This window comes from Panthera pardus, unplaced genomic scaffold (genome assembly GCF_024362965.1).
Source record: "Panthera pardus isolate Hobbes unplaced genomic scaffold, ASM2436296v1 HiC_scaffold_2, whole genome shotgun sequence".
Lineage (NCBI taxonomy): Eukaryota > Metazoa > Chordata > Mammalia > Carnivora > Felidae > Panthera > Panthera pardus.
This window is the reverse complement of record NW_026526765.1, coordinates 8,293,418-8,581,775: the sequence shown is the minus strand read 5'-3', so window position 1 is coordinate 8,581,775 and position 288,358 is coordinate 8,293,418. Positions and strand designations below refer to the sequence as shown.

At 47.8% G+C, this 288,358-nt stretch overlaps 2 protein-coding genes and 2 long non-coding RNA genes across 5 annotated transcripts; 1 reads left to right on the top strand and 3 right to left on the bottom strand.

The window, feature by feature from the left end:
• The first annotated feature begins 125,528 nt into the window (after positions 1 to 125,528).
• Positions 125,529 to 186,123, top strand: DAP (death associated protein). Its single transcript, XM_019450783.2, has 4 exons — positions 125,529 to 125,772; positions 137,826 to 137,922; positions 182,626 to 182,668; positions 184,249 to 186,123. Exons 1-4 carry the CDS (start codon positions 125,718 to 125,720, stop codon positions 184,360 to 184,362), a joined length of 309 nt encoding a protein of 102 aa, XP_019306328.1. The 5' UTR covers positions 125,529 to 125,717; the 3' UTR covers positions 184,363 to 186,123.
• LOC128778237 (uncharacterized) lies at positions 184,670 to 188,271 on the bottom strand. The gene is made up of 2 exons (XR_008423661.1): positions 186,168 to 188,271; positions 184,670 to 185,643 (listed from the first exon to the last, which is right to left on the bottom strand). It is a non-coding gene; the product is annotated as an uncharacterized LOC128778237 (long non-coding RNA).
• Positions 188,272 to 200,099: 11,828 nt separating this feature from the next.
• Positions 200,100 to 283,680, bottom strand: ANKRD33B (ankyrin repeat domain 33B). 2 transcript variants are annotated; one of them, XM_019450784.2, is made up of 4 exons: positions 283,198 to 283,680; positions 236,255 to 236,384; positions 218,549 to 218,689; positions 200,100 to 209,978 (listed from the first exon to the last, which is right to left on the bottom strand). In XM_019450784.2, the coding sequence occupies exons 1-4, from the start codon at positions 283,549 to 283,551 to the stop codon at positions 209,146 to 209,148; spliced, it is 1,458 nt and encodes a 485-aa protein (XP_019306329.2). In that variant the 5' UTR covers positions 283,552 to 283,680; the 3' UTR covers positions 200,100 to 209,145. The 2 variants fall into 2 exon arrangements, with proteins under 2 accessions (XP_019306329.2, XP_053762855.1); XM_053906880.1 differs by lacking the exon at positions 218,549 to 218,689.
• On the bottom strand, positions 257,312 to 274,428 carry LOC128778238 (uncharacterized). The gene is made up of 3 exons (XR_008423662.1): positions 273,713 to 274,428; positions 272,344 to 272,413; positions 257,312 to 258,402 (listed from the first exon to the last, which is right to left on the bottom strand). It is a non-coding gene; the product is annotated as an uncharacterized LOC128778238 (long non-coding RNA).
• Positions 283,681 to 288,358: the final 4,678 nt, after the last annotated feature.

The following is a 288,358-nucleotide window of genomic DNA, read 5'->3' as shown; positions in this document are numbered from 1 at the left end:
AGTAAGAGGCAGCCCCCTGTGAGCCAACACAGCATTAGCCTGTCTAGACGGAAGTCATATGTCCTGAACAAGGAAAGCATTCTTTCCCAGTAAGAATTGTCCAAACTATACTTGAGGACTGGGTTCACTTTTAGGTATCTCTCTTAGGAGCAGTATAGACAAGACAGGACGCATTCTGGAAAAGAACCAAGCTAATGAGGCTATTCAGACTGTGCCTGGCATGTTGGAGATTAAATGAGTATTCATTGAATGACCAATGCATGAGGAGTAAACATGAGGAATTCTAGAAGGAACTGAGCCTGCTCACTCTTTGTTTTTTTAATGTTTATTTATTTTTGACAGAGAGAGAAAGAGAGACAGAGCACAAGCAGGGGTGGGGCAGAGAGAGAGAGAGAGAGAGAGAGAGGGAAACACAGAATCCAAAGAGCCTGTTCATTCTTAATGCAAGACTTGGGGAAACTCAATAAAGGAATGGTGCATTGGGTCCGCTAAGAAACTGCCGCCAGCCCAGGTGTAACACGTATTGTTTTTTTCAATACCACCAAGCAGTTCACTCAATCCTGGCATTATCTACCTAAAGACAGAATCAGATCTCACAGCGTAAGGGTTCAGATCTACGAGACTGCCCCACTCCCCCACCTCAGACACCAATCACAAGTCTGTCTATAGTTTGGTTTCCACAACCTCTTCTTGGGTTCAAGTAATTTACTAGAGCAGCTCACACAACCCAGGAAACATGTTTACTTCCTAGATTATTGGTTTATTATGAAAGGATATAACTCAAGAACAGCCAACATAGGAAAGATCCATAGCACAAGGATGGATATGGGGAAGGGCAAAGAATTTCCATGCCCTCTCCAAGTGTGCGACTCTCCTTGAATCTCTGTATGTTCACAAACCCAGAAACTCCCCCAACTACCCTTTTTGGGTTTTCATGGAGACTTCATGACATAGACACGACTGATTAAATCACCAGCCGCTGGTGATTGAACTCAGTCTCCAACCCCTCTTCCCTCTCAGGTCTGGGGTGGGACTGCAAGCTTCAACCTCTAATCACAAGTTTGGATCCCCTGGTAACCGGCCCCTATTGTTAGGTTTCCCCAAAGTCACCTCATTAACATAACAAAACACATTTTACTGCTGTCCTCACTAAGGAAATTCCAAACTTTATAGGAGCTCTTTTCAGGAAGGGGACTTGACCAAATACACATTTCTTATAAATCACAATATCATACCAACATTGGGAAAAGATCCTTCTGCAGCCTTTTCCTTTCTCCCCAGTTTTCCCCTGTGTGGCAGACATCACCTGGATGTCTCCAAGGTCAGAGCAGCACTTTTGAATGCTGCTCCCATTATATCCTCATAGCAGAAGCAGAGTGAATTTATAACCCCTGGTAGTCTGAGTTTGGAACACAAAAAGTCCCAAGTCTAAAATAAAATTTTTTGTAGTCTAGTATTTTATGTTAACATTTCATGCTCCTAAGATATTTGTGACTGTAATAGAATAACAATGTTTTTTTCCCAAACTTTGATCAAAAAGAACTCCCCAGAAATGTGTCAGATTTATCTGTAACTTCATATGTCTCTGCACAATGCTAAGGGTTGTGAAAAGCATGGAAATTGGGAAATTCATTTCTCTCTCCTTTTTTTTCCCCTCCAGTCCCAATTTCTCTATGACAGTTTTTCCTATTTTATGACTTCAGCTCATCATTGTTTCTTCTCTTTCCAACTCACTTCTGAGCCTCTGCCCCATCCTCCTCATTACTGTCTCTGAACTGTATGTATTCTAAATACTCTCCAACACCGTGATTCTTGGTGAGTCCCATTACTCTACTTCTTCTAGGCAATAGAATTTTCTTTTTAGATTCACCCCGGGTACCAGTACCAGAACAATTATGCTAACACTTGTATTTATTAACCTTGTGTAACAATCAACAGTGACTCCTGGTAACTATTACATAAAGCCAAAGATTTCTGGGCCGGATCCCTTCACTTCAGGTCCAAGATTCCCTTTCAAACTTTACTTTTCTTTACGCTGAAATATTCAGATTGGTCATCACCATGAACACACGTGTGTGCTAGGGACTACGTGCTATGCACGATACAAAGATGAACGAGACGGAGCTTACAACAGAATAAGTGCCATGAAACGTGCGCACAGATCACTCTCGTTTAAGATAAAAATAGTCCTTGCTTTAAGGGAGGGACAAACTTCAGACCAAAGGGACTCCAAGAGGGAGATCTTATTTCTGGCTCTGAGGATAGTAGTGAGCTCTGTGAGAGGTATCGAATTTTGAATATGCTTTGAAGGGTGACTAAGACGTAGGAAGACAAAGATTTGGAAAGAGGGCCAGTGTGACCAATAACATTACAGTATAAAGACATATAGGCAGAGTAGTGAATTCTACAGTTCTGCTGGGCTAAGTAGAGGACATGAAACACAGTGGTGAGGAACAACTTTAGGGAAGCAGGTTTGGGCCAAATCCCAAAGACCCCCACACTTGTCTTCCCATGGAAGGAGATTAGCCCAACGGCCCTTTCTCCTTGCCAGCACGGAGGCTTTGTCCAGACCATGCCCAGGATGCCCTCTCCCTCTGCCCGGTCTATTGTTAGAATCTAAACACGTTTGCCAAGTCACTTTGTTCCATGGAGTCTTTGCCACCTGCTCTAATGCACGCACCACATTCAGTGGCATGTGGTCAACCAGCCTGGCCTGTCTGGGCAAGTGACTCAATCTCTGAGCCTCAATTTATCCATCTGTAAAATGTGATAATACCTCCCATCTGAGGTGTGAGCTTTACATAAAATCATTGTGCTCAATTAAAATGAAGAGAGTATTTGTTTCAGGAATGATATAAAAAACATGTGACAACCGGATTAGCACAGGCACCAATCAATCAGAAAAAATACCAGCCATAAATTCCGCTCTAGTGGTACATCCCAGATAAACGTCAGCCTGGGCTGTTAATATCACCGTCTTCACATCATTATAAGTAGGTACCAAGCCATCACTCTCCTTCATTTCTCTAAACTCCCAATAAGAGCTCTTGTAGCCCAGCAGTTAAATTACTATTAGGTAATGAAATTTTGAGGTGTGTGAGGGATAATCATTTCTTACACACTTTTGTGTTTTCTAAAACTGTACTATGATGTTTGGAAATATTTAGCAATTAGCTTGAGCCAAGAGAGATACTATTCCCACAAAGACCTTCAATTTTTCTATATTTATCCATCTCACGTCCGCGGTATTTGCCAAAAAGAAAAAAAGATTAAAAATGAACACACAGGTGTTTTTTAAAGTAAAAAACACACATATTTTTGAGCCAGCATCACTTCTTTCGGACATTATCTGTTAGAAATGAGTCAGTGTACAGGACTGTAGGCAAAGAGGGGACTGTGGCAACTTTGCCTGAAATGGTAAACGGCTGACATATCCCTCCAAACCTGCATGGCTGAGTCCACTGTGGAGCCTCCATCCATGGGCTACTGTGCAAAGAATGAGGTCAACAACATCCATTATTTTCAAGGACGCTGTCTTAGTCTGCTCGAGCCGCTGTGACACAATGCCATAGACCAAGTGACTTAAGGCAACAAACATTAATTCCTCATCATTCTATAAAAAGAATAAAAATAAAAAGAATATACAAACATATGTGTTTGTATAAGCAAAGAAAAGAGTATGGGAGAAAATGTATCTAATTGTTAATTATTACATCAGGGGTAGAGTTAGGAGGAGGGTTGGGGGCATTTTTAGTTTGACTTTAGACTCCTCTGCAGTATTTGAATTTTTACTGGGAGTCTGATTTACTTTTGAAGTTCCAGTAACTAAGAAAAAAACAAACAAACCGTAAACCTGTCATTCACAACACTTATGCTGCTCATGTCTGAATAGTATACAAGTCCAATATATACTACACTGGAGATGTGGCTTCTCAAGAACGTACTTCTTTTTTTTTTTTTTTAATTTTTTTAATGTTTATTTATTTTGAAGGAGAGAGAGACAGAGTGTGAGCAGGGGAGAGGCAGAGAGAGAGGGAGACACAGAATCTGAAGCAGGAACCAGGCTCTGAGCTGTCAGCACAGAGCCCGATGCAGGGCTCAAACTATGAACCGCGAGATCGTGACCTGAGCTGAACTCCAACGCTTAACTGACTGAGCCACCCAGGCGCCCCTGAAGAATGTACTTCCTAAAGAGCAGTGGCTGAATAATGTCTATACTCCAAGTACTATGATGGGGGGCCAGGGAAGCCTCACCTTCATGTCTTGATGAGAAGGTCATCATGATTCCAGTCTTGAGGGACACACACCCTGCCCATGACGGAATTAGCAAGCAGACCACAGAGCCCGGAGATACGGCTGCACATCTCAAAGAGAAGTATCCTCTAAAAGTTGAAAGAGAGCCAGTGATGAGGGCTGTCAAAGTAATTACAACCTTCCAATAAGAGGAACTTAGGTAATTGCAGTGGGTGAACCATTCTATTTAGATTCACAACTGACTCATGATTGGAAATGGTTGGCCACATAATTACAAAGTTTGGGTTCCTGAATGATTAATTAGATGCAGTGGCTTCATTTTATGTAAGTCCCACTTAAAGCCACATTGCCTGAAATAGAGCCCCTTTGAAATGAATCACATTGTGCACTAGAGACTGGAAAAATAGATTACGTTGAAAATGAATCCAAAAAATCCGTCTTTTTTCTTCTGACTGAACTTGCCAAACTTTTAAAACTTGTATTCAGATGGGGCTTTTGAAGTGTTCTTGGTCTAAACTCAAAATATGGGTTACAAATCATGTTATTAAAAAAAAAAATCTTTTAATTAATTGAATTCTTTTCAAGAATGAAGAAAGGATTCTAACATTTTACAGATCGTCAAAACTAGAAAGGACCTTCAGAGGATGTCTGTAGAATCCCCTTGTCCCAATGACAACTTGACCTTCCCAGTTCTTCCCAGAGACACAGCTAGCTAACATTGTCCTTCTTCTTCCTACCTCTTTCTTTAGATTTGTAACTGTGGTGGAATACAGACAACATAAAATTTACCGTCTTAACCATTTTTAAGTATACAAACCGGTAGTATTAATTATATTCACATTGTTGTGCAACCAACGTCCAGAACTTTTTCATCCTGGTTAAGCTGAAAGTTTATACCCGTTAAACAACAGTTCCCCATTTACCCCCTTTACCACAAACCCTGGCAAACACCACTCTCCTTTGTTTCTACAAGTTTGCTGCAGGTACGTCATGATTGGAATCATATAATATTTGTCATCTTGTGACTGGCCGATTGCACTTAGCATAATGTCCTCAAGGCTCGTCCATGTTGTAAGAGGAGTCAGCATTTCCTTCTTTTTTAAAGCTGAATGATATTCCATTGTAGGTACAGACCACATTTTATTTATCCATTCATCCATTGATGGACACTTGGTTTGCTCCCATTTTTTGGCCATTGTGAATAATAATGCTACTCCGAACACGGGTTTACAAATATCTCTTTGAGACCCTGCTTCCCAATCTTTTAGATACATACCCAGAAGTGGAATTGCTCGATCATATGGGAATTCTATTTTTCATTTTTTGGAGGAACTGCCATACTGTTTTCCATACCTTCTTCTTTCTTTTTAATAAAAATAGGTTTGTTTGGGTTTTACTCTGGCAATGAAAGTTACATATGCTCACGGAAAAAGCTGTCAGAAGTGGAAAGTGGAGGGCTCAGTTGGTTAAGCATCCAACTCTCGATTTTGGCTCAGGTCATGATCTCACGGTTTGTGGGATCGAGCCCTGCGTCGGTTCTGTGCTGACAGTGTGGAGCCTGCTTAGGATTCTCTCTGTTGCTCCTTCTGCCCTTCCCACCCCTCTCAAAATAAATAAACATTTTTTTAAGTGGACAGTGACCAGAAATATGACCAGTAATATGACCAGTAATGCTACCCAGCAAAAACTAATGTTAACGTAGTACGTTGCCTTCCAGATTTTATCATTTTTTCCTGGTTTATTCTTATTCTTCTTATATTCTTATTCTTCTTATATTTTTATCCCGGTATATTCTTATTCTTCATAATAAAATATTTAAAACCAAAGTAAATGCCGTAACTAACAATAGCCACAAAAATCAGCGAATGAAACGATCACTTATGAAATTGGTATTCACTGAGCTTCCCTCCCTGATAACACTACCTGTCAACTGAGAATCTTTGCTGGGCAGTCTCTCTCACTGGTTATGGGATACTCAAATAAAACACAAGTTGATTCTAAAGTAGAACTAGAAATATGCCACAGATGCCAAATTTCATTATGTCAAGGCACTAATTTAAATGACCTGAACTGTGACTGGGCGGTGATGTTTTTCAAAGTCCCCCTGCACTTCTGCTGTGCAGTCAGGCTTGAGAAACACAGTAGATGGACTGTCCGTGCTCCCAGCTAAGGCCAGCCCATGCTGGACCCTGATTCCAGTCCTTCCTTCTGCTCTAGGATGTGGCTGCAGCTGTGTTCTCTCCCAACATCAGCCATTTTCTTCCTTTTACCGGATCATTCCCCTCAGCATGACTCAAACATGCTGCTATTTCTCCCATCTCCCCCCCCCCCGACACACACACAACACCCCCAATACACACACACACAACACCCTTTCCTTGTCTTATCACTCTCATCTCCAGATTCTGTCTTATTTCTTTGCTCCTCTTTATAGGAAAATACTTTAAAAGGATTGTTTGCTCTAATTTCCGCTTCCTCTCTTACTGCAATAAATTCCTTCACCACCTCTCCAGGGAAGCTGGCCTCATCCAGTGACTTCCAAGCTGCCAATACAATGATCTTTCTCAGTCCTTAATTTACTTGATCTCCGGGCACTGGATTCTCTCTTCCTCCTGAGACACTTCCCCCCACTTGGCATCCAAGTGACCATTCTTTTTTGGTTGTCCTCCCTCACAGACCCTTTCTTCTCAGTTTATTATATGCGTTCCTCCACGAGTCCCCAGCCCTGGCCCAACCATGGGGCGCCATTGTTGCTCCTGAGACATGTCGGCATCAGTGCTGGCCCCTGGTCTTTGCACTAGCATTTCCCTCTGCCCAGACTTCCCTCCCTTTTGGCCCCTCCCCACTTTCTGTAGGCCTTGTCTCAACTCCCCCTGATCAGAGTCCTTCTCTTTCCACTCCCCAGGGACTCCTCACCTCAATCAATTCTCCTTCTAGCACTTACCTTCTTGTCTGCTGATTTGCTCCTATCTGTCATCCCCTCCAGAAAGTGAGGTCTAGGTAAGCCTTTGTTTTCTTCACTGTTTGCTATATCCTCTGTGTTTCCAAAGTGCCTACACTTCATGAACACCTAATAGTTGCTGCCCTATACACTTTGCAGGCAAAGTTTTGCCAGTGCAGTCCAGTATTCTTTGTTTTAACAATTACTGCTTAGTTACCCTTACATTTTAAATTTTTTAAAGAATAAACCCTAAAATTTGTCAACAGTTTTAGGTTTAATTGTGAAGATAGTCATAAAATACCTTTCTTTTTTCATTTAAATCCAAGTTAGTTAACATATAGCACAATAATGATTTTAGGAATAGAATTTAGTGATTCATCACTTACGTATAACACCTGGTGTTCATCCCAACAAATGCCCTCCTTAATGCCCATCACCCCTTTAGCTCATCCCCTCACCCCATACCCCACCAGCAACCCTCAGTTTGTTCTCTGTAAAATACCTTTCTTTATTCTCATTTTTTTACTCCAAAATGTTTTACCCCTTTAAATAGATTTACGTCAAATGGCTACTCTCTAATATTCATTACCCTGATGTAACAAGACTTTATAAATTTCAGAAATGTATTCATACTACAAATCCTATTTATAAATTGCATTTTCAGCTAATAGTATATCTTAGACATCTTCCTGTGTCAGTAAACAGAATTTTGCATCATCATTTGGCGCCTGAAAGGCTGCACAATATGAATCGACCTTAATAGTAATGACAATGACAGTAGCAAACATTTATAGAGCACTTATACTACATCACATATTTTGTTAAGCACTCAACATGCATTGCTTCATTTAATCCTCGGACCGTAAGGTGTGATTAATCACATCTGTTGTGCTCATGAGGAGACCAAGGTTTCGAAAGTTATGGTGCTGGGATTCAAACCCAGGCCCGTGGACTCCCGGTGTGCATTCTCACATGCCCCACTCTGCTGCCCACACATTTACTCCTGTCTTGGTTTCCCTGGTGATGGATTTCTAGAAATAGAATTTCTGTGTCAAAGGCTATACACATTTGGACTTTTGAAACATATCTAAATTTTCCGCAAAAAATCTGTTGTGAGTTTGTATTGCAGATTTCCCATAACTTACCCATCTTTGGGTATCTCATTATTGCTTAATATGTATTTTTTATTATTGAAATTGCTATGGTTCTTCTTTTACACATTGCTTGTTTGGGAACTTGCCTTTTTTTTGGCTTGTTTTTCTGTTGTGGTATATATTTTTCGTTTATCCATAGAAATTCTTTATGTTTAGACTGTTAATCTCTTATTAATATTTTTCCTAGTTGGTTTTCTTTATATGCATAAGTTTTATCATTGAACTAAAGATTCTTATCTTCTCCTTGTTGGTTTCCAGTTTTGAAGCCCTGAAGTTTTTTCCAATCATTTTAGTTTTATTTTTTGCATTAAAATATTTACTTGTTCTGAATTATGTGTGTGTGTGTGTGTGTGCATGTGTAAAAATTGTGAGGTAGGGATCCAAATTTGTTTATTTCTAAATTGTTAGCCAACACTCTCAATTAACATTTATAAAGTATATATTTTCTCCAGTTATTTGAGATGCCATTTTTCATATATACTTGAGTCTTTTTCTAGAGTTAGCATTTCACTGATCGATCTTTTTTTTGCATCAGTAATGTAGCAATTTTGCATCTTTTAAATGTGTAGTAAAATAATTTAAAATCTTGTAGAACTAGTTTTACCCCTTCTCACACTTCTTTCCTTTAAAAAACTTATGGCTACTTTCTCATGTGCGTTCTTTTTGTTGTTGTTGTTGTTGTTAATTTGATTAAGTTTTTTATTTTAACTCCAGTTTGGTAAACATACAGTGTTACATTAGTTTCAGGCGTACAATATAGTGATTCAACAGTTCCATACTTTACTCAGTGCTCATCATGATCGGTGTGCTCTTAATATCCTTCACCTATTTCACCCATACCTCCCACCCACCTCCCCTCTGGTAACCTTCAGTTTGTTCTCTAGAGTTAAGAATGTATTTCTTGATTTGTCTCTCTTTTTTGTTTTCCTTCGTTCATCTGTTCTGTTTCTTAAATTCCACAGGTGAGTGAAATCATATGGTATTTGTCTTTCTCTGACTGACTTATTTTGCTTAGCATGATACTCTCTAGCTCTATCCATGTTATTGCAAATGGCAAGATTTCATCCTTCATGGCTGGATAATATTCCATTGTATATATATATACCACAACTTCTTTATCCATTCATCCCAGTAGTATGATTGTTGGATTGTAGGGCAGTTCTATTTTTAACTTGTTGAGCAATCTCTGTACTGTGTTCCACTGTATATATTCTTTTAAAAAACTTAGGGGGAAATGACTTTAAGTTTTGAATTTATAGAATAATTTAGATTAAAAGTTTATCTTTCCAACTTAGGATCGTTGTAGCTAAGGAAAATATATCTCTCACTATTTACTCAAGTCTTCGTTTACATTCTTTTAAAAAGTGGTTCCGTTTTTGGGGCGCCTGGGTGGCTCAGTTGGTTAAGCGTCCAACTTCCTCTCAGGTCATGATCTAGCAGTCTGAGAGTTTAAACCCTTCATCGGGCTCTGTGCCGACAGCTCAGAGCCTGGAGCCTGCCTTGGATTCTGTATCTCCCTCTCTCTCTGCCCCTCTCCCACTCTCATTCAGTCTCTCTCTCTCTCTCAAAAATAAATAATAAAACATTAATAAATAAATAAATAAAATAATAAAAAGTGGTTCCTACAAATCCTGCGTGACTCTGGTTGATTTTATTCCCAAGAGTTTTATCACTATTGTTGTAAATGAGACTTTTTATTTCCATTACATTTTCTACTTATTTCTTGCTGATATAGTAAACAACATGATTGATAAAAAAAAGTGTTTGGGTGAGGATGTGAAACACTGAGAACTTGTATATGCTGCGATTCAAACATGAACTCAGCACAATTGGTCTCTGCCTAGAAAAAGTGAAGATGGGGATCCTTTCCAATTCTTGGTGCATATACTCTAGGTCCCTGGGGTCCCTGGGAGCACCCACATTTGTAAAAAGAGAACGTGTACATGGGTGTTTAGGACAGCAGGTAGTGGGATATGTAGAGCTACATTCATTCCCTGGAACAACACATAGCAACGAAATGCGTGTGCTAAAAGCCCATGTACCCACTCACGTGAACCCCATAAATCGGATGCTGACCTGAACAAGCAGGCCAAAAAAGAACCTTTTCAATGGGATGCCATCTTCATGAGGCACCAAACAAACAGTAATGGAATTGAGGAATACGGATCTATTTGACAAACATGTTTAAAGCTGCACAAAAATAACACACGTTCAATTCATAATGAAGATTCTGAGGCAAGGATGTGACCTGTGGAGAATACACAGGCAAACTGCATCAGCAATGTTGTATTTTTTTTTACCAGTTTTATATACTTATTTATTTATTTATTTATTTATTTATTTATTTAATGTAATTTCTTGTCAAGTTGGCTAACATACAGTGTATACAGTGTTCTCTTGGTTTTGGGGGTGATTCTTCGCTTACATACAACACTCAGCGCTCATCTTGAATGCCCATCACCCACGTTCCTATTTCTTAAGCCAGAGTGTGGGTACACAGATGCTTTGTAGTTTTCTTATACCATTCTGTGTGTCTGAACTATTTTATACTAATTTATAAGACAAGATGCTATTGTTTCTGTATCCTCTTTTTTTTTTTTTTTTACCAGACATCTTATTCAGTTTTCCTCTTGCCTCTAAGAGCTTTTTCACTGGATGTTGTTGGATTTTCCAGGTAGATCATCATATCATCTGAAAAAATAACTGCCTTTGTCTTACCAGGATATGGACCTCTGATTAAATCTCTCCCTAATTTTACTAAATAGCACTCCAGCCCAACATTGATGGTGACAAAAGTGGCCTATTTTAGTGTTTCACCATCAAACGGGATGCTGGCTATTTTCCCGAGGCAGTTGTCGAATTTTTGTGATGTAGAGCTGTGACGTATCATTCATACACACGTGACTGATGTGTGTGTATAATATCATGTGCACGCATGTGGGTGGCACATGAGATACGGTGTGCACATGTGATTGCCACGTGTATAATACGATTGCACGTGGATGTCATTGGCGTGCGAATGATGCGTGTGCTCACGTATGTGATCGGTGTGTTTATAATATGATGTGCATATGCATGGGATTGATGTTTGTTTCGTGCTGTGCACACATCTATGACATGCGTGACACGATATAAAAATACATGGGTTCACACCTGTGTTGTATAAGGTGCTCACACGTATGATGTGCTGTGTGCGTGAGTGTGGCTGACATGTTCAATATGCTATACACATGCATGAGACTGGTGTGTGCATGTAACACGTGTGTATTATTTATTGTTTCCTATCTCATGTCTTACAAGAAGGCACCCTGTCATCTATTCTCATGAGAATTGGGGCCTGGTATACATGGTAAATATTATCATTTTTTCACACATAATATAGAGTAATCTATTAAAAGAGTATATGGCATTAATAGATTTTCTCATATGAAACCATACTTCTATTCCTGGACCCTGATCTCTGGGAATTCTTTTTCTGATAACACCGTTGCGCTTTACCTGCCCACATCATATTGAAGCTGTCTACTTCTACATTTCAGAAGAAGTCAGGTGTGCTCTCCCCATTGGTAACAGGGTTGAGCTGACATCAGGAAAGAAGAGGGAAGCTTTGTTCTTTCTGCTCTAGAACAGTTTATACAGCCCATGAATTGTCAGTTCCTTGAAGGTGTGAAAGTACTCCCCAAGGAAAGCATGCATTTTGAGGTGGGGGGGGGGTCCTTCTTTGACAGTTTCTTAATTTTCTCCTTTCTTTGGTTGCCTTTTCATCCTTAGGAATGACATCTAAAGGTGACATTGTCTTACGGTACAGCTGCAGTTATAACACCCCACAGTCATGCTGCAGATAAAATCATTCTTGCAAAAACTGAAGACATATTCAACTACCACCTATACGATGTGTGTTTTATTTCGAAACTGGGTTTTTTTTCAGACTTCCCTTTCATAAAATAACACCACCTTCTTCAGTCTTCCTGTTATGATTACCCAAGTTAAAGATGGCAGATTGGGGAGAAACTGCCAGCCTTTTATCCGAGTTATGACAACTTCAGTGTGGTTGACCACATATTTTCAGCTGGTCACAGAACCACGGAGTGACTAGCTACTTCTTGCTAAGAAAGGAAAACTAGCCAAGAGGTGTCAGGGGACATATGATAAGGTACAAATAGTCTTCTTCACAGCAGAATTTTAAGAGAGTGATGGTAATGAACCTCATCGTTTTTTTAAAAATAAGTTTCAAATGTACAGCTTTATAATTTGACATCTGTGTGGACTACAGAGTGATCACCAGCTTGGGGTACCTGTGTGGCTTGGTCAATTAAGTGCCCAACTCTTGATTTTGGCTCAGGTCATTATCTCATGGTCATAGGATCAAGCCCTATATCAGGCACCATGCTGAGTGTGGCACCTGCTTAAGACCCTCTCTCTCTCCCTCTGCCCTCTCCCCCACGCTCCCTCTCTCTCTCTCTCTCTCTCTCTCTCTCACACACACACACACACACACACACAACACAGAGTGATCACCACCTCTAGTTACCATCCATCACCATTCAGTTGAACCCCTTCATCCATTTCACCCACCTCCCAACCCTCTTCCTCTCTGGTAACCACTAGTCTGTTCTCTGTACCTGTGAGTTTGTTTTGTTTTATCTTGTTTGTTTGTTTTGTTTTGTTTAGATTCCACATATAAGTGAAATCATTGGTATTTATCTTTCTCCACCTGACTGATTTCGTTTAGCATAATGCTCTCAAGGCACAAATGGCAAGATTTCATTCTTTTTTATACCTGAGTAGTATTCCATTGTATAAATATACCATATCTTCTTTATCCATTCACATTCCTATTTCTTTCTTAATGTTGACAAGTTCCCACCATGAGGTAGACAGCAGATGTCGACTGAGATCATTGGTTGGAATAGTTTCAGGCAGAGGAGTAAAAAAATCCAAATATCTCAGTCATAGCAACAAAGTGAAAGCTAACCTGTGGAAAATTCTGAATGACCCTCTGTGCCACAGATAAAAAACATTGATGTAAATAATTCTTAACTTTTTAAAGTGGCCTCATATCGTTTTACAACATAGCCTTTGTTAGCAGTAATTACGATGGCTATTATTATTTTGTAAATTCCCCAGTTCATATTCACTAAAAATCTTTATCTTGTTGTTTTAGTAATTCCAAGAAATGATAATAAGACCCAAGCTTCATGTAATTGGAAGTTCATTATCACTTTTCAACATGTATTCTGGAATACTCACTGTGAACCTCTTTAAGCCTGAATGAATATTGGATGTGCTCAGAATCGCATTAAGATAATCAGCTTCTCCTTCTCCCTTTGTTTTAATTCAAACTTGGGAGTTCAGCTTTCCTGGGCCTAGTGATGTGGGGTAACACAATGCCTTTCCTGCTAGTAGGCGAAGGCCAAGTATGGCGGGGGAAACAAGTCGGCTGCAGTCTTTAAAACCAGGGTCATCTCTGTTCCACTAGAGGGGTTACTTCTTACGCTGTGCTTTCTGGGGCAGGTACTAGAATGATCGGTGAGAGCAGTGGCTTTGCAGGCCCCTAACCTGGAGATTCTTGGTTCTTCCCGTTCCTTCAGTGAAGTCTGGCAAATTAATCTTCAAACGTCAGTTTGCCCATCATAAAGATTTCCCCGCCATAGGAAAGTTCTGAGGATTAAAAATATATATACCATTTATAAATGGCGTTTGGCATTTTCAATGGTATTTAGACAAGATCTCAAAGGCCTTGACTAATGACGCCACACAACCTTATCTGCTCTTTGCCTGAGTTCCAGGAATAGTGTATTTCAAACAAGGTCTGAGGTCTACAAGAATTTCATGTTCCTGATATATTATCAATGTCGTCATTATGCGGAGGAAGATGATGCTGTAGGACCACACACTCCTAGGCTGTGCATCTGTTCTCATGTTGATGTCTGTGCAAGATGAAGACCGAATTCCCTGGCAGCAGACGACTCAGAGATCTCACCGTAGTTTGAACAAAGAAACATGGGGAGAGACCAAGGTTAGATTCACCTTCTTGGGACAGTTCACTGGCAATGAGCATAGTGGCAAATACGCAGTGATGGCTTTTTTCATTACATGGAATTTTTACTTTTCATCATTATATCGGGGGCCACCTTTTCATCAATTGGCTTGCTGAGATCATGCATCACTGATTTAAGATGAGATCATAATTTAAAAGGAACGCTGAAACAATCAAAATTGATACTAACAGTGCATTTGTTTAATACTCTGTACAACACTCTTCTGTGTGCTTTGAATAATGATTTATTTACATACATACTTCACATCCTTTAATCCCTACTGAAACCACAAGAGGTAAGCACTACTATTTCATCCTCATTTTACAGATGAGGACAGCAGGAACAGAGAAGTTAAGCAACTTGCCCAAGGCACTGAATGGTGACCTCAGGCTTTCACATCCATGATTTTAATTACCATGCAGCTGACTTTCCACAATGACAGTCACTCAACCGATGCTCCATCCTGGGGAAAGTCATCGGACAAGTTGGCAAGAAACAATGATAACCCATTCTTAAGTCCCTTGTAAGCAATTTAGTTTTAGGAAAACGTCACCCATCAAAGTAAATTAAATTAGATGTAAATGTTATTGGTTTCATAGTTTCGTCCATATATAATTTATAAATACGCTACTCTATAATCCTTAAAAATCTGTACTTCGTCTTATGTTTATATTTAAATAGCTTTATAAAAATAAAGTTTAAGCCAACCCTGGAGGAACAGAATGAAATATTTTATGGGGTCCATCCATCTCAAATTTGAGAACATGGTATTATATTTCCTTTCTAGCTCACTCATTTAGGTATTTACAATATCCCTCCTGCTCCAAGGCCAACTAAAATTATTTTTCTTCCCATAAACCTTGACTCTAAACTAACGTGGAAGAACACACTAGCTTTGTTCCAGAGTGGAAACCCAAAGCTTTGGATTCCAGGTGTCCTTTCTTTGCCTTTTCATTCACTCCCTTGCACAATATGTGTGCCCATCCCCTCAACAAAGTGTTCACCACAGTGAAGACAAGGACAACACTCTTCTCATCTGCTCATTCCCTCTAGGAAGAACACACAGGTTTCAGGAAGTAGCAGGTGCCCAAGGAATGTCTGCTAGTTAAAAAGAAACCCAGTCAGGGGCGCCTGGCTGGCTCAGTTGGTTAAGCATCTGATTTCAGCTCAGGCCATGGTCTCACAATTCGTGAACCTACTTCAAGTTATGTGTCTCCCTCCCTCTGTCCCTCCCCCACCCCTGCTCACACTCTGTCTCTGTCTCTGTCTCTGTCTCTGTCTCTCTCTCTCAAAAATAAATAAACATTTAAAACATTTTAAAAAATAAATAAAAAATAAAAATAATTAAAAAAAAGAAACCCAATCAAAAGACCAAGACTCTGCATTTTTCATGCATTTGTTTGTGTTTTTCACAGCCTCCTGGGGGATTAGGGTAAGTTCTGTAACCTCACTACAGCATCTCCACTAAGACCCAGTGGGTCCGTGCTGGAGAGTCTGCAGGGATGAGAGCTCACCGGCAGGCTGAAGCAGCCTGGGGGGATTAAGCACCCTGGGGGATTAAGAAGTCCCTCCTCAGGCCGTCTTAGAGAATCTGCCATTTTGCCCCATTCAGTCCAGTTCTGCTCTCTGGTGTTGACCAACACAAACCTGCTTGGCCCAACAGTTCAGGGAAGCACACATCAAAGGTGATTTTTTAAAGGTTTTTTTTTTCTTCTTCTTGAAGTTATCCCTACACCCAATGTGGGGCTGGAACTTACAACTCTGAGATCAAGAGTCTCATGGTCTTCCAACTGAACCAGCTGGCTGCTCCATCACAGGTGTTTTTAATCTCCATTTCACTGAGGAAACTGAGAGGCTCAGACACGTTAGAAGATTGTCCCAAGGTCACACTGCTGATGAGGATGGAAGCCAAGATGGTTTCACATATTTCAATGTGAACTTGGCCATCTGGATCAGAAGCTACTAGAAGACAGGAACTATGTCTCAAATCTATTGGCACCCTCCATACCACTTGGCCTAGTCCATAGTAGATTTACAATAAGTACTCCTTCGATGAGTGAATACTTGCATAAATTAATTATCCTGGGGCCATAAGTAGAAGCTATATCTCAGATACTGTACCCTACAGTTATTATAGAATGCATCAATTAGCATGTGCTGCTTTGTGGATCAAAGCCACAAGGTGACTCATGAAGCTGTTTGGAGATGATACAGGACTCTGGCAAGAATCTTGCCCAAAGCAGAAGACTACAATATGCTTTGAAAGAGGCAGCAATTGATATGTTGGCTCATGAGGCATACAATATGGGAACAGCCTGAACCACTGCTTGGCTCTGTGCTGGCAATTTTCCTAATTCTCTAAATAGATGTAGCCAGAGCTCTGAAGGGGTGAGATCCTTCCCGCTCAGGCTCAGAGCACAGACACCATTCCCCACCACCCCAGTTCCTGGGAGGTCAAGTGGGCAAACACTAAAATGGCTAATTTTGTAACCTGTGCTGGTGGAGGGAAGGGAAAGCCTGAAAGAGTCGAGATGTCTTGGACTGTGTGAGGGGCAGAGCTGTCCATCCAGCACAGGTGGTGACAGTGGCACAGTGGCAAGGGTGAAAGAGGGACCTGTGCCAGCAGCAACGAAGGCCAAGTGCCCAGGCAAGATCAGGACTCGGCCAAGGCTGATGGCAATGGGTAAGCAACCAAGACTTGGCCATGACCACAAGGGCTGTTAGTCTGAAGGCTCCCCGAGGCATAACAGAAAGAGGCTCAAGGAAGACTGGGCAACATTTGCTGGAGTGTTGGAGGCTAATGCTGGGGCAGGCAGCACTGTGTGGACTATTCCCTTGTGGACTCCTAGTCCCTTGACCATGAGCCACTAGAGGGCAGCACCTATGACTGAGTCATCTAGAGCAGGGTCCATACCGGATGCATGGGTGGGTGAAGTGGCCTGGGAGTGGCCAAGCACATAAGCCCCTTGGGTTCCATGGCGAGGCAGGCCATGTGCAACCACTGCCAGTCTTTCTAGTTGGAACTCAACTCTTTTTTTTTTTTAATGTTTATTTATTATTTTTGAGACAGAGACAGAGCACAAGCAAGGGAGGGGCAGAGAGAGAGGGAGACATAGGATTCGAAGCAGGCTCCATGCTCCAAGCTGTCGGCACAGAGCCCGACGTGGGGCTCAAACTCACAAACTGCAAGATCGTGGCCTGAGCGGAAGTTGGACTCTTAACTGACTGAGCCACCCAGGAACCCGTGGAAATCAACTCTTTTCTTTTTTTCTAATTTTTTTAATGTTTGTTTATTTTTGAGAGAGAGACAGAGTGTGAGTGGGGGAGGAGCAGAGAGAGAGGGAGACACAGGATCCGAAGCAGGCTCCAGGCTCCGAGCTGTCAGCGCAGAGCCCGACGCGGACTCGAGCTCACCAACCGCGAGATCATGACCTGAGCTGAGGTCGGATGCTTAAGCGACTGAGCCACCCGGGCGCCCCGTCAACTCTTAAGACTCAAATGAGAAGACCGAGAGGCTCCCAACTGGAATGGACTTTTGAAGGAAGGAACCCTTTGTCCCAGGGTGTCCACCCCCAAACAGATCTCTAGGCTGTGCAAACACAGAGCATGTCCCCTTATCATTGCAGAGTCCCCAACCACAGATGCTTCACAAGTAGTCCAAGCGCTCCTTTTGGGTCTGGACATGTTTGTGATGTCAGCTGATGTTCCAGCGGATGTTATTGCTGCTTCAGAAGAGTGCCTTCCTCTGTGTGGATTCAGACTTCTCCGAGGTGGCCGTCGCTGGTCCCGTGGGGCTGTGTGTGCCAGTGAGCACCAGTGTTCCAGCTCAAGGAGTCTCCCCCGGTCATAGAGAAAGAACTACGAGCCCCGAGATGCCGGAATGGACGAACCAGTCCAAGCTTCACCTGAAGCTGAAAGACAATACGGAAAGGAAACACATGAACTTGGCTGAGAACAATTCGGGCTGACGTCCTACTCGTGGGGTCATTTTAGGTTCATTAGTGCACTGGGGGAAATGCTGATAATGGGTTAGAACACTGAGGTAACATGATTTTAAGGAAACATAAGGCAAAAACACTCTAAGAGCAGTTGGGGGTTTGGCGATACATTGAAGGGAGCAGAAGTTGTCACTGTCGTTGGGGTCTGTGCGTGTGATGGCCAGGCACTGGCACTTTTAATAAAAACTGGTTAAAGGTCCCAATGGACGTGAATGAGAGACCGGGGAAAAGAAGAATGTGTCAGCAGCCAGAGGGAAGCCCTCAGGGCCCAGGAGGCAATTTGCAGCAGAGCCGGTATAGACCGCGGTCAGAGCAGATCACACAGGATCATCACCGATGCTCCTGAGCCAGGTGATAGCTAAGTGACAACCAAGAGAGATGGGGGAAACTTCTAAGAGATCCCTAAGGCCTCTCAGATATTCTTGGGGAGAAGAATGGACTGTCTCATAACTGAGCAGAGTAGGGGTTCAAGTGGTTATAATTTGGAAAATCCATGTGGCCTAGTGAACCCCACACATAGGAAAAAACCTGAATCTGTAACATTCAACAAACTGCTTACTAGACAAGAGATGACTAGTAAGGGTTTGCACCACTGACCCGACCTCACTTCCCGGGCTGGTGACCCCAGGACCAGCCGGTACATAAGCCCTAGACCTTGAGGTCCCCTGAACTGGCTGTATGACTGAGCAAACTTTTGTCATTCCGGCTCCCGCAAGGTGGCCTAATTCAGGATCATCAGAAAGAGAGGCTTTACTCATTTGGTTGGCCTTGTTCAACACAACCTACCCATCTCTCAGGAGGGAGGGCCCGACCCTTAGCTCCTATGTGTAATCATAAAATAAAGAGCATCTAATTTCCTCCCTATCCAGTCTCCTTTCTACCTTTATCTTCAATTCCTTAGCAGCTCACTTCATCTGAAATAGTTTCAGAAATGTCTAAAAGTCATTTTGAGTGAATTTATCTCTCTGTAAGATGAAGGAAAGGACGTTTTCTTTGATTTATCTTTCCACTCTCCCTCAGTTTTCCGGCACACTATCACAGAGATGGCAGAGATTTGCCAACTTATTAACGTGCATCCATGGTACGACAAATCAAAGGAATGGATGAACAACAACAACAACAAACCCCAGTTAACCAATCGCCTGGTTTTTCTTTTGCCTCGTTTGACTCATCAATTGCTCCTGCCACTACTAACCCACAAGGCCAGCAGTTGTGGCCGGAGTAGCAAGATGGCACAGGAGAAGCCGATGTCTCAAAGAGAAAAGACGGCTTTCGTTGGAATTAATACCTTTTTCTTACCCTGATCTCCTTTTAAAGTGGCTTCTTTCAGGTTTTCTTTGCTTAAGAATAAAACGCGCAATTGAACTAAAACACAGCACCACAAGCAGTCACATCGGAGGATCCCGGACTCCGGTTGAATCCCGGCTGATGGCTGCCTGCTGCTCTTACCTCTTTTCTTCCACGGTAAACCCAACTCTCAAGTTTCGTTCTGCAAAAACTCCTTTTATCTTGCTCTTTAAAAGAATCTCATTAGCACATTTTGTCTTTCTTTAAGAATGTTACTGAGTGTTAACCATAGCAAAAGGAACTCTGTAATCAGTCCCAATCTTTGAATATTCTCCCTTAGTTTGTAGAAGGAATGAGATAATCAAAACAATCCTTGACCCCCAAGAAGAAAACAACAACCAACCTGAGCAGAGCTGGAGAAATGAGTCTGGTGGGGAAGTTTCCCTGAATCATAAACAAATCAATGAAGCTCCATTAAAGAAGAAAAGATCTGACTGTTCTCCAGATTTCATTAGGAAAGAAATCATTACATATGCAGGCATGAGTCCTTTTCTTGCTTTTCAAGGAGCCACTTAAACACAAAGGCAGTGAGGAAATGTTCTTTGCAAATGCATCACTGACATGCAGCAGATATTCCCGGGCCCAAGATAAGGTGGAATTTGGCCACTCTTTGCAAGGTTTCCTACTCCCCCCTCTCCTTCCATACAACCCATTGTCACCCGAAGATTTCTACCATCTGTGGCCTCAGAGACAATCCTCCACATGTTGGGAACATGTTTCAGTACATTTCTGGAATGACCAGATGCCCCTGAACAAGCCCTAGGCTGTGGGCAAGGAGTATGGATTATCTTGGTCTTTTCTTCTCCGGTCATTTCCAATTCACTAGAACTCATCTGTAGTGGCCAATTCGGGAACCAGAAGTCTGATGCAGTAGGGGAATCATTTCTTTCCTTCTTTAAGAATTTATGTGCATGGGGGCACCTGGGTGGCTCAGTCGGTTAAGCGTCTGACTTCAGTTCAGGTCATGACCTTGTGGTTCACCAGTTCAAGCCCTGCATTGGGCTCTCTGTCCTCAGCACAGAGCCCACTTTAGATCCTCTGTCTGCCTCTCTCTCTGCCCCTCTCCTGCTCTCGCTGTCTCTCAAAAATAAAAGAATAAACTTTAAAAAAAAAGGATTTATGTGTACGTAAGATGAACATTTAAGTTTTTATGGCAGGTATGTTTTATTTAACATGTGAGGGGAAGCCCAAACTATTGTAACTGAGTATTTAAAACTCTATTCTTGGAGAGCCTGCGTGGCTCAGTTGGTTAGGTTAAGCATCCAACTCTTGACTTCGGCTCAGGTCATGATCTCATTGTTTGTGAGATCAAGCACCGCCCTGGGCTCTGTGCTGACAGTGCAGAGCCTACTTGGGACTCTGTCTCTCCCTCTCTTTCCGCCCCTCCACCCCTCTCTCTCTCTCTAAAATAAATAAGCATTTAAAAATAAATAAATAAATAAATAAATAAATAAATAAATAAATGCATACATATTCTTTTGTTTATATAAGAAGTAAGTAAATTTGGTTGCTGCAAAACAAAATTGAAAAAAAAAGAAAAGAATTTTATAACATTATAAGTAAAGTTTTCCCCTCAACCATCTCCTCCTAATGTCATGCCCCAGAGATGACCATTGCTAATTAGGTAATGGAATTTCAATGAAAAGAACGGGATTGCATTCAATTAAGACTGCCCCCCATCCTTGGGTCACTGGGGAACAATGATATCAATATCGATGTGCAGTTATTAATTTGCCACCACGCTTGGCTTGCTTTTGCCTTCATATTCGATGAAAGGATGGCACTTAGCACCACAGGATTGGCTCACATTCCAGGCACCTGGCTCAGCACTGCTTCGTCCAAATCTTATACCCATTCTGAGTGAACTCATTTACCTTCATCCTTTGGTTCCTGTATACTACAATTCCCAGCCCAAGCCTTGCCTGCCGACTGAATAGACAGACAGACAGCCCTCCCTAGAGGAGCCATGGGCTTCTCAGACACATCTTGGGAGTGACCCACTCCTGTTTATGGACCATCATGCCTCTGTCTATCCAAGTTACAGAGCCAGACAATCAGAAACTATCCTAGGCTCTACCCTTCATGACCCACCTCCCATCCCATTCAACAACAAACCCTCTGCATTTTCCTCTCTAAACCCATATCGAATCCACGCCGCCTCCCACTGGAATGACTCACAGCCTCATCTCTTCCCACCCAGATTGGCGAGATTCTGCCAACTTCATCTGCAAAGTACATCTCAAATCAGCTGTCTTCCCCACATCGCCAATGCCACTGCCTCTTCCTTGCCAGGGACAACTGAACCAGCTTCCTAGCAGACTTCCCTGCCTCCAGTCGTGCTTTGCAGAGTAGTCAGGATGACTTCTACTCCTCCTTTGGTCCCTAAATGAATGTCACTGCCTAAGGAGGCCCTCCCTTGGTCACCCATTGAAGTGGACCCCCTCCTCCATACTTGACTATGACATCATAGAATTCCACTCACACCACTTACCGCCATTTGTAAATATAAATTTATTTGTTGTCTAGTTAAACTCGGCTCTCTTATTGTAAGCTGTATTGGTCACTACCATATCCCTAGCACCTAAGCTGTCACCTGACACATGGTAGGCATTCAAAGAATATTTGTTGAATGAATGAATGGTGTTTTCTAATGGGTCTCCCTCTCTTGCCCTGCTGTTATTCTATTCTCAAGCTAGAGAGGTTTTTCTAAGTTGCAAATATGATCTCATCATCTGCTGGTTAGAATTTTAGAATTTTTAGGGAATTAACAAGAATCAATTCAAACTCCTTTATGCTATCTGCCATTTTTCCCAGACACAGCTCATATCACACCAGTACTCCCTAAACTTACCCACCCTAAACTCCTGCCGTTTCCCACAAGGGCCACACTCTTGTGATTCCGTCTTCTTTTTTCCTTCTTCAACATCCCACATGCACTGTGTCCTGCCCTGAAAACCCTCCCTTGGTTCTTCAAACACTGATCTTGGTGCCACTTCTACTCCTATCAAGTTTAGGCATTTCAAAACACGTGAAGGAACTACGTTTTCCCCCACTGGTTTGTATGTTTCTTGAGGACAAGCACCACGCCATTCATCTTTATCTTTCCAGTACTTTCCATTGAACTTAGAAAATAGTGGGTGCTCAACAAAATTGCATTAATGGGGCTATACAATAATTAACATCTGGTAAAGCAAAGACGGCAACAGTTAGGACAGACCCGTCAGACAGATATTGGCTACAAACACAGGTGACCCACATGAGCATGTGCTGGCCAGATGTCAGCTGGGTCTGATGAGTCAGTGAATGAGTGAATGAATGAATGAATGAATGAATAAGGGCTGAAGATCCTCCTTTCTGTGCCTATCCCTGTGCTTCTTCCAAGGACAAGCAGCAGCAGAGTCCATCTCTCTGTCCAGGTCCCCCACAGTGGCTCTTCTCGAATGCTCTCGCCAGCCCAGAAGTCAGCACCAGGCTCCAGACAGCCCTGTCTGCATGTCTGTTTGAGTTGTGACCACATCACTTGCTGCCATTTGACTGGAGAGAGGTTCCCTTGAAACACATTCATGCCACACGTTGAGTTAACACAGTTCAGCTGCAGAGTGATGTATTGTTCAGGGAGTAATTATCAGAACTTGTCAACTCTGCTCCATTTCACTGAGGGGGAAAAAGATGTATTTTGAACAAAACAAGCCCAGGACACAGCACTTGTAGGAATTAGCTGATGAATGAGAGATAGAAGTCACGATGCTGGCCCTAGTGGGGGATGTAATCCTCACCAGATGAACTCAAGCCAACCTGCTTCTAAATAAATATGACTCTCCACGCTCGGCCCAGCCCACGTCGGGCTGACTCCACAGTTTTCCATGGTTTCCTTCCCTTAGAAGGCATCATGTAAATGGAGATCTGAGTAGCGTTTTACCCTTTTCCTTCTCAGCCCTTCCCTTTCCTTCCTTTTCCTTGGCTCACCCAACAGGTCTGCTGTAAATATGCTACTTTATCCCCATCTCCAGGAAAGGGTCGGTTCTAATCTCTAGCCTGACTCCCCTACACCCCAACCCTGGAAATGCCTGGAATAAATGAAGTTTCCAATCCAGAGCAAGCAAGAGGTGTGCTGACATAAACTGGCAAACAGTACATAGGTATACGTTGTGCCAGAGAGTGACAAGTGATCTATCTGATATTTGATACATGTCACATCAGAGACACCAACATAAATTTGGAACAGTATTCTGTAATAAACTCATGAGATTGCAATTAATCCAGAAAATACAGGGTCCGGTGAGCTGGATGGTGATGCAGTCCAATGAGCTAACATCTCTGTGTCTGATCATCTGCAATCCAATTTGATGCCTGAATTGGATTTGATCCACTTTGCAGGAAGGAAAGAAAGAGAAATCAGAAATTGGGAGGAGAGAAATCATACTTTGTTAGGTCTTCTTAGACCACGGGCATTTTGCATCGAATTCTATCTTCACAGCAATCCAGAGAAATCCACACATAGGCCCGGCAGCTGTGTTCCTGGTTTGCGGACCGACAACACGGGATCCAGAAGGTCAGGATACACACCAAACGCATGAAACATCTGGGCAGGGTGGACGCTTGGGCTACAGATCCCCACTGTGGTGCCCCCAAACTCCTTCCACTGAATCATGTTGCTTCTTAGTAAAATGGGGTGCGGAGTCTCTAAAATGGTAAACATAATAACAGCAACTACCAGTCCTAACATCTCCGTGCTCAGCACTGTTTTGGGACTTGACATGCATCAACTCCCCTGAGCCCCCCAACAAATGTATAGAGTCCACCTTACTCCCATTCTACAGATGAGCAAACTGAGGCACCAAGAGTTAATGCAACTGATAAGCGGGGATAAGTAGTAGGGCTGGACTTTGGAACTAGGCAGGTTGCCTTCCAAGCCTGGGCTCTGCCACCAACACTATAGAAACAAACACGATTGGTGCTATGTATCCTATTCCCAAGATGAGCCCTGGAATTGACCTCATCACTGACCTCTGCCTCTCAGGCCGATGTAATTGCCCACCTTGGCCTGAGAGAGAAGAGCTGAGGCCCCAAACATCTTGGCTCTGGACAAGCATGAGGCTGACCTTCAGGAAGAACGCTGTAATCAGATGGAAGAAAAGAGGCCATTCTTTGGAGACAAGCCATTAAAGCTTAGGGATAATATTTTCAATTTATGTTGCTTCTGTCTTGCTGAGGAATCATAGGCTATCTATTCTAATTTTATTTTTAATGTTTGTGTGATGAGTTCGCTGAGATATTCCTCCCCCAACCTCCCCAGCATGGCATTATTTCTCCCATCCCTTCTATTTCCCTGGGGGAGCCTTGGGTTAAGCTGTCTGCTCGTTATCCACAATGTATTAATAGCCACCTCTGTCCGACAGCGTGCTGTTGTTCCTCCAACGTGCATATGAGGCGAGCAGGGAACACAGTATTCTTTTGGGTTAAAAAAGTAAATAAAAAGACAGTGTGTGGGAAGTGTGGGGAATCGGCTAAGGAAGGGAGAGTGTAGTGTGTGTTATATGGAACAAGAACACGTTGGTCTCCTTGCAAAGCCTGCCTGTCAGAAGAACAAGTGCCTCAGAAACTTCTTTTCTTGCTTTTTTTAAGGTGTTTTATTTTATTTATTTTATTTTTTAATGTTTATTTATTTTTGAGAGAGACAGACAGAGTGCAAGCAGGGGTAGGGGCAGAGAGAGAGAGAGACCCAGAATCCGAAGCAGGATCCAAGCTCTGAGCCATCAGCACAGAGCCCGATGCAGGACTCAAACCCACAAACAGTGAGGTCATGACCTGAACCAAATTCGGTTGCTTAACTGACTGAGCCACCCAGGCGCCCCAAAATTACCTGACTTTTTTAAACATTTTTTTTTACATTTATTTATTATTGAGAGACAGAGAGAGACAGAGCATGAGCATGGGAGGGGCAGAGAGAGAGAGAAACACAGAATCCGAAGCAGGCTCCAGGCTCCGAGCTGTCAGTCCAGAGCCCAATGCAGGGCTTGAACTCACGCACCGTGAGATCATGACCTGAACCAAGATCTGATGCTTAACTGACTGAGCTACCCAGGTGCCCCAGAAACTTCTTTTCAACTACTGATTTCGCGATAGGAGGTGAAGCCTAGAAATATGGATTCTGATCTGTGTAATGCTGTGGTAGTCATGTTTTCTAAAATAGAATCAAGACATAGGGTCGTGGACGATTTCCAGGTGCCAGGAGTAGTCTGAGAGACAGTGGGGATTCTCACCGACTGGGACCCCCCCAGACATTTCTGTGGTTTGTGGTTTGTGGGGGGGGAGGGGGCTGTAGGGGTCTGTAGGGCGAGGCCCAGTGTAGGGGCTCTGCTGCCTGAATCAGACACAGTGTGCAAGTGAATGAGTGGACAGTCTCAATGCCAGAACAGAGCATTTCACAATGGCATTTCTGGCATAGTATGAGCCTAGATGGAGAGCCCCTGGCAGTTGGGCAGCCTGCTGGGATCAACAAAATCACACCTCATGACCTCATTGTTGTGCTGGACAGCTGAGCACAAAAGTAAGTAGAAAACACTAAGTTCTTTATTACTATTTCTATTACTATTATTGTTAATTATTGTTATTCTTACAAATGAGAATTTCCTGTTATTCTTTTTTAAATTATTTATTTTCTTTTTTTTATAATTTTTTTTAACATTTATTCATTTATGAGAGACAGAGCGTGAGCAGGGTAGGGGCAGAGAGAGGGAGACACAGAATCTGAAGCAGGCTCCAGGCTCCGAGCTGTCAGCACAGAGCCCGACACGGGGCTCGAACACACAAGCTGTGAGATCATGACCTGAGCTGAAGTTGGATGCTTAACTGACCAAGCCACCCAGGCAGCCCCTAAATCATGCTTAAAGGAGACCATCTCAACTCTCATTTTCATCCAAAATGAAGGGACAGCAGCTAAAATGCTACCAACCCTTCATGCCAGTCGAGACCCCCAAGATACCAATATTTCCTGAGTTTCCATTTTCTGTTGCTCTGGCCACTGTGGAGGAGGGTGGGGATGAATATAAACACACAGAGAATTGCATCCAGCAATGACCATGGATGTCCCCGGGACGTCACCATCTATACCCCACAGATAAGCCACTTAATTGGCGTGACTCGAGAAAGCAAAGCTTTTCTAATCTGTCGTGTATGTCCCTCCTGCACTGCACAGAACACAGCGATTGAGATCTCCAACTTACCCTACCCCTGAAGAGCCTCAGAGCTTTTCACTGGCACCAGATTCTGTTTTCTAAGAAGGTTGCTAGTGAGTTAGCTAATGCATCCTCTGAGATTGGTGTACCTGATGAGAGCTCATTATCTCCCCAGTCTGCTGGAGTTGCAATCCCCCAACCTGACTACAAATCAGAAGGACCAGAGTGCTGGTTCCACTACAGACTCTTGAGCGCCACCTCCCAGACCTCGTGGGAAGCAGATCCTCATGGGGTGGGACTCAACCATTGGCGTGTTACGTGAGCTCTCCAGGTGATTCTTTGCGTCATCAGATTGGGAGCCATTGACAAGAGGGGGAAACTTACTCGAAGGGAGTAAGACCCTCCTCAGGTGGGCTAAATGAAAGAACATGCCACAGGTAAGAGTTGGTAGAAGGACCCAGTGGAGATTCCATTAAGTGACAGGACAATTACTGAGGAAGGCATCTGGGCTTTGGGGCACCAAAATAAGGAATATAAGTGGTTCACATTCAGACAACACCTACTTTATGGCCTTGCCCATGAGCAGTATGGCCACTACAGACAGCCTCGCCATGTTGGCGAACGTGGACAGGAATATTCTTCTCCCAGCAACCCTATGCCTGCTGTAGGCCGATCCTAGACCAATGCTGGCCCACAACAAGGCATTATGACTCTCCCTTCCTGGATCCCCCTCAATCCCCATCCTCAATGACAAAATGTATTAGTGCAAGTGTTGCCTTAGTGCACAATCATTTGAGAACCCTCTGCTGGGTCAACCTTGTTTTTCACTTCCAGTTGTATAAACAGCTGGGCTCTTGGCCTTCAGTTCCCTGACAAGCCTAATTATCACACAAGAAATAATCCTGACCACAGTGGCCCTGGCAAGGCAAGCCCAGAGTTGCCAGAGACAGCTGCCCCCAGACTCATTGCTGCTTTTCCAGCTCCATGACAAGGCCCTCAGGGAAGGCTCCCCAGGCCTGTGACTTTCCAGCCTGGATGGCTCCCAGGCATTCCTGCATCCTGGAAGAACCCTCTGTCTCATGCCCCTTCAAGACAACAGCAGTAAGCATTTGTTCCAAGTCCTCCATGAGCCAGGCTCTTTGCCCAACCCTTTACATACATTATTGTTCATCTTGATCACAAACCTGCAGTACATGTATTGTTTCCAGCTCAGAAAAGTGAATTTTGGAGAAATTCAGAGTCTCTTATCCTAGATCACACAGCCAATAAGTGGACTTTTTGGTGTTCTGGTATTCCAAGAAGCCATGATATTTTAATAACTGGGATTTGAGTCCATTTGTTGTTATAAAAAAATATTTTCATATTCAAAACATATGAACTCTTTGGGGCTCCTGGGTGGCTCAGTTGGTTGAGCGTGCGACTTCGGTTTAGGTCATGATCTCACGGTCTGTGAGTTCGAGCCCCGCGTCGGGCTCTGTGCTGACAGCTCAGAACCTGGAGCCTGTTTCAGATTCTGTGTCTCCCTCTCTCTCTGACCCTCCCCCTTTCATGCTCTGTCTCTCTCTGTCTGTCTCTAAAATAAATAAACGTTAAAAAAATTTTTTTTAATATGAACTCTGAATCACTTATGTTTTCTGATCAAAATCAATGACTCCAGGGGCGCCTGGGTGGCGCGGTTGGTTAAGCGTCCGACTTCAGCCAGGTCACGATCTCGCGGTCCGTGAGTTCGAGCCCCGCGTCAGGCTCTAGGCTGATGGCTCGGAGCCTGGAGCCTGTTTCCGATTCTGTGTCTCCCTCTCTCTCTGCCCCTCCCCCGTTCATGCTCTGTCTCTCTCTGTCCCAAAAATAAATAAAAAACGTTGAAAAAAAAAAAAATTTAAAAAAATCAATGACTCCATTATTCAATTAAAAAAAAAACAAAACCTATATCCAAACTGCAAATCTAAGCAAGTGTTTGCCTGACAGGCCAGAGTGAACAACCATATTGTGTTATTGCAACGTTTCTCTTTCAAGAATAAATCTTACTTGGGGCACCTGGGTAGCTCAGTCAGTTGAACGTCTGACTTCAGCTCAGGTCATGATCTCGTGGTCTGTGAGTTCGAGCCCCACTTCGGGCTCTGTGCTGACAGCTCAGAGCCTGGAGCCTGTTTCAGATTCTGTGTCTCCCTCTCTCTCTGCCCCATCCCCACTCGCACTCTGTCTCTCTCTCTCTCTCTCTCTCTCTCTCTCAAAAATAAATAAACATTTTTTAAAAAAAGGATAAATCTTACTCTAACTCAAAAATTTTCCAAACAAGTGGGATGCAATGATGATAGTATGAAAGTTGATAAATTACCTGCACTGGATCTGTCGTCTACACCTGAGGAAAACAAAGGCACAAAGACCAAAGAGCATGCTGTTGGAGAACAACAGCACAAACGTGGAGCTCTTCCTGTATTAGTGAGCCCAGGCTGCCAGAACAAAGCACCACAGACTGGGTAGGTAACAAACAGTACTTTCTTTCTCACAGTCCTGGAGGCTGGAAGTGCAAGCTCAAAGCGTTGGAAGGTTTGGTTTCTTTGGAGGCTTCTCTCCTCAGCTACAGCTAGACCTCTTAGCACTACGTTTTCACATGGCCTTTTCTCCGTGCACGAGCATCCCCTTCTTCTTCTTCCTCTTCTTCCAAGGCCTTCGGTCATATTGGATTGGGACCTCATCCTATGAGCTCATTTAGCCTTAATTACCTCCCTGAAAACCCTATTCCAAATACAGTCATGTTGGGACTTAGGTCTTCAAGGTACGAATTTTGAGTGTGACATGATTGAGTTCCTAACAGCTCCTTATCAACTAGAGTCCAGTTCATGAAAAGAAAACGTCCCAACATGTCTCTGGTGGCACTTTCTTATGTAACATGGGAACTCATTTCCTGGGTGTCAACCCCGGCTTCATTTTCGTGCCCTTCGCTCCAGATCTGTGCATGTGCATTTCCATTTTTATACCGTCTTGCAGGCCCCTTCTACTTCACCTTATGTCGTAAATATTTCCGCACAAGTTAGTTGCTATGATTTTAATCTCAGTGGTTTCACATTTTGCACACAGTGTGGCACATTAAGCATTGAACGTTCTCAGTGAGAAAGGGAAGAAGCTACCCTGGAGGTGGGGCTGGGAGGGTCTGAAGAGAAAGGCAGCAGCTGGCGGCCCCTCCTCCCTCAGTCCAGCCAGGAAACAAGATGGAGGACTGAGGGTGACTCTGCGGAACACGGGTCTATCCAGAAGAAGGTGGATTTTTGTACGAAGCAGTGTTGCTCATCGGACACACTTGGATTTTGATCTCCTAATCACTCACTTACTAGCAGATGATTCTGGTGAATCACCTTTGCTCTGAGACCTGGATTCCCACCCTGTGAAGGAAGAATGCCTACCTCACGGGTTCAGGATGAAATGTGAAAACAGGTAGGGTGTCTAATATACAGTAGGTGCCCCAGAGACCTTAGGTGAATGGCTGAGGAGATAAGGACCATTGGAATCCCCTCCAAACACACTGAACACATGGGCTTTTGGTGAGATAGACCCAAATTCCAGTGTCTACCCCCCACCCACTCACTGAGGGCTCACCCCAGCTCACCAGTTACCTGCTTAGAGACCTTGGGCAAATCATTTCACCTCTCTATACCTCAGTTTGTGATAATACTACCTAATAATGGGTTTCTGGTGAGAATTAATGTATGTATCTAAGGTGCTGGGACATGGTACTTCTTGATATCTGGAAGATAGTAAACGGCATTTAATTTATCCAGAAAAAATACTGAAAACCAGACCTAAGCTTTGCTTTGCCTCTGTGGCATTGAAACAGTTATTTGATATCCCTGAGCCTTGGTTTTCTCACAAATAAAGTGAAGTGACTGTAATAATGAATATAGGGTATATTATAGGCCATATAATAATAATCTTAGATAATGAATGCTTAAATAATGAACTAGAGTATCTAAAGTCCTGATAAAGTGCCTGGTACATGGAAAGTTTCCGTAAATCTTTGTAAATGAAAGAGAAACGAAAGAAGACTTGAGGAGTTCCAATCCACTGACAAACATCATGGAAGCAATTGTGTAGACGAGTAATGTGTGATTTTAGGAGTCAACAATTCAAGGATCCCCTTCACCAAAGCAGACTGTTTGTGTTCTCTTTTCTAGTGTTCATCACCAGCTCTCTGACACTCGTGATGTGCTGAGGGCTCTCACGTCTGACATTCAGAGTCCTCAAGTCATTTCCATTGTTCAAGAAAGAAGTCCTCTCCTCAAGAACACAGGCAGAGAAGGAAAGTAATTGCTCTGGAAACCTTTCCATGTGGACAAAAGAGGACCCAGCTCAGATATTAAAACCTCTGTTCCATTTTCAGCCCCTCACATCTCTAATTCCAGCAACACAAACTGGCATCAGATTCATCTTCATAAAGCCCAACCTTAGATAAGGCACGTTCCAGCTTAAACACACAGTTTTCTTATTGTGGGGCAAATTATGTTTGGGGGGAAGAAACCCAAAAAACAAAAAACCTCAAACTCAATATTCAGAATGCTCTGCTCTAGAACCTGCCCCCTATCTACCTCCCTGGCCTGACCTCCCACAAATCCCCAAAGTTACTGCCATGTGCTGAGCCAGCCCCATTGCTTACTGAGCCTGTATCACTTTCCTGTGAGTTACCCTATTGGTTACTGAGCCCGGATCACTTTCTCCATGAGTTCACACCTCATCAATCTCCCTCTGTTAAAATTCTGTCCAATCTTCATGAGCTATCTACCCTTGGAAGACCTCACTGACTCCTCCCTATCTGTTGTGCTTTCTCATTCATTTTACTCCAATCAACTCTTAATGGCTCCTTTCGTCTTATATTTAACCATAACAGTTATTTTTATGTCAACTCTTATCCCCATGTCCACACCCCTATTGAATTATAACATCCTTTAGGGCCAGGAAGACCATGCCTAGCCTCATACTTTGCAGTGTACACATTTGAATACTTGTTGGATTCAGTTACACTTGCCAGGGTCCAGAAGCCAGTGCAGAGGATTTTTTAAATAGTTTGTATTTTTAAAAATCCAGTTCAAATAGTTATTCAGCAATCATTTTCTGCACACTTGCTGGATGGCAAGATATAGATAGATGATAGATAGATAGATAGATAGATAGAGATAGATAGAGTTTTTTTTTTACTGCTCTTGACAAGATTTCAAGCTGACATTAATAAGACCAATGTAGGGACTTGACTGAGGCTAAGGAAGCCAACTGCACAAGTGCAGGGTGCAGGGAGCCCATAATTACTACAGTTCACTGGGGGGCCCTAAGGTAGCAAGACAGCTCACACTACGTGGGACGATGCTCATGGAAATGGTCACCAGATCCAAAGGCATTTTGGGTTGTGACCCTTCAGGAAGCACTGAATAAAAGCCAGAGATGCTGCTAAACATCCTACACTGAACAGGGCATCACCACTCTACGCAACAAAGGATTATTCAGGGCCAAATGTCAATAGTGCCTGAGGTTGAGAAATCTTGGTTTACAAAGAAGGATGATGGGTGCAGTGGCCTTGGGCCAGTGGCTTCTCACCCTGGACATAGTTGGCAGAGGGGATTCTGTGCAGACCTTGGGCTCCAGGGCAATGCACCAGTTGCTTAATATAACACTGGACCCCATCTGCAAATCACATTTCAGGTCGGCTAGTTGATCTGCTCTTATCAAAATAAGCCAGATATGAGGAAGGGCTAAAAGCATGAAAAACAAATCCCAGAGACACCAGGGATGGTAAAATAAGAGAGAGAGAGAGAGAGAGAGAGAGTAAATGTCATTTGCAAAGTCCATAAACTCAGCAGGTACACTGTAGCTGTGCAAGACCATTAGCCCATGAAAATTAATTCTAGTTTTCATTCAGTAGTAACCGGCATTAAAAAAAAAAAAAGAAGACAAGTAATTTTGAACAGCGCCGTCCCAGCCAATGCCAACTACTTGTCTATCTGGGGTGAGGCCCTGTCAATCACTGAGTCCATGAAGCAGAAAAACAGTAATTCCAGAGAGCTTGCAAATCACCCAAACAGCAGCCTGTCTTCACTCCTTTCTTCCATTTAAAAGCATTTGAGAATAAGCTAGATGGAAAGCGCTCCTCTGAAAATTTGAAGATAGAAGGTTTATTGGTTCTCTTCCGACCGAAAGAGGGAAAATAAGGTAGTGGCCACAAAGAAAATGAAGTGTGCGTTTCTCCCACATCACCTCTAATGAATGAAATAGTCAGACAGTCGACCTCGGTTGAGGAGGGAGAAGGAGCTGTACATCACTCGATTTGCAGGCTGTAAGTAATGGGTGCCAGAGTCATAGAAGACGACTCTGACTCTTCAACAAATAAAAATACCTGCCTTTTAGAGAAATGTTGATATCTGTTAATATAGGCTGAAATTGTTGCTGTAAAAATGGGGCCTGTAATTCATAATAACCATGAACATCCAATTCCCACAAGGAGCTTGGAAATTTGTGGGGAAGAAATTCTAGTTCTATTCTGAGGCCAGCCCTTTCTGGTTTGACGAGTGCTAACAGGAGCTGGCGAATGTTTTACGAGGAGCATGGTCATTAATGTGTCACCTTTTGAGATAGAGTGGGAGTCCCTTCCTATAAAGAAAATTTTAGAGCAGAGTCAAAAACTATGTCATGCTCTTTTTATCTCCTCGATGGAACACATCTAAAGAAGAACAATGAATTAAAATGTCCAAACTTTGGGTTGTTGTTTTTTTTTTTCCCCGTGTCCAACTGCTTGGTGTCACTTTCTAAAGTTTTTGTCCTCATCCCATCTTACCAGAGACCATTTCCTCTTGAGACTACAAAACAAAGGATACTTGAATATCAGTTTGATGGTGAAATACACATGATTATCTACATCAATAAGGATCCTAAAGCTAAACTCAGTGGATGTGACCAATCACTTCGTTCTCTCGGTACTGGGCTCCACTGCACTTATTCTGGCTGTCCTGTAGGTCAGGAGAAGCAGGACCCAGAATTCCTGGATTCTTAATCCAAAATTCAGACTGAACATTTCCCTCTTTGCTCCCCCTTGGTCAAGAGGGCAAGTAACCAGAGCTGGTACTGCTGAGAGGTTCTACCAATCCAACATAAAATTCAACATGGGATTAAGAGCCCTACTCTTGGTGTCTTTTCTGGAATTGGTTCTCTGCTCTATGGCCTTGGAACAAATGAAATCAATCTGATCTGCATAAAGATCAAATCCAGGTCAGGCACAGAGAGAATTTTGAAGAAATTCTTTCTTCCATGGACGGATGGGAGGCGCGTTGGATGAACAGATGCACGGGTAAATGGAAAAGAGGTAAGTGGATGGGCCGATGGCTACATAAAGGAATGGAGAGAAGGCTAATTGGATGGATGGGTAAAGACACAAAGATGAGGCAATTATATGGTTACATTGTCAAGGGAACAGAAAAGAGGGCTTAATTACATCTGGCAGAAGGCAATACAGACGCAGAAGACTTCAAGACAAAGCCTTTAAATGTTTCCAGAAGGAGATCTCTCAGAAGCAAAAAAGGTTTGAACCAATATGAGAAAAAACAGAGTGTAAGCTGCGGTCACAGTGACGAGTGGCCCAGGGTGACCCAGGGTAAGTGTAACAAGAGGTGAGGTTTTCTACAGGAAAGAGTGATCTGCCAGTCACTTGGATCACTACTCGAATGAGTTCTGAGGATTTTTATACCCCAGCACAACCGTATTGTCATTGTAATGATATCCTATTCGATTTTGCATTTCCTTCGGCTCGGAGGAACACTTTTCCTTCACCGACTTGTGTTCAAGTAGTCCGGGGCCTGGGAAGTAATTGACAACAGACAGACTACCGGAGGGAAGTTGCTCATAAGCCGTGACTCCATGAACAGCCAGGGGTCAGGGTCTATAGGTCCGCTTGGCAGGGTGTGGGTGTGTATGGGAGGTTCTGATGGACCCTTTTACACGATGTTCTTGAAATGTTACAATGTTAAAGGTCAGTCACCTTCCTGACTGCAGACTCCCTCGAAGACAGGAGCAAGGGGTACTGGCAGCCGAATTCCCAAGAAGCCCTTATTTAGTCAGATAAGGGACGTTGCGATAGGATTTCGTTCTGCATCTGCTATAACCCAAATGCTTTCAGTGTAAAGTAATCTTGATGTCACTCTGGACCCTTTATTTCTCTATCCTTTGGCTCTGGCTCTCTTATCATCCCAAGGTCACACGAAGGACCTTGGATTTGGTCCAGTGATGAGGAGAGCTTCTGAAGGATTTAAAGCAAGGTGACTCGTGGAGATCTGGAACTGAATTTCCAAAAGCGAACCCCAGCCTCAAGAGCCGTGCAAGCAGCAGAAAGACCAATGGCTCCAGAGAGGAGAGTGAGGCGCGTGTCCATGCGCGGCACTCGAGACCCACAAGAGCGCCCAAGAGGAGGCAGACCACCATGCCGGGGATGCGGGGCAGGAGCAGGGCCCCCGGTGGGCTCTCTTCTGCCACGTACGGGTGGCAGGGCACCTGGCACAGGGGCTGATGCCTGCAGACTTGGGCTCCTGTCCTGGCCCCATCCCTTCCTGGCCACGCAAGCTACTTATCTTCTTCAAGTCTCAGTTTTGCCAATCGGTTAATGGGAATAATACTTATTTTATGAGATTACTGTAAAGATTAAGATGAGAAATCAGTTGCAAAGTGTGGGGCCGAGTGCCCGTCACATGGTGGACATCCGAGACATTCTTTCCCTGCCCTTCCTCTCCTTACCCCAGTTCCTCCTCTTGGGAGAAACCGTACTGTTCGTCAGCACAGGGCACTGCCTTCCTCCCCGTGTCCCATCTGAGACAGGTCCTTCCTCCCTATCTCCACATTTCTTATGTAGCTAAGACCAGATAAACAGCACGTCCCGACGCCCACATCCTAGAACTGTAACCCAAGAGTAGGAGAGCTAGAACCATCTGTAGCCCACAGCTTCCCACGCAGGCTGACACGACTTCACCATTCGACACTCTCATTAGGACCTTACATTTCCAGGGAATCCTTGCCGAGGAGACCAGTCTGTAAGTTACTTCCTCGTTTGTTTCAGGAACTTCGTAAAAATCCACACGCCTGAACCAGAGACTACACAACTAGCCCCCATCAGGGTGGGAAGCCTTTTCTGGGAAACACGCATGACTGTTTTCAGGCTCCTGGAACATCTCCTACCCCCACCCAGCCGGTTCCAAACTCCCGCTTCACTGTGCCCACCGGGCCTGAACGACGATATGGAAACTTTTGCCAATCAGCATCTCCCTTCCTGGCGTTGAAAGACCTACCTGGAACTAACTGGAAACACCTTAGAGACACCCTGCCCTTGGCCTCCCCCTTCTCAAGACAGCTCCAGCCCTGTCGGTGCACTGGCTACAGGGCTACAGTGACACATGGGGCTTTGCCTCCTCCCCGGGCTGACGTGGGGCTGCTTTCGGGGAGCTGGCACCCTCCACCTGATTAGGACCGGCTGATCAACCTGGCCTTCTCCAGCCCCAAGGGGAGTTACTGAGGGACTGTGCCCCGTCCGGCCTTTCCTTCTCAGCGGGGGTGGCTATCAGAGGCCTCCCATGCTTGGTTTGTAACCAAAGACCACAAGTAACCAGATTTGTCTCAAAATGACCCCTCGCACATTCTGTTAGCACCTCTGCACTGCTTGGGGGAGCTCGTTTTGGGGACGCATGGCATCCGTTGCCTGGGCTGGGACTTGGCCTCTGAGCCAGGCCCAGGAGGGAGCCCCAGGCTCGGGACGTAGTACCTCCCCTGTTCCAGCTTTTAGGGGCAGGCAGCGCCCTCTGAGGTCCCAGCGTTCCTGTTCACGTACCCAGGTACCCACTCCACTTCCAGGAGACCCTGCCCTGCGCAGTCCCCCAGACTGACACGCCCATCTGGGCAGACGGGAGAGCCACGCACAGCCTGCGATCTCCCTCCGCTCAGAGAACACCGGGAGACTTGAAGTTCAGACCGTTGCGTCCCGAGGGATTTGTGATCAGACCTGCCTCATGCCCTTGTCACTTAACTCCACTGGTTTCTGTCTGCGACCTAAGAGAGATCCAGGAGGGAATGAGAGTGCCCTGGAACGTTCCCAGAGCCAACAACAAGCCCGCCATCGGCAGCAGGTGGGTGACAACAAATGATCCCAGGTGCTCCCCAAAACCAGGCCGGGGGTTTTACTCTACACGGCACGCCTGTTAGAAATCACCAAATAAGAGGAGACTGGGGTGGCGCTATTTATTTTCTCAACTTTTCACGTCTCAGAAAATGTTTTTCCAAAGGGAAACCTGACTACAGGTAGATGGCCTCTTCCATTCCGGCAGAAACCTCGCGGAGTCTAAGCGGGGAACAACCGTCAAGACCTGGGGACGCAAATCCAAACACGTCTGCCAGGAGCAAGTGACACGGGTCCCCGACAACTGGAATGTCTTTCCGTATTTGTCTCACTTGGCCTGCACTCGCCAGCTTTCCCTGCCTGCGCCTTTAATCAGGACATGAGGCCGACTGCGCGTCCCAGGGATCCTGTTGAATGGCTTTTTCGAGGTCGGCCCAGCCAGCAGGTGCGTGGGTTTGTCTCTGCAGAAGGGGCGACTTCGAGCGGCCCAGAGGTGGTGGTGTCGGCCTTGCCCTCATGTCCCTGACAGCTTCCCCGGTTGTGGGCTGGCTCTTGGGTGGAAGGAGAATGTCAGCATTGCTGCCATTTTCAGCTAAAACAGAAAAAGGAGTTCTTTTTTTCTTTATATGAAATTTATTGTCAAATTGGTTTCCATACAACACCCAGTGCTCATCCCAAAAGAAGCCCTCCTCAATGCCCATCACCCACCCTCCCCGCCCTCCCACCCCCCATCAACCCTCAGTTTGTTCTCAGTTTAAAAAAAAAAAAAGAGGTTAGAGTGGGAGAGAGCCAAAGAAAAAGGAGTTCTGAGTGAGAACCGAGTCATTCTCTCGCCGGATCGTGCCCCGCTCTGGCCCATTCGTGCAAGAGCTGGTGTCTTTCTGATGCAAGCATTTGGAGCCACAAGGCGAGGGTCTGGGGCAGTTCTCAGTCAGCTGACATCAACATTAGAAACACAGGACAGGGGCGCCTGGGTGGCTCAGTTGGTTGAGGGTCCGACTTCAGCTCAGGTCATGATCTCACAGCTCGTGGGTTCGAGCCCCGTGTCGGGCTCTGTGCTGACAGCTTGGACCCCGGAGTCTGCTTCGGATTCTGTGTCTCCCTCTCTCTCTTCCCGTAACCCACTCGCATTCTGTCTCTGTCTCTCTCAAAAATAAATAAACATTAAAAAAAAGAAGCAGCAGCAGCACAGGACAGCCAGGCAGCCCACATGGGGGGTGATCGTTCCGAATCCCCTGAAAGCAGCAGCCCTCCGGCTTCTCCGCATCCCAAGGCAGGTGGCTCCGGGAGGCCCTGTGCTAGTCTGCCTCCGTGCCCACTCTCCCTTCCATCTGGGATCAAATATTCATCGAGCGATGCTTTGAGTAAGAGAGGGGCTTTGACCTCCCACAGATCTGGGCTTCCAGCGTGAGAGACAAGTGAAACACGTTTGAAATGTTTAGTAACGATACCAAAGGCCAAAACAAGGGATTCAGAAATAATAGCTGCTGTAGAGTTCAGAGGAGAGAAAGATCAATAAGGGCCAGCATGATTAGGAGAGGCTTTCTAGAAGGTATCAGAACTGGGGGATAAGCTTTGTGTAGACCCAATGTGGGGGGGGGGGGGCGGGCGTCTGCAGTGAAAATGAACATTCAGGGCTTTGCAGGTGGCTTGGAGAGACACGGATCAGGGGTTCTCTTGAGGCAGGGAGGAATGTGCTGGGGCGTAGCAGCACAAGGAATGCTCTGGAAATAGGCCAACAGCCTCTGAAGGAACCCCCTTATTGAAATAGCCCACCCCTCATCTCTTTCCAAAAGCACATCCCTCATCTCTCTCCAAAAGCACATCCTACCCCAAAGCTGTCACCGGCTTATTCCCTCCTAAGACCTGGAAAGGGGATAGGGAATTACTCCCTCGGCATGTTCCGCCCAAAACAGAGTTATCCTAATGGTACAGATTTGCTCCAAGGCACTTCCATGCAAAAAAGGTCACAAGTCTTTATTTTTGCTAAATCAAATTACATATAGTGAAACGGCATCGAGGGCACAGAACAGACACACAGATCAGTTTGCCCTTGATTTACAACAGGTGACACTACAGAGCAACGCAGAAGAGACGATCCTTTTCATAAACAGTGCTGGGTCAGTCGAATAGTCATATTTTCAAAAAATGAGTCTTATCCCCTCACATCATACACAAAATCAATTCCCGGTGGTTACATGCCTAGACGATCACATAAGAGAACATGCACCTGAATTTGGAATGGGCAAAGATTGCATAAAATAGCAGAAGAGCACACTGACCTCAAGGAAAAAATTTGATTAAACTGGAATAGATTAAAATTAATAATGTGTGTTCATTAAAAACCGCCATTAAGAAAGTGAATAGGAGCCCAAAGAGAGGGAGATAATATTTTCAACTCATGTACCTGATAAAGAGGTTCTTTCCAGCACACTTAAAGTACTCTGAAAATACATAAGAACAAGACAGGCAAAACCAACAGAACTACAAGAAAAATATGTGACAAGGCAACCCATTCATTCAGAGAATAACCAAATGGCCAATAAACATATGAAGAGTCCCTCAAACTCATTAGTGATCAGGGAAATGCTCATTGAAAGTACAATGAAATCCTTTTACACATGGCTAATATGGAAAAGACACAATGCCATGAGTTGGCAAGAACATAGAACAACTAAATTCTCACACAGTGCTGGTAGGTGAGTAAAGTTATAAGTCACTTGGGAAAACTATTTGACAGAATCTACTGAAGTTGACCATACACAAACCCCATGACCCACCAAGTCCACTCCTTAGTGTTTATCCAAAAGAAATGAAAACATGTTCACACAAAAATTTATACTCAAATATTTATAGCAGCCTCATTCATAGTAGCTAAAAACTAGAAACAAACAAATGTCTATCAACAGGAAAAAAAGGAGAAAATTGTAGTATATTGATACAATGGAATACCACTCAGCTATAAACAAACTACTGATATTCATAGGGAAAGAAATACACATATGATGATGTCAATTACATTGTAATGGCAAGGAGAAGCCTGGAAATACTCTGAATGTTTATATCTTTAAAAAGGAAAATTCAAACAAATTACGGTATATCCATTCAATGAAATACCACACAATAGTTAAAAGAAAAGATATATAATTGGATGTGTTGATAAGGAAAGAGTGTCAAAGTAAAGTAACTGGAAAGTTCAAGTATGTAAAAACATGTATAGCCTTTTTCTTTGACATTAAAAATGCACATCGCATATGTGGAAACGTTCTGGTAGGACACCCAAGAAATAGGTAACTATGGTTAGCTCTGGGGAAAGGTCTGGGGCTGGAGTAAAGTAACCAACTGGCCACTGAGGTCAACCTAGTCTGAAGTTAAAGGCCCACTCACTTTTCATTGCATACCTTTTGTACGGCTTGGATTTTTTTTTTTAACATAAGCATGTTATTTTCTTAGTTTACAAGACTCAAATAAATAAAATGTAAAGTGCTCCTCACATGTAGAATTTAAGAAACAAAACGGATTAACATAGGGGAAGGGAAGGAAAAATAAATAAGATAAAAACAGAGGAGGAGGCAAACCATAAGAGATTCTTAAATACAGAGAACAAACTGAGGGTTGCTGGAGGGGAGAAGGGGGGTGGATGGTGGATGGGCTAGATGGATGATAACACTGTAACAACTTTGTAGGGTGACAAGCGGTAACTTATTGTGGTGACGATTTTGTAACGTATATAAGTACAGAATCTCTATGCTGTATACCTGAAACTACATTGTATTCAATTATAGTTCAATTAATAAAAACACACGTAAGGTAAAATTTTCAAACGCTAGGAAGCACTCTTTCTAGACAAGAATATGTTGGCAAAGGCTTATCATGTGAACAATCCAAGTATCTGATGTCAAGTAAGCTCGCAAGGCCAGGTTGGTTGAGATCACACTGCCTGCTTTTCTTCGATGGGAATTTTATTTGTATGGCCCATTACCTTCACCACCGACATTTACTGGACTCTGGGTAGAGTTTTGGAATTCAAATCTTGAACTCTGCTGTTGAATGCAATTTCTCTGCTTGGGAAACAATCTGGCACAGATTCAAAAATCAATACATTCACGCTATGACCCAGGATCAAACTCCAGCCAACGTCTGTAGATCTTTAATAAACGTGGGTCTAAATGAGGCCATTTTTTCATATCAACTAAACTCACCTCTGTATTCAGACTGAGATCTTCTTGCTTTATTACCCTTTTCACTCCGAGTTAATGAAAAATAGGTGGCAAAGTTTTCAAATATGTGTGAATCAAGCTATTGTACATTCCTAAAATTACTTTTAATTTGATAGAATAAGTCAATTTGAGGAGTGCTAAGAATTGTCCAGTTTCTTTTTTTTTTTTATTTTTTTAATGTTTATTTACTTTTGAGATAGAGAGAGAGAGAGAGAGAGCACAAGCCAGGGAGGGGCAGAGAAAGAGGGAGACACAAAATCCGAAGCAGACTCCAGGCTCTGAGACGTCAGCACAGAGCCAACGCGGGGCTCGAACTCATGAACCGTGAGATCATGACCTGAGCCTAAGTCAGACCAGAGCCCAAGTAGGACGTTCCACCGACTGAGCCACCCAAGCGCCCTGTCCAGTCTCTGAGACTAGCCTTAATTGCCCATTTCCCCTAAATACAGTTAATCCAGAGATGTGATACCTACACATTTACTGGAAACATTTGCTTATGTGCGATAAGGGGGCTGGGCACGTACATGCTCTAGGATTTCCCTCCCGATTTAGTTTGTAGATTCTCCCTTTAAAGTACCATGTTTTAACCTCTCTTTTTAAAAGATTGAATCTAGAAAAGGGAGAGGCTTAAAAGGCCAGACTTTCCAGTGGCAAATTCTTACTGTTTTCTCTGATTCGTGTTTCAGCCCTCCCATCCCACCCCACCACCTGCTCTTTCTCTCATGGGCACGTTAGTATTTGAAAATGTTCTCCCTGAGGAATGAGGACAGATGAGTTTGCAGAGCATTCCCTTCTGGAAAGGCTCTGATTTTTATAAGAGCGAAGGTATGTGTAAAGTGGGATTAAAGAAGGAGAGATTTGCGGAGAAATTCACTCCACCAATAATACCCTGTGGCACCCACCATGAGGATCAGAACGCGAGTGTGTCAATGGTGTTTGCGCAAGAGTTTTAATTTCAATGCAGCTTCTGCACATGGAACAAAGCTCCTTCTTGAGTATCCTTTCATCTTCCCGGGTCTTTATTGTTCTCACCTCCAACTCAAGACATCAAGACTCACCCTAGATCCCCACACAAGGGCACAAAACATAATCTGCATTTTCAGATGCCAATTTCTGACTGCAGACAAGACAGAAGGAGATCACACAAAGGTTCACACACACACACACACACACACCAACAACAACAACAAAACTTGTATCCTGACCTCGGGCAGACTGTCTGCTTAACATGCTCCAATGGGTACTCCCTGACTCTGTAGTCGACAGGGAGGACTATTTTTCAAATAGTTCCCTAAACTAGAGGTTTATACAAAGAGGGAAGAGGAGGAGAAGGAACTGGACTGGAAGACTGTGTTTAAGAAGAAAAGAGGAACATTGACTCCTACCTTGCGATGCAATTCAGCGGGCATTTCGAGGGGGAATCTCATGTACACTGGGGAGATTTCCCCAACACCCCTGACCAGTAGACTCAGGACGCTTTTTGGCTAGAGGTTGTCAGAATAATCACGGCCCCCTGAGCTGGCAATTCCCGTCAACCCCACCCCTCCGGCCACCTGCCACCCACATCCACATATGCTGATCTCTTCCTACAACAGACTCAGAGAAACCGTCCCAGTGCCTCTTTGAAACTATATTATATTAATCCCGTTTTCCCCAAAAGATTTCCCTTTCCTTTCCCATTTCAACGCAAACTTCTTTGTTTACACAAGTTTGTCTAATGATGATGCCTATCATTTATTAAGCTTAGTATGTGCTGTTTTCCGTGCTAGAACATTATCTCTTTCCTTTCCACTATCCACTGCGGGAGGCATAATTACATCCCTTTTGCATCTGAGAAAGTGAGATGCATAGGCTTAAATTTACCCAAAGTCAGACAGTAAGTAAAGGGCCAGCATGTGCTTGCTGCTGAAAATCCGAGCCTTGAACACTCTTGCTTCCCAGCAGATAAGCAGTGGCACAGAGCGGCTTTTATTGGAAGAGTTTACAGAGCTGTGGTTCCAATTGATTTTTAAAATTTTTACAAATTTACCACTGAATTCACACTAAACTTCACACAGATTATAAAGCCAGATTCAAATCCAAGATAGGAAGGAAGGAATGGAGGGAAACAGGGAGGGAGGGAAGAGAGACAGGGAGGAAGGAAGGAAGGAAGGAAGGAAGGAAGGAAGGAAGGAGGGAGGGAAGGAGGGAGGGAGGGAGGGAGAGATAGGTTTGAGAAATTGTTCTTTTAAACCCAAGGAAATTCTATCAATGGCCTGAATTTTACCCACCTTCCCCTATAATGGATCACTAATTTGATGGTTATTTCTCCAAATACACAGAATAAAAGGAAAATCATCCTGTTGTAGTTTTCCCATTGGCTTCACATCTCTGAAGCAGAGGCTGTCAAATTGGCACAGGATCTGTTTTTTATGGCTGATTGAGCCTGGGGCAAATGGACTACAGTGAAAGAGAGCATTAAATCAAGCCAATGGCCAGCCTCCAGCCACATTTGATAGCAGCCAAGATGTCACCTAAGTGGCAAAAGACTCCAGAATGAGTAGAGGAGCACTATCTGATTCTGGCCCCTGATCTCCACGGGCCAGAGCCAAAAAGATAAAATAACTATCTAAGATGAAAACTTCCTGATTTACTGCCTTTTTTTTTTTTTTTTTTTTTTTCATATTCACAGAATGGAAAAAAAAACTGCCTTGGAGAAATTGTTTTTCATTGGCTTTAGAAGGTGGGTATGTAACATATAACTCGGCAACAGTAAGCAAAGTACTAAGATAGGAGCCCCAGAAAAGCTCCAGTGGGCCAAGCAACAGCTATGAATCAAAGCCAGCAAAGAGGAGATTTGTCATGTAGATTTCAGCAATCTGTTTCTATTTGCCCCGCCCACTCCCTGCTCACTCCAGCCTCAGGGAATGTTATTAAGGGTGCTGACAGGCCGGAGGAGGAGGAAGGGAGCTGAAGAAGCATTCTCAAGGCCTGTATTGAAAGATAGTTACAAATTGAGAACTATAACGTAATTGTTAACATAGTAAAACACTTTCTGGTTTACAGAGTGTTTTCTCATGCAGTATAAATTCATTTGATCGAGTATTTATGATTTCCGGAACATGCAGCTGCTGCAGCCGTCCCCAGAGTTCCTGCTCTGATATATAAGGCAGGGTTCTCCCAGGACTGCCTGAGCCAAGGATTCAGGCGCGAGTGATTCACTGAGGACGCTGGCAGAAACCCACAACCGCGTCGGTGGAACCAACGCGGGCGGAGACGCCAAACAAAAGATGTAATTGCAGCCAAAGTCCCCAGTTCAGCCTGATTCCAGGGGGGGCTTTGAAGTGCATATTGTTGCCTCAGGAATTGTCACACCTTTCAGCAAAGCAGACTGGCTTTTGTACACAGGGGCCCCCTCTTGGGGCATGGGGGGTAGGGTACCGCTTAAGCATCCAGGTACTTCTATCTTTGTTCATGGAGGAGGAAGGACAAGTGTCAGGGCAAAGGGTGATCATCTTAAGGTCTCAGATAAGCCTTAGCCATGAAGTGCAAGGTTGCAGACATTGAGCTCATATTCCTGGAAAGGGGTCCTCCCTACGGAAGAACTCCCACCCATCCTTTCAAACCCTGTTCAGGTTCTGGTGACACATTCTCTGACAATTGGTAACCCAAGTGGGGGACCTTTTCTTTTACACTTTTCCTTCACCTGGAATATCTTCTAGAGTGCCATTTCTCATTACAATTTAATGAGCCTTTCCCCAAGAGCCAACAGGAATCCCTCTTAGTAAATTTGATCCCAGGGAGCAGATACTAATGAATCTCTCCAAGACCCTAATTATCCCCAGGGAGGCAATGAGGAAAAGCTAGCCCACTAGCTGTGATTTATTAATGTAGCGCTAAATGACTCCAGCTATAGGAAGTTTGTTTGCCAAGCCATTCTATGAAGATACAGAAGGAAACCATATAAGCAAGTTCCTAAGAAAACTTGATTTCAGATAGCAAAAAGCATTCAGAGAATAACATTGTGTTTCAAGAATCGCATAGAGTTTCTCAAAAACCTGAGAGTTTCTTATTTTCATGGATAATTATGTAGTGATCATATCCATTAAGGCGACACTCTAGGAATATTGGGGTTTTCTAAAGAACATAAAATACCAAAAATTGAAGCAATACCATGGTCAAGATTTTCTCACGTTGACTCCATATTTATGTGTACAGTCCACAGATGTTCAAACTAGAAACACATTTAGCAAATAATTCGGGTATTTGAAGAAATTCTCTTCTCAGTTTCATCAGGCAAACTCGGGGATATGTTTTACAAGGCACGTAGGAAAAAAAAAAGATCAATTCTACTGCTGAGAGAGAATCTGGGTCAATTTTATAGATTCACACCCACATGAAATCCACATAAGTACAAAATTTGGGAGACATTGGTTAAAGGAAAAATCATACCAAGTATCAAAATCAGTTAAATTGCTATATGTTTACAGTTCCATAAATGGCAAATATCCTAGGTCTTTACCCCGATCAATTTCTTGGGCATCTTACAAAAGCTTGCATGAGATTCTAGTACTTTAAAAAATCTTACACAGCCGTGTTCTTAAGAAAAGGGAGCCAAGGCTGGCAGGCAAAATTTCCATTTTTGCTCATCAAGATTTCAATCAATTTTACTTGAACAAGCTGTTTCACCCAATTCGCACTGATTAACCTTAGCCCGGTCACTGAAAACTTTGTGGTTCTGGGATACAGGTTTTAATTGTCTTCATAATATACTTGGAAGGTCACTGGGGAAATTAAACACAAAAGGTTTTCTGCACAATGCTGATGAAATATGGAATTTGGGCAGGAATCTCCATCTCAAACTGACCTTTTTTTGTGCCTTCTCTTTGCTTGTAGAGTGTATTTCTCCTTTTTTTCTTTTTTTCTTTTCTTCTCTTTTTTGGTCAATATGTATGTGGACGTCGTCTATATCCTTACCTCTCTCTAAGTCTTGCTTTTCCCTCGAGCCCTAATATGAAAACAAAATTTCAGTTAAAACTCTGATACTTTTATCCCCCTTCAGTGTGTCACAAGGATGGGACTCAGGTGTGAAATTTATAGGGGTACCAAAAAAGTCAGTCATGAAGATAAATCGTATCTTAATGCAATCTTTTTAAAAATAAAAATGAATATTAAAAAAGAGTTCATGATGAATAAAATAATACAATTTTAACAACTCAGCCATCTTACTCTACCCTAGTCCCCACCCTGAGAGGGACTCTGGTGATCATAAGTGTGGTCATTCGTGCTCCGGGGACATGGTGGAATTGTCCTTCCTGGGTCCCTTGTGGACATGGGGAGGGCCATGTGACAACTTCCGATCAACAGGTTCTGAACAAAGCGACGATTGCTAGTTTTAGGCAGAAGCATGTGATTGCCCGTCCAAGCCCCTCGTGAGTGTTCTTTTCTCTCACTCACAACCACTGGCAACTTTCCAGACCAACAACGCTATACTGACCAGGTCCCTGAATGACTATGTTGACCAGAGTGGTTCCCCAAACCCACAACAGATACACAGCATGAGTGAGGAGTAAACATTTGTGATCTCAAGACTCTGAAGAGTGTTTGTTATAGCAGCTAAACAGAGCCTCTCCTAACTGACACAGACTGAAAACAAGGCCCTCACTATGAGAACCCTCAGCTTTTCAGGTGGGAGAAATAAAGTTGTCTTTCACATCCAGTCTTCCAGCTCAAACTCCTTCTTGCCCTGAAAAAGCAAACTGCTTCTTTTCTTCTTTCCAGCTCTCCTGTAGATTTTATTCTTAGGGCTGAGGGCTTTGTAGACAGACAGATATAGATCTGAAAAACTCTTTCTTACAGTCTCATGATTATAAAGTTTAATCGCCAAACCTATCAGATAAGGTTAGAAATAGCTCCCATGCAAAGTAGTTATGGAATTAAATGATACAATGCAAGAACATACCTGGAACACAGTAGATAATTAATGCAGTGTAATCTAAATGTGCTCAAATCATACCTGAGGCGTTTGCTTAAATACAGACCCTCTACATCACCCGAACTCAGGAGATGTAGGACCCAGGAGTCTGCATTTTAGCCATGCCACCTAAGTTTTACAATGGACCTCACTTTGAAAAGGCCTGGGTTCTTCCTTTATGCCATGGTCATTATTTGAGTCATGCCCAGTAGCCTGAGTCTTTGTTACATGTGTAAACTATTTTCTGCTAAAAATGATCCTGGAAGGAGAACTCTAACAACGTAAAAAAAGTGGAGAGAAAAAACAATGTGGCTTTGGAAAAAAAAAAAGAGTTCTGCCAGTCTTTATTCCTTACCGATTATAACACGTCTAAAGTAAAGGTAGATGAAAAATTCCTGAGATCAGGAAAGCGTGTATTTTCACTGGGCAAAAATTCTCATTCTCATTAAGAAATCCATAAAATATGCCCACACAGCTAAGAGATTGGTACTCAACTAGGTAGAGTATTTTGCTGGTATAAAAGTACCACTTTTCCATGTCGCGTCAAGGAGAGAGAACATTCTGGTGAATCTGAGCCACAAAGGGTCATCCCAGGGTCTGTACACTTTTCATAGTAACACTCAAACCTTATTCTAATAGGGGTAAGCAAATTCATGCCTTCATTCAAACAAAAATACCTTGAATATATAAAGAGGACAAGAACTGACATGTACGTAGATTTGCCACAATTATCCGTACACAGTGAGGCACAGGGCAGCAAACTGGGAAGGGACAGTATGGGGACAGGAGTCAGTTGGCAATCAGAAATGTGGGGTGGAAGATGCCAACTTAAGTGACAGAGAAGTGCTAATGAAGAGCAGGAGAAAGCCTTATGTCAACAGCTTGGAGCCGTCACATTCACCGGCCATTGTGGTCGAGATTAACTGTTGGAAAGTCCTTTCCCTGACCCTAGATACCCTACTTAGGCTTTCCTTACAACTGATAGCTCAGGACATCCAGGGATTCTCCTCAGGTTTAAGCCTTGGAAGAACTACCCAGTCAAGGGAAAAAGAGATACCAGTGTCTGAACCCACTACCTGAGAGCCTACTATGTGGGTGTCTTGCAATCACTTATGTAGGAAAGCGTGGTCACCTTCTCACTTCTCCTTTCTTGGAGCATCAACATACCAAAGTGTACCCAATCATCTGTTGAGATCCTCCCGGGAGTCTCCAAAGCAAAATAAGAAATAAAAACCTTTGTTCTCAACCTTTGGAAAGTAGACCAGGCTGTTCAGCATCGCATATCCACCTGGGTGTTTGCTATAATATTGTTTGCTTACTCTAAGAGCAACAGTGTATGACTGGGGACCTATTGAGAAGCACAAAAATGAAAAGTTCCTCTCAAGAGGGTCTGCCAAAGAATTAACTCATATTGTTTATGTTGTAGTGGAGACCAGCTTAGCATGGTAACATGTGTTTTCTGTGCAGTTCAAGTGAGCTGAGACACCTCTAGGGTTCAGCTGGGTGGTCCACCAGGAGTCCCCATGCATGAGGGACTGGAAAGCTCCAGAAAAAAAAAGAACTCAGATTCATGGAAGACAGGACCAGGGTGCAAAAGCCAGATTTATGGGTCGGTTGTAAAAAGTGTCCATGACTTTGTATGAAAATGGTCGCTGTATCTCCGAGTATCTCTTAACCCAGGTCCCTATGGATTCATGCCTGAGTCATGGTTGGAGGACTGCAGCAAAGGGCAGGTGAAATATAAATGAGCTATTTTGTCAAAATCTCCATACGACAATGCGAGCATAAGGCAGTATCTCTTAAGGATTTCCGCTCAATGAAGGATGCCATAAACAAGGGAAAGAGACAGATGGCCCACTCAAAGAAGATACTTTCAGTGTATAAAACAAGAGATTAATGTCTAGAATAAACAATGTTCTTTAAATTCGAAAAAAAATAGGAGGTACTTTGCCAAAGGGGAGGTGCCAAAAGCCACTGGTACATGCAGAGATGCTCAAGTCACTGGCAATGGAGAAGAAAAGCAAGTGATGATGGAAAACCATCATCAGAAAGGAAAAAAAAAAAAAAGGAAAGGAAAAGACAGTCCCTGATGTTGGAGAGGATGGGGGGAGACAGGAATGTTTATGTGTCACCACTGGGCATGTGCAGCTCTTGGGGAACTAGGGCAGCTCCAGGGGAGTAACATGTAAGGCTCTGTACAGATAAGGGGCGCCTGGGTGGCTCAGTCGTTAAGCATCTGACCTTGCTCAGATCATGATCTCACAGTTCCTGAGTTCAAGTCCCACATCGGGTGATCATGAGCCCATTTGGGTGAGCCCCACTTCTCTCTTCTCTCTCTCTCTCTCTCTCTCTCTCTCTCTCTCTCTCTCTCTCTCTCGCTGGCTTTCACTCACTTGTGCCTCTCTCTAAAAAAAAATAAAAATAAACAATACTCCGTAAAGGTACGTCTGCAGGTGCCCGGAGCTCAGGATCCATTCCCAATTGTCCATCCAGAGAAATTGTCATGCAAGTCCCAGGGGCTGTGTACAAGGGTGTCCACTGAGATCATGCCCACAGCCATGGCGAAGAGGCAATCGATCTGTTTCTCACTAGGGAAGTGGCTAGAATGTGGTGGCACACACTGTGGAATACGCATGCAACAGAAAGAAGGTTGTTTCTTTCCTTCTTTTTCTATCTTCATCATATTTAACCTTCACAATGCTCTTGTGAGGTAGGTATTATTGCCCCATCTTACAGATGAGGGAACTGAGGCTCACACAGCCCAGAGGCATAAAGTCAACAGGAAAGTTCTGCAGTCCCAACACTGGGTTCTCTCCTCACCCAACCACACCCCAGCCAGGGTGGTCAGGATTCTCTTACACTGGCAAGAAGACAGCTCCCAGGGGGACATGAGCACACACCCAACAAGCACCCAGAGAAGCTGCCACTGAGTCGCATCTCCGTGTCACTGTAGTTCTGGTTCAAGAGCATTTGGAGGACACTGCTGAATGAATGGATAGCACCAGGGACGGCTCTTGGACCGAGGGTGCTACCTGAAAACAGAAGGAAAGGGTGTGAGCTGGTAGATCAACACTCTTCACGCCAGCTAAAATACACACACACACACACACACACACACCCCACTACACATTCAGTGTGGACACTGTCTCAATGTGGATCCCTAGATGCAGAACATGAGACAGGATTCAGATGCATGTGATGCTTGGAGGGAGGCTTTCAGGAGAAAGCAGGGAGGGAGCAGGATCCAGCAGGGGAAGGAGCTCAGTGAGGCTATGGAGTTGGGGAACGTCTAGAAAGATCCCCAGGGCCTGCTGGGGCACAAGGCACACCCTTGAGACAAGGGGTTGGCCTTTTGTACCGCTTTTCAGTCATTTGGCAGGGGTGGGGGAAACTCTCAGCCCAGACGTTCCCCACCTGAGAGCAGTTACCACCATCCAGGGACACCGCACTCACAGTGGTAGGGGGTCAGGTACTCCACCCCGGAAGGGGTCCCTGTGAGGTGCCATTAGCATCCACTACAGATACAAACATTTAGAATACATTATTCTAATGTTTCTAATTATTCTAATGTCTAAGTCTTATTCTAAGTACCTATGGAAGGACAGGGGGCTGGCGAAGAAAGCCGCTTTTCAGAGTGACGACGAGAATGTGCCAGAAATAGGAATATGATTAACTCAACCTCTGAACCTGAAGCCCCTTCTTTTTGATTTGTAAAAGAGAAGAAGGCACACAGGGATGGACTGCCGCTCGAAGCACCCCCTCCGTCTCTCTTCTAAAAAACCCGAGAAGGGTGGACATTCTGCCACCTGCTGGCAAGCGACGTGGAGGCTGCGGAGAGGTGGTGGCTCCGGGCCCAGGTTTTCTGGGAACAAAGAATCAGAAGCGTTCAGATCCCCTCTCTGTGAGGTGCAGGATCGGCAGCCACGAAACAAACGATCGGAGAGGTGAATGGAACAACAAAAGCGGAGAAGATTCAACACTTCCTTCTGTGTAATTGACACGGACAAGGCAGAGCACGATGAAACCCTGGACTTGGCTGGGCGGGAGAGTGAGGTGGGAAGGAGCAAACCCCAAGATGCCAGGACCTGCAAATGAGGATGTGAGGGCTCTCAGACAAAAATAGATTGCTGCACCCAAGGAGGAGTCTATATGAGAACGGGGTGTGTGTGTGTGTGTGTGTGTGTGTGCGCGCGCGCGCGCCCGCGCGCAGCGGTGGGACTGTGGCTGTCTTGCCCTTTGTGCTGGGAGCTGCTGCTGCTGCTGGTGGCTGTCTTGCCCAGGTGACTCAGAGCACTCAACAAGGCCGCGACCGCATGCTTGTGTCACACACTCGCATGCATACACGCACGTGCACGCTTTTGCGCGTGCGCACACAGATGCACAGGCGCGCCCAGGGATACCCAGCTCCCCTTTTCTAAGTCAAGCTAGTCCCTCTGCCCAACAGAAGTGTTTGGGGGACCCCCTTCACCTCCTCCCGACCCTCCACCCATCGCACAGATTCTTTCCATCCTTTGCCCAGCTTCAAAGCTCTCACGTGCACGTTAATTTCCGCAAACCTCTCCCGCCCGGTACACTTGCCCTATCGGGTCTCACCCATCAAGCCACACAGCTTGGGCCACTAGGTCTCAAAGTGTGGTCCTTGAATCAGCAGCGGCAGCAGCCGCAACACCTGGGAGGTTGTTAGAAATGCCGATTCTCGGCTCAGTCCCACACTTCCTGAATCAGAATCTCTGGGGTTAAAGCCAGGAACCTGAGCGACTCTCCATGCGCCCCCTGTGCGGGCAACAGCTTGAGAACCACTGCCCGGGGCCATGCCTTACCCAGTGCTGGATATAGTCACCGGGAAGAAAGTCTGCGCCCTCGGGGAGTCCCTACCTGCTGTCTGGGCTCAGCTTCCCCGGAAGCCACGCCCGAGGCAGGGACTGGGCGCAGAAGAGGACTGGAGCTACACCCGAGAGGAGGGAGGAGGGCAGCAGGACCGGGCCAGGGGAGCAAACAGAGCCGCGCTCTGCAGGAGAGCCCCTCGGCCTGACCCCGCGGGAGGTAGGGTGCGGGGGTTCCGGAGCCGGAGTATGAGTAATGAGACCGGAGTCAGTCTCAGTAGAGGCGAGGGGAGCAGCACTGCACCCCACTGCGTCCCGCACCTGGGGACCGTCCTCCCTCCAGCGGTGGCGCAAAGTCTCCAGGCTGAGAGCCGCAGCTGCTGTTCCCAGAGAGCAGGGCAGCTCAGCCTTCAGCAGCCAGCACTCAGAGCGGCTGGGGGAACCAGCGCTCTAAAGGGGATTCAGTTGGAGCTCACTCTCTGGTGAGCCTTCTCTGGATCCCTGCAATGTCACAGCCTTCTGAATGTCTGACCCTGGGAGGGGCGCCTGGGGGGCTCAGTCCGTTGAGCGGTTGAGCGTCTGACTTCAGCTCAGCTCAGGATTTCACGGCTCCTCTCTTGAGTTCCAGCCCGCATCAGGCTCCGTGCTGACAGCTCAGAGCCTGGAGCCTGCTTCTGATGCTGCGTCTCCCTCTCTCTGCTCCTCCCCTGATCACACTCTGTTTCTCTCTCAAAAATAAATAAACATTAAAAAAAAAAAAAAAAATCTGACCCTGGGCTGGGGGAGAGGGAAACAAGGCAGGAGGGAGCGTCCTGAGCAAAGCAGCACAAATCAATGTTTCTGTGTAAACAATAGAAACTTACTCTCTGGCTGTCTGGAGACCAGAAGTCTGAAACCAAGGGGTGCAGGGCCATGCTGCCTCAATGGCTCTAGGGGAGGGTCCTGCCCACCCCTTGCTACTATCTGGTGGCCCCAGCCACACTCAGCGCTCCCTGGCTGGTGGACACATCGCTCCAGTCTCTGCCTCCATTGCCGCGTGGTCTTCTTCTGCTCTGAATGTCTCTTCCCTGTCCCGGAAGGACACCAGTCATTGAATTTAGGGGCCACTCTGAGCTGATGTCATCTCACCTTGATTCTTAACTGCTTAAGCCTGCGAGGACTCCATTTGCAAACAAGGCCGACTTCACAGGTGCCAGGGGCCAGAACTTCCACTAGCATTTGGGGACACAGGTGAATGCACGACCCACTGAGGATGACCTTGAGTGCCACCCGGGGCCACTACACGCCAAGCCGACTCTACAGGAGACTCGGTGTCAATCCTTGAGCAGGAAGCTACTACGATTCTTAGATAGAAAATACTATCTAATAATATTTAGTAGCAGGAAGCTGCTCCTATTATTAATGGAAAATATTAAGGCCAACCTCCAGAGGCTGAAAGAGCAGTGATCATCCAGAGGCCAACTGCCCTACAGAGAAAGCCTGGAAAGTTCCTCCCGCTGGCTGAGTTTCTCAGTACACTGGGTGGAGTTTGGCCTTTGCAAGGGTGTCAAAGTGTTGGCTAAAGTGGCAGCCAGTGAATGCCCCACACCCCGGGGAGCCAGACAGGATGCTGTTGTGGCTGGCAGAACAACCACGGAGCTCACTGAGCGAAATTACACTGTGAAATAGTCCCTGAGTGCTTTTTCCTCCCAGCAGCTCTGCCTTGTGGTCTTCTTTTTCGCCCTGCAGCCCTTCCTCCACTCGATCCAGACTGTGAGCTTCCAGAGAAGAGCTGGTCCCAAGGAGACAGCCAGAACAAGTCATGGGACTCTCCCCTGGGGAGCTCTAGGGGGAACTTCAAGGAATCAAGAGCACGGGCTGGTCTTGGAAACAATAATTTTCTGTTGTAAGAGCCACACCGGTGAGAGAAGAAAGGGTTTTCCTTATTATTCAAGTAATATCAAGAGCCAGCCTGGGGTAAAGAGCATGACCTCCAGTTCAAGGGGATGACAAAGAGCCCTTCCTGGGTAGGGGCGCAGAGCTCACAGAGGGGCAAGCAAGCCAAGGAAGGGAGGGTGAGGTTCTGTGTCTGCTCTTGAGATCAAGCTACCCCTCACCCCACCCCACAATGGGTTTGCAGCCCCACTACAGAGCGGGCTCATCCAAGAATTGGGGGAAGCCGACCCCCCCACACGGGTGGTTCTTGGAGCACGGAAATGGGAGCAAAGCTGGCCTACATATCCCCATCCCCAAGTCTCCCTCACTCCTGCAGGATGTGAAGGAGTCAAGGATCCCCGAATGTTGCAGTGGGATGTCGCTGGGAGCTGAGTTGCGAGCCGGCGTGCATGGCAGGGAGGCAACTGTGCTATGAGATCAGGGACCTGTGGGCAGCCCAAGCTGGGGACTGGATGAAGGGCATGGCTGAGTTTCTAGAAACTGAGCTGAGAGCTGGGTGTAGACACAGCCGGCAGCAGTGGCTGCCCGGTCAGCTGGGTCAATCACAAAGGTCTGCACCAGGTCGGAGGTCACTCCCAGACCAGACACTTTGCCTCCTGAACATACTTGCTAGAACATAGACCAGCCCCCAGGGAAAACAGATAGGGGTGAAGGGAATAGGAATCCCGAATTAGCTAGGTATTTCCCCCCCCAAAAGGTACCAAGTTTTATACCAGGATTGACAGAATTGCGTGGAATCAGCAAAATTAAGTTCTCCATCATTAGCAGACACGAGGGTTTGTGAGCTAAATTAAGCTCAATTATAAAACAATAAAGAAAGTTATATTTCTGCACACCGGAGTTTTATGGCTGTGAGATTTGTACCCACCGTATGAGAACTGTAATTGCAATTCAAGGCAATATGTGATACACGCTATATCAATTGTAGAAGCAAAGTGTTTTATGATTTCAAAGAAAGGAGAAGGCATACCTACTGGAGTTTCAGAACCTGTTTGTAGCGCAGTCTCCCCAGTTTATAGATTGCCCGACGCCACAACTCAACTTCCAATAACTGTATTAGTTATGATACTTTCTGCTGCAAGTGACAAAAACCCTAACTCAAACCAGCTGAAGAAAAGGAACAGGAAAAGGAATTTATTTGCCCACATAACCAAAAACCCAGAGGGAGCTTCAGGTATGGTTTGATCCAGGTTCAGACGATTTCACTGAGATGGAGCTTCTGTTTGTGGATTTCTCAGTTCTGCTTCCTCGATGTTCAGTCCTCACTTAGGACCCGTGTGCTCACAAGATGGCTGCCACAATTCCAGTCCCATCATCTGTTCACCTAGGCGCCAACAAGAAAAGGAAGTGTGCTTCCCTGATGACAACAAAAGACTGGGAATTGAATCTCCTCAGACATGATGAATGGGATTTGTGTCATGTGACCGTGGGAAGCCAGCCATTCTGATCAGAAGGATGGAATGTACTGATTGCCTTACATGTGGAGTCATTATGCAAACTTGACCCCAAATATGGCATTGGAAGATGGTGAGGCAGTGGTTGCTCAGGGCAAGGAGAAGAAGCTGGGAGCCAAAACAACAAACACCCAGTATTCTGTCTCAGATTATGGCACACAGTTTGGTCACTTTTCCTTCTAAAGCACACAGACTGTCCTGAGGCTGAGAAACATTCCATTTGTTTTCCCATCACAGAGTATGAGCTTGATGAGGTCTTTGGATTAATTAATGTCAGATGAAACCAATGTCTACCTGTCCATTTGGGCTGCTATGACAACGTACCATAGACTGGCTGGCTTAGAAACAACAAACATTTATTCCTCACAGTTCTGGAGGCTAGAAGTCTGAGATCACAGTGCCAGTCGGATGGTTTCTGGTGAGGTCTCCTTCTGTACTCAGTTTGTACAAGGCTTCTTCCCACTGTAACCTCCATGGCTTTTCCCCTGTGCATGCAGGCACAGAGAAAGACATCTGGTGTCTCCTCCTTTCCTTACAAGGATGTCAGTCCTATCAAATTAATCCCCACCCTTGTGACCTAATTTAACTTTAATTACCTCTGTAAAGGCCCTATCTCCAAATATAGCCAACCTGGGGGTTGAGTCTTCAATATACAAATTTGGGGGGACATAATTCAATCCGTAACATCATTCTAGTAACACACATAGATTGAGGATCTTTTGGTGAAAATCTAAACTCCAGGGAAAAGAATAATCTTATCGGCTCAGCTTGGGTCACGTTTCTAAACCTCATCCATCCAACTGTTGCCAGAAGGTTTGTAATACCGTCATGGGTGTGGGCAGGTCCAGCAGAAGGGAGCACCATGAACCCAGGCAAACATATTCCGTATGCAATTTATCCCAATGGATCAATGCTTCGTGCCTTTCTGGCCTTTCTTGCTGTAAAGAGTAATTCTACTTGGTTTATGTTCTCAGTGGGTCAACGAACCTTGCTACATCGGGAACTAAGAATATAATATATTGGGTTGTGTAAAGACATGTCTTTTTCCAAGCAGGTCCACTAGGAGAGAATATGACTGTTCTGCTTTGAAGGGTTGCCATGTTTTACTCTGAATCATCAGCATGTTGTCCATTGGCGCCCTTGGCTTTTTTTGGCCTCCTTCTCCATGAGGAAGCTTCTCAGCACATGAGGGGATCTTCATTATGTACAACTAAATACTACTAATGGGAAGGCAACTTACATCAGCCTCAGGGACTGTGGAGGAACTGCAGACAGTCTTTCTCCCATCTGCCCCTCCTGGTCCATGTATAGTAGTCAGAGTGTTCTTTCAATTGTCAAATTCCAAAGACACTCAACCATGAATAAACATGTAAATCCTTCAGGAGAAGTCTTTTTAAGTTAACAAGATTTGGTTTTTATCTTGTGTTATGGACTGAATGTTTGTGTACCTGCCCCCAAATTCGTGGTGAACCCCAATGTAATGGTATTTGGAGGTGGGACTTTGGAGGTAATTAGGTATGGATGAAGTCATGAGGATGAGGCTCCCATGATGGCACTGGTGTCCTTATAAGAATAGGCAGAGACCAGAGCCTTCTCTCTGCCATGTGGGGACACATCAAGAAGCTAGCACTCTACAAGCCAGAAGGACAGCTCTCACTAGGACCCAACCGTGCTGGCACCCTGTTCTTGGACTACCAGCCTCCAGAACTGTGAGAAATAAATATCTATTGTCTAAGCCACCCGGTCTTTGGTATTTTGTTATAGCAGCCTGAGCAGACTAAGACGTCTTGGCCTAAAAAGTTGGGTGAAGGGTCATCCAAGGAATGAAGATAAACAAGCAAGCCTTTTCCTTAATATGGATATTTGCCCGGTCCATTGGGGATAGAAATCTATTCATATACACTTGGGAAAGGCTTCTCAGACACAGCTTGTGTTCCAAGGTTATTTACATCCTCAAAATGTATTCAGATTTTCAACTCAGTGACGACTGCGGCAATACTAATGTAAACAGGGAACAGGTGCAGGAGGCAGTGAGCGATACCAGAGGCAAGTGACTGTGCACATCGAGGGACAAATGGAAGGGGAATAAAAGGAAACCTCCAGCACAAACCGGATCCCATTATGTGTCAGTTTTTATTTCCTCTAACCTTAACGATACAGGTGTCCCCAGGAAGTCTGGCCCTTTGCTGTGGAGCTAACCGCACACTAGCCCAGAAGGGCAGACACGGGCCCCAGAACAGCCTGTGCCGATGGGCCAACAAACCCGTGACAACACATGTGAGCTACCAACGGCTGTTGCTTCACATACCCTGGCCAAGTCTTCCAGGAGAATCTCTCTTGTGGCTCACCGTCACCAGAAACATATGGGAAAGGGAATTCTGACATGTCGCAAATGACCTCACCATGGCTGTGTGACAAACCACCCTACAACTTACTAGTGGAAAACAACCATTTGTTATGTTCATGTATTCAGTGGATCGGGGTGCAGATGAGGCACAGTAGCTACAACTCATGTCTGCTTCACGATGCCTGAGGTCTCAAAGGCTGGGGGCTGGAGCGATCTGAAGCCCTGTCCGCTCATGTGTCTGGTGGGTGATGTCAACAGGAGGCGGAGGGCCCAGCTCCTCTCTTCTCCTGGCTCAGCCTTCCTCACAGAACGGCGACTGGCTTCCAAGGGCAAGCATCTGGAAGAGGGCCACGTGGAAGCCACAACCTTTTTAGGACTTAGCCTCAGAAGCCACAGAGCATCACTTCTGCCATTTTATCCTGGTTGGAGCAGTCCTGAGCCAACCCTCCCCCAGAGTCACCAGGAAGAAACTCGGAGGCCACGTCTCAGTGGAAAAGCAGAGAGTACATTGTAATAAATAACAGGCTGTGGGGTGACGTATGTAAATACACACAGCTGTTGAAAAACACAACCCGTCACAAGGACGTTGGCAAAGTATGACCGTGGTCATCCCACATTATAAGGAAAACCATCCCACTGACATTTTGATGAATTTGGACATCGATATTATTCTGACAATGTAGGATAAAAACCTGAATCAACTCTTACTGAGGGCTCACCATGCTCCAGAACATTCTAGCACAGAAACAATCCAAGACTTCCAGAGGCCATGAGGGGTCAAAAACTAAAGATTATGCTTTGCAGGTTCATTAAGACACTTTAATTGTCCATGTCAAATACCCAACTCAAAATGGCTCTAAGTACAAAGGAGATGTCGTTGGCTCATTCTTGTAAGTAGAACGTCAAAAGATTATTTCTGATCAGGGAGAGTTTGATCCAGAGGGTAAGAATTTTCTGACTGAGCCTGTATCTCCTGTCCCAGCCTAGCTCCATAATTTTCAGTGCGGCTTCCATCCATCCCCAAACAGAAGTCTGCACTCACCTTAGGACTTAGAATGCCTGATGAAAAGGGCACGTCTTCTGATCAGGCTGGTGAGTTCCCTGGGAACACACAGATTGGTCTAGCGTGGGTTGCATTCTCATCACTGAAATGAAGAACTCTTATTGGAGCTTCCTGGACTAGCTGGAGCTCACAGCCTCACCCACACGACGTGGGCAGAGCAGGGATTATCCTGTGGCTCAGGAACATTCCCCAGATGAGGGGAGGTGGGGCAGACCAAAAATATTCCAAAATAGAAAGATGTAATCATTGCTAATATTGCACTGATCGGTAGCTAGTCACTTGTGTTCTCTAATTAAATTTTCATGCGGACAGCTACATGATTCCCTTTAAAATAAAACCACCAATCAATTTAACTCTGAAGGAACTCAAGGGAAAGGCTCCTTAAGTAAATATATGGAACACTATTTAGTTCCCCAAAGGAAATTTTACACTACATTAGTAGTAACCTAGTCACTGAGGAAAAATCACACCCCACACCCTCATGCATTTCAGCTCAAGAAATTAGCCTGGGTATCAGTTTCCCAGGGCTGCAGTCACAGGGCCCCGCAAGCTGGGCAGCTTAAACACAGGCATTTACTGTCTCCTAGTTCTGGGGGCTAAAAGTCTGAGACCAAGGCGTTGGTAAGGCTGGTTCCTTCTAAGGGCTGAGGGGGAGAGCATCCATTCAGTGCACCTCTCCGAGCTTCTGGTGGTTTGCTGGCAATCTTTTATACCCCTTGGGTTGTAGAGACATCTCCCTAATCTCTGCCTTATTCTCCACATGGCATTCATTCTCTATGTCTCTCTGTGTCCAAATTTCCTCTTCTTGTAAGGACACCGTTATATTTAATTAGGGTCTGCCCAGATGACCTTATTTTAACTTGATTACCTCTGTAAAAATCTCATTTCTAAAGAAAAAAAATCACATTCTGAGGTCCTGGGGTTTAGTACCTCAATATATCATTTTGCGGGCGGACTCAGTTCAACTGACAGCAGCCTGATTTCATATCAGGTATTTAAAATCTAGTTGGTACTCTCCAAAATTCACGTCTTATGGTAGCATCACATCTATTCCCTTTTGGAACACTTCCACTATTGTTCAGCCCCTCCGTGAAAGCAAAACTAATACTTCCTGCAATATTACCACCATGTGATTACCACGGTTGCATATTTCCTGGTTATCTGGATATTCTTGTATAAGATGTTCCATCACATTGTCCTCTATCCACAAGAACTAGGAATAACCAAACACAGTTCCAAACCTGAAACGAAAGAAATAAACATTACCTCTGTCAGAGACCAGCTAATATTAATCATTACTGCGAAAAGTAATTTTAAAAATCCGGTCATCAACAGCAAAAGTGTCAGGCATTTAATCAAGTATCACCAAATACTTGGAGGAAAAGCTAGAATGTTAGACAACTTTACCTGCACAAAAAGTCTTGAAGCACTAATTGGCTTGGAGAAAGTAAATATGAAGCAAAGTTTACATGTTATTTTTTCAAGATTTTTAAAGTTACATTTTTCTGTTGTCAGCAAAAGTAGAGATTTCTTTCATAAATGGAAAAAGAAAGCCATAATCTGTCACTAGCTCACTGATATAATTGGATCTTCACTGGCGCAGTCTTGAAAATGGACGTCGAAGTCCCATGTATTAACGGTTACATTTTGGACCTGTGTATGGTTTCCTCTTTATTAAACTGTTAAATCTCTTGGTTAGGGATTGCGTCTGTGAATTATTGATTAGCCCTAAATTAAACTGGGCTTTTTGGGAAAAAACCCAGAGTTTGAATCCTTAAGAGGCTGACACTATAATTTTCTGTCTTGATTTTCCCAGCCATACCATAAGCACGTTCCTATTTACCTCAGTAAGGGAGTGAGTTCCAATTTTTAAACTATTAAAAACTACCCTCTCTCCCCATCAAAGTAGCAAGTGCTTTCCAAGTAAAAAGAAAGACTAACTACAATATTTACACATCACCAAAAAATATAGAATACTAGTTTGTTAGAATTCAAATTCAAAATTCTTTTCTCTGTTGCCCTTTTTAAAAGTTTTTTTATTTATTTTTGAGACACACACACACACACATACACACACACACACACACACAAGTGTGCAAGTGGGGGGAGGGGAAGAGAGGGAAAGAGAGAGAATCCCGATGCGGGGCTCAAACTCACAAATCGTGAGATCATAACCTGAGCCAAAATCACGAATTGGTTGCTTAACTGACTGAGCCACCCAGGCATCCCCTCTGTTGCCTTTTTATTAGACAAATAGGGATGGAGAAAACAAACAAAAAAGCCATATTCCATGTTTTTGTTAATTTCCTTAGGTGTGATAACAGCATTGTGGTTATGTAAGATACTGTCCTTATTTTAAGAAGGTGTGTGCTGTAGCCCTTAGGAAGGAAATGCCAAGGTATTAGCAACTTACTTTCAAATGATTCAGCAAAACCTTATACATATATACAGTAAAACCTTGGTTTGCGAGCATAATTCATTCTGGAAACATGCTTGTAATCCAAAGCGCTTGTATATCAAAGCGAATGTCCCCGTAAGAAATGATGGAAACTCAGATGATTCGTTCCCAAACCCCAAAATATTCACATAAAAATGATGACTTCACTCATATGACAACTTTAAGAGACAAAACAGATGAACATAAGGGAAGGGAAACAAAAATAATATAAAAACAGGGAGGGGGACAAAACATAAGAGACTCATAAACATGGAGAACAAACAGAGAGTTAGGGAAGGGAAACAAAAATAATATAAAAACAGGGAGGGGGACAAAACATAAGAGACTCATAAACATGGAGAACAAACAGAGAGTTACTGGAGGGGGTGTGGGAGGGGGGATGGGCTCAATGGGTCAGGGGCACTAAGGAATCTACTCCTGAAATCATTGTTGCACTATATGCTAGCTAATTTGGATGTAAATTAAAAAAAATAAAATTAATAATAAAAAAATGAGTGCAATACTGTAACATAATACAAAATGATAAAGAAAACACAAAATATAACAAATTAACCAGCACTGGCCTTTGAAAACCTTCGTGGCTAGTGTCAAGGAGACAAGAGAAGGGAGGGTTATTGTGTGGGACAACTTTCACTATCCCTAACAGAATCACTGCTGTCTATTGGAATCTTCTGCGTGGGGGCCATTGGTTACGCTCACACGGATGTTGACTGCAGTACAGTATTAATAAACTTTTGTCATAGACTGTGTTTAATGTAACTGGCAATAAGGCAGCTGAGGAAAGGGTCTCTATCTGCAGGCAGCCTGACCTAGCATGAAGCAAAGCATTCCTAAGCTTACTCTTGGATGGAAAAGCAAAGGACTGTCCACAGGAGCTTGGAAGTGACAAAAAGGACACCAGTGCCAGTTGTGGGCATCTTCCAACATTCCGAAAAATCACCGATTTCTGCCAAACACCTCAGCTTGAGACCGAGCAGCCGAGCGTGGGAGATGATCACCCACAATCCCGCAGAGAGAGAGAGAGGAACCACTGGCTCATTGGTGATCATGTGACGTTCGGCAACATCGCATGATGCTGCAAGACATCACTCGCTTATCGAGTCATTTATTTATTTATATTTATTTAACATTTATTAGACATGTTTGCTTGTCTTGTGGAACACTCGCAGAACAAGTTACTCACAACCCAAGGTTTTACTGTGTATATCTAATTGTATGTTATACGTGCAGAATATTAGCGATCGCTGAGCTTAGAACATAGATCTTGTACGATTCTGCCTACTCTTCTGTATATTTGAATTTTTTTTTAATCGAATGCTGCAAAGGAAAGAGGATGGCAAAGATGGGGAACGTTTTCTTCCTCTGGTGAATTTGTCACTTAGCCCTTGTCCCACGTCTGCCACATCCAAGTTTCAACTCACTGCTCCCCTACCCACCACCCCAAAAGAACATAGTTAAGGCTCAAGGCCCTTTTAAAAATTATTGAAGAGTGAAAAAATGTACACTTACATATTATTGTCTTCTTTTGCTTTTTTAAAAAAATTTTTAATGTTTATTTGTTTTTGAAGGAGAGAGAGACGGAGCATGAGCAGGGGCGAGGCAGAGAGAGAGGGAGACACAGAATCCGAAGCAGGCTCCAGGCTCCGAGCTGTCAGCACAGAGCCCGATGCGGGGCTGGAACTCAAAAACCGTGAGTTCATGACCTGAGCTGGTCGGATGCTCAACCAGCTGAGCCACCCAGGTGCCCCACACATTATTGTCCTCATAATGGAGTGTTTTGAGGGTTAAGCGAGCTCTTTTGAGTAAGGTGCTGAGAGCACCTGGCACAAATTAAGTAGTCAATACAAGTTTGCTGTGGTGACTGTTATCTAAAAATACAGGGCCTATTGATTACCTGGTGCTGGTGCTTAAGTACCATGAGTACTGTTCTGGTAGGAAACTATAGGCATTGGTAGGAAGAAAAGATCCGCACTGGCTGTGGTGGATAAGGGAGGTACAGGCTGCGTTGTGGCTTCCCCATGCAAGGAGGTTATAATTCAGAGATGTGGAAGGACACACGGTTTCACACACGCACACACACACACACACATGCACACACAATCAGTAATTCAAGAAAGGAAGGGGAAGGAAGGGAAGGGAATGAAGAAGGGAGAAAAAAGAAAGAAAAGAAAAGAAATTTTCTATTAAAATATGAGTCTCTGGGGAGCCTGGGTGGCTCAGTTGGTTAAGTGTCCGACTTGGGCTCCTGTCACGATCATCTCGTGGTTCGTGAGTTCTAGCCCTGCATCAGTGTGTGGAGGCTGCCAGGGATGCTCTCTCTCTCCCTGCCCCTCCCCCCTCAATAAATAAATAAAATGTGAGTCTTTAATGGGCCCTACCTTGACCACAACCTAAAATGACATGAAGTACAGTCACGGTGGTAAGTCACCCTTGTGATGGCTAAGCAGGGATACTTTGAGCCAGAAAAACTACTCTTTCCAAATGTTGGTTAACTTCTGTCATTCCTAACATCTACCTTTCGTCACGGATGAAACTACAAAATTTCTTTGCAAAACTTCAAGAAGTTAAAAGGGTGTGATACACAAGCCGTGTGACAGCAGTGGGTTAACATCGTATTTCAACAAAACGGGACATTGTTACAATTCATATGCCTGGGATGGTCCGATGTAAAAAGTGATTCCCCAAATATTATCTCTGTTGATCAGACATCTTAGGGGACAGTCAGGCTGTGAACCCACTTGTGTGATTCTGCCTTCTGTACTGTTCTGTGGGGAATTAAGGGAAAGTCAGTGTGTGCCTTTTTGGGACTCCAGTCTCTAAACTTCTAATTTGAACATCTGGAGCATGATTATAATCCAGTCAGGATATGGATTCCATCTGTGAGCTATATTAGCTAAATAACCTTGTGTGAAACTTTTAACATTTCTGAACCTCAATTTTCTCATCTTTATTTACCACCCAGATTATGATGTTGATTGAAAAAGGTACATGAAAGCACTTTATGAATTTCAATGCACTATATGAATGCTATTCGTATTATTCTGAATGACCAACCTAAATGACCATGTTCTAAAGAACTTACAGAGCAAAACTTATTCAAGAGCGATTAAGAATTTCACTCTCCAGCTCAGCGTGTAATACAGTCCACCGCTCTGCAGTGCTAACTAGAGACCAGGTGCTGTGCCCGGCTTTTTCACGTATGATCTCAGTTTAACCTTCAGAAAAGTTCCAGGAGGTGAGTGTTATGATTATTCCCATTCAACGAATAAAGAACCAGGCATCTTGGAGATAGTGAGCCAGGCTTCGAACTCAAGTGTTTGGGAGTCCAGTCCCCTGCTGTGACTCCTTTAAAGTTTGTATTTATTCCCTGATTATGCACACGGATTTATCATAATACGATGAATCCTACTAAACCTATATCTCACGGAGCTACCTCTCCAGCCACGTCAGACGTGTGGGCAACAAACACTCGCCATCGTACAGCACTGTGGTTGTGTGGTTATTTGCTACACCGCATTACCGTGGCAAGAGAGAACCGATCAAGCAGGGCATTCCCACGTGCAGCCAAAGGCGAGAATCACTGCCCCGCTCATCCAGAGTATCCTAAACACAGCCTCTCTGCCTCAAACACACCGGCTAATTCATATCCCGCCACCACTGCGTGTGTATCCACTTTCCAAGTTCTTGATCTAAAAATCATGCTATCTGGATGTATCTTCCTGGATGACCTCCATCCCCCGCCTCCCGGAGCAAATTTAATGCTTCTCTCCTGTGCTCCCAAGGCACCAGATTCTTTTCACAATTAGCACTTCTCCCAATTCACTGTGTAGCAGATGGAGAAAGCCTTATTCTCAGGAGGTGGTAGCATTGAGACCCTGGCTTAGTCAGAAAAGAACTCTGCTAAGCCAAGGGGCTGGATTATCAAGAAGGGCAAAAAAACACAAAATAAAACAAACAAACAAACAAACAAACAAACAAAAAAACCCACAAAAGCAGGGTTGGGGGGATGGTATCTGGTGAGAAAATGTTGGAAATGACCACACTCCATGTTTATAATTCTGCAGAAGAAGCATTTAGAAAAGAACATGATGGAGGGAGAGAGGAGGACATATCATAATCACTAATATCTATCCAAAATAGAGCACTTTACAGTTTATATCATGGCTTCCGCGCACAGATTTCTCGATGAATATTTAAACACGGCTCCTTATTACCTCTGTCCTTCTTGATTAATTGGGGGAAAAGTTCTACATGTTGATAAGTATTCTGTGCTTACATGCTAGCTAGATTTATTACTCTAGGCCAGTGCCACATCTAAATCAGATAATTTAAAATGACAGGATGTAGAATTACTTCTAAAAGAAATTGTCAACAATACTAAAGTACCACCGACTCAGACCCACTAACAAAGCCTATTATTGTAAAGGACATTTCCTGAGATACCTTGCTTTTATTTCTAGATAAGACCTGCTTGCAATTACCTTAGGAGTTATATATTTAAATGTCATTTCTAAAGTAGTTGATGACTAGCTCTTGAGTTTGAAATATATATCTCATACTGAAATATTAATTGACATTACCTGTAAAGAAAATGCTTGATAAATAAAAAAGATGTGGGTTGAGTTCCAGTCTGAATGATTATAAATTTTAAATCGATGAAGTCTAAATAAAGGAAGTATGTTTGCCATCAGAGCTCTTAACTTGCCAGAAATTATGATTTGAATTATTAACATAAAATACATAAATGGAAAATTATACTCTTGATATATTTTTATTTATGCCAGTAGAAGAATGTCGGGGATCCAAACTTTGGATCACATTTACCAAAAAAGCTGTGCAACTATGTTCTTCATAAAACCTATTCTAGAATGTTCAGATGAGAACTATTAATGATAGCCCACATGGGAAAGCACCCAAATGCCCATCACGTGTGGAATGATGAATAAAGCTATTCGAGAATATTTGTCTAGTCTATTAGTTGGTGGCTCCATTACAAAGTATTATTTTCTGTATAATAATAATAACACTGTAATAAAATACTGAAGTTCACACCAGGGAGTACTATGCAGCACTGAAAACAAATGATCTACAGCTACATCCTACAGCATGGGCGAGCTTCCCAAACATATTATCGATCAAGAGAAGCCAGACACAAGAGATGTCCGTACACAAAAAATGAAAGCAGGCAAAGCTAACGTGTGCCCTTAGCGTTCGGGCCAGCGATTACCCTTCGAGGGCACGGTTTCTGAGAGAGAACACAGGACGGTTTCCGACAGGCTAAAAACTTTGTTTCGTGCCCCAACTCCATAGATAGGCCTGTGCTCCACTGTTGACAGTCTATCGTGTGAAATCTTTCTGTATACAGGGTATATTTTAGGAAAAATTTTTCTTTCTTTAGTTGGGGAGAGAAAATAAGACCCAGAGAAGAGGAGTGCAGAGTGTGTCCCAGAAGACGGTGGTTCACAGTCCACTGTCAGTAAAGTTGCATTCGAATTCTGTCTGGTAAAAAACAAATTCAAAATCAAACACGGTAAACAAAGCTAGGAGAGCTGGAGGATCCAACACACGTTAAAGCACCGGAGGATGAGAGTCTCCGGGGTGACTCAGGCGGTTAGCATCCGACTCCTGATCTCAGGTCAGGATCTCACAGTTCATGAGTTCTAGCCCCTTGTCAGGCTCTGTGCTGACAGCATGGAGCCTGCTTGGGATTCTCTCCCTCTCTCTCTCTCTCTCTCTCCCCCTCTCTCCCTGACCCTTCCCTGCTCATGCATTCTCTCTCTCTCTCTCTCTCTCTGTGTGTCTCTCTCTCAAAAATAAATAAACAAATATATTGTTTTTAATTCTTTAAGAAAACACTGAAAAATGATAATGAAGACCACTCACATGGCTTTGCAGAGCAAAATGCCCAGATAGACCTGAAAAACCCAAGTGTATGGGGAAACCACTTAGAATTTGGTAATGCACTTGAGGTTCCCGGGAGGAATTCTGCGTTTGCAAATTGCATGACCCTGGTCAAATCATAATTTCTCCACTCCTTAATCTGTCAAATGAGGCTAAGAATACCTACCACACAGGCTTATTCTAAAGATCAAATGAGGGGAACCTGAGTGGCTCAGTCGGTTAAGTGTCCGACTTCGGCTCAGGTCATGATCTCACGGTCCGTGAGTTTGAGCCCCGTGTCGGGCTCTGTGCTGACAGCTCAGAGCCTGGAGCCTGCTTCCGATTCTGTGTCTCCCTCTCTCTCTGCCCCTCCCCCGTTCATGCTCTGTCTCTCTCTGTCTCAAAAATAAATAAACATTAAAAAAAAATTTTTTTTAAGATCAAATGAGAGAAAGTGTGGGAAGATGTTTGGTCCTACACAAATGGAAGATCTCCTTTTGAGTGCTTCCCCCCGCCCCCCCCGGCCCGCCAGCATCTTGTACAAACCAGCCACAAAAGTAATGCCACTTGTGGCCACGGTGAGGCTACAGTCTGAATATACGGGTGTGTCTTTACACTTCAGGTCACAATCATCCACCCAGCACAACCGAGGTCAGAAACTGGAACTCTGGTTCATTATTCATTTATTAAACTTTTGTCTAAAGGGCAAGACCCAAGAATTCAAAACAACACCATTTTAATTCAGAATTATCCTTCATAATCCTTCTAAAAAAAAGAGATTGCCTCATTATTTGGCATCATAAGACCAATTTTATCACTTTGTGATCAGCTGTCGCTGGCACTTTTCATTTTTATGAGGCCTTTCTTCCAATGCATGTGGCACCTAAGCCTAATTTGGTCTAATTTTGGATCCACAAATATAAACGTCACATAGCATTTCACTTATGTCTGAAATAAAGTCATCGCTCTAATTTTAAATTCCTTCCTCTTACACATTATTGTTTGTTGAATTATTGATCTTACATGGAAAATTAAAATATTAGCTTTCAAGTCCTTTACATTAAAATGCCATTTGTTAATTTGCATTAAATAGCTGGCATTATGGGCCCACTGAGAATTAACTTTGCTTCTAGCTGTTACTAATTATTAACATTTTTTATCCTTGGCCTTCAAGTATTTGTTTGGATACCCTACTTTCGTAGCTGTTCCAAGTCATAAGTCATCAGGGAGGAAGCAATTAAGCCACCAGATTGCCCTAATGGCATTCATCCTGGGAGATCATTCATATTATGAACTAGAGTTTGTGCTTTAACAACTGGCAAAGATCAATCTGTTTAAATATTGAGAACTAAAATACAGAGACTTCCCGATTTTATGTATAAAAATCCAGATTCTTCTGCTTGACCTTGGACTTCTGGCCATAAGGGGCACTGGACAGGTGAGGGTGTCCGTTTCTTCCTCAAACACAGGGAAATTTGGGGTAGATATTACAAAATATTTTCAAGTGCATTGTCAAGTTCAAACATAAAAGAAATTTTCCCAGGCTGCCAGAAACTAAGCCGGAGCTTGCAGAGACATGATGCTATGTGATGTGGATCATGAACATGAGCCTTAACACCTGAGGGACAAGGTTTTAATGACCGTGTTGGGAGAGCCAGAGAGGTCTTGGGGCCTTGAGGACTAGAGATGACTGGGACTGCCAGCACCTTTGGAGACCTTCTGCCTCCCTCAAAAAGCTATTCTGTTATCAGAAGTGGGGTAGGATTAGTTACGCATGGCTGTGTAACAAATTTCCCCAAAAACCTCTTAGCTTAAAACAACAAAAATTTATTATCTCATAGTTTCCGTAGGTTAGGCATCTTGGTGTGGCTTAGCTGGGCCCTCTGACTCAGGCTCCCCTGCAAGGATGCCATCAGGGTGTCAGTTGGGGGTCGATCACCCCCAACTCACCCATGTACCTGTTGGCAAGATCCAGTTCCTCATGTACTGTGGGCTTGAGGGCCTCAGCTTATTGTTGCGTATTGGCCAGAGGCCTCTCTTCACTCCTCATCACTGGGTCTCCCTATGGGACAGCTTGAAACATGGTAGCCCACTTCCAACAGAGCAAGCAAGCAAGAGAGTGAGAGAGGAGAAGCAAGATGGAAGCCAAACTCTCTCTGAACTAATCTCAGTAGTGGCATCTCAACATTTTTGCTGCATTCTGTTTGTTTGTTAGGTCCAGCTCGTGTTCAAGGGGTGGGGATTATACAAGGGCATGAAAACCAGGAGACAAAGATGATTGGGAGCCATCTTAGAAACTGCTTCACATACTTATTGGTCTGGACCCATACGTTCTTGCCCAGAAGTGGGGTTATTAGAACCTAGAACTTTGGAGGGGGGGGTTCCTGAAGACCTGAGACCCAGAGCTTGAAGGAAGAAGTGCTGCCCAGCTGATATTGGTATCTTGGGGTGAGACTGGCACCGGTGGTATAAAAAAAATCCAGAAACTAGAACCATTGCCATCACTGGGATGATGAGCCATAGCCAAAATGATGCTTCAGGAACAGTGAGCAAACAGGAAATCTTTTCTCTCTCCTTCTGCTTTCCATTCTCTCTGTGAGACCCTTTTGGCAAAAGCTGAAAGACAGCCAGATGGCATAGGGAAAATGTGGCTTGCAGAATCCCATCCCTGGCATCAGAAACAGAGTATAGAAGCAGGGGGTAAATTTGAGAGCCTCCAGCTGAATAACCAGCACAAATGGCAATAAAGAATATCTTCCTACTGGCCCAAGAAGGTGGCTGAATAAGCAGCTTCTCTCTGCATGAGGGTCTGGGTGAAAAATAATATTCAGTGTGGGTCTAAATTTACACTATCCAAATAATACAGGAATCTCAACAAATAACAAAAGTCTCAGACAACGAACCCTGTGGTTACCAGCAAGAGCAAATGCTACAACACTCAGCAGGGACTCTTGTGTAACCCCAGGGCCTCCCACAGAAAGAAGTAAGCCTCCAGTGAAGATGAGCTCCTTGTCAAAAATTAAAGAACAGAAGAGGAACTGCTTTACCATAATGGTGACTCGGCAATCACAAAAGCAGAAGCAAGGAAGGAAGGAAGAGAGAGAGAGAGGGAGAAGAAAGAAAGAAAGAAAGAAAGAAAGAAAGAAAGAAAGAAAGAAAGAAATAATTGCAAGGGCTTAAGAGATTAGAAAAATCTTGAAGAGCTCATAAAGCCACATCTGTTAAAAAGTGTCAACAAGAAGATAGATGAAAGATAAAGGAAAATAATTGTAATGAAAAACACAAGAAAACATGGAGGGAGAGAGGCAGATTTTTCTAATGGGTGAAAAGGAAAAACATATGGTCATTAAAATTACAAACTTAGTGGTCAGGCTAAATAGATAAAACCAAAGATAGAATTTACCAGTGAAATCTCTAGATCTGAACAAATTAACCAGAATGCAGCAAGAGAGATAAAGAGGCCTTTTTAAAAAGAAGGGGATGGGGAATCTCTAGTAAAACATGGCAGCTTTAACATAAACATTTATCACACCTCCTTCCTGAAAATTCCATTAACATGATAGTGGTCAAAGAAAGCGGGAACCCAAAAGGACAAACAATGGGAGAGAAGATGCAATAATAAACATTAGTAATAATCACTTAGACTGGAGAAAACTCTGCCAAATCTAAGCCAAAACTGGCAAAACATGAATGCAGTTTGGTTCACACTGTGAAGCCTCTGTTATCTCTGGGAGCAAGAGTGTGTGTAGAAGTCAGAATAGAACTAGCTGGAAGACTGAGTGAGAAGAGGTTGGATCTAGTTCATCCTCATTCCTTAGCAGAAAACTCCCTGGAGAAGTTGAACCCAGCTCAACCTCAGGCAAGGACTATGCTTGAAAACTGAGGGAGTAAATGAAATTCTGCCTACTGCACAATGGGTCCCTTCTCGTCCCTGCCCCACATTTGAGTTTGAAAACATTGGCAGCCAAGAGCTATCAATCAGAAGGGAAAATGCAGGACGTGCCCTTTGAGAAACTGAGCAGCTCCAGAGAAAGCATCTACTCTTTTTTTTTCCTTTCTTTTTCCTTTTTTTATTTTAGAGAGAGAAAAAGAGCATAAGTGGGGGAGATGGGGAGAGGGAGATAAAAAGAGAGAGACAGAGACAGAGAGAGACAGAGAATCCAAAGCAGGCTCGATGCTCAGTGTAGAGCCCAATGCAGGGCTCAATCCCATGCCCTGGGATCATGACCCAAGCTGAAGTCAAGAGTTGGACGCTCAACTAACTGAGTCACTCATGTGCCCCTACATCTACTCTTTGGCTGGGTTTGTATTTAAGACTGAGGATTAAAAAATTAACTGGAAGCTCTGTGTGTCAAAAAGATGAGAGGAGAGGAAGGGAAGGGTAGTGAAGGGAACAGAAAAGGACACAGAAACAATGAATTGAGGCAAAAAAGTAAAAAAAGAAAAAGGAAAAAACAACTATAACATCCTCAGAGTTATAAGACAAGACAGCACATACACTAAACAAGAACAGGACACAAACAAAAAGGAAACAGCTGGGGAACAAAATAATTTCTTGGAAAATAAAAATATGACAGTAGAAAGACAACCTTCCATGACAAGTTTGAAAGAGAGTGGAAGGAAGAGGAACACATCAAAGAAGTTATTAAAAAAAAGAGCTAATTCCTCTGATTTGGAAATTTATTATAGCAATACAGAGGCGAATATCAGAAGAAATGAAAAGAAGAGTTGAAAATGGTTGTTTGAAAGGTGGAACCTACTGTAAAGCAGAGACTCTTCCTCATGTTGTCACAAATCTTGTAGACCTATTTCGCTTTAAATATTTTACATGAGGGGTGCCTGGGTGGCTCTGTCCATTAAGCATCTTAACTCTTGGTTTCGGGTCAGGTCATGATCTCATGGGTTCCTGAGACTGAGCCCCGCATCGGGCTCTGCTCTGACATTGTGGAGCCTGCTTGGGATTCTCTTTCTCCCTCTCTCTCTGCCCCTCCCCTGCTCTCGCTCTCTCAAGATAAGTAAATAAACTTTTAAGAAATGCACTAAACTGCATGTTAAATATTGCACATGTATTACTTTAATAAAAATGAAATTTAAACTGCATATATATACACATATGTGTGTGTGCATGCATATGTGTGTCTATACACACGTATATAAAAACATCATTAGGAATCACATAGAATAAAATGAGAAAGTCCAACACATGTCTAGAAAGTAGTTTCAGAAGAAGAAATAGAGAAAATGGGAGAGATACAACATTTTAAAAGACACTGGCTAAGAACTTGGCATTTTTAGAGAAATACATGACGTTCAGATTCAAAAAGCTCTCCAGGTCTCCAGCAAGATAAGGTCAAGTGCATGTATTGTAGTAGATCTCTTTCCCTGTGTTCTGCATTTTACTTAATTGTGATCTTGTCTTCCCTGGGACTCCCACCTTCTCGGGTGGTGGAAATGTCCCTACAGACTGGTTTAGCCTTTCCTTTGCTGGGCGTCCCAAGGTTCCTGTCCTGACATCTGTTTTAAACTAATGTCTTGGCTTCGGATTCCTCACCCACATGAATAGTGTATGTGTGGGTGCTGTAACAGGCCACTTTATGGAAAAGATTTACTTTCTCTCAGGAGGCCTATAATTTTTTTTCTACTCCCCACACAGACTCCCGGGCTGTGTTTCAAATATGATGGAGTGAGTAACTGTGGAAAACATCGTTGAAATTTGTGGAAAAGTCAAGTAAGAGGAGTCTTGAGGACAGACCATTGGTTTAGCAGATTTAGATTATTGTTGAACTTGTCCAACAAAAACCTGCACATATAGAAACTTTAATATGATATGATATATAATATAATATACAGAAGGTTTGAAAAAAAGGGATGGAAAAGACACACCAAGCTAAAAATAAGCAAGAGGAAGTTGGCTTGGCAGTGCTAATATCAGAAAGTAGTCTTAAGGTGGACTTCTGTCCTGAAGGCATTGATCGCCCAAGAGCCCCAGGAGATGGGAACGCTCCCCATTTGTAATCGATCCAGCAGGTGTATGCTGTGGCTACAGACAGTGGCTGCCCCGTGGGCTGACCAGCCTGCCCCTCACCGGCCCCTGGGTCTCTTGTCCTTCTCACCTCTGTCAGCAGTGCTGACCTGTTTCTGCACGCACCACACCCCCGAAACCCCACACCAGTGCCCCAGTGTTTTTAAATCAAATAGCCATTCCCCCTTACTCGTCTTGTCGGTATTGGAAGCAGGGTTTGCCCATCACCTTCCTCTGACCTCCATGGGCTTTGGTGCCTCCACTCTCTTCCCACTTTTCTCCCTATCTCTCTTCAGTCTACTTCTTCGGATCCTTTTCCTCCACTGGCCTCTTGAAGGTGTTTTTCAGAAACCCTCCCTGGAGCCCTCTGCGCTCGGGGGAGGAATCCCCGAGTACAAACCCGGGGCTTCAGTGCACACTGAATGCTGTTGTCTCCCAAAGCGGTATGTCTGTGGGGGGCTCTTCAGTGAAACCCTCCTCTTGAATGTTTTAGCCAGTATAAAACTGACCGCAATGTTTCTGACCCTAGCCAACCTGCCACACCCTCCTCCCGTGTCCTTTGTGTCCACCCAGCCCCCAAAGAGCTCTCCTTTCTGTTCTTTGTCATATGAAATGTCCTACCTTCCTCCTTGGGACACATAACTGAGTGGCCTGGAGTTCTCTGAACTGCTTCTTTATCCACCCCCATCAAAGCTGTGATCAGATCCTTATAATCTACCTGGTTATAGCTCTTACAAATAAGATATAATATAAATAAATCAGTAATATTAAAAATAGAAAATATGAAAGGGGTGCCTGGGTGGCCAGTTGGTTGAACATCCAACTCTTGGTTTCCACTCAGGTCATGATCTCACAGTTTGTGAGTTTGAGCCCCACGTTGTGCTTTGCACTGACAGCGTGGAGCCTGCCTGGGATTCTCTCTCTGCCTCTCTCCCCCACTTGTGCTCTCTCTCTCTCTTTCTCTCAAAATAAATAAGTAAATAAACTTTAAAAAAAGAAGATATGAAAGCCCAACACAATGAGAATTATTACTATTTTTAAAGAGGAGGGAGAAAGGTTTTCATTAATAAATATTAAAACATGTTAAAAACTATAATAATTTAAAAGCACAGTATGGTGCCAGAATTAAATAAATGAATGGAAAAGGAGAGATGGACCTCAAACAGATCCTGAAAAAAGACAAAAAGCTATCGATTTTTCAATGAATGGAACTAGAAACAAATCAGGTACAGAAATCCTCACAGCAAAATAGGTTTCTGATGTCTTCAAGCTTTAAATATAAAAGGCACATGAAGCTAAAGAATATTGGAGAAAAATAAGCCTGTGTGAAGAATCAGTTTCTTTTTTTTAATTTCTTTTTTTTTAAATTTTATTTATTTTTTTAAAGAGAGAGAGAGTGCACAAGCAAAGGAGGGAGGGCAGAGAGAGAGGAAGACACAGAATCTGAAACGGGTTCCAGGCTCTTAGCTGTCAGCACAGAGCCTGATGTGGGGCTTGAACTCACAAACCATGAGATCATGACCTGAGTCGAAGTTGGATGCTTAACCCACTGAGCCACCCAGGTGCCCCCTTAAGAATGACTTTCTGATAGACGAAAAAGCAATTGAAGAACTTTCGACAATATGGTCAACAGATTTGACATCATAAGAATGTAAACCCAGCTTGTCAAAACCTCAGTAATATAATTCACACATAAACAGTAAACTGGTTTTTAGTAAGTTAACAGCCAAACTAAATGCACAGGCTGCCCAGTGGAAATCAAGGCTGGAAGAGGGATGGCCTGGATAACCATGAGCTGCATCCCTTGGGGGGTTGTTCCATCGTTTCGGCGCTGAAGTGTTGGAGAACTTTCACACCAGCTTCTGGATAAATGTTGACAACTTCTCAGCTTCAAGTAAAATACAATCAAACTAGGGACACCTGAGTGGCTCAGTCAATTGAGTATCTGGCTCTTGGTTTCAGCTCAGGTCACAGCTGGTGATATTGAGCCCCCCATCAGGCTCTGCACTGGCAGTGCAAAGCCTGCTTGGGATTCTCTCTCTCCCTCTCTCTCCCTCTCTCTGCTCCTCCCGCACTCATGCTCTCTCTGAACGTAAATAAATAAACATTAAAAAATACAATCAAAATAGCCAACTGGCATCTTTACTGAAAGCTGGTGGAGTACACTTGAGCCCCCCCCTGTCTCGGGCCACCCATAGTCAGTGGTTCCGGAACAGCTCTGGACTCCCTCCCCCACGCCATGCCTGCTGCCCTTTTCTTGGTGTTTATTCCCCTAGCCTTTCTCCCTGGCTCTGCAAAGCTTTCTCCCTACTCTCCCCACTGCTGACGAGGGCCCCAATAATATGTACTCAGTACCGTCACCAAGTTCAGGAGCAACATAGTGGTTAAGAGCATGGACTCTGGAACAGAATGTGGGAGTTCAAATCCTGGATCTGCTTCTTACCAACTGCCACTGAAGCCCTGTGCCTCAGCTGGCCCATCTGTGAAACAGGGAAAACACTGATGAAGTTGTTCTGAGGGTTACATGAGCCAATACTTACAAGGTGATCAGAAGGGGCCTGTCACAAAGTGTGCTGTCACTGTGTGATACATGCTAGCACCTGTTAGCTGTCGTTGTTTCTTGCGGTGCACTTGGAACAACATCAACCCTCCAGTCAAGTTTAATCTCTTGGGTATGGCACCCAGGCCTTCACCATCCGTCCTCCCTTCGGGCCCTAACTCCCCAAATTCCCACATGAGTACATATGCAGCCTCAGTGAGATTCCCAGCCAAGGACCTTATCCTTAAAAACAGGTTAGGTTCCCCAAAGCATATATTCCCAAATCCATCTGTCTCCAAGAGCAGGGTGGCCCTGAGCCTATAGCTGCCAGCACTACCTCCTGAAAGCGAGCGGAACAGATGCATGTTTTTCTGGATGCAACGTCACCCACTCTATAGACATTGAAGGGTAGAAAGCTCACACTTGGGCGCCTGAGGCTCCCCGAGAACATCTAGCTCTTTCTCACTCTCAGCCCTTCTTGGGCACCGTGTGCCCATCCCACACCCCCGAACTGCCATTTCCCCTCACTCCGATAATTCACACATCGACAATGTTCCTCTGGTTCATTGTTTGTGTCACCTTAGTGTTTATTATTTAAGTTATGCTACTATTATCCGATTCAAGCAAGAAGCACCTTTCCTAGAAGCTTCCCTAATTCCTCCATTCATTCACTTATTTGCTCACCAGTTAGTGAGATCCTGTGCTAGATCCTGGGGACAGGCAGGGAAAGAGACAATCTTTGTCTTCAAAGCGTTTCCAAGCTGACTGGGCTGCCCCCTCCCTTCAGGGTACTGGAAGCAGAATTTAGGGGTCTGTTTGCCCTACCAAGCTGTCATAACAACGCCTAAAGGCACTGACACAAGCCCTATTTGATTTTACTGACATTCATCTAGTTATCCTAGTTAACGTTTATTTAACACCAACACAGGACAGTCCCTATGTTTTATGTGCAGTGTTCTGTTTAACCCTCGTGACAATCCTATGCAACAGGCACTATTATGATGCCCGTTTTACAGATGAAACAACGAGGGAAAAGAGAGGTTAATTCACCTACTCAGAAAGATGGAGAATATAGATCCAGATTTTGAATCTAAGTCTTTTCAGTCCCCAAGTTAACAGCTCATCTAGACCAGCGTGTCCCAACCTTAGCACTACTGGCATTTTGAGCTGGATACTGCTTTGTTGTGGGGGCTTCATGGTGCACTGTGGGACGTTTAACAGCATCCGTGTCCTCGAACCACTGGATGCCAGTGGCACCGTTAGCCACCCGATCGTGGCAAAAATGTCTCAGACATTGCCAGTGTCTGCTGAGGGTAGAGGGGGCAAAAAAGCCCCTTGATTGAGGGCCACTGCCCTGGAGTATTTTTCTATATCCCCAAACTAAGGGCTACGGCTGTCTCCTGGAATCCCTGGGAGAGCTTTCAGACAATAGAAGCAAGGCTGAGGACCATGGCTCTGTGGTCTACACCGGACTCCAAGTCTCTCTACACCTCCATCTTGTAGGCTTTAAAATGAAAGTGGATCAGATATAATCTAATGATTCTATCAACTCTGCAATCCTGTGATGCCCTTACAACACGGAAATACCTTTGGGTGTGGAGATCCATGGAATGTGGCTGCCTACTCCACCGTGCCCCTGATTTGATGGACTCATCAAAATGGCCCCGTAATGGGAACCCCTGGAACAAATGGTCAGTGAAGCAGCTTATTCATCCTCTCATTTGTAATCCAGAGAATCGGCCAGCTACTTCATAGCACTCTATCAATTTACTCAATATACTGCAACACCCAGAGGAATAGAGAGCAATAAACAGTAGTATAGCACTCAATTATACTCCGAGAAGGCAGGGGATAACTAGAGAATTCTAAAACAGAACCATTCTCCTTTGCTTGAAATGATTGGATGTCTCATTTTTTAAGAACGTGAATTCTTTAAAAAAAAAAAAAAAAGCTTGTTTTCTAAAATAAATTCGGTGTTAAATTTAACTGTTTTTCAACAGACCTTTGAGGTTCTCAAAGTATGAAAATGCAGGGTGCAGTTGTGCAGTATTTACTATTTGCACAGTACTTTTTAATGCATGACCTTGTTTTGTTATCTACATTTTATTTTCACAACTCTGACTTGAACAGAGCTATTTGAGCTGTTATCCTTCTTTGATGAAGAGCGTTAGGCCCAGAGAGTGTAAGCTATTTGCCTAAGGTCGCATGATAAAACAGTGCCAAGGTAACAAACCGCCTCGGAGTTCCCACATCCATCACGTGACAAATAGCGTGTGTTGACCTGAGAGGACGTCTTCTCCACGTGATCCGTGGTGCCCAGGTCTGCATTCATTTGATGTCTGAATTTGAGACTGGGCACTCAACAGAGACAGGGTTGGATGGTGGGGAAGTGGTATGACCCAGCTGAATTTGAAAAATGGAACCTAACAGAACACCTTAGAAAAAACAAAGATGGGGAAGATAGGCAGAACACGATTGTTCAGACAAAATCAGAATTAAAAAAAAAAAAATCCAGCTACAACAAATACCCCCCAATTATCAAATTTAGACCAGAATTAAAATATTAAAAACTTGAAAGTTTACAAATAGGGCTACGTTAAATCCCCAGCAGACTATAGATGCAGGGTCCTGGGGAGGATTCGCAGGAAGAAGTAGTTGGGGGGGGGGGGGGGACAGCTGATAATTCATTACCCTTCCCCCTCCCATCCCTGGTAAGGGGCCTGCCCTCTGCACAAAGCTCTGGCGGGGAATGTGGCCCATGGTTTTTATTTTGCCATCATGAATGTTGGAAATGACATATTGCAACGAAAAGAGCACAAGACTGCATATCAAGAGAGCTGCTCCTTGAAGTACGTTGCCATTGACCAGCCCGATGACCCTTGGTGAGGCGTTAACCTCTGGGGAACATGTGATCCTCACTTGTGAAATGACTCTATTGAACTAGCTGACCTTTAAGGTTACCTTTTGCCTTGAACATCAATAAACGAAGACAGATGAAGAGAACACAGCTAGATCCTTGAAGTTGAACTGAGATCCCTACAATCTCTACCTCTTCTTTTCTACCCCTTGCTGTCCAGGCTGTGCCTTTATTGTCCCCCATTAAAACAGGATAGGATCTGATGCCATCATTTGTACCTTGGCATTACGCCTTGTATACCAACCCATTGTGTCCCATTGTATTTATATAACAAGGCTCTCAGTCTACACTGGTCTGGATGAATGAGTGAAGATTTCAGCTGAAGCCATGAGTGGAGATTTGGTGTGCAACGAGAACACCTTTTTAGCGCTTGTGAAGCCATGTCCTTGGATGACCTGGCTGGAGTCATTTCAGAAAGTCTGTGAGGTGGGGTGGAAAGAGGAAATGGGGACATTTGCCTTCTCTCCCCACCTTCTTGCCCTCCCCTTCTCTTAATCTCCCTTCCTTCTCCAACACGGGCCTAGGAGGGTAGGACATGTGGATAGAGTTCTGGATATGTAAAGAATCTTGTTGCCCTTGAACCCTGAGCCTGTAACGTATGTCATCCCTGGGGTCCATCCATCTGGAAGAATCTGTGTGCGTTTCCACACATGCAGGAGCTAGACTTGCATAGAATATTCTCTTGCAGGGGAGTAAATTTGCCGCAAGGTAAGCCTGACGCACTACCCCTACCAGAAATTTGGCTTTGCGCTAACTCGGAATAAGCAATAAGAAGTCCATGAGTGTAGTTGTATTAGTTTTGGTTCATTTGGGGCTTCTCGCTTTGCCGGCACCCTCGTTTTTCCAGTGGGCATGCACTCCCACACTCACAAACACACTCAGGGAATTACCTCCGCACGGCAGGTGTCTCCTTCTCCTGGAAATCTGCTCCGTGAGATGTCCCGGGTTCTGCCTGCCCGGCAGACGCCATTCTTCAGCTGCCCAGATCTCCAGAACTCTGCCGCCATGTCCTTCCTGTCCATCCCCTGGCCTGGGGGGGGGGGGGGTCCCGAATTACCACCTAAGCTGGAGTTTCTGCCCCAGCATCGAGTGTGGGCTTTGACCAGCAGGTGCGTGAGAAGGAAATAATGAGGCTCAAGAGAGAGAAGAGAAAGATCCCAAACATTCAGAGGCACAGAGTGTTTCACCTTCTCTGATCCTTCCAAGACCACTCAACTTCTCGTTTGATTTTATGTCTCTCATTCTTCTTCTCAATACAGTGATTAAAAGTAAACTGAGGGGGCGCCTGGGTGGCTCAGTCGGTTAAGCGTCCAACTTCGGCTCAGGTCATGATCCCGTAGTTTGTGAGTTCGAGCCTCACACTGGGCTCTGTTCTTGACAGCTCAGAGCCTGGAGCCTGCTTCGGATTCTGTGTCTCCCTCTCTATCTGCCCCTCCCCCGCTCACACACACACACACACACACACACACACACACTCTCTCTCTCTCTCTGTCTCTCTGTCTCTCTCTGTCTCTCTCTCAAAAATAAATAAACGTTAGAAAAAATTAAAAAAAAAAAAGTAAACCGAGGACAGCTCTAAAACAAAAACATATGAATAAGGTAACAAAAGCACGAGACTGAGACTCTATCTCTAGAATCCGCTGACTCCCTGGGACACTGTCCCTAACCAGTATTCTTTTCAGATACTGTGGCTCAGCCACAACATGGTATTTAAAGCCCCTCACATTGTGTATGTTTCAAACATCCACCTGCACAAGTAGGAGAGAAGAGGGATACAAGTTCAGGGCCCAGAGAAAGGTAGACTGATCTGCAGGAAAACCAGAAAGCCAGAAAAAAAGAGAGAGAGAGAGGGAGAGAGAGAAGCTAAAATTTCAGGAAGAAGTGTTCTTCACCAAAAAGTCAAGTAATTGAGTATAGATTCCCCTGCATCCTTTCAAGAACTGCATGGACATCCATCCGAGATATGTCTATGGATGCTGCAGCTTATGCTCACAGAAGTCTCATCAATAAACTGCAAACCAGACTTTCTCTAAACATTGGTTCTTCCTCCTGCTGGAACTAGAATGCCCATTGGGGCGCCTGGGTGGCTCAGTCGGTTGGGCGTCCTATTTCGGCTGAGGTCATTCTATCGCAGTTCATGAGTTCGAGCCCCACGTCAGGCTCTGTGCTGACAGCTCAGAACCTGGAGCCTGCTTCGGATCTGTGTCTCCCTCTCTCTCTCTCTCTCTCTGCCCCTCCCCTGTCTGTGCTCTGTCTCTGTCTCTCTCAGAAGTAAATAAACATTAAAAAAAAATTTAGAATGTCCAGTATTCCCACTCTTACAGCAGAAGAGAAGGGAAAAAGAGAGGAGGATAAAGCGAATCTTCAAGAAACACAGCCACCCGCTGGGATGCTGCAAAATACAGCAAAAAATATTGACTCCGTGTATTAATCAAGTGATGGAGCAGCCACATGCAATTTCCCAAATAAGAAGTAGTTATGGTTACTGCACACGGGAAAACAGGACTGGGGTGGGGGGGGGGGGGAGTGTCGCTTCAGATAACTGCAATGTAAGGAAAACAGCGGCTTAATAAAGTGACAGCAGCTCCCTCACAGTTTAAAAACAGATGGGCTTTGCTACCCGGGAAGAAAGAATTTTTAGCTGCGCTGCAATTTGGAGAAATCTGTCATCGCCTGTACGGAATTGTTAAAACTCCGAGAAGCTTAAAGAACGATAAAATTTCACTTCGCAAACTTGGGTGCTGAAGATCTCAGGTGGCCAGCAGTATAAAGCCATCATCATGTTCAAATCATGACACAGAGAACAGACAGTTATAGATCTGCAAACTTGGAACAGGATTTTGGCCAAAGTATTTACAACCTTTTTAATTTTTTTTTGTGATCGAGTATCTAGGATGCTAACAGGCAGGTTCACATTCCAAGCTTAGACCCATGGATCATACGTGCGTGTGCGTGTGCGTGTATTTCCAGTGTGGAATGTAGAGATTTCCCTCCTGCCACAGACACGGTGAGCAACTCGGTCCAGCATGTCCAGAACTTTCCCAGTGTTAGCCCTGGGAAGTTCCGGATTCCTGGGAAATTTCTCGTTCCCAGGCAAAGCAGGACAGATAGTTACCCAAGCCACAAGAGACTTAGGCTCAGCATTTTCAGCATTTCAGCTCAGCATGTTCAATGCTGCTATTAAGTACAAGTAGAATCTCTTTTTCTTTTCTTTTCCCAATCTATTGAGATGTAATCGACCTACGTATTGATTTGATACATTTATACACCGCATTATGATTACCATGACGATGTTAGCTTTTTCTTTTCTTTTTCCAACTCTACAGATGTAATTGACCTAAGTATTGATTTGATACATTTATACACAGCAATATGACTACCATGGCGGGGTTAGCTCACACCTCTATCATGTCACAGAACTGCCATTTCTTTTTTGTGGTGACACCATTTAAGATCTACTCTCTTAGCCACTTTCAAGTACATTAATACAGTATTGCTGTCTCTAATCACAATGCTGTGCATTAGATCTTCAGAACTTATTCATCTTCTAGCTGAAAGTTTCTATGTTTTGGCCAACATCTCCCCAATTCCCCCACCCCTGGTAACAAGCATTTCTGCTTTTTGTTTCTATAAGCCTGGCTTTTAAAAATTCCACATGTAAGTGGTGTCAGACAGGAATTGTCTTTTTTTTTAACTTTTTTTAATGTTTTTTAATTTATTTTTGACAGAGAGAGAGAGACAGAGCATGAGTGGGGGAGGGTCAGAGAGAGAGGGAGACACAGAATCTGAAGCAGGCTCCAGGCTCTGAGCCATCAGCACAGAGCCCGATGCGGGGCTCGAACCCACAGACCACGAGGTCATGATCTGAACCGAAGTTGGACGCTCAACCGACTGAGCCACCCAGGTGCCCCCAGGAATTGTCTTTCTCTGGTTTATTTCACCTAGCATAAAGCTTCCAGGACCACCCACGTTGCCCTCAAAAAATTAAAAATAGAACACTGTATGACCCAGCAATCCCACTTCTGGATATATTCTCAAAGGAGGTGAGGACAGGATCTCAAAGAGGTATCTACATCTCCTTGTTTACCACAGCATTATTCACAATAGAGCCTTTTTTCTTGATAGAAATCTCTGGCACCTTAAGAAAACCATTAAAACCCATTTAACCCCCGACCCTAACATAAGAACCTTGTTTATTTTCCATTTGGAACTGGAAACGGAATCATTGAAGACAGAATACATAGTTCCTAAACCTGTCCCATAAAGAAACCTGGAATTAACGAGACTTCTGAGGGTTCTTTCATCACAGGCCCTATACACCATTTAAAAGAAGTGACCATAACATTTTTCTTAAGGTGGAAGCAGCCCTGGGGTAGTTCAGGGGACCGGGGTTCTTGTCCTGGTGCTGCTCTGAGTGGCTGTGTGACCTGAAGTAAGTAAGTTCACCTACGTGGTGGACCAGCCAACTGGTTGACCAGCCAGTTGGTAGGTTGGGCTGAAGTTCTCTTCCCAAGCGTCCAACTCTTTGTATTATCCTTTCCGAGCTGCATGCTATTAACTCTGCTCCTAACAACCCTCATAGGCTTGTGTGTCTCACATACTGGGCCACATGAGGCAATAATACAGTGCTTCAATTGGACATTTTTCTTCAGAATACCGAGAGGTTTCCAAAGGGATGATAAAGTTAGTGAACAACACTTTCCTAGAGCATTTACTCCCTGATAGGATTAACATCTCTCCCCAAACTCTGAAACCCTTTAGAATTTCTACCACATCATAGTAAATTACGAAATGACACTACACCTTTATGTTTAATTACTACTGAAAAGAGAATAATACGGCATCATTTCATCAAACCAATAGAGAAGATGCCTTTATGTGATAGAAGAAACGATGTTATAGTTTTAAATAGGAAGATCTCCCATATTTCTATCAAAATGTTGTGCACTTCTCCCTTTAAAATTTGATTCTCATTTTTTGGTTGTTATTCCCATAACGGCATTTATTTTAAAAGTGAGATCTTTAGGGGAGCCTAGGTGGCTTAGTCAGTTAAGCAGCATCTGACTTCAGCTCAGGTCATGATCTCAGGATTCAGGAGTTTCAACCCCATGTCGGGCTCTGTGCCGACAGCTCGGAGCCTGGAGCCTGCTTTGGATTCTGTGTCTCCCTCTCTCTCTGCCCCTCCCCTGCTCACGTGCTGTCTCTCTCTCTCTCTCTCAAAAATAAATAAAAATATTTAAAAAAATTTTTTAAGTGAGATCTTTTTATACCAACACAGACACACTAAGATAATAAGACAACGTCGTATCCATTGTGGCTCCTTATGAACATTGCCTCACACCCCGAGGCTTTGTCCCAGACTGAAAAGAACAAACCCGTCTCCCTCGTCTTCCCCTTCCAACTCTGTACGGTCCTATCACCAAGCCCAATTCTTCACACGCTCACACTCTGTGTGTTAAAGGAGGAGTAGGTCAGTAAAAATTAATTAAAAGAGTTGCTTGAGCAGAAAAAAGAAATTTACCGAGCAATTTCCCACTTCTTGGTGAAAACCTCATCCCGGGGAATAGTGTCCCCTGAACAAGTGGCTTTATTTCTGATTTAACAGTAGGATATTTCTAAGCCTCCTCATCCCATCTGCATCCATTTCACAATGACTGAACAAATGCAATTAGCCTGCAGTGAGCCAAGTAATGGTTTTCTTAAAGGACTGGGAACACTTTCTTAGACTAATATGGACGGACGTCTGCTGCAGCTTCTTCCAGACAGGCTCCCCTCAGCAGCAACCACATGTGTGCGTCCAGTGCCCCGAGACAGACGGTTTTTACAAGAAAACAGTACCAAGGCATTGAGGAGCTAGATGGGAGTGGGGATGGGGAGGTGCAGGGCCTCCCTGCCACTTCTGGCTTGGGAACCTTACCTGGAAAGAAAAGAAACGAACACTCCTGGCACGCCTCCCGAATGCTGGGTAGTGCACTCATGCTTCTATGGGCATTACGCAGCATTCTAGAACTTCGGTTCCATCAGAGCAGAGACGTCATCTGTCTTGCTCACCACTATATCCCTAGCACACGTGGGAGGCATGCAAAACATATTTGTCTGGGGAAGCCACCGGAAGACCCCTAGGAGTCCTCTCCATCCTTGGATCTAGTGGATTCCAAGGTACTGTCTCACTGCTGGGTGGTCCTGGAAACCGATCGGCTTCTCAGGAGTCATCATGCCTGGGAATCCCCTGAGAGCTTGAAGAAAGGCTTTCAGAGTTCAGGGAACGTGCAAACACATTCATGAGTACCTTTTATTCAATGCAGAGTCTGTAAGTGGGTAGTACATCAAGGGCCACTTATGGATGCCAGTATTTGAATGAGACTATTCATCTACTCTAGGGATGGCTCTCTTTCTTGCCTGATTAAATTAGCTGCCTCTAATCTCTAGAGTTACTGGTCATCTAGTATTCTTCAGCTATAGTTCTTCAATATTTGTCTTCAATAACAAGTACTTGAGAATCTACCCTGAGTGTATAAGGCTCTGTGCTAGGGACAGTGGGGATTCCAAGCTGAAGCAGCCACAGCCACTTTTGATCAGCCGGTCAGCCTTAAGCCTCCTGCATTCCAGCTCACTGATCACTGCATTTCATCAAATCTAAGAGACATTAACTGTAAGACACATTCTGATTTCAGAGCATTCTTATCTCTCCTGTTCTGTTCTGCCTCCTGTCACTGTACGGCCAGTGACACACACAGAGGAACAGGTTAGGAAAACTGAGAGTGCCTGATGGTTCCAGGGAGGGCTGGGGCCCTTCTCACTGGAAAGGATCATGCAGTGTGAACCCCGTTAAACTCTTTTCCCCAAGCCTCTGTATCCTTCTATTACCACAATCCACTATATCGCTTGCATTTGAATACACTGTTGCACACACACACACAATTTAATTCAAATGGGAATTGACAGTAAAACTACATTTTTAATGACAAATGAAGTGAAGTGATACGAGAATTGAAGAGAACCAGATTCTTATGCGTGTATACTTTTTGGTAGATCCATATTTGAATTCAATTGCTACACACAAAAATATCTAATTTTTTCCATAATCAGTGCAAATCTATTTGGCAGGCTTAATTTTGCATGCTTCAAATGTATTCCAAGTAGTCACTATGATATTCATATCTTCCGACTTCTTTCTTTCTTTCTTTTTTTTTTAGAGAGAGAGAGCGGGGAAGGGGCAGAAGGAGAGGGAGAGAGAGAATCTTAAGCAGACTCTTCAGTGCAGAGCCCAACCTGGGGATCGGTCCCACGACCCTGAAATCATGACCTGAGCTGAAATCAAGACTCGAATGCTCAATGGACTAAGCCTCCCAGGTGCCCCTCTTCAGATTTATTTCAAAACCTAAAACCAATATTGCTCATGTTTTTGTAACCAAGAGAAACTTGCCCAAACAACTTTTTTTTTTTAAAGAAATTAAAACTCATTGTAAAAATTCATTTCTATATTTTTTAGTTTGGGGGAAGAAGAGCGAAAAGTCACCATTACTAAGTAGATTTTTCCTTACAAATAAATCAAAACTTCCTGATCATAATGATTTCTAGTACGGAATCTTGGACAATTTCTGAGGTGTAGAAACTTGATCAGTAAAGAAACCATACTTCCTTGGAAGACTTCCCCTTTTGTAAACTGTTGATACCAAAGACACTCCAATAGGAAAGCAAAAGACATAAGTACGAACCCCCTGAAGCATCAGCCTCCCAAAGGGAAGGGATAGATACCGGGTTTCATAACACTGGACAAGTAATAGGCTTTTAATAAATGTTTATTCACTGAATGGATAGAGGGACGGCTGGATGGATGTGTCCCATAACCACATAAGAAGAAGCTATGATAAAGCAAAGGATCCCAGGACTATAGGACATTAAATAGTGGCTATAAGAAACTGGTGTGGACATCCACTTAATAGGATGCATTATCTGAGAACAAGTTAGATAAGATGGAGATCTTTGTCTCCTGTAGAGGTCATAGATTTATTCTAATCTGTAAAGCCAGAGAGCTGGTGCATGTTCACATAGAGCAGGGAGGCAAACTCGAGCAGAATACAGATGGGCTTTCTAAATTGGGATATTTTAAGAGCTACAGAGCCCAGGTACAGCTCTGCTGGCTTCCCATTACGGACTCTGCAAGACCTAAATAAAGCTCGTGTGGGTTACTCGCAAAATTGAATGACTTCATGAATCATTTCTTGGAGATTGCACATTTAATTTATAGGCAGAATGCAGGAGGGGTAGATCTCAAACCCTTGTGTTCTCAGTCTATATCCAGAGCTGGTTCTCTAACGCATAATGCTTTCCTGAGTCCTCCCGCAGGAAGGCTAGGGGCAGGACTGATGGATTCATGTCCTGAAAATAATGGACACAGCGACGGAAGGTAAACCGAACAGTCACTCGACTCAACACTTGCCCAGGCACATCTTCTCACCGAAGCGAGAGGGCAGATTTTGACGTGGGACATTGTTGCCCACTGCGGTACAAGCTCTTGCCCGCCAGCCCAGCTTGCTTTGCCTGACGCCGGGCCCCAGCCGGCTCCCTCCGCCACTGCAGAAATGCTGATCTGGTTTTTCCTTGGCCTTGGGTGTCGCTGGCAACATTGTCAGTTGAGCGGGGATTGCTGAATCTCTCTATTCCTGGCGACCAGGTGAGAAACAGCCAGTGCACAGCTGGATTATCTGATCTCGGGTTGGGTTCGCAAGGCTCGGGGTTGGAGAGGGAGGGAATCATCTTTTCATGTGCTGAGTAGTCAGGCTGGAAGTCAAAATCCATAAAAGCCAAGAGGAAATCCTATACTTTTGTCTGTTTCCAGTTCTCAGGCGGGGCTTTCTCTCAAAAAAAAAAAAAAAAAAAAAAATATATATATATATATATATACACATAATATATAAAAATATATATAAATATATATTTATATATAATATATTTATATATAATTAATATATAAATATAATTAAAATATATAAATATATATTATATATATTTATAGTTATTTATTATATTTATATAAATATATATATAAATTATATATATAATATATAAATATATATTATGTGTATATATATTGCTATATATATAATATATATTTATATATATAGCAATATATATTGCTATATATATAATATATATATTGCTGCATTGCTATATTATATATATCGCTATATATACATATGTATATATATATACATATATGTATATATATATACATATACACACACACACACACACACACACACACATATATATATATATATATACACTATAGCAATTTTCTTTCAGGTGGTTAAATGAAACAAGTAAGAACCTCCCAAAATAAAAATCACTGGATTTAAATAATTTACAGACAAATTCTGTCTTCTCTTTCCAGCTTGTCTATAAACTTCCTGAGAGTCGACACCTTGTCTTCTGCCTCTTTCATTCACCACAGTACAGTTTACACTGCCATACGCTTGACAGGAAGTGAATAAATGCTTTTGGACTGAGTGAAAGAATGCAGACCCAATACAACTTCACTCTCCATCAAGCAGAAATATGCAGGCCTGAAAGGAGGCATAAACGAGACGCGTGGATTAAAAACTTTGCAACCAGTGGGGCGCCTGGGGGGCTCAGCTGGTTAAGTGTCAGACTCTTGATTTCGGCTCAGGCCATGATCTCTCGGTTGGTGAGATCGAGCCCCGCATAGGGCTTTGCACTGATGGGAGCCTGCCTGGGATTTTCTCTCTCCTTCTCTCTCTGCCCCTCCCACCCCCACTCTCTCTTTCAAAATACAAATAAAAAATATTCTTATAAAAAAAACTTTGCAACTAACATATTTGGAAGGAAATATTCCCAGTAGATAGAGCAAGGACTTTTGACCAAGAGCAGCCGATTTTAAGTCCTGACTCCAACACCCTCTCTCTGTGCGACCATCAGGAAATTATCGCATTTCTGGAGCCTCAGTCACTGACTTTGCAGGGTCGTGACCGCCCTGTGAAAACACATACGTCGGATTACATCACCCGTCCGCTGTAAGACCGCCCTCCAGCAGCTTCTCAACTCCTGCCAAGCGAAAGCCAATGTCCCTATAAGAATATTCTCCCCACTCTGGCCACAACCTTTAACTTCTAGAGGAGCAGGGCGACGATGGGTCTCATATATTTTGTTGACTGATGTCATTTATTTTCTGTCTTCCTCCTACAGTGTAAGCTCAGGGAGGACTGAGAATTCAGACTTTATCCACAGCACGTTGAAGTTTCCTGGAACTCAATGAATATTAGTTGAGTGAATGGATGACCTTCCAGCACAGATTCTGGCACGTGGGAGCTGCCCACTAAATGGGGATTTTCACCATTATTCTTATTATCTGGGATCTTCAGGATAAGCTAAGCTACGTACTGTTGGCTTTACATTGCACACAAAAATCAGCCTTTCTAGGAACAAAGCCACAAACACGTATAGTAAAAAGTTTTCATATAATAGTTTCAAGACCTCTTTTCCTGGATCGGATTTCATTTTTTTACTTAGTCCTCATTATTCTCCAATGTTCTCATCAATGGATAGCAAGGAGAAAATAAAGGAAAATAAAAGCGTAAGACCAAAAAAGAGAGAGAAGGAGAACTACAATGAATCAGAGACTGGCCAAACAGTAAAGACTGGCTACAGGAAGAAATCGAAAAGAGCAAAAAGCCGTAAGTGTCTGTGCAGGAAGGACATTCCTGGATGCATGTTAATATATAAGGAAATGGGGTAAAGACAGAAGGAAAAGCCTTCAGAGAAAGGAGAGAAAACTAACATTTTTGCAACGCAAAAGCCAACGTTATAACTTGGAGATGCCAGTCTGAACACTCAAAAAGCTACATTTCCTTTCCTTGCAGACAGTTTTCCTAGTTGCCAACAGTGGTGGAAATTACATAGATTCCATTCACATGGTTCACGAGAGGCGTACTGTCTCAGAGATTCCAATTTCAAACATTTCTTCAGAGCTGCTAATACAAAAAAATGTTTTCACTTCATATTTACGTATCGGGAAAACTGAAAAGAATCAAAGGAAAAGCTACTATGACAATTAGAGACTTTGTAAGGTAGTGATTTTTTTTAATTAACAAAGAAAAATAGATACCCATTATATATCATAAACAAAAACTAGTACAAAGATATAAAAGAAGACCACATTCATGACAGCAAAAAGAAGACAATATTTAGGCACAAATCTTACAAAAGAACGTCTGAAACCCAGTGAAGAAAACTAGAAAACACTCCTAAATGACACAAGAATCGTCTCGAACAAACAGGAAGGCACTCCACATTCTCAGATAGGATGATTTGGCATCGAAAAGGAATCAGTTTTCACTAAACTAATGTATAAGTTTATTGTGATTTAAATATTAAAAATTATCACAATTTTTTCTCTCTGGGGAGACAGGCTGGTTATAGAGTTGATTTAGAATAATGCACAAGCAGGCACCTGGGTGACTCAGTCGGTGGCTCAGTCCAACTCTTGATTTTGGCTCAGATCATGATCTCACGGTTCGTGAGTTTGAGCCCCGCGTCAGGCTCTGTGCTGACAGCTCAGAGCCTGGCACCTGCTTCGAATCTGCGTCTCCCTCTCTCTCTACCCCTCCTCTCCCTCTCTCTCAAAAATGAATTAAAAACTAAACGTTAAAAAAAGGAATAACAAACAAGCAAGCAGAACCCTGAAAAGAACAGGAATGGGGGAGGGGAGGGGAGGGTGGCTGGACCTATCGGATATTAACACACACTACGAAGCTTCTATGATCTAAGAAGGTTTCTATTGGTGTTTGAATAAACATACATGACCCAGGACAGAAAATCCTGAAACAGATGTACATGGATATGAAAATTTGGCAAACAACAAAGACAACATCTTAATACAGTAGGGAAAAGATGGACTTTTTCACAAGTGGTGTTGAGCTAACTGCATAGCCATAGGGGGGAAGCAAATTCTCTGCTCATGCTGCGTGTACACCAGGATAAATGGCGAATGGTGTTTATTTAAATAGCAAAAAAGATAAAACCACAAAATCCTAGAAGAAAATATGACTGAATTTCTCTTTAACTCAAAGTGAATAAAACTTTCTTAATTAAGACGTAAAATCTAGAAGCAATAAGTGAAAAAGATTGATTAGTCTCATTACAAAAGAAAAACTTTTATGGCAAAAAAAAAAAAAAAGCATAAGCAAAGTGAGAAGACAGGAGACCCACATGAAAATGCATTGGAGAGTCAATGTCTAATGATAAAGAGGTTCTAAAAATAAGAGGAAAAAAAGCCAAGGACTCTACTGAAATGTCATCTATCTATAGATGATAGATAGATAGATAGATAGATAGATAGAAAGATAGATGATAGATAGATATAGATACAGACAGATATAGATATAGATTAGATATAGATACAGATAGATATAAGTGGTTTATGGAAAAATAAATGTGACTGATTCTTAGACAAATAAAAAGATGTTCAACCTAGCTCATAATAAGGGAAATCCAAATTAAAATTATACTGAAATACCACTGGATTGAAACACATCAAATGTGGCTACATCTGTATGTTCATAATGACACATACAGGCACAAAAGTCTTTATTGTTCCTCCCTGGAGGATGCCTGAGAAGCAATTCATTACTGTGAAACTAAGGAAGAGAAGAGAAAGGATCAAACATTTATCCTGCCTTTCCTAAATGGACTGTTGTTTACTATAATCAAAAAGGTGATAAAAGGAGTTTTCTCTTTATGGAACTGTCCCAGCTAATACATGAATGATGGAATTTAAATATCACCATTTGCGACCCTTCATGAATTAATGTATTGGCAAAATCCCCAAATTTGACAATATATGCTTTTCCTTTACCTGTCACACTTCTAGGATCTAACCCAATGATACACTGGCAAAAATTTGAAAACCGATATTCAAAAGGCTGTTCATTACAGCACTATTTGTGAGATTGCACAAAACTTGGGGCAACCCAATTGTCCATCAGTTAGACTCAAGGTGAATTAACCAGATACATCTACAAAGTTCTAAGGTATGTTGCAGTATTTTTTTTTAATTTTTTTAACATTTATTTATTTTTGAGACAAAGAGAGACAGAGCATGAACGGGGGAGGGGCAGAGAGAGAGGGAGACACAGAATCGGAAGCAGGCTCCAGGCTCTGGGCCATCAGCCCAGAGCCCGACGCGGGGCTCGAACTCATGGACCACAAGATCGTGACCTGAGCTGAAGTCGGACGCTCAACCGACTGAGCCACCCAGGCGCCCCTATTTTGCAGTATTTAAAAAAAAAAGTGGGGCGCCATGGTGGCTCAGTCGGTTAAGCATCCAACTTCAACTCAGGTCATGATCTCATGGTTTGTGGGTTCGAGCCCTGCATCGGGCTCTGTGCTGACAGCTAAGAGCCTGGAGCCTGTTTTGGATCCTGTGTCTCCCTCTCTCTCTGATTCTCCCCCTCATGCTCTGTCTCTCTGTCGCTCTGTCTCTCTCCCCCACCCCCCGTCAAAAATAAATAAACATTAAAAATTAAAAAAAAAAAAGAATGAGGAAGATTTCTATTATGAGGTGATCTCTAAGATGTATAATCAAATGGAAAAAGAAAGGCGGAGAATAGTAAATACAATAGGCTAAGAAAAAGGAAAATATGAATATATATGGGAATTTACTTAAAATTTTAAAAACATTAATGGGGGCCTATGGAAAGAAGGAATAGAATAGAAGGAATAGAGAGGATAGAGATTAAAGCTAGACTCCTTCGAATAAATCTTATTCTGTAGATTTAATCTTGAGAGCATAGCTATAAAACAAAATTAACTTGAAAAACAATCCCTAAGAATCAAAAATAAAGTGAACCAAATGAACTTAAATGATATCGAGGAGATAGCATAACCACACAAAGGAATGTACATCTGCGGTGACAACTCTCTAAGGCAAAAATAACTTCAAACAAATCTTAAATTGTTTTCAGTAAATATATTGCTCCTGCAAATGTTGATATTGTGATTTGAAATTTGTATGTGTGCGCTGTGGGATAATGCAAATGATTAATTGCATTGGTGTCACTGAGATCCTGAATTTTAGCGTAGAAGAAAAAATCCAAATGTAAGATTGATGAGGCTAAGTAAAAACAATGGCCCTAAACTTTGAATTGGAAGTTTAAGCATGAACTCTGGATAGAGCTTATCTTAAACAGCAGATAAATACACAAAAATATTTCCTATCTCTGTCTGCTGCAAGTCCCAGAATCAATGACCAGCCCAATAGCAATGAGAATCCCCAGCACCCAGAGTTTGACTTCAATTTTCCCACTTAAGGGAGTAAGTACTCCTTGGAAAATAGGCTCTTACGGGTCTGGGTCATTAATGTATGAGATGAGTCTGAACATCTTATCACACCAGAAAACAGGGAAGCTATCGAGAATTGCTAGGGTTCTATGAAATAAATTGGGGTCCAAATGGAAACAACCCAAATGTCCATCAATGGAAGGGTGGGTAAATAAAATGTGTATACCCATAGAATAGAATGTCATTATGCAATAAAAGGAAACAAAGTATAGACACCTGTTACAGCATGGATGAACTTTGAAGGCATTTAGCCAAAAGAATCCAGGCACAAAAGATCACATGTTGTATAATTATATTGTATGGGCTCTCCAGAATGGGCTTATCCATGGGGACAGAAAGTCCCCATGGGTTGCCTAGGTCTGGGGGTGTGAAGGAGGAGGAGGCAGGCAGGGGGCGGCTGGGAGTGACAGCTAATGGATACAGGGTTTCTTTTGGGGTGACAAAATGTTCTAAACTTGATCTTGATGATGACTGTGCAACTCCGAATACAGGAAAAACAATATGCTAAAAACAATCCTTTAAATGGGTGAATTGGCATGTGAATTATGCACCTCAATAAAATTATCTTAAAAATTAAGGGGGCGCCTGGGTGGCTCAGTCGGTTAAGTGTCTGACTCTTGATTTTGGCTCAGATCATGACTGTCGTGGGATCGAGCCCCACATCGGGCTCCACATTGGGCATGGAGCCTGCTTAAGATTCTCTCCCTCCCTCTCCCTCTGCCCTTTCCCTGCCTATTGCTCATGGGCATGCTTGTGCTCTCCTTCTCAAAAAAAAAAAAAAAAAAAAAAAAAAAAAATCAGGGACCAATGTGGTCCAAGGCAGCAAATTTGATTCTCAATAAGGACAATCAATACATTGGATGAGAACATGTGACGTAGGGTTAAATCCATACATTCATAATAATGTTCTTCAAAGTTTTGATTTTCTTTGGGGAAAAGTCTAGGAACTCATTATTATTAAAACCAGTAAGTAAAGAGAAAAACTCCAAGCATTTATTCTGCCCTTCTTAAATGAACTGTCCCTCAGGGTTATCAAATCGGTGATAAGGAGAAACTTCTACTTTATAGAAATAATCCAGCTACTAAATGAAGATTGGAGAGTGAGACCATTTTGCCATCTCTAATAAAGGAATGGATTTAGTCAATTGGGGATTGTTTTGTACAGCCCTCAAGCTAAGAATGGTTTTATATTTTTAGAGAATTATAAAAGAAAAAAAAAAAAAAAACAAGAAGAATATGCTCGTCCAGTGTCCAACACCACAGACAGCCAGGTAGGTAATCCTTGATTCTTTCCGGTGGAAGGAAGCTCACCCCACCACACAGGAGCAGCCTTGCCAAATAGATCAAATCTGATTCTGACCCTCCACCCTCCTACCACTTCATAGGAAGGACAGCAGACAGAGGGACAGGTTCAGGGTCCCGAGGACGATGAGTCAGCAAGAGTCAGACTGCTGGAGAATCTACAGGATAAAATCTATTGGCATCACCCAATAACTGCAGGGGGAAACCTATGTATTAAGACCCTGTAGGAGAGATGTCACCCAGAGGCCTGCCCGGGGCCTTGCTAGCACCCTGATTCCAGCAAACAAACAAGAGGGGCTCCTGGGTGGTTCAGTTGGTGAAGCATCCGACTCTTGATTTCTGCTCAGGTCATGATCTCATGGTGGTGAGATCCAGCCCCACCTCAAGATCTTTCCCTCTGCCCCTTCCCCTCCCCACCCCCCAACCCCCACCCCCCAGCTCTCTCTTAAACAAAAAAGAAACACACACACACGAATGTAACATCTATAAGCCAAGGCCGTGGGCGTGGGGGGAAGGGGAGCACAACTTGGGAGTTTAATAATAGTAACTCATTCCTGATGTGAAGTCTTTCCTGTTACTTTTGTTTAGATGGAATGATACACAATATACAATGCACACTTACATACTTTACCTATCTTAAACTCCTAGCAAGGAATTGAAGTTGCTCCCAAGCCAGCTCTGTAAAGCCGGAAACACCTCTGCACCACATCACCCACCTCCAGTGGTCTCCAGCTGGCCTTTCCTGCCCTTGTGCCCACAGCCTCCTTTTCACCAAACAGCAACAGAGAAAGGTCCCTGCAAAGGGTGTCTTTTCTCTGCAAGAATCAAACCCCCAAGACTAAAAAGTGTTATCGATCAGAAACGCTGCTCCTTTTCTTTCTGAGAGAAGAGGGAAGCAGTTTCTCCCTGCTCAGCGTCAAATAAGGAGCTTGTGAAAACCTACTTGTGCCCACTGTGCCCACTGTGCCCAAGAACTCCCCTCAGACCCTCAGAAGTGGCCACGGTTCCCAGCCTTTTCAACTTTGTCCTGTCAGAAGCCTGTCGGAGAGCAGGACAGACTTCAAGTGTGGATCTATGCGACCACTGGCAGCATCGGTCATCACCAGCCAGGGGTCTGAGGTTCCAGGACGAGGACAGTAGCCAGAGGGGGGAGCCGAGGGTCACCAGCCAGGGGTCTGAGGTCCCTGGACGAGGACAGTAGCCAGAGGGGGGAGCCGAGGGTCACCAGCCAGGGGTCTGAGGTCCCTGGACGAGGACAGTAGCCAGAGGGGGGAGCCAAGGTGCAGGCAGCAGGTGGAATTCGGGAGCCGGGCAGCTCTACCCACACAGGGAGAAATCTAGTGTCTTGTTACCCTCCTCCGTGTCACTGCTACCGGGGAGCCTCAGTCTTCTACCTTTTCATCTCCGGGATGACACCGTTTCTCCCTAAACGCTAATTTTCATCATCCCTTCCCGTCAGAGCAGGAGACCCCGACTGCTTCCCGACAGCGTGGCTCCCTCACTCCCGAGCTGGCCTGAGGCCACCTGGGGAGCTTGGTCCTGGCTTCTCACCTTAGCCTCCAACCCGTCCCCACCCCCAGTTCCACATGCTGCGTCTTAGTCACACGGTGTCTTTGTGGAGAACAGTGCCCTTCTGCACCAAACCCGTGTTTAACGGCTCTTAGCGGTTTCCTAGCAGGTGAAAGCAGGGGTCATGACTAAAATGACCCAACTCCGGAGCTCGCTTTTCAGGCTCTGTGTGGAGCGGGCACTGGGGGACCCTGCCCAGCTACTCCTTACGGGCTGGTGGGGGCACCCATCCCCCCCACTGCTGAGAAGAACGCTGCCTGGTGCTATGGGTTGAATCGTGTTTTTCCTTTCCCCCCCAAATCCCCCCGTTGCACGCCTAACCCCCGTACCTCGTATTGTGACTTTCTTGGAGACGGGTCCTCACAGAGCTGATCAAGTTAAAATGAGGTCATTAGGGTGGGCCCTAACCCCGTATGACTTGCTTCCTCATAGAAAGGAGACACAGACACGGAGAGGGAGGATGAGGCGAGGAGATGCAGGAGAAGGCGGCCGTGTGCAGGCCGCGGAGAAAAGCCTGGAACGGATCCTGCCTCACCACCGTCAGAAGGGACCAGCCCTGCAGACACATTGATTTGGCCTCCAGAACCGGAAGACAATAAATGTCTGTTGTGGAAGCTTCTGGTCTGCGGCTCTTTGACGACAACCCCATGACACGACTGCAGGGGGTAACTCGCTCCTGTTCCTTCTCCTGAGCATCCCTGCTGTCCTGGCGGATGTCACCCCGCCTGGCCACCCCCCACGGCCAGTGATCGGTGGCCATGGAAAGACAAAAACCTAGCCTTCTTGCCTCAGAAGAAACCAACTGTGGGGCATGACTCATGCTTCAGGGCCTCCCGTGGGATCGGGCTGAGGCTGGCCTCCAGTGGAGCCCACACCCTCGCTTAGCTGCCCCCACGCCCCGCTTCATCCCCGGATGCCTTCCTCCCTTGTCCCGAGAGCACTTCTTCAATCAACCCCCTGCACCAGCCTCCCCATATCAGGCTCTGCTTCCAGGAGCCGGACTCTAGACGCTTAGCAGCTGAGTGAGAGCGTCTGGGTGGGTGGGGGTCTTTCTGGCACTCACCCCAACGTCACATCATCCCCACCTTCGCGTCTCCAGCTTGACTTCCTTCCTCCCAGAAACCTCATGGCTTTGACAGCCGGGACACTAGAAATCCAACAGAAATCCCCCAGAAATCCAACACCATCAGGCATGTGCCAGGGACACAGAGCACCCCCACCTCTCCGCTGAGCCACAAAGCAGAGCCCCAGGGACACCAGCACGTTTTACTCCGCACTGAATTGCCACATTGCTGCCATGGTTCCTTCCCCCTTTTTTCAGCTTCTCGATGCGTTTTAATGTGCCGCCGTGCGGGGGATGCCTGGGGATCATTAGAGAAGCTATTCAAGTCCTCGCGAGCAAGCCTCGCTAATGGACAGATGAAGGGGAAAAGAAAGAAAAAAGAAAAGAAAAGGGGAGGAGCGAATCTTACTGGTTTAAGATTCACTAGGGGGAGCGTCCACCCATTTTCCCACTAGATTTCACGTGGCTAACAGGTTTATCTCCCAGTTTTCTCTTGCAGTGAGAAGAAAGTGTTCTCTCTCAGTTTGCAGGCGTGTGGGGGGAGAGGTGTGACTTTTGTGTTTTGTTTCCTTATTATTTTTTCTAACCTTTGATTGAGTGCCTCGCTCGAGTCCGGCCCCAAAAGCACATGGGAAGGGAGAGATTATATAAATCACTTTCCCTTTGATTGTGTTCCAGCAGATCCAGGCAAACCCACACTTACGACTTACAAATGGTTTCCACGTGTCCGCAGAGTCGATGGTTTTCAGGGCATAAGCGTGCACTTGGAAGCCTGCTGCTCCCTGCTGAAAACCGCTGTTCACTCTCTACTGAAGCATCGCAAAGGCAAGTCAATCCAGAGTAAAAAGACTTCAGAAGCTCTGCTGTCCAGCCAGCCTTCCAAGGCAAAGCTTCTGGGGAGTTGTCTCCAGAGATCAAATGTTTCCCTTTCAGAAAACATTCTAGAATATTCAGCCAGAGTGCTATCTTGAATAGCCTGGGTTTTAAAATACAGCAGCAATACCAGGGGAAGTCATTCTGTCTTTCTTCTGTTCAGGTTTCTTCCCACCAGGATTTCACATCTTCCTCTGGGTCATATCAGAACTGACTCCCTTTTAGTCCTTCTTTTGTTTTTCTTATTTTTACAGACACTGTTTTCATTGCTGGGCCCTAGTTTCGATCTAGTTTTCAGTCTGGCCTGTCATTGTAATTCTCCTCATATTTGTGAAAATACACTACGTGTCTAACCATCCTCAATTGAAGATGGAAAGCTGAGCGAGATGTAGAGTCCATGCTCAAGAATTTTACAGAATTAACAGAGGAGGTTAATCGACAACCCACTAAGTACAACGTGGGGCAGAATATGATGTCTATCATGAGAATTTTGCAAAGTGATTGGGGAGTGCCTCCTACAGGAGGCATTCAGGCCAGGCTTTAGAAATGGACATAATTTCAACAGTTAGGAATGGGTTGGGGAATGAGGGACATGGTTGGGGAATGCAAACATATTTTCTGGGGGGGGGGGGACAATCTGTGCAAAGGTCCAGAGGTAGGGGAACACAGGTCATGGCCACTGCACCGAAGCCAATCTAGTGTGAGCAAAGTATGGAGGGTGGATACACGAGCAGTGAAGACAGCAAAAATAGGTCAGTGCCAGATCATAAGGTCCCTTAAAGTCCTGGGAGAAGAATTTTGCCCTAATGTTAAGAAACTGGAAGCCATTAGGGGTGCCTGGATGGCTCAGTCAGTTGAGCAGCCAAGTCTTGAATTGGGCTCAGATCATTAATGGGTCACATGGGCCACGGGGATGCGGCTATTAGGGGCCGATGCCCCCAGCAGCTCTTCCCCTCCTCTCTCACCATCAGAATCCCAACTGTGTTCAGCAGTTGGAAGGCCCTGTGCCTGTGAGGACCAGGCTCTCTCTCCAGTCCCAGGATGAATCTTGATTGGTCTAAGCCAGTCACTACCATTTTATACCCCATGTAGGTAGCTGATTCAGGTTTGGAAGGGAGATGCAGTCACGGTCAAGTACGATGGGAGGGGGGGATCTGCTTGGAAACATCTGAGAAATTATTCCCTGCTCGGAAAATAGGACTGTCAACTGTGTGCTATGCCTGGAGTTGCAGCAGCCATCTTTGAACGGTGAGGGAAACCAGCCTAGCGGGACAAGCCAGGCCACCAAGGACAGCAGAGGGGACGGGGGGTGGGGGGGGGGGGTGAGTTGAGTCCCAGCTGATGTTGCTGTTAGCTTGTCTGTTGCTTGCAGCCAAAAGTACCCCAATCCGTGTAACTCTCACTGGTCCACGTGGAAGAGTTTGGCTCCCCTTCCTCTGGTGCATCTGTTGCCTTCACTCAAATTAGGGGCAGAGTCCGGAGGGCCCTCTCTGTACATCAGCCCTCACGCCACAGCAGGTTTCATATCCCTGAAACAGCTTCGCCTTGGAAGAACCTGGGAAAACAAGTACAAATTCCTGGGAGCCAAAGCGCACACGTTTCCTGCCGACTCCCTCCCAAGTTGGGCCTTCTGTTCTGGAGTGACTCACGTCGCTCTTCCCCTGGACTCTTTCCAATGTTTTCGGCGTCCTGGTGCTCGTGTTTCTAAACCCCAGTGCAGAATCCCAACTGTGGGCTCGTCAGCTTTCTCCAGACTATGCTCTTCGTGTTTGCCAGGCATCTTTTCTGACAGGAGTCACAATGCTTTTCTTCCCAGATCCAAGCTCCCTGCTGGACCTGAAATGGTAGCAATCATAACAGTGCCTCACATACCACTGCAGAGTTCACAATAGTTTGCAAAGCATTTCCACACACGCCACCTAACTGAATCCTTGCAATGAGGTAGGAGATAAGGAGAGCAGACAGAATTATTCCTACTTTACGGGACGAGAAGCACATTTAGAGAGGATGACTGGTTGGGCCCGGGGTCGAATGGCAGCTGGCACGGGTAGGATGGAGACCCAGTTAGACGGGGTGTCTCTCCACCAAATTCAACTCCACCAAGTTCAACTCTGTTCCAGTCTTCCCTTGGTGCTTGGCACTCTTGGGCTTGCCTGGACAGCCACGAGGATGAGGACTTTGTTCATGCTCCTGCTTAAAAGACACGGAAAGAGGTCCAATTGATGTCAGACACCAGTGATGGGATTCAAGCCACGTTTCACTGTTCATTTGTTACGTAAATTTAACGTGGTGTCAGGAATTTGATACAGTCTGCTCTTTGTTCTACTAGGAAGAAGGTCTTCGGTTTGTGTTTTCTTGAGCTCTGTAGAGGGAAATGGAAAGCAGGGAGTGGACGATGTTCAGTGGCTGTGAGGCACGGGCTTGGCACAGAGAGCAGAGGGAAAGGAGGACTGGAGAGGAAAGTCACACGGAAAGGGGAGGGTCACTGTGGTGCAACCAGGACCTGTTCGGTGAGCTGAATAAAAAATGAAGGTAGTAGCCATATTTACCAAACACTTATTGTGCTTGAAGCGTAACAGTTAGTTATTGATGAGTGACAAAATGTCCCAAAGTTCTGTGCCTTAAAACTACAACTGTTTATCATTTCTGAGTTAGTTGTGTGGTTCCAGTGATCTGGGCCGGGCTGTTCTCGGCTTGGCATGCTCATGAGTCTGTGATCAGTGGGCAGGGTGGCTGGGGACATGCTGCTCTGGGGTGGCCGTGGCTGGGACAGTCATCAAACAGGCTAGCCTAGCCATGTCCTCGTGGCAAAGTAGCCCAGCATGAGAAAGAACAGAAGTACGCAAGGTCCCTGCCACACTGTCCCATCTGCCGTCTTGGAGACAATGCAAGTCTCAAGGTGACCTACACACAGGGGTCGGGGAATAGATATCACATCTTGATGAACAGGGCAGCAAAGTCACTTGACGAAGGGCTTGGGAAGTGGGAGGGGTAAGGAATTGAGATCCATTCCACAAGTTGAACTGTGAGGGCTGAGAGAAAACCATGTGTAAGATCATCCTAATCCCACCACGTGGAAAATGGTTACAGGTTGGTCTGGTGACCTGTAAATGCTTGCTGAGTAGGACCACTGGAAAGACATCATTTGAGACCTTGTTGATGATTCCGAGGTCAAGGGGATATTTTTGCGTGAGAGAGGATAGCCGTCCACGCACCTAAAAAATAAAAGAGCAGATCAAGAACAATGGCTTTGGCCAAGGTCAGGGCTACTAGCACCTGGAACAAGGCCGCTCGGGAGGTTTGGAACATTCACCACATCCAATAGCTCATGCTCAACATATGAAGAGGTCTTGGCACACATCATTGTGTGTGACCCCACAACACCTCAAGGTGAGGAACATTCTAAGATTTCTCTCTGAGTTTGATTCAGGAAACTTTTGAGCGCTCTGATGGAGAAAGCAGCTGTCAGGTACATGTGAGTTGTGTCGTGTAAGAACACTCCTCCCACCAAAGCAAAGGGAAAAGGAGTACGTTTTATACTTTGCCTCCCACCAAAGAACATCCTTCTTTCCAACCAAGCCCCTCAGAGCTCTAGAATACTTCAAGGCTTGACATTCTTCTGTTCAAAACTGAAACGAGCCATTAGAAACAGATAATATCTGGAATATGTTATTCCCAACACATTTTTGTGATTACCTAAGTACCAATAGTCAAAATTTTTACGGAATGCTGAAGAGCAGCCTCGCTCTGACATCTGTTAACAGTAAACAAGTGAAACAAAGTGGACGTCTCTCAATGATTCCAATCATGTCGCTGCCTTGTCCACGGTGAACATTTTTATGACTCAGTAGGAAGTGCTGCCTTTAGAACAACGACTTACCGGGAGGAAGATGGGGAATCGGCCTGAAGCCCCTGCTAAAAATCAAAAATTTATGAAATTCATAAACTTGTAAAATGTTAGCATATTCCCTTTTACTAGCAGGCAGTAAAGCGACAGCGATGCTCAGACAGACAAGCGGTTCCACTTAAGAAAAGGAACAGGGGCGCCTGGGTGGCTCAGTCGGTTAAGTGTCCAACTTTGGCTCAGGTCATAATTTCGTGGGTTCGAGCCCCACGTTGGGCTCTGTGCTGACAGCTGAGTCTGGAACCTGCTTCAGATTCTGTGTCTCCCTCTCTCTCTGCTCCTCCCCCACTCTCTCTCTCTCTCTCTCTCTCTCTCAAAAGTAAATAAACATTTTAAAAATTCAAAAAAAAAAAAGAAAGAAAGAAACTGGAGCCAACCCACACCAAGACCCTCACGTTGGCCTGGGAAGGAAGGATTCTGCTGGTTATGCTTGACACACAAAATGGTTTGAAGAGAGGCGTACCTGGTGGCTCAGTTGGTTAAGCACCCGATCTCGGCTCAGGTCATCATCACACAGTTCATGAGTTCAAGCCCTGCATCGGACTCTGCAAGGAAACCGCCTGAGATTCTCTCTCTCCCTCTCTCTGCCCCACCCCCCAGCTCCCTCATGCACACATGCTCTCTCTCTCCCTCTCTCAGGATAAAAAACAAAAACAAAAAAAGAATATTTTAAAAAAATGCGTTAAAGCGAGTCGCTTTAGGGATCTCAGAACCCTGCAAATAAACAGAAAGATTGCTTCTGGCCTCCAGAGAAGACAGAAGTGTGGCTGAGAGTCTGGAAACTTGGCTTCCACCCCTGCCTCTGCTACTTGCTGACTGTTAGATTTGGGGCCAGTTGCTTCGTGTCTTGGGACCTCAGTTTCCCCCAACACTTAAGTGGGATTATAAAGGACCTACCCCAGTGGATCCCTGTGAGGTTTAGCTAAAGCGGGAGTGATGTGTAAGGATTGTAGAACAAAGAGGCAAACCATAACAAGGGCACGTAAGGACTGGAACAACACAGCCTCGGGGCACAAAGAGGAGGCCGGGGCTCCTGCCCACATCTCTAACTCTGGGCGATGACTCAGGCCTGAGAGCCTGAACAGTAGCTGCAGTGGCCAGACAACAACCAAGCGCTGGACAAAGGCGCAGGGACCTGAGGTCAGTCTTCATTTTCATTGATGAGGAAGAAGAAGCCCAGCTGGAAGGTTCCAGAGAAGCCCCGAGGCTCCGACATACAGCCAGCCCTCAACTCCCACCATTGCCAGGCAAATAGGCAACACTAACACTCCCTCCTCCTTCATCCTCCACCTGCCTCCCCGTTGGGCACCGTTTCCTCCTTAAAAGTTCCTGAATGTTAAGTTTAACAGACAGGAAGGAGCAGTGGGCAAGAAAAGGGGGACTGACGTGATCAGAGTCGCCCCCGTCCTCATATTCTTCCAGATGGCCATTCCTCACTCCCACAAAGCCGTGCACGGCCCTGAGGAGCTCTTTGCCATGGCTCGTGAACGCCCAGCGCAATCCAAGGGGGGACTGCTGTATGCACTCGCTTTCAGGAGCTTCGGGGCACATGTACACGCAAACACACGCTCACACACTTCTCACACGTACACACAGACACCTGCATGAATGCACACACACAGGTTCAACCACACAGGCACACACATAGGGGCACACACAGCTTCTCACATACAGATATAGGTTTGCACATACACACACACGCACACACACACGGGCACAGCGACAGCTTCCAGCTGAGTGACGGCAGCAGTGATGGCAATCATAATGCCCAGCTTACTCACCTGCTTGTAAACCCCCAGACCAGGTTCCCAGATAGTGACTTGCTTTTATTCATATATTTTTTGAAAATATAACTCATGTATAATTAGTATCATTTTGATGAAAATATTTCTGAAGAAAGCAAAATATTCCAATCTAAGCCTACAGCAACTAAATTTAAGTAGCGTTCATCTGTATAACAACTTAACAAATATTTTATTTTTTTTGTTTCAAGTTTCTATGTAAATTCTAGTTAGTCAACATGTAGTGTAATATTAGTTTCAGGCATAGAATTTAGTGATTCATCACTTGCATACAACACCCAGGGCTTATCAATCACAAGGACCCTCCTTAATGCCCATCCCCCATCTAGCCCATTGCCCCGCCCACCTCCCCTCCAGCAACCTTCGGTTTGTCCTCTACAGTTAAGAGTTTGTTTTATGGTTTGCCTCTCTCTTTTTTCCCCTGTGTTCATCTGCTTTGTTTCTTAAATTCCACATATGAGTGAAATCATACGGTATTTGTCTTTCTCTGACTTATTTTGCTTCGTTTAATATACTCCAGCTCCATCCACATCTTTGCAAAATGGCGAGATTTCATTCTTTTCATGACTGAGTAATATTCCATTGTATATCCATAACACATTTTCTTTATCCATTTATCAGTCGATGGATATTTGGGCTCTTTCCATAATACAGCTCTTGTTGACAATGCTGCTATAAACCTCAGGGTGCAGGTACCCCTTCAAATCAGTAGTTTTGTATCCTTTGGGTAAATACCTAGTAGTTCAATTGCTGGGTCATAAGGTAGTTCTATTTTTAAATTTTGAGGAACCTCCATACTGTTTTCCAGAGTGGCTGCACCAGTTTGCATTCCCACCAACAGTGTAAGAGGGTTCCTGTTTCTCCGCATCCTCACCAACACCTGTTGTTTCCTGAGTTATTAATTTTAGCCATTCTGACAGGTGTGAGGTGATAGCTTATTGTGGTTTTGATTTGTATTTCCCTGATGATGAGTGATGTGGAGCATCTTTTCATGTGCCTGATAGCCATCTGGATGTCTTCATTGGAAAAATGTCTGTTCATGCCTTCTGCCCATTTCTTAATTGGATTGTTTGTTTTTGGGGTGTTGAGTTTGGTAAGTTATAGATTTTTGGATACTAACCCTTTATCTTATGTATCATTTGCAAATACCATCTCCCATTCCATTGGTTGCCTTTTAGTTTTGTTGGTTGTTTCCTTCACTGTGCAGACGCTTTTTATCTTGATGAGGTCCCAACCGTTCATGTGTGCTTTTGTTTCCCTTGCCTCCGGAGATGTGTCTAGTAAGAAGTTGCTACGGCCAAGGTCAAAGAGGTTGCTGCCTCTGATTTCCTCTAGGATTTGATGGTTTCCTGTCTCACATTTAACTCTTTCATCCATTTTGAATTTATTTTTATGTATTGCATAAAAAGTGGTCCGGTTTCATTCTTTTGCATGTTGCTATCCAGTTTTCTCAACACCATTTGTTGAAGAGACTATCTTTTTTCCATTGGATATTTTTTCCTGCTTTGTCAAAGATGAGTTGGCCATATAGTTATGGGTCAATTTCTGGGTTTTCTATTGTGTTCCATTGATCTCTGTGTTCGTTTTTGTGCCAGTACCATACTGTCTTGATGACTAAAGCTTTGTAATGTAGCTTTAAGTCCAGAATTGTGATACCTCCCGCTTTGCTTTTCTTTTTCAAGATTGCTTTGGCTATTTGGGGTCTTTTGTGGTTCCATACAAATCTTAAGATTGTTTATTCTAGCTCTGTGAAGAATTCTGGTGTTATTTTGATGGGGATTGCATTAAATATGTAGAGTACTTTGGATAATATAGACATTTAAAACATTTTTGTTCTTCCAACCCATGAGCATGGAATTTTTTTCCATTTCTTTGTGTCCTCTTCCATTTCTCTCACAAGTGTTCTATAGTTTTCAGAGTAGAAATCTTTTACCTCTTTGCTTAGATTTATTTCTAGATATCTTATGGTTTGGGGTGCAATTGTAAATGGGATCGATTCTGATTTTCTGCCGCTTCATTATTGGTGTATAAAAATGCAACCGATTTCTGTACATTGATTTTGTATCCTGTGACTGTACTGAATTTGTGTGTTAGCTGATGCTCCATTAGCATGACACGTGATTCCCCGTCACCTTACTTTCAACCTGCAGGTGTCTCGAGGTCTAAAATGAGACTCATGTAGTCCCAACAGTGACTTTCCGTCCAACACTTATAACGTGTCCTCCACGGTTTGTCACCGAGATTTGACACCATAGGCGCTGGAGGACCATCAGTATTTAACATGGGTTCTCGAGGTGGGAGAGGGGTAGGGAGAAGGCCCTGGCTTGTGGGATTTGTTGAGTTCTGTGGTGTAGAAACTCCCTCAAGGGCAGTTCCAAGCTACCAGCATGACATCACTGAAAGTCAGGTTGGGAGAGACACCAGCAAAGACAGCTCCAGGAGCTCCAGCAATGGTTCAGGGGCCAGAGAGGCACCAGTGTGAACCACAGGAGCAGATGTCTTCCCGGTCAGAGACCATGATGCCAAACCCCAGGAAGAAACAAAACCAAAACACCTTCCCAGCTACAGGCCAAAGTTTATTTGTTCAGTTGACAATATTTACTCAAGCAAACTAAAACTATAGAAGAATATTAGGGAAGAGAAAACCTGCCTTTTGACTTTTGGCGAAACCTGTAGTTAACAAATTTAGAACGTTTTTCTCTCCAGAAACCGGCAGAATAAGTATTACTGGGAAATCTCTGGCAGTCATCATTTCTTATGGAATTTTTTTTCATCTTTTTGAGTCTGGTTTAAATTAACTTCAAACAGCTTTATAGCACACAAAGTCAGAAAAGAAGAACTTACTGGAAACACACCCAAATCTAAGCAAGGCCAGTGTGGAAGGATCCTCTGACTAATGTGTGTAGTTTTGCATAAGGGACTAAGGGGCATCGGAAGCTTTGGGAATGATTACCTGGGGTGAGCACACACACCTGCCCCCTTTCCCAAGAAACCACCAAGTCCTACTGCGAGGACAGCCCTGGGCCATTATTCTGCAAAATCCTCATCAAACAATTTCTTTTCATTCCTGCTTTAGCTCGGTTGTTTCCTGCTCACATTTTTATTAGGTTTTCTGAATGTAAACCTGAGATGACTCCCAGTGCAAACAGAGAAGCTTCTGTTACAGTCCATTTGAAAAACTGCCCACTGGAATAGAGAAAGAGAAAACACATTTTCGTATTTACCCAAAAGCAATGGAGCCTCACACAATAAGTTAAGATTATAATATTCTTGAGGGAGGCGAATTCTCTATTCCAATATAAACTCTACAATTGGTTATCTCTATACCATTAAGGAAGTGTCCCAGCCGAATGAGCTAAATACACTCTGGATGGCCGAGATCATTTACAGAATAGCAATCAGAACAAAGGCAAAAGAGAGATAAAAATAGAACACCTCTCGCTGACAGCGACCCCCAAGCAGAAAGCTATAAACCTATTAGGAGTGTGCGTTTAACTTCTCATCCTTCAGGAGTTTATTAATGAAGCCATGTGGCTATGAGAGCTTGGATTTATGAGGCACAGGCTTCACGACTCATACTTAGACACTGAAACTCAGAAAGGTGAACTTTCAGCGACGTTATCACTGCAGGTATGTGCAGAAGTGAGGATCAAACCCTGGTCCTTCTGTCTTCAAGGTCAATTCTCATTCCAGCAGATCAGAAGGGAGTGGGGAGGTCACAGCACCAAAGCATTCTTTCCATAGCATGCCTTTGAAAACTAAAATTCCCCTTGTGAATTTGTGAGATACGAGCGTTCTATTTTGTGCCACCTCTAGAAACTTGTATGTTGAGTGAACTGAAGTACATCTGCTTTTGGGGGCCACTGGGAGTTGAAGAGGGGTAAAGGAAGATGTAGCCTAATGTCCACCAGAAGGCTAAGGCATGAGGGTCCTGGAGTTGATTCTTTCTTCCAACATTTTGGAGCTGTGCAATCCTGGGCAAGTTACTTAACCTATATGAATCTCAGTTGTCCTCATCTAAGAAATGGGGATAATAATAAGTATCATCATATGTAACAGGCATCACCCTGTTGAGAGTGTTCAGTGAGATAAACCAGGCACGTGGTAAAGAGTCAGAGGTTATCAGCTATCATTTCTGTTCTCCATTGGCCCGAAAATGTGCTTCCCCACTTCCCCACATTTTAACATTTCTTCAGTGAAACTGACAGTCTGCAGCATCCTAGCATTGTGTCAAATTTTAATGGCACATCTTACAATCGATGGAGTCTCGCTTTCATGAAATACGGCGTTATAATTATCAGTACTATTATCGCCAGAGATTTGACCATAAAATAATAATGAGACTGCTTCCACGAGCTGTGGACAATAAGCAGCCTTATTATTTTATAATAGCATGGCAGATTTCCCAGCTAGAAGACTCTCCTGGGGGCCACTGTGCAATGGCTAAGATGGATGAATGTTGCCTTCTGGCAGTAACAGACTTTCAATAGATCTGTCTGACTTTAAGCAAGTGCAAGATACGAAAATCCACATTTCTATTGAAAAACTAATTAGAAGGTAATACTGTAAAATAGAAGAATGCTAAAAGTACCCATTTAGGCACATTTCTCAACCTTTATTCTCCACCCCCCATCATGAGCCGTTTAAGACATTTTTGTTCAAATCCCTTCCCCCAATGAAATTTTAATGTTAAAGACACACTATCTATCTATGTATTGGATGCATATCTGTGCTTGACACATAAAAACCTGTATGAACAATGTACAAAGGAGTATGACTTTTATGCTCTCTTGAGGATTCCCCTTTGAGAATGCATGGTTTAGAGACAGATGTTAAAGGTCATTTGAGATACTATTTGACGGGAAACTTTTATTTGCGCGTAGATTTTCCATGATGTGTCAGCTGCAGAAAGGAAGAAACACAAGTAGCCTGTTAGATAAAATGTCCACAGTGGGGTCCCTGCTCCACGTTCATTACAGGCCAGTGTCTCTCTGTTTTTTAGACCATGGTACCCAAGCAACATACCAGGAAGGTGGGCGCAAGTATGAGCCAGATTTGACTTTATAATTGAAGAAAACTTGCCTCAAAGTTCAGTAGACTTCTTTTAGTGTGCACGAGGGTCTATCTACCCCATGACAAATAGGCATGAATGACCAGTAGTTCATTCAAATAACCGTGATTGGAATTACTTCTACAATAGATCTCAATATATATTTTTTTCTTATCTCATACTGTTTTTTCTCTAGTAGTTGAAATCAGCATGCAGGTCAACAAGTTTCCTGAATATTCTCTGCAGGTTAGCCCCAAGGGCAGGGTTCTCTGCCTCCCTAATCTTACTGGCCCTGGGCAGGCTGAAGTTTCCTGGATCCCAGAGGAAGGACACCTGAAGCAGCAGAAAACAACTGCTTCCTGTTTCCTGCTTCTCACTTCCTGTTCCCTGCTTCTCACTTCCTGCTTCCTGCTTTGGCCAAAGTCCAAAGCATCAGGAATGAAGGACTCCTGGCACCTCTGCCTCAGAGTAGATGGCAGAGGCTTGGACAGAAGATGGACAGAAGGTTCACAGGAAATGAGCTCTGCAGAGCTAGAAACCTTTGCCTGGCAGGAGGAAAGAACAGGGGCTAAAGGAAGGTTAATGAGGGGAGCCCCAACTTCGGTGATGGCAATGAAGAGAGGGAGCCAGTGTGGGAAAGGCAGGAAGGAGGCAGCCGGCTCACAGAGCAAACTCCAAGGAAACAGTGGGCTCCAGTCATGGGCAGCAGGAGAGGGAGCCCAGCTGCCCCTACCCCTACGTGTGTGGGGACATGTGTACAGAAGCCTGGAAGCAACAGTGATGGCCCAAAAGTTAGCCTCATCCCCCATCCAGGGGCCACATGAGAGCAGGCTGCGAGGTTCCTTTGAGGACTGTTCCAACCCAGGGCAAGATTTCAGAGGCACCTGGGGCTGGGCTCAGAACAGCACCCACACCATCACCTCGATGCTCAGGAGATAGGCAGTTCAGTCTGCTAGTACCTGTTTAAAGAGGCCAGGGCCTTCCACTCCAATGAGATTGTTCGCCTGAAATGTGGAAGGAAGGAAGGAAAAAAGGAAGGAAAGAAGGAAGGGAGGTGGGCAGAGAGGGAGAGAGGGAGGGAGGGGGGAAGGAGGGAAGGAAGGAAGGAAGGAAGGAAAGAAGGAAGGAAGGAAGGAAGGAAGGAAGGAAGGAAGGAAGGAGCCTACAAGGCTGTCCACCTCAGTAAGGGCTCCATGCAAGGGGTTGGGATATTCAGTCCTTTCCTGCTGAGCCTCAGGAAAACAGGGACCTGGTAAGAGCCGTCTCTCCTCCCGGGGTCTGAGGGCCTCTTGCACCTTGGAACGACAGTGCTTGTTCTATAATATAAATATATTTTAAGTTTATGTATTTATTTTGAGGGGGGGAGGGCAGAAAATGAGGGAGAGAGAGAATCCCAAACAGGTTCCGTGCTGTTGGCACAGAGCCCAATGCTGGGGCTGGATCTCATGAAACACGAGATCATGACCTGAGCGGAAACCAAGAGTCAGATGCTTCACCGACTGAGCCACCCAAGTGCCCCTGTTCTTGTAAGGATCCCATTCCTGGCTGCCTCCAAGCCTCACTCACAGATCCTCTTTCCCTATGCAAGGGCCCGTTGGAGCCCCTGACTCAGTGGGCCAGCTTGGGGTCCCCAAGCATGAGGAATGGAGAGGCTCCAGAAACATGCACCGTCTTCATTTCTGGATAGAGTCCCAGGCCTGGCACCCCTGGTCCCAAGTTTTCATCTGACGGTAAGCCAGGGATGACCACTCTCTTCTTATTTGGATAAGTGGAGGAGATGGGGGGCAGAGCAACAGGAAAGAGGTCCCCTTCCTCGACTCCACAAACTCTCCAGGTGCTGCTTTGCCTCCGTGGATGCTTACGTAAGGGAGGTGCTAGCAAGCACGTCATTTCACACCCCGTGCCCACAGTCATTCAGGACTCGACAAGAACACTGGCGAGACCCACTTGTAATTGTCTGGTGGTTGAGTGCTTATTTAATCATTTTAATTCCACAATTGGGATAAATTCAAAATTTACTTTGCACGACCCTTACCTGGCAAATGAAGGGAGGTGACACAGGTGACTGGGTGCTGACATAAAGGTGGGTTAATAGAATGTAACTTGGCTAATGGCGTATAAATTAGAAACTGGAGAGTTTAACATTGGAGGAATCTAGAAGGAGGAGGCTTATGCACATACACCCACACACATGCACACACAGGTGCACACACACCCACACACGCACACACACACACACACCTCATTGTCCTGTTTATTTCCAATACTGCTGTTTGCACAACCTGAATGTACTTAATTGGTTTACTTCTTTGTCACCAGTTGACCCACGGTTAGAATGTCCCTGAGAGCAGGAACCTTGTCTGTCTTGTTCAACCCAGGATCCCTGGGATCTAGAACAATGCCTGGAACCAGAGCCCATCACTGTTGGTGAGGAAGAGAGGGAGGGTTTAGCAGCCAGGCACCTGTCCCATAGTAAGTGCTAAGACCAGGCAGCCTGCAAGGCCACGCTCAGGGTGATGATGTCAATCTCTTCAATAGTTCAGAAGGCCAAGTACAAAACCACAGGTCTGGGACAGTAACCATCTCTTGAAAGTTACCTAAAGGGCAACTACGTTAGCTAAAGTAAGACAGTAAGATAGAGAGGAGGAAAGTCCTTCCTGGTTTCAGATACACAGGAGATTTGCAGTCACCCGGGAGAGGGAAGAAACCAAACACGCCATCGGCAAAGCCACGCTGCTGGCTTGCTCGCCATGAGAACCCTGCTCACGGGGAGTTTGATGTTGGCACAGCCCAGTGAGCTGGAAACCTGGGCAGCGACCCCAACAGTAGGGCCTTCGCTCTGTCTGGAACACTAGGCCTGATGTGCGTCAGTTTATAACTTTGCCGTGGTCTACACAGTGGGCGCATGCCTGGAGTTCTGGCTTACAATGTGTGCTTAGCCTATATTCTGATGCACTTACACAGAAAGGACAGAAACCACGCGTGCCCTGGACTGATGGGACACCATGCACCTGCAGCTGGGAGATTTTTGTTTCCTCTGAGCATAACAAGCCAGCACAGTTGGAGCAGGACTGTGTCCAAGCCCAGCTCCAGACTGCACTGGGGACAACACCGTAAAGCGCTCATCAGCAAAATGGAGAGGTCCGGGAAGATGGAACCGCTGTGGTCAGAGGACCCATGGTGTGTACCCTGGAAAAGTGAAGGCTTGAAAGGGCCGAGAAAGTTACAAGGGTCTGACAATGAGGAGGAGCGCAGCCGCTCTGCCATCCAAGCAGAACAAAGAATTTAGGAAATAGGAAAAGGAAATAGGAAAGCAAATACTGGCTAAGGGCAAGAGGATTTCTGCACCAGTTAGAGCTTTGGACAACTGAATATACAGCAGAAAGAAAGCATGGCGTCCGCATCATCCCTGCGCTGCCATCTGCTAGTGGCGAGGCCTTGGGCAAGTTAGCTAATTTCTGTGAACCTCAGCTATTATCTCCAAATTGGGAAACATAGCAGTTTCGTCAACGTTGGCAGTGAAGGTTAAAATTAAATGGTGCATGTTGGTGGGAGTGCAAACTGGTGCAGCCCCTCTGGAAAACAGTGTGGAGGTTCCTCAAAAAATTAAAAATAGATCTACCTTATGACCCAGTGATAGCACTGCTGGGAATTTACCCAAAGGATACAGGAGTGCTGACACATAGGGGCACGTGCACCCCAATATTTATAGCAGCGGCTTCAACAATGGCCAAATTATGGAAAGAGCCCAAATGTCCATCAACTGATGAATAGATAAAGAAGATGTGGTTTATATGTACAATGAGAAAGAATGAAATCATGCCATTCGCAGCAATGTAGATGGAACTGGAGGGTCTTATGCTGAGTGAAATAAGTCAGAGAAGGACAGATATCATATGTTTTCACTCATATGTGGAATTTGAGAAACTTAACAGAGGACCATGGGGGAGGGGAAGGGGAAAAATAGTTACAAACAGAGAGGGAAGGAGGCAAACCGTAAGAGACTCTTAAATACAGAGAACAAACTGAGGGTGGATGGTGGGGGTGGGGGAGAGGGGTAAGTGGGTGATGGGCATTGAGGGGGGCACTCGTTGGGATGAGCACTGGGCGTTGTATGAAAGTGATGAACCACGGGAATCTACCCCAAAAGCCAAGAGCACACTTTACGCACTGTATGTTAGCCAATTTGACAATACATTATATTTGAAAAAATAATAAAAATAAGTAAAGTAAAATTAAATTAAATTAAATTAAGAAGCGCATGTAAAACACTTAGCACAGAGAGTAAGCACCCAAAAACAGTAGCTCTGATCATCTCAATATTATGGAATACTCATGACATAGACATAGTCCTCTATTATGTAAAGGGGTGCTAATAGGGGCCCAATTGTTTCCCCCTCCCCCCGCAAAAAAAAGATGTATTGGAGCCCTAAGCCCCAGTATCTCAGCCTAGAGCTTTATTTGGAGACAGGGTCTTTACGGAAGTAATCCAATTAACATGAGGTGATTAGAGTGGAAGCCAATCCAATATAACTGTTGTCTTTGCAAATAGGGAAATGTGAACATTCACACACGTAAACAGAAGATGACACACAGAGACGCAAGGAGAAGAGGGCTTTCCGCAGGCCGAGGACAGGGGCCTGGAGCAGACTCTCCCTCCCAACCGCAGAAGGGACCGTCGCGCTGACGCCTCGACCTTGGACTTCCAGCCTCCAGAACTGGGAGACAATAAATTTGTGTGGTTTAATCCCCCTGATCTGTGGTTGTTTGTTAAGGCGGCCCTAGCAAACTGAAACAGGTTCCCCACTCACCAAACACTGGCAGCCTCCCGTGGGGGCTGGGGGCGGACGTGACCAGATTGCCACCATATAAATACAGGCTCCTGGGCTGACCGGAGACTTTGATTCAATTAGGTCAGGACAGGACCCAGATACGCATTTTGAAAAAACAGCCGCAAGGTCCAGTACGTGGAGGCTTGGTTTAGGGCCGGACAAGCTTCGAAGTAATTCTTCAGCTCTGTTAGCCCTCCACCTTGTTGTGCAAAGAGTGTGCACAACACGTGTGTGTCTGTGTGGGTCCAGGCCTGTGTCGTTCTAAGCATATGCCAGATTCGGAAAGGATCCCCACGTCAAGATTCCACAAACGTACATGAGAAGAGAAAGGTGAAGAACACAAAATGAACCGATTTGTCTCTGCCCAAATTGGCTTCCATCCAGGCCCAAGCAGCCGCGGCAGCGGTCCTGCCTCCGTTGCCCGCGCGGCTCCAGCCACAGCCTCCCGGCGCCCCCTGATGCCCCCGCCACCCAGGCAGCCACCAGGGGCCCCCGCGGACCAGGTCTGCGAGTAAAGACAGGGGAAGACCCACCGGAGGGTCCTGCCCGCCCCCGAGCAGTGTGCCAGCCTATGCGAGGGCCAGGACATGTAGCCTCCGCGAGTGTTTGCCAACAGGTGGGGATATGTGACCTCGTGGAAAAATAACAGTGCACTTGGAAAGGTCACTACTTTACCTGTGTAACAGTGTCTAATTTCATTCAACTTAAACAAAGCAGATTGAGTAAGTTATAGAAGCCCAAAAGCTATATCGTTCCCTAATTCAGCTCCGGTCTTTTTTCCCTGGGTAATAGTTACCCACAGTTGCATGACAAATTACCTCCAAAATGTAGTGGCTTAAAACAACACACATTAATTATCTCGCCGTTTCTGCGGGTAGGAATCCAGGGTGCCTTAGCGGGGTGCCTCTGGCTCAGAGCCTCTCGGGAGGAGGCAGTCGAGCTGTTGGGCAGAGCTGGGGTCTCATCCAGGGCGGGCGCCAAGAATCAGCTTCCAGTTCACTCACATGGTTATTGTCGGGGCCCCGTCTCCCACCACGCGGGTATCATCCTCACAGGACCGCTTCCCAGGCTGGCTCTGCCGAAGGTAAGCAAACGAGGCGAGCAAGAGAGAACAAGAGATAGAAACCACAGTCTTTTTATAACCTAGTCTCAGAAGCGACATTCGTCACTGTTGCCATATGCTGTCCAGTGGAAGCGAGTCATTAGGCCCAGCCCACACCGGAGGGAAGCGTCTTATACAAAGATATTATCGCAAGGAGGAGGGGACTGGGGGGACGTTATCTGCGAGGCTGCCTGTCATATTCTGAGTCAAAGAAGAGTTTCAACGTGGCCCCTCGGACAAGGTCTTCCTACATTCCACCATAAACTGTTCCTCACGGCACATGTCACCATATCACAGATCGGAAAGATGACACTCTCTGGAATTGTCTACCTGTGTCACGTTTCCTAAGAAATAAAGGCTTAAACATAAACCCCGAAGTGATCCGTTATCAGAATATTTACCGAGGGCAAATCCCTTTGCTTCTACTTTTTGTTGGTCCTGTAGTCTATAGGGGAGAGCAAACAGGCTACCAAGGACCAGACAGTAAGTATTTTTGGCTTAGGAGGCCATGTGACCTCTGTCACAACTACTCAACCTTGCCATGGTATCACGAAAGTAGCACGAAGCAACATGTACGCAAATGGGCATGGCTGTGTTCCAATAAAACTTTATTTACACAGCAGACCTCAGGCAAAATTTTATTCACAGGTCATAGTTTGCCAAGTGTCACAGAAAGTAGCCCGTGTTCTATTAGAGAATAAAACAGAAGTTAGGGGTAAAAGTGGAACTAGCATGTTACTGTTTCTGACAAAGGCATTCAGGTGACACATGTATTAAATGCTTCATCGTAAACACGGGCAAATCATATCGAATCCGTATTGACCACCATCATCCAAAATTGAGAACACGTGACCTTGAACTGTCCTGTCGCCTAGAATCGTGTTAGAAGTTGTGTGACTGTCGAGGCATTGGGGTGAGTGTGGAAGGCCTAGAATTGCCTGAAAGGTTCCCCTCGCCATCCTAATGATGAATTTCTACCTAGTCACCTAGAAGAGAACTTCCATTCATTTATTTTACTTAATGACACAACAAAAGAACATTGGGCCAACCATGACAATCCCATCTGTTGAGGGGATACCGGTAATGTAAATGGGAGGAAAGGCTCATAAAAATAATTTCTAAACCTATAGCCAAGATACAAGAAGAGCCTTGCTTGTGATGATTTTTCAATTCTGAGCTTCTAGAAACCAGAGCCAGACCAGTCATGGGTACAAGGGAATTTGCCCACTCCTGCTCCAGAGGATAAAGGACTGCCACCACCCCTAGCTCACAGGGCATAAGCGATGCCTGGAAGGGTAAGGGGAGCACAAGACAGCCTCTCCCCACCCCACATTTCTTCCTGAAGGATCTTACCGGCAAAGGCACGGAGAACCGGGAATGACATGACACTTGAATTTTATCTTTTAAAATGTGTCGCAAGGAACTCTATGAAGTCTTTGTTTAGAAACAACCCAGCATGTTAACACTGCAAAGCTTCAGAAACTGGGAAGTTGTTCATCAGTTCAGTTTGTTTTAGAGGAGAATATCAGACGCTTATGTCTGTCGCTCACTATGCACAGTTTCAGCCTCCGATAGACTAGAATGTAAGCTCTAAGAAGGCTGAGACCTTATCTTCACTTTCTAGAAAAGGGCCTGGCATAGGGTATGTCCTCAAAAATATTTGTTGAATGAAACAAAGTCTATGAAATCGATAAACTCCTTCCGAGTCTTGAGATTCCTAGATTTATCCTCAGGGCCTGGTAGCCAACTGTGCCTCCCTCCCCCTGCCATTAAACCCCTGGGATCATAGGAAGAGGACAAGGACCCCAGGAGAGAGCTCAGGCCAGCATATGTCTCCCAGGACCCCCTCATGAGTAGATAAGGACAGGGCTCCTTTCTGTCTCTCAGCTACCATAGCAGCACCAGCCTTCTGCCTGGAATCTCAAGGAACATTCAGTTCTCCAATCACCTCAGTGAAAGTTGGGGAAGCTGGAAATGAATCCCAGGGAACCTGGGATAAAAGCAGAGGGCAGTTGATGGAAAGAGCCTGCGGTAAACGGTGGGTCTAATGGGATAGGACAGACTTCAGTATCAGAAAAAAAATAGCAAGGTAGAATTGCCGGGGGCGGGGGGCGGCAGGTGCAGGGGAGCAGGGAGAGGGTGGAGAGCAAGGCTTCAAATTGTGTAATGAATCCATTAGGGGCACTGCTTTTTATTTATGTGCAATTTGTAAGGGTGCAAAGGAGGAAAAACTAGACCCCTCTCTGCTATCTGTGGGTGTGAAGTCACATCACCTTTTCCCTGGACCCTGCAAGGGATCCCTTCAGTGTAACTTTTCTTTACCCAAACACTCCGTGGTTCTTTGTTAGGAAGATGAATGGTCATGTTGTAAGTCTCAAGCGAGCTACGGAAGCTTGCATATTTTCTTTTATCTTTTCCATGGCCAAAGGCAGTTTATTAATTTATGTCAGTAAAAAGCTCTGAATGGTGCCCCAGAGGGTCCCTCCAAGCCTGAAGGATGGGCTTGAGATTCGTTCTTATCTAGATCAATCGCAATTGTATTTCCCAAGCTCGGACTTGCCCCTAAAAATTGAGCAAAAGCTGAGCTGGCTTTTCCGCAAACATGGTGAGAAGGAGGACGCCCACTGAAATCATTATTTACAGCCTTCTCTAGCCTGCAAAGTCACACACAGATACTTCCACCCGAGTAGAATAATTAATCGGTTTTGTTAAATCACTTCACTGGGAAGAAAGATGGCTTAAAAGGAAACCCAGGTAACCTCAGCAGGGAAAATAGGCTTTAAATTTGTTAGGGCAATTATTTGCCAACTCTAACCTCAGAATGGTGAGAGAGAATAAAACTCTCTTCCTCTCATTAGCAAAGGAGAGAGAGAGAGAGAGAGAGAGAGAGAGAGAGAGAGAGAGAGAGAGAGAAAATGAAGAAGTGCCCAAAGGTATCTTCCAGAATCTTCCAGAATCATAGCCATGTGTATGCTTATTGATACAGGCTTATCCGTTGAAAGTTAGGACACAAATAACTTAGCCCCTGTTCACACTGATGCCTAATAAATAGCTGAACTTACCAGTACATTAACTTAAATCTATAAAATAACCTCACCTATGATAACCTATGCTGATAGCAGGTGTCCTTGAAATTATGTGGAGAGAAAATGACGCTTCCCTTCCATGGTCTTCCTTCCAAAAATCCATAACCCCTGTATAACAGGGAATGAGGGAAACATCAGACTAACATAAACTGAGGGACAGTGCACAAAATAAGACAGTTAAAAAGAATCCTTATCTATTTTTTTTCTGGAAGCCAGATGTTATTAAATGTTATCATCCTAATGCTGATAGGATTATTAAGAAGTGGGGACATGTGTCACCAAGAAGTGTCCAAATTCTCCTTTGGGCATTGCTCTGTTATTTAGGTTTTCTAAAATATATTAATTTTATTTTTCAATGTGTTTATAAAAAGTGCTCTTACACGAAAGGCGTCCAAATATCTCCTATGTAGTAGTCAAAACATCTGTGCTTATTAAGAGAAGGCACAACTCGCAGCTTTGGAGGGGAAAGAAATGGCCAATAGCCTCCTCTTTGAGATCTTCTGCCGTTTCTTATTTAAAAGTCTGTGAATTGTTTTCGCTATTTCTGCGAGAAACAATTCAAATTTTGACAGGGACCCCCTAGAATCTATAGATGGTTTAGGGTGGTGTGGACTTTTGAACTACATTCATTTTTCTAATCCGTGAACATGGGATAACCTTTCCATTTGTTTGTGTCTTCAATTTCTCTCACCAAACTCTTGTAGTTTCCATTGTACAGGTTTTTTACTTCTTTAGTTAATGGGATGTGCATGGGTTAGATCCTGAGGGCATTATGCTAAGTGAGATAAGTCAGGGAAAGACAACTACTGTATGATATCACTTATATGGGGAATCTAAAAAAGTTGAATCATAGAAACAGAGAGAAGATTGGTGGTTGCTAGGAGCTGGGGGTTGGAGGAACTGGGGAGATGTTTAAGAGTACGGACTTGGGGTGCCTAGGTGGCTCAGTTGGTTAAGTATCTGACTCTTGATCTCATCGGCTCAGATCTTGATCTCAGGGTCATGAGTTTAGGCCCCACACTGGGCTCTGTGCTGGGCACGAAGCCTACTTTAAAAAAAAAGAAAAAGGGCACAAACTTGCAACTAGAAAATAAATAAGTTCTGTAAATGTAATGCATAGCACAGCGATTACAGTCACAAACACTTTATTATAAATTTCAAAGCTGCTAAAAGACTAGGTCTTAATTGTTCTGGCCACACACACACACAAATGATAATTACGTGACACGATAGAAATGTTAGCTAATGCTAAGGTGATGATCATATTATAATATATAAATATATCAAACTATCACATTGTGTACCTTACCCTTATACAATGTTATATGTCAATCATATCTGTTTGTTTGTTTTTTTTTTAAAAGCCTGTGAAAACAGCTCTTTTGAAAACTGGTGTCAGTAAGGCTATCAAACCTCTAAGATTTCTCAAACTGCGTTTCTGAAAGCAAGCAGCACAACAGGAGGGCTTTGCCCATCTGGAAACAGCGGTGGGGAGTGGGGAAGCCCAGCCAGTGGGGGCTGCAGCTGTCATTTGGGAAGACAAGCCCACGCCACCCCCGCATCTGACCTGGCTGGCCCAGCACCTGTGAATCAGTCCTGAGTGCCCACCGGCTAACCTGGACCACTCTAGGGGATGCCAGACGGCACTGCGGTTCGAGTCTATCGTAAGGCTGACATCACCAACTACAGGGTGGTGGTTGTTTTTTAACCTAAATGCTCTTTTATTCTTAATCTTAAATCAATGTGTCTAAAGAATGATCACGAACAGCAGCCTTCAAAATGTGGTCCGGGGACTCCTGGAGTTTCCCTATACCCATTCAGGGGAGCTATGAGGTCAAAACTATCTTTTTTTACGATACTGAAATGCTTTTTGCTTTTTTTTTTTCTACTTTCATTCCCTCTTGAGTATACAAGTACAGGTTTATTTTGCTATTTCTCTAAAATCTCCAACAAGTCATGTGCTTTGGGCAGACTTGTATTTAGTTCTTTAAAGTTCACCAAGCATCTTCAATATGTGATCCCCTGCAATTCTTGTAAACATTCTGGAGGGGTGTATGATTACTCCCATTTTTAAGGCGGGGTGGGAGGAGGCTCTGAGACCCAGAGGGGATAGTGTTTCCCCAATGCCACACATAGTGCGATCAGGCTGGGTCTCAAACCTTGGTCTGCAGCCCCCAAGACGAGCGCTCCGTCATTTGCACATTCTCCTTCCCAGACCGATCCCACATGGACGGTGTGAGCAGAGGCTCACGGCCGAAAGGCAGAAGCAGCCCCTCAACATCCTGTTCGTCTTTCACTTAAGCTCTCTAACAATGACATACTCCCCCTGAGGAAACTTTTGAATTTTCTTAATGGGAAAAGGGTAAAATAATATCCTAGTACCACCGAATCCTGAATAGATTTTAAAAAAAAAGAAAAGCTAACCAAAATATGTTGTTCTTCAATTTCAGACTCCCTTGAGATGATTTTATCTTGCTGAAAGCCTCTTTATTCTTGATGCCTCTGTCATGTTTATTTTTTCTACTTATAGCAATTCATATACCCTTGTAAGAATTTTATATAAGGAGATAAATGCTAAGGCATAATATTGAATAACTGTTTGAATCCCCGAGTAGGATTCGTATTACGGCCTCCACTGTGGAACCACAATCACGGAATGCGGCGCAAGGTCAAATAATGACTCTGCGAAAGAGCCGGAAACAAGATTGTCCTTGCCCCCCCCCCGCCCCCACGCCATTTCTCCCCGCTGGCACACACTTTTCATAAATCGCCTCCGTAGCAGGTGTGGTTCCGTGGGAAATCAGTATTCACGGCAGTAGCACTCTCATCCTGTTCGCGGCTTCTATTTTCTAACGTCCAAATACAGATAAAAATGTGTTGCCAAGATTCAGGCTGCTTATTTTTTTCTTCAAACATCCTTAGCCAGAGGGTAACCTCATATGCGACTAAAATCGACCTCCGTGTCTTTTATTAGCTGTTAAATTACTTTTGAAAAATGCCTCCAAGTGCTTCTCAATTACCCTGTGACAAGTTGAAGCCCAATGAAATCCCAAAGGATTCCTCGTGTGTGTGTGTGTGTGTGTGTGTGTGTGTGTGTGTGTGTAAGATGTGTGGTGTTCTATGATTTTTATTTGGCTCTAGGACATACATATTCTTTTCAAGTACTGTATGTGTGTGTGTGGGGGGGGGGGGTGTCATATAAGTTGTATTCAAATTAATATTATTTAAAGCCTCCATAATATAGTAAGAAATACCTTGGATGTTACAAAGTCAAGAATGCTGCTCTCCCTTTCTGAGCAGTATCAACAATGGAAAACAAATTCTGCATAGTGAGTAAGAATATAAAAACTCTCATCCATCAAACAAACAGCACGAGAAGACATAACGTACGGGCCAGTCTGGAATAAAGAAGCGATGTTCATCACAGTGATTGATAGGTGGGGTTATTTCAATACGCTACAGGATAGCTCATGGATTCCATGAATTCTCATGAAAACTCCCTTTGTAGTAGTAACGCTACATTCTACGGTATGTTGAGGCTTACAGGGCAGGACGGCGGCCAGCACGGGGTTCCCTCGGGTCTCCAGGCACCAGCCACCGATTCCCGTGCTTGGCCTTTCGCAGACTGGGTTTCTCCACGAATGAGGGCGGAGAAGTCCTTGGGTCTCAGGATCTCGTGGACGGTTCATGTGGCGAGGCAGAGCTACATGGAGCACAGGCAGCACTCAATCCCGATCTCACACCAGTCTTGGGGGAGGTGAGTGTTCACCTCTCTGAGGGATTGTGCAGATAAGGAAACAGGCTCAGAAAGTTCCGGGGATGTAGCCCAGGGTACAACATGCACACATGGAGAAGAGGGTCTGCATTTTCTGTTCCTTTTTCCAGTACTTTTTCCAGTGCTTACAGTATTCACATTCAGAAGTATCTTACAGGGGTGCCTGGGTGGCTCTGTCAGTTGAGTGTCCAACTGCTGACTTTCACTCAGGTCATCATCCCAGGGTTATGGGATCGAGCCCCAAATCAGGCTCCGAGCTGAGCACGGAGCCTGCTTAAGATTCTCCCTCTCTCTCTGTCTCTGTCTCTCTCTCCCTCTGCCCCTTTCCCCTGCACACTCTCGTCTAACATAAAAAAAAATTTTTTAATTGAAAAAGAAGTATCTTACATTCAGCACCATTTCTTCCAGCACCATTTGGGATTGGACAAGTCTACTTAGAGAAGAAGGGGGAAATAGCTCACAAAACTCTATTTGGAAGGCGGTCAACAGTGGGAGAAAATGGTATTGGGGCTTCAAAAATCCAGCTTCTGGTCCCAGTGCGCAGTCGAGAGTTGTGTCCCGTATCAACCCAACAATCCTTTCTTCTTTCTGTCTGCTTTTGTTTTTCTTGGTAAAAAAACTGCCTTGCTCTCAGAATTACAGTGAGCTTCAAATAAGATTAGTCACCCAGCAATTCTAACAAAATCTGAGTGTGCATGGCCATATAGAAACTTTCCAATGGGTGGTGCCTGGCATTTATCCTCAGGCATCTGGGACTGGTGAGGCTGGACACGCCCATGCATATGCATGTGAGCGCGCGCGCGCGCACACACACACACACACACACACAAACACGCATGCACATACACACATGCATACACAAACGTGTTCACGGCGGGAGCAAATGTTAGAAAGGACAAGCAGCCATCTGTACTGATGTTGCCATTCTCTGCATAGTCCTCATTCACTGCTCTTCATTTCGGTAACAATTGTGGGAAATTAAATGCATCCATGCTCTGGAGTTATGGGCGAGAATATCCATCGAGTGCTTTTTATTTTTTTTTTTTAATGTTTATTTATCTCACTTTTGTGAGAGAACGTGAGCAGAGGAGGGGCAGAGAGAGAGTGAGAGAGAATCTCAAGCAGGCTCCACGCTGTCAGTTCAAAATCCTGAACTGTGAGATCATGGCCTAAGCCAAAATTAAGACTTGGATGCTTAACCGACTGAGCCACCCAGGCATCCCTTGAACGCTTTTGATGTGCCCACCTTGGTTTTGGGTGCTGAGCATGCAGTGGGCAAACTGGGCAAGGTCTCTCCTCTTTTGGGGCTGGCACTCAACCAGTGCTAGTCAGAGGAGACAGACAGCTGACACTCAGAAGACGGATGAGGGATTCTGGAGGAGGATGAGGTGCCGTGAAGACAAAGGGATGAGAGTCACGTACCTAACTGGCTGCTTCAGATCTGGTGGGCAGGGGAGGCGCTATGGAAAAGCTGGTTCCAGAATAAGAAGGATTCTGGGGGAATAATCTGGAGGAAACAGTTCCAGGTGGAGGGAATGGCTAATGCTAAGGCCCAAAGGGAAGAATTGGCTTATCACACTCGAGGAGTATCAGAAAGGCCAGGGTGGCCAGACGGGCCATGAGAGATGAGCTCCTAGAGGCGGGCACAGCCCCCATCACACAGGGCCTGGGAGGCCACATGTGCTGGGGGTTGCATTTGGCTACATGTAAAGACATCAACCACAGGGACTTGATCTAAATAGTCTGGAAGCGGGTCCATTGCTCTGCGGAGCACCCCCCCCCCCCACCCGACCAAGAACCTCAAGCCCGTGTATTCTGCCACCCTGAGCACATGGCATTCATGCCCTTAGTTGCCTCACAGTTGCAATAGGATTGCTCTGCTTTGCACCTGCTGTCTGAATTCGAGGCAGTGTGAGCCACGAGGTCAACACGAGAAAGAGCAGTTTTCACACCAAACGTGCAAAATTTTGCCACAGATCTCCCAACAAACCTCCACTTACATTTCCATGGCAGAATGTGCCCTCCCCTAGCTGCAACGGAGGCTGGGAAAAACTCAGATGGTTTTTTTCCAAGCCGAGTTCCTTACACAACCACATTTTCTTCAGTAGTAATGCTATTGACGAGGCAGGTACCCCACACCGTAGTCTGGATGCTATTCTAGGTGGAAAGGTATTTGGGGCTAGGTGCGAGAATCAGGAATGCTGCTTTGAACATATAAAACTAGACATGACTATCACACCAGAGTGTTCCAGTCAGCTTGGTGCTAGAACAGGCCTCAGGGCAGCCCAGTGGGGCCACCAAGGTCCTTGAGTAGCTTGACTCCCTCCTCAGAAGCCTCCTTCTTTTACCCCAGGGTTCCCTAGCAATGCCACATGCCCCTGAAGACGTCATCACTCTTCACATGCAGCTTTATGTACCACTAGGGGCAAAAATGCTGCCAATTAAACTATAACACAATGTTTTCTAGAATTATTTCATACTTCTTAGAAACGGTTCAGAATTATTAAGACATGAGTCTTTACATAGCACTCATGCACATACATAAAAAGGAAAATCTTCATACAATTAATTGGTTAGGTATCCTTAAAGGTTCTTTCCATTCAGGATCCATATCCAGAGTGTCTGTGGATTTTCTCACTGTTCCATTTAGAGTGTTAGTGACGGCTCACCTCTTAAAAAGAGCGCTCTGCTATTTATTTCGGATTTTCTTCTAAGCTGCTGACACCTGTCTGCGAGTTTTGATGTGAATGAATGCAAAAGAATGACAACTACATCACGACGGCCGCCTGGCCAACAACTATGTTGCTATTAATGCTATTGAAATGTGGGGAGAAAGCCCCAGTGGGTAGAACACGCATATGTGCTGTGATGCACACTTGGGCAGCGTTGGGTTAGGCACCCAGAGGTCAAGGAGACAGTGGGAGTCTGAAGCTTAGTGGAGAAACAGGGGTAGAGAAATGGGTTTGCAGATTTGTTATCCGTAAGTAAATGAATGACAGTCATACCCATGGGCCTGCATGTTGCCATAAAACAAGATCCAGACAGAAGAAGGCTGATGATGAGCCTTAGAATATTCAAACGTCTATAAATCCAGAAGAAAAGCCAACACACCTAACAGAGTTAGGAGGAGGCTAAGGAGGAGGGGGACGGTCAGCTAGGTCAATGCTGACAGGTCAAGTAGGATGAGATGGAAAGGTGACCACCGGATTGGGCAGCACGGAGGTCATAAGTAACCTTGATAAAAGAACCATACCTGTTTGAGGGTAACCTCGGGGGCAGCTGGATTGGACTGGGCCGAGGGGTAAAGGGGGAGTGAGGTGTTTAACCTCTTTGATCAGTTGTATTGCCAAGGGTAGGATGTACAGCCAAGAGAGACGGTGGTATTTCCTTTCCTCAAGACACTGGGCATGTTTGAACGCTAATTCGGCAAGGCGGGATGGATGGTGCAGGAGAGGATACCTGCAATCGCAAAGCGCTTGAGAAGGCGGGAGTGATGCGAAGCAGGGCACGAAGGCTAAGGATCAGCTTTGGACAGAACCCAGATCCATCGCAACAGCACGCCGGGGGGCCCAGAGGCAGCAGCGCAAGAACTCTGTCCTGGTCCCTGGCTTCACAGCGCTGTGTTTCTCCTGGGGGCTGCGGGGGGCACTCCCATATGCAGGGTCTTTGAGCAAATCCCTTCAATCCTCAGGCTCCTAGTCGGTCCCACGTGGGGTCTCATTTCCGCACATAATTAGTCGCTCCAAGTGTGAGCTGGGTGTGCACACCCGGCCGCGCGGGCCGGTTCCCAGACAACCTGCATCACCCCTGCGCGCGCCACCCCGGCGGCAGTTTCCGCACCTCCGTCACCGCCCCTCCGGCGGGGGGGGGGGGGGGGGGGGGGGAGGGTGAAGCGCGGCGCGAGAAGGGGCCACCCCCCCGCTGGGCCCTTTCGACCTCCTGCCGGAGTCTGTGCCAGCATCAGCCCCGCCTCCTCCAACCGCAAACACCCCACCCTCACCCTCCTTCTTCCTCCCGCGCCCGCGGCCGCAGCTTCCAACGTGGCGCTGCCAGCCGCGCATGCTCAGTGCACAGAGCGGGAGGGAGGGGCCGGGGCCGGCTGGGCGGGGCCGGGCGCAGTGACGACAACGCGCAGCCGCGGGCAAGGGGGACGCGCCACGTCGGCGCGCGGCGGCCGCGCCCCCTCCCGGCGACCGCAGTTGCTGCCTCCGTGCGCGGCCCCGCCGCCCCCCGCGCGCGCCTCCCTCGCAGCCCGGCGCTCAAGCTCGCGCGCGCCTCCCTCCCGGCTCGCGAGCCCGCCGTGGTCGCCGTCGCCGTCGCAGCCCCTCGAACGCGCGGTCGCATCATGTCTTCGCCTCCCGAGGGGAAGCTAGAGACGAAAGCCGGACATCCGCCCGCCGGTACTGACTCGTTCCCACTTTCTCTCCCGCCGCGGGGCGCGAGGGCGGGCTCGAACCTGCGGACGCGGGGCGCGGAGGGGGCGCCGGGCGGGGGCGTCCGCCCCGGCTGCGGGGCGCGGGGGCCGCTCGGGGGCTCCGCTCGGGGGCTCCCCCTGGGCTCCGAGCGCCCCCGGCTTCGCCAGCCCGTGGGAGTTGCATGCAAATCAGAATGATTGGAAGAAAGTCGCTTGCACAACTTCCCCCGAGAAAGTTTGGGCCGAGTGCGTACTTAGAAGGGACAGACAGATGTCTTAGGAAAACGGGCAGCCGGAACGCTGAAAAGTCCGTGTGTGTCGTGTCGTGGTGACGATTAATTGTAGGCTGACAGCATTTCGTGCGGATAAAAGAACTAGAGAAGCGGAAATAATTTTTATCATTAATCACTCAGTGTGATTCCCCCCCCTCCCCTTCCCGACTTTCTTTCGCATCCAACTTTTTCTTAAAAGTTTTTCCTCGGACTTTTTTTTGTTGTTGTTGCAAATCCTGAACTTATGAGCCAAGGAAGTTAATTAAATCCAGGATAAAGAGTCAGCTTTCTCGAGAAAAAAAAAAACAAAAAAACGAATCTAAGCAGACTTTTTAAGTTCATAGGGCCCACCTCTTCCCTCTCGGAGCAGGGTTCCCGTTTGTTCTTTCGACTCTGTCCCAACGGGTCGCTGTCTCCGGAATGACAATCGATCCATATGGAAGGACACAGGGAGAGACTCAAAGGCTACCGGCGCCTCTGTGTGCGTGGGTCTTTCAGAGTCTAAACTGTACACGTTAGTGTTATGAACTCAGCCTTCTAGTAACAGAAGCCTTATGGAAACGTGGCTGCTTTCTGTGCCCCATTTGTGCCCATTCTTGTTACAGTAGAGTCGCCTAATCGCCATCTGCTGTCCTCACGTTAGGACACTAAGTCTCTGCCTCAACAGGGGCAACGGAGCAGTTTTTCAATAAGGTGCATTCCAGAGTAGGTAATATTTTTCACTGGTGAAAAAAGCTCTCAACAACAGGAAAACTACCTGGCACTAGGGAAGAAAAATGGCTGACTGCTGTGTGGGGACTTAGGAGGCGTGGGATTTGGGGAAGACAGGCTTTGGGGCCATTTGTATTGCATTAGTTACAAAAAACAGTACCTCAGAGGGATTTCTTTTAAAGATAACTCTGACCTTGGATTCCTCCTGCTAGGGATCCACGTCCAGCTGCCTGCTCACCTGGGCGGTTCTGCAGGAAGGAACCCCTCCAGTTGCAGTCATGTCCTTGTACTATGTGGCATTAGTCTGCCCATGGCTCCCCTGTCCCAGGGGAATGAGTGGCATTAAAGTGTATCTGTTGGAATGATACCAAATCCACGTAGCAGTAATTCAACTTTTTTTTTTTTTTTTTTTTTTTTTGGGACAAGAGAGAGACAGAGCATGAACGGGGGAGGGGCAGAGAGAGAGGGAGACACAGAATCGGAAACAGGCTCCAGGCTCCGAGCCATCAGCCCAGAGCCTGACGCGGGGCTCGAACTCACGGACCGCGAGATCGTGACCTGGCTGAAGTCGGACGCTTAACGACTGCGCCACCCAGGCGCCCCAACGTAGCAGTAATTAAATTGCATGGAGAGACATATCCATATGGAGATTTTTAGGATCAGAGGTATAAACTGTACATTGTTAACTCCCTGGGAGAAATTTCTTAAAGGACTCTGATTTTCTGTGAATTGTGAACAGCTAGGCTTTGCGAATTACGAACTGAATGGCTTATTTATGCCCTGAGGTGCAAGGAACCAACTTTTGTGCTGGTGAGCAGTGAACCTGGGGTTCTAAGTTTTGAGGCCTGTCACTTCTCTGGGGCTTACTTTTCCTAATCTTTGAAATGGGAGGGTTGGGCCAGCTGACCTTCCTCTGGGAAAGCCCAGGACACTCTTCAGCTCAGTCCCTTCCATCCATCAGGATCAGAGCCAAAGGGCGTTTAACCCCACAGGTAAACTCAAATGACTTCAGGACACGTCCTTCAGCCTTTGGGTTCCCAGTCAAGAAGGAGCTGCTTAGGGATCTGTCACTGTTATTCTGCATTTTCTGAGACTGGTCACTCTTGGCCAGAGTCGGAGGAAGGGCCTGGCATCCTGGCCCAGGGGCACAGGTTAGAAAGGGGCCTTTTGCTTTCTACGGCTTGGCCTGCGGTATTTTGCTTCCCAGTAGTGCCCCTCAGCGCACTCTCCCAGATCACAGAGTTCCCTGCGGGGAAGCTCAGGGTCTGCTTGCTTACTCCGGCCAGAGAGTAAGAAGCTCTGCAGAGTAGATGTTATTTAAAAATTTAAAACGAAAGAAAGAAAGAGAGAGAGGAAGAAAGAAAGAAAGAAGAGAGGAGAGAGAGAAAGAAAGAAAGGAAAGAAAGAAAAAAGAAAGAAAGAAAAAAAGAGAGAAAGAAAGAAAGGGGGGGAGAAAGAAAGAAAGAAAGAAAGAAAGAAAGAAAGAAAGAAAGAAAGAAAGAAAAAGAAAGAGAAAGACCTGCTATAATAAAGAATAATCATCAAAGATAGCCAAGAGCACCGTTCATAAATCAAATAACAACCTTAAAAACTTTAGGAACCCTCTCATTAAGTGCTTAAGTTGGATGACAAAGACTTGTGCCTACATCCTCAATCAGAAACAATAAAATTCTCTCCCATGACTGTCTTCATGTTCTTTTGTGTTTTCTCGTTATTGCTGTCTGCACCAGGGACCCTCCTGTGCATCCCTATGACATCCCGTTTCCTTACTGTCACACTTACGTGCGCCTGTCTGCCTCTCTTCTCCTTGCTTCTGCCTGGGACTTACTGAGATCTTCATCCCCGGGGGCTGGCACAGTGTCAGGCACAAAATAATAAATAGCTCCCTAGTGAGTTTCTCCCAAGCCGAGCCTCTTCTCACCTCTCACTTTCCCCAGACAGAGCATGCAGGATCCGCAAGGTCCCTGAACTTCTGAGCTGCCCCCAGTGAGTCGTAGTGATGCGGGGAGGCTGTGAGCCAGTTTAGGTAGCATCTTAGCAGCGGAAGTAGTAACCAGCCTGTGCTGAGTGTTACCGTGTGCCAGTGTTTCCCTCCACCCTTCTAAATTCTTGGCTGAGGACCCTCCTACTGCTCACAAAAGACAGACTAACGAGAAAAACAAACAGAAGTTTGGTAACACGTATGCCTCCTGTGTTTATGGGAGAGACCAAGGAAAACGGAGTAGATCCCCAAAGTGGTGCAAACCACCACCTTAAATACCAGCTTCGGGGCAAGACTGGTGGAGGCATCACCTCCCAGGCTGCAGTGCTCCTGTCATCCTGGCCGGGCCCTTGGTAAAAGTAATGAAGTCTTAATGATGGGAGACCCCGCCACTGCTCTCAGCTACAAAGTATCTGTGGAGAAATGGGCTGAGACCGCTCGTTTTATGAGCATTCTTGCAAATACAGATTAGCAAAGTTAGAATTAGCGAGGTTCTGTTGCATCACACAACACAGGTTCTGTTGCATTAACTACACACAGGTGGACCAGTGCTCCACGGCAGAAAGGAGAACGTAATTATCAGACACACTATTACTCATTTCTGCCTGTCTTCGGGAGTTTGTGGCAGCGACGTGGATAAAATCTCACTCTTCAATACATTTTGCTGGCCCTGTTCCCCTCCATCTCCCAGGGTAGCCAAAACCGTATGTCAGTAAAGTTCTCGTAAATCTATGGATAGCTTTGAGCGTTACTAATTTTACATATGGTTTTCTTTGAAAAGTAGACTTCCCATCCCTTCTAGAGCGGAGTCGTACGGAAACATAAACACGACTGTATTTATTTAAAGTAAACGGGAAGTAGACTACTTTTTTTAGTAACTTCACGATAATTGAATTCTTTGTTACATCAATCACTCAAATGTGAGTTAAGGATGCATTTAAAAGATTGTGGGTGATGGTTCTCCCTAAATCATCTCCAGAAGGTTTTTCATGTTACCGAGGCCAGTGTATTGCTAGCAATGAAAGACTAATTTGTCTTTTATTGTATTAAGCATAAAGCCGCAGATTTGCCGAGCTTGCCCCCAGTGTCCTCAACCCAATCACTGATTAACGCTGGCAGAGTACAGGGAAGAGGTCTGCCTTCGCTCCTGACATGCCAAGAAAAAGAAAAAAAAAAAAAGACCCTTCTAGTCACTGCATTTTTTTTCAGACGCTTCAAGTCGGGGTGGAACGCAGCATTTCTAAAACACAGTTTAGGTTTCACTTTGCTCTTCAGGACTTTGCTTCGTGCTCTGTGTATGTTCCTTCCATTCAGGACGACGCCCCGTGCATTCGTGCTTGGTTCGGGACATGCTTTCCCCTTCCCCGCTTGGGGAATCTTTGTGTTTATATAGGGAACACTCACTATTGTATCAAGTACTGTATTAGTCCCAGTTATATTAAAAGTATGAAGTATTAATTACAGTTCTGTCAGTAAGTCCAATAGTGCTCACTGCCGTAACAGACACCGCAGAATCCCGGGCTGAGCTGGTCGAGGTTTGTTTCCCTTTCGGGCAGGCGGCCCTCCCACAGGGACCAAGTGCAGGGGCCGGGGCCCCCGCTGGCATGGCCTGTGCGGAGGGGACGGCGGGTGTAGGTCATGGTGTGGAGGCTTACGGTCACTCTGTGACTTCCACGTGTCACTGCATCACTTTCCTTTGGCTGCTGTAGCCAGTCTTGGCCAGAATCCAGTTCAGTGGCTCCAGCCCACCTGCAAGGGCGGCTGGGATGGGGAGTGAACCCCTAGCCTTATGCCCCAGTCCAGCCTTGTGCTCCAGTCGCTGGTGCCAGGTTTCTCTGCTGGGCTTCCAGGCTCGGCCCCTATCCTCCCTGCACTTTTAGGGACTGGCTTCCCTAACCTGAAGGATACCCGTGTGGCTGCCCCCACCCCCTCCTCAGCTTTGGCCCAGGCTGCCCAGCAGGGTCCCCCCATCCTGGTCCAGTCAGACCGTGCAGTTTGTCCTTTGGGTCACAGCCCCGTTGCAGAATGGAGCGCGCACGGCTGTGGAGGGCGGCCCGGCCTGTCTAGGTCTGATCCAGAGCTCCAAGGCCCTGGCCATCACACCGTGACCCTGAACTTCATTTCCACCCCTGGAAAGTGACCGGATTGCCCTGTATAATGTCAGGGCCTTGCCACCTTCGTCTTCGATTCTAAGCGCAGAATAGCAGTTTTCCTCCATTCTTCCTCTGCTCTCTTAGGGATCAAACCATCAGGGGTAAGTTTGGAAATTTTTCAGGGGCTCATTTTTTAGCACAAGTCATTGCTTCCCCCCCCACTCCCCCCCACCACCCCGCCTGTGAACCTGGAAGCCCCTGTCAGGACTGCTGGCCAGTGAGTTCTCCGTGCCCGCTCCTGGGCAGCTGTAGCTGCTAACTGCCGTGGACCTTGCTCCTTTGCCCCCATCTCCACCTGACCTCCCAGCCCTGGGGGGTGGGGTGGGGGGCCCGCCTCCACCTTCCACCCGGCTCACCTGCCCTGCCTGAGATTATTGGGTTTGCTCCTAACCTACAGCTTCCGGCTGGCTTCTGGTCTGCTTTCTTTTCTTCTCACCTGAACGGTTCTGGGACCCTCGCACCCCTTCTTTTTGCTGGACTAGCTTTCCCTCGAGTAACATTTCAGCGGCTCTTGTCAGGTAAGAACAAAGGTGCTGTACACTTTTCACGATGTGCTGGGACACCTGCAGTTAGTGCTTTGGGGATGTTTGTGTGAAACGGGGGCTGAGACGTGAGTAATCCTAGGGAGAGCCTTCCCCTCCCCCTGCCCGACTTCCAGCTGTGGGGCCCTCTAGCCTGCTACTGAGCACGGACAGAGAAAGCCGCCAGCGACCCCCTTACAGCCAGCACACCCCGACCCCTGCGGGGATGCCCCGGCCACAGGAGAGTGTGCTCAATATGTCCCCCCTGGCAAAGTCTGACCAAGGAAGATGCTTCCCCCCCTCCCCTTACCCCTTAGGCAGGAAGCTCTCTGTAGAGAGCTTTGAAGGTCAAACTCATGGTCTTCCCCAGCCTGGTGGCAGTAATCAGAGCCTGCCCGGGCCATCATTGTGTCTTTCTATGCGGTCCGTGATGCTCTCTGTCTTCTGGAAGGTCCAAGCAGAGAAAGGCCTGCAGGGTGTGGTTAAGGGCACAGGCCTCAGGGCTGGATCCGGCTCTGCGCTGGCTCGGCCCGCCGGCTCCCCCCACCTCACCCTCGGGATCCACCCCGTGGTACCTGTGAGGTGGGAGATCACGAGGCCAGTGGTGAGAACGGTGCCTGCACCTAGCCGTATGGTGAAATGGTGAGGAAGGGTGAAGCTGAAGAATGAGCCGGGATCTGATTCCCTGGAAGCTTCCACACTTAGATGGTGATACACTGACAACGGTCCTGCTGTTGGGTAGCTGCCCACATCAGCAGAACGCTTTACAGCGTGTCTCCCCCTTCCCCCATCCCCCATCCCCACAAGCCTGGACCTTCATCCCGTCTTACATCTTAGGTGACTGTCATGAGGGAAAGGACAGCACCCAGGACACAGGCTGTGGAGGTCTAAGTACTAGATGCTGAGGGTTAAAACCCATTTAATAGGAGCAGCTACCGGCCGAGCCCTCGCCACGTGCCAGGCGCTGGGGGAGCCGTGTCACATGGGCTAAGTCATTTAGTCCTCCGCACCCCCTGCTGGGAGAGCACGGTCTCCCCTTCCTCCCAGACGGAGCACCCCGAGCCACAGAGAATGGCAGCAACACACACACACGGGCGAAGAGGCGCGCGTGTGCACACACACACCCGGGCAGAGCCAGGATTGGAACCCAGGGATCTGACTCCAGGATCATGCCCCTGACGTGCGCACAGCGCTTCTAAGAGGCATCTGGGATTCTTTCATTTGAGAGAAATTCCGAGTTCTTTTTTTCCTAATGTCTCCTAAAAATACTCACATTTGCAAAGATTTCTGCAAAAATAACTCTGGCCTTTGTATTTTTTACAAATGAGGAGTTCTAGTGACGGCAATAAAACAGCCACAATAAATGCTGTCATAGATTTTGGCAGTTATCGCCAGTTGAAATGAATGTGTCTCGGTGTTGAGTTATTATTATTATTGCCACTTTTTATTCCTGCATTAATCACCACACATGCTGTGAGGGATTGATGAAGTTCATTGTTTTTATAAACCAAATTAAATGAAGTGCTAACGGGGGGGGGGGGGTGACTGAGCCTTGACGTGTGTAGTGACTTCGACAGAGCCGTGGAGCTTTGGGCTGGCTTATTTCAAATGTCGACTGGACCTTCATGGGCGGCTTTCTTTGTATGGTTATACAGCCCTTTTCACTTTCGTCCATTTCTAGGACATATCTGTGAGCTGTAGTTTCAAAGTGTTATGTCTGCCAAGTCGACACGATTCAGGCATTGTGTTTTAAACGGGCCTGAGTATTAGTCACCTCCAGCTGCTGTAACAAAATCCCACAGGTGGGGTTTCGTTTTCTCAAAGTGCTTGGAGACTGGAGGGCTAAGATCAAGGTGCTGGCGGGTTTCTCCTGAGGCCTCTCTCCTGGGCTTGCAGACCGCTGTCTTCTTGCTGTGTCCTCATGTGACTTTTTCTCTGTGGTGGCATCCCCAGCGTCCTTTCTTTCTCTTAGACAGACACCAGCCCTGTTGGATTAGGACCCACCCTAACAGCCTCATTTTAACTTTCTCACCTCTTTAAAGGCCCTATCTGCAACTACATTCTGAGGTGACAGGGCTGAGGGCTTCAACATGTGAACTTGGGGGACACAACACAGCCCATAGTACCTTTGATCAATTTCTAATGGGTGTGGGCAGAGGGTGGGATATATGGGGAGGAAATGAATTTAAAAAAACTTTAAAGGGCGCCCGGGTGGCTCAGTTAAGCATCTGACTTCGGCTTAGGTCATGATCTCGCGGTTTGTGGGTTTGAGCCCCACATCGGGCTCTGTGCTGACAGCTCAGAGCCTGGAGCCTGCTTTGGATTCTGTGTCTCCCTGTCTCTCTGTTCCTCCCCTGCTCATTCTCTGTCTCTCTGTGTCTCTCAAAAATAAATAAACTTTATTTTTTAAAATTTTTTTTTAATGTTTATTTATTTTTTGAGAGAGAGATTGACAGAGTGTGAACAGGGGAAGGGCAGAGAAAGAGGGAGACACAGAATCCGAAGCAGGCTCCAGGCTCTGAGCTGTCAGCACAGAGCCCGACTCGGGGCCTGAACTCACAAACCGTGAGATCATGACCTGAGCCGAAGTCAGGCACTCAACCGACTGAGCCACCCAGACACCCTAAAAATAAATAAACTTTAAAAAAATTTTTTAGAAAAACAAAACTTTTAGGGGGACAATTCTTACAGCCCCCTTTAGCCAAAAACATAACTCTCTGCTCTTACATTTCAATAAAGTAGAAAATTATCTTAACATGTTACAGAATTTTCTTTCAGTTTCTATTTCTTAAGGGTTGACAGACTACTCAACCTGGAATATTGTGATAAGCCACCTGCAGTGGTGTTTTTGCTTGCTTTCTTTTCATAAAAAAAAAAAAAAAAAATCTGAGCCCAAAGTGAGGGAGATCCCCAGGAACCACACCCGAAGAAGAAACAAATTCAGAACAGTTAGCATGAGCCTTGGGCCCACATGAGGCAGGCGGTGGTTTCTCTTCCTCTTTGTATAAGGACACCAGTATGTTGGATTAGGGCCCACCCCACCAGGCTCATTTAACCCAAGAGCCGAACATAAAATGGGGTGCTCAGAGGTCAAACCTGTGGAGCAAAGGAGAAGCCCATATGCCCAGCAGCACAACGGGATGGTGGGGAACCACTCTCCTTCAGCCTGGGCTCCGGCGGGGGAGAAGAAGTCTCCGTAAGAACGTGTAAACGCAGGCCTGCCTTTACAGGGGCTAGGAGTTCAAAGCTACAGCTTGGCAATCCCTGTTCTGAGAAATCTGACGCAAAAAGGATTTCCAGGTGCCTGTACTGGTCTCACACAAGCGTACAACATCTTTCCGAAGGGAGGCCGCCTGCGCCCCAGGCCCCAGAGGTCCCCACAGACAAAGCCATTCTGAAGGAGAGCTCATGATGTACAATCACCGGAATGAGCATGACAGTCAGCAGACAAAACTCGCAGTGGGATTAGACTCCCAAGGACCTCAGATCATACAGTAATTGAATGCACAATGACACGAGTGTGCCTAAAACGATTGCACACAGAAAAGACTTAAAAACACAAGACACGAAAAAGACCCTATCAAGTAAAAGACGGGGTGAATTGGAAATGCCCTAGAAGTGAAAAATAAAATGATTGAAATAAAAACAGATGGGCTCAGGGCGCCTGGGTGGCTCCGTCGGTTAAGCATCCGACTTCGGCTCAGGTCATGATCTCACGGTCTGTGAGTTTGAGCCCTGCGTCGGGCTCTGTGCTAATGGCTCGGAGCCTGGAGCCCGCTCCGGATTCTGCGTCTCCCTCTCTTTCTGCCCTTCCCCCACTTGCGCTCTGTCTCTCTCCTTCAAAACTAAACATCAAAATTTTCTTTAAAAAGCAGATTTTTGGAAGAATTCCCACACAGGATTATATTTCCTCCTTTCCAAGTAGAAGGTCCCCTTGAAGAGAATTCGTGTTGGTGGCAGATGTGTCCTCAGACACAGTCCTTTGTGTTACCCGCCCTCTGCTTTGCATTTTTCCGACGGGCTGCCTGCTGCTAGGCGCTGTTGGCCTCGAAGCAGGTGCTGTCAGCCTCCTGAAGCCCGGGCCGCAAACTCTGGCTGGGAAATTGAAAACTAATAACCCCCAAGTGTGGGAGCCTGAGCGTGTTTTTCACATTGTCCTTCCTGTTCTTTAGAATCATAAGGAAGCTTGCCCTGGACTTTTCTTAATTCAGCAGGGCCCCGAGGACACGGCCTGCCACGTTGGCTGTCTGTGAGCAGAGCTGTGCGGAGGAGGGGGGGGCTACACGGAGAGCCCCACACCACGACCCTGAGGGCGGTGAGCACAGGTCACTAGGCTGCACTTTGTTCAAGTACTTGCCGCCTTAGTCCTGTTCGGGCTGCTGCGTCGGAGCACCACAGACTGATGGCTTATAAACAACAGAAGCCTCTCGTGGTGCTGGAGGCCAGAGGTCCGAGATCAAGGCACCGGCAGATTCGGCAGCTAGTGATTTGGCTGTGTGGTGCGTAGATAGCCATCGTTTTGCCGTGTCCTCACACGGGGGAAAGGACAGGGTGCCTCGGTGGGGTGGGGGCTGGGGGTCTTTCATACGAGCCCTAATCCCACCCAGGAGGGCTCTACCCTCATGACCTAATCACCTCCCTGAGGCCCCACCTCCAAACACTGTCACGGGGGTAAGGTTTCAACAGCTTCTCTTATTCAAAGATCTCAGGATGCATCTCTTACCCCCTTTCTGCAGATGAAGCAGCGAGGCTTGGAGGGGCTAAACAGTCCGAAACCATACAGCCGAGGGCAATGTGGTGGCTTACTGACCCCACAGCACGTGCCCGTGACAGTCACGGGAGGCTGGCTGTTTGAGGATACAAGGCCGGCATTTCCAAACTCTTCTGTGGAGGACTATGGTCCTGAAGGACGAGAACCAGCATTACTGGGGTGGGAGGGACTCGTGACGTCATATGAACGTGGGGAAGGTGCTCTGCCCTGTGCCCCTCATAAAGCTCACCATGCATGCTAACGGCCAAGAAAATCTGTCTTGAGGAAAGGCATTAATTTGTTCAACCTAGCATTTCCCACGCTAACAGATCCTAGAGTCCCCATTTTTGGTGTTTCGTTTTTGTTTGTTTTCTTGGAAGGCAGTATTAACGTATTAGCCATTGAGGAAACACAAGTCAAAGTACAATGAGCTAACACTCCACACCCACTAGGATGGCTACAATGAAAAAGTTAGCCAGTAACAAGTGTCGGCGAGCATGCGGAGAAACGGGAACCCACAGACCCGTTGGCGTGTGAAATGGCGCCATGGCCTTGGAAAGCCGCTTGGCGTCCTTCTCAGAAGGATGCGTGCAGTCACCGTGGAACACAGCTACTCCACTCCTAAGTGTGCGCCACGGGAGGGAAGGTGTATAGCCACGTCTCCACACACAAACTTGGACACACGTCGCTCATGGCTGCATCCTTCATACTAGGCACAAAGCGGAAACAGCCTGGATGTCCCACAGACAAAGGGACACGGAAAATGCGGTCTGTCCGTGCCAAGAACACCACCATGCAGCCATAAAAAGGAATGAAGGGCTGACACGGGCTGGTGCGTGGATGAATTTTGGAAACATGCCGAGTGAAAGAAGCAGGCCAGATACGCACAACAGGCAAAGCCAGACGAGGGGTTGCTATGGGCTGGGGGGAGGGGCGCCTGGGGAGGGGCCGTTAGCGGGTACGGGGTTTCTGTCTGGGGTGATGACGGCGTGCTGGAGTCGATTGTGGCGATCGCCATACAGCAGTTCGGAGCACACTCACAACCATTGATTGTGCCCCGTGGGTGGGCGGCTTGTGTGTGAATTATGTGTCAGGAAGGCCACTTTTAAAAACAGAGTTAACGTGTGCCCACAGTGAGGCTTCACAATGTAGTTTGGGAACGGCTGCCACAGACGTTTTGGCTTCTGCCCGCGTGGGCTCTGTGACCGTGGCACGGCAGCTGTCCCGTGTCACCTGTGGCTGCATCGTCCCATCCACGGCATCATCGGTATCTGAGAAAATGTCACAGGGCGGGGACTAAGGGGGACCCCGTCGAGTCGAGACGATGTGCAGAAAGAACCCAAAGCAAGCAGCCACCTTGTCCACGTGGTTTATCCTCCGGGTCCGCTCCTGCTCTTGCAAAGTTCTTGTAAGAAACAAATGGAACAAACAAGAGCCTTGGAAGGCGTCTAAGTGGATCTGGAGTCAAAGATCGCCTTGGCTGCCGCGTCGTCCTCGCACTGAGCTCTGTCGTTAATCGTTGTCACTGCCCGGTCGTCGGGACTCACTTGTGGCCCTAGGGGGGACCGAACCTTTCCAGCTAGCTCCCCTGCGCCTCTCTCTGGTGCTTGCGTTGCCACGTCGATGACACCCCACTCTGTTTCCGTTGTAGTGAAAGCTGGCGGAATGCGCATCGTGCAGAAGCACCCGCATTCGGGAGACGCCAAAGAAGAGAGAGACAAGGACGACCAGGGATGGGAGAGTCCCAGGTGAGCACGCGGGCGACTGTGTGTGTTTCACAGCCGCGTCACTCGGTTACACGTTAGGTTTGTTCTCCTCCCCGCACGTCTGGTGACCCCTCGCCCTGTGGGGCCCTGCGCCGCGTATTGCTTTCTTTCCTACTCAGTGAGGCTCTGTCCCCAGACGGGAGAAGCGGGCATCTGGAGCCTCTGCCCTGACTCAGGCGGGGCGTATGCTTACTGCCGGTCCATGGGCAGTGCCCTCAGTTTCCACGACAGTATTGAAATCGCCTTGAGACCTGTGAAAACGCCCTTCTGGTTGAATCTCTGGGGCAGGCTGGCATCTGTGCAGCTAGGACAGTGAGCTACGGATTTAAAACCGTCCACAGGTATCTGGACTCTGGTTCTTCAGCCAAATCGAAACCAGTGAGGCCACACCCTGAGGAGCGCCCAGGTGTCCTTAAATGACCTCTCGGCCCTCACTCCCCGGATCCCCCACAGCTCATCTGTCTGCAGCGCCCCCAGCTCTGTTACCCGTTCTCCTGGGAGGTTCTGATGTCGGGTTTGGCTGCAGAACCTCGCTGCAAATCTATTCCTTTCCACCCTGTAATATGGAAACGTGGGCCACAAATACATACATGTCTCTCTGAGCTTGTCTGCAAAAAAGAGTGAACCCCAGGCCTTCTGCCTTACGCCGTGTCCCCAGAGGGTGTCTCCGCCTGCTGGAGGAGGAAAGTCAACGTGGGAAGGGTCTGGAAGGTAGCTAACCCATGTTTCTGCGCATCTCCTTGTTTCGGTCCAACAGTCCTGCTGAACTGAAAATCTCCCCGATTTTCACATGGGACACAGGTCCACGTGCCTGTGCCATGTGCCTTGCAAGTTATTGGATCTGGGATTTAAACCTGGGTCTAACAGGGCCCAAACAGGCCAGGCTTCCAAAGAGTAGCTCCCAAGAACACATGTCCCCTGAAAAGACATCCATGTTCACAGAAACCCCACGTGTCCCTGTAGGGTATGAGTTATAGTGCAGTCACCTGGGGGCAAACAAAAGTAGGGGCAAAGTTTCTGGGCGATTATTGCCCGTTTTAAACCATGGGATCAGCCATGTCGAGGTTCTGTTTTAGAAGAAGGAGGCAGTTGGGGCGCCTGGGTGGCTCAGTCAGATGGGCGTCCGACTTCGGCTCAGGTCGTGATCTCGCAGTTCACGAGTTCGAGACCCACGTCGGGCTCTGTGCTGACAGCTCAGTTAAAGAAAATTCTAGAATTGCCTGCCTCACTGGCTATTTTCACACAGCCATGTTTGGAACATAACAGCATCGGTAACCCTCCTAGAGGTCCACAGTCCTGTATCCAAAAACCTTGGGGCCCAGTTTATTTCAGAATTGAGAAATTTGGGGGTCCTAAGAGGATGAAACCATGTACACATAGCACCCGTAGTGGGGCCTCAGGCAGCATATTGGAATCTGTGTATGATGTTTTCAAATTTACAGAGTTGGGCCAGCTCAGGTTAATTTTTGCCTCCATCTGAGTTAAAGGAAACTTTCAGTTTTTGGACATTTCTTGAACTCAGTATCGAGTAGGAGAGCGTGGGCCTGTGGGATTTCCTCCACCACAAAACCTGGGAGGCCCCGTCTTTATATCCAGTCATTCCGTAAGGGACAAAGAGGATGAGAGAGAGAGACTTGGCTGGGGAGCAGATGGAACACACTTTTCTGCGAGAGTTCCAGCGGAGTAAGGCGCAAATAGCTATTTCCCTGTGAAACGGCGTCAATACAGTGAGAGTCGATCATTTATTAGCATGTCTAGAAATACAGACCGAACAGCCTACTCGTTTTCTTTCTATTGATTTTTTTACATGAGGTGAAATACAGCGTTTAGGGAAGACGTGCTATTTACGTAAATGTGCCAGAGGACGAACGAGTGCAAGACATAGGAGTGAGCACAGCGGCACCCTGGACCTTAACGTCCTACCTCAAAGATTTCTCCTCTGTGGGGCCAAGAACTCCGAAGCAGGCTGATTGCAGAGCAGGGTTTGCATAACATGTGAGCGAGGGTTGTTTGTTTGTTTGTTGGTTTTCTCCCTGCAGCGACATTGCTGTAATATGTTCCTTAGGAGCGTGTTGGCTCCTGTGCTCTCGACTTCGGCCTTGCTCTTGACCACTGTGGGTTAAACCACTTGACACGCCGCTGGCAGATGGGGTTAGCCTCTCAAGGCCCTTGAGCCGTGGACAAATGTTGCCGACACACGTCCTTCCAGGCCTCCGCGCCCCGCCTGGGACTCTGCGTAAGAGATTATTTCCGCCACTAAGCACTCCTCAGCTGTCTGGTGGGCTGACTGAGTCATCACAACCCGTCACCGTCGCCAGTGTTCTAGAATGCAGGACATCTGGCCCTGTCCTTGGTACCCTGTCTGCATTAGTTCATTAAATCCTTGCAACTACTCTATTTCTTATCATCCCTGTTTCTGAGTTGGTTATCGATTAACCCCATTCCAGATCGCTACGCCCCCTTCAACAGCTCAGAGAGGTTAATTGACTTCCCCAATGTGGCACAGCAAATGAGTGGCAGGGCCAGTATCCCAGCAGAGTCCAGAGTCCTCACTATCGACCCTTGGGCTGTGCTTGCGAATGGAGCACCTGTTTTGTTCTGGGCACTTCTAAGTGCTTCACATCAGATGTAAAGCTCACACCACCTGGGCGCCTGGGTTAATGCATCCGACTCTCCATCTGGGCTTAGGTCATGATCTCAGGGTTCGTGAGTTTGGGCCCCGCATCCGGCTCTCTGCCGTCAGCACAGAGAGAGCCCGCTTCCAGTCCTCTGTCCTCCTCTCTCTCTCAGTGCCCCTCCCCTGCTCTCTCTCACAAAAATAAATAAACGTTAAAAAATATATTAAAAAAAAAATAAAGCTCAAACCACCTATAGGCCGGTATTACTGTGCCCGTTATAGAGATGAAGAAACCGAAGCTTAGGGAGGTGATCTGGCCCAGTGACACGTAGCCAGTGAGTGGCCAGGCCAGGATTCAGCCCTGATTCTGTCTGGCCCCTAATATGCTGTAGAAGCCCCCAAATTGACACAGTAAACAGAATATATTGACGGAATGTAAATCCAGTCCCTAAACTGGTTGATTCCGGATTGCCCATGACCTTTCCCATAGTCCTCTAGCCCGTGATTCCACCCATGCAGCTTGGCTGTCAGTAGATGGTGTGATTATCATTTTATAGGGTTTTGGGGAGGGGGGATAGGCTGTCTTTACCTATAAAAACGCCTGTTTATGTACAGAATTTGTCAAACATTTCGTTATTCTGTTGGACGTATCATGGCATGTGACTTCAACATCCACATGACCCTGGTCCTAAAGTTTGATGATGTTTCATGTTTGGGTCCAGGTGTCCTCCGGACATGAAAATAAGTGTAGAGTCTCAAATGCCAGTTTCCTCCTTAGATCTGTGTTTGCAAAACTCTCTGCTTTCCTTTCCAGGTTTTTATAACTGGCTCGTCTTTACATTTCCTGACTCATCTCTGGTGACTTCCTTCCTCATTAATCTGAAAATCAAATACTGATCACAGAATAACTGGAGCATTATTGTGTGACACACACACACACGCACACACACACACACCTTTTTTCTTGCACATATTCATGCTGTTCTTCCTCCCTTTAATCTTGTCATTTTCTGGGGTTTTACAGATAATTTCCTAGGCTGCCAGGCCGTTTTGAGATGCTACATTTTAAAAAGGAAAAAAAGGAAGTAGCAGAAATTTGAAAATGTTGCCCTAGAGTTCCTGTCAAGCTGGGCACTAGTTCCGTGTGGCTCTTCATGGCCCAGAAGAGGACTAGAGCTTTGAAATTCTTCGCCAGTGCTGTCCTGAGTAGCTGCTAGATCCCATGTCAGAACTGACCCAATTAAGGAAAGCCGTGGTTTTCCCCAAAGCCTCGTGTCGAGCGTATTGAGATGAAGTGCTCACTTTGATTAGGCGAAGGGGAAATTGCAGACACAGCATGGACTTCAGGAGCCAGTAAGACTCACTAGAGAACACGGTTCAGTGTCGAACATGTCCTGAGGTCCTAGCACGAGTGGAGCTTGGGACAAGAGATTGAAAAGCGTACGTGACAGGAGGGGTGAACGAGAAATGCAAGGGTCTGGGTGTAGATGAGGTCGGGGGGAGAGGGGTGGAAGGAAGAAGGAGATAAGGATGGGATTGATAAGGACCCAGAGCGGACAGCCCTGGCTGAGCGTGGCCGTCTTTTCACCCTGACTTAGAACCTCACGTACCCGAAAAATAAGCAAACGATTCAAATTTTGCCACGTGTGGGAGAGATCCAGAATGAAATCCGAACAGGAAGAGGTGAACTTAATTGTAATACAGATGATTACTCTAAGCCATTGAAAGGACTGGGGAAGAAAATACCTTAACCAATAATTTTGGAGAACAGTATTCTGACCGGATACTCTAAGACTGAAGACAACACACACACACACACACACACACACACACACACCTGTCCCAAAATGCTGCACACTAGTTAGTAGATGTGTTTCTTACAGGGGTTTGGGTTACAATTCTGAAATTGCTTTGGTGTTTGAACAAGTATATAAATATGTCGTGGATACTGAGAGTGAAGCTTCTCACTGCCAGAGGGAGAGGTTACAGCTGGAAAGAGGGAACCGAAATGAGCTTTGTGTTGTTGAATTGAATTAGAGGTATTCGTATGAACTCAGTTTTAAAAGATGGGTGGATGGATAGGAGACAACATACAGATGTGTACATACAGGCAGAAATAAAGATGGGGCGCGCCTGGGTGGCTCAGTTGGTTAAGTCTCTGACTTGATTTCAGCTCAGGTCATCAGCTCATGGTTTCATGAGTTCAAGCCACGCGTCGGGCTCTGCGCTGACAGGGTGGAACCTGCTTGGGATGCTTTCTCTCCCTGTCTCTCCGTCCCTCCCCCACATCTATCTCCCTCTCTCTCTGTCTCTCAAAATAAATAAATAAGCTTTTAAAAAGAAAAAATAAAGACAGATGGGGAGGGTTGGCGCTCACACCTGTATTTCCTTGCTGTGTTCGGCAGGAGCCTAAACACCTATGAGAACTGACACCCATGTAACCCTGAGCATCACTTGGACCCGGATCTTTGTTTCAAACACTTCTCCCCCATCGCGGGAACCAGGGTTCCTTGCAGAAGTGGTAAATTCCAGGGCCGGGGCAGGAAAAATCCTAGATGAGCCCGGAACAGCTTGTAGGGCCAGGACAAGAGGATGCAGTGTGACAGATGATGGGGCTCATCAGGACAGAAGGCCACTGGGAGGAGCTCCTCATGGCCAAAGCTGGGGCAGTCAGCAGCCAAATGGCAGTACTGGATTATAAGCCACAGGGTAAAATAAACATTCCTAAGTGCATCCTGATATAAGTAATTGAATATATAAATGAGGAGAAGAGACAGCTCTCACAGAAGAATTGTAATTAAGAATTATGTAAGGAAGGAAATAGACCATCACCAACAGGCAAACAGCTCAGTCACCGTTGCAGACAAGATCCACCAATGGATGTTACGAAGAGTGGGAGGAAGTCTAAGGAGAAACAGGATATTTGCATAGTCTCAAATATCTCCCCCAGTATATGTATTAATTATAAAACAAGGAGTATTCTGGGGCGCCTGGGTGGCTCCGTCGGTTAAGCGTCCAAATTCGGCTCAGGTCATCATCTCACGGTTCTCGAGTTCGAGCCCCGCGTTGGACTCTGGACTCTGTGCTGACAGCTCAGAGCCTAGAGCCTGCTTCGGATTCTGTGTCTCCTTCTCTCTCTGCCCCTTCCCTGCTTGCTCTGTGTGTGTGTGTGTGTGTGTGTGTGTGTGTCTCAAAAATAAACATTAAAAACATAAAAAAACAAAGGGTATCCTTACACTGGAGACCATGAAAAGGACACTTGTTTGCAGCGTAAAAACTGAAAGAAGACAGCAGAGTGCCATCTTGTCCGACCTTGTATGGAACTACACGTCAGTGATCATTTTTTGCTGCTCTGTGCATGTCTGTGGACCACCACAAAAAGTGCCGCGAGTGTTTGTTTCTCATCAGAATTCCACCTGCTACTTTTAGCGTTCACCCGTGACCTTGCCTGGAAGTCATTACTGTATGGATGCTGTATCACTAGGGGGGCCACCATAACACATGCAACAAGGCAGTGGCTAAAATAACTGACGCATAGCGCCTCACAGTGGTGGAGGCTGGAAGTCCAAGATCAGGTGTCCCCAAGGCTGGTTCCTTCTGAGGCTGTGAGGGAGGATATGTCCTGTGCCCCCAGCCCTGGTTTCTGGTGGTTTGCTGGCCATCCTTGGCGTTCCTTGGCTTATAGATGCCTCACCTCGATCTGTGTCGATCTGTCCACGTGGTGCTCACCCTGTGTCTCTTCACATCATCTCTCTGTGTATGTCTGTCTCTGGGTCCAAGTTTCCCCTTTTTGTAAGGACATCAGTCATTGGATTAGGGCCGGCCCTAGAGACTTCATTTTAACTCAATTACTTCTGTAAAGACCCTATTTCCTAGAAAGGTCAAATTCTGAGGTACTGTGGTTAGGATTTTACATAGCCGTTTGGGGGAAAGAAGTTCAGTCTCTAACAGATGCCAGTGGTAACCTGTGGCCATTTTTAATGGTTGTCTCGCTTAAAGTGAATTAAAAAAAATTTTTTTAAATATAATTTATTGTCAGATTGGTTTCTATACAACACCCAGTGCTTATCCCAACAAGTGCCCTCCTCAGTGCCCATCACCCACTTTCCCCTCCCTCCCATCCCCCAAGGGAAAAAAATTTTTTTAACGTTTATTTATTTTTGAGGGAGAGGGAGAGTGCGAGTGGGGTAGGGGCAGAGAGTGAGGGAGACAGAGGATCCAAAGCGGGCTCTGCCCTGACTGCAGAGAGCCCAATATCGGGCTCGAATTCACCAACGATGAGATCGTGACCTGAGCCGAAGTCAGACGCTTAACCGACTGAGTCGCCCAAGTGCCCCTAAAGTGAATTCTTAAGAAATAAACAGATCCCGAGAAACTTAACAGAAGACCATGGAGGAGGGGAAGGGGAAAAAGGTAGAGAGGGAGGGAGCCAAACCATAAGAGACTCTTAAAAACTGAGAATAAACTGAGGGTTGATGGGGGGGTGGGAGGGAGGGGAAAGGGGGTGATGGGCATTGAGGAGGGCACTTGTTGGGATGAGCACTGGGTGTTTATGGAAACCAATCTGACAATAAATTTCATATTTAAAAAAGGGAAATAAACATTTATAACTGAAGCTAAGGGATAGCACAGCCTACACGCCTGAGATTACTTCTGCAAGCCGTCATCTGTGTTGGAACGTTAGTTGCACCACGTGTTGAGCCAATGTCAGCATCATCCGTACTTTCCGGTGTGGTCTTTTCTGTCCAGGCTAGTTTTCAGCTGCCGTTTAGAAGAGCTGTGTCCTCCCTGAGATGCGTGAAGATGCCAGTGGGCTGGGGGTGCTGAGTGCCCACCGGCTACCAACGTCTGTCCTGTTGCGGGCGCCCTGTGCTGGCGGGCGGGGCCCATGACACGGCGGCCACAGACCCCTGCCCTGGACCGAAGGCAGAGAGTTGATGTGGTGGCATCAGGCGACCCGGAATGTCCTTGGGAAGGGGGTACGTGGCTGTCACCCGCTTATGGCCTGAGATGCCTCCTGCAGGGAGAAGCGGTTCTGAGGGCACCGTGTGAGCCCAGAATAGAAAGCCCGAGATCTCACGGCGGCCCGAAGAGCGCCGAACAGCCCTGACTGCCGCGGTGACAAAATGGGGGAGACTCTGGGCGCAGGTGGGCGCCTCTCACTGCCAGGTTTGCCTACGCGAGACTCGTAGATCAGTGCTCTACGTCTGCAGGTGACACGGGGCGGGGGTGCAGCGTCAGCATTCGCATACCGGCAGGGAGCGGCGAAAGTGATCCTTCAGCCGGTGGCAGCTTGGGCAGGAGAACGCTGACAGAGCAGGTGCGGGTCCCCACATCCCCACACGGCTGCCCGGGTCGGCCGGTGGCCCCTGTGACGGGCTGCCGGGGGAGGGGTGTCCATCTGCGGTCACAGAGTCTGCAGCCTGTCCTGATGTCAGCCCTCCCTCCCTCTGCTGGGGACCCCTCCCGAGTCCCCAGCTTCCAGCAGGTGTGAACTCCTATCAGGCTGGCAGCCTCTCCCGAAGAAGCAGGGTATCCATTTCCTAGGGCTTCCGGAACAAAGTGCCACAGACGGGTGGTTTCCACAGCAGAGACGTTCTCTCGAAGTTCTAGAGACAGGGATGTCAGTGGAGCCAAGTGCCCTCGGAGGCACTAGGGAAGGAGGCTTTCCAGGTGTCTCCCCCGGTGGCTGGCAGTTAGTTCCTTGGCTGGTGGCCACATACAGATCTTCACCTGGCGTTCCTCCTGTGCCTGTGTCTGTGTCCAGTCTCCCCTTTTCATAAGGACGCCATCCTGTTGGGTTAGGATCCCTCCCTGCCCCAGTGTGACCTCATCTTAACCAACCACACTTGTAACCACCCCATTTCCAAACAAGATCACATTTTGAGATACTGGGTGTAAGGACTTTAACTGAGAAATTGGAAGGGGACCCGGGGCCCCTGAGTGGCTCAGTCGGTTAAGCATCCAACTTCCGCTCAGACTTCCTCTTGCGGTCTGTGAGTTCGAGCCCCGCATTGGGCTCTGTGCTGACAGCTCGGAGCCCGGAGTCTGCTTTGGATTCTGTGTCTCCCTCTCTCTCTCTCCCTGCCCTCCCCCTGCTTGTGCTGTGTGTGTGTGTGTGTGTGTGTGTGTGTGTGTGTGTGTCTCTCTCTCTCTCTCAAAAATAAATAAACATTAAAACATTTTTCCCGGAAGTGCCCGATGAACACAGACCACGAAGTGTCCCAGAACTCGCAGGCGTTAGCGTCGTCAGGAACTCAGCCTCTGAGTTCTCTTTTCACGGAGATGGGCTCCAACAGAACGCTCGAGCCTGGCAGGTAGCGATTCGGAGGCTCGATGCTCTGCCGTGGGACGGAGCGTACGGGCATCCATGTGGCCCGGGAGCTTGGCTGGACCCCTTCCATTGGGGGCTGAGAACGACGGTGCTGAAGGCCCAGCGTTCCCCCGGCGCCTGGTGCTGCCACCGATCAGCTCGTAGGCAACATCTGGTTCCGGAACGGATGCGGGGACCAGGCGTGATGGCTTAGCTTCTGAGCGCCCCATGCCTGCTCCCTCTCTCTCCACAGGCCTGCAGCCTCCTTATAAGACTGTCACCACCCCCCCCCCACAGTGGGAGAGCTCTTTTTATCAGATGGAAGGAGGGAAGCAGGGAAACGGAGCTATCAGTTTTCCCCTCCAGACACCGCTCTGTGTATCTGCAGTGGAGTCAGCCTCTTGGAACGGATGAGTCTTTTGTTTTCATGGTGTTACTCAAAGGGTTGCACTATTTATCAGGAGCATTTTCTTATTACATAAACATATGAACTGAATTTAAAGCAGCTCTCCAGTGCTTGGACTTTATAGAATGAAGTATGGAATAGTAGCTTCATGGAATAATGCTACATATAAGAATAACTACATAGAAACAAGAGCCCTTTATGGAGTTTGCTACATTCTAATTATTATGCCTGAAATTTTTAAACCTTCTATTTAAATACACTCTATTGACTTCAACTGTCTCAGAATCCACAGCACTCAGAAAACACTTTGGTGAATCAGTGATAATACAGCTTAGACTCTGATTCTTTAAAGGGAAAATAGTTGGGACGCCTGGGTGGCTCAGTAGGTTAAACATCTGACATCGGCTCGGGTCATGATTTCGCGTTCGTGAGTTCAAGCCCTGTGTCGGGCTCTGTGCTGACCGCCCAGAGCCTGGAGGCTGCTTCGGATTCTGTGTCTCCCTCTCTGTCCCTCTCCTGCTCACACTCTGTCTTTCTTTCTTTCTCAAAAATAAATAGAGATTAAAAGAAAAAAGGCAAAATAGTTAATCAACTTTATTAACTTGATTACTTCTTATTTCCCAGCTAGAAAAGGAGGTCAGTGAGGTAAGGCCAATGTGGAGGAAGAAAAGTCTTTACTCTTATGGACATCTTCTATTGGACCCATAGCTCTCTCTGGGCAAGATACTTACTTTGGTTTTTGGCTGTGTACAACCTCTGACGCAGGGCTGCAGTCATTAATGTAAAACGAATGTGGACTGGAGTCAGGATAGTGATGTAATCGAGAAGTTCTCATAGAATCATCAGATAGAGCTGGACATGACCTGATAGATCACCTAATCCAAGGAAGATGTCAGATGTTACCAAAGATCTAGAAGGGTCTAGACACCAAAAGCAAAACATCTACAGGGTAGAGACCCACAACGTTTTTTTATATTAAAATTAAGCCCTTGCCAACTTCTGGGTATATCTCCAAAAGATTTGAAAGCAGGGTCTCAAAGAGAAATTTTCACAACCATGTTCCAGCCATTTCTGTTCCACCGTTGACATGGCACCACGGGAAAGATGGGTCTTCCCCTCCGGGGAAATCAGACTAGGATCTTCACGGATGTTGCTTCAAGCAACAAGCAAGGGAAGGGTGGAGGGGGAGGGGGTTGCAGAGAGAGAGAATCCCAAGCAGACTCTGCAGCTTTCGGCGCAAAGCCCGATTCGGGGCTTGAACCCACGAACGGTGAGATCATGACCTGAGCTGAAACCAAGAGCCTAATGTTTGACTGAGCCACCCAGGCACCTCCTAGCTGTTGGACTTTTTTATGGGACTTTAATCTATTTGGAAAGTGTCAGTCAGCCTTTTGAGTGTATGATACGTCTCATCTTAACTGGGCCCTGGGGAATAAGAAGTTCAGAAGACTGTCCCTGCTATCAAACAAGCAATTTAGCATCATTTGGAAAGTCGGACGGCCAAATAATGACAAATACAAGCCACGGTTAGACCAGGTACCTTACATACTTAGTCTTACTTTGTCTTCACTGCCTGCAATGGGAGGCAGTGTCTCTCATGTTATGGATGAGGAAATCTGCTGAGAAACGCTGCTGACATGCCCAAGGTCATCCTAACAGGAAATGACACAAGTAAGATTTGAATCCAAATCTGTCCTGTTCCAAAGACTTGCCACTGTGCTACCCACCGCTTGTGTTCTGGCAACTAACCAACCCTCTTTTTCCAAAGAGTTTGGGGGCAATTATTGAGAAGAGAACCTCATTGTTTACTCTGAATTTTAAAAGTTCAGAGACATACTTGCAGCACTAAGGTTGTTTCCAGCTAAGCTCACTTAAGATAGAGTTTCTGGGATTTTTCTTCTACCCCACTGTCAACTCCAGCTTGCAGCTGTACAAGACACAGTGCAGGTGGCACGGGTTCCCACGAGGGCATGCCCCACTGCCTCGGCCTGAACAATGGCAGCACGGCTCCAGCAAGTGCTGAGATCTCCGTGACAGAAGCCACAGAGCCAGGAAAATGACCGTCCGCCTCAGAAGCGCCCAGCCCAGTGCGTGGGAGACACAGAGCACCAAGACGGGGGCCATCTTGATTTTAGAAGCCATAGATCGGACGGAGATTCCTAAAGTCAGCAAAGAGAGGAAATCAGAGCAGAAAAGCACAAATAAGAGGAAGTTAGGGTAAAACCGATGACTCATGGCTACTGAATTCATTTTGACTTTAAGTGGAAAAAAGAAGTAAAAAGCCTTAAATGGGAAGGGTGGTGCCCACATGGGCCCAAAACAAACACTGCTAAAGAATGGAAGAGTGTGTTTTCATTTTGCCAGAGGCTCCGAATGTGATTATAGATAGAAACAAATGTCAACCCTTCCAGCTCAAGCAAGGCGGAGCCTGGGCCGTGGATTTCTATGCAAAAGGACTTTGTTGCCTTTGTTGGGTCAGAGGTCTGAAGCCTGAAGCCGAGAGGAGGGGGAAGGAGGCCCAGGGCTGCAGGTGTCCATGGAACCCCCAGCATGTTCTGGGCACTCAGAGCTCCAGACTCTGCGCCTATGTGGCCGTGGTCCCTGGATGGGAGGTTCTGGAAACCCAAGCCTGGGGGTGAACACAAGGGCTCCTCCCTCTGAGTCACTGAGCTGGCATCCTTTAGGGGACAACAGAACCAGGAAAGAGAAATGTTTCCACTTGAAGCGTGAGTTTGACCCAACTCAGACTGGGTCTTTTGTCTGTTCGTTTATCTGTTGGTCTTTGTAGCTTTCTTTTTTGATCCTAGACCATCTTTACGACTATGAAACCAAGCAGTTTAGGGACATATAGTCTCCTAGGCTCAGGCTTCCCGTTGTCTGCCTGAAATGTGCATGAAGGAGCTTGGCCAGGAAAAGTCTGCGCTGGGGGACTCCCCACGTCCTGATCCATGGCTCCTGGGTCGTCCCACCTACGACACTAGCCTTCCGGGCCTGTCTCTTCATCGACAGCATGACACTTGTAGATGAGTCTTTTCTCTTGTGGGACTTTTATGATGAAAATAGAATGAGGAAAAATGAACACCTATAGGCTCTGAAGCAAACTAAAAGCACGCATGTGTGAAGTTCCTGTTCTGTGGCGGGGACTTTGCTGGACTCCGGAGGAGACGAGAAAACACAAGTGAATCCTCGTGAAACTTGGAGACGCGGATAGGTCCTCAGTGGGACCCTTTGCCCTGCGATGGTGGTAGAGTCGATCCTGGGTGGGCGATGAGTCATTTCAAACTTAAACAGGATTAAAGGCACTGTGCTTTTAAGTCTTTTTAAAGTTTTTACTAAGAATTATTGTATGACATTTTTAGGATAACAGAAGGAAATGGACTGTCTGTGAGCTACGGTTTGTTGAACAAATCTCGCAGGTTTTCTTTAGTGCTATATGGTTTTTTTCTGCACCCAAACAATGCATCATTTGTATTTCAGTATTTGCTTCAATAATCTTCCAAATGAACACCCTGAAAATGCACTCAGGTAACACACAGTCCCCACTAGGAGGCAGAGGAAGGACGAGGCTCCTTTTCATAGATCCTTGGGAGCCCTTTGTCAACACCGAAGTTGTCACAACTCAGCAGTACAATGAGGATGGAGATAATGGCATATAATAAAATGTATAGCCAACTCTGACCAAGATTTTTAATGAGGCAGGAGCTGGGTTTCACACATTTATTCTTTTGCTTTAGTATCTGGCCCAGAGCCTGCCATAATATAATCTCTCCTCACGAAGTGCTACGTGTTAATTAGGGACTGTAGCCTGCTCTCTTTTCCTTTACTAAAAATGCTCAAGCATTGCTTTGTTTTATTTCCTGCCTGGGTATTCTTAATGATCATTCCTATATATCTCCATTCGTCATCTGTTATTTCTTCCCGAGAGTCCCCAAGACATGGCCCTACCAATACTCGTGTTAGGATGACCCAGGGGAGCTGAGCATCGTTTCCAAGGTTCCGTAGCCACTGAGTTGTTCTTACAAAGCGCCAGGGTGGACGAGGAGGCCCCAGTTAGACGACCTGAGGTGAGCCAGCTGCACCAGGAGCTGGCTGGGTGAGCTTTGCTCCGCAAATTGTATCTCTAGGAGAGGAGATACATATATATGCGGAAGGGCGGCTGAATTCTTTTCCATGGTTTGTAACATTGTCTTCTGTTTTGATCCAATGGGCTATTAATACTGTATCTTCTCTCTTCTATCAGCTTAAGAGTTTGTGACTATAAATGCTGTTTTGGAGAGACTGGATGTGTAGCCTTCTTTTATAAACTGCTTACTCTTCCAAGGGGACTGTCTGTGGCAGCCGGAGGCTTGCGAGGCAGCAGATACATAGGTCTATCTGCCTATGTTTCTTTGTCATTGGCATTTTATCAAGGGACACGGCTCTGAAGGATGACCGTGCCTTCTAATGGCCAGGACTTTGCGGCCCCAATGGCCAGAAGCCTAAGGATGTGTAAAGAGGATTTTTCGGTACATTGATTACTGAAAGTCTTGCTATGCAGCTTCCGTGACGGATACTCGGTTCTGTGGGCTTCTTGCTAACTGCAGTCTAAAGGGTGATGGGGAATAGTAATTGTGAGAAAGAACCGCCGTGAGCATTAGCTGTTGGGTGGTGGGTGTGAGCGGGGTATTGTCAGGGGCTAGGCGTTGTCACGTAGACGTTGACATTTCCCCGATGGGTTTCCTTAGCGTGACTGGTACCTCCCCGTGGCACCTGCCTGGTGGCTGACCCCCCGGCAGCAGGGACCAGGTTTGCGGTTAGCAGCTGCTGTGGGAGGAACGCAGGACAGAAAAGATTTCTTCTCGCTGCCCAGGGGCGTACAGACTTCCAAGGGTGTTTACTCGGCACGACTGATCTGTTCCTGAAAAGTTTCTCATAAATCACGATTTCTCTTATCAAGCTTTATTTCCCTGCTGACACGATTTCAGACCTTCTGCAGCCCCGTTTTCCCCCCGATTCTCCGCGGGTGGCACTCAGTGTCTCCTGTGCCCCCACCTCCTGGTGTCTCTGGAAACTGTGCACAACCAGTAAGCATGCTGAGACCCCAGGGTTCCTAAAATGGGCCCCGGCTGTCAGCCAGAGGGGCACTGCCACCGTGGGGTGGGCGCTGAGTTGGGAGGTGTGGCAATTACTGAGGGCGACCCTGGTGTATCCTCGTGCCATGCATCTCCGCTGAGCCAAGGCTGCCGCATCATCAAGAGGGCTCCGGTCACGTCCAACTTGGGATCATCAAATTAATTGTTACATGTGACAAACTGACATGGAAAGTGATAAATACCTCCGTGCGTTCTCCCTGTTAAAATTCCACGGTGAGTTTTCATGGCCGGGAGCTCGCATGATGGACAAGGCGGGGGGCTCCCTTCCTACAGCAGCCTGCCCTGCTTCGTGCCCTCGGAGCACTGGCCCTGTTTGCCTAGAAACCTTCATTAACGCATTGATTTCCTGCTGGTTGTGGCAGTTCTCAGCATTTTTCTTCTTTCTGCTCCCCAGATAACTCTGGGGAATTGCTTTCAAGGGGTGCTGTTCACCTAGAAGTGACCCAGCAGCTATTTTATTGTTTATTTATTTTCGAGAGACAGAGACAGGGTGCAAGTAGGGGAGGGGGAGAGAGCGAGAATCCGAAGCAGCTCCAGGCTCCAAGCTGTCAGCACAGAGCCCGACGCGAGGCTCGAACCCAGGAACTGTGAGATCGTGACCTGAGCCGATGTCAGACGCTTGACCGACTGAGCCCCCCAGGGGCCCCTAACCCAGCAGCTACTTTATAAGCACATTTGCCGGGTCCTCAAGAAGTACCTGTCCGATGGCCCACAGGTCAGGCAGACAACAGCCAGTTGCCAGAGTTTCTCAAAGTCAGAAGCTGCTGCCGTGGGAACCCACAACCGGTCAGACTTCCACCCTGTGTCCCTGTGTCCCCATGAGGAGAGGGGAACAGACCATGGACTCGGCTACCTGAGTGTCACCCGCAGGTGGGTGGGCGTGTCAGTAGCACCTGGGCTGGAAAGTTACCCCTGATGTATTTAGAGCCAGGCTGTCACTTCCTGAATGCTCTGGAGTGTTCCTTCCAAGGAGCAAAGCCGGGACACCTGCTGAGACTTCCCCACTGTCTCTAGTAGCCGCTCAGCACCTGTGCTCCCCATTCCTCCCCGTCCCCTTCACTGTGCTGCGGGCACTTAAGGCTCAACTTCAGGAAGTCCTTACAGGGGGGACCCATGACCCCCGATGGGAGACCCCACAGTGTGTGTGTCCGCACGTCTGTTCCTTCATTCTCGAAACCCTTTCAAATTCGTTCCTTTATGTTCTTCCCGGTTTTCTTTTTGTTTGCTCATATTACAGGTTTTCTTGCCCTAAGAAGTAGGAGATGCACTTATCAAAATATTATTGTAAACTATGACATAGTTATTCCTTTAAAACTGGAATAACAAGATTTCATGACAGGTCTAATGGCCGCTGTCACTTTGAGGTAGTAATGAACGGCACGACGTTTTAAGACGCCTGCCTGTGGCAAGGCTGCTGTGAGATGGGGTCCCGGAGGCTGCCCACACAGCAGCAGCTCGCTGCTGAATCCCTGGGGAAAGGGAATGTTACACGTCAGTTAGGTGCTGATGAGAACAAAGGTACACGGTCCGTTGGTTGGTCTCCCCCGTTCCCGGTTCTTGGGTGCCCTGATTTCTGTTTCGGAGCCCCTTGGGTTAAGAGAACCTCATCCTGTTCCTCTCAGAGCCACGTTAGATCAACACGTTTATGTCTCAACTCACAGGTCAGGTTTACGTCAGACAGCTCTTCGAGGACCTGGGTGTCGGCACGATGCTCAGAGTTCCAGACCCCAGATGCGCCTTCACCGTGGAAAGAACCCACGGCTGAGTTCCAAGTCCGCGTGCCGCGAGTCCTGACTGCCTGGTCGTAGCCACATGTAGAGAACACGCACAGGCAGACAGATGAGATTTCCCCTCGTACGATGAATGTCCCCTGACGCCCCGCCCTCAGACCTCAGTGCTGTTTTCTGTTCCCCATTCGAGAACATGCCTGTCCTCCCGCCCCAGTCCTCGCCCCGATGGTGGCTACCCGCGGAATGGCTCTCCCCGGCCTGGCCACCCGGCCAGAGCTGTCTGCCGGCTGGAGGGACGGCACCGTCCCGCGTCTGGCTTCAGCTCGCCTCTGCAGGGGCGTGGAGCCCGGGGAGCTCAGCTTGGGGCACAAAACTTGACCTTCCCTCCCAGATTTGTGACCTGCTGCTTGTGTGGTCGTGGAAGAAACACTTAAAACCCTAGAGCCTGGGCTTGGGCTTCTTGGGTGTAACATGGGGGTAAAAATGAAGACCCCTCACGGGGGGAAAAGACCCCCCTCTGCACAGGATAGGGCACTTTATGAATGCCCGTTGTTGATCACTGGGAAAGTTGAGGGCTCTTTCAGCCAGGACTTCAAGGCTCATGTGCAGAGCCACACGCTGGCCTGGCCGTGGCCAACAGCTCCTGGTGGTCTCGTGGGCGCCTGCCCTTTGTAGCCCAGCCAGCCTCGTGCCATCCAGCCTTCCTCGAAGACCTCTCTTCCCGCACGTTTCCCTGAATCTGGGGCCTGAGCAGGCCATGTCCACTCGCTTACCCAAACTGTATCGACCCTTCTAGACCCACACGAGCTCCTTTGTCACAAAGCTTTCCCTCACTGCTGCAGTCCCGGGGTCGGCCCCCACCTGACTTCTCTGCACATGAGCTCGACGTCCCTCTGTGTCAGTCGGCTCAGGCCATCACAGTGTCATAGACTGGGCGGCGTAAACAACAGAAATGTGCTTCCTGGCAGTCGTGGAGGCTGGAAGTCCAAGATCAAGGTGCTGGCGGTATTGGAGTCTTCTGAGGCCTCTCTCCTTGGCTTGTGGATGGCTGTCTCCCGGCCGTGTCTTCGCCTGGTTCCCTCTGTGCGTGTCTGTGTCCAAATTCTCTCTTCTTATAAGGTCACCTCTCATAGTGGATTGGGACCCACCCTGATGACCTCATTTTAACTAAATGATCTCTTGAAAGACCCTGTCTCCAGCTATGGTCACATTCTGAGGTCCTGGGGGTTAGGCCTGGGGGCCACCGTGCTGCCTGTAACAGCCCCTCCCTTAGCATGGGGTCATCACCTGCTGAGGCCTTCCCGGCTACCTGTGTTCTCTGTTTCCCTGAGATTGTCTTCTCTTTAAGGGAGTATCATGCCCTAGATCACTTACACACCACCGTGGGGCTCGAGGCCCCACTCGGAGGGCGGCGTGAGAAGGACGGAAAGAGGTACCTCACCCTAAATCAGCTAGTGATGGGCTAATCTGGAGGACGGGGCACAGCCCTTGTAGGGCAGAGCACGGAGAGGCACCCAGAGTGAAGCAGAAGAGAAAGTGCCTTAGGGGTCCTGAGGATTTTAAATGCCAAGAGTAAGCAAGTGTGGCCAGCGCAGCCCTCCCAGGGTATGAATGACACTAGACAAGGCCAAGTGCATCTGCCAGAGCCCCGGTTTCTAAAGAGAAGAGCTTCAGGCCCAAGCTGGGTGGGAGACCGTGCAGCCAGGCGGCTGGGGGCCGCAGGTAACTGTTGGCCACGCCGACCCCTAGGTCTGCCTGCCCTTAACCTCTCCCTCTAAGCGAACAGGAGAGTATGAGCCTTCCCTCTCCCTCATTCCCAAACCAGGAAGCGTGGACCCCTGGCAGGGTTTATGTCACGTTTGACAATTTCAAACACTTCCAAGAGGTTAAGTTTTACATTGACTCATGTTTAAATTAAGGCTCTCAATTGTGATTTTATTAGCTACATCGCATTTTTTCCTCTGTCCCTTCTTTCCTCGTCCGACGTGCTCCCAGGGTGAGCACGGTGTTTCAGACCATGCGTCTACAGCTAACCCTGTACCCAGCTCTCTAGCCCTTGCCACCTGCCCCGCCCAAGACAAACTAAATGCGATCTGTCCGTCCCTCCGTACCTGCTTCTCTTTCGTCCCACCTTGCATCTTAAACCCCAAGATGGAGGGGCTCTTGCAGCCACCCCCAGCACGAACACACACAGCACGCTGTGTGCACCTCCAGTCCTGTGCCCACTGTGCCCTCTGTGCCCAGAAGCAAGAGTCTGGATGTTTCTAGAGGAAAATCACACAACCTACCCTGCTTGACTCACTCCAGATTTCATGGCAGGGCCCCGTCCAGCTCACCTTCTTCTTCCTGAGGTGACTGTCCCCCTCAGCCCGTCTCTGCCCCACCTCCACTGTCTGAGCCCCCAGACGGTGAGAGCTCCCCCCTAGGAGAGCCAGGCCTTGGCCACCTGCGCATTCCCCCATCCCTGGCCCTGGAGACTGCCTAGCAAATACCAGAAGCCTCTCCTCCCTGCTCCCGTGCACCCTTGCTTGGGCCTCGGCTTCCCTGCCTGGGGAAAGGCCACAGAGTATGGAAGTTGTGTTTTTAAAATCTCTCTCTCCCCTCCTTAGAATACTCCGAGTGTGCTGGGCTCGGGGGTAGGCCTGGGGCGAAGCCCTGAGGGCAAGGCCAGCCCTGAAAGCATGGACACACCGCAGGCAGTCCCTGGGAGGGACTCAGGCTGGGACAGGTTGAGTCGGTGCAGAAGGGTGACTGAGTCTGGGTTCTAAGCCTGGGTCTGAGCTGAACCGGGGCGTTTTCTCCAGGGCCACACCACAGGCCGAGTGGGAGGGCACCGTCTGCCCGTGCCTCTCATGGCCAGGTGCAGAGCTCTACAAGGTGAGGGGCTCCCCATCACCTCCAGAAGACCGTGCACGGTCCTCACTCGAGGTGTCCCCTGATGTGACCTTCCCCAGCTGTGTTCCCCACACCTGCACCTCCCATCATGTCTACTTCTAGGTTGTGGTCTTGCTTTGCTCTCCCCTCCTCACTCTCTGGACATCCCCCCCCACCCCCTGCACTAGGCTTCAAGACCTGATATAAAAGTCGACCTGATCTCACCAAGAACCTTCTGTCACCTGTAAACCCCTTAGCAGACCTCCGTGACTCAGTGTTTTATCTATGTTGTGGCTCTGGGGACAGGTTTCCCGGAGGCATCTTGGTGCCATGAGGTGAGCTCAGGATGACGGATGGGGTTAAACCTGGTTCTGCCAGGGTCACCCTGTGGCTTTTGCCACGTCCCTGTGACGCCCTGAGCCTCAGTCTCCCATTTTGGAAATGGGGCAGTAATACTTTGTTCAGAGGATTTTGTGGAGGGTTTAATGCGATAGAGGCTGGCAGGGCTCCCACGTGGCCAATAGCAGCCAGGAGATCCCAGGGTGCTCTGTCCCCCCTGAGACCTCAGGGAGGAAATGTTCTAGATGGGCCTGGTTGGGGCAGGGAGATAGTGTTTACAGTGTGTGTGTGTGTGTGTGTGTGTGTGTGTGTGTGTGTGTGAATGCAGATTAAAAACTGTTTCCAGATTAAAAACTGAATTGCCTCAGCACCGGTAGTGAATTTTCCCTAACGTGTTTCTGAAGGTGGAGGGGAGTAGAAACTCGGTGCTGCCCTCCCCCGCTCAGAGCACAGCCTGGTTCTCAGCCTTGAGTCATGTCAGCGTCCCCTGGGGGTGGGTGAGACACTGGGGTTTCTGACTGAGGAGGTTCTGAGGGGCCCGAGGATGTGCAACTCCGGCCAACCCCCAGGTGCACCGATACTGCCTGGAAGGACCACACGTCCAACCACCGCTCGAAGGAATACAGGCAAAACACCTGCAAACCGTGTTCAGAGACGACCACTCAGCTCGTTTGAGGGCCTCACCTGGGAACATTACAAGTAGCTAAATGTCAGCTTATTTTGCATTGACCGCTTTTTCCAAGCCAGTGTGAGCCGTGAGCACGTTCCTCGTGTAGCATTTCTCGCAGCCTGCTTCCTGGCACGCGGGTCCTAGAAAGTACTCTGATAACAAGTCCCGTGGTCAGAGAGGCCAGGCAGCTGTCCTCCTGTGGTCTCCTGTGGGGAACTCCCAGGACCCCTCAGCCTGCGACCTGGCCCGAGAGAGCCACACAACCCCACGTGCAGCCCTGTGCCCCGTGCTGGGGGAGGTTTATGAAGACAGCTGGGCAGCAGGCTGGACTATGAGACCTTCGCCTTCTCCGGAGGTGGAATTTCTTTAACATGTCACCTGTTTACCTCATTCCTCTCCAAAAGTACATTCAGTTTGGGTCTTAAACCTAGAGCGACAGTTACACCATCTTGGGGCACCTGGGTGGCTCGGTCAGTTAAGCGTCTTGACTTCAGCTCAGGTCATGATCTCACGGCTCATGGGTTCGAGCCCCGCGTCGGACTCTGTACTGACAGCTCAGAGCCTGGAGCCTGCTTCAGATTCTGTGTCTCCCTCTCCCTCTCCGCCCCTCCTCTGCTCCTGCTCTGTCTTTGTCTCTCAAAAATAAATAAAAGTTAAAAAATAAATAGAAATAAAACCACCACAACAAAAAACAGTTATACTGTCTTAACTAAACTGTGGTGGGATCACAGGACATTGGGCTTTTGTTATCTGCTCTCCCACGTCGTCTGCCTGGCTTTTCATAGCAGTGTGGGTACTTCTGAACAGCAAATCTAAACACTTACAAACTCATGCAGTAGAACTTCACCAACCTGTATTAATTCTACCGAATGGTTGTGTGATAGACTTTTTTAAATTCCAAATTATAAAATATCTATTAAACACTAGGGTATTGTTGCTTTCATGATCATACTGTAACTCAGACTTGTCCAATTACAGTGCTTCCAGTAGATTCCTCCTAGGGGGCGCATGATTTAATGCATAAGGAAGACTTCTGTATAACAAATATATCAGTTATTTGTGTATAAATTCTCATGTCGGGTGTTTTGGGTTTCTCCCCCAAACCTTCCTTCTTTAAGGGGTTAATATTCTTCCTACCATCTCGTTTATGTGGCCTGTCTGTGCAGCCACCTTAGAAGAAACCACCCCTGTGATAGCACCTGTCAGCAGCAAACGGAAGTTTGGGAGGGTTTCTTTTAGTGCATTTCGTCAGAGAAGACTGTGTTTTCCAAACTGTGGGTTGTGGCCCATGGTGGGTCATGAAGTCAGGTCAGTGGGTGGAGACCAGTATTTCTTTTCATGTTTATTATTTATTTTTAAGAGAGAGAGAGAGACAGAATCTGAAACAGGATCCAGACTCTGAGCTGTCAGCACAGAGCCCGACGTGGGGCTTGAACCACGAGCCGTGAGATCATAACCTGAGCCAAAGTCTGATGCTTAACCAACTGAGCCACCCAGGCGCCCCCCCCGCTTCTTTTAATAGAATAGGATGAAACAGAAAATATCAGAGTGCATTCCAGGCTGTAGGAGTCAGACCATGTGTTCCATGTACGTATGTGGGTCTGTCTGCATGCACAGGGTCACAGTGTTAAAAGACCCAAGTTTTTTATTGTGGGTCATGGTCAAAATACAGGACAGATCTTTGAGAAAATAGCTTAAGCAACGGCAGAGTCGAAAAGCATGCCTGACTTAAGATGAAACTTGTCTTCCTTAGTGTCCTGCTTTGGCCCTCTGTCCCCTTGTCCTCTCCGGGCTTTGCAGCACCGTGCACTGTAACCCACCCGGTAAATGAGCTCCAGCAACGCTGAGTTTGTACTGTCATTGGGATTCCTTCGCCCTGTTAAAGGTTGATTCGTGTGCTTCGGACCAAAGAAGAGTTTGGGCACCTAAGGGGGCAATGACTGCACAAGGGCCAGGCACCAAAGTGGGCGACTGGTGGACAAATTACTGTGGAACTGGAGTCGGGGGGTTGGTGCCCCCAGCATCCACCTTTGGATCAGTGCTGGCTGCCATATTGCAAAGTATTTTGAATATTGAACCGTAAATTATTATAGGGTCACCGGGGTGGCTGAGTCGGTTAAGCATCCAACTTCGGCTCAGGTCATGATCTCGCAGCTCTTGGGTTTGAGCCCCACATCAGGCTCTGGGCTGACAGTGCAGAGCCTGCTTCAGATTCTGTGTCCCACCCACCCCCTCTCTGCCCCTCCCCTGCTCTCTCTCTCTCCCTCAAAAACAGACCTTAAAAAAAATTTTTTTAATGAACTGTAAATTGTTATAACCCAGCGTGCTGCCGTTGAGAAGACAGAGCCATCCCCAACCCCCTCTCCCTGGTCCCCTGCCCACCTGGGGTCTGGTGCCCGCCTCGCTCAGCTAAGTGCCGGTCTTCTGGAGCCCAGTGGAAACATCAGGCTCTTGCACCTGACGCCCCTGCTGTACCTACTCCTGTAGTGTCTTGTCCCTCCTAGTACAAGCTGTTTGCCTAAATGTAGGCCTTCCGTCAATCTCCCACCACTTGGTCCCCACCGGCCCCCAGCTGCCTCAGGTGTGTGCAGCCTAGCACAGTGCCTTGGAGGCGGATGGCTGGCTTCTCTTTAAAGCCGACCCCCTATGACTTCTCCGTGTGGGTTTGGGACTTGGCCTGCCCCCTTGTGTCTTACAGTTGTGGGGATCCCTATCAGGAAAGGAGAAATCACTTGGCCAAGGTTACGCGGTCAGGGGAAGACAGCGGTGGTTTGCACTGTTCCTGAGGAAAGACCAGAATACTCTATGTGCATGGGGATTCCCTGGCACCTGGACCTCTTAGTGGCAGGGGCTGACCTGCTTTCCCCTCCACCCGCTCTCTGACCTGCAGTGTAGGCTTGACAGGCACACATCTGGCCACGTCTGCGATGCAAGTTAATGTCTTTACTTTAAATCATTTCATGACCTGGGGTCCCTGGGTGGTTCAGTCGGTTAAGCGTCCGACTTTGGCTCAGGTCCTGATCTCCCAGTTTGTGAGTTCGAGCCCCACGTCAGGCTCTGTGCTGACAGCTCGGAGTCTGGAGCCTGCTTCGGATTCTGTGTCTCCCTCTCTCTCTGCCCCTCCCCCACTCTTGTTCTCTCTCTGTCTCTCACAAATAAATAAATGTAAAAAAAAAAAAAATCCGCCCTAAACTTTCAGATAAAGTCTCATAAAATGCAAAACAAGCACAGTTTCTGGGTGATTTGAAATGAGGTTAAAGAATGTCTTGGGGCGACTGGGTGGCTCAGTCAGTTAGGCATCCGGCTTCGGCTCAGGTCATGATCTCGCAGTCTGTGAGTTCGAGCCCCGCGTCAGGCTCTGTGCTGACAGCTCAGAGCCTGGAGCCTGCTTCGGATTCTGTGTCTCCCTCTGTCTCTGCCCCTCCCCTGCTCATGCTCTGTTTAAAAAATAAATTAAAAACATTTTAAAAATTTTTAAATCATTTCATGACCTTAGCTGTTGTTCTCAAGTTAGTAAAGGTGTGTTCTTCATAAAATTCCATGATAGTTTTGTCTCACAAACCATTAAAAGAAATTCTTCCTACAGGGCGCCTGGGTGGCTCAGTCAGTTAAGCATCTGACTTCAGCTCGGGTCCTGATCTCACAGTTCGTGGGTTCCAGCCCCAAATCTGACAGTGTGGAGCCTGCCTGGGATTCTCTGTCTCCCTCTTTCTCTGCCCCTCCTTCACTTGCACTTTCTCTCAAAATAAATAAACTTAAAACAAAAACAAAAACGAAATTCTTCCTAGAACAAACGTTTCTTATCTGCCTGGGCATTGATTTGTAAAGTTAGTCTTAACCAGTCCGTCTGATTTCCTTAAAAGCCAGCGACATTTGGGTGAATTCACACAATTGTGCTATAGCCACAAAAGATCTTAAGGTAGCTTCAGGTCTGGACTTTGGAAAACACTGGCTGCTGTTAGGGGCCAGGTTCATGACCGTGGATCCTGCCTGGCTCCGCCTCTTACTGGCTGTAAGCCTGGGCAGCTTGCTAAACTTCCCTGGGCCTGGGTGTCCTCGTCCGTAGATTGTGAGTGATGATAGCACTTCCCTGAGCAGGCTGTTGTGAAGATTACATAAGTCATGTGTCTGCGGCACCTAGAACAGCTCCTGGCACAGAACAGGAGAGAAATATTAGCTCTCGTTAGTAGTATTCCATTATGTCTCTTTATCTCTGTTATTTTACAGTCAAAAACCTGGAACTGAAAGTAAATCCTAAGACTCTGTAAACGGATAGCTGTGGTGTTCATAGAATATTTAAGGCCCAGTGTGTTTAGAAGGACGCCTTTGCCTGTCCCCACTGTGTGACGCATTCCACGTACGAAGTCAGACCGGAGGCAGATTGCCAGTGCTGTTCCCGGACACCGCAGCCCAATCGGGTGTTAGGGCATCTTTCCAGCGTTGCACCGTTTGATATCACTGCCGGTGCTGAGCTAAGCTCACTCTCCCAGGCCAGAATTTGGAGATGACTGTGGCTACTTTCTCGTCCCACCTGATCACACGTGTTTGAGAAATGCTTTGTTTCTGGGGATCTCACACGATTTCAGGGGCAGGAATTGCCCAAATGAATGTCACTTTGTTACGGCTCGTGAAACTGATCTTCGACCTTGGTGCCGCTCTCCCACCTGACCAAGGATTTAGAATTTCCCAACACATACATACGTTCAATAATTCCAGAAGAAAAGCAGCGTGCAAAGGCATGACTTGACCTTACTTTTAAACCTGCCCTCCCACCACCTCGCTCGCAAAAGGTTGTACTGAGTTGGAAAGGAAAATTGGAGGAGAGCAGACAGTGTCTTAGACCAAGTTGAGTTCCCCTGCTTCCTGTTACCCAGCAGGATTTGCAGACAGTGCCTGCCCTGAGGGGGGCGTCCGGCCTGGAGGGGCCGCTCCTGTTCCACCACAAAGACTAGGCGCTGGGCATCAGAGCCAGACACGCAGCAGTAGGACATACTCAGGCTCGTCCGTCCGTCCGGTGACGGCACAGTGCGTGGCGGGAGGGGGCCCCGCGGTGGTGGTGGAGGAGGAAGACAAGGAGGGTGGAGAAATGGACGCTTAGACAGGGTCTCCTGATGATCATGGTGGGTTCTCTTTCAGCCTTTGAGGTAAAGCGCTTTCCAGATGGATACGCTGCTCTCAACTCTACGTAAAAGCATAAATTCAACAGTCGAACTTGCCTTTAATCAGCGTCCCAAAGTGTGTCGATGCTGACGGGGACTTCTGCCCCAAAGGGTTCCAGATTCAAATGCATTTGGGAAACATGGGTTCAGTGAAGTTAATCTGGTTTCCTTAGTTGGCTCCGGGTCCTAGTGCCTGACCCACGAAGGGGATACAGGAGGAGCGGTGTTGCCAAAGACTCAGTTGACCAAGGTCACGCAAATCACATTGCAAGACTGGAGATGGGCTGAACGGATGTGGGGCCACAGCGCGTGTGGCGGGTGGCAGGAGAGCAGTTTGCCGGAGAATCTGAGGACCCGGGTTCTTGTCCCGGCCCCGCCTCCTCCCAGCCCCCAGGCCACGGGGGACGTGGCCACCTCTCCCAGTCAGCTGCTTCCTTGTATAAAAGGAGGCCAGGGCTACCCGTGTGCCCCCCACCCTGCACACCTCGCAGCGGAGGGCCCTGGAACCTGGGCAGACAGGCTCCGGAGATCAGCCAAAGGCCTGCAGAGGTAAGACGGGGTGTTCGTGTGCCGTCTGTCGTCTCCGCCAGGAGAGGCCGTGGTGGAGCTGACCACTGGGGAGAAATTCTGGCTGCATCGGTTTTCTTCTGCCTTGCCAAAGGTTTTGCTTGCATGCGTGAACCGTGCTGACTCTGGATAGATACATGCATAGACCCGACCACAGCCTCCCCGGGTAATCCCAGAGTGAGTGAAGCCGAGGCTGCTCTTTCCCCCTTGACGGCTGTGCCCTCCTGTGTCTTCCAAATCCAGTTCTGTCTGTTGGTGCTGGAGGGAGTGGTAGCCGGAGCTGCTTAGGAAGGCGTAATCGGAAAGTGCCCACATGTCCCCAGGACAAGCAGAATGCTCAGTCCGGAGGCCTCGGGAAACTGCGAAGGTTTTACGTCTTCGTGCTGAAACTCACACGGTGGCAAAAACTGAACTGGTGTGAGGCTGCTTATGGTCCTTTCCCGGCTAATTTCCATACTTGGTGCGATATCCATACGTTTTGCTGTAGAAGATATTAATGAGTTTAAGGATGGGGTGTTGCCCCAGGACCCCTGTGGGGGTGTTCATCATACATGATTGATGTAACATGTTGTCTTTAAACATTTTGAAAAAAAAAATCTGAAGTTTGAAACCTGTCTGGCCCCGCGGGTTCCAGGTAGGAGGTCAGGGGCTATAGTGGAAACTGAGGCACCGGTGAAGCGAATGGCACCCACGCCGGCAGAGGGTTTGAGGAGCAGGCCACGCTGTTGCGGATCAAGGTAAGGGGCTGCCGCCCCGTGAAGAACGCTCAGCACTGTCGTGGCACCTGGCGAGACGCCTCCCCGCCCCCTCCCGTTGCTTCCCTCTTGAGGCCACAGACAAGGCGGGGGTGCCAGGCTCTGGACCGGGTTGGGGGAGGTGAAGGCACAGTCCCACCACGGACCCGCTCTCTCCCTCCATCAGGGCCCTTTGGGAGGCCGCCAGGGAGAAGGCTCCCTGATACCCCCTCGCCCAGGCTGTTCAGTAAAGAAGCAGTTGGCTCACACCCCAGGAAGCCAGCTACCGCCAGAAGCCAGCAGTGTTTCGTGAGCCTTAGAAATAAGCTTCTTGCACCGGTCTGCTGTAAATTACCGAATCGACACTGCACATTTATAGCCACTTCTTAATAGTTTAATAACTTACTCATCCCTTATGGATCCTTTCGTATATTTCTTTTAATTGTTAGGGAAAAGAGGCCTTTTAGAGCTCACGTCTCGGGCTCCTCCCTCGGCCATGCTTCCAGAATGCTAACACAGAATCCCACACAACTGCTCCTGAGCATAGAGTACCTGACACAGCAAAGCGACCTGTCCACGTGGAGTCAGGCGTTTGCCCGCACCCGGGGGCTGCAGAAACCAGCCAGCCAGTCTCAGTCCCGAGACTCCCCTCACCGGCATTTCGTGTCCTGCCCTTGGCTTCCGTGGATTGTGAGACACTATGGGGACCTCGGCATCATTAATGCTGTTTCCGGGGGGGGGAAAGCCTCTCTGTGTCCACATAAGTGACCGCTCTGGCTTGGCACTGGACCTCACTCATGTTCTTCAGTGCTTGGCGACAACAGGGAGTCGAGTCCACAGCAGCCGGCCGTGTGTCCTAACATGTACTTGAGATGAGCAACCATCGTTAGGAGATGGCCGTAGGTAGGGAAGAAGTTTCCAAATGAAGACCTGGGTCCTTCGGGCATTTGAGAATCCGGCTGAAGAGGCAAAGCCTGTAAGACTGTCCGCGTGGAGGGGACGGGTGGTGACGGAGGCTGCACATTTTGATCTTCTCCAGGCTCCTGAGAAGATGGTTTAGACGTTACAAGTCCCTTGTGCATGGAACTGGACTTTTGTCATGGGTGAAGTCGCATTTCATAAAAAAAAGACGCCGGTTTCTTTACAAGGTTGGCTGCCTTTGAGCCGGGACCTCAGTCTGGTTACCTGTACTTTTCGACCCATTCTAGATTTTTAGGGAAATACGGGAAGAGTCCTGCTAAGAAATCCAGCCCTTGTTGGCACCTGCCAGGAATTGCCATATAGAAAGACGATGGGGTTTTTCCTGTTAAATGTCTTAATTCAGACTCTTGAGAATGGTTTGAAGAAGGATGTACCCTTCCTTCTCCTTTTTCTGCCCCTAGCACCCATGTCCTTCAAGATCCGACCGATGGAAGCTTGACGTGAGGTGATCTGAAGAAGGGCCTCTTAGCCTCAGCCCTTTCTCACTAATTCAAGCCGTTTACTAATTCAAGGACCCCAGGTTCCCTCCCCATCACCAGCTGGTCGGTAGGTAACAAAAATAAATCCACCTGATCTCTCTGATGGCTCCCTTGCAAACCTCTGAGGCCCTCCATACACAAGGAGTCGCGTGCATTTCCGAGACGTGGGCAACAAACATCCCCAATTAATCCCCTGGGGTAATTCGATCCCGCCTCTGCTGCAGCCTGGGCCAGCCGTGCTCACGTGGCATTGGCCGCATTTGTCGAAGCTCTGTCTACACCAGACGCTACAGTGCTTCGGAACAACAGATGCCACCACCGTCCTTGACCTTCAAGGGGAATTCGGTGTGCAAAAGTCTACGCTGCACGGATAAGTGGGAAGTTTTTGCGGGAACACAGCTGGGAAAGAATCCACACAGGCCGGCAGATCGGGGAAGGCATTGGAAAGATAACACGTTAGCTGGCCTTCGAGCAGGTGTTTCCCAGCTGACTCAGTGTTAATAGACCAGAGGGGACATTAGCATTTCTTCCATGCACAACGAAACTCCTAAAAGCCCCGGGAATGTTAAGGTTCATTCTAGAATTCTGCATCTCGGCTTGGAGTGACCCTGCAACATGTTTAGACCGGTATGTTTTGAGGGTGAAAGGTGGTGTGGCTAGTAATTATGCCAGGACCGAGGCCGGGCCAGCAGCCCCAGGAATCAGGGACGCATGACCACCCCAGGGACAACTGAGGCTGATTCTGCGTCCCCTCCACCGGTCAAGGAGGACGCAGCAGGGTTTAGCTGCTTCTTTTTCCTAGAAAATATAGGAAGACAAACATGCCATCTGCCTTTGTATCATTTTTGAAGACTGCATTGCAGAAAATGTTTGTACGGATGTCACCGAGAGTGGTTTAAGACTCTCTCCCAGCCGTGTTACTGCACCATAAAGATGCTGTCTTTTCCTTTCTAGTCAGATCAGCACTTTTTTGAGGCAAATGCCGAGGAAAAGCAACAGACTGCATCTTGAGCTTAAGAAGAGCTCCCCTTTAGGGTCCTTTGTACCTGATAGAACTTAGTTCCTTAAGACAGTGCTCCAAGCAAATGCTCCCATTCCGGCTGCCTTTGTGAAACAGGCAGCATCGATGCAAATGACTTTGATCTGGGTGCTTTGTTTACGTATCTCCTTTGTTTCCTTAGGAAAAGCCTCAAAGTGAGTGGATGCCCCAGTCCCTGCCTTGCCCCCACAGGCGCCCTGCCCCTCACCTTTCCCAGTTCCTCCCGGGCAGCACCTTTCCTTGTGGTCTGTCCCTCTGGTTTCCTAGGTGACAGCTTGATCATCAGATGCCTACCTGAGGCTATGGAACAGTGCAAACACAGGGGTTTACACCCCCTCCTCCAGGACCCACAGGGTTTCTAGAAGAGAATATTCTCTCCCACTGCCCACATGAGGACTCCCATTTGTCAGGCAGTGTATTCTGGTTTTGATTAACAAAATGCAAAGCAAAATTGGGTTATCTTATCTAGAGCATGTGACCTAGAGAAACAAGGGCCCTGGGTTCACTGGCAAGTAGGTTAGGTCTGTGTTGAGTTCCAGTCCACCCTGGGGAGCCCGGGGCCCTCATGCAGTTAGGCTCCAGGAGGGCAGGCCCCATTTGTGTCCTCAGTACCCAGCCCTGTGGCTGGAACCAGTGGTTTCCCAGAAAATGCTTATTCGATGCAGGGGCCCAGGCATGTTGGTGGCATGCAGAGATCCCCGTGTGCAGACCCCCCATGCCACTGGCATCTGCACTGTCCTAGACCTCAGCTGTGTCGGGTGGAGCTCCGCAGCCAGAACCAACTCTTCAACTGAAAGGTCCACCTCTCCCAACCCTAACAAATGCCTCTTCTGCAGGCCTAGCAGGTGGCCCAACCTTGTCTGCATCACATTTTAGCTCATTTACATTTATTGTGATTCACTGCTGTGAAGTTCAGAGGAGTGAAAGTTCTTACACTCTGAACTATAACCTTGCTGTTCTTACACTTTCCCTCACTCCCCCAGCCTGAGCCTCACTTTTTACGGCCGTGGCCTCGGGACAGTCTCTCCTTGGCCTCCAGGTCATTGCTGGTTCAGTCCTCTTCCCACCTGGCAACATCCGCACCGTGGCCCCCAAGCATTGCCTAAGGGTGCCGGGAGCTGTCCTCCAGGCACAAGGATGTGCTTCTCTGCTCTGACTTCTCTGCATATGATAGCCATCACCCTGTCCTCCCTCCCCTCTCTAATGTGGCCTCGATATATCTTCAGTTTACCCACGAATCTAATAATGGTTCTCTCCTTGAGTCACTGCTCGTATGTGCAGCGTGCCTTACCACATGGAGCTCACTTGATCATCCCCAAATTCCCCTGAGCTCCAGAGGGGTTATTAGTTCCTTATTTCGGGTGAGGAAACTGAGTCTCAAGTGCGTGCTGCCACCTGGCTGTCACAATGCCTGTTTTCTGTCTGGCGGCCCTGTTCTCCTTTTCAGCGCCATGGAACTGCCTCACCATTCAGTCATCTGCTTCACTTTTTCATACAAGGCACGTCGAATGCTTCTTTGGTGGCAAAAGCAGGTTTCTGGCTGTCCCCACGGAAAGAAAGGTAGCAGATGCCTAAAGGAAGCACTTGGAAGGAGGAAGTGGTAAGAAGAGCCTCGGGCATGGGGTCCAGGGCGCCATGTGTCAGACGCTTGCTTTACCCCGTGCTTCTGTTCTTTCCTCCTCCACCTGAGGTCCTTATTCACCAAGTGCGGGGAGATGCTCTGGTTCCCCAGGGTCCCCAGGAGCAGCCCTGGGGGACTTTGCATCCTTGACGGAGAATCGGCCCATGGAAGTCCTTCCTGTGGGTGAAGACAAGGATATGCTCGGTTTTCTTATGGTTGCTACGGAGACTGGCCACACTGAAACAGGAATGACCTGTGTCTGGAAAATCATGATGACCTGTTTTCCGCTTCTGGGAAACCTCACAGGAGTCCCCCTCTTCATGACATTCGAGGGGCCCCTGGGTCCAGCTCTCTGATGGCTTCCACCTCCACCCAGCCCCCACTGCGGAGTCCCAGACAACGGATGATCACCAAACACTCGCTAGTGGAGGAGAAGAGACGGTGACGAGCAGTGGGGGCGAGCCCGGTGTCCCTCGAGCTGCTGAACAGCAAGAAGCAGGAAGTGCGTCAGATGAAACTCCAACGCTGCCCGATTTTGAGGCGTGCTTGGTACTTTTAGACGTGTGTCTGTTGAATGAATAAACAACTGATACCAACAGACAAACCACAAATAAACTTTAGGGTCCTGACTATATTAATTTACCCAGGGAGTGAGCCGGGATCAGAGCAGCAGGACCGTTCAGTGTCAGGGAGCAAAGGAAGATGTTAGTCAGTGCCCGGAGTGCTTTTCTCACCAGCGTAAGTGACTTTGACGTTAGTCCACACCACGGCCTGTCCCTGTCATTCTCGCGCGCTATTTGGATATTCCGGAGCCTCTGTTCTAAACAGGTGCGGGAGGGCGGGGCTCTTGGATTGAATGCAAGTCCTCGTAACTCACTAACTGGTTTGTAAAAGTAAGCAGAGTTAGAGGTGGGTTTCGATTTCTGGGTGCTTGACTTTGCTCCTCTATTTCTGTTAATTGCTGAAAAAGCATGAGGGTGCGGCGTGACCCGAGGAGGGTCCAGGAGCTAGTGTTTTCAGTCAGGAAGCAGCTGAATTTGCAACCCGGGGACCTTCGAAGGCAGCAGCGTGTCGTGTCCTGCCCGGCTGGCTGGGCTCCTGCTGCTGCTGTCAGCTCACCAAATCCCTCCCTGCCAGGACTTTGGAGGGTGGATTAAGGATATAATTACAGGCGAATCCAGCAACAGAGAAATCTGAAAGCTCTTGTCCATCATCCCGTGTACTTGACTTTAACCTAAGCCGTGTTCAGTCCTCCCAGGCCATGTTTTGACTTTTGCTTGATGCAAAGCTCCCATGGCCGAAAGTCTCCTGAGAGCAAGTGAAATCTGGCATCTCTCCTTTTTTATTGTCGGGTTTTCCTGAAAAACATCTTCACGCTGGCTGGTCCCGTTTCAGGCCAGCCACCTGTTCTCCTGGAGCTGGAAGTGGACCGAGACCACGTGAGATTCTTGGTGTCTGTATTTGATATAATGTCAGTGTGTACATCATCCTAATGGGAATTCTGTTAACACTTGGCAGATTTTTTCCTACTTACACAATCACTTTCCTACTTAAAGCTGTAACAGCTAGAGAAAATACATACTTGGAACTATGGACACCCTCCTCCCCAAATCACATAATTGTAAACGTGACCCATGACCTTGAACAGCCGACTGGCTCTGATTTCAGAACACAGACAGTAAATACTTTGATTTTAGCACCCACCCACTCAGCACGAACTATTTATTCACCGGCATTCCCTGCAATTGAACTTCAAGAGTCTGACCCCAAAACATGGATGTGCTCAGAATCAAAGATGGAATAGCTTTAAGTGTCAATGCTACTTAACGGAAATGAAGTACCGTTTAAAAAATTTGACGCGTAAATATGATATTTACACAGATTGTCTGATAATTATACAAACTAAGCCGGAGAAAAGAGCATTTCCCAGTTGTAAGGAGTGAGTGGACTGCAGAACAAGAACTTATGAACAGCAACCGAGGAGCCTTTGCAAGTATCACCAAAATATTCCTCGATTTAGCTTCTCAAGGGGCCACCCACCTACAGCAAACATCTTCCAACAGTGTAGCTTTGGAACTTCAACCAACAGGCAAGCTTTTTTCCCAGCATCTCCTACATTGCCATGTGGTACAACACACAGATTGTTGTTGTTTTTTTCTTTTTTAAACTTAGCCCTTGTCTTTAATGATAATCTACATTCTTCCTAAAAAGGTATCTTCCCTGGAACCTTTAGCAACATAAAGGAGGCAGTCTTTTTTTTCCCCCCTATGCCTTTTGAATAATACAGGAATCTGGCAGTAAGGGACCTTTTCTCTCTGTAAAAACCCTCCCTTCCTACCCCAGTGTGACCGTATGAGCTCAGAACAAGGAGTGAGAAAACAAGATGGAAACCCCGGCATTCTTCACAGAAGCTCTAAGAAACTCTGGAATTCTGTAGTCAAGAGAGAGGGAGGGAGGAGAGAGGAAGGAAGGGAGTGAGAGAGAAAGAAAGGAAAAGAATTTTTAAGTTACAGTTTAGAAGACACAATAACACCTTGTGGGCTGTCTTTATTTTGGAAATTAATTCAGGATCTGTTACCACTAAATGTAACTCTGTTGGCGGAGACATAATTCTAAGCCCAGTGTATACATTATTCCATTTAAACTGTCAACTATTCTGCGAAAGAGGTGGTGTTCCCATTACACAAGTGGACCCTGAGGCCCAGAGAGGCTACTCATCTGATCTGAGATTTGAACCCAGAGCCATTTGTCTCCAAAGTCAGGGTCCTCAAACGCTCCATTGCACTTTCCTCTGTGCTTCTGTATCTTTCCTGAACTTTCTACAGAGGCAGTGGCCGAATGAGGTGGATTTTCTAAAGCGTGCAGGTGCCCAGCACCCTACAGCCCACCCACACCCCGCCCGGAAGCGTGGTTTCCCTCATCCAATGTGGTCAACCCATTCTTGTGATGTGTGCAGACACCCCCTCTGGCCGGGACGACCCTGTGCATTAAGTCCATGAGATGTGAGCTAACAATGAGAATGCTTGCTGCATGGACCTTCTCTGTGTCCAGTGAACAGGGACAGGAGGTAAGGACAAAGAGAAGAAGGGAAATCCATCAGTCACACGATGGGATCTCTGTATGGACAGAGCACTAAGCTTAGAGTAGCTTCTGGAAATACGCGTCTGGAGGGAAAATGAAGATTCCCAGGTCCTGTTGAAACAATCAGTAGCTTTCCCAATGGATCCTGAGTGTCTGTAGAACACATCGTTCACGTCTACGCCACACTCATCCTGCACACTCAGGACTTGGGCTGACAGCCTTCTGTAAGTAGCAGGGGTTAAAGTGCTGGCATCTGGGCCAACAATGAGCCATGCATCTGTGGGTGGAACGTCATCTGGATAGAAGTCGTTTGAGAAGCCCTCAGAGACCTGGACCCCCACGCGTCTCTAGGACGGACTCAGGAGGATCCGGCCTGGCTAAGGATTTGTCCCAAAGTCAGATGCTCAGTAGGTGTGAGCAAGGGGGTGACATGGCACCACTCCTGACCCCGAGCCTCAGTCGTCTCCTTGAAGATAAGGTGTTAGGAGACCAGTTTGAACACAGGCTCAGACAGTCTCTCCCAGAAAAGTACCTTTGCTCGGGCCCTTTAAAAAAGATCTACAAACTCCACATACCAAATCCGGAAGGAACTGGGTTCCAGATTATTTCTCCTTAGATTTAGAATTTTATTTAAAGCCCTTGAGTCGTGTTTTATTTCCCTTTAGACAGACTCCCTGGACAATCATCTGTTCCTTAGACGGGGGACACGCCTGTCCTGAGGTGCCCCTGCCCGCCGGGGACATCCAGCCTTCAGCTGTCCTCTGTGCGGAGCGCGCCGGAGCTTTGCGGCCCTACAGCCAGCAAAAGGACCAGCAGCGCCATCTTGTGGGAGTGCTGTGGGCCGCCCAACAACCTTGACTGTCAGTCTTTGAAGAATGACATTACAAAGAAATGCAGTCAAGGAAGCTGTTTCCTTCTGGTCCCCAGCCATGCTAATTATTATTTTGGTGTCTAGAAAATTAATAACCCAAATAAATTAACGCCAAGCCAGAAAGATATGTCAAGAAAAAAAAATGGCTAGGAAGGGTTTGTTTCCCATTTACTGGGAAATATATATATCACCCCAGGTGGGGATATACTTTTCCATAAACTCCATGAGAACACAGGTCGTGTCCTTCCCATGACTCAGCTCACATGTCACCTTGTCGGGGTCTGCGATGACCCCCCCCCTCCTCTAAGAAGAGCACCCTGTTCGTCACTGTCCTAGAGCTGGTCACCATGTCTGCTTCTGTGCCTGCACCCGGCCTCTGGAGCTGGGTCACCCCCTGAGGGGAAAGCCCTGCTTTGTGGCCCCAGGGGGCTCAGTCACTGTGGCCGAGGCTGAGGCGTGTGAGAGATATGGCAGCGCCTGGGGCCACAGAGGAGCCCTCACAGTCATCTGCGGTCGGGTGCACTGTGTTTCCATTTGTGGGGCTGCATTTGGGCGGGTCCTGCCTCTTCCTCCCCTTTTGACTGCACACAGCACCCCGGAAAGTCTCTGTGGTCTGGGAGCAGCATGGTGCCTCTTGTGAGCAGCCCGCAGATTAAATTGGGGGGGGGGGGGTGGTGGCTTCTGTCGTGTGTCCTCGGGGGAGGCCTCTTCTCACAGAACTGTTAGCTGCTTATTGGAAAGTGAAATCAAAACTCTGACACAGCCTTCTGGGCCTGAGTGTTCATGTAAGCACTGCTCCCTGACTCACCAGACAACTCTGACTGTTCGGGAGATTTTTAGGGAAAATCCCCTTCTGGGCGCACACTTGTTTTCTTACCAGGAAGGAGTATCACACGATGACTCGCTCCTGGGTCCTGATATAGCCTTTTCTGGATGGTGCTGGGTTACCACTGACCCCTGCAAGCGTCCCGGCCAGTCTTCCTTCCATCCTTGTCTCCTGTTCTGGGACCAGGAGCTGTGGGTGGAGGAGAGGCTGGTGGCCTCAGTCCTGAGCATTTCAGATCACTTTCTACCAAGTCTTTTCTGTCACAAAACCCGTCACGCGTCATCACGGTCCTTGGCCATGCAGCCTTCAGACAAATTACTTAACCTCTCTAATTTGTCATTCCTTCATCTGTAAAATGGACATGGTAGTTCCTGCCTCACAAGTTTGAGGGGGTTAGATACAGTAATTCTATGTAAAGCACTTAACTCAGTGCCTGGCCCGTGGTAAGTGGTCAATAAATAGTAGCTATCATCATCTGAGATCATTCTCATCCCTTAGAAAAATTAAGAAACAACGCGCTACAGGCTTTTATGACCCCATCTGTATACAGACATCTCCCTCTGATATTTTCAGAGTGCATTTACGTGAAGAGGAGAAAATACTTGCAGAGGATAACAGTGGCCTTCCTTGAACCCAGACCGAAAGCACTAACATGAAAATAATTCTGTTAAATAGAACTCTCCAGCAATGCCTTTGCCGTGATTTTGACTACTTGCAGTGGGATGGGTGACTTGACTGGATTCCCAGTCCTACTGATCACTGTGTGTGTGTGTGTGTGTGTCCCCATCCCAAAATGCTCCTACACAGCAACCAAGCTACCCTAATCTCTGCCAGCACACTTGGGGAGGCATAGACCAAACGCTCATGTAGGCATAGAACATCACCAGCCGTTCACAGAAACCTAGAACAGATGCTCCCCGGAATTAAAGGGAGGAGGAGGAGGAAGGACCCCATGTAAGCAGCTAGGAAAGCAGGGTTGCTGCAGAGCAGTGGATACAAATCACGCCCACCATGTTGCCTACCGATAGCAGTCCTGGGAAGCTTAGCGTTTTGGTCCTTGCCAGGGAGCCCAGAATCATTTCCCCGGGCTGCGCTGCTCTCCGTAGCTTTGAGGAAGAGGAGCATCAACGTTCCTGGACCCGGTAGGCATCCTGCAGAGGCCTGGGCTGCTGGGGTGCATCTGGAGTGTCGGTGTGGTTCAGGGCAAAGGTCAAGAGACCACACTGGAATGGAAGTTGTGGGGGAGGGCCCCAGACAGTGAAGGAATTTACAGTCCTGTCCTTTAGCCTGGGAAGGGGGTGTCCCCGAGGCTTGTGGAAGCCCTCCTCAAACATCGAAGGCCTGTCCCGCAGAAGAGGCCTTGGTCGTGGGATGGAGCCCCAGATGGTGCAGAGGCCTCCCCGAGGGCACACAGGCTCACGTGTGCAGAGACGCGAGGGCGCGGGCCAGGGCGGCCGTCCACGGGGAGGAAAGCTGGATCAGGTCGCCTCCTTCCCGGCCCTAATGTCCAGGGCGGCTGAGTCTCTCCTGGCAGAGTGGACAGAAAACGTCACGTCTCCCGAGGCCTGTACTGACAGTCTAGGTCGTGAGGTCTTAAGACACACAAAAAGAATGTAAAGTGATCTTGACGCTTTTTCTGTGGATCCCATGTTGGACTGTCATTTGGATGTGTTGCGTTAAATTAAATATGTGGCCATTTATTTCAATAATTGCTGTTTTAGATTTTTAGCAGAGTTTTGAAACCATGAATGGTTTTCTCACCCCTGGGGACTTTTATTTAAAGACGAGACCAGAAAACCCAGTCCTGAGGGCCGTCCGCCTTCCACGGGGACGCTCGTCCACCACGCATTCCTGGCATCTCGTCCCCTGTCTGGGATGCCAAGGAAGCATGGAGCTTGTTCATCAAGGAAACTTAGGAAATAAATAATGAGATCTGTAGTTCAGGACAGAGGACCCTGTCGAGACTGTGATGTGGTCCTGAACAGGTGAGCCTTGGAAACCTCTGTGCATATTTGGCAGCTGCTTAGGGCAGGTGTGAGGAAGTTTTGGAGTTTTCTGCCAATACATAAGAAACCGTTTCTGGGGCGCTAATCCCTGCTAATTCCGCCTCGGTTGCAATTCCTTTAAGTTTAGATAAGTGTGGTTTTTAAAAACTGGAAAAGCCCGAGGATGTGGGGAGGGCAGGAACAATATTTTTCACTGTCTCTGTTTCCTGAGAGAAAGTAATGTTCATCTTCAAAACAACATCTGTCAGAATGATTCTCATCAGATTAAATAAATCCTCAAAGCCGCGATCACAGTTTATAGAATCTTGGAAATGTACGTTATGCTGTGCATGGAGCCCTAATGGAATTTAAAATATGTGTGTTTTTGCGAACACAGCTTTGTAAGCAGACTCTTACCGGGGTTTCTCGTTGGTGAATTTTCGTTTACGCTACCACATCTCAAGGAGCTTAGAAAGTGTTTCTACTAGACAAATGTAACGAACAATCGTTTACCAGTTTTGAGATTCTATTAATTGTAGGTGGAAAAAGACAAAGAGCCAGGGGGCCCTTTGGCCAACCCTGATGAAAATCCGCAACACAGTCTGTGCCAGAAGAGGAGCCACGTGGAACTAGATGTCACCGTTGGGTAGCATGGGAGAGGTCAGCCTTCGGTCATCTTGTCACAGGCAGCTGCCGTATGTCCTTACAGGTGATTATAGCCTTTTTAGTATCAGAGAAGGGAAGAAGATTTCCGGGGGGCGTTTTGTGTCATAAAGACCTTGAACGACTGATCGATACACATGGACACGTAGTATTCTGTGCTGCCGGAAAGCATATTCTTACATTGGTCTGCTAAGTCTAAAATACAGATTTGAAGGGGCACGTGCACCCCAGTATTTATAGCAGCACTATGGACAATATCCAAACTCTGGAGAGAGCCCAGTGTCCATCGACTGATGGATGATAAAGGTGTGGTGCGTATATGTATACGTGGGGGGGGGGAATACTACTCGGCCGTCAAAAAGAATGAAATCTTGCCATTTGCAACCACGTAGATGGAACTAGAGTGTATCATGCTAAGCGAAATACATCAGAGAAAGACAAATTACCTTATGATGTCGTTCATAGGTGGAATTTAAGAAACAAAACAGACGAACATATGGGAGAGGGAAGAAAAAAGAGGGAAACCACAAGAGATTCTTAAATGCAGAGAACAAACTGAGGGTTGCCGGCCGGGGAGAGGGGAGGTGGGGGGGGGATGGCCTACATGGGTGATGGACATTAAGGAGGGCACTTTCTGAGATGAGCACTGGGTGTCGTATGTAAGTGATGAGTCACTGGCTTCCGCTCCTGAAACCAATATTGCACTGTATGTTAACCAACTAGAATTTAAATGAAAGTTTGAAAAAAAAATTAGTTGCTAAGTCTAAACAAGACACCACTTTTCACACATTAGGATGGCTACTATCAAAAAAACCCCAGAGTAGAACCAGTATTGGTGATGTGCAGAAACTGGAACCTTGTGCGTTGCTGGGGAGAACCTCAGCGGTGGAACGTCCATGACTAACAGCTTGGCGGTTCCTCAGAGCCGACCACGAGTTACCGTATGACCCAGAAGTTCCGCTTCTGAGCATGTACACGAAAGATTTGAAAGCGGGGACTCCAACAGATCCTATTAGACCAGTGTTCATAGCATCATTAATCACAAGAGCCGAAAAGGTGGAAACAAGTCAAACGTCCATCAGCAGTGAATGGAAAAACAGAACATGACCTACCCATATAATGGCATATAATTCAGCCTCAAAACGAAAGCAGTTCTGGGGCACTTGGGTGGTTCGGTCGGTGGTGAAGCATCTGACTCTTGGTTTCGGCTCAGGTCATGATCTCACGGTTAGTGAGTTCAAGCCCTGCATCAGGCTCTGAGCTGACGGTGTGGAGCCTGCTTGAGATTCTCCCTCCCTCTCTCTCTCTCTCTCTGCCCTTCCCACGCTCCCTCTCTCTTTCAAAATAAATATAAACTTTAAAAAAAAAAAAAAAAGGAAATTCTGCTATGTGCTACAACCTGGGTGAGCTTATGCTAAGTGAAATAAGCCAGGCATAAAAGGACAAATATTGTGTGATGCCACTCATATGAGGTGCCCAGAGTAGTTTGAGTTCTTAGGACACAAAGTAGAACAGCAGTTGCAGGGGATGAGGAAGGGGGCTGGGAGAGGAGGCTGGGGAGGGGGCTGGGGAGGAGGTGGGGACGGGGCTGGAAGAGGGGGTTGGGGGAAGAGGCTGGGGAGGGGACCGGAGGAGGGGGTTGGGAGAGGAGACTGGGGAGGGGGTTGGGGGAGGAGGGTGGGCAGGGGGTGGGGAGGGGGTTGAGGGTTGCTGGTTACTAGTGTCTCCTAAGGATGCCGAGAGCCCTGCAAACGGGTGGTGGCGGTGGAGGTGGCTGCGTGACATCGTGAATGTATTGCCACTCAGTTATACAGCTGTACGATTTACAGCGGCGACAACGGTGAATAAATTAGTTGCTGAGCTAACTGGGATTTTAAAGCAGACCGGGCGGGGAGGGGAGAGTGCACACCGTCTTCGGGAGCATCGTTTACCTGCCGCTGACGAGAGCCAGCCCGGGCCCGGGGCTCCCCTGCAGGCTAGGTAAGAGTGTGCACGTACAGCACATTTCTTGAATGTGTTAAAACTTAAAACAGTGCAGGGGCGCCTGGCTGGCTCGGTCGGTTAAGCGTCTGACTCTTGATTTTGGCCCGGGTCCTGAAAGCTCACCGTTGGTGGGTTCGAGCCCCGCACCGGGCTCGGTGCTGCCGGTGCGGATCCTGCTTGGGATGATTCTCTGTCCCGCTCTCTGTGCCCCTCCTCCACTCACACTCTCTCTCAAAAATAAATTAAAAACATGGAAAAAACCTACCTAAAAATCTGCAGGGCTTTTCCCCTTGTGGCCTCCGGTGCTGTATTTCTTACCAGCACCGACAGATGGAGACGCGGGAGCACAGGGAAGCCGGATGAAGTCTGAGGTCTTCACCGCCGCTTCCGAGCCGGCTTAACTGGATGGAATATGCCTGGTTTTGGCTGCGCCCCAGAGTCTGCTCAGACCGAAGCCAGCTTGGCGCCCCTGCTCCTCTACCCAGATCGGCCCTCTGGGTGCGCAGAGGGCGACTTCCTGTCCCTTTGAACAGGGGGTCACAAGCCCCGCACCTGGCCGAAGGAATGGGGCCTGCCGTGGCCAAGACGTAGGGGTGGTGTGGCCTCAGTGGCTCCCTGGGCCACACCCCCTCACCCCTGCACAGCTCTCTCGGCAACCCCGTGGGCCCGTGCCCGCCGGTGTGCCCGGCAAGAAGCCTGTGATACACGTAGGCACGATCAGTGCCATGTACTTCTTAAGACAACACCAAAAACCAAAGGCTGGAAAAGAGGATATTTGAGTTTTGAATTTTTTAGTATTTACTTATCTTTTAATATTTCTATTAATATGGAATGTTAATGTTTACTTCTGCAACTTGGGTTGCCCACCGTTTCCGGATTCCTTTCCAAAGGGGCCATGGGGTATATGCGCCCGTCACCTGTTCCCTTTTCTCACCCCTAACCAGGAGGTGGTTCCTGAATTTCAGCAGAATGTTTCAGAAACTCCCCTCCCTCCATTGCAACCCTAAAGAGCCATTTTGTACAGAATATACATGCCCTAAGACAGCTGGGTGGCTTAGGACGCCTGGGTGGCTCAGTCGGTTGGGTGTCCAGCTTTGGCTCAGGTGGTTGTCTCATGGTCCGTGGGTTCGAGCCCCACATCCAGCTCTGTGCAGACAGCTCGGAGCCTGGAACCTGCTTCGGATTCTGTGTCTCCCTCTCTGTCTGCCCCTCCCCCACTCCAATCTGTCTGTCTCTCAAAAGCAAATAAATATTAAAAAAAATTTTTAAAGTCTGGTATACAGAGCCACCAGCACCCGGCTGTCTTCCCACCCATCGCCCGGACTGTTCTCAGAGCGTATTTCTTTCCTCTGAGTCCAGCTTGCTTTTCACGGACACACTTTCCCTTTATGAGCCGAATCCAACAAGCCATTAAAGCCCAACAGCTTAAGTAAGGACTCGTCAAGGCGCAGGTGCCTCCGGAAGACGGGGGTCGGCGAGGGGAGCGCCATTTTGCACACCATCCTCAGGTTCTGTGCCCACAGCCCCTGCACACCCCCTAGGGAGTGAGCCGGGCTGGGGGCACTCTTATTTCGGGGTCTCTGTTAGTCCCCAGAGTCGCTCTGGAAGCTCTACTGTCGTGAGGGGAGGTCTCTTTGAGAGACTCACCTGGAGGGGAGCCTGTGGGAGTCAAGATTCCAGGCACGGCCGCTCCCTCCCTCCATGTGCATTTTCTGATGCTGGGGCTGGACCAGGGCCATTAGTGACCTCTTAGCATCATTGACACACATGTCCCGAGACGTTCTCAAGGCAAGGACTGGAACCCACCCTCGTGTTTAATGTGGGAGACTCACAGGGACCGACTTGCATGGAAATACCCAGACTTTGAAGGGCACTTCGGAGGAGGGTCAGGGGGCCATCGGGTGGAAGCGGGGACCCCGTGATGGGGCTCCTAGGGTCTGGAGACCCTTCCTCCACGCACACAGGGGAGCGGGCACCGATGACCAGATCCCAGGAGCCACGGGCAGGGACTGCCGTCCGGAGGGGGCCGGGCGTTCCAGGGGTTCAGGACGTGGGACCCACTGCAGGCTGGCACTCTGCCTGCGACGGGCCACCTCCTTTCTCCAGAACCAGGTGCTACTCCCCCAGGAGCGTAACCTGCTGATGTGGCTGCAGTTTCCTTATAGTCTGGCTCTGGGCATAAATGTGCATCTGTGTGTTTTATACACACAGTCAGTTAGAATTACACGTGATTTTAACTTTTTGTCTTGTCTGCTTTTGTCCGTTTTTCAATAACGAATGTATACATACACGTATAGAAAGAGACAGGGAGAGAGAGAGAGAGAGCATATGTGGGCTTTTTTTTATACTTATTTTTGAGAGAGAGAGAGAGAGAGCACGAGCAGGGGAGGGGCAGAGAGACGGGGACAGAGGATCTGAAGCAGGCTCTGTACTGCCAGCAGAGAGCCCGATGTGGGGCTCGAACGCAAAAACTGCAAGGTCATGACCTGAGCTGAAATTGGACACTTCACCGACGGAGCCAGCCGGACGCCCATGCATCCGTGTTCTATATAGATAATGGCTCACGCTTCCTCAGCCACCTTTTGGGGCTCACTTTGGACCAGGGAAGCCACTCTACTGTGTATTTACTCTGACTAGGTTCACTCTCTGTGGGTGACTTTCTCACCCAGTTCTTGCTGAGGGGAGGGAGCTGTCTCTACTGCCTTTAAGAGCCTTGGCTGAGGTTACAAAACCAAAAAAAGTGGAGATGATTCAAGCAATCATACACTCTTGGTACAAAACAATGGCGGTGCCTCCCTGGAAGGTGATGCCATGTGATTAGTTGACGAAATGGAACCGTCCCTACTTTAGGCTCTTCCCAGATTTTTATTTTTTATCTGTTTTTAATTTTTTTAAGGTTTATTTAATCTTATTTTCGAGAGAGAGACAGAACACAAGCAGGGGAGGGGCAGAGAGAGAGGGAGACACAGCACCCAAAGCAGGCTCCAGGCTCTGAGCTGTCAGCACAGAGGCCGACTCGGGGCTCGAACTCACAAGATCATGACCTGAGCCGACGACTGAGCCACCCGGGTGCCCCTCTTCCTAGATTTTTAAAGGAACATTCAAAATGTAAGAAAGTTTTATGGTGCCAGGACCATATTCCTTTCTAAAACATTTATGAAATGTTAGAATCCAAATACACTACATGGGGGACTCACACTTGCGTTGAACTCATTCATCTCTGGTTGGCTATTGATCCTGTAGCCAAATCGTATGTGTAATAAAAGAGAAAAAAAAATCCAACCCATTTAAGCACACAACAAAAGCGAAATAAAACCAGTCACGTAGGGGACGTTTCTGTGCTGCTTAGTAAGACTTGAAGTTTCTTAGTCTCATGAAGTGACAGAAATCACTTGGGGAAATTTGGGGTATTTTAGCTCAACTGTTAGGGATACAAACAGTGAACTTACCGAATACTGGGACTTTTGCCTGCGGCAAAACAAAGCTAAGACAAGTGGTTTCCTTCCCAGGATGCCCGGCAGAGCAGGTGGGAGGCGAGCTGGGCAGCTCACGGGATGGACCCCCCTCTGTCTGCCCAGCAAGGCTGTCCACCCACCGGAGCCGCCCGCACCCCCCGTTAGTTACCCTCTCCCTGCCAGGCTGGCGTTGTATTCACCTCCTGCTCCCCGGTCCCCTCACCTCTGGTGGAGGCATTCAGGGGGCGCGCAGCTGTATACTCCCTGGAACTGTGTTCTCATGTTTTTAAATGACGTGCAGCCACTTTTGAAAATGCACAGGAGAGTGTATGCTAACGTGAAAGTGTGCTCGGCGTATCCCAAATACAGAAAACAACCTGACTCTTTCGTAGGAAGTTTAATATGAAAACAAGTGTGTCTGTCCACAGAAAGAAAGACAGGATGGATATCCATCTATTAACTGCGATCATTTCCACTTGGTAGAATGACAACTGACTTCAGCACGTTTGAACTTGTCTGCGTTTCCGCAATGCACAGTTACTGCTTTGGTCCTGTCCCCCACCTCCCCAGTCTTGCTGACAGGTGGGCGGGTTCAATATGACTTGAGATGTTAAGAAATGACAATAGCTTCTCAAGGACCCTGCATTTTTAATACTTGGGTCTCCTAGGGGCCAGGAGCTTTTGCATCGGCTCTGGGATCTCACCCGTTAGAAGCTGCCAGAAAGAAGCCGCGGACCTTGCGAGGGCCCCGGAAGAATGCCTCCTTAGTGGGGGTCTCCGAGTTCAGCCCAGGGCGACCCTGTTTCTTCCCTGCCTTGGGAAGCACCTGTGTCCATCGTCTCTTGAAACAGAAACACCTGGGCTTGCCCCAGCCTCAATTTGGGGACAGCCCCCCGAACGACAACAAAAGAAAGCACAGGACTCACCTGCTGCCTGCTGGTCTCCCGCTCCTGCCCGAACTCAGCCTCAGGAGAAGGACCCCAATGGCCAGCGGGGGGTGGGATGCGATACTAGAGGAGGTCGGCTGCCCCTTCCTCCCTCCTCCCGGGTCACCGTCTGTTACACTCCCCCAAACCCACCTCCTCCAGTTCGCGCTGCCTGCCTCCCTCCACTTCTGTGAGCTGTTCCCTGAAATCGCCTTTTCCCTTCTTGTCTTGCAGCCCGCCCAAACCGACCGTGTTCATCTCCGGTGTGATCGCCCGGGTAAGAGCCTTTCCGCCAAGCCCTCGGTGCGCTGTGGGACTCCTCCTGTCTTTGTTAGACCCCATTCGTTCATCTGTCGGGGCCCAGAGGCCCCTGGTCCAGAGGCTGTGTCATGTCCGTGGAGCGCTTCCACGGCGAGCACTGTGTGGCGAGCACTGCCAGCAGGGCTCACACAGAGGAGCCGGAGCTGCCTGCCCCCCGCCTTCCTCGTGCTCCCCCTTCTCTTTCAACTCAACCAGGGTCGGCTGCTCCCCAGCGAAACAAGACTTAATAAGAATCGAAATAAGAGTTAGCTGTTGTGACACATGAAAATGACATGAAATTCACAGCCCGGTGTCCGTGGATGCGGTTTTAGCCGCACGCGGCCACACCCATTCATGCGTGTCCACACTGCTTTCCTGCTACAGTGGCAGCTGAGCCACGAAGCCCGAAATATTTACTGTCTGGCCCGTTACCACAAATGTCGGCCGCCCCCAGACTAAACTCACGGGTGGTTTTGCTGCACCCTTTACTTTTCAAGAGCCCCACTTCTGGTGAAACCCAACTTAAAAAAAAAATTTGTTTTAATGTTTATTTTTTGAGAAAGAGAGAGAGTGTGTGTGAGCAGTGGAGGGGCAGAGAGAGACAGAGACAGAATCCGAAGCAGGCTGCAGGCTCTGGGCCGTCAGCACAGAGCCCGACACGGGGCTCGAACCCCCGAACCGCGAGATGGAGACCTGGGCCGAAGTCGGGTGCTTAACCGACTGAGCCACCCAAGTGCCCCCCAACATTTTCCTTTAATGACCCAGCAGCACACTCTCCTTTGAGGGAGGGCACAGCAGTGCCAACCATAGCCCTGTGGCTCACAGCACATCCAAGCCCTTAGCACGTGAGGACTTAAGAAAATGCTCTTGCTGGGCACAGCTCACCACGGAGCCCCAGGACCCCGGGGGACACACAGGTGGCTCCTCAAATACACAAAAGAAAATTAAATGCTGACACAAGGCCAGAGTCACCCATGGTGACAGCTCAGCCCCTGCACATCAGGGCTCCAGCCTGCTTGCCGTGGTCTGGGCCCCAGCCACCATCACACATGCACTGTTGTCTCAAGAAGGCATTTCCTCCCCGACAAACAGCCGGGTGCCTTCTGTGAGACTCAGCAGGTTGGATCTGGCTTCATCTCACGGCTTTCAGCCCTGCCCTGGCTGTGTCTCCTTCCCAACAAGTGCCCTGACTCGGCCATGGCAGCAGATCAGAATTAGGACACTGGATTTGGTTCTGTTTTGTCCCTGGATGTAGAGGTCACAGTTCTCGCAGAAGAAAGCCACCCAATACCGGCTTAGTCCTGAGCGACTCGTATGGAGACCTGAGCTCATGGCAAGGGGGGCAGACAGCATTGTCACCCTCTGGGTGCCCCCCTCAGCACCCCAGACAGCTTCAGGACCCCCACGGTCCCAGGAGACAGCCTTCTACCTGCCAGCAGGCTCCCCAGCCCACTGCCCACCCTACGGGGAAGCCAGAGGACGTGGGGTCGGGGGCTTTGGTCTTGCGTTACCCCGCTGTTCGGTGTTGGTGAGCTGGTGCATTCTGTCTCCCGACAGGGCGACAAAGACTTCCCGCCGGCGGCCGCCCAGGTGGCTCACCAGAAGCCCCACGCCTCCATGGACAAGCACCCCTCCCCGAGAACCCAGCACATCCAGCAGCCTCGCAAGTGAACGGCGAGGCCCCAGCGCCCCCACCAGCAGTGCCTCGATATCCCGACCTTTGGTATTTCCCCGGCAGAGACAATTGGCGTTTTCTTCAACCCGCTGCTCCCCTGGGAAATCTAAGACAAAGTGAAGCGCCCCCGTCCTTTGCCTTAAATTTCCGTGTCTGACACTAGAAAGGATCTGACCCCAAACCTCATTTGCAGGGAGTCCTGGTTGATGTCGTTTGAGGGTCAGCGTGCCCCTGTACGTGCCTTTAGCAGAACTTGCCGAGACCTAAGTGAAGTGTTCAAAGCCCAGCTTTACTTGTACGTCAGCGGTCGTCGAGGGCGCAGATTTGGGAGGACGAGATTAAGGCTGGAGGGAAAGTGGACCATTTCATGCTTTTTAGTAACAGGACAACGCGTCTTAACACCTAGGGGACGCATTTCAGAATCACAGGGGCGCGTTTCAGAAAGGCAGGGCAAGGCAGGCTTTTGAGAGTGGCACCAGCGTTACTGAATTCTCCTTCCCGTGTGACAGGGGGTCGCTGTAGGGGGACACCAGGTACTCCTGGGAAAAGCCAAAGAGAAGCTTCCGTCTTTGAAATGGCTTTTGAATCCCAGGAGCCACCTTCTGGAGAAGGAGATCGTAGACAGTCTGTGCAAAGGGAACAGCTCCAGAATGAGATCTCCGTGTGCGTCCCAAACCCGGCACGGCCCCGATCCAGACCGCCTCCAGCGGGGCAATCAGGCAAACCTGCATTTCTCGTAATCCCCTCTAGAGCCGCTTTTGAGTTCTAGAAGTGACCACCGACCGGGGGAGGAGTAGACATAAAGCTGGTTCTGGAACACCAAAGCAAGAGCGTTGTGGAAAGAGCAGATGAAACTCTGCCTAGAAGAAGGTAGAAACACCGTGTTCCACGTGAGCTAGAAAACACCCGTCAATCCCACTGCCCTGAGTTTCTTCTGCCCGCGTGCGGTTTGCCGGGCCCGTTCACCTGCGCGAGCCGGACGGTCCTACTCTTGCAGCGCGTCCTTCCTGCCCGGAGCGGCCCTGGACGGCTCTTGGGCTCACGGCGGTCGAGTGCTTTATTGTTCCGAAAAGCCAAAGGGCCGGTCCACTCGGATGCTGTGCCATCCGGGCCCTGACCGGCCACCGCCGACGGCCGTGTTTGCCGGAGGCCAGCGCCGCCCGCCGCCCGATGTCCTTACCAAAGCCGCACCTGCCAGCTGGGCACCGTGACCTCATCAGACCTCATCAGACCCGCCCCTCGCCCTTCCCCGAGGGGGGAGCCCAGCGCTGCTTCACCTTCTAAAGGCAGGTTTGCTTTCTCTGCTCGCTGATTTGCTGAGGGCCAGCGAATAACCCTCAAGGTGCCCTGTCATCACATCTAGTATTTCTTAGCCGCGGAGATGTTGGTATCATGGGGCTTGCAGGGCTGCAGACTAGGGGGGGGAGGGCGTTGGGAGGGGGAGCTGGCTGGTGGGGGACATATGTCGCAGAGCACAGTAAGCAGCCACCTCCCAGGGCTGGGTCAGGCCTGGGCGGACCATTGTACCGTCTGCTACAGAAATTAAGACGCATCCTTTTCCTTGATACTTTTTAGTTTTGCGGCCCCGGGTGCCGGGCTGTTTCCCAAGGTGCATTTTTTTCTCGTGTACTTTTAGCTACTTCTGGCATGTAGCCCTGGGCTCTAAATCATTAAACGCAAAATATTTTCCTCAATGAGTTCAATTGTTAACCTCAAGATTATTAACGATTGCAATAAAAGTCCCGCATTTCTTCTCATGGTTTGTTTTTTCTTATATTTCAGAGATTTTTTTTTCTTTTACATTTTACAGGGGCTCCCCGACGCTTTCACTAGAATCAGGCACATGCCCACATTATGGATACTTTCACAGATTGTTGCCCAGACACAAAGTCGAACCTCTGGACAGCTGACACCTTGAGTCTCATCAGCTACTTTAGAATGTCTGAAAATGGGAAAGCTTAATGCAGCTGATTAAAACATATTACTTGAGCCCAGCAGCTGGCCCTATGCTAGGGAGGCCCTTCGGGACAGACTTAAGAAGGAATTAGTAGTAAGCCCAGGGGTGGCTGTGAGCAGCTTTTGGTGAAAAAGACATTCACCTTTCTCCAAAGGTCTCCGGGAACCCTGTGCGGAGGAGGAGAGCACAACTGTTAGACCCTGGGATTGAACTGGGAGGGTCCCCTGAAGTTTCCCCACCCGGGGCCTCCTCCTCCCTCAGGTGAGGACCTGAGTGTCAGGCATCTGACAGGCCAGAGTTGGCATCTCCCAACCAGCCTGGCCTTTCCTTAGCCCTCGTGTCTCCTCTGGAGCTGCTGTTTGCATTAGCACATTCGTCTTAAGAGGCTGGGAACAAAATGAGGGTCTCACGTATTTAGCGTCACCGGGCAGGGAGTCGGGCTCTGTAAAACGCTGGTGGACAGAAATGCAAAACACACAACCAACATGGAACAGAATTGTCCCAAGGCCTTTATTATTAACATCATTGTGACCTACATTTTCCCCACATCATTGCCTAACAAAGTACCACAAACTGGCTGGCTTGAAGCGATGGAAATCTATTATTCCATGGTTCTGGAGTCTAGAAGCTTGAAATCGAGATGTCAGCCCAGCCTTGCTCCCTGGGAAGGCCCTGGGTGATGCTCTTTCCCTTTCTGATGGCTGCTGGCATTCCTTGGCGTGCGTTGCTGGTTCAGCATAAATCCAATCTCTGTCCCCGTCATCACATGGTCACCTTTTCTGTGTGCATCTGTGTCCACATTTCCTTCTTCTGAGGACACCATCATTGAACAATGTCCTTAGACACTTGAACCACTGAATGGTTCCCCCTAATCAGTATGACCTCATGGAAAGGAATTTGATCTGCAAGACCCTATTTCCAAATAAGGCCGTGTTCACAGATGCTGGGGGGTAGGACTTGAAAATAGCTTTTGGGGAATCACAGTTCAACCCAGAGCATCAACCATGTGCTGAAAAGCCAAGAAACCTCCCTCCCGGCTCACACTGTTTGACTATTTTGTAAATCGCTTTTTTGAATAAACTTAGCTGTAAGAATGCTTTACCTGCTGCAGATTACTAGCCAGGGAGCAGTCAAAGCCCGTCTGCAGGTGGCAGGGGAGAGGCGTGGGTGTGGTTGGTGCCTCCAGCCGCAGGAGGCTATCTGTCCCCTGGTCCCGGCTTGTGAGGCTGCAGCTGTCTCTGCCCATGTCCTCAGTCCAGAGCCACATGCTTCCAGATCCCACATCTTCTTCCCTATAAGAGTTTTCCATCGGTGGTGGCTGTCCCATTTCACAGACAGGAAGACTGAAGCCCAGTGCCCAGTGGCAAAAGCCACTGTCAGCAAACATTTGTCGAAGGGAAATATACAAATGGCCACCAAGCACATGAAAAGATGCTGGGGATCATCGGTCACCAGGGAAACGCAAATCAAAATCACAGTGAGGGACCACCTCGCACCCACTAGGAAGGCTAAAATCAACAAAGTCAAAGGACAGCAGGTGTTGGCAAGGATGTGGAGAAATCAGAACCCTCGTGCAGCGCTATCGGGAATGTGAAATGGTTGCAGCCACGGAGAGAAATGGGAACATACGTCCACACAAATGTGTGTACACAAACACTCATTAGCGGCATGATTCTTTTCTTTTAATGTTTATTTTTGAGAAAGAGAGAGAATCCCAAGCAGACTCCAAGCTGTCAGCACAGAGCCCCACGTGGGGCTTGAACTCACGAACCGTGAGATCGTGACCTGAGCCGAAGTTGGACGCTTAACTGACTGAGCCCCCCAGGCGCCCCTAGTGGCATTGTTCTTAATAGTCAAAAGGTGCAAACAACCTCGATGTCCATCGACTGAAGATAAACAAAACGTAGTATACCTGTACAACGGAATATTTGGTCATAAAAAGGTTAAAGGCAGACGAACCTTGAAAACCAGGGGCGCCCGGGTGGCTCAGTCAGTTCAGCATCCAACTTCGGCTCAGGTCACGGTCTCACGGTTCGTGAGTTCGAGCCCCACATCGTGCTCCCTGCTGTCAGCACAGAACCCACTTTGGATCTTTGGATCTTCTGTTCCCCTCTGCCCTTCCCCTGCCTGTGCTTTCTCTCTCTCTCTCTGTCTCTTTCTCTCTCTCTCAAAAAATAAACTTTAAAAAATGAAAAGAAAAACGTTATGCTCAGTGAAAGATGCCAGGCACAGAAGACCATGTATTATGGGGTTCCGTTCATAGGAAAGGCCCAGACTAGAGAATATCTAGAGACAATGGCTCTTGGGCTGGTGGGGGCAGGGAGGACAGGGAGGTGGGTGAGAGCCAAAGGGAACAGGGTTTCTTCCTGAGGCGATGAAAATACTCAAAAGTCAACTGAGAAGATGCTTGCACACGTCTGTGAATATGCCAAACCAGAATTGTGCGCTTTACTTTAAGCCTATTTACTTATTTTGAGAGAGACAGAGACAGCGTGAGCGGGGGAGGGGCAGAGAGAGAGGGAAACAGAAAATCCCCAACAGGCTCCACATTGTCAGCAAAGAGCCCGACGCGGGGCTCAAACCCACGAAACTGTGAGATCACGACCTTGGTTTGATGAGCCAAAACCAAGAGTTGGACGCTTAACCAACTAAGCCACCCGGGCGCCCCTCGAATTGTGCACTTTTTTCAATGGACAGATTGTTGGCGTGGGAAGTGTATCTCGATAATGACTTTTTTTTAAGTCCGTGTTAACAAGTGGCAGAGCTGAGCCTGGACTCCAGATCCTTCTGACCCCAGGGCCACGGCCTCCTCAGCATCGGGCCCCCCACTCTGCGGTGCTCGCCGGACCGAGGAACAGAAATCCCACGCAGAAAGGGAGCTGCCAAGACAGGACCACAGGCGTGGCTGGATGCCGAGGGCACGAGGAGGGGACCGTGCGGCCGTCAGGGGCCTGGACTGCATGGTGGGGCAGGTGCCATCCTGGAGAAGAGGTGAGGGGAGCGGCAGACCGTGTGGGGCCTCCGCGCAGAGCTGCTGAGCAGGGCTTCGACAAGGAGGGGCCGAGGCATGTGGTGGTGCCAGGGTGGGGGTGACAGTGGGGCCTGGGGATGAAGACAGTGGGCACGGGCTGCTGGGGACACAATGGAGATGTGAGCCCAAGGTGCCAGGCAGGCAGAGAGAGGCAAGCTGTGTATGCAGAGAAAGGGGTTTTGCAATTTTGCAAGAATACGAAAAAATCATTGATACTGGTACATCTATGGTCATATTAGATACCAGTTTCGTTAGATAGCTGGTTAATACCAGTTTCAAAAGAACAGAGCCCCCAACATGGGCAGACGGTGCTGGCAGGGCGTGGAGGTTTTGGATAGCAGGGACAGAAGACTGCAGAAAAGGAGGGCCGGATCAGTGCCAATCCAGGCGGTGTCTGGGATTAGAGAGGAGGCCAGAGAGGCTCGGTTAATGATCAGCACAGCAGGGAGGGGTAGAGCCTTAGGACCCTGAGGACCCCCTAGGACAGATGTGACCCAGAGGTCAAGGAAGCTTGCATTGGCCCCTAGCTCCTGCCTGCTGTGCACGGTGCTCTGTTTGGGCTCATGTCTCCCTAGTACAAAGCTCAGCCCCTTGCCTGGTTTCAGCAAGAAATCCCCCTGTGACTTTCACAAGTGTTATTGGGTTGATTCAAGACACAAGAGGTTATGGGGGGCACCCACGGAGCCAGAGTCCTGCGCTCTCCCCTGGTGTAGAGAAGCAGACCCCGCCCGCCCCCCACCCCATCTCTGGGCCCTTCTGGATCACCTGCGAGGCCCTGGCCTGGTCTGGGGAGATCAGCTCCCCACTCTCAACACATCCCCTCCTGTGCCAGTCCCTCTCTGGGTCCAGGGAGGAAGACAGGGGCCATATTACACCCTGTTCCATCCTCAGGTGCATGCCGGTGGCACCAATGCCCATCCACTCGGGGGCCCGCCTCGACTCCACTCTTCAAACCACGGTCCGCCCCTGATGGAGCTGTGCCGGCCGTCATCGGAGCCCAGAGCAAGTGTGGGCCCTCTGAGGTCATGTGCCACTCTCCACTCCGTACCTGAGCAGTTCACTTTTCTTCTCTGGGCCTCGGCTTTATCACTGCCAAAGGAAACCTTCCTGAACTTCCCAGATGAGGCTGTGTGCGTGTGACAGGGGTGAGCACTCAGTCGATCTTAACTTATCATCACTATCACGATGGCTGTTATTTAGGACGCAAGACTAGAGACACCATGAGACTCTGCCCGGTTAAAGCAAACACCACTAAGAGGCCGAAGAAACAGGGCGAAGGCGGTGGGGCCCTGCTGTAGGCCTCTCGAGAACCCCATGCTCTATGACCCCCCAATGTCGACTCAGGGGTGCACGAGCACATGCCCAAACCCGAACAACACTCTCCCCATCCTTGATCCGGGTTCTTTCACAAGCCAGGCACGGGCGCAGGGAGCCAGCGCGCACTGGGAGCCAAGCTTCAGGGTGCGGCAGGCCCGTGGCGGGAACAAAAGCAGCCGGAAACAGCGGAAACCACTGGAGACAGTGGAACGACCACCGGCAAAGTGGAGGGCGCTGCCCGGCCCGGGCAGATACCGCCTTCAGGCACCCCAAGAAAGGGCAGGGCTGGAGGGAGGACCTGGAAGGGGACGAAAGAGATCACCAGACCCAGCAGGTTTTTAATTAATGAATTAGTTCGAAAACATCTGCCTCCTGCCTCAGCGGCCGGCGGTGCCCTTCTGCTGTTCTCCAGCTTTTTCGAACGTCACAGCTGCCATGCTGGTTACATGCTTCTTTCTACAAACCCCAAAGTAAACTTTTTTTTCCCCCCAAGACTTTGTATCCTGCTGGCCTCTGCAGTATACAGAACAAAAGCAAAACCAAACCAAAAAATCCCAGGCATTTCATAACCATCCCAGGAGGCGTCTACGGCCATATGCTCCTGAAGTCGAGAGGGGGTGAGTGGGTGGTGGTGGAGAGCTGTGAAACTCCGAGGACTTGAAATTTCCTCAATAGTTGTATTAGCTAGAATTCTCCAAAGAAACAGAACAGGAGACGATGGTAGCTGACCATAGATATAGATGATAGATGGATAGGTAGAAGATGATAGATAGATAGATAGATAGATGATAGATAGATACATAGATGATAGACAGATGATAGGTAATAGATAGATGATAGATAGATAGATACATAGATAGATACATAGATAGAAGATGATAGATGATAGATAGATAGATAGATGATAGATAGATAGTAGATAGATAGTAGATGATAGATGATAGGTAATAGATACATAGATATATAGACAGAAGATAGATAGATAGATAGATAGATAGCAGATGATAGATATATGATAGGTAATAGATAGATAGATGATAGATTGATAGATAGATGATAGATAGATAGATAGATAGAAGATGATAGGTAATAGATAGATAGATAGAAGATGATAAATGATAGATAGTAGATAGATAGTAGATGATAGATGATAGGTAATAGATACATAGATAGAAGATAGATAGATAGATAGATAGATAGATAGATAGATAATAGATATATGATAGGTAATAGATAGATGATAGATGAAAAATAGATAATAGATGATAGATAGATAGTAGATGATAGATAATAGGTAATAGATACATAGATAGAAGATAGATAGATAGATAGATAGATAGATGATAGATAGATAGATGATAGATAGATGATAGGTAATAGATAGATAGATGATAGATAGATACATAGATAGATACATAGATAGAAGATGATAGATGATAGATAGATAGTAGATAGATAGTAGATGATAGATGATAGGTAATAGATACATAGATATATAGACAGAAGATAGATAGATAGATAGTAGATGATAGATATATGATAGGTAATAGATAGATGATAGATTGATAGATAGATAGATAGATAGATAGATGATAGGTAATAGATAGATGATAGATAGATAGATAGATAGAAGATGATAGATAGATAGATGATAAATAGTAGGTAGATAGTAGATGATAGATGATAGGTAATAGATACATAGATATATAAACAGAAGATAGATAGATAGATAGATAGTAGATGATAGATATATGATAGGTAATAGATAGATGATAGATAGATAGATAGAAGATGATAGGTAATAGATGATAGATAGATGATAGATAATAGATGATAGATAGTAGATGATATATGATAGGTAATAGATACATACATAGATAGAGATGATAGATGATAGATTGATAGATAGATGATAGATAGATAGATACATAGATACATAGAATAGCCAGCCAGAGAAATAGATAAAGAGATTTGTTTTAAGGAATTGGCTCACATGATTACGGAGGCCGGCAAGTCCAAAATCTGCGGGGTAGGCCAGCAGGTGCGAGACCCAGAGAAGAGCCAGTGCAGTTCAAGTTCAAAGGCCATTTGCTGGCAGAATTCCTTCTTGCGGAGGGACGCCAGTCTTTCATTGTTCGCAGGCCTTCCCACGACTGGATGAGGCCCACCCACATTGTGGAGGACACTCTGCTTCCCTCAAAGTCCACCGATTTCAACGTGAATCTCAACCAAAACCTCACAGAAACATCCAAAATAACGTTCGACCAAATATCTAGGCCCCGTGGCCCAGCCAAGAGGACAGACAAAAACGAACCATCCTGACTCTATGTAGTGAGAACACAGGATGTACTTGGATACTAACGAAGTCTTCATTATCTCTAGGGCTGTGGTCCTCACTCGGGGGTGGGGGGCATCTTACCCCCAGAGAACCTTCGGCAATGTCCCAGCCGGGGACTGGGGAGGAAGAGAGGGGCACTAGGGGTGGCATCCAGCGAGTGGAGGCGGGGGGTGCAACCCAAACTCCTACAATGCACAGGGCAGCCCCGACCACAAAGAATCATCCAGACCAAAATGTCAACAATACCAAGGTTGAGAAACCTCAATGGTCCTGTTCTAGAAGTCCATGACTTCTCACAATGAAATTACATAATTAAAGGCAAATTTCCCTCATCCTGGACTCTTGAAAAAAAAAATATATGTGTTTCAGTGACAAGGGCATGCTTGGTACAGGCAGCTAAAGTAGCTGGAGCTTCTGTGTGCTTTTCCGTCCCTGGAGCAGAAAATAGCAAACCACCCTGATTCAGATCCGCTCCTGGATGCAATGGAAAATTTTAGATAAAGCAAGCCCTTTCCTTCAGGGAGCGCGCACAGCATGACGGCTGTTTTCTCAGTCACCGATACAAAGGACAGCAGAGATTAATGTCCCCTGTGGCTCCCTCGGCACACTCACCTAGAACAGGCAGGACAGACACACAGGCTTTTGGCTCAGCTACTTAAAGATTCTCATAAGAAGGTCTAGAAACTTCTTTCCAAATGACTGCAGCCTATTTTCCAAAATGGACCACGTACGGCTCAAGCTGATGAGCCTCGGAGTTCATACACACGGCAGAGGGGTGAAGGGTGAACTTGGAGACGGCATCTGTCTATGGAGCCAGCCTCGGAGCATGATGTGGAGGGAAGGGAAAGCTGTGTAAGCGAAGCTCTCCTTCAGCTGGGACTTCGGCCACACCTTACGTCCCTGTCTCCTGGCAGAGTCCCCACCCTCCACACCCACCAGCAACCCTCCACAAGCCCTTGTCTCTGTCACGGAAGGACTAAGACCAGCTGTGACCTCGTGGGGAGGCGGCCGCTTCTGACCCACAACTCCATGCGTGCGATGCTGACATCCTTTCTACCCCTCAGATGTGAGGATGTCCAGTGAGTCGGTTCTACTCTTAAGCCGCGACATGCACAGCTGGATGACATCACAAGGTGGCTGGAAAACACGTTTCAGGGCGCCAGATGGAACAGGCATTTGCAAAAGTCACGTGCTTGACCACAAAAGTCTCCACCTTCGGTGCCAATGATGCCTCAGCCTCTGTACATCAGTTGATCAGGTTCAGTCACTTCTAGAAACCCTATCTGCCAGGGTGACATCACTAACCGGGGAAGCCCTGTGTGAGTGCTTCGGCACTCGGAATGTCTCAGAATGACTCGGAAGTCATTCGGCACAAATGAGCAGCTTTTTCGGTTACGTTAAGACTCATCCTAATTCCAGTCCCTAGAATTACCCAACATCAGAGTTGGTGTCAGGCCAGAGCCAGAAAGGCAGCCCAAGGGTTTGTGGTCCCTGGATCTTCTGCACCTGCAACCTGGAAAGCAGAGCACGGTGGGTGAACACCCATCCTTGCCCGTAGGACCCATGCGAGAAACCCACATCCTGGCCAGCACCAGCTCTCAGACTCGTGTAGATTGGGCAGATTTTGTAGTAGAAAGGACCTGTGAACAAAAATCACAACCCAAACAAACCAACGGACCTAGGAAACCATGTCTGGAGTAATCCTAAGTCAGATTTCCTTAAAGCATAATCAGGAACCCCCCTCAGACGACATATAACGTCACGTCATATACCTCTAACGGCCCCGGGAGGATGCTAAGTGGGTTAAGATAACTAATGAAGCCCTTCACGTACTTATTGTGTGGGTTTCACAGCTGAAGCTTTTTTCCTGCCTTAAAACAAATTTTTGTCAACTTAATAGGTTCTTGAACTATCCTCATAGAGCCCCTTAGCATCTTAAAAGGATCCCCCCCAAAAGTCATCCTAGGAAACACCACCACAACCAGAAGATTATTACCTCGGAGGCAGAAACCATCACAATGTCTAAGAAAGAGAACGAGCATCAGTCTGATAAACAAGTATTTTCCTCAAGGACAATTAGGTAATCTGAACGGAATGAGAAAATGATAACAGAGCACTTATTACTTGTGCTTTGTCTCAACTCTAGAGACTTAACCAGAGTTACACTGTGTTTCAGGAATCACAAAGGCATCCAAGGAGACCTGTTTCCCACCACTACCTCCACCACCGTTATCTTCACCATCACCTTCCTCCTCGCATCTACTGAGCACTTGCCATGTGCCAGGGACTCATGGCAACCTTACCTGGTAGACGCTGTCAGTGTTGATATTCCATAAGCACGGGGCGGTAGATAACCTGCTTCGCTCACACAGCTAGAAGCTGGCAAAGTGACATTGATCTGACACCAAGCTCTAGGCTGTTCACCACCCGTCTTTAATTTTTTTTTAACGTTTATTTATTCTTGAGAAAGAAAGAGACAGAGCGTCAGCGGGGGAGGGACAGAGAGGGGGGCGGGGACACAGAATCCAAAGCAGGCTCCAGGCTCTGAGCTGTCAGCGCAGAGCCCGCAAGGGGGCTCGAACCCATAAACCATGAGATCGTGACCGGAGCTGAAGTCGGACGCTTAGCCGACCGAGCCACCTGGGCGCCCCTTCGTCACCGATCTTTGAAGAGCAGAACGCTCCACTGCCGTTTCCACATTGCATCCATCCCCTACCCTCTGACAACCCCGACCGTCGCCAGGCTCCTCTGTCTCCCCACAGAAGAGGGCAGACGTTGCTCTGCCAATGCACAGAAGCCATCCCAGGGGTGGTAGGCATCAGTAGTGGGAGGAACAACAGTGAGGTCCTCTGGTTGCCAAACATCTGGATCGGAGCCCGACAGGTGCTGGGTCCTGCTCCCAGGATGGGTAAACCTAGGAGAAATTTGGACCCCATTCCTCCTGAGCCGGAGAACGAAAGGGAGGAAATCGTGAAAGACTAAAGTCCAGCTTCCAAGTTCAAGACCCCGTCTCCTCCAGAGGTCAATGGGACCCCCTATGGACATGCTGCGGGTCCTCATCTCCAGTGGGGCTGGGGCAGGGAGCTCGAAAGGAGAGCCGATGGGGAGAGCTGGTCTACAGTGGTGAGCGTCCCCCAAAATCAGATGGACAAGAGGATGGGGCCACCCCCTGCTTGCCCCTTGGGAGTTGACCGAGAGCGGAAATACAAAGAAAAGCACTGAGCTTTCCGCTTTGCTGCGAGGATGCCAGCTTCTCCCCAGGGCCCTTTCCCCCCTCTTCCTGGGAATGGAGCCCATTATAGACGTACGGGCAACGAGCCCATTTCTAATAGCTCCGTTTTGCAACCTGACAGTTACACGTGGCGCAGGACAGAGTTCTGGTGAATGTGATACAAGTGGGGGGTGTCTTAAGGGAGTTGGATCATCCAGAAGATTTGCGTGTTGTTGCCCCTCACCTCTTTCTCCTATGTGGAAAACAGGTATGATGGCTTGTGCTCCAGCAGCCACTTTGGATTATGAGGCAACCAAGGGAACGGACGCTGTTGCCAAGGGTGACGGAGCAGAAAGACAGAAAGAGCCTGGATCCCTATGACAATGGAACCACCATGCCAGCCCCAACCTGCCTCTAGACTTCGCTTAGAGAAAAACAAACACTCGAGTGTTTAAGCCACTATTTTTTGGCCACAACAGCAAAGTTCAGAGCACACACTGAGTATATCTCAGCGCCTCCACTCACTAGCCCTGAGACCTTGGATAGGTTTCTTGACCTCTCCTTATCTCAGTTTCCCCATATGTAAAATGAGGCTAATTAGACCTTCTATTCCAGGGTTTTTGGGCGCCTGGCCCACAGTAGCATAGTAAGCTTTGACAGTGATATGAATCGTAATGACGATGACGGTCATTGATACTAGTGACACCAACGACGATCATTCTTGAGTTTTCTCACACGTGCAGCTGAACCTAATCCTGTTTGATACAAATGCTCACCGTGGCCGAGCGGGAGTGCGTTTTCCCCGGAACAAAGGAGGAGACATCATTCCTTAACCTCCATCAGCAGCTGCACCAGGAAACCATGAGGTCAGAAAACCAGAGGCCAGTTCCCAGGAAGGAGCACCCTGGGGCAGTCATGGCAAAAGCCTGGTAAGTGACTCGTCCAGCCCACTCCCAGGCTCATGTTTGCCGGGTCGGCATACAAGCAGGATGCAATAGACAGAATATCAAGGTTGCGTGAGGGAAGGAAGGGGGCGAGACCATCCGGAGACGACGGGGCAGGGATGAGGTTCCCGTGGGAGCACATCCGAACTGGGGAGAGTGGGTAAGGTTGTCCGGGATGACGCTCGATGAGGCCGGCCCCCCTTCCCCTCTCCGACACCTACAGTAAGACCACCAGCCAGGCTCCTCGTGTGCGCTCCTGTCCTGATTTCCTGAAGCATCCTGTGTCCATGAGTCCTTCAGGAAAGCAGCATAATTTCTACCTGCTTATAGCAGAGAGAAGAGAAGCTCGCAGTAATTAAACACCTTGTTGGCTGTGTTCTCCGGTTCTCAGGGCAGGGGCAGACTCCACCGTCCTGCGGATGCCAGCACGGGCCAGAGCCAGGACCGCTGGGTGCTGACGTGCGGACCTGGGACTGAGAGCAGGGGCCCGCTTCTCTCTCTGCCTGCTTTTCTAATCCCAGGTGGCTGGATGGTCGGAGGGCAGGTTGGCAGCAACCGTCCACCCCAGGGGGCACCTCCTGCTCCCAGAAGGCCCGAGGATGGGCCTGTTAGCGGGGCTCCCCTGCAGGCTCTGGGGACAAATGATGCACTTCTCGGGGAGGGGGACCACCCTCCTACCCCCTTCCTCCTTCCTTCTCACGGTGGTTGGAAGGATCTTGACCCAGATGGCCGGGGATGCTGCTCCTGGCCCTGAGGATACCGCAGCAGCTGAGCCGAGCACAGATCGGGGCCGACTACCCACAGTTGGCGGTGCAGCCCTGAGATCGAGGAGCTGGGACCCCTCTCCAGCCGCTTGGAAACCATGCACCATCCAAGGCAGCTCACCATTGCAGGGACTCACACAGGGCCTGGGGCTGAAGAGCTGTGGCCGGATTCTCTCTCTCCTAATGGAGCTTGTTAGGACTCAGAAGGCCTTTCAAACGTGCCTGACCGCATCCCCGCCGCAGGCCATGATTGCACTGGCCTACCTTCCGCTGGGATTCGCAAGGGTTCTCCAGAGGCATTCCCGGTCACCTGGGGGCCATGGAGGCAGAGAAGTGAGGGCCAACCCCTGAGGACAGTCTGTCCAGGCAACAGGCCGGGCGTGCAGACTTCCTTCAGAGATTCGCTCTTCTTTACGGAAATGACTAGCGCGGCCGGGCTCACAACGAGAACGTGTAGTGAAGCCGGGACTGGACCCGTCTGTCCGTCTCCAAAGACCTTGCCCCGCACCGCCTAGAATCTGCATATCGTCACTCCGTTTCATTAAGCAAGCCAAGCATCTTCTTCCCCGTCTGCTCCTCTGGGAGAAAAGCCAGGCGGGATCCAGTAAAGCTGGGTATTTTCCACAGCGCGGTTACCGCTGAGCCGATCTCACTGGTTTCCATTTTCACTGAACACGGTCCTTGTCGGATGCCAGTCTCATCAACGCGGCCTCATCAGCCGGATCCCCAGAGGCGATACCACTACCCCCTGGGAAGCGGCTGCTGGCAGGTCAGATTTTTGACCGTTGGGCAGACGAGATGAGGAGGCTGGTGGCTCCCCGAGGTGTGCGTGGGACCGCCCCCAACTTCTGCTCACCACCCCCCCCCCCCGGGAACACAGCCCCGGCCCTGTGAATGACCTCTGGAGAGGACACGGAGAGCAGCTCAGAGGGCAGCACAGCCCCGACGGGGAAGAGCCCAGAATGACTCCGGGATGGGGGCCCCAGCTCAGCCCTCAAGGCTGCCCCAGGGCCAGGCACAGAGAGGGAAGCGAGGCCTTCTCTTTCCTCCTGCCTCTGTGGAATGCAGGGGTTCTGTCTGGGGGACCCCAAGTGCCCTTGGTGCAGGCGCCGGCTGCGGCCGGCCATCCTTCCAGCGTCAGGATGGAAAGGTCCAGTAGGTCACGGATGTGGCCTCCGTGAAGTCAAGGACCTTTCAGAGCCGGGGGAAGTGAGCAGACGTATGTGGGAGACGGTGGGGGGAGGGCAGGGTGGAGAGCTCCACTCACCCGCCTGGGAGTCTGGTCTCAAGTTAGAAAGCAGATGTCGCTGGGACTGTCCCCGGGCTTGAGTCTGGAGGACGGCGGAGAAAGGAAGGAGACAACTTTTTACTGGCTGCCAGTTCCGTGTCCACCCTGATAAAGAGCTCGGTACAATTTGTGTCGTTTAATTAAATCTTCCTGAAAACCCTACAGACCAGGAAGATCCCCACTTCAAAAACGAGGACGCGGAAGCACGAGGCAGGCTCCTTGCCCGGAGCCCTGCAGCCAGAAGGGCGTAGGGTGGACCCAGGGCCCACGCGCTCCTGGGTCCACTGTGCCGCCGCCGCCCAAGGGACAGAGCGGAACTCTGCTCGTGGCCTCGGTCCCGAGTCAGGAGGCCAGAGTCCAGCTCGCCAGTCCACAGATACTCCTGGGGCAGCTGCCATGGGCCAAGTCCTGTTCCAGATGCTGTGAGATGGCACTCAACCCCAAAGACGTGGCCTCTACACTCATGGCTTCTCGCCTTCAGGGGTCGAGCGAGGAGAAGGGGCTGGTGACACCAGTGGCCAGCAAGGTGGGAGAGAGCTGGACAGCGAGTGTCGGGAAGGGGTCCCTCAGTGTGCAGAGTTTAGGGGGACGGGATTCCCAGGCTCCTTTGCCCAGGGAGGGAAGACACTTTGCAACCTTTCCCGCTACAAGCTAACTTCCCCCCACCTGACAATCAGGAACCCCCCAGTCTCTCTGGCGGCCCAGAGAGAGCCCCCCGGCTCCCGGGGTCCAGCTTCTTCTCACCTAGGCTCTCAACGCTGACAAATTTCCTTTTTCTTTTTTTCAGTAAGAGCTAGAGAAAAGTTGAAATCATATCCCTGCGATTGAATTTCTTGGTGTTGTTGTGTAAATACCGCTCTTAAAATATCAAGGCAGGTTAGAGTCTGATTTACACATTTCATTTATTTATTTATTTGCCAGGAAAATGTATTAACATTTTGTAGGTTTTTGTTTGCTTGTTTGCTTGTTTTTTTTAAGTGAGACAAGAATGAGCTCGGGCAGGATAACAGGTCTTGAGGTGGGCGGTGCTGGGTGGCGGCCACCCACGGCTGTGACCTCGCCAACCCTGATGTGGGGGGGGTGGGGAGGTGGTGACCCCTGGGATCGGGAGCTGCTGGCCAGCTCACCAAGGACCTGAGCCATCTGCACATCTAACTTTGTTTTGTCAGCAGACCGGGGACTTTCAGGCCACCTAGGCCACCTGTCCCGCTTCCCCCGGCTGCAAACCAGCTAACACATCACCAAGGGAGAGGGCAGGAGTGACCCTGGGGAGCCAGCAACCCCTCCTGGTGAAGGGGAACCGGGGCTACAGGCAGGTGGCTGTCCTGACATCCTCGGGGGATGACGTACTTGACCACACGACTGCCCCGTGTGGAGACGCTGCTCCGGAAGCCAGCGGACGGGGGAGGGCACCCCGGGGTGCACCCTCCCGAGGCCTGTCCCACTGCACCCTTAGCCTCAGTGGGCGGGGACCTGGGGCTTCACCGTCTCCCAGCAGATTCAATCAGGAAAACAGCGGGGGCAAGACCACCCCCCTCACTTTTCACACCCCGGTTTTCACTGTGCTAAAGGACTATCCCTCGTACATATTCCTATTTACTAATATTTCTACCCAACACATACACACCTCATTTGTGTTTACACAAACGACAAATACAAATAGTCTCCAATCACCGTCATGGCCTGGACAGTTTTATTTAAAATGTGACTTCCCAGTTAGGTCCTTCCTTAATAATTATGATTTTCGGGGAGTAGAATTATGATCTTTTAATGTGTCAGACTTCAGACTTCCTAAAGACAGGGCTGAATTTTCCAAATAAATAGGAGTTGTTTTCGGTCTCATCGAAAATAACCCAGGGGCACCTGGCTGGCTCAGTCAGTGGAGTGTGAGAGTCTTGAGCTTGGAGTCAGGAGTTTGAGCCCCATGTTGGGGGTAGAGATTACTCTTAAAAAAATAAAATTTGAGGCACCTGGGTGACTCAGTCGGTTAAGCGTTGGACTTTGCCTCGGGTTGTGATCTTGTGGTTTGTGGGTTTGAACCCCACATCGGGCTCCGTGCAGACAGCTCAGAGCCTGGAACCTGCTTCACGTTCTGTCTCCTTCTCCGTCTGCCCCTCCCCTCCTCGTGCTCTGTCTCTGTCTCTCTCTCTCAAAAATAAACATTAAAAAAAAATTGGGGGGATGGTGGCACGTGAGTGGCTCAGTCGGTTAAACGGCCAACTTCGGCTCAGGTCATGATCTCACGGTTCGTAAGTTCGAGCTTGCATCAGGCTCTGTGCTGACAGCTCAGAGCCTGGAACCTGCTTCGGATTGTCTCCCTCTCTCTGCCCCTCCCCTGCATGTGCTCTGTCTCTCAAATATAAAAAATAAAACATAAAAAAAAATTTCTTTTAAAGAACATGGTCAAAAGACACATCAAAAGAGGCTCTCCCTCGCCCATAATTGGGGAAACGAAAATTAAAATGAGATACAACTTTGTAACCATCAGACTGCAAACATCGGCAAGTCTGATGACCAGCCGGTGTTGCTGCGGGAGGGGCACAGCCTCTCTCGTCCACTGCGGGTGGGCCAATCCCCTCCCTCGCTCTCTCGGGAATCTTTGGAAAGGACAACACAGCCGTGCCTACCGAAATTTACATCGGCCTTCCCTTCGATCCGGCAAATCCCGTCTACGCGCCTGTTCCGGAGAAACATTCACTTGTGCACACAGGTCAGGTCAAGGCTCCTCACTACTTGCGTATGGTAGGAGCCGACACCACCGCAATGAGCCGGGACCGGGAAATGGTTAAGTGAGCCACGGCACACCTGTGTCCAACAATTCTGGGTGCCACCGACCGACACGAGCGAAGGGGCCAAGTGCACTCTCCCCAAAACACGAGAAAGCAGCTGTACGTGCTACAGGAACTCCTCTGGATGACACAGGAAGGGGAGAAAACATTTAAAATATACTTCTAGGGGGCGCCCAGCCGGCTCAGTCAGAAGACCATGCGACTCTTGATCTCAGGCTTGCGAGTTCAAGCCCCACGTGGGGTGTAGAGATTACTTACATAAAACCTACAATTTTTTCATTTAAAAAAAAATATTTTAATGTTTATTTATTTTTGAAGGAGAGAGAGAGTGTGAGTGGGAGAGGCGCAGAGAGAGAGAGGGAGAGGCACACAGAATCCGAAGGAGGCTCCAGGCTCTGAGCTGTCAGCACAGAGCCCGACGCGGGGCTCGAACCCACAAACCGCGAGATCATGACCTGAGCTGAAGTCGGACGCTTAACCGACTGAGCCACCCAGGCGCCCCATCCTAAAAATTTTTTAAATACATATATATATATATATATATATATATATATATATATATATATTTCTAGAAGGATGCCTAAGTAATTCATCTGAGGGACTGCCCCGAGGGAGGGTCAGGGACTTTTCATCTGAGACCCTTTCACGGCATTTGGTTCATTTTTTCTGTGTTTGTACATTCCTTTTTTAGCCATTAAAAGAAAATCAAATTAGTTTTAGAGTTTTTAAAAAGCTTTTCAAGGACATGCTTTAAAAAAAAAGCATGCTTTAAATAAAGAAACCAAAGAACAACATTTACATTGTATCAGCTAGGAAAAAGAATACACAGAAAAACAAAACCTGGGGCGCCTGGGGGACTCAGTCAATTAAGCCTCGGATTCCTGATTTCAGCTCAGGTCATGACCTTGGAGTTCCAGGGATCAAGACCCTTGAGATTCTCTCTCTCCCCCTCTCTCTCTGCCCCTCCCCCGCTCGTGCTCCCTCCCTCTCTCAAAATAAATAAACCTAAAATAAAAACCGTATTTTTGTTTTGACACATGTATGTAGATACATGGACAGACGACTGAACGGTGCCCACCTCCTAGTGCGTGGGCTGCAGTGATGCTATTTTAACATAAGTGAAAATATTCTTGGATAAACCATTAATTTAAAAATCTTACCATTGAAAAAGTAAAAGTAAAGCGTGTTCAGGTAAAAGTGTGTCAGAAAAAGAAAGTGCACATCTATCCCGATCAAAAGAAGTGACATGAAAAACATGTGACGTATTTAATTGTCTCATTTCCTACACACGTCAAATATCACACCCCTGTACAGTTTATTTCACAAGCGCTTTTTAATCCTGTAGCCACAATCCCCCCGTATTTTTACATTACTTTTGTTTAACCTTTTTAAATATTAGATACAGAATTTGTTAGAAGGTGACAGGGAACAGACACATTCTTTATGCTGAATAATGTATCATATTTAACGTAAAGATTATTAACGTTTTCGATACCAAGAATTGGACGCTGCTGGGAGTCACATTTATTTGTAGGTCCCAAAATAGCCCTGAGGTCTAAATAGGAAAATATCTTTTATAAACCGTAACAAAACTCACCTTCAAAATAAAAAGCTATGAAATGTACCCAATGCTATCCCCAGTCAACATTTTCAAAACAGCCATTTTCAGAAATGACAATGGAAATAACTTTACATTCAGAAAACAGAGCTTATCCCAAGATGACAGAACTTGAAATCTGGTACCCCGTGCAGAAGTCTGTTCGATTCTCAGACTGCCATAAAGTTGCCATTATTAAACACACATCCTCAGACACCCAAAACATGACAAGGCAGGACAATGATTTCAATGAAGAGAATTCCAAGGAAACCTTTTTCTGTTCAACTGACCAGGGGTGTATCATTCAAATTCCTGAGGACGCCCCCACAGGCTCGGAGAGCTGCTGGTAACATTTCCAGGTTTACAGCTTTTTTTTCTTTTTTGGTTTTCATCCAGTCGTCCATAATTGTGCAGTTCCAAACCAGCTTCTAGAACTTCTGCTCAAGAGCTGGTGTTAATAAAGTGCTTCAAAGCAGGCTCCCAAAACATTATATGGCGTCAGGTCAACACAGGTCACTGCCCTACCAGCTTCATTTTTGTTTCTCACCTACATCTCCTCTAAAAACAATATAAACGTGATATACTATGAAGAATCGACGCCTCTCAAAACCCAAGTTGTGTTAGCTTTGATTAGAGTACTTCATACTTGGGATTTGGGAAAATCCTAGTGCTTCCTCGAGGTAAGGTGCTGATTCTATGGGCTAACCTGGCACCAAATTCGAAGTTCAGTCCCCACCCTGTGGCCACAGCTGAAAGTCTGCTGGAGCTCCCCAAGCAGAGTCCTCTCTGGCTTTTGCTTCTCAAGGCAGAGGACACGCGTCAAAGGCAGAGAGATGTCCCCGATTCGGCGACTGGACCTTGTCCTACGTGAGGCGCCTGGCCCAACACTCCACTTCGAGAAGATCCGGGTTACGACATGCATCTGTGTTCCACGCCCCACTGGATGAAGTGTTTCCAGTAGGTCTTGGACCGTCCAACCCTCCTGAACACACACATCGATGAAGGTCACGCCTGACGCTCCCCGGGAGCCACCGCAGCCGTCACCTTTGCGAACACAGGACCTGCTCTTCCTTTAGTTGTTCATTTGTGTGTGCGCATGCACGTGCGTGTGGGCACACTCACACCTTATCACACACCGCGCACTCCGGCTCGGCCTGCAGCCGAGGGCCATCAGAGCGCTGCAGGGACCGTGCCTCTCTCAGAAGTCTTGTTTCAGGCTGGGACACAATGCAGAAATTGTGCGCACGGCACGGGCATTCAACCGAGTCGCTCGAAAACCAGTTAAATCAATTCGGGTAGTGGTGAAGTTTTGTGTTTCGTGTTTTTCTGTTTGTCTCGGGTTTTTCCCCCCCAAAACCAGCCTCCAGAGGAATTTTTTTAGCCGCTCGTTTTCCACGTTAATGAAGAAACAAGTGAATTCGAGGCCACAGAAATGGGCAGCTGACTCAAGAGTTACACAGACGAAAGAAACAAGTTCTAGACGCATCGAGGTGTCAAGCTGAGAAAACGGCCGTCAGCACTTTAGGGAGACCGGTTTTGTCCTAAGTTCCCTGTGGGTAACAGCACCCCCACACTGAGGACTATTTGCCAGATTCCAGTTGCCATCATGAAGGCGACCTCATCGTTCTGCACGGGCCGGTTGTGACGGACCTCCTGCCTTCCCTTCCCTGAAGGAGAGTGGTCCTCTAGGCCGTTGGCCTGGCTCAAGGGGGCTGGTGCGAGGCTGCCGTGGCGGGGAACGAGGACCCGGCACGCGGAGTACCCACAGACAGAGCAGAGCCCAGTCACCCACGTGGGCCGGAAAGGGCGCTGAGCAAATACCCGGGCAGCGTGTCAGAACTTCCCCAAATACCGTGAGGAAGAACGAGTGCTTGTACTTGACCGCATGAAAGACGGCGACTTGGAGCTCACAGTAGGTCATGATGAGCCTCCACGCTGCGGGGCGGACAGGTGTTGTAGGAGACAGGAAAGGAGCAAGCAGCAACGTCCAGGGGAGCCTGGGGGAGGAGGAACCCCTGACTTCCATCAGAGCCTTCCCTAGAGCAAACAGGTAAATTAGGGAGAGACAGGCTCCTCTCTGTAGTGTGGACGAGGGGGGAAAGGCAGTGCTCTTGCCAGAGGCTACAAGGGACGAATCGTGCCCCCTTCTGAGTCTTGGCTCATTAAGTTAACTCTCAGGGAGGCCTTTCTTCCTAACGTGGTACCCTGATTCTTCCCTGCGGAACACGGGCTTGGCATCCCTGTCAGGACGGGGTCCGGCCTCGCCTCGTGGGATTCTATCTCGCACACCAACTCCTGGTCTCCACGCAGACGCCGGGCCCCCGGAGACCCGCTCACCACTGACAGCGTGGAAGGAAGTGGGCAGAGGCGTCTGGAACCGCCTCTCCGCGCATGCAGGCCTCACGTCCCAGCGGACATCATGAATCTCTGTCCCCTGCAGAATGAGCCTGGTGTCTCGGGAGGACCCGACGCTGAGACAAGGAACCAGCTGCGATTTCCCACCTCCTGTTCCTGACGTGCTGCCGGGAGCCTGTTGGGAGAGGCTTCAGAGACAGTGACGAAGGTCCGTGATGCTATGGGCCGTGTGTCCCTAGTGTGGCCAAAGACGCGACAGCTTATGCCTCTTAACACTGAGGCCATTCCAGACGGACTTCCCTCGGCTTTCCAGATTTTCCCTCTGCCTCCCCAGTGGTGAGCGGCACACCGGGATGACCGTGGAACATGAATCCACATGAGCCAGGACAAGAAACTGTCATTCCCACGGCATGCACCCCGACAGCAGACACGGAGGAACCAGTTCTAGAGGTAAAAGTGACGAATGGCCCGTCTCTGTTATCCCAGCCACCGCTGCTTACATACAGGCTGAATCTGTTTTAAATACAAGGGTTCACATCCACAAGAGGTAACTGAGAGGTGCCGAGGTGACCGCACATCTACCCCCAAAGCCGTTTCAGCTGCCAAAGTCCCGGGTCTCCAATAACCAGAAAATCTCAACAGAGGGAGCCTCTGGACAGCTCCCTGGAAAACAGCAGCACTGATATCGTGTTAGAAATATTTCTTCTGTCTAGTGTGATCATAATTCACTCAAACGCTAAAAAGTATTAAAATATACTTCATCTTTTCCTCTAACTATATTTATATATAAATCCCTGAGAAGGTACCTGTCAACTTGAAATTCATTATTTACAGTTAATAAGCATCAGGGGTGCAAGCAGACACCGGGTCCTCCCTGCTCCGCACAGCAGGGTGGTGCTGTTATCATCTGTCAGGAGAGCAAACGAGGTCTCTTGCCCTTAAAAGGGCATAGCGGACCGGGCCAAAATCCTAAACCAACTGCAAAGAAGCTGGGGAAATCTGTAGTTCATTCACTGGGCAGGTGGAGGTCACTACATGATAATTCAAGAGGGACACCGCACTGCCTCTCACGATCGCCTTGCTTTTCTGCCCTTTTTAGACCTCAGAGTGGTGGTGCCACGGAGGATCAGGGCATTTAGCCAAAAGTAGAGAAGAAAACAGGCAAAGGAAGAGAGTAGGCAAAGGAGATGGCAGGGAACAAATGTGGGGACATGTGGAGAGCAGAAGGAGGTCACCGCCCATCAGTGCCCCTGCCCCCGACCTACAGCGGAAGCCAGGTGACAAAGAGGGACCCTCAGCTAGAAAATGCAGCCAGCCATCCAAAGCAATGAAAATACATGAACATGAAAGTTATCTCAAAGAATGCCGGACTGGACTGTCAGGGAGCTCAGGTGTGTTTCTCTTCACCTTGGGGACCAGTCCCCATCTCATCCGAGGGCACTTGGCCAATCCCGACTCACACACAAGGGTGGCCTGCAGCCCCCTAATATCAGTGATGCTGAAAGAAAGCATTAGCATCGCACCTTCTCCCATCAGTCTGGTGCTGCCCAACAGGCTGTTGGTTGAGGTTTTTGGAGAGGTGAGTCCGAGACCCCAGATTGCTCAATGCCCGATGGTGCCAAGCATCACAGGAGGATAGGCAGAGGCCAGCGCCATCCCAGCCCACATCACGAGACAGGTGCACAGTACGACACAGCCAGGGAGCAGCACGATCTGACATGTGAATCCAGGGTCGGTCTCTACTATTTTAAATCTATGGCTTCCAAGTAGGGTAATTTTTAAATAAAGTGCCGTCAGTAGTGCATATATATGACAGATACTCTGCAACCCAGATGGCCAGAGAGTCATTAGAATTTCTCAGTGCTTCCGAGATAAAAAGTATGGATGGAAACTCCCAGTGAGAGCTCAGAGCCCAGGGCAAATCGCATACATGCTCTGCCGAAGTCCCCATATCTTGGAAATTCTACAAAGTCAGCGTGAGAATGAACTGAACATCACAGGGAGTCATCAAAGGAAAAATAAAAGTAATTCCACACCAGGGAATCTTTGGAACGGAGTCTGGAGGAGGGAGCGGCCCAGCCCACGCCAGGACAAGTTGCCTAAGATGAGTTTGTTTAATGTTTAGTCCTGATCCCTGTTCCGCTAGCCCCTCTCCCCCTTTTCAGTGGTTTGTATCACTCTGGCGCCTTACTCTTTTGCATCTTTTTTACGTTTTAAGGATATCTGAATTCAATTTCTGTAAGAGTACATAGAACTTAACTTTGTATTTCTACTAAAAATTTATTACATTTGCCCCCATTTTATTAAGCAATAGGTTTTTCTCCTATCTATTTTTGAATATGTTAAAGGCTTTGCATCCAGTTTATCTGAAGTCCCTTGCTTAAAATGTTTAGTTCTAGCAATAAATACATGCTTCTCTATGCAGGGTTTTGTACTTCGACAACAGGTTTTTCTTCATTATTATTACTGTATAAATAAGAGCTTTAAAAATAAGATACAAGGAACTCTGATCCCCCCCTCTGATCTCACTTCATCATTTTGCTGTAAAAGTAAATGCCTCCATCAAATAGAAACAAATATTCAGCATCGCTTAATCAAATCAATAAGAACGTAGGAAGCTCATGCACACCTACGATGAGAAGGAAAGGCAAAGACTAGAGCAAACATCAAGGAAAGGGGAGGCTTCCGCAAATTCTGTATGAAATCATAGAGATATCACAAATAATTATTGCTAGAAACAGTATTTTAAACAAAAGGTCTTCGGGCAAATGTATTCATGACGTCTTAAATACAAAGACCAGTAAAAGGCAAATTTGATCATGATTAAAATACAAAATTATTCCGAAAAGGCCCTTTGATACATTGGTCTTAAAAATTTCTCAAGTGAGGTTCTAAAGGTAGGCTTTTTGGCAAATTGCCCGCTAGGTGTACCGACTGCTAAGGGAACTGGTTTTAGGCTAATCTTCTTGTGCCCTGCCCAATTCACTCTCGGGTGCTGCCTGAATAAATATGGAGCGCGTTCTGGGCCCCCCCGGGAGGGCCTGTCTGCAGGGGATGTGCGGCGACGTGCGGGGCTGTGCAGGGCGGGGGAAGGGGCGCGGGCGGGGGGGCGGAGGGGCCCATCCTTCCCGGCGCCGAGCCCCGCCGCCTCCTCCCCCCGCCGCACACGCTTCCAGGCAGCCGACCCCTCACGTCCTTTTCCTCCAGGACGGCGCCCGCCTTTCCTTCTGCGCGGCCGCCGCCCGCTGCCTCTCCGCCTCTTCCGCCTTCCTCTTTTCCTCCTTGGCCTCCTTGTACCTCCACTTGGGGAGCTGCAGGTGGGCGCTGTCCTTGGTGCTGCCCTTGGCGGCCGCCCGCTCCGGGTGGAAGGTGGGCGCGGGCGCCTTGCTGATGCGCACCCTGGGGATGACCACGCCGGGCCGCACGCTGGTCCTCCTCAGCAGCTGCAGGGGCAGGAGGCTGGCCCTCCGCGGGGCGCCTGGCAGCTGCGGAGACGGGAGGCTGGCTCTCGGGGCCCCCTCTCTGGAGACCCCCGCGGCCTGGGGGGTCCGGGATTGCCGCTCGGCGCCCTCTACCTGATCCCTCTCCCGGGCGTGCGTGTCCGGGTTCCCCCGGGCCTCCAGGATTTCCTGCACCGCCAGCCGCCTTTTCCCCACACAGGGCGGGTTCTCGGGGCACACAGTCTGGCAGACGACGGCCACGGCGGGGCTGTAGAGGCTCGTGGTCATCCTGACCATATGGTCCAGGACGCCCCCATCCTCCAGGCCCTGGCGGGAGCGGGGCGTCAGCGTGGACCGCACAAACTCGGCGAGCCTCTGCAAGCAGTTTTTGGAGCCCGTGGGCTTCAGAACGGCCTCCGGGGGGAGCGGCATCTCTGGCTTGTACTTTTCCCCAAACTGCTCGGGGCTGGGTCGCTCCAGCAGCCTCTGGATGAGGCGGACGGCCTCCAACCGTCCCGTGTAAGCAGCCCACTCCTGGGAGGACATCCCACGGCGGGGGTCCCGGGCATGGACATCGGCCCCTGAAAGAAACCAAACGCAAACAGTAATGGGAGAATGCCTCGAGAACTTTCCCCGTCCAATGGCAGAAAGTGAAAGACAGTGAAATGGATCAAAGGCAAAATTTCCACAACCTAGTAACAGACTCCCTGGAACTGTGCCACCCGGATGGGCCTGCATCTGACCATGAACTACTTACTGTGTGCACTACTGTAACACAACCCAGCTTTAAGTGCTCCTAATTTAATCGCTTGCCTTTCCTAAATAAAACCACCTGAACTCAGCACCTAAGTCATGGAATTTTTTAATTTTTTAAAAATGTTTATTTATTTTTGAGAGAGAAGGACAAAGTGAGAGTGGGGGAGGGGCAGAGAGAGAGGGAAACACAGAATCGGAAGCAGGCTCCAGGCTCTGAGCTGTCAGCACAGAGCCCAACGTGGGCCTTGAACCCGTGAACCGCGAGATTATGACCTGAGCCGAAGTCGGACGCTTAACCGACAGGCGCCCCTAAATCATGGGATTTTTAAAGAAATAAGATTTCATGGCTTTCCAGCAATGAAGAGATGACTAGACAGACGTGTGAACTCTTCAATGATGTCACCAGAATGTTCTAGAACACTGAAAGGAATAATCACTTGTGAGGGTCCCATTGTGCAGGAAACGCGTGGCCCTTCACTTCTTGTACTGAGTTGGTCGGTCCTGGGTCTATCATCTTTACCAGACCGTGGGCTTCTCCAGGACAGAGCCCCCATCTTACTCATTTTGGTTTCCTCGACACATGTCATCCTGGCTGGTGGGAGGCATGCATTTCATAAAAGTTTGCTACAAAATGGATGGCAGTCACAGTGGCCAAGGGACCTACCTGAGGCATCGAGGTTGCTAACAGAAGGTCTCCTCTGTGTGTATTTCCTGCCCACCCGTCAGGGAGGGTCACTTCCTCTATGACGCTTAGTGCTCTGTGTCAACGTGGCCAGACTATGGCACCCCAGCGATTTAAACAAACACTAATCTAGGTGCCCTGTGAAACTGTTTTGTAGATGCCATTAGTATCCACAATCAGTTGTCTGAGTAAAGGAGATTACCCTCAATAACGTGGGTGGGCATCATCCAATCGGTCGAAGGCCTCAAGAACAAAAGCTAAAGACTTCTGGGGAAAAAGGAATTCAGCCTCAAGACTGCGGCATTAACATCTGCCCAAGTTTCCAGCCTGATGACCCGGCAGATCTGGGGCTTGCTGACCCCCAAGGTCATGAGCTAATTCTTTAAAATAAATCTCTTAACATGTATCTCCCATTGGTTCTGTGTTTCTGGAGAATCCTGACTCCTATATCCTCAGTCTCCCTTATACTAGTCACTTCCTTAATAAATCTCCCCTGTCGCACCCACCGCCCCCTCCTAATATTGCAAATTTAAACTTCAGCTCAACCTGATGAGATGTTCATAAATTTCAGCGCAGTCGTATAAGAGAAATTAAGAAGGAATTGCTGTTCAATTAATCTTGGTCCAATCTCAGCCCCATACACAGTTAAAAACCATTCAGGATTTCAGGTCCCATTAGTCATACTTTGACTGGCAAAGCAGTGTGGAGAACTAGGGCAATTATCTAGTCTGTGAGCTCTCCAGGGACCGGGACCGGCAGAGGCTTCTGCATTTATGTCTCACGCGGACCCAGGTGTTTGACATGTGGTGGCGGCTCAGTACGTGCTGAACGGAGGCGAGGAGGGGCTCAGCAGCCTCCCCGGCCTGGCACCCCTCCAGCGGCCCCCTGGCACAGGCAGGCCCGCTCACCTGGGCTTGCCTCGTAATGTGCTTAATTCTGTGGCACATTAAAGAATAGACGTACTCGGAGAGTGATAATTATTTGGAACTGGAAATCGGGATGGAACTCATTAGCCAGAGTACAATTTATAAACTGACAAAAATGAAAAGGGGGCAGTAAAAATGTCATCGCAAAAAATAGATGACACATTAAGCCTTAATTAATTGCACGTCACTTAAAAAGGAACAAACTGCAAAATTAAAATCTTAATGAACGTGGCTTGAGAGAGACATTTTTCAAAAGCTAATAGAAAACTAAAGGAGCAGCTGTCCAAAGGGTAGTTCAGTGCTTCCTGCTGTTTTCGTGCCTTTCCCAAATGATCTTGGAAGGGGCGCCTGGGTGGCTCAGTCAGTTCAGTGTCTGGCTCTTGACTTTGGCTCAGGTGGTGATCTCACGGTTCCTGGGTTCGAGCCCTGCACTGGGTTCTAGCGCTGACGTCACAGAGCCTTTCTGGGATTCTCTCTTTCCCTCCCTCTCTGACCCCCTCCTATCTCTCTCTAAATAAACAAACAGAAAAAAACAACAACAACAACCCTTCAAAATGATCTTGGAAACCACACACTTTTACAGAACAAAGGCCACTCTGATGGTAATGTAGCCTGAGGACTTGAGCTATGCTACACGTCTGGGATTCATGTCGTGAAGAAGGGCAACATTAATGGCCTAGACAGAGCGATGAAACCGTGGGAGGCCAGCACCGATGGTCAACACTCTATAAGTGAACGTTTCAGAGAACAGAGGACTCTGAAAGGCCGGTGTGTGCATCTTCTCCCCGGGACCCACTGGCACCCTCACTCCCTACCCCTGCTGTCTCACCCAGTGCTCCAGCCATGCAGACAGAAGGTGGGCTCCTACCCACGTGTCCGTTTGCTGCCATGTTGAGTGCTGTGAGTTGTCTACACAAAGTCCTCGATTTTACTCAAGGCAGCAACATACTTAGTTCTGGGCAATGCATCATGACTGGCGTAGACCAGGGTTTTGCCATGTCAGTACTACTGACATTTTGGGCCAGATCATTTTGTTGTGGGGGCCGTCCTGTGCATCGTTAAGACTTTTAACAGCAACCCCAGTCTCTACCCAGTGGGGGCAAGTAGCATTCCACAGTTGTGACAACCAAAAATTTCCCCAGATATTAGCACGTGTTCCCTGGGGGGGCAACACCCACCCCCAGTTGAGGATACTGGTCTAACCCAGTAACTTCAATCCTGTTCCCCTTTTCCTTAGCCTCTCTTACAAGGGTCAGTGAGCCCCAAAGAGAAGGCTCTTGCACCCTGATAAAAGTGATGACTGTGGGTAGTGCCGCTTTCTGTCTAAAACACAGATCTGAAGCCTAGAGTTCTGGTGCAATGTGAAGTAACCAGCCAACATGTGGGGGGACGGGGTTGCTGAATGGGGGAAAGAGGGTGCTGGGGGGAGAAAGAGGTGCTGTGGGGGGGAGGGGGGTACTGGGTGAGGGAGGATAGGAAGTGCTTGGGGGAGGGGGGTGCTGGTTGTGGGGGGGAGGTGTTGGGGGAGGGGGGATGCTGGGTGGGGGGAGGGGAGGTGCTGGGTCGGGGATGGAGGTGCTGTGGGAAAGGGGGTCCTGGGGGAGGGGATGGGAGGTGCTGGGGAGGGGGTGCTGGATGGAGGAAGGGGTGCTGCTGTGTGGGAAGGGAGGGGGTACTGGGTGGGGAGGATGGGAGGTGCCGGGAGAATGGGGGTGCTGGGTGAGTCAGGGGTGCTGGGTGAACAGAAAAGGGAACCCAGTTCTGGGATGTCCTCATGGAGCCCAGGGCCAGCTCTGCACAGCTACTGCCTGCCTTGAGACTTCTGGTGGGGGGGGGGGGGGGGGGGGACAGAGTCTTGTTTGCTTTCAGCCCCCATCAAGTCAGGATGTCTGTTCCTGGAAGCAGAAAGCATCCCAAACAGGTGCCAAAGGAAAAGAAGCTACCTTCCGTCATTCATTCTCAGATACTGTCCCCCCAGCAGTCATGGCCAGACTAGAAGAAGGCAGACAGAGCCTGGGCACATCACTTCTTTTCCAAATTCTCTGCCAGCCCCCCAACATTACCTACCCTTCTAAGCCCGTCTCTGGTCCCCTCCCAGCAAGAGGCCTTTCTCCTGACACAGGAGCCCGTGGACCAGCTCCTGCAGCTTTCCTCCCGTGTGCCATCCCGGCTTGTATCTTGGGGATCAATCAATATGATCAGTCAGGACACGGGGTCTCAGGAAAGAGCCCTGATTTGGGAGGCGGGGGATGGGGCACCTCCTTCTAGCCTGCCCCACCCCCAAAGGCATTTCTGAGATACCTTGTACTTGGTCCTTCAGGGAGTCTCAGCAGGGCTGAGTCCCAGTTGCCCACAGGGTCTCCCCTTTGTATCCTTCACCCGGCTCCCTCACCTTCCAGAGAAACTAGTCCCCACGTCCTGTCTCAAGGTTTCCTTTTGCGCCAAGCTAAGCTCCCAAGCTAAGACACTGTCTGTGGTGACATGGAATGCCTGATTTTCAGCCCTTTCTCTACAAATTAATCTGAAATTATTCCAACTTGGCAAATTCTCAGCTCACAAGAGATTCCTGTTATCCTTATAAACAATAAAGAAACCTCTGCTGTGATGTTGTATCACTTGGCTTTGCAGAAGCACACACAGTCGGGGCTCGCCTAGGACACGAATGACCACAGGACCAACGAGGAGAGTGGCCCTCGTGAAGCAAGGCTCCTACACCTTCCTGGATGTCTGCATCGTTGCTGGGGATCACAGACGCGTGAAGGGGTTTGCCTGTTTCCGCTTCCCGAAGGCCGAATGCCACAGAAATCACATCACACTTCAGGTACAAGAGCCTAGGCAGGTCTAGAGCTTGCCAACCTCCACTGAGTTCTGCTTCTCTTCAGAGAAAGTCGCATCCTCATTATGGCTTCTCAGGGCCACTTATTTAAATAGACCTGTCACTTTGGGGCATTAATATTCCACTGAATTAACAAGAATCCACAGCCCCACTTGGGATTCTTATCAGCAGAGCCGACGCTACTCCTGGGGAAGCCGAAAACCAAAGAGCCAATAAATCAGCTTCCCAGACCCCGGTTACATTTTTAATAAAATCCAAAGTTTTGATAATTCCCACGTTATTTCGTTCTGCCTGACGAGGTAAGATAAGAGCTGACGTGTGTCTGTATGTTAGGAACTGGGAAATCTAAACAGTGCTGGCAGGGCATCCAATTCGATGATCCATCATTTCTCAAAGGAGACGCTTCCTACTGAATATAATGAAATTGCAACTGGGAAATTCAACTCAGGTGCAGGAGAAAGCCTGCACTTGGAACAAGAGGGATGATGTATGCATCTCGACCCATTAACGCATAACAGTGCGCGTGCCTTTTGCTTTTGAAACGATCACATGCTGACCACTGATTATCTCTCAAGGGACTTTCCACAGCTACACTAAACACGCTCTGTGTTCAAGTGTCAATCCCAGGAAACACTCATGCGTTAGTATCTTCAAAGGCTTTCTTAATATTGACATATTAAATGGAAAGAAGACTTAAAACTACCTGTGCAAATTTTTAGGCATCCCAACAAGTATCCTTATTGCTCTCCATCCAACCCAGGAAACACATCCGATCACACATTTTTTTTTTCTTTCTTTAAAAAAATCTTTTTTGACGTGTATTTATTTTTGAGGGAGACAGAGACAGAATGCGAGTGGGTTGGGGCAGAGAGACAGGGAGGCACAGAATCCGAAGCAGGCTCCAGGCTCTGAGCCGTCAGCACAGAGCCCGACGCGGGGCTCGAACTCACGAGCCGTGAGATCGTGACCTGAGCCGAAGTCAGACACTCAACCGACTGAGCCACCCGGGTGCCCCTTTTTCTTTTTCAAAAAAGTTTATTTATTTTGAGAGAGATGTGCAGAAAGAGAGGGAGAGAGAGACAGAATCCCAAGCAGGCTCCTCACTGTCAGTGCAGAGCCCGATGCGGGGCTGAAACCCACGAAGAGTGAGATGGGGACCTGAGCTGAAACCAAGAGTCAGACGCTCAACTGACTGAGCCACCCAGGTGCTCCTCACTTTTTCTTCTTTTAAAACACACACTGTACATCTTTACATCTACTGTAAAGGGAAAGTGTAACGCATTTTCCTGGGGAAAAGAAGCGTGAGCCACCTCAGAGGTAATAGTAGAAAATTAACACCTTCGAGAAGTTAAACACCAAAACCTTAGAGGGCAGTTCAGAAACCCCTCCGAAGAGCTGTCAGATTTTTATTTTAAGAAGGACTATAGAACAAGCTGGAAGGAGGAATGCATATAAGAAGGAAAAGATTCTCTTCTTTTTTTCTACCCTTTCCCATTTAAATTACTGACATCAGTGTTTCTCAACAAGAGGCCGCTTTACACGCCCAGGGGACTTTTAGCAATGTCTGGAGACATTTTTGGTCGACTGGGAGGGTGCTAGCATCACCTGGTGGGGAGAGGCCAGGGCAGGTGCTGAATATCCTACAGTTCCCGGGATGCCCCCCTCCCCCCACCCCCACAAAGAATTATCCAGCACCACATGACAGCAGTAAAAAGATTCAGAAGCTGCGAGCTATGTGCCCACGACCCTCGGCAGGAAAGCTTAAGTATTTCACCACGGGGATATTTTTCAAGGGGGAAAAATATACCACTGCTTTTCATTCATGTGACAATTACTGAGCACATAAATTCACAAGTAACAATAATAATAACTGCCATTGACCAGAGGCTTCTTCCACGCCGGACATACACCCAAGGGCTTTCCACATGGGAGTTCATTCAGTCCCCATTACGACTTCCTACAGTCGTTCACCTCCCGTCCCAGCAGAGGCCCAGGGCGTTAGGTGACTGGCCCAGGTGTAGAGACGATAAACGAAGGGACTGGAATCAAGAACCAGGGGTCCTGGCTTCCAAGTCAGTTCTGCTGACCATTCTGCTCGGACAAGGAACAGTTCAGGGTGGGTGGACCACAGGTCTGCACCCGTGAGAACCGTGCTCGACTCTGATGCACAGGGCCCAGGAGGAGGGCACAGGCAAGGGGGAGGAAACCTAACACCATGAAACCTAATGCCAAATTCATTATCCATAACCGAGGCCCTGGACACGCTGCCCTGAAGCAGGCCCATCCCTCAAGAGGCCCCAGAGGCATTTCTGCAATCCTGTAAATGCTTAGCGAACGCCTGAAACTTCCATCAGACCCAGAAAAAAAGCCGAATGACAGCCAACACCTGGGCATTTTCTGGAGTGATGGCAAGGCAATTGACCTAAGAACAAAAGGGCCTGTAATTCAAATTAATTCATCAGGAAAAATGAAGTGATGTGATTAACACCATAAATGCTTGGATAGAAAAGGAAATTACTAAAAACCTATACTCAATTATAACTAAGCTCCAGAAGCAGTAAAAGCAGACGAAGCCTCCCCCAAATACAAGAGCATCACAAACACTGGTTAATTAGGAGGAAGCGTCTCTTTCCTGCTATAGGACAGGCACAGCCTAAACTCGTCTGAAACTGCTGTATCTCGCCTTTCAAAAATGAAACTGTCAGAGTCAAAAGCACAATCAATGGGACTAATTCTAATTATGATCTTTGTTATTTCCATGAAAGTTTTCCTCTTCGAAGACTGCCATCACTTACAGGATTTATTTTTCTTCCAGTTTCTCCTAAACCCTCAGGGTAAAGCAGGAGAAAAAAAAAAAAAAATCCAAAGCAAGCGGTGACTCATATAACCCCAATCCAATCACAAGGAAAACGACAGGCCGAGGACACCATACGGGCCAGTTTGGAGCCAGGCAGGTCATGAGCAGGGAGGTAAGACTGAGAAACTGTCACCGACCACAGGACACTGGGGACAGGTGGCCGTTACATGTGGGAGCCTGGATGGGATCCTGGAACAGAAAGGGGACAGCAATGGGAGAACGGGTGGAATCTGAGTAAAGTCTGGGGTTTAGCTAAGAGTCCTGAACCAACGTTGGCCTCCCAGTAAGACGTTAATGTGCAGGAAACAAGTGAGGACCAGGTGGGACTCTGTACTATCTTTGTCACTCTCCATTCATCTAAATTATTCCAATAAAAAACTTAACTTGGAAAAAAAAAAAAGTCAGTCCATTAAGCGTCTGACTCTTGATTTCTGCTCAGGTCATGATCTCATGGTTCGGGGAGTTCGAGCCCCGCATCGGGCTCTGCGCTGACCATACAGAGCCTGCTGGGGATTCTCTTTCCTTCTGGCTCTGCCCCTCCCCACCCTTTCTCAAAATAAATAAAATAAACAAAGAAGAACAAATATGGGCAGGAAGGAGCTAAGGGTGAAGGAGAGCTCATCAGGGAGCAGGGAGGGGTTTGCTGTGGGGTGACAAGTGCTGTGACCTCCCGCCCCACCCTGAGGGGTTTGCTTTCCTTTTTGTTTGTTTCAGCTCAGAGGATGACGGCTGCACACCTCAAAGAAACCATTCTTGGCCACATCTGCTAGGCTTAGTCTCTATGGAACTGATTCCTCTCGATACACATTCTTTTTTTATATAAGCTTATTTATTTTGAGAGAGAAAGAGAGAGAGAGAGAACACAAGCAGGGGAGGGCCAGAGAAAGAGGGAGAGACAGTGAATCTGTCAGCACAGAGCCTGACGTGGGGCTTAAACTCACGAACCCATGAAATCATTACCTGAGCGGAAAGGAAGAGTCGGGACACTTAACTGACTGAGCCACCCAGGTGCCCCGTCAATACGCATTCTTTCAAGGGCCAAAATCAGCACTTCCTGAGACCCCTGGGACCGCACAGGGCAGGTAGAGACATACCTGCCAACATCAGGGCTCGGATGCATTCCGTCCGGCCCTGCATGGCGGCTTTCATCAGGGCCGTGAACCCAAACACGTTCCTCCTTTCAAGGTCAAGGCCGGGAAAATAGTTCAACAAGTAGTTGGTGATGGTGGCATGTCCTGCAAAGAGAATTACACACGTTTACTGACCACCTTCCACAAGGAGTGTGCACCCCAGTGAAGCATTCTTCCTAGAGAGAGAACGTCCCATGGTCGACCTCCCGGGCCAGCCCGCTTGCGGGGGGTGGGGGTGGGGGTTGCCTCTTAGACACAAGAAATAATTCTCACGAAGTCCGGTAAACAGGAAGACACAGGGAGCCACCCTGGTTCACTCTGGTTCTCTTTGGCCCACCCCCGTGAGGGTTCAGCTGTCCGTCAAACTGGTAAGGAGGAAGCGTGGGGAGCCAGTGAGCTGTGGGGGTGGGGGTGGAAACTGAGCTGAACTAGCCTCCAGCGACACTGGCTGGCGGAGGGGGGGGGGGGGAAGGTTCCGGATGCTGTCAGCTCCCAGCAGGAGATGCCAAGGCAAACAGATGCAGAACGAAAAAGGAACCTCAGAGCCATTTCTCAGTGCTCCCAAAGAGAAGGTCACCATCACACCAATAGGATACGCCCGTTCATGCTGTCACTGTCCATTACCACTCAGCCGTGTCTGTCTATCTGTCCGTCTGCCTGTCTCTCACACACACACGAACAGGCAGACAGGGAACTGGGAAAGATTGCTACCCAGACCCAGCCATAACCTAAGCTGGTCAGAACATTCATTTCACAATACAGATTTTCTACTCCCACCCCAAAAAAAGAATACAGATTCTCCCCTTTATCACCTTGCACCTCCAAAAAGGACCCGATTTTCTGCTCATTCCCAAAGGGGCTCGTCAAAAGCCCACAAGTTCTTGGATCTGGGTGAATAAGGAGAATGCCAGGTAAAAAGCATTATTCCCGGGATTCTCCTGGCTCAACCCCAGAGAACCAAAATGGAGGGGGGAGCTCCTCAAATACAGCTACCGGGGCCACATTAAGAGATTCTCGGGTCAAATAAACATGCTGCCCGATGCCCACCGCTATACTGAAGTCCTAGTGTGAAATGACACCCTGCGTCTCTCCACTTCAGTCACCTAGAGCAGGGTCCCAAGCTTGGGGCTAGTGACATTTGGGGCCAGATTATTCTTGTTGTAGGACTGCCCTGGGCATTGTAGGACGGTTAGCAGCATCCCTGGTCTCCCCCCTTAGATGCCGGTGGCACCCACATCTCTCCTCCTGCCCAGGTATGACAACCAAGACTGGAAGAGTCTGCACCCGAATTTTTGTTGACAGCGGGCAGCCATGAGGCCTCACCTCCTCTGCCACAGCCCAGATCTCATGCAGCGACTGTCCTAGAGTCAGCCAGGGTTGGAGGGCGACGGGGGGGAAGTGGCCAAATATTGCCAAATATCCCCGGTGTTGGACGAATCCCCCCTGTTCAGAGCTCTTGCCCTAGGGGCTCAGATTTCACAGTTTGAGGACCAAACGCACAGAGGTGGGAGATGGCTTTCTCTCCACCTCCCCTTCACCTGGGGAGCCTCCGGCTCTCCGAACCCCCCCATTCTTTCCAGCGCACACGTGCTCCTGGGGAACCCCCACTGTCAGGCTGCAGCCATGGGGCCTCGTGGACACTCCAGTGCTCTCTGAGGTTAAGTAGGTATCACCTCCTCCCCCAAGGAAGGCCTCTGCACCATGGAGATGCCAGACCCATGAGGCCACATCCCCCCCTCCCGCCCTGGCTGACTCTAGAACAGTCCCTGCATGAGATCTGGGATGTGGCAGAGGAGGTGAGGCCTCACGGCTGCCCACTCTCGACAAAAATTGGGGTGCGGACTCTTCTAGAAGCATCACTGTCCGCTTACCACGGACCTCAGCCCATCTCCTGAACTCATGGCAAAAACTGAAAGGTGAACCATGAAGCTTTCTGAGAGAGAAACACTGACTAACAGCACGACCTTGCCGGGAACAAGCCAGAAACACACGGGTGCCACACACCAGCCGTGACTCACGGTTTCCCACCAGCTCGTGCTTCCACTCACTGTGCCCTCCGTTGTCATCAAAGGTGCCGGGGAAGGTATGACGCCAGCCGCCAGGTGCCCAGAGCAGATTAATTGCTCTAAACTGTCAGGGACGGGAGGGTCCTTTGATCTCAGTCAGGTTTGTCACCCAGCTGAACGCTCTGCGGCACCTGTCACTAAGATTTAGCCAGGGTCGAAGTGAAACGAATTGCAATTCGTTCAGAGCCATTTCTTCTAAAATGCGAAAGCGTGTCTGTCGTGATTTGCACCAGGATGTCCTTTGCACCAATATATCCTAAACGCTTTGAACAGGCGGAGAGAGGAAAATTTGAAAATCCACACTGCAAACAGCCCATTATACAGAACTGTTCTGCTCGTTATGTTGAGCTCAGAAAAATCAACGTGTGGCTGACGCCTTCTGACATCCAGGCCTGAGCTTCCAATGACCCAGGAAATCCATCCTGCCTCCCCACTGGCTTTCTCAGGATATCAGAATAATCCCTCTTTAACACAGATGGTCTTGTTCAATGAAATCAACAGTGGACAAGATGCTTCTAAGGACATAGAGATATTAACCTATCTTCTGTAAATAACAAGACAATAGGTCCAAAATGGAATCACTATGCTAAGTCCTCAGTCACCAAACAGTTTTTAATTACAGTTTGGCTCTCCCAGAAACGGAATCTTAGAGCGAACAGGAGAGGGGCAGAGAGAGAGGGAGAGAGAGAATCCCAAGCAGGCTGTATGCTGTCAGGGCAGAGTCCGATGCAGGACGCAATCCCACAAAGCGTGAGATCATGACCTGAGCTGGAATCAAGAGTTGGGAGTAATAGAGACAGATAGACACAGAGGACAAACACACACAGCCTTGCTTACATAACCAGGACATGCACCACACTGAAATCTAGTTTGAGCCCCGTCCAACCTTCTGGGATTAGATTTAGTTCCTGAAGTCCTTGGATGAAACCCTTTCAAAGGATGGGCTCTCCATTGAGAGCCCCAAAGCAACCCCCATGAGCTTTACCCTGCCTAAGAGAAGGCCACAAGTGACCCAGGGGCTAAGTGAATTCTGGATGAATTAACTTCAGTGGTATGATTAAGCAACAGCCTAGACAGAGAACTTAGTGCTTGGAAGAGCTGGCTGTGAGAACACCCAAGTTCAAGTCCCAGCCTGCCACTTAAAAGGTGGGTGACGTTGGGAAGGTGAGCCAACTTCACTGAGTCTCTGTTTCCACTTCTAGAAAATGGGAGATAATATCGACCTCACCGTTTTTGAAAATTACAGACAGTGTGTGTAAAAAAAGTGCCGTGCAGAAAAATTCCAGGTAATTCATGCAGGGCTGCACTCTGAAGGCAGTGGAAAGTAACAACCCGCTCCTTACGCGCGGCTCTGCAGAGCGACTTCCTTTCAAGGAGACTATGGTGAGCAGGGAGGGGACAGCGGAGACACTTGACGAACAGAACAGCCTCAGCCAGGTGACCAAGGTGAACATCCACGGTGGTAAGTCATGTTGACGGCCGTACTGACAAAGATTCTGTGCTTCACCAAACTTCGGTTGGGCTCCTGAACCCTCTCCCTGGCCCCTCTGTGCATTTCCTTAGAAAATCTAGTTTTAGAACTCCGTTCAGTTTGACCAGCACCCCACCCTCCATATCTGATCACGGTCCTCACCCTCCATACCGCCCCCCTGCCCCGGGAATGACAGATCACCCTGTCCTGTCTTCAGCAAGAATCCTGTTACCTCAGTTTAGCCAGAACTCCCTTTACCCTGGATATTCTTCTGAGTGATTTTCCACCTGCTGTCCCTCACCCTGTTCCTTGGCTATAAATTCCCACTTGCCCATGCTGTACTGGGAGCTGAGCCAAACCCCCTCCACCATCTGCAAAATCCCATGGCAGTGGTCCCTGTACCTATCTCAATGGTCCTGAATGAAGTCTTTCGCCATCTTTAACAACTGTCACTGCATTTTTTTTTAAACAGGACCTTTGGAAAGATGTGACGAGAACAGTACTTTCCTCCGTGGGCCTCCCCGTCAAAAGTTACAACCCTAGTCTAACCACGAGGAAACATAAGGCACACCCAAACTGAGGGATACTCTACAAACTACCTGACCCGTACTCCCCACACCGTCAAGGTCACAAAAACAAGGAAAGTATGAGAAACCATCACAGACAAGAGAAGCCTCACATGACAACTAAATGCAACGTGGAACCCCACACGGGACCTGGAACAGAAGAAGGGCATCGGAGAAAAGCTGATAAAGTCTGAGTAAAGAACGGATGTGAGTGAATGGTAATAAAGCATCGATACTGCTCATTCACTGTGTCAAACGTATATCACTAATGTAAGATGTAACCACAGGGGAACCGGGTGTGGGTATAAGAGACTCTCTGTACCATCTCTGGAGCTCTTCCGTGAGTCCAACTGTTGTAAAATCAAAAGCGTGTTTTCAAAAAGGGGGATCTAGCATGGGGCCACTCGACAAGAATACAAGGTCAGGACAATGATTCTGGGTGGGCAGCTGGGTGTGGATCCTCTCCCCGCTGAGCCCAAGCCTTCCTGGGCGGTGGGTGGGCAATGAGCCCTGGGAGGGCAGGCGGGTGGAGAGGCGTGGCTGACTTTGAGGGCCCCTGAAGACCTGACCGGACAGGCCCTGATGACTGGCTGAGCCAGGAGCAGAGACTAAAAAGCTGAAGCTGAGTTCTGGTATCATTCTGGTTCCAATATGGATGGCCAAGAGCATCATCGCTGAGTGCGTGTATGAGGGTGGAAATCCGTGACAGCAGTGGTGTCCATGGATGGAAAAGGTCGCCTGGATCTCCCACCCAGCCCACCTATGCTGTTTCCCAGCTGACTATCCCCCAAGTCCCATGTGGAAAATTTTTAACTCTCCCACTGCTTTTTTTCTTTCTTTTTTTTTTTTTTTTAATTTTTTTTTTTAACGTTTTATTTATTTTTGAGACAGGGAGAGACAGAGCATGAACAGGGGAGGGTCAGAGAGAGGGAGACACAGAATCTGAAACAGGCTCCAGGCTCTGAGCTGTCAGCACAGAGCCCGATGCGGGGCTTGAACTCACGGACCGCGAGATCATGACCTGAGCTGAAGTCAGACGCTTAACCGACTGAGCCACCCAGGCGCCCCTCTTTTTTTTTTTTTTTTTTTAATGTGGAACTTCACGAATTCACATGCCATCCTTGCACAGAGGCAAGGCGATCTCTGTATCGCTCCGCTTTGAGCACGTGGCTGCCGAAGCGAGCACAAACTTTCCCACTCTTAAACCACCTACCTCCCAGCCAACCCCACTCTCAGGAGATGACACACCCTCTACCTCACAGAGGGAACAGAAACCACAAGAAGGGAACCCCCCGACTTTCCCTCACCACCCCCACAAACTTCCCCACATCCACAAGCAGTCTCTCGTCCTTCCCTCCTTAAGAAAAAGGAAGGGTGACTCTTCTATTTAAAGATGCCAATCTCTCCTCCCCTTCCAGTGCTTTAAAAACACTCTCTGCCCACTTCTGTGGAATATCTGTGCTACTGATGACCTCCTCTCCCTTCAACCTCTCCCTCCTAGCAAATCCACTCTGATCAGATTGCACTGATGGCTCAAATTTTTCACTTTGTCCTTTGTCACATGACTTCACAGTTCTTCTGTTAAGAAAAAACATTGGCTGGGGCGCCTGGCTGGCTCAGTCGGTTGAGTGACTGACTTCAGCTCAGGTCATGATCTCACAGCTCGTGAGTTCAAGCCCCACGTTGGGCTCTGTGCTGACAGTGCGGAGCCTGAAGCCTGCTTCAGAGTCTGTGTCTCCCTCTCTCTCTACCCATTCCCCACTCATGGTCTCTCTCTCTCTCTCTCTCTCTCTCTCTCTCTTTCTTTGTCTCCCAAAAATGAATAAAACATTTAAAAAAATCCAAGTATGTTAAAATAAATAAATAAATAAATAAATAAATAAATAAATAAATAATAAAATAAAATAAAATAAAATAAAATAAAAGGCATAATGCAAGCAGAAGCTTGAAACGCACTTACTTGGCTAAACTCCTTCTCGCACTTGTGCCTTAGCTATCTTCATAAGAAAAACATGCCCAAGCCAGCCTGATGGTCCCAGGAGGAGGACAGGAAGCCCATGGAGCAGACCTGCCATAGCTGGAGTACACAAGCACACTCTAGAACAGGGTCCAGCTCACTCACACACATGTGAGCCAAAGTAATCTAGATTATCTGATCCCCAGTCCGTTCAATGATGCATGAACAACAAATATATCTTAAACTAGAGTTTGGGGTTGCTTGTTACGCAGCAATAGCTAACTGGATATTCATGTGAACGGGTCTCCCATCTTAAAAAAACTTCATACATACATATGACTGTCTTAGTCCATTCAGGCTGCTGTAACAAACTGCCATAGAATGGGTGGCTCAAACAACAAATATTTATAGTTCACAGTTCTATTGTCTGGGAGTCCAAGATCAAGATACCAGCAGATTCGGTCTCTGGTAAGAACTGATTCTTGGTTCATAGACAGCTGTCTTCTTGTTGTGTCCCCACATGGCAGAATGGGGGAGGGAACTTTCTGGAGTCTCTTTTCTAAAAGCACTAATGCTATTCATGAGGGCTCCACCATCATGACCTCATCATCTCCCAAAAGCCCACCTCATAATACCATCATCTTGGGGGTCAGGATTTAACACAAGTTTGGAAGGAACACAGACATCCAGTCCATTGCAATGACCAGTAATAATCCTGTGAACCTGTCTGCCCATTCCAGCCCCGACCCTCAGTCATCTGACTTCTAAGCTCAACTTTCTGAGTCATCCACTCTCACTCTTGCTACTTACACTCCCCAAATCCTCCTGAAAGTACTTTCCATCCAATGACCATGTTGTAGGGGAACCCAATGGCTATCAGTCAGTTTTCCTCTTACTTGACGTCTTCATAGTTTACCCCTTGTCTTGTTCCACTCTTTCGAAACACTCTTTTTCCATGGATATCCTGATAGTTCACCCTTCTGATTTTCCTCCTATCTCTCCAGCCACTCCTCAATTTCCTTTATGAGAGTCTCTGTTCTCTTCTTCCTGAAATGCTGTTGTGCCTCAGATGCAAGACTAAGCCCTCCTCTTATCCATACACTCTTCCTCGATGACCTATCCGTTCTCCTGGATCCAGATATCACTCTAGAACTCCCAGACTGCTTATCTCTAGCTCTGTCCCTCTTCGTGACTTTCTTAGCTAAATATCTGTCTAATGGATATTTCATCTTGAGTGTCCCACAAACAAATCAAATCCAAAACAGGTTTCTTCGAAACCTGTTCCTCTCTCTCACATTCCTTATTCAGTGATGAACATCACCAATCACCTAGGTGTCCAAGCCAGAAATCTGGGCTTCGTCTTCAGCCCTCCCTCACTTTTCCCCCATCCAAAGTATCATGCAATTCTGCCAACCCCATCTCTTAAATATCTTGCAAGTCTATTCTTGTCTCCCCATCCCCATAACTACTCCCTGATCTGGACCATCACATCCCCAAGGGCTACAGCCCATCTCCTAACTGTCCTCCTTAGTTCCATTTCTGCCTTCTCATCAATTCTCCACATTACCAATATCATAACTCCAAGAAGAAATTCTTCTGATCAAGAAAACTACTACTTAAAACCCTTAATGGTCTCTACTACTTCATAACTCTTTAGAAAGCTAGTTCCTTTTGGGGCACCTGGGTGGCTCAGCTGGTTAAGCATCTGACTCTTGAGTTCAGCTCAGGTCATGATCTCAGGGTTCTGTGAGTTCACCTGCACCAGGCTCTGTGCTGACAGTGCGGAGACTGCTTGGGATTCTCTCTCTCTCTCCCTCTCTCTCTGCCCCTCCCCTGCTCGCCCTTTCTCTCTCAAAATAAATAAACAAAAACTTTAAAAACAAATAAACACTTAGCTCCTTTTAATCTGGCCCTGCTCCCTGAAAGGTAGCAGAAGATGCCACCCCAAATTATGCTGCTTTGATATATATTATTTTAAACTGAAGGCAGACACAAGGAAAGCTCCCTGTCCTCTCCCATTTGCTTAAAAGCAGGACACAAATTTCCAAAAGAGTCCCTCCTTCTCTTTGTACCAGGAAGAGAAAAGTTAATTGCTGAGGCAGCTGCAGATCCTATCAGCTTGGAGAGGCCCCAGAGAAATCTACATGACAAACTTTCTAGTCTTTAGCTACCATTAGTTTACCTTCCCACAGAGTACCATCCCTGGAAGCCTAAAACTACTTTGTTTTGTCCTGTCATTTTTCCGCATATTTGTTCTTTGCTCAAGATCCCATAGAAGCTGGAGTTCTAAGTCACCTCTTTGAGTTACTCATTTTTCCTGGTTATCTCCTGTATGTACATGAAATATACATGTTTATAAATTTGTTTTTCTTCTGTTACCCAGCTACTTGATAAGCCATCTCTTCCAATGGAAGCTCTTTGCTGGTCCTCCAAGCCTGAATTAGGCACATGAACCATCCTTGTATCCCAGACCCACATTTCCATGTGGCTGTGGATTCCCACCACCACTACAACCCTCATGACCGTGCTCATACATCCAAAACTTCCAATTGACAGCAAAATAAATATATATCTGGAAAGTGATATGGCTCAAGGATTACTATCTCTCTCTTGGAAAAAATTCACTTATCAAAAAGGTTAATCACCACGCTATAACCCACATAAGAATTATAAGGACATGGAATTACATTGTGTAAGAATTACATGGGCATCACAAGTATTAATTGCTGATTAACTCAACATTTTATTGAATACCAGTTTTGGGCTAAGAATCTTGTTTACTCCTTTATTCGAGGGAAGGAAACAGACAATAAACCCGTGCTCCTCTAAAAATGGGAAAATGTTACAGGGTTTGAGTTGTCCAAAGATTTGACTTAGTTTGACTCCAGGTACTTGAAATGTACTTTTCCAAATTTCCAAATCAGGCCAGTAGAGGGAACTGTTGACTTTGGAAATGTCACATCCAACCACAGCTACAAGAGCAAATAGATGCTCCCCAAGTGGGGTGGGGGGGTGGGGAGATACCGAGAAGGGAGTGTGAGAAAGTCATTGACGGGCTTCCTCTCAGTCTGTGGGGCAGTCAGGTGTCTGAATAAACAGCAGGGTGAGCTGTGGCCTGGAGAGGCATTGCAGTGGCCAGAGAGAAGGGCTCAGGAAACGGGAGTTTACAGGAAAAGGTAGGGCAATGCTAGGAAAACCCAGAAACCTGCCAACCTCTACTTTCTTAATCAAAACACACAGAAACCAAGAAAAAGGAAAACACTTCAAAAAACTAAAAAGAAAAATCAGAATGAAGTCAGACTAAAATCATGACCGTGGGAGGTGATAACAGAATAAATAAACTGAAGAGGCATTTATTCCCGGTTTCGAGCCGAGTCATGCGTTCTCCTCTGAAAGGGGCCCTCCCCAAATCAGGTTCATGAGCCAGGCCTTGCACGGGCAGCCTGAGCATCCCCCCCACACACCCCGAGCCCCAGTCCTCACTGCCACCCTGCCCTCTGCAGTAAGAGGCATACAGAATGTCAGGCCAGCTCTCAGTGCATTTCCTTCAGAACTGTAAAAATAAGTTCAAGGAATCACAAGTTTCAAGGACGCCAGAGGTTACTTAGACCCAACCAACTCTATAGTGTCACCAGCTCAAAAAGACACCTGCTACTTCCTCACGTTGTCACACTCCTATCAAAGAGGAACGAGAAACGGAGAAAGGAAATGCCTAACTCCATTCCTGAGACTAACTCATTTCTTTGGTTACTTCACTTTATATTTTTTGTTGTTGTGGTTGGGGCAGGATAGAGGTTGAAATTGCAGGCTAAATGAGATTTAGGGATTATTTGAGGATTTATTTTCATACACTCTCTCCATTGTAAAGGCCTAACACAGATTCAGTGGGATTTTTATTATGCATTAAGTATCTGAAGAGGTTAGACTTCTTAGAGAACCATTCGACAGGCAGATCAAAGGTATTTGCGTCTTAATTTATACTCATGAATGCTGAGTGAGTGCGGTAGAAAGCCAAGACCCCCGACATTCAGTTCAGTTGTGATATCAAATAATATAAACATTTGGTTGCTTTAAAGTTTTCCTTAACCACACGGATCCTGTTGGGGCCAACGTTGACCAGACCAAGTCATTTGGGGTCATTCTGTCACCCTTGCCAGTGACTTGCTTTGGCACGGGGCATGTAACACAACCCTGGCAGTGAGATATAAACAAAACTCTGTTGGAGGCATCTGGAAATGTTTTCCTGCCCTAGAGAATAGGACACAGACAGGGATTTGCTCCCCCCTCCCAAAGTCTCCCTGTGTTAGTCTTGGCAGCATGAGGGAAAGGTCAACAGCACTTCTGAGAAGCTGGCTCCCCGATCCTGGCCTCTCGGAGCCGCTCAATGAAGCAACTGCATCACCGTGGCCTTCAGACACATCGTGTTGCAAGAGAAGGCAGCTTCTTCGTCATCGAAGCCCTGTTTCACTGGGTGCTCGGGCAACTGCGCCCAGAAACATCATAGCAGATCCCGGGCTGCCGTGAGAATCAGGCAAACACAAGTTCAAACCATAATTCAGGGACTGGCAAACACTAAAGATTGATCTTTCCCAGGCTTGGCAAGAACGCCCTTGGGAACTTGGTGGAAAGTATAAATTGTTGTGGTTTTTTTCTAAAGGCCCCTCGGCAGCAGCTATGGAAATGTGTGTGTCCTTTGACCGAGCAATTGAGTTCTAAGAATCCAACCGTGCACTTCTTCCCCTTCCTTGTCTGCCCCCGCTTTCGGGCGCAGAGGCTGGCCTCCAGAAAGGGCACCTGCCCATTCTCAGCCCTGAGGTCTCTGGTGTGGCTCAGCAGGGGCTGCGGCAGAAGGAGAGACGGGGGTACTCACCCCTGCCTCCCACCTCCCTCCCACCCCACAGACTGCCAGCTTCCCCTTCGCAGTGTCGGGTGAATGAACTGAGGGGCAGGCCTCTGCCTGGGTCACTCTCCCAGGGTCCCGCCTCTGCAGACAGTCCCCTTACAATTCCTCACTCCAGCCATCTGACAACACCTGTTGCTCAATACACCCTCTTCAGAAATGCACCCCCAGGGCCGCCTGGGTGGCTTCACCGGTTGAGCATCTGACTTCAGCTCAGGTCATGATCTCACCGTTCCAGAGTTCAAGCCCCGCATCGGGCTTGCGGCCGTCAGCACAGAGCCTGCTTCAGATCTTCTGTCCCCCTCCCTCTCCCTGCCCCTCCCCTGCTCATGCTCTCTCTCTCTCAAAAAAAAAATAAACATTAAAATATATATATGTATATTTTTAAAAAATGCGCCCCCAGACACAAACGACCTCACTACAGCACTGTCTGTAACAGGCTAACTTAGACCCCACGTGCACTACACACAAAGGTTGGGAGGCTGGATTCTGTGTGCTTCGGCTCACTGTGGGTAGCCCTCGGATGGCAAGTAATTGCTAAATAAATATTTGTTTTAAGAGCGGATCTGCTAGAGAATGGGTGAGTTACAGTTTCCTGAACTGCCTCACAGTTACTGGACACGGGGGACCCGGCCGTAGACACACAATCGTACTCAGGAGTGTGCTGCAATGAGAGCAAGGTAAATCTTGCGTCCACGGGTCGATGTGAAAAGATCTCCCGGATCTACGAAGTGGAAAAAATTAAAGCCAACGTCTCTATGGAATTATCCTACGCACGTAAATAAAACGCACACGCACACACGTGTGGGCCTGAAAGGGAGACGCTGAGGTCTGGAAGTGTAGGCGGCTGGTCGATTTGCGAGATAGAGAATGTAAGAGAGGGGAACACGACCTTTTTAAGAAAAAAAAAAAAGAATACTTCTGTGGTGATTTTCTACTGTAAGCACAGATCACTAGGCATCTTTTGGAATTAAGAACTCACCAAATAAATAAAACTGGTTATGCAATTGGGGTAAAATGGGACACGACCATGTCTCAGCTGAAAGCTCAAATAGCCGCTTTCCTAAAACAGCGGGGAAAGGCACGAACAGATTCTCTGCTGCTTTCCTTTATTCTCGCTTTAATGACGCCTCTGTGTCCCTCTGACTTCTCACCGGGCCGCATGGCTTCCCCAGCCTCGAATGCCCATCGAGAGACGTCCCCAGTCACTGCAAGCTATGACAGCCTCCACGACCTCAATTCCCTGGGGCACCTGGGTGGCTCAGTCAGTTAAGCATCTGGGTCATGATCTCGCGGTTTGGGGGTTCGAGCCTCGCATTGGGTTTTGTGCTGATAGCTCAGAGGCCGGAGCCTGCTTCAGATTCTGTGTCTCCCTCTCTCTGCCCTTCTCCCGGTGGGATCCCCAGACCAGCAGCAGCAGCAGCATGGGCTGGGAACTTAGTGAGATGCACATTCTCAGGCCCCTTCCCAGACTTTTTCAATCTGAAACTCTGGGGGCAGAGCTAGGCAATCCTTGTTTTAACCAAACCTGCATCAAAACACAGATTACCCACCCCAGACTGGTGATGAGAACCAGGCTGTGTTGTAAGGTCCCAATGTTCACAGGGACAGGGGCAACCCCTGGGGGTCCCGTCACCACCTTCAGAAACAAATTAGGGAAAAATCACTTCCTCCTTTGAGGCAATTAAGACAAACAAGGAAATGCTTTTCAGTCAGATTTTTTAAGGTGGCAAAAAAGCCCCTCCCCTCCCAGCACCCCCCAAACTAGTCAGTTCTAAAGCAGGCTTGGGGCGGGTGTCCCAGGCGTCAGAGCCCAGGAACAGGGAGGGGGAGCCAGGTGGAGAAGAGGGTGGGGCCGGAGAAGTGGCCTCATTCCCAGCTTGAGCAACTCAGTAAGCAAGTTAAGGATCACGGACACCAGCAGAAAGAGAAAACTTAAAAACAAGGAAAGCAGGGCCCCTGGGTGGCTCAGTTGAGCGTCCAACTCTTGATTTTGGCTCAGGTCATGATTTCATGGACCAGGAGATCAAGCCCCTGTGTCGGGCTCTGTGCCAACAGCTCCGAGACTGCTTGAGATCCTCTCTCTCCCTCTCTGCCCCTTCCCTGCTCATTTTCTCTCTCTCTCTCTCTCACTCTCTCTCTCCAACCAAATAAATAAACATTAAAAAAAAGCAAGAAAAGAAAATAGATTGTAATGATATACCTATTGTTTAAGAAGATAGAAGAAAAGCCAAATTAACCACGGCTACCTCCAGACAACAGAGCTGGAGCCCTGGGAGTGAGGGAGGAGCTAGGAGATTTTCACCCTGAACTCTACTGGCTTTCTGTGTTGACCTTTAGCTGCTTATGTGGTTTTCTTCCAAACACTGTGTGTTCTATTTTATACTCAACTGAGTGGCACACCCCCGGTGCCAGGCGGAGAAAGCGCCCAGGACAGCCATCCTGCTGGACCACCCAGTGGGCACCTGCCCACTACTCGTCTACCCGTGGTGCCCATGTAACTAAATACACCCCGGCCATGCTTGGATCATCCCTAGTGATGTAACCTCGCCACAACCTGACCCAAGCCGGAGGAGAGGCTCCAGCAGGGACCCCCAGCTCTCTTGAGGTCAGAGTGGGGGGCCATGAGCACACAAGTCTCGTCCCCTTCCCTGCCTCCCACGGGTGACCAAAGGAGTAGAGAGAAGGCAGCAGAGCTGCGGGGAACCACAAAGGGACCGCTGGAGGTGGAGACGGATGCGGGACGCAGGGGAGGACCCAAGCAGCCCATCAAGACCTTGGGAAAGTCAGCAGCGGCCCAAACGAGAAGGGCGGGGCCAGAAAGAAAGGTGGGCTGGGGGTGGGGGGGGCACCGAGACCCACCCAGCACACAAGGCCAGACAGGAAGTCCCTGGTGGTCCCAGCGCAGAGCGAGCACGCGACGGTGGGGGCTCGTCCTCATAACACAGGCTGCTGACCCACCACGCACAGCCTGGAAATGAAACCACAGGGACGAACCAGGGCTGCGTGTAGCCCCTGATTCCTCCGCCTGTACCGCAGGGCCATGGGCCCTGAGCCTAGGTTCAGCGGCCCCCCCTTTGCTGGGCCTCTCTCTAACCCTGAGAGGGCCTACATCATCTTCGACTTAAAATACATCAATTCAGGAAAAGCACGGTCCCTGCATAAGGATGGGTGTTACAGAATGAATGTTCATGTCCCCCCCCACAATTCATATGTTGAAACCCCAAGACCCAGTGTGACTACATTTGGAGATAGGGCCATTGTGGAAATAATTAAAGTTCCATGTGGTCACAGGGGCGCCCTGATCCAATTGGACAGGTGTCCTCGTAAGAGGAGACACCACGGGGCGGCTGGCTGGCTCAGTCAGTTGAGCGTCCGACTCTTGATTTGGGCTCAGGTCATGATCTCAGGGTCATGGGATCAAGCCCCGAGTCGAGCTCTGTGCTGAGCACAAAGCCTGCGTAGGATTCTCTCTCTCCCTCTGCCTCTCTCCCCTGCTCTCTCTCTCTCTCTCTCTCTCAAAATGAGTAAACAAACAAGTAAATAAATAGGAGGAGACACCAGAGACCTCACGCTCTCTCTCCACGGAGTGAGGACACAGCAGGGAGGCACCATGTACAAGAAGCCAGGAAGAGAGTCCTGACCAGGAACCAAATCCCCTGACATCTTGATCCTGGATTCCCAGCCTCCAGAACTCGGAGAAACAAATTTCTGTTGTTTAATCCCCACCCCCAGATTCTGGGACTTTTGTTACAGACGGCTGAACAGACTGACCCTACACATGTTCAAGACGAATAAAGTAAATGTAACCCAGTGAATGGCAGAAAATAAACTACTGAAGTAATATGCAGAATTTACCCAGTGCTTAAAAGGATAGGGAAAAGAAAAAAAGGAGAGAGAAAGCGGTGATGGCAGGACCAGGTGACTTATTCTCCCCCTAAGAGGGAATCTCAGGAAGAAAGAACAAAACAAGGCGGGTAGTGTTTCAAAGAGATTAACAGAAAAGTGTTTCCTGCAGTAAAAATATACCTAATATAAGTCAAAACGAGCACAGAGAGGAGCTTAGATGTAGGATAGTTGGGGAGGGGGTATTTTCAATGTCAAGGATGAGACGGGAGATATTTCCAGGTCTCAGCAATACCTAGGTATCAACAAAGACACAAACACAGGCTGGACTCCCACTGATTCCCCTGCAACACTCAATGAGGGAAAAAAAGGGCAAAGGACAGATTGTTGCTCTAATGTGAACACAAAACGCATTTTCTTTTTTCAATTAAAAAATTTTTTTTGATGTTTATTTTTGAGAGAGAGAGAGAGAGAGCACACACAAGTGTGAGCGGGGGAGGAGCAGAGAGGGAGACACAGAATCCGAAGCAGCTCCAGGCTCCGAGCTGTCAGCCCAGAGCCCCACGTGGGGCTCAAACCCACAGACCACGAAATCATGACCTGAGCCGAAGTCGGACGCCTATCTGACTGAGCCACCCAGACGTCCCCATGAGACATTGTGAAAAGGCAAGAATTCAGAAGGTGTCTCACGGGTATTAAACCACAACCAAAATCCTTAACACACACAGAGTTCTTGCCAATCAGCAAGAAAGGAAATCTCTTCCTACCGCACGTTCTCCTAGTGTTCACGCCTGGTCTGTGCCGTGGGCCCCACTCTCCACCCACCCCTGACGCCCCGATCTGCCCCCCATGGGAGCACTGGAGTTTGGAGCTCCAGACCGTCCACCTGCCGCGGAGACCTCTTACACGTGTCACACGTCTCAAAGGCCTGCGCACCAGATGGGCCCGGTGCTTCCCCACCTACTGCTCTCCGTGTACCCCTTTGCATCAGTCATCCCCTGTCCCGAGGCTAGAGGCCATCCCAGCTGCCACCTCCCCTCCACCATCCACATCACACGTCACTTTCTGCCAGGCAGCTTTTTTGCTCCTTCTCTGCCTCCGAAACCGCCTCGGGACTCCCAGGATTGGTCAGCCCCTGGCTTCACACACCCAGCCTCATGGCACCCAAATGGATTTGGTACCTAGACCCTTAATGATCTGGTCCCCGTCTCCTCACGGGACCACCCCTCACCTCTCCTACTCACACTCAATCCTACTGCCACATACAGTGCCCGAGAAGTGCCGGGCTCCCTCCTGGCCCCGCGCCTTTGGGTGCCTCGCCTGCCACGGCCTCCCTCTGAGTTCCTTGGCACTCAGTTCAAGCCCCCCTCTTGCACGACCCCTATCCTGAACCCCCAGGCCCATTCTGCCCACACCACCCAGTGCACCTGCCGTCAGGGCTCCATCAGATGCCTACCGAGCCGGAGAATTACTTGAGGGCAGAACCGCCCTTGACTTTGGCATCCCTGGTTCCCGGCCAGGGGGAGGGGTTGAATAAGGAGCCACGATCACTGAATGCCTCACGATAGCCTCTTACACCTTTGCCATTCAGGACACTGTGGACCTGGGCTTTACAAAGCGTGGGGTGCCTCTATGAGGGCAAAGCTTCATACCCTGAAACCTGCTGAGGCGAACGGGTGTTCGCACAGCCTGGCCCCTACGTTTGGGGAATTCTCCGCTCACCCGCCTCGACTGAAAAGCAGCGTGTACAGACTACTTCCTGCTACATTACGGGGAACGGAACTGCCAGATGCTGGCTTTGCGGGCTCCCTGGGCTCCCTGGGTCCGAGTCACCCACGCTGGCTCTGACCCAGGAGCTCGTGATGCAAAATATGGGACTGAGAGGTCTCGCTACGGTGGCAGCAGCAGACGCTGTGTTTCCAGAATCAATGTGCGGCATGGCTTGGGGCATCTCTGCCAGCCTCCCAGCCCCGAGTCCGACACTCAACAGCTCCCAGCGACACGGTGAGGGGTCCTACATTCCTGTAATAAGAGAACGCCTTTTCTTCCCGACTCAGCAGGAAGCGGCTTCTTTGCGACTGACAGCCTGACTGACGAAAGAGATTACTCTCGGAAGCCAAGAGTTTGGCTCTTGGCCACAAAGTGGCCACAAAGTGGTCAAGTGACAAACCCACTCAAGGCCACAGTTACAAATGACGCGTGGTTCTGAAGGGATGAGCACAGCTTTGCGTCTGTCTCCCACAAATGATGCTAGAAGAGGACAGCCACAAGGCACTTGGCGGTGTGGGCAGAAGTGCCACTCCTGGCAATGACCGTCTTGGGCCAGAGGACACTCAGTGGGACGCACACCTGCCGAGCTGTCTCCCCAACAGTCCTGCCTCGTTGCCCTGACACACCCTCAGCAGGCAGCTCCTGGCTCGTCTTCACGCTGCAGGCAAGTGTCAGGTGACCTTGTAAATACGCCGATTTGATACAGTAACTCTCACTTGTGTCTCCTTCAGCTAGGAGTCCACCAGCCTCTCCCGGCCCCCAGCTCCAAGCACCGGGTGGGGCGCGAGGCTCTAGGTGAAGGATGACAAGGCCGGGTGGCCGGTGCAGCGTCACGTTCGGGCGTCAGGGTGAGGTCCGCCCAATGCTGAGCTCTGCACAAGTAAACTCTGCATCGTCCCGAATGCACTACGATGATGTGTTTGCATACCGAGCAGCAGTTTCTCGTACCTCTTACTCGGAAAACGGATTTCTGATCAATTCCCGTCTTTACAATAATCTCACAAGCTGAGTTCATGTGCGGGGGCCCCCCTCAACCCCACCACCGGGTAGCTGCTCCCCAGCCTCGGCTCTGGGAGGGAAGAGCTGGGTCTTACCTGCCTGCGCAGCCGTGATTAGGGCCGTGTTCCCCTCGCTGTCCTGCCAGTTGACGTCAACGTGGGGGCACTCTGCTAAGACCACAACAGTATCCACAAAGCCGTGGTAGCAGGCGACAATAAGGCCGGTCTAGAAGTGAAGAGGGAAGCGGGTCAGAGGGGCAGAGCCCAAGCATCACCCCTGCAGGCCCCGTGTGCGTGTACCGTCCCCTGGGGGCAGGGAGGGGGTTGCTGGGTGAGCATTGGTGGGAACAGAGAACCCTGAGTCCAGGTTCTGGGTGGCAGTTTAGAACAAGCCAGCCATGTTCTCGTCCTCCAGCGTTAATATCGAGTGCTGACCATGAGGGAGGCACAGTGCCTGGAAAACACCAGCGACCCAAGACTCCTGCCCTACGTGGTTGGCCTTCTAGTGGGAGGAAAAACAGCAAACTCTACACCTAACATACGGGTAATGACGGTTAGAAGGTAGATCAGGGTAAGAGAGGCTGTGAGTGCAGGGGGGACGTGGCTCAGTCTCAGGTAGGATGCTCAGAGGTCGGGGGCGGGGCCTCCCTGGGAAGACGTCATTGGACACAGACGGGAAGGAGGTGAGGGAAGGGGGCCGTGGAGGGGGAACATCCAGCTGGGAGGCCCGCAGGCTGGAGCAGTGAGAACCAGAAGGAGGAAGTCAAGGACGCATCAGGACCACAGAGGCCACCGCACAAGTGCTCAGACCGAGTACCAGCATCCCGGCCGGCCGCTGGATGGAGAACACTAGGAGACCAGAGTGGAAGCGGGGAGACCAGTTGGGAGGGGGTGTGTAATAAAAATTAAATGATTTGGCTTTTGTCCCCAGTTCCTGGTGCACAGCTCTTAAAACCCTCAGAAACGACTGTTTCTTACACGCAGAAGAGATGACGCACATCGGGGACAGGGCGCTGGTAGCTTCAAAATGGGGGCCAGTCTCTAGAAAGACCACCCACCATGTACGTTGGAGGTCAGATCTCGCCGCTGCTCTGCATCACCCAACCCTACCTCTGTGGTCACCGGCAGCCAATGACTGGACGGCTAGAGCAAACCATGTCTGCTTAACGTAAGTTTCATAAAAACTCCTGAACGACAGGGTTTGGGGAGCTTCCGGGTGGGTGGACACATCGAGGGGCTGGGGTGCTGGGTGGGTGGCACACCAGGAAGGGCATGCGATCGCTACACCCTTTCCCACACCCTGCCCTGAGCACCTCTTCCATTCGGCTGTTTCCGACTTTCACCCTTTATGATAAGCCAGGGATAGTCGGTCAAGGGCCTTCCTGAGTTCTGGGAGTTATTCCAGCAAATTATCGAACATGAAGGTGGAGGGCGGGGGAATCCCCAAATTTTATAGCCCGTGGGTGGACACCGGAGTCTGAAAGTGGGGGCAGTCTTGTGGGCCTGCGCCCAAAACCTGTGGGGTCTGTGCTAACTCTGTGTCAGAATTAATTGTTGGAGACCCTGTGGGGGTCAGAGAGCTGGAGAACTGGGATGGAGAAACAACATAGATCTGGTGTCAGAAAAAAAGACGTCCCAGGGGATTCCCGCGCATGCTGGGCAAGCGGTGACGGCGGTCATCCGTGAGCCAGGAAGCATGCCCCCACCAGAACCCGGCCGTGCCGGCACCCTGGTCTCAGATGGCCAAGGCTCCGGAACCGTGAGAAACAACTTCCCGCTGTTGACAAGCCATCCACTTTACAGTGTTTTGCTACAGCAGCAGCTGAGCTGAGCTGACCCAACGCTTCGTAACAAAGGAAAACGATCGAAGGCTCCTCACACACGTGGATTCAGCGGCATGTGCAAAAACTCAGCCCAGGGAAAGACATGTCAATCCGGAGTTAATGATCGCATGATCTGAGCCCCGCCAGCCACACACAACCACCCCACGGGGGATGCAGAGCTTAAGTTTGGAGCCACTCCACGGTGACCCGGCTCTACTGTTGCCAGACTTTTAACAAGAATGCAATTTTTCACGGAACAAGGAGAAGGCATGGGCGCTCCCACCTGCTTATCTCAGTAAGGTCTTAGTTGCTGTCCCAAAAGAGAAGAGCGAATCACAAATGTTACAATCTTTCGTCTTGGAGCCTACCACAGATTTTTTAAATACTGACACCCGTTCTACAATGCCAGGATCTCTATAATGTTGGGACTATAAGAAAGGCTATTTAATATGCCCCGGCTTCTACGTTCTTTGCACTAAGTCATTCTGTCTACAGAGTGAAATGTTTCACAGTAATTTTAAAGAGAAGACAGAGCCTGGGTGGCTCAGTCGGTTAAGCATCTGACTTCGGTTCAGGTCATGATCTCACGGTTTGTGAGTTCGAGCCCCGCATCGGGCTCTGTGTTGACAGCTCGGAGCCTGGAGCCTGCTTCAGATTCTATGTCTCATTCTTTCTCTCTCCCTTCCTCGCTCTCTCTCTCTGTCTCTCTCTCTCTCTCTCTCTCAAAAATAAATATTACTCTGTCTCTCTCTCCCTCTCTCCCCGTCTCTCTCTCAAAAATAAATAAACATTAAAGAAAAATTTAAAGAGAAGAGAGCACAAGTGATCCCAGGCTTACAAGCTGCTAAAGCTTTCAGCTTCTCTGATAACTAGAGTTCACTGCCACCAACATCCACATCCTCCCACCCACCTTGTCAGCTCGCTGCTGCATAAAGGGTCTGGAAAACTTGTGACTCCATTTGGCAAGTGCCAAAATCTCATTTTGAACTTCTTTGGATGGAGGTATTTCTCAAGTGGTCTACAATTTGCAGACTTATAAACAAGGCATGCTGGACACAATGTAACCTCTTCCTTTCTACATGATTACACAAGAGGCTCACATTTATTACAGAAAAAAAATCTGAAAACAGAGAAGAAAAAAATTACCCAGACATACACAATCTTACATACACACACACACACACACACACACACACACACACACACACATTTTTCTATGCCAAAATAGGATTATCTGCTATTATGTTTCAATGAGGAATATATGAGCAACATCTTTTCAAATCAATAAAAACACTCCGTGTCAACATCTCCAGCAGACACGGAACATTATATTCTAGAACACAGCATAGTAGTATCTAGTATACAATAGCCATTATATATCTACAATAGTATCTACTATATAATAACTATTCATAGTTATTTAATGAATCCTCACTCCTAGATACTGAGATTGATTCCTATTTCTCGCTATTATGAGTAAAATTTGCAATGGAAGTCCCCCGAACCACACCTTCATGCATCTCATTCCTTATGGTCTCAGGAGACATTCTCAGAAGTAGTATTTCTGGACTGTAGTAAAGAGGTATCTTGAAAGCTTTCAACACATATTGAAAACCTGCCCTTCAGAAATATCCCAAAGGGTGTTCACCTTGGCAGTCTGGCCATCCAATGGTTACCTCAGGACTCTGGGTTAAAAGGAGGAATTTCCATCGGCAGATAACAAAGCAATGAATGTTCTCCAGTGCTCCTGTGCACCTGCCTCTTGGTTCAGCTCTCTCTTTTGAGATGCTCACCTCCATTCCTTGTTACCACAACCACTGGGAGGGTCCACTCTGGAACCACAGCTCCTTCCAGCCACCTAATGTAAGACTTCCCAAAACGTGCAGCACGCTGCTGCTGGCAGTAGCCTTGGAAATCTTGGCACGACCTTAGGTCAAAAATGAAGAGTATCAGGGGGAAAAATAGACCACTAACTTGGAAGGCTCAGGATAAAATGGTATCAGAAACAGAAGGGATATATCTAGTCTCCCAACAGAGACTGACTTACATTACTATTAAAAACAACTGGCTTTGTTCCCTGCCCCCTGGGAGTCTATCCCCTAAGTCTGATATTTCTCTGTGTAAGATTAGTGTTTAACTGCAGGTTAAACTCGGTTTAAACTGGGACCCCTTGGTGCCCCTTGACAGGAACATTGGAGGTATAGTCCTTGGCCACCTCAGACCATGGTTTCCCAAGACCAACCGGAACAAAAGTCTCATCACAAAGGCAAATAAATATTGGAGCACCTGGGTGGCTCAGTCGATGGAGCATCCGACTTCGGCTCAGGTCATGATCTCACAGTTCGTGAGTTCGAGCCCCGCGTCAGGCTCTGTGCTGACAGCTCAGAGCCTGGAGCTTGCTTCGGATTCCGTGTCTCCCTCTCTCTCTGCCCCTCCCCAGTTCACTCTCTCTCTCTCTCTCTCTCTCAAAAATAAATAAACATTTTTTTTAAGGCAGATAAATATTAACCACTTGCTCTAATGACAGAAGCCCATTTGTGGATGGTTCCTAAAGCCACATATAGGATTTTTTTTAAATTATAAGCAAACTGTCCATGAGAATAAAATAATATTATTAAGAAAAAAAATAAGTAAACTACCTACAAGTGGAAGTTCCCATTTGGACATCAGCAGGAAATTCTAGTCCCTCCAAATAGAAGCTTAATTTTGAAGCCAACACACCACAGAAAAGTTGGAAGAACAACAACAAAATGGGTTGAGATGCTTCAGCTTAAAAATTGCAAGGGTTGGTACATGGAAAAAAAAACAAATAAACAAATGCAGACCCCATTCCTTGCAGGAAGAAAGGAGGATCTAACACCAGGATATTAGCAGCATCATTTATTATGTTGACAAATAAAGAGGGGGAGGCAGGAAGAAGAAAGGTGATCAACACACACACACAAACATCCAGAAAATGCACAGGAAACATCTAGATGAATTACACCAATGTATTAATGCCCTCTGTAGAAGGAATGGGAATAGAGTGCATGTGATGGTTAAGTTGATGTGTCACAAATTTACATTGTATCCAGGTATCTGGTCAAACATTATTCTAGGTATTTCTGTGGAGGAGGTTTTTTGTTTTTTGGGGTTTTTCATTTGTTTCTTTGTTTTTAATGAGACTAACATTTAAACACACAAATATACACACATCTACATAGTTATATGTAATTGTTATATAATTATATATAGCTAAATAGATATATATCTGTGTGTGTGTGTGTGTGTGTATCTAGCTATATAAATACATATAGAGAGACATGCATAGATATATAGAGATCTCCAGGTACACAGAGAGATTCTGTTGGTCTGTTTCTCTGGAGACTCCAGAATAATTCAAGGTAGGTGTGGGAAAGGAACACTTTGAAAGAACTGCTTCTTATTCTTTTTATTCTTTATTTTTCTGCACAGTTCACATTCTTTGTTTTATTTTGTTTACATTTATTCTTTATTTACTTTTAAGAGAGAAAGAGAGCACGAGCAGGGGAGGGACAGAGAGAGAAGGAGACAGAGAATCCCAAGTAGGCTCTGTGCTGTCAGCACAGAGCCCGATGCTGGGCTCAAACCCACAAACCGTGAGGTCGTGACCTGAGCCAAAATCAAGAGTTGAACATTTAACATTTAACCAACTGAGCCACCCAGACACCCCCCCCCCTCTTTTTTGTTATGTTTGTACAGCTCACATTCTTTAAAACAAAGTTGTATTTGTGAGGAACTTACACGATTTTAATTCACAATGAAAAACAAGTACAAGTAACGATGTTTACATTCATAACATTCTCATTAGGAAATACAGTTTTATAACCACCACTGTAAACAGTCAAGGAAAGAACCATCTGTGAGGAGGAGAGGAGGGGCAGCGGGCAGACGAAGCAGGAGATGACAAACAGCCAAGTGAAGAGACCGGGACACCAAGAAGCCCATAGAAATCCCACAGCCGTATGGTACAAAAGTAGGTACAGTAATTATCCTGATCATCCAGAGGGAAAAGGTTATTGCCCATGTTCTGATGCAAGAACAAAATTCCATCATTCATAGTACAACCGTTTAAAGTTTGGTACCAAGAGAATTAGCTAGAGTTACTCGAAAACCCATGTCTATAAAACACCTCTCTCCGTTCTCTACCACGATACCACCGACAGGAAGCAGGAAATGTTTATGCAGCTTTAGGAAAAAACTTAAGAAACTCAGTCGTCTAAAGATATGCTGTTATTTCTAGAAGATGCCATGAGTTACGGCTAGCATGGGTGTGATTCGTTGGGCATACTGTGTTTGGCACAGTTTCAACAATCTTATTTATGATTAATGGGCGCCATGATGAAAAAGTAAATCCCAGGATGGGAATTTGATCTACGTCGGTCACTGCCATGTCCTCAGCTCTAAGAACGATGCCGAGCTGTTACGTACTTGTTGAACAAATAAATGAATACTAGGAATTTTAGTGAACAGCTTCTTCCCAGAGGGTAAATGGATGCGGCCTTTGTGCTACCACATTTTGATGGCAAGGGCATGGCCAGGACCCTCTGGACAGCGGGCAGTGTCTGCCATCAGCTTTCTGCTGCTCCCACCTTGGCCCATGCCCTTGCACGCGCGCTTGGAAGGCAAAAAAATCCAGCAACTACGATCACCCTCACATTGCCTGAGCCTGCAGGCTTTAAATATTTCTCACCGAACTATCACTTTGTAAAACGTTGCTTTTGTGTTTCGCACCTCATAAAACATTTGCAGCTTCGGGGAGGAGATGTTTCACTCTAAGAAGCGGTTCCTGCTCCCTTGAGACATGCTCGCAATTGGGATGGCTGATTAGGCCAAGGGAGCAGTTGGGGGATGGTCAGGAAAATCCATACTCTCGGGGAAGCACTGTTTGCACGCCTGGAAGTCTGTCACACAGACGTTAATAAAACAGATGCTAGGCTGGCCGTCTAGAACTAAAATCACATGGGGCGCCTGGGTGGCTCAGTCGGTTAAGCGTCCGTCTTCGGCTCAGGTCTTGATCTCACGGCTCGTGAGTTCAAGCCCCGCGTCGGGCTCTGTGCTGACAGCTCAGAGCCTGGAGCCTGTTTCAGATTCTGTGTCTCCCTCTCTCTCTGCCCCTCCCCTGTTCATGCTCTGTCTCTCTCTGTCTCAAAAGTAAATAAACGTTAAAGAAAAATTAAAAAAAAAAAAATCACAGCAAAGTGTCCCTTTGTTAACGTCCAAGATGATGTGAATTAAAATCAAGGGCCTAAGAATAGCCCACTGCAGGGTGGAGGTGGGAATCCAGGATAAAAATAAATCAGACCACTGGCTGCAGCAAAGACAATGGCCCGAGAAAAGAGAGGTCCCTGCGAGGGACGGGTTCCTGGTTCAGCCCCACACAGTAGAGCAGGCACACTCGGACCTGTGCAAGGAAGACTGACACAGACAGTCTACTCTGAGAGTCCTGTGAAAACACCTCCTTCCCATCTAATTAACCTATTCTCTCAACGAGGTTCCCAAAGGAAGGGGCTGGGTATTCTATAAAAGTCTTCCCCTGACACCAGTCCATTATTTCCATATATTATGGAGAGAAGGTGAGTGATGAAGCGACAAGCCCAGCCCCACAGGCAGGAATGCTTTCCACACCCGGAACACGGAAGGGAGATGGGAGAGGTCTGTGCACCTGCACGGCAGGGAATCCTTGACCTGAGCCATCTTGTAGAGACGCCCGATGGTGCATGTCAAATGGTACAGCTCCTCTTAAATTCTTCATTAAACTAAGAAACGAGTGTGGCTCGAGGCAAACCCTGCCCGCCTGTGTTAGGGGAGTTGCATCAACTCAACCGCCCAGGCAGCAAACTTCCTCTCTGAAGTGTCTCCCCAAGAATGCACGTTAGCGTGCAATTTCTAAGATACAACATCTATTTTCCTTTAAAGACACACACTTGTAAGACTTCCTAGGTGTGATTTTTCAGTATCTGGAGCCGGATCACTTCCTCCGATGTGTTGTCAGAAGTTTGGAGGGTAAAGAGATGTCCAGGTCTGGTGGAAAGGGGTTGGGGGTGACCACCTGGCCAGCAGGCAGGTCCCAAGGGCACCTCCCACTGCAGTATGTAAGCCCAGCACCTCTCAGAAGGCAGTTCACAGGAACGAGCACCATGGAACATTCCGTGTACAGCGCGTGCAAACACACGCTTCCTGAGGGCCTACTTGTGTCAGGCACAGTTCAGCGCTGGGGGACGCAAGGGAACCAGGCAGAAATCAGCATAGCCCCTGACAATCCACTTGTGCACAGACAGCCCCTACACCCAGCAGCAATCTCCGGGATGTATGCAAGAGTGTTCCTTGTAGACTAATTCCAAATACTGAGAAAAGTAAAGTAGAAAGTCAGTAATGTAACAAACACCCTTGTCACTCAGCTACATTAACAAAGGCTAAGATTCTGTCATAATGGCTTCACATTCCTGTGAGAAGTCAACATTCCAGAAGGAGCTGACATTCCTTTTGTATCCTTCCTCCCCAGAGGCAACCAGTTTCTGCGCTGATATGTATCCTGACTTGCCTTTTGAATTTTTATTACCAATGCATGTGTCCATAAGCAATAGGTTAAATATAGAGTTGTTAGTTTGTATTTTAAATATTTACAGAAAAGTCGTATTTCCATGGATATACGAGCACGCACCCTGATTTCCTCGGCGCTAGATGTGAGATGTATCATCTTCAAACACGGGTCTCTCGCCGGTCATTTATACCCCCAAACTGGCAGACGTTTCAAGTGGTTCCAAAGTTCCTCAACTGTAAATATGGAGCACTGAGTGAAAACCTTGGCCTGTATCTCCTCATGCACACCAGCCAGAGCTCTACCTTGGAATCGGCATCTAGAAGTCAGGGTTTCTCGACTACAGCACCACTTATATTCAGGCCCTGTAGCCGTGTATTGTGAGAGGTGAGCCATGCACTGAAGGATGTTGAACTGCATCCCTGGCCGCTACTCACTAAATGCCAGTAGCACCCTTCACCCCCAATCAATGACAACCCAAAATGTCTCCAGACATTGCCAAATACCCCCCCAGCCCGGGGAGGGGAGGGCAAAATCATCCCCAGGCAAGAAATACCTATATACATAGACTACATGGGGGCAGAATCTGCCACAATCCTCCCCAAAGTGGTTGTAATGACTTAAATGCCGCCACCGGTATATCCAAGTTCATTCTTCACCAATATCTTCATTCTCACCAATATCCAATACTGTAAGCGATACCAACTTTTCTTTTTTCTTTTTCTTTTTTTTTAAGTTTACTTATTTATTTTGAAAGGGGGGAGGGGAAGGGGCAGAGAGAGAGAGGGACAGAAAAATACCAAGCAGGCTCCATGATGCCAGCGTAGAGCCCGATATGGGGCTCGAACTCACGAACCATGAGATCAAGACCTGAGCTAAAACCAAGAGTCGGGTGGTCAGCTGAATGAGTCACCCAGGTTCCCCCCAACTTTTCTTCTTCACCAATTTTAGCTTGGGTTCCCAACTGCCAGATTGAAGGTCTTCCACACGTTTATTGGTCATCTGCTTTTCCTCTCCAGTGAAGGACTGATTTACACTCTTGGCCATTTCCTACCGGCTTCTCTTCCTTATTGATCAGTCTGAGTTCTTTATAGATTCAGAGTCAGCACTGTCCAAGAGAAATATAACAGGAGCCACAAATATAAGCCACATATTAATTGTAAATGTCCTGGTGGCCACATTCAGAAAGGCAAAAAGAGACAGGGGCTATTCATCTTAAATATGCATTTTACTTAACCGAACATATCCCAAATACGTTATGCGTTTAACACATCATCAACATTAAAAATTTTGATGAGATACTAGTGAGACCTAAGTCTTGACGGGAAGCCCCGAGTCACACTGAAATTGCCAGAAATGAGCTTTTTGCTGCATCTCCTAGAAAGGGGCACAGGAAATTGTCGTTGACAGTTGTTGACTCAACATTGTCAGCGCTATCAATAATAAAGTGAAAGCACTGAGAGTCCAGCAGAAAAACGAGTGGTTGGAAGCTTGCCACCTAGGGTGTTTTGCTGTCCCAAGTAACCTTCAGCATTCCTCAAAATGTCCTGATGGGGGCGCCTGGGTGGCTCAGTCAGTTGAGCGTCCGACTTCGGCTCGGGTCCTGATCTCGCGGTCCGTGAGTTCGAGCCCCGCGTCGGGCTCTGTGTGGACAGCTCGGAGCCTGGAGCCTGCTTGGGATTCTGTGTCTCCCTTCCTCCCTGCTCCTCCCCTGTTTGCACTCTGTCTCTCTCTCCCCCAAAATAAACAAACATTACAAAAATAAAATAAAAACATAAAACGCCCAGATGGGCATCTTTCATCCTCTTTTCCTGTCATCTACATGTGGAAGGCCCACACTCACCCACGTGTGGGTGACAGTCCATGAGGGAATTGGTAAGGTACACAATAAAACCTTGAAAAACAAAACAAAACACAAAACCAGGGCAATCCAGTTGTGGGAGTCCCTGGAGCTGTCCCCACACTGTCTCCTCGTCTTGCCAGAACCATTTTGGTAGAACTGCACGTACCCATGGTTCTAGAAGTCCGACTCAACCGATCTTGCTTTAGGTAACAAGGCGTAAGTGAAATGCATTTGTTACTTCCAGACAGAAGTTTCAGGACACAGGGCATCAGGGGCCACATTCCCTTTTTTGTGTGTTGACGCTCCCTGAAATTCAGAGACGGGACGTCTCTCAGCCTGGGCCTGGGCGAGGGCTTGGAGAGCCGAGTCCGCCGCCACCTCCAGCCAACCCAGAAGAGCACGAATGAGCGAATGAGAGGCGAATCTTTGTTATTTTAATTTTTTTAACGTTTATTTTTTTGAGAGACAGAGAGCCCGCGCCTGCGAGTGTGAGGGGGGGGAAGGGCAGAGAGAGGGAGACACAGAACTCGAAGCAGGCTGAGAGCACAGAGCCCAACACAGGGCTCGAACTCATGAACCGTGAGATCACGACCTGAGCTGAAGTCAGACACTTAGCCAACTGAGCCACCCGGGCGCCCCGAACCTTTGTTATTTTAAATCCCAGAGACTCGGGGTTGTTCTTTACCACAGCAAACACACCATACCCAAACATGACCTACAAACCCATGCACAGTGAACATGTCCACATGCACACTTATACACGTGTCAGTAGTTTTACTATTTATTTTTTCCTTGGGAAAAACCGTCCTTTATTGTCAGATTATGTCTTTGCTACTTGACTGGGTATAAGCCGTACTTTCACTTACAATATGATGGAGATAGAGTTTATGATGATATGTCTAATTTCTGTCTCAGCTTGCAGAATAAAAGCCGGGTAACTACGTCGTGTCACATGATCCAAAACCACTTACACAAGGCCCGTCCTCCCGCCTTTAACCACTGGTCCACGCGGTGCCATAAACGGTACCTGAGCGCCTGCGCGTGCCGCTACCGGGGCTTCTGACCTCTCACGCGGCCACACAAAGTCCCCAGGGCCGACCTTCGCCGCTACCCTGACTCAGTTCGCCATGCCTCCAAGCCTTTGCACCTGCGGTGGCCTCCGCCTGGGACACCTTCCTCCCGCTCACAGCCACCGTCGCCTGGTCTCCCAGGCACACGTCCGATCCTCTGCCCGTCTTGGGCCAGCCCCCCCCACACCCATCTGCTAGCGCTCTCACTGGGCTGCCTGGCACACAGCACTCCCCACCGGAAGCGAGCTCCAAGCCGAGAAGCACAGCATCCTTCTGACTCTGTTCCCCCCGTGCCCGACGTCCGCAAGACACTCCGAAAGCATGTGTTGAATGAATGAAACGCCCCTGGATTGTTTCAGTACCTCCCAGCTCACATATGCTCAGGTGACTCTCAGCTGAGGCACTCCCACGTGGTGACAAGCTCCTGAGCTTTTTAACTTCCTAACGCATCCACGCAAGGAAATTACCTGAGGTCCCAGGGAACCTCAAAGAACGCAGTTCCCTTTAGAGTGGTAAATAGCACTCTAGGCCGATGCCGCCACATCTGGAGCTGAGTCACCCAGCCGTGAAAGCAACAGCCGAACGCAAAGAAGTCGAAAGCAGGTTCAAGAATTCCACCGTGAGGGACTCACTTCAAGGGCAACAACGGTCTGTCAGGAGCTCTGCATAAAGATCTGTAACTACAAAAGCCTGAAAACGACCCAAATCCACATCAAGGGATGATGGGCTAATTTGACACGGGCTGTGGGACACTCTGTCGCCCCCAACAGGAATGAGGTTGGAATGCAGGAGCCTCAAGGGAAGGCACGGGTGAAAAGTAACAGTAAGCACGGGTCAGGACAGGGCATGTGATACAACCTCTTCCGGGGGGTCCTGCTAAAACGTGGACGTGACTCCTGGAATGTCTATGTTCATTAAAGATCTTTTATTTTGGGGGCGCCTGGGTGGCTCAGTCAGTTGAGCGTCCGACTTTGGCTCAGGTCATGATCTAAAGGCTCGTGAGTTCGAGCCCCGCATCAGGCTCTGTGTTCTGATTGGTTTAGGTTCAACCCTGGCCACTCAGAAGGCGGTTCCGGGACCAGCAGCAGCATCCGGATGGCCGGTCAGGACCGCAGAACCTTAGGCACCAGTCCAGACCTGGTGAATCAGAGCGCGCATTTCACAACCCCCAGCTGGGCCATAGGACAAAAAGTGTGAGGCGTCCTGCAAGCAGCACGCGGCTCTCAGATGGACATGATGATGGCCGTCACTGCACCTGGGAACCCAAGGTACAGACTTCGGTCACCCCTCTTGGGTGGCCGGAAATATAGCTCAGCTTGCTTTTCCCGTGCATTTTTGTTTCGATTGATTTTATTTTATTCTGATTTCCCGTTAATTTTTATCTTATTTTTTAATTCAACTTTCATGGATCTGATTCTGATTTTCCCTCCTCCTGGCCCAGGTGCCTCCAGCATCTTCTCACACGCCAACTAATTGATCCTGCCTGCCCCCCCCCCCCCCTCCGCCCCGGTCCTTGATCCTTCACTCTGAGCCATCCCTGGTCACAGGCTGAGATGGAGGGGTCACAGACAGAAGCTGAGATTGCAAGATTTTATGGTTTCTGTTTGCCTTATAGATCTAGGGGCACGAGACCTACGATGGTGTAACGAAAAACAAATCCAGTAGGTCACCGTGCTTTCAGAACACTCTTTCGTCGACCCGTGAGTATTTGGTCACCATCCGACAAGCTTATACTAATGATCGCATATGCCTGGCTGGGTGTTGAGAAGGCAAAGGTGAACTCTGAAATCAGACAGTCCTTCCCCAAGGGGACAGCCAGTCTAGGGACGCATACAGGGAAGTAAACAACAGTTCTGGGGCCTGCCCAGTGGGCTGCAAGAGGACAAGGGACCAGAACCAGTTGGGGGAAGGACGTTAGCATCCCCCTGGCTGAGCCAAACAAAGGCAGGGGGCCCAGTGGTGCCAGGGAGGGTGGGGAAGATGTCCCAAGTGCTGGACAAGCATGTGCAAAAGGCTGGGGGCTGACAGCACCTGGGGCATTTGGGAAATCATGAAGGGCTGGCGTAGAGGGCCAAAGAGCCAGAGTCGTGTCCGAAGCTAGGGAGAACCAAGCAAGGTCTGAGGCAGGGAGCATCAGGAACAGATGTGCCTCCCGAAAACCTACCTCTCAGGTGAGAGGTAGGGTGGAAGAGGAGAGCTTTGCCATTTTCTTCTATTTTCAAAATATTCGTTAAATATGTGCACCCCCCACCCCGACTTTTCAAACTGATTTGGCAACTCCTTCATGATCTAAGATGTAATTGAAACTGACATCTGTCTGTCTGACTCATATCTGTCAGGGCTGCTGGCTTCAACAGAACATTCCGGGCTCTGGGAGGCCTGTTCTCCAGGTGTTCATTAATGTCTTCTAACTTGACTTTTTTTTTTTTTAATGTAAAAATTCAAATTATAACCTTTTCCAAATGTGAAGGTTCTTGATATCATTAGTCATCAGGGAAATGCAAATCAAACCCACACTGAAACACCACCATACACCCACCAGAACGGCTAAAATTAAAAAGACAATACCAAATGCTGGTGAGGGTGCGGAACTCTCGTGTTCCCAGCAGGTGGGCGCGTAAAATGGAAAAGCCGTATTTGAAAACTGGCAGTTTCTAATAAAATTCACCACACGCCTACCTTATGACCTAGCAATTCCACTCACAGGTTTATTCCCGGGAGAAAGAAAGTCTATATCCACATAAAGACGTGCATAAGAATGTTTGGAGCAGTTTTATTCATAACAGCCAAAAATTGCAAACAACCCAAATATTCATCCTCAAAAGACTGGATAAGGAAACTGCTATACTCAAGTTTAGGAATACCACTCAGCAAAAAAGAACAAAATTCTGATACGTGCAACACCAGCAATAGGTCTCAAACACACTGCGTCCAATGAAATAACGTCAGATGTAACAAAATGCATGCTGTTTGATTCCATTTAATGAAACCCAAGGACAGGCAAAATTAATCGATGGCGATAAAAAAACAGTAAAGGGGATTTTTGGAAGGAGTAGGAGAGAACTTTTCAGGGTAATGGAAACATCCTACATCTCAATTGGGGTAATATTTATATGCATATATTTGTCAGAATTCACTCAGCTGTACCTTTAAGAGTTATGCATTTCTCTGTGTGTAAATTATATCTCATGAAGGACTGATGGCACAAAAAAAAAAAAAACTGAGCCAAAGATATACAAACGGCCAAAACCACAGTGAGATACCCCACATCTGCTAGGATGCCTATAATCAAGAAAAACAGAAAACATCAAGTATTGGCGAGGATGTGGGGAAACTGGACCCCGTGGGCACCACTGGTCGGAAGGTAAAATAGTGCCACACTGTGGAACAGTTTGGTGGCTCCTCGGAAAGCTAAACACGGGGTGACCACATGACCCAACAATTCTCCTCCTAGGGATGTACCGGAAGGAATTTAACGTAGGGACTCAACAGATCTTTGTACAGCCCTGTTCCTGGCGCCATGATTCACGAGAGCGACAAGAGGCGTCAACAGATGTGTCCGTCAACAGATGAGTGGATGAGAGAAATGCAGCCACGTACAATGGGGTACTATCTCTTTAAGTTAAGGAATGAAACTCTAGCACGTGCCGCAACACAGATGAACCGTGGAGGCATTATGCTGTGTGCAAGGAGCCAGGCGCAAAAAGACACTCTATGATTCCATCTATGTGCCATCTAGAAGAGGCAAACTCAGAAACAGAAAGTAGGTTACAGGCTCCCAGAACCAAGGCGGGGCGGGGGGGGGGGGGGACGGGGGGGAGGAGGTGAAGGAATGGGGAGTTATTGCTTCGTGGCTACAGGGTGCCTGTTCGGGGTGATAAAAATAGATGGCAGTGACACTTGCACAACAGTGTCAGAGTAAGTCATGCTACTGAACCGTGTGTAGGTTACAATGGCTAAAAGGGGAAATTCTATGTTATATATATATGTATATATATACCACACTATAAATATAAACATATATATATATATATATATATATATACACCACACTATATATGTGTATATATATATATACACCACACTATAAATAAGTAAATATATATATAGATATATATGTATATATACGACTAAATAAAGTCATAACTGGGTGCACCCAAAACCATTTACATCTATACTTTAAATGGACAAAGAATATGGTGTGTGTGTGTGTGTGTGTGTGTGTGTGTGTGTGTGTGTATACACGCATATATTGAATTTTACCTCCATAAAGCTGTTAAAAATGAGAAAAAGAAATAAAAGCAACTTTGAGATGCATACATAGCACGGACAGATCTCAAAACCATGATGTCGCAGGAAAGAAGCCAGGCACCAGGGCACGCACTGTGTGATTCCACCCAAGTCCCAGTGCTGGCTGAACTAACCCGTGGGGACAGAAATCTGAGCAGTGGTGGCCTCTGATGGGCGGGGGTTGAGTAGAAAATAGAGGAAATTCTATTTCAAGCTGGGGGACGAAGCACAGGTGCGTGAGTTTGTCAAAAATCACGCAGCTGTTCATTCCGAACTTGTGCACTTTACTGTATGTAAATTACAGCTCACTGAACCACTGTTACTATAAAATATGGTATTGACAGTGCTATGGAGGGCACGGGGAAAAGCAGGGTCAGAGGCGGGAATGCAATTAGAAACCTCCTGTCAGAAGGAGGCAGTGTCACCGAATAAGGGGGCAGCTTGGCAGAGGGTAAAGGAAGCAAAGCCAGAAGCTGTGGGGCAGGAGAACAAACATGTGGACGTGAGGCGAGAGGTAAGAGGTGATTGGCTTCTGACCTGGGCCCCTAAGAGAATATCAAAGTCATCTCTGTGCCCAGGAAAGAAAGACAGCAAGAAAACTCCAGTGCTCTTGGGAAACAAACGAAGGCCCAGAAACCTAACACCAACGAAAAGAAGAATCTCACAAACTTAAAAGATACATTCAGTTTGAGTCAAAAGGGTCACAGTGGAAAGCACAGTCAATTTTAAAGGGTATGTAAGTCATTTGTTGTTTTGTTTTGTTTTGTTTCTGGCTGGAGGGAGTCTGCCTGGCTTATGCGAAAAACAATATGTCCCCAAAGCACGTGCAAGACAGCACGTCCTCAAACTTTCCCCTGAGTCGGTGAATGGCGGTATCTTTTGTCCAAATAACAGCATTAGCAGAAGTGCCTCCCTCTTCGTTCATATCATCACATCTGCCTGTTCACTAAGAAAGAAAAAAAAAAAAAAAAAAAAAGGACAGAGATTTCCAGAGTCAAAATCATCCAGATGGCGGTGACTAAAAAAGATGGGACAAAAATGTCCAGTTGGGGTGCAGGGATGAGCCCAGAAAGACGCGTCGTAGGCAATGATGAATCTCTGAGGATCCGTTTCCTCTCTGGAGGGGCGCTCAGGGCCTCCCCCTACCACACCCTGCCTCCCCAGAGCCCACTTCTGAGAAGGCTCCCTTCACTCAGGCCTCTGAGCCATGACCCTTTCTCCCTCACCTGCCCGCTAACCACCTGTCCTGGATTGAACTGTGCCCCCCCCCCACCCCCAACCCCTGGTACCTGTGAATGTGACCTTATTTGGAAAGAGTCTTTGCAGACATACTCAAGTTAAGGATCTTGAGATGAGGTCGTCCTGGGGATGAGACACAGACACACAGGGAGGCCATGTGAAAACGGAGGCAGAGGGTAGAGTGGTACAGACACAAGCCAACAATGTCTGGGGCCACCAGACGCTGGAAGAGGCAGGAAGGACCCCTCCTAGGGTCTTCAGGGGGAGAACAAACCTGATGTCACCCTGATTTGGGATTTCTAGCCTTTGGAACCGTGAGAGGAAAAATTTCTGTTGTTTAAACCACCAACTTTGTGTTAATCTGTTACAACAGCCCGAGAAAGCTAATACATCAACACTCTAGCACCGCATCTGGCCTGTGTCCTCCAAGCGTCTCCCCCACCTGACCTTCCCCCTCCTTTCCTGCTCGGATACCACTCTTGGATAAGGCCCTCGCTCGTCCACGAAGGCAGCGAAAGCCCCCCTCCGGTCACCTGCCTCCTGGCTTGGCTCCCGTCCATCCTTCCCACTCATGTGTTCTGTTCTCCCTGCTTAGAAGGGTCCATTCCCGCAATTCCCAGTTGTCCTCAGGAGGAAAAGCCCGGGGCTGGCCCCCACCCCCATCCCTGGCCTGAGCAGGCATCGCGTCTGTCACACCCACTGCCAAAGTAACAGGAATTGTTTGGTGCATTTGCGAACATAAGATCCCACCGTGCCACACACCAAAATACTCGAAATGCAGGGCGACCTGCTTAGCTTTCATTCCTCCACCCACCAGCAACCTCAGCTTTTACTGAATGCCAAAATATGGCTGATTAGGCAAATGAACAGGACAAGGACTGTGCCAACAGAGCCTCGTGACACAAATGCCGTTCCTCCAAAAGAAACAATCTGGGCAACTGACGCCATCAGAGACCATCCCATACCAGTAACAGGGGACTCTAGGCTTCCCATTCGTTCCCTAAAACATCCAATCATCTAATTCCCTACAGGAATATCAGGAATGCAACGTATTCCTAAGCCCACGGGGAGATGGGACCGTGGCTCAGGCCACTGCTTGTACCACAGCCACCACAAGTCCCTTCGATTCTCAGGTCTGTTATGTAGAGTCACGGGTGCCTCTCGGTCTTTCCCAAATCAGCAGCCAATCGTTGGCTGACCGAATGCTCCAAACATCCAACTGCAGAAGGTTATTGTCGTTGTTTTAGCAGGCCTTATTTCTTAAAGTGGTTTCAGGTTCACAGCAAAACTGAATGGAAGACTAGGGGCTTCTTCACCTGCGAAGTTTTAATGCCTCAAATCACGTCCAGCACAATTTGTTACACTCACATATATCAACAGTGGAGCCATTTGAGCTAAGACCCGTTATTTTTTTTTAAGAACTTACTTACTGGGTTAATAGCTAAAGCTTTACAAAAAGCAAAGGGGGCATCTGGGTCACTCAGTCGGTTGAGCACCAACTTCTTGATTTCAGCTCTGGTCATGATCTCACAGTTCATGGGATCGAGCCCCATGTCGGACTCTGCACGGATAGCATGGAGCCTGCTTGACATTCTCTCTCTCCCTCTCCCCCACTTGTGCACTGTCTATCTAAAGTAAAATTTTATTTTAAAAATTAAAGGGGCGCCCAGGTGGCTGGGTCAGTTAAGCGGCCAACTTTAGCTCAGGTTGTGATCTCGCGGTTTGTGAGTTCGAGCCCCATGTTGGGCTCTGTGCTGACAGCTCAGAGCCTGGAGCCTGCTTCGGATTCTGTGTCTCCCTCTCTCTCTGCCCCTCCCCTGCTTGCACTCTCTCTCTCTCTCTCTCACTCAAAAATAATAAACATTAAAAAAAATTTAATAAAAATTTTAAAAAGCCAAAAGGAAATATAGAGTAAACATATGCCATAATGCTTAAAAATGTGTTACTGCGTAGAAAAGGAAAGGTGGGCCAGCACACTGGCTGATTGTTCAACTGATGGCAGCCATCTGGTTAGAGTGATATGAAAGTTATTGTTTTCAAGCGCTGGAATCAAAGAACAGACAAAGTCGAGATAGACACAGGCATAATTACAGAGCAGAGAAAATGATGTTCATCTTGTCCGTGAAAACATAATGAGAACAAAAATGAGAGGAGGGTGTGGGGAGAGGAAGGAGGGAAAGGTGAGGAATGCTCTTCTCTAACACAGAAGCCCAGAAATATTGACCACAACTATGGAAAAGAAATCAAGGTTGAAATACAATATATAGTGTAGTGTAGGCACCCAATGATTGGCTTATACAATTGTAAGTGCCTGACATTAAGTCTTGATTCTTGAGGCCTCCATTTCAGAGACCTCCGTCTTGAATGAACAGACACGGGGCCAGTTATTCAACTAGATAAGGGGCCAGGCAGCCCCACCCCTGACGCTCCCCTTTCTAGAAAGCCCTGGGTGACCTACATACCTCACGGTGGACTGATGGACTGCTTGCTTTCCTCTTCCCGCACGTTAATTCCCACTTTAGGTTTTGAATTCACCAGTTCACCCTAGGCTCCACCCTCAACCCCAATAAAGGCAGAACCCCAGGCTCCTGAGTGTTCTCCCTCCCCGCCTCTCTCTCTCCTTCTCTCTCCCTTCCTTCCGTCCCTCCCTCCCCCCAACCAGTCCCATGACCTCAGACAGGCTGTGTATCCTCCAGATCTGTCAGTAATAAACCTTGTTTTTTCAGTTTCCTGATGATTATTGCTGAGGGCATCTTGCAATCCTAAAGAGAACCACAAGGACCGATCCAACCACAACATGGGCTCTGGTTGGGGAAATGCCCAGGTGAGTGCCCCAAGCTGTTCTAGCTGGTAGAGTCACCTCTGATAGGCTGAGAACACAAAACCACTAGGGACTAGAATAAACATGAAATACTGATTGGACAGGGCAGGGAAGTAGTCTTGTCAGCATCCATCCGTCATTGCAGGAGTCATTAGTATTGTCCCAAATGGATCAATCAAGACACCCATTATGAGCAAACTGTCCATCAGCCAGCAGGTGACCGCCAGAAGAAAGTGGGAATGATTCAAAGTGACCCCTTCTGGAAAGCAGACAGAGAAGAAAAGGTCTGGGGTGCATTCAGTACAAGCTCACCAGCAAGAATCTATCTTCTAGCATATAAGCAGGTGCACTACTTTAAAAAAAAAAAATGGGTGAAGGGGGTTAAAAGGTACAAGCTTCCAGTTATAAAATGAGCCAGGGGGATGTCATATCCAACATGGTGACTATAGTCAATGATATCCTGTTGCATTATTCGAAAGTTGTAAGTTGTTAAGAGTAGATTTCAAAAGTTCTCATCACAAGAGAAAAAGCTGTTAACTCTCGTGATGGATGATGGTGATGATGGATGTTGACTGCAGTTATTATAGTGATCACTTTGCAATACATGTAAATATCAAATCATTACACTGCACACCTAAAACTAACATAATATGACATGTCAGTTATATCTCCATTTAAGAAAAAAAACAGGAGGAAGAGAATAGAATACTAACAAGAATTAAAAAGTACATTAATAGGGGCACCTGGGTGGCTCAGTCGGTTGAGCGTCCGACTTTGACTCAGGTCATGAACTCGTGGTCAGTGGGTTCGAGCCCTGTGTTGGGCTCTGTGCTGACAGCTCAGAGCCTGGAGCCTGCTTTTGATTCTGTGTCTCCCTCTCTCTTTGCCCCTCGCAGCTCACCCTCTGTCTCTCTCTGTCTCTCAAAAATAAATAAACGTTAAAAAAAAAAAAAAAGGTACATTAATGGGAACAAATAGAACAGATGGCACAGAATAAGATTCTTGTCTTTAAAGGCCGAGGCATGTTAAAGGAATAATATGGAAAGTGGATGGATTATTTAACCAACATTGCTGGGAAAGTTGATTATTAAGCAGGGAAAGTTTATACACATGCACCATATATCAAAATACAGATCAAAAGGATTAAAAAATTAAGAGCAAAAAATATATATACATATACTTATGTCCTAAAACAGCTAACTGATCGTAAGACAAGGAAGGGCTTCAAAAGCATAATAATAATGAATAAAATAACAAATAAAAATATAAATTTACTTTGCACGAAAACATAATATTGATTTACATTTCAAAAAGCACAAGCAAATTTAATAGAAGTTTAAAAACAACAACCAAAATTAATGGCAGGATCATTTAAATATCAACAGAAATATATTAAATATCAGCATTAAACACACCAATAGTACAATTTTTTAAATGGATAAAGAACAGAAAAATCAGAAGAAAAACAAGGAATCAATAAATAAATGTGAAATACATATAACCTCACTAATAAGAAAGAAGTGAAAATTAAAATATTAATGAGACACCGTGTACTTAACAAAAAAGATTAGATTTCAGTTATTCACAGAAGATGGATTACTCAGTTAATGGTGTTGGACAAATGCCTTAGCCATATGGGAAAAATAAGATTGGATCTTTACCTCATGGCTTATGCCAGAATGAATCATTAAATATACAACCAAAAAAACACTGGGAGGAAATTGAGATGACGATTTCTATAAACTTGGCTTTAAAAACGCATCTTGAAGCATAACAGCAAAGCCAGAAACCATAAAGAAAAAGACAGATACATCTGACTATTCAAAAACCTACACCTCTTCAGCAAAACAACAGAATAAACAAAGTAAAAAGACAAACGATGAGAACGTCCCCCTTCGACGACAAAAAGCTAGATTCAGTCACATCTACTCTGCCGCCGAGAACGCGAGTGAAATTGAATTTAAAAAAAAAAAAAATCTATTTGGAAGCATCGGACTTCCGAAACAACCAGGACCTGCAGGCTCAGTATCCCAGAAAGAATGCAGAAGCCCTGAGACAAGCTTCCATTCCCCCCGCGCTCTGCCCGTGGCACCTGCAGATTCGGAAGGCTGAGAGACTGAGAAACCAAGGAGGGAACGGGAGCTAAAGGTCAGGGGCACGAGGCAAAGTCTATCAGTCTCGGGCGTTAAGGACACAAAGCTGGAGTTCATGGGCTGCCAAGGAAGACAGGCCTGTTACACAGGCCACATTTCCTGTAGCAAGCGCCAGGTCTGGCCCCTGGGAGTAAGGCAAGCCAGACCTCACAGAGACCACAACCCAGCCTCTGCGATCATCTCTGCCCCACTGTGCCGGAAGTAAATTAAATCTATCCTGGAGGAAGACAACACTACTTCAGTTTTTCACGTACCACGTCTGCCATTTAAAAAGAAAATTACTGGGGCGCCTGGGTGGTTCAGTTGGTTGAGCCTTCAACTTTTGGTTTCCACTCAGGTCATGATCTCCCGGTTGTGGGATGGAGCTCCGCGTCCGGCTCCCCACTGAGCATGAAGCCTGCTTGGGATTCTCTCCTCTCTCTCCCTCTGCCCCTCTCTGCCGTTCTCTCTCTAAAGTAAAAAAAAAAAAAAAAAAAAAAAAAAATTTAAATAAAATAAATAAAAAGTAAATAAAAACTTACCAAAGATATCAGGAGACAGGACCAAAAGAAAAAGAGACCAAAAAAAAAAAAAAAAAAAACCCATCTCCAGGTAGATACAGATATTGGAGTTACCAGACTTTACAGTGACTGTGTGATTAATATGTAACAGAAAATAATGACAAATGGAGAGTTTCAGCAGAGAACTAGAATACGTAAAGAAAGAGTCAGATTAAAACTTTGGCAATAAAATATAAAGTAACTGAGACTTAGAGTTTAAAAAGGAGTTAAGAAGCAGATTAGGCCACATAGAGAATTAGTGAACTGAAAGATGGGTGAAGTGAAAATGCCCGGACAGGAAAAAAGGATGGAGAAGATAAGAAAAAAACACATACGAGTCACATGGAAGATGGTGGAAAAGGTCTAATATGTGTGAATCTGGTGTCACACAATGGGAAGAAAAAGAGAATGGGACAAAACAATATGTGGCAAAATAGTGGCTGAAGATTTTCCAGAACTGACCAAAGATATCAAGCCATAAATTCAAGCAATTCTATAAACTCCAAGAAGATTTACAGAATCAATACAGGGAGGGCACCTGGGTGGCTCAGTTGGTTAAACATCCAACTTCAGCTCAGCTCATGATCTCACAGTTCATGAGTTCAAGTCCTGCATCGGATTCTGTGCTGACAGCTCAGAGCCTAGAGCCTGGAGCCTGCTTTGGATTCTGGGTCTCCTTCTCTCCCTGCTCCTACCCTGTGTGCTCACTCTCTCCTCTCTCACTCTCTCTCTCTCAAAAATAAATAAATATTTTTTAAATAAATAAACACAAGGGCACCTGGGTGGTTAAGCATCTGGCTCTTGGTCTCGGCTCAGGTCATGATCTCATGGTTCGTGGGATCAAGCCCCACATCAGGCTTTGCACTGACAGCGCAGAGCCTGTTTGGGATTCTCTCTTTCCCTCTCTCTATCAAAATAAATAAATTTTAAAAAATAGTTAAAAAATAAATACAAACTGGAAGAAGAATGTGGAACATATGCTAGACAAATAACATCTTTAGCATATTTTCAAAATTCTTAGAACTCAAGAAGAAAACACAGACTCATAAAAAAATGGGCAAAGGATAGATATGAAGAAGCTGATGTTATATGAAACATGCTTTGACCCCGCTAATCATCAGACACACTCATGTTAAAGTGAGATGTCATTTTCTTACCACGAGTTAGAAAAGATTTAGAAGGGTGAGTGAAAGGAAAGGTACTTTTCTATCTTGCTAAAACCATGAGCCGATTCTAGTGGGCAATTTGTTAGTATCAGTCAGGTTAAGCTACGTTGTGCAGCAGTAACAAGCAATCCCAAAATTTCAGTGGCTTATGACAAATGTCTACTTGCTCACATGACACATCCACTGAAGGTGGGCCGTGGCTCTTTGATGCTGTCTTCCCTCCAGGACTCGAGTTCGTGGAGGAGGCTCTACCTAGAATATTTCGAGTCTCACCGCAGAGGGACAAGTGGGTATGGCAAACCATATGCCATGGGTCTTAAACTGATGGCCAAAAATGACACTGATTTTGCCAGAGTAAGTGGGATGGCCAAGCGTAATGCTATGGAGAGAGAAGCCTACTCGTGCTCCAGGGAGAGGCGGAATTTTGGGGGAAAATAATAGGACCCACCATGTGCATCCAAACTCAAGACCTAACGATTTCCTTAAAAAAAAAAAAAAACTGGATCAAAATGCAAACGTATATGTAAACCGCCGTATCGCTCATAAAGGACAAACTAGAAATAATCTCAGTGTCCACCAGGAAGTCATAAGCTAAATCACTGAAAACATACAGAAAATAGATTATATTGCTGTAGTTAAAAATAATGACGTGTGGGGGGCCCGGGTGGCTCAGTTGGTTGGTTAAGCACCTGACTCTTGATCTCAGCTCAGGTTTTGATCTCAGGGTCATGAGTTCAGGCCCCGAGTTGGGCCCTGTGCTGGATGGGAAGCCTACTTATAAAAAATAATAATAATAAAATAATGGTGTGTACTTGCTGACATGAAAAGATGTCCTCAATAAGTTACTAAGGAAAGCAGATCATATGTCCCATATTATATTAAATGACTGAAGTTAAACCTAAAACGTGTAATTATCTCTAGATCAGAGATTTTCGGATTTGGCATTTTGCCTTTCTATTTATCTGAACATTTCACAATAAGACTGCGTGACTTCAATCCTTCAGAAACCAACAAACCCCTTTCAATATTTTTAACAACAAATGTTCCGTGTCACGGGGATCCAGCAAAACAGGCAATTTCATAAACATGCGCGTGGAAGGAGAAATCAGTAGTTTTCCTAGAAAGCAAAATAGCCTTTAAAAGGCTCATACTCTTCTTTTTTTCCCTTTCTTAACTTTATTTATTTATTTTGAGAGAGACAGAGACAGCACGACCAGGGGAGGGGCAGAGAGAGAGAGAGAGAGAGAGAGAGAGAGAGAGAGAGAATCCCCAAGCAGGCTCCACCCTGCCAGCCGTGAGACTCGAACTCACGAAACTGCAAGATCATGACGGGAGCCGAAACCAAGAGCTGGACACTTAACTGACTGAGTCTCCCAGGTGTCCCGGAAAAGGCTCAAACCCTTAAACCCTATAATATGCCTCCTAAAACTTGACATAAAAAGCAACGTTCCAAGTGCCAATAAAAGATATACTAAGACATCCATTCATCAGAGCATTATCTAAGTAGAAAAATTTCGGAAACAAGGAAAATGTCCAACAGATGATTAAATAAACAATGACAAACGCAGTAACAGGTTTTTAAAAATCAAGATTCTTAAGTACTTTAAACATAGAAATGGGGGTGCCTGGCTGGCGCAGTTGGTAGAGCGCGTGACTCTTGATCTCGGGGTTGAGCTTGAGCCTGACATTGGGTGTACAGATTGCTTAAAAATAAAATCTTTAAAAATAATAATAATAGAGAAATGAGCTCAGACTATGCTTATAAGTGAAAAAAGAAGGATATCCTGTATTTACAGGATAAACTTTAGAGACAGATAAACAGAGGGACAGATCACGTTGACTTTGTTATCTCCGGGTACCAATGAGACGTGTTTATATTTTCTTCTTTGTACGTGGCTCTATTTTTTTTTAATTTTTTTGAATGTTTATTTATTTTTGAGAGAGAAAGAGACAGACAGAGCCTGAGTTGGGGAGGAGCAGACACAGGGAGACACAGAATCCGAAGCAGGCTCCGTGCTCTGAGTTGTCAGCACAGAGCTGGATCCGGGGCTCGAACCCACGAATCACAAGATCATGACCTGAGCCGAATTAACCGACCGACCGAGCCACCCAGGCGCCCCTGTACGTGGCTCTTTCTTGTCTTGCTTTTGTTTTGTTTTCATTTTCTGCAGCCGAATTAACTTAACCGACCGAGCCACCCAGGCGCCCCTGTACGTGGCTCTTTCTTGTCTTGCTTTTGTTTTGTTTTCATTTTCTGCACCCGAATACTTACATTGGAAGCAGAAGGAATATCTAATAAATATTACTGCTACATGTCAGGGTATCGGAATAAGGATCAGAGGGTACTGTGATCGTTGACAGGGGAAGTCAGACTCCACCCAGAAGGATCTTCATGAGTCACTAAAATCAGAAACTGCACCGCACCTGGAACGTCAGCAAGCAAAAGATTCCCCCAACGCCAAGCATATACTGCTGTTGAGACCCAGGAAACACAAGAATAAAGCCTTGGTAACTGTAAATGTATTGCAAAAGGCCCACATTTGCACTAGAAAGATCTCTCCTCATCTGAATCCACTGGGACACTGGAAGGCCAACAGCAAATTCCTCAATTACACATGATGATAGCGTCCAGGGGCACCTGGGTGGCTCAGTCAGTTAAGCACCCAACTCTTGATTTCGGCTCAGGCCAGGATCTCAAGGTTCCTATGATAGAGCCCTGCATTGGGCCCCGTGCTGGGCGTGGCAGTGAGGCTCAGCCCTCTCTACCTTTCACCCCAGAACTCTGGCTCTGCTTCATGCATGTCCTGCTCGATGCCCTCAACCTCACATGGAAACCCATCAAACACCACAGCCCAGCTACCTCTTCGTGGGAGGGAGCCCCGCACACCTGCCTGCAGCAGGTGCCTGGGCAGCCAGGCCACGGGGGCTGACAGAGGAAGCCACAAGCACCCCAAAAGTGCTTTCCGGTTCTAGGATTTCTTTCAGGGTCTCCTTTCCCAAGAGTGAAGCCTCAGAGCTCCTACGGACTCGCACAAGCACATTCTCAAACAACCTGCATCCAAGGGAAATGGCCACACGGACTTGAAGTCAGTCCTAAAAAAGCTGAAGTTTAAGGACGCTACATGAGCAGCCCAAATACAGCTTTGTGAACCCAGGGCAACGTCTGGGGACCTCGGCTGCCAACCCAACGTGCATCCATGAAACACCCGATTCAGTTACATGACCGCTGAAAAGACATTAATCCAGTTAAGTGTGATGTAACAGACCAGCTCACCACCACCAGTCCTTACAGACCTGTGGCCCCAAATACCTGTTCTGTCCACCGGAAACAGCACCGTGTTTCAATGGGACGTTACTGAAACTTTCCCTACAGAGTGGAACCGGGTGTTTTTCCTTCCCCTCTAACTCTCATTGCCCAAGACTGGTCTTCGCTCATTAAGTGATCTCATCAGTCCCTTCTGACCTCTCCTGCCAGCTCCCTCTCTCCATTCAGCTCTTGCCCCTCCAGGCTTCCGGCTGTTTCAGAACATTCCTTGTGTTCCCACCACACAGCCCTTTGCCGTTGCTGCTGCATCTGGACTGCCCTTCCCCTAGACAACAGCACAGCCAAGACTTTGACTTCTCTCCTGCCTTTGCTCCAAGGTTCAGATCTGCCCCGCACCGTCCGCTCACACCTCGCCCGCTTTACCGTTTCTCCTCGGCACCCCGTGCTCCAACCCATGCTAGCGGTTTCATGCCTTTTACTGAAATGCTTCTCTCCCCCCAGGTTATTGCTTCTCTCCCCCCAGAGCCCACGAGCCCCATCCGAGTGGGGATTTCAGACTTTGTTCAGCACTCCGGTCCCGAGAACAGCGCCTGTGACAGGTGCACCTGCTCCATAAACATGTGCTAACTCAACGCATCCCTCGAACTGAGGAGAAAGTCACTTCAAAGCTCAGGAGCCAAAACCAAGAAGCGTATTTAATGCAAAAGGCGTTTGTGGTGCTTCTTTTTAAAGGAAGCACTGCAGTCCGGGGTTTGCTTGGAGTGCGACTGGTTAATAAAAATCCCTCTGAAATCAAAACCAAATGTGGGCTTTACGTGCTAGAAGGCACATCACAGTCTTGCCAGGCGTGATGTGGGTCGTCTCTGGCTACTCATTAGCTTCATGATCAATCAAATATCCACGAGCATGTGGTGGCCGCCTCCACACGTCACACGTTCTCCGAGCACCGGATGAAGCCGGAATGATCATCACTGAAGACAAACTCTGGGAAATCTGAGTGGATGCGTCATGCCTCTTGAGGCTCATCTCCTCGTATTACATTTTCAAAAGCACAACTTGTCCTGTTATGAGTATTTTCCAAGAGGAAAATGAAGTATAACATTCAGATTCTAACAACAACAAATAGTCCGCCTGAGACACTGAGGCGCGTCTACTGCACTGAGGACACCAGCTCATTTTGTGGACCAGGAGCCTTGCACAGGAGCTGGTAAACACAACTTTCCAAAGAAGCCGTGGAAGTTTTAAAAGCGCCTCATGAAACGTTTGGTCAGTAAGAGGCAGGAGAGCGCGGCCAGATGTGCCAAATGCTATAGACTTTTCTGTCAGACCTCAGGAATTTCTCCATGTAAATAGGTACCAGCATTCACAACTCAAAACAATTTCACTTCCTTTTGTCCTCTATTTCAGTGATCTTACCCTGGGGAGTGATTTTGTTCCCTGAGGGGACATTAGTCAATGTCTGGAGACATTTTTCATTGTCACAACTGTGCGGGGTGGAGGGATGCTACTGGGCTGAGGCCAGGGATGCTGTTCAACCCCAGAGTGCACAGGACGATCCCCACAACAAAGAATTACCTGGTCCCAACCGCCATTAATGTCAAGGTGGAGAAGCCTCAATATAAAATACTTAGGAATAAATTTAACCAAGGAAGCGAAAGATCTGTACACTGAAAACTGTAAAATATTAATGGAAGAAACTGAAGAAAGTATAAAAAAAAAAAAGATGGAAAGATATCTTGTGTTCACGGGTTGGAAGAATTAATATTGTTAAAATAGTCACACTACCCAAAGCAACACACAGATTGAGTGCAATCCCCATCACAATTCTAACGGCATTTTTAACAGAAATAGGAAAATAAGAATCGAAAATTTGTATGGAACCACAAAAGAGCTGAAGCAACCTTGAGAAAGAACAATGCTGAAGACATCACCCTCCCTGATTTCAAATGATATCACAAAGCTGTAGTCATGAAAACAGTATAGTACCAGCACGAAAGCAGACACCCAGGTCAACGGACTAGAATAGAGCCCAGAAAAGGTTTCAAGCATGTAAAGTCAACTGATTTTTGACAAGGGCTCCGAGAACACGCGGCGGGGAAAGAATGGTCTCCTCAATGAGTGGTACCGGGAAAACTGCATATGCACCTCCAAAAGAATGACATTAGATCCTTATCTCACACCGGCCACGAAAATCAACTCAAAGTGGATTAAAAAACTGAAATATAGGACCCTGAAACCTTAGTTTTAAGTATTTCAAAATCAAGGTATATAACTGACAGCCAGACACGGCACCCAATTTTATTCAACAAGCAGATACAAACCGCCTACTATGCGCGGCCAACTCTGCCTGACTGAAGGGGACATAAACTGAATGGTGCTGACGCCCTCCCTCATGGAGCTGACCAAGCCTAGACAGAAAATATTGACCCAGCATTATCAAGCAAAGCCAGAGGAGTTTTGTAAACAAGTTGCAAACCGTGCTGGGAACCCCAGAGAGAAGCCAGCGTGTGAGGAGGTGTGGGAGAAAGATCCCAGCAAAAGTGACATCTGAGGGCATCTGGGTGGCTCAGTCGGTGAAGCGTCCGACTTCGGCTGGGGTCATGATCTTGTGGTTCATGAGTTCGAGCCCCACGTCGGGCTCTGTGCTGACAGCTCGGAGCCTGGAGCCTGTTTCAGATTCTGTGTCTCCCTCTCTCTCTCTGCCCCTCCCCTGCTCGTGCTCTCTCTCTCTCAAAGAATAAATAAACATTAAAACAAAAAAACTTTAGGGGCGCCTGGGTGGCTCAGTCGGTGAAGCGCCCGACTTCGGCTGGGGTCATGATCTTGTGGTTCGTGAGTTCGAGCCCCACGTCGGGCTCTGTGCTGACACCTCGGAGCCTGGAGCCTGCTTCGGATTCTGTGTCTCCCTCTCTCTCTGCCCTTCCCTTGCTCACACACACTCTGTCTCTTCCTGTCTCTCAAAAGTGAATAAAAACATTTTTAAAAAAAAGTGATATCTAAGACTGCCCTGCAGTAGAGAGAGGGGACGGGTGTGGGTCCAGGGACAGTAAGGATCTGCCGTGGCATGGAGGGGGCACGGCACGTGGCTGGGGGGACAGCAAGTCACCCCGGTGCTGTCACCTTCCCGACAGCAAGGGCAGCAGTAGAAACTCAGGCATCTGGAGCTTTCCTGCAGTGGGCCTTGAAGGAAGCGCTTCCGGAGATGCTGCTCCTGTACTGAAAGGCATGTGTGTGAAAACAAACCCAGAAGTAGCGGCAGAACAGAGTGGAAAGTGGCAAGGAGACCAGAGAGGAAGCACGGCACCTATTTCAGGGAGATGGCACAGAGCCCCAAAGTAGAGCAGCGGTGGGACACCCCAAAGGCAAGGGGGAGGCCGTCCCAGGCCCGTCCGGAATTTAGAAAGTGACGTGATGGGGGAGGCCGGGCCTGCCCCAGGATGCGGACCACCAGGGCCGGCCCTGTGATTTGCGGCCCCCGTGCAAAATGAAACCGCCAGGCCCTGGTTCAAAATCATTAAGAATTTCCAGAAAGCGACAGCAGAGCATTGCACCACACAGGGGGCCTTTTTTAAGCACAAGGCCTGGAGCGTGGCACAGGTTGCACACCCACGACACCAGCCCTGGAGGCAGAGGCGATAATGACAAATGTTGGAGGGTGGCAACGAGCCGTGTTGCAAACACGTAAAGTAGGAGACATTGGGAGAAGGTTTGGCGCAAGAAATCCCGCGGCTGATCCGAATGCGGGTATGACTCCGGGAGTGCTGTGCAGGGCTGAGGGCTGGCATCGGCAGAACAGACCTTGAGGGGGCTCTTCCAGCAGCCAGTCTTCCTAAGGGAATATGTGAGTCAGGGCTCTCCAGAGAGACACAGCCAGCCGGAGATGTAGACACAGAGAGATGTATTTTAAGGAACGGGTCATACAAGCAGGAGAGCTGGCAGGCTGGAGACTCAGGCAGGGGCTGATGTTAGTCTTGACGCAGAATTCCTCCTTCGCCCGGAAAAGTCAGTTTTTTTGTTCTTAAGGCCTTCGACTGATTAGACTAGGCCCACCCACATTAGTGGTGGCAATCTCCTTGAGTCACTGTAGCTGTAACCACATCCACAAAGTACCTTCACAGCACTCGGAGACCAGTGTGTGACTGAGTAACTTGGTGCTATAGCCTCGCCCAAGATGATGCCTAAAAACAGCCACCACAGGGAGGGGAGGGACAAACCCATGGCAAGAGGCTCAGGAAATGGGCAAAGAAATGGACACCAGAAAGTCCAGGTGAAACCAGAAAGTGAGCAGGGGACAAGAAGCCTATGGGGTCCAAGGAGGTGGCTTCAGTGTGTGTGACCTCAGCTGCAGAGCATTTCACAGGGGCTCGGGGGGTTGGGGGTACCCCGAGGTCAGGCCACTGTTAGGATCATGCAGCAGACTGTTCAGACCAGGAGCACCCGGCCGAAGGGGACGGAAGGGGCTCCAAAGCCCAGCCAAGCTGCGTTATCCCCCACCTTCCATGCAGAAAGGGATGTCATTTTCCAGTACTGACAATAGTCAGTCTGGGCCCCCAGAACAGATGCTTTCATAACACCCAACCACAGAGCCACGAGGAGAGTTGCAAAGCCAGAGAAGGCGGAGGTCCTGAGAGAGCCCCCACGGTCATGGCTGGGCACCAAGCACTGGGCACAGACCCGCCCGCCCCACATGCCTTTGGCCTTGGAAAGCAGAGGACTTCAGGATCCCATCAGAGCCAACCCACTGGGGCAGGTGAGATTAGGGTTTGTTTGGTTTTGGATTCTTTTTCCCTTGTTTAGAAGGGTTCCAAGTCCATTGTAACAAGAAGGAAAAGAGAGAGGGCAGGACGGAAGAGGCTGGGCAGACAGCAATGAGTGGATAGGAGCGGGGGGGCTTGAGGGGGTCCAGACCCACTCGGGGAGGGGCTTCGTGCTCCGAGGGCAGGGGTGACGGCAGTGCAGCTGTGTGTCCTTGGCCTTTACTGAGCACTTCCCCTGCTCCCGTCCCTGTCGCGACACAGGTCAAGGGCAAAACCAGCTTGGCCAGCCCAAGGAAACACAGCTATCCCTTGATGCAGGATCAAGGAAAAGGGGGTGGGGGTAACAAGCTTGAAGAACACTCCCTCCCTCTTCTCTTCAAAACAGAAAGCCAGGATGCGCCTGGGAGGGACAGAAAGCCTCCCAGGTTGAACTGAAACACTGACCAGGAGATACACGTGCAACCCATCAGGCTTCTCAGAGCTGAGCGTCAGAATGTCCTGGAGGGTTTGCTAACCACACAGAGCCAACCCCACCCCAGAATTTCGGATCCAACGAGTCAGGAGTGCGTCCCCAGCTGCTGCTGACGCTGCTGGGCACTTTGAGGACCTCAGTGACCAGTCAGCAAGGCGACGGAGGGATGCCCAAGAGGGCAGTTCAGCCTGATGCTCAGTGTGAAACGGGTCAGGTTTGGGGCTGGGCACCCTTTTGTAAAGACTTCAGTCCTGTTCATACATCGCAACTTCTAGGAAGTTTATGGTTAAGACACGTGAAGGGGGGGACCAGCACATGTTACCCCATCGTGTTAACCCCATCGCGCCGGCGGCCGGTGCTTCCTGCAGCCGAGTGAAGGCTGTGTTCTTTCATTGAGTCAAATGTCACGATGTCTTGTCATAAAGTGACAGGGATCTGGTTCTTCCTTCATAAATTTCCTTTCGTAAATAATGTAAATGGTTAAAACGGATTAGGGGTTGCCTGTGGCTAAAGGGGCGGCTGGGATAGAGGGTCACATTGGAGGTACAAGGTTTTCTCAGAGGGGATGCTGACATTCGTCTGTGAATGTCCCCAAGTCCTCTCAACTGTACCAATGCGGCTGCTGTTAACACACTCATTTTCCTTCACTTTCCCCTTCGCATTACTTCCTTCGAGTTTGCCTTTGGGGGATTCCCCATCACTCCGAACCTTAAAGACTTAAATTAGCTTTCCTGTGAACAAAATTTTTTTTTCTATTCCTGGACATCCTATGATGACTTGATTAATTTTACTCATGTAAACATTTTTTTTTTAATCACAGAACAATAGAATTCTACCCTTTCAGACACAGAGACCGTCTTCATGTGAACCCAATCCAAATCTCCAGGTGGACCCCCTTGGATTTTTTGAAAGTCGGGCACCTGTGGTTCTCTCCACATATTATACAAATAAACTACGTACCTCCTCTGCAAGTAGAATAATATTTTAAATCATTTTTAAAAAGTTCTTCAGCACTTGATGTATTAGGAGGTGGGGCCTCTGGAGTGTGATGAGGTCAGGAGGGTGGAGTCGCATGATGAGATTAGTTCCCCGATAAAAGAGACCCCAGAGAACTCTGGAATGGGGTAAAACATGTGTTAAACAGCCAACATTCAGGAACAGCCACTCCTTTGACAAAAAGAGCTTTTTCTTTTTTACAGAAACTTTTTGCTAAAGTACGCATGTTGCTGATAAGGAAATACAGCCCCCACGTATTTGCCAAAGCTCTTAGGTCGAAATCAAGTCATTTGCAAAATGGTACATGGAAACAGCCCAATGCAAACAAACGGAGTTTTTAGCTCTTTTCAAAGGGCCCCTCCATTGATTTAACATTAGGAACCCTTTATTTTTTTATTTTTTAAATGTTTATTTATTTATCTTTGAGAGAGAGAGAGAGCGCAAACACGAGTGACCGGGAGGCAGAGAGAGGGGGAGAGAGAGAATCTCAAGCAGGCTCCACGCTGTCAGCACAGAGCTGGACTCTGGGGTCGAATTCACGAACCGTGAGATCATAACTTGAGCTGAAGTCAGGAGTTGGACACTCCACCAACTGAGCCACCCAGGCACTCCCACTGGGAATCCTTTCAAAATAAGTTAACAGCATCTTACTGAGCATGATGGGGGGGGGGGGGGAGGGGGGGGGAGAGGGAGGGAGGGAGAGAGAGAGAGAGAGAAAGCACAATCAGGGGAAAGGGGCAGAGGGAGAGAGAATCTTTAGCAGCCTCCATGCTCAGCACAGAGCCCAACACAGGGCTCGACCCCATGACCCTGGGATCATGACCTGAGTGGAAATCTAGAGTCAGACGCTCAACTGACTGAGCCGCCCAGGCGCCCCAGTTCTGGTTTTTCTAAAAAAAAAATAACTCAATTCACTCATACCTCATTCTAAAACCAATGGGTTTAGATCTGTCGACACCAAAGAAAATTTCAAATTCACCTCAGAGTTCCTGGTGCATTTTAGGGAAATGTATTTATCCTGCTTTTCACGTGTGGCAATGGAGACTCAGCCCTCCTCTCCAGGATCCACCCGAGGGCCCTTCCTGATCAAGGGCTCCCCTGCCCCCCAAAAGTACCCTCAAGAAGCTACACCTGCCATGTGTCCCACGTGGGTGCTGTAGCATGATAAAACAAAACAAAACAAAACAAAAAACAAAAAACAGCCCAGAGGTGCCCGGCTGTCTCAGTCGGTAAAGCATACATCTCTTGATCTGGGGTCAGGAAGTCAAGCCCCACATTGGGCATAGAACCTATTTTAAAACAAAACACAACAGGGGCGCCTGGGTGGCTCAGTCGGTTGAGCATCCGACTTTGGCTCAAGTCATGACCTCACGGTTCGTGGGTTCGAGCCCCACGTGGGGCTCTGTGCTGACGGCTCAGAGCCTGAAGCCTGCTTCAGAGTTTGTGTCTCCCTCTCTCTCCACCCCTCCCCCATTCGCGCTCTCTCTGCCTCTCAAAAATAAACGTAAAACAAAAACACAGTCTGAGCAACTAAATTTAGGTAAATGCTTCCCTCCCAGGGACAACCCCCCTCCCCCCACCACCAATATAAATTAACACAACAGCTTTCCTCCAAGATAAGAAGCCCAGGTGCCACTAAAGGAGGAAATCTGAGGTCAGCAGGTCTTTCAGCTTCTCTTGGGGACACTTCGTATGTGGCCCCAACGGGTGACCGACCACCTGGATCTGCCAGGGCACAGGGGTTTCCCAGGAGGTAGGACTTTCAGGGCTGCCGCAGGAAACTCCCAGATGCAACAGAGCAGGATGATAACCCCACAGGGCCATCGTGTGGCTGCTGAAGGCGGCCTCCCCCACTCCATCACAACGCAGGGAGGATGTGCCAGAGACCTCCGACGTGGCCTGTCCCAGCCCACCCTTCAACAAAAGAGGATGTGCGGTAACAAAATGCACCAGGGTCGCTCCTTCCCCACTCCTCGGTGCCTATGTCCCTTTCCACTGTGGACGAAACAGGTCCCCCAAAGATCTGGATCCCGAGAGGCAGGACAGCCAGCAGGGAGATGCATCTCCTGGTAACAAAAGGACCCCACGGCGCAGCAACCTCGCTTCAAAGTCTCCTCGGCTGAGTCCGGTGCAGCTCGGCACTGCTATAAATGGACGTGATTTCCTAGAAACCCACCCATTATCTAACCCGAAAGAGACAAGACCGAACTCACAGCGCTGGTAAAACTGACCTAGGAGCTGAGTCACCACTGCTGTTTTTAGCACATGACTACTGTCCCTCGTGTTTTCAAATACAAAAGCTGGAAGGTCTGGGCGGAAGCCATACAGACCGACCAACTTGACAGGAGGGGCAGGGCCAGGCCCTTTGGAATGCCTGGCTCGACCATATCAAGGAAAAGTAGAAACGGAAGGAAACTCTGGAAACCCGCTGCAGTGGCATCAGACTGTGAGAGTCTCCGGATGGACCAGGGCTTTGATTCCTGGGCTCTCCGCACTAACCTGTACTCGAGGACAATGCTGAAGAACGAAAAAGGCTTGTAATGATCCCCAGCACATATGTGCCATCTTCCCCCTCCCGGAAGTGCCCTCCTTCCTCATCGGTTGGGAGTCTAAACCCTTCTCGTTCTCCCCCAAGCCTCAGACTGCTTCCCCTCCACTTCCTGAGGCAGCGTCTCAGTCTCCACCCATCTGGAATCACAGGCGCTCCCAAGACGCACCAAGATGGGGCGCCACACCCTTCTCTCCCTCCCATCTACCCTGACACCTGGCTTCATCTGCACCCATGGCACCAACTGCCGCTCGCTGAGTATAAACGCTCAACACAGGCTCCACCCTCAACATTCTTGTGGTGACAGAAGAGTCATCACCAACTAGACATGCCATTCTCTTGCTTCCTCCTTTTCTCTTGGCTAAAATTGGAACAGCCGTACTGGAAACCATCTTGAGATTAACTCGCCATGGAAACAATAGCTCCACTTACTGAGTGCCTGTGATGTGCATTCTGCCTCGAGCCTCTGTAACGTGTTGCTATTTCCATACTAAGCATCCCCATTTTATGGCTGGGGATCTAGAGGAAACTCAAGACGAAAAGATCATGTGACTTGTCCACGGTCACGTAACCAACCTGAGCCCGCCATCTTTGGCCACCAATCTGCTCTAAGAAACGTCCCAGAGCTCTTCAAACGGGTGTACGTGCCAATCACATCAAGGCCTGAGTAAAGTACTGATTCTGGTCCAGTAGGTCTCGGGAGGGCCTGGGATCCTGTATTTGGGAAAAGCTCTCATGTGATGCCAGTGCACGGCAGCAATGGCTCATACATCTAATATTCCCAGCGGGTGCCATTCCCACACATTAACCAGGTCTGACACTGCTTTGCTTTTCTAAAAACTATGTATCTAAAACTGATCTATTCATGGAGGTAAGGCTACAGATAAAAGGTAACGCATGCCTTTATTTTATTTTCCAATTTTTATACGGTGGTAAAACTGACATAAAATATCTCTACCTTAACCACTTTTAAGGGTTGCCTTCCTTCATTATTATACTGGTGATCGTGAAATAATGATACAGGCCAATAATGATACGTGGCTCAGTCGGTTAAGCGTCTGACTCTTGATTTTGACTCAGGTCATGGTTTGTGGGTTCGAGCACCATGTGCTGATAGTGAGGAACCTGCTTAGGATTGTCTCCCTCTCACTGCCCCCCTTTCTCTGTCCCTCCTCTGCTCTCTCTCACTCTCAAATAAATACTTAAAAAAAAAAACAAAAAAGAATGATAGATTCACAGAAACCGCCGCCCCCCCCCCCCCCCCGGTGTTGACATGTGACAGAATTACGGGGCAGGGGCACCACCATGAAATGCACATGGCCACAACCCACAGAGCTTGCTCAGCTGTGGGGTGGGTGGGGTGATTCTCTGCCATTTCAACCCACGTGTAGACCACCACAGTCCAGATGCAGGCCTGGCCGTCACCACAGGCCCCCGCCTGCCACCCCGTTAGGGAGCCCCTCACTCCTCCTCTCTCAGAAACCCTAGCCCCGGCAACCCATAAGCTGGTCTTCATTGCTACAACTGCATTATTTCAAGAATGTTACACAAATGGAATTACACAGCCTAATTGCCCACCTTCCTTTATGTTTAAATCAACTTCCTGCACCTTCCGTCGTCTCAGGAAATGTGCGACACTGAATTTATGTAACACCCTGCTCCTGCCTCTTCAAGGGGCTCGCCTCTACACCCCCCGCCTGGCCTCTCTCCGCTGGAATGGCCCTCGCTCGGCAGGTGCTGTATCTGATCCAGGAGTCAGTTAAATCCCAGAAACAGAAGCAAGAGAGAAATGCTTGACTCCACATCCCATCACTTGCCTACTCCGGATTGAACTTATTCGGAGCTGACGTGAATACACCTTGGGAAGCATACATCTGTTTTTGTGACTTTGAAATTGCTCTCAGTCCCACGACTCCAACCCAATTTTAAAAGCCGCTGAGCCAACCGTCACTCGAGATTTCATGTCTACCATAATTTCCTATCTCTGACTTGGTAGAAATAAGTAAAATTCACCTTCAATTGTCTTTCAAACTTAAGAACATCACTTGAGGGGCGCCTGGGTGGCTCAGTCAGTTGAGCGGCCGACTTCAGCTCAGGTCATGATCTCATGGTTCATCAGTTCGAGACCCACGTCGGGCTCTGTGCTGACAGCTCAGAGCCTGGAGCCTGCTTCGGATTCTGTGTCTCCCTCTCTCTCTGCCCCTCCCCTGCTTGCACTGTCTCTCTCAAAAATAAATAAACATTAAAAAAAATTATAAGAACATCACTTGAAAACAGTCTCGTTTATGTACACACACAACGAATAACATCAAGGATTCTTAACATCCTACTTCATCTTAAAATCTGACTCCATAAGAACACACATACACACACACACACACACACACACACACACACACACACACCCCATACCTACACCATCATTCCACCAGCCTGTCTAAAAAAATTACTTCCCAATTGTCTTGAATGAAACATACTTTCTTTGTTCACACATGTTAACAACTTCTCTACAACCTTCTTATTTCTTTTAATTAAAAGGAATTACAGGGGTGCCTGGGTGGCTCAGTTGGTTAAGTGTCTGACTCCGGGTCAGGTCATGATCTTGCAGTTCACGAGTTCAAGCCCTGCGTTGGGCTCTGTGCTGACAGCTCAGAGCCAGGAGCCTGCTTTGTATTCTGTGTCTCCCTCTCTCTCTGGCCCTCTCCCTTTCTCTCTCTCTCAAAAATAAACATTAAAATTTTTTTTAAAAAAAGGAATTACATATTATTTTATGTATGGAACTACTTAATTTGGAGAAATCATAGACTATCACTTGGTTATCATTTAGAATAGCTGACCCAATAGGCTGCAAGGCTAGTCTCAAGAAATTTCAAGTAAGTATCATATAGACCATATTCTCAGTATGGTCTATATGTGCTGTGCTGACAGCTTGGAGCCTGCTTGGGATTCTCTCTCTCCCTCTCTCTTTGCCCCTCCGCTGCTTGCACTCTCTTTTTCTCTCCCAAAATAAATAAACAAATAAACATTAAATAAAAAGACCATATTTTCTGAATCAGGCTTAAAAAATTCATTTAATAAAGCTTAAAAATATGTATTTTAAAAATGTTAAACATAATCCTAAATAACTTCTAGATCAGAAAAAGAAGAGGGGCACCTGGGTGGCTCAGTCGGTTGAGCATTCGATTCTTGGTTTAGGCTCAGGTCATGATCCCAGGGTCATGAGTTCAAGCCCCACGTTGGGCTCGGCACTGAAAATGGAGACTGCTTAAGATTCTCTCTCTCCCTCTCCTTCTTGCCCTCCCCCATGCGCTCTCTCTAAAATAAATAAAAAAGGAAGAAGAAAAGAAATCCTAATGTAAATTAGAACAATAAAAAAATACTGTATATCCAATTTGTAGGAAAAGCAAAACTGTTACTTTAATAAACCTGAAGGAAATAATTTTTTTTTACAGACAGAAACTGATGAAATAGTGAGGAAACAGATCCAGAGGGGTGCCCGCATGGCTCAACTGCTCAAGCATCCCACTCTTGATCTCAGCTCAGGTCTTGATATCTGGGTCGTGAGTTCAAACCCCACACTGGGCTCTGCACTGAGCCTGAAGCCCTACTTAAAAAAAGAACACAGAGCAAAAGTTGACTCTCTAAAAGAAGTAATTGGATGGATATTTTGTATGATATTCATCACAAAAGAGAAACAGCACAAATTTAAAAATATACTAAAACAGCTATAAGACAGTTATAACAAACATTAAAAAGGAAACTCTATAAAAACTTCCGACAATTGACCTTCAAAACTTAGAAAAAATAGGAGACTTCCATAGAAAAACAGCCATTTCCATAACGGACTCAGGAAGAAGAGAAAATCTGAATTATCCCATAACCATTAGAGTTACTGACCTAAACATCTGACAGGATGGCTTGGATTTTAGCAACTTAAACAATTAGTTAAATACTTAGAGCGTTTCCTATCTCAAAGCCATATATAGCAGTTCTCATGCAAAATCGCTTTGAATAGCTTGCATATTATATTGATATAAATGTCAGACGAATAAATGGTATTCCAGGAGTTCGTATACCTTGTTATTTCATATTTCTAGAACGCCTCTGCCTTAGTCTTCCCTTACAAGTATAGGATGAAAAAGCAATCGGATGTTCAAAATCACCCCAACCACTACCCCATTCCCCATGGACACCCAGAGGAGGAAAGGGCACAGTGGAGAGACCCATGGGGGGCTCAACGGAGCAGCGGGAGCAGCCTGGGGTCCTTCTAGAACCCAGCTCTCCTGACGTACTAGATGCCTTCTCCCCTGAGCCTCACTTTCTTCAACTACAAAAAGGTGAACACAAATAACCTCTAAAATCTCTTCCAGCTCCAAAATCCCATGACAATGGTCTTTCTAAATTTCTAAAACCTTCACCCAAGCTACGACCCAGCAATTGCACTACTAGGAATTTACCCAAAGGATACAGGAGTGCTGATGCATAGGGCCACATGCACGCCAATGTTTATAGCAGTGCCTTCAACAATAGCCAAACTATGGAAAGAACCCAAATGTCCATCAACCGATGAATGGATACAGAAGATGTGGTTTTATATACCATGGAATACTACTTGGCAATGAGAAAGAATGAACTCTTGCCATTTGCAGCAATGTGGATGGAACCGGAGGGTATTATACTAAGTGAAATTAGAGACAGGCAGATATGTTTTAACTCATATGTGGAACTTGAGAAACTTAACAGAAGACCATGGGGGAAGAAGGGAAAGGGAAAAAAATAGTTTCAAATAGAGAGGGGGGCAAACCATAAGAAACTTAAATACAGAGAACAAAACTGAGGGTTGATGGGTTGGGGGGAGAGAGGAAAAAGGGTGATGGGCATTAAGGAGGGCACTTGTTGGGATGAGCACTGGGTGTTGTATGTAAGTGATGAATCATGGGAATTTAATCCCGAAGCCAAGAGCACCCTGTATGTTAGCTAACTTGACAATAAATTATTTTTTAAAATAAATAAATTAATTAAATAAAAGACCATTTTATAGTAGATTAAATATAGAAGCAAATATAAGAATTTAGCTTATACTATAAAGTCAGACATTAAAGAGTTTTTCAAAAATCTAAAACAATGGGTAAAAAAACTCAGAAAAATTAAATTAAAACAGGACTTTGGGAACTGATGTTTGTTTTTTTTTTTTAATGTGTATTTATTCTGAGAGGGGTGGGGCTAGCAAGGGTGGGGCAGAGAAAGGAGAGAGAGAGAAAATCCCACTGACAGTGCAGAGCCTGATGCAGGGCTCGAACTCATGAACCGTGAAATCGTGACCTGAGCTGAAATCCAGAGTCCGACGTTTAACCAACTGAGCCACCCAGGTGCCCCAGGAGCTGATGCTTACTGATATTGGATGGTTAGGAGGCAGAGGCTCTTAGTACCCTCTATTTGGGAGTCTATCTGAAATTTTCTTTCAAAAAACTAAGTTTAAAATAAACAAATAAATGCTCAGGGTTAGTGAATGACATCTTTTACAAACAAAAGCAAATTCACCCTTAAGAGGGCTTGGCCTTGTGACTTGCTTCAGCAGAAGGGACGCTGATCCTTTTTCGCTCTCCTGCCCTGGAGAACAAGCCCAGGCCGGCCTGCTGGAGGATGAGAAAACCCACCGGACAGAGTCACCCCAGATAAGACCTCCCCGGTCCTGCCATCCTCAGCAGACTCCCGCTGGTCTCAAGTCCAGCCAAGATCAGCTGAGCTGGACCGTCCTCAGCAAAATGTTTACTGTCCTACACGCCCTGGGGGTGTCACAGTTATTCCTTATTCCACATTCTTGTGTCCAAGGAAAACTGGTACACTTGCGTCAAAAACACATGGGAGACTCTTAACGGTATTATAATAATGGGTACATTCGTCCAAACCCACAGAATGTATAACACCAAGAATGAACCCCAATGTAAACCATGGATTTGGGATCATAATGGGTCAATGCAGGTTCATCAGTTGTAACAAATACACACTCTGCTTGTGGATGTTGGTAATGGGGGAGCCTATGCATGTGCTGGGACAGGAGGTCGATGGGAAATCTCTGTACCTTCCCTTTAATTTTGCTGTGAATCTAAAACTGTTCTTAAAAAATTACACCCTTAACAAAAAAAATCGGAGATGGGGCACCTGGGTGGCTCCGTCGGTTAAGCGTCCGACTCTCGATTTCGGCTCAGGTCATGATCTCCCAGTTCATGAGTTTGAGCTCCCGGCGGGCTCTGCACTGATGGTGTGGAGCCTGCTTGGGAATGTCTCTCCCTCTCTCTCTGCCCCTCCCCTGCTTGTGTTCTCCCTCTCTCCCTCTCTCTCTCTCTAAAGATAACTAAATAAACTTAACATTAAAATAAAATAAAATAAAATAAAATAAAATAAAATAAAATAAAATAAAATAAAATAAAATAAAATAAAAACAAAGATTCAGAAAAGCACATGGACCTCCCTACTGATGCTGGGCCCAGAGCGAAGCCCCCACCCCTGCATGGTCCCTGGGGAGGAAGAAGCACAAATCGGCCAGCCTGTCTGCCGCATGCACATGTTGGCTTCAGCTGACCGCCTCTCTGCTCCGGCCCCTTGGGCTCCGGCCTAATCTGCTTGTTCTCCCTTCCCACCCCTCCCCCACACTTCAGAATCTACGATAACACACTAACATACATGCCCAACAGCAAAGTCAAGCTCCCTGCCCACAAGCTCCCGAGCTTGACTGCCTGCCGGCCCTCAGCTCCACAGAGGCCAGAAGTCACTTTCCATCAACGCGAGGCCACTCTCGGCACATTCAGTGCATGAGGCCTGGGAGCCGCCGAAGGGCTGGGTGTGAATTCCAAACCACCTGAGTCTCAGTTTGGGGAAAGGTGATTCCAAAGTTTGTAAATCTCCCTGCTGCATTCGAAAAACAAACAAAAAACAAAAATCGAACCCAAATTTTTCCTTACGGGTGTGTCAAGATAAAAAAAAGCCCAGTCACTGCTGCAAATGTATAAAACGCGAGTGAAGGAAGAGTTCGCCCGTGCCGAGGTGTGGCTTTGCTGAACCGAGAGACAAGAGACAAAGGGGCGGAGGGGACTTTGGAGAGTCCCTAGAAGTTAACCATTTGTGAGAAGAGTTACAGCAAGAAAGGAGTGCAACAGGGGTGCGTGGGTGGCTCAGCTGGCTAAGCATCTGACTTCGGCTCAGGTCCTGATCTCATCCTTTGTGAGTTCAAGCCCCGCATGGCACTCTCTGCTGTTAGGGCGGAGCCTGCTTTGGATCCCCTGTCCCACTCTCTCTCTCTCTGTCTCTGCCCCTCTCCTGCTCGTGCTCTCTCTCTCTAAAAAAGAAACATTTTTTAAAACATTAAAAAAAAGGGGGCGCCTGGGTGGCTCAGTCAGTTGAGCGTCCAACTTCGGCTCAGGTCACGATCTCACGGTCTGTGAGTTCGAGCCCCGCGTCGGGCTCTGTGCTGACAGCTCGGAGCCTGGAGCCTGCTTCAGAGCCTGGGTCTCCCTCTCTCTCTGCCCCTCCCCTGCTCACGCTCTGTCTCTGTCTTTCAAAAAAATAAGTAAACATTAAAAAAAAATTATAAACAATAAAAAAAGGGAGTGCAATATTTTCAATTTAGCATAATTGGGTCTAATTTGGTTCAAGAGCTATCTGACATGCAAAGTGCTGTTCTGCAACAAGGAAAGCAGCACAAACACGTCCTTTGGCTTCAGTCCTGTCTCCAGAGCTGTCACAGCCATAAAGGTGGAACTCAGGAGATAATAAGTGGAAGAGAAGAATTAAGAAAGAGAATTATGGCAGCTTGCAGTGTCCCCAAGTCAGAGGGAACAAAACCACCATAAATCTAAATGACAGCAAGAACACAGTTTGAATGTTACTGGAGAATCATTTGACAAATATTTACGTGTTGCATATTAAAGTATGCAATCCTTTTAGAGCAATAAATATTTTAGAAAAAAACCGTATGCTGACCCACATCCAAGATAAAACCCATCTCAGGAGCCAGGAGAGAGCACGTTTTTAAACAAGACACATCTGATCCTTGGTTACTCAAACCAAATGAAACATCTGTCAACTCAGGAAGCACGCCCTTCTTAACTAACAGGAGATTATTAGCTCAACAAGTATACCCAGAAAACCTTTCAGAGCCTTTACAGACATTTCTCTTCTAGAAACCTGGCTGTGGGCAATAACTCTGAGCTGTGCATTCTGCTGTTCGCGCAATTACCCCTCTACTCCCAAACCTCTCTCTAGGGCTTTCTGTAAGGTTTTTACTGTCACTCATTGTGATAAGCTCGTAGATCAGGCCCAAAGGGCTCATGCCTCAGGGCCTTTGCACCTGCTTTGCCCTCTGCCCAGTGTGCTTTCCCCCACCTATCTCCTCTACATCTTAGTCAGATGTCACCTGCTCTCTCAAATGACCACTCTCAATCCCTGAACCCCTAGACTGCGCTTACCCAGCTCCAGATGCTGCTGGCTAGATCCCTGCGAAGGTGCCCCTGAGATGAGAACCTGAAGGCAGTGGGTGAGCGAGCCATGTGGCCATCTGGAGAGGCACACCTCAGCCCCAAGGCTGACCGCTGTCATGCTGAAAATAGCTGGCTTCCCAATCTCCTGTTTCTTAGCCAGCTGCCCTGGGCCAGCCTCTTACCACCTGACCCAGGTTGGCCTCTCCAGCTCAGGCTCCTACATCCCCCCCTCTCTGTACCACCCCACAATCAACCATACTGCCCCTGCCAACACCCCCTTGGCTCGGTCAGCCAGATCAGAACATCTTCCCTCCACTCCCCCCAAGTCTCCCCTGGGCTCCCGGGATGCTCCAAGCTGCTTGCATTGGAGACATTAGCCCCACATCTCTTTAGACTGCCTTCGGGGCCCTGCCTCTGGCTCTAAGCACCAGGAGCTATTACTCTCTGGGTTCTCTCCTCAAATAAAAGGTGGCCTCATAAAGACAAGCACTGTTTGATTTTTCTCCGCATCTCCTACGGGACCTAACCACTGCCTGGCACAAAATACGTCTGTAAGAAACGCTATGCAATGACTTGCTACCCCATTTGCCACTGGTCGTGTATTTGCACTTTACAACACTTAATTCTCAGTTTTCACAGGAAGAGGGAGGCTGTTTGATCAACAGAATCCAGGAGCCACTGGGAAGAACAGAAGCTCTGGCCTCCCTCCTCCCCCAAAGCACCTAACGCAGGACTTGCTCCTGATGAGAAGATACAGGGGCCCAGGGGTCTTGCAATCTGTCAGAAGGGTACCGTTTCTCCATCCTGATTTGGAGGGGAGCAGAGAGGAGGAGACTCAATGCAGAGGAACAAAGAGAGACTCTGTAATCAAGGGGAAAAGCCGAGAGAAAAAGAGCTTTGCCTGGCAGAAGAGAAAAGTGCCGGAGGAGGCTGGCGAGAAACAGACAAGATGCTAACCAAGGGCCATGTCAGGGGCGCGTGGGTGGCTCAGTCGGTTGAGCATCCGACTTCAGCTCAGGTCATGATCTCACAGTTCGTGGGTCCGAGCCCCGTATCGGGCTCTGTGCTGACAGCTCGGAGCCTGGAGCCTGCTTTGGGTTCTATGTGTCCCTCTCTCTCTATCCCTCCCCACTCATGCTCTGTCTCTGTCTCTAAAAAAATGAATAAACGTTAAAAAAATTTTTTTAATAAATAAAAAAATAAACAAGGGCCATGTCAGAGCGCCGTGTGCATGAGGGGGTTGTGTACTCACCACGCCAGGAGGTACAACTAGGAAACCGAGGCAGAGAGGCTGGACCCTGTTCCGCTGTCCATTTCTACTGTCCTCCCCCGACTCTATGCTGAGGGAGTGGCTTTCAAAAGTAGCCCAGAAACCCAGTTGGTCAGGCCCAACTCCCCTAGCATCGGCTTATCGTTCAGTTGGCTTGAAGGCGGCCGTTCCCAAACTTTTATTTTTTGCCACCGAAGGGAACATAATAAAGCTGAGCCCAGGGGAGCCTCGAAGTGGGGGCTGGCCAAGCCAGGCTGGGCCTCTGCCCACCCGGGCCCACTGGAGACCCCAGGCTGCCCAGGACACAGGACCTACCGGCCCCCCCACCATGTTCTTCCAGATCCCTGTGGGGCTTCCTTTAAAAGCAGGGCCTGATGCCTCCTTCAGGAAAGAGAGTTCTCCTGTACACATCTGTGTGTGAAAACTCACCTGAGTAATAAATAGCAAAAGCAGAGCTGCAGAAACGGCCCCAGCAGCCCACGCACCTTCCCAGAGAGGGGGGAGGGAAGCTGGGATACGGGCACTGTCCTGAGTCACAAGGCCACACAGGGCTCAGGGTTGCACCAAGCACAGTCCCTTCTGCCATTTCACACGCTGTGTCAAGCGAGCCGCCCAAGTGGCAGAAAGTGACACCAGCGGGTCCCAACTTGACTGAGCCGAGCCCAAAACACAGGCAGAGACAAACCACCCTGCTCCAGAGATAAGCCAAAGACACAGGGTCACAGCTCACAAGTAAAATCGCGGCCTTTCTGTCAGCTTGGGCAAGGGAGCAGGTGCACCTGCACTCCAGAGATGTGCGAGGCTGAGGCTGCAGACGCCCCTGGAGACTGTGACAGTCAGGTGAGAAGCAGCCGCTGTCCACCCAGCGCAGGCTAACGGGCACTTGGTCGCTGTGGTCGCTGTGCGGTTTTTCCCTCCGTGTGCTGGGTTGTTCTAGTCATTCTCAAGTCTTCGAAAGCCAACTTTTTCTTTCCTTTTCTAGATGCGCCCTGCCATCTGTGAGTCTTGACGTGATTAATGGATACCCCGTGCCTCTCTCCACCTCCACCTCTGCCGGCCCTATTTGGTGGGTGTCTGCCCCTCCACTGCCCTTCCAGAACCTGCCTCCGGGGACCCCGGCTGGCCCTGGCTCCTGACGGTGACCATGCAGATCACGCTCGCAGGTCGCCACGGGCAGCAGGGCCGGGGGCTGGGGGCGGGGGAGGTGGGCGGCAGGCACTCCGGGAAGCAACTCCGAATCCCTGGGGCCTGGAGGCGCCCGCCCGCGCTCGGGCGTAGAAGGGAAAGGGCAAGGTCACCGAGGGGCGCCAGTGGGGCTCCGGGCAGAACCGTTTTCCCTGCAGGCGAGGAAGGGTAACGGTCGGGGGGAGCCCAGATCGAACAGCCCCGACGAGAGGTGTCCAACCTGGATCCGAGCGCGGGCCCCCGGGGGTGGGGGTGGGGGTGGGGGGGGAATTCAAGGGCAGGAGGACTCCGGGGGCGGGAAGCGACCAGGAGGCAGCGAGGACGCGAGATTAGCGGCGTCTCCCGCGGCGCTGTGACCTCGGGCAGCGCCCCCCACCCCCCCCGCCCGTGACCCCGGCCCGGGATGCGCAGGCCACCCCCGGCGCCGCACGCGCCGCACGCCCAGACAGCGACGAAGAGGCGCTCTGGGCGGCGGCAGAGGCGCCGCGGGAGCCTGGGCAGAGCCGGGATCGGGGTGGCGCGGAATGGCAGGGAGGGATCCGAACCCTGCGGAGAAGCCGACTTACCCGGCCGTTGCGGTCGGTCTCCTGCACCTCCTCGGCGCTCGGCCCCCGCCGCACCAGCGCCCTCAGCAGCCCCACGTCGTTGGCGCAGGCGGCGCGCAGGAGGGTCGCCTCCTCCGGGACGCCCTCTGGGACGCTCTCCGCGCTCGCGGTGCCGTATTCCTCCTCGCCTCCGAAAGGGTAGAAGGAGTCGTCCGAGGCGATGCTGCGGGTGTCGGGCAGACACGAGAAGTCCTCGTACTCCTCGTAGTCGGCAGGGTCCGCCCCGGCCTGAGCGTCCCGGGGTGGGGACGGCGGCTGCGGAGACACGCGGCGCGCCCCGCCGCCCTCCGGCCCGGGCCCGGCCAGCAACACCATGCCGGCGGCCGGGGCGCGGGCCGGGAGACCGGGGCGCGGGGCGTGCACCGAGGTCACCGCCCCTCGTCCCCCGCGGCCCCAGAAGAGCGGTGCTCCGCGGGCCCCGGCCCGGCGGAAACGAGCGCCCGGCGGCCGCGCTCGAAGACTAAAGTCGCCGCAGGCGGGAGAAAAGCCCCTCGGGGGTGGGAGGAGCCGCGGGGGCTTTCCGGGCGCGGCGGGCGGGGACCGCGCGGGGCGGGGGGAGGAGGGCGGGGCGGCCGCGCGGGCGGAGGCGCGCGCCCCGGGTCCCCCGCCCCGGCGCCCGGCAAAAGTTCGGAGCGCAGCGAGGGCTCCCCGGCGCCGGAGCGCGGAAAAGCACGCGCCCGACAACTAGCAGCAAGGCCCCGGGAGCCCGGACGCCGGCGCCTCGGGCGGCGAGCGGCCCCGCCCTCTCCTTCGGCGTCCCGGGGGAGGAGGGCGAGGGTGGGGGCCGGGGGACCCCGCGAGCCGAGCCTGCTTCCCGCCCCGGGAGCCTCCAACACCCCTCCCCCGCGCCCCCCCCCCCACCCGCCGTGGCCCGGCACCGCCCGGGGCGTCAGGCCTCCCGGTCGGGGTTGGAAGTTTCCCGGCGTCGGAGCCCCTGAGCTCGCTTTTCCACGTCCCCGGGAGCCGGGGCTCGGGGTGGGGGCCGACTCCACTCCGAGCTCAAAGCGGGGAGTCGCCGCGGGGCGCGGAGGACTAGTGGGTGCACGGGCGGCGGGGCTTGGGGCCGGGGCTGCCCGGCGGGTCGCGCCCCCCTGAACTGGGAGCTCCCGGAGGGGAGGGGCCGCAGAGTCCCCCGGTCGCGCAGCCCCCGGGCCCACTGTGGCTGGCAGGCTGCTCCTAAAAGAGCCACCCTAGGGCGGCGTCTCAGGGCCTTGGTGGAAACTGGGGGGCGGGGGGGGGGGGGGCGGCTCCAGGCCGGGGCTGTGAGGCTTCCCTCCTCCCCCACTCCTAGCCAATGTCACCGCGCCTGGATCTGCGGAGTCAAGACAGAGAACCGCGTGAGGCCGCGACCGGGCGCTGACACGGCGGCCGGCTGCCAAACGCAGAGAGCGGGGCCGCGGGAGACTGCCGCGGTCCGGTCCGGCGCCGCCACCCCGGCCTGGGGGTGGAGGTCTGCCGCGGGGAGCCCCCGACCTCGGGGAAGACGGTGTGCGGCGGGCCACAGCCTCGCGGAAGAGGCTGTGCGCGGAGGGCGCTGCGGGGAGCCCGGGTTGGAAGAGTTGCCCCTTTGGCAGAAGAAACCGTTTGGGTCGTGGGGGCGATGAGGGTCCTGCGAGGGGCACAGCCACGCCTCTCTCTGCCCCCCCCCCTCCCTCCTTTGCGTTTCCACCGCTGTTGACAGCGTGCCCACCCGGGGCCGGCCCGGGCAAGGCCCCCGGGGCCCCAAGGTGGACGCGACCAGGCAGACGAAACCACGCGGGGGGGCGGGGGGGGGGGCTAGCTTAAGGACCCCTGGCTTGGGAGGGCGAGCGGAGGCGCTCAGTAGGGGAACACGGTCAAAAATGCCCTGGGTGCGCGGTGGGGCCGGAGCCAGGTTGACCTGCGAGACCTCGTGAGCCTGTCTCACTGGGCGAGACCCTCCGTGGCGATCACGCGGACCTCCGGTGTCATCGGAGCCGGCTCAGAACCCAGCGTCCGCAGGGCTCACGAGGGTGCGGGGGGCGGCGGACAGCGACTTCTGGCGAAGACGCATCCACGCCTGAGCGCTCCCTGAGCTAGCAGTGAACTCAGGTGCCCTGCTCCCTTCTGTACTCGGGACTTTCTTTCCGACGTCAAAAATACCCAAGTCATGGTTTGCTTCTCACCTTTTTCTGTAACTGGCCACATTTACATAAATTCCCACTGGGAATTTCCCCCTTTTCAGGGTCGCCAGTGGTGTTAGCGTTTCCAGAGGCCCGTCAAATACAGTCAGGGGATTTACAAGTTGAAATGCCGCCCTCCCACCCCCATCCCAGGTCAGGGTTGAGTTGGCTAGCCCTCCCCTCCCAACCTTGTAAGGCAGCGTGTGGTTTTAAAGAAAGAACTCTAGCGGGCTGCGGCGGAGTCCCTGATGGATGGAGCCCCAGAACCCACGCACCCTTTTCTGGAGTCGGGCAGCCCCGTGGCCCTCATCACCCCACTACTGAGCAAAATAACTTAGGCCCTATGTTCAGAGTTCACCACTTCCTCCTTTTCTTTCTTAGAAATTTGGATCCCAATAGCGCCGGGATGGGGTTTTCCCTTGAAAGATAAATTTGTGGAGCCGTTTACTCCAAATGAGAACTAGCTGGCCATTTGCCAGTGACCAGACTCCCAACCCGGGCTGACCGCTTTCAAACCCTTTTAGAAACGCACCCCTTTTACCCCAAAGACAATGGATTCTCAATGTCGCCAAAAGAACACAAAATGAGGCATATGTGTTTTTAATAAAGTCAACACTTACACGTTATGCGTACAAGATCTGCAGAGCAAGGAGAAAGTAGCTTATGAAAATTGCCAACACACTCAGGATAACTATAAATCAACATTTTGAGAAACTGTGTCGGATCCAAGACGAAGCCCACCCCACCGTTCAGAGCCAGGGCTGGAGGGAGGATGGACTGGGAGAGTGGTTTTAAACCTTTGCACGTCCGTCTGGAATTCAGCACACAATTACTGTGAAGTTACCCTGTTATTAAAATTAAGATAACCATAAGTCTTGATGATATAAATGGCTCCGAAGGATCTGCTTCTCCAAATATGTTGCCCGGTGGGCACAGAGAGCTAGCTGATGTGAGGGGAATGAAAAAGGCTTTTTATTTTTTATTTTCTCGTAGGAAAGGCGTTGTGGTTTGGGATAAAGAGCAGATTCTGATACCAGACCCGGCTTCTTGTTATGATTCCACCACTGCTGAATTGGAAGCCAAAGGTTCTAGATTTTGAAAGTGTATTACTGTGGATATACTCAGGCATACTGTGGGTATAACCTTAATTCGGGGAGGGGGAGGTTTTTTAAGCCAAATGGGAAGAAAAACACTAATTATAGGGAACGCATTAATTTTGCTGCCTGTTACAAACGATTCCCAACTAGAATCGAGAGAGATACTTGCAAATAAAGAAGAAAAAGCAGTGTGTTTATCAATTTTGTTAACCCTGTTGCCCTCCCCCCTCCCCCGGCTGGTAGCAATAAAGCTCATTAACATGAAAACGTTTCTTAGCTTGGCTTTGGGCTTTGGGCTTTGGGAGGGAGCTTCATGGGCTGGCCTGCGTCTTGCTTTCTTGGGGTCCGGACTGAATGACAGGCACAGTTAAAAGAAAAGGGGAATAAGGCCAGTCCCTGTGGTTGGTGTCAAAGGAAGAAAACGGGGTCTCAGGTGGGTCTGGGGCCGTGGAGGAGCCCATAGGCTTGGCTTCGCGAAAAGGCTGAGAAGCTGCCTGTTCTTGCTCCCGCCTTCCCCTCGGAACGCAACTTCCAGACGGAGCTTGGAGATGCACATGGCCTTCTAAGGTCAGCAGCGGGCTCCAGCAAGCTCCCCTCTGCCTGTGTGAGAAGAGGAAGAAGGGATGGGAGACAGGACACCTTTCAGTCACTCGTTTTTTGAAAACAGTTTAAGCAAACCAGAATCCTTTGATCTGGAGTTTTTGCAAATTTCCCTGGGTTGATGACAACGAGGGAAGCAACTTAGAGTATCCTGAAATCAATCTATAGAATGACGAGACCAGCTTACCTTTCTGAGCTGCTTAGAAGTAGAAGAGTCTCTGTGTGTATTTCTGGATCTCCTTATTGAAGAGATTACCTGCTGTTTGGCCCTAACGCCTTTCAACTGACGGACACAAGAGCCCGCTCTCGCCGTGACCTGAGTGGGTCTAACCATTTAACAGCTTCGTTTGCTTTTAGGGAGGATTTCTGCCTTGGAGGTTAAATATGTGGAAGATGTCTGTGCAAGGGCACCTGATGCCAGTTCTTCCTTTTTCCTGCTCTTGACAAGGAATTAGCAGTAACAGGGCATAGCGAGGGACGCCATGTTGACTCAAGGACAAAAGGCCTTGGGTCTTCATCTGAATAAAGTTGGTTCTTTTTTAAGTTCGAGGTTATGATTCTGAAGGCCAATTCGAGGAGTGACATCTGATGTCAAAAGCTGTTAAGCAACTTACACAACAGAAGGCTTCTCCATGACCCCTGGCCTCCCACCCCAAGTACAGGGCAAATGCCCCCCCCCAGGCCCCACCCCTGCCCTTCTGCCATCACTACTTCTTTGTTCACGCCCCTGGAATAGCTCTTACAGCCCCGTTCTCCAGTAATTTTTGCAGAACTATCCTCCTTAAAACCCGAGGGTTCACCGAATTCAAAATCAAGTCTTGATGTCTGGCAGCTAAGCGGGTACCTCGCCGTCTTGAGTGGTGCTCAATAGGTCCTTGTTAGAGGAGAGGGCAGGCAGGGCTGCTAGGCCAGCCCCAGCTGTGTCTGGGAACCTTCTGGATTTATACGCGATAGAGCACAAGAACCTGAACTTTCTTTAGCCATTTGTACTTCCAAGTCCCTGTTTCTTCAGGAATTAAAAAACAGAAACAAAAACAGTGCACTTGGGATTCCCACCTGGGTGGGAGGACTTGGGACCCTGAGCAATGTCCAGGGCAATGTGCCAGCTTCTGACCTTCTGTGGTTTCCCGTAAAGCCAGATTAATATAAGGAATTTTTGTTACGTTTATTTATTTTGTGTGTGTGAGAGAGACAGAAGGAACGGTGGAGGGGCAGAAAGAGAGGGAGAGAGAGAATCCCAAGCAGGCTCCATGCTGTCAGCACAGAGTCCTACGTGGGGCTCAA

Bases quoted from the DNA above. Each gene is read 5' to 3' on its own strand.
- DAP (XM_019450783.2), top strand. From the start codon at position 125,718: ATGTCTTCGCCTCCCGAGGGGAAGCTAGAGACGAAAGCCGGACATCCG. The intron at 137,923-182,625 runs GTGAGCACGCGG...CTTGTCTTGCAG, and splicing joins CAGGGATGGGAGAGTCCCAG to CCCGCCCAAACCGACCGTGT. The intron at 182,669-184,248 runs GTAAGAGCCTTT...GTCTCCCGACAG, and splicing joins TCTCCGGTGTGATCGCCCGG to GGCGACAAAGACTTCCCGCC.
- ANKRD33B (XM_019450784.2), bottom strand. From the start codon at position 283,551: ATGGTGTTGCTGGCCGGGCCCGGGCCGGAGGGCGGCGGGGCGCGCCGC. The intron at 236,385-283,197 runs GTAAGTCGGCTT...CTTCACTTCTAG, and splicing joins AGACCGACCGCAACGGCCGG to ACCGGCCTTATTGTCGCCTG. The intron at 218,690-236,254 runs GTAAGACCCAGC...TTCTCTTTGCAG, and splicing joins AATCACGGCTGCGCAGGCAG to GACATGCCACCATCACCAAC.